General features: G+C 40.2%; 4 protein-coding genes across 5 annotated transcripts; 3 read left to right on the top strand and 1 right to left on the bottom strand.

Moving 5' to 3' along the window:
- Positions 1-2,171: 2,171 nt before the first annotated feature.
- GNAL (G protein subunit alpha L) lies at positions 2,172-180,325 on the top strand (the record flags this gene model as incomplete). 2 transcript variants are annotated; one of them, XM_079533018.1, is made up of 12 exons in its annotated part: positions 2,172-2,628; positions 66,392-66,464; positions 67,312-67,366; positions 67,550-67,669; positions 124,932-125,029; positions 168,582-168,636; positions 170,532-170,605; positions 172,200-172,258; positions 172,508-172,628; positions 173,447-173,577; positions 175,156-175,223; positions 180,179-180,325. In XM_079533018.1, 12 exons carry the CDS (start codon positions 2,172-2,174, stop codon positions 180,323-180,325), a joined length of 1,458 nt encoding a protein of 485 aa, XP_079389144.1. The 2 variants fall into 2 exon arrangements, with proteins under 2 accessions (XP_079389144.1, XP_079389145.1); XM_079533019.1 differs by lacking the exon at positions 2,172-2,628 and adding an exon at positions 66,060-66,198.
- A 3,358-nt stretch (positions 180,326-183,683) lies between these two features.
- MPPE1 (metallophosphoesterase 1) lies at positions 183,684-191,877 on the bottom strand (the record flags this gene model as incomplete). The annotated part of the gene is made up of 9 exons (XM_079534009.1): positions 183,684-183,866; positions 185,258-185,398; positions 186,278-186,400; positions 186,509-186,580; positions 187,462-187,570; positions 189,072-189,152; positions 190,422-190,525; positions 190,883-190,991; positions 191,603-191,877. 9 exons carry the CDS (start codon positions 191,875-191,877, stop codon positions 183,684-183,686), a joined length of 1,197 nt encoding a protein of 398 aa, XP_079390135.1.
- An 18,496-nt stretch (positions 191,878-210,373) lies between these two features.
- On the top strand, positions 210,374-228,433 carry IMPA2 (inositol monophosphatase 2; the record flags this gene model as incomplete). The annotated part of the gene is made up of 8 exons (XM_079533755.1): positions 210,374-210,481; positions 215,387-215,520; positions 219,778-219,882; positions 221,230-221,275; positions 223,664-223,772; positions 227,138-227,246; positions 227,391-227,542; positions 228,318-228,433. 8 exons carry the CDS (start codon positions 210,374-210,376, stop codon positions 228,431-228,433), a joined length of 879 nt encoding a protein of 292 aa, XP_079389881.1.
- Positions 228,434-244,929: 16,496 nt separating this feature from the next.
- On the top strand, positions 244,930-253,066 carry CIDEA (cell death inducing DFFA like effector a; the record flags this gene model as incomplete). The annotated part of the gene is made up of 5 exons (XM_079533132.1): positions 244,930-244,967; positions 247,581-247,737; positions 247,945-248,091; positions 249,892-250,073; positions 252,934-253,066. The coding sequence occupies 5 exons, from the start codon at positions 244,930-244,932 to the stop codon at positions 253,064-253,066; spliced, it is 657 nt and encodes a 218-aa protein (XP_079389258.1).
- Positions 253,067-268,757: the final 15,691 nt, after the last annotated feature.

A 268,757-nucleotide genomic window follows, 5' to 3' on the forward strand; every position in this document is an offset into this window, starting at 1 on the left:
TCTTTACTGTAAGGTGTCAGAGTGCTGGAACAGGATGCCCAGAAAGACTATAAAGTCTCCTTCTCTGGAGATATTCAGAACCCACCTGGACAATTTCTGGTGAGACCTACTGTAGGGAATGTGAGCCTGCGTTAGCAGGTGGTTGGTCTGGATGATCTTCATCCAGGTCCCTTTCAGCCCCTTATGGTGCTGAGATTCTGTGACCTCGTTACGCTTAAAAGCGTACAGCCACTACTCCCTGGATCCCTGCTATTTGGTCCAAAATGAACACCAAGATTATCCCTGTCCAAAACCCAGTTCAGACAAAAAACAAAATCTTTCATTCACAGCCTAAGAGGTAGCTTACTGCTGTGGCCCACAATAATGCCAGAGGAATTTCAGCCCCAACACAACAGCATTGCAGCAGTGGTGAAATACCTCTGCTGTTAGGCAACCACTTATATATTTTGCAACTAACATGTAACTAGGATATCAAATAATTGAGTGTTAAAACTTACAGTGGAAGCAACAGCTACAGGAGTCTTGTGGCAGAGCTAAACTGAAAGAGGAGAGATTTAGATTAGATGTCAGGCGGAAATTTTTCACTCAGAGGGTGGTGAGGCACTGGCACAGCTGCTCAGAGAAGCTGTGGTGCCCCATCCCTGGAGGTGCTCAAGGCCAGGTTGGATGGGGCCCTGGGCAGCTGAGCTGCTGGGGGGCAGCCCTGCCCATGGCATGGGGTGGGACTGGGTAGACTTTGAGGTCCCTTCCAATGCAGGCCATTCCGTGATTCTACAGTTCTAGGATTCTAAGGCACCTATCTCTGCAAATAGCTGGTCAGTATTTTGAATGGTAGACAAGAACAACTACAACGTGCTGGATCCTGCTAATATTTTCACTGGAAAATTTTCCTCTGTGTGGTGCACTAACAGCAAGTTGATGTTTTCAGTTAAAATGTATTTATTTTATGTTAATGCAGGGTGGTTTGTTTTTTTTTTTTTTGGGGGGGGGGGGGGGGCGGGATGTTAATGTGTAACTCACTGTTTGCAAAATACATGTTCTAGAGGCCATTCACTAGGTTTCTTGACAGGAGCAACTCTGCCAGGAATGAAGTTCTGTTTCCCAGATCCAGGTACTAAAAACTATCACCAATTTGCTCTCATTCATTCATTGTGAAGGAGTGTGGAGGTTGCACCTCTCTCCACTTCTTCCTATAGGAGTTTGTAATTGTGGCTATCACTAGGCAAAATGACGAGACCAAACCAAGGCCTAGGGTTGCACAAGTACCTTGCAGTGGACAGGGCAATCAGGACCTGTCCAAATTTGCCCAAGACTTGTTGTCATGAGGGCTGCCACTGTCTTTACACAGACTGGCTTCACGGCACAGCCTTCCACGCCCATGAAGTACTACTGCTGCAAAAGGCGAGCGCTTCCCAGTTATCACCTATTATTTCCCTGAGACACCACATCCAAACTCTTCCTCCCACGACTCCGTTAGTCAGCGTTCGGGTGGCGGAGCCAGGCATTGTGTGTGTAGAGAACTGCATACACGGGCTGAAAATTGTGTTTTAACAGCGGGCACGGCGGCACGTCCGTGCGGGGCCTGCGGCCGGGCGGGAGCCGGCTGGCCGTGAGGGGCTCGGGCCTCGCCTGCCCTCAGGGCACAGCGCCGGGCGCCCCTGGGAAGCTCCCGAGCTTCTCCCGGAGGGGCTCGGGGCGTCGCCGGCGGGAAGCGGGTAAGGCGGCCCGGGATGGGGGCAGCGGCCTGCGGGAAGCCACAGCCACCTCCCTGCCTACCTCCCCGCCCGCCTGCGCAGGGGGCGAGCGTTTCCCAGCCCGCGCTGCGTGTGCCGGCGTGAGTGTGTAAGCGTGTCGGCGTGAGTGTGCGCGGGCGGGGTGCCCCCGCCCCTCCCCGCCGGCGCCCGGCGCTGCGCGGTGGGCTGGCGCTGGGGTATTTACGGTAAGGTGGACCCAGCGGTGGCAGCTCGGCGTCAGGTGATCGGCGCGGAGGAGCCGCCCGGGGAGGAAAATGCAAGATGGCCCAGCAGGGCCCTGAGGGGCTCCGCGGCGCCCCCTCCCCGCCCGCCCGCGCCCCCCGCCGCCGCCGCCGCCCCGGCGCGTAGGGCCGGCGGGAAGCGCCCAGGCTATAGCCCCGCCGCGCCGCAGCCCGTCCCCGGCAGGGGCACCGAGCCATGGGGCTCTGCTACAGCCTGCGCCCGCGGCTGTTCGGCGACGCCGGCGGCGGCTCCATCTCGTCCGGCGCCGGCGCCGCCTCGGAGCCCGAGCCGCCGGCCGAGCCGCACGCCGCCCCGCAGCCGCAGCCTCTGGGCGAGGGCGCGCTCCGGCCCGGCGGCAAGCCCGGCGGTGGCGAAGCGGACGGGCCGCCGCTGCTGCTGCAGAACGGCGGCGGCAACGGGGCGGCCCCCGAGCGGCCGTCGCTGCCCAAGGCCGGCGGCCCCGGCGGGGGAAAGGCGGCGCGGCAGCAGCAGACGCAGCACCCGCCGCCGGCCCTGCAGAGACCCTGGGAGAAGCTGCGCCTGGAGGAGCGGGAGGCGGAGAAGGAGGCGAGGAAAGTCAGCAAGAGCATCGACCGGGCGCTCAAGGAGCAGAAGCGGGAGTACAAGCAGACGCACCGCCTGCTGCTGCTGGGTACGTGCGGGGCGGGCGGGCAGGTGTCCGGCGGGGCTGCCGCCGCCCCCCTTTGTCTCCCCGCGCCCCTCCGGCCTCCCCCGGCCCTGCCCCGGGCGGTCTCCACCCCCTGTCGCCCTTCCTCCTCCTCCCCCTCCTCCTCCTCCTCCTCCTCCCCTGCCGGGCTGCGGTCCTGTCGGGGCGGGCGGCTCCTCCCTGGCGGCCGGGCGGGAGGGAGCGGGCGAGAAAGGGGGGAAAAATGGCCACGGTGGGACGTGCGCCTGAGGGTGGGCCTCCTCGGCTATGGGTGGGGAAGGGGGGTGGCGGGTGCGGCCTCCTCGTGCGGAGGAGCGGGGTGAAGGCTTCGGGCGACGTGGGCAGGTCTGTTCCCCGCACAGCCTTCGCCGCAGGATGCCGGCCCTCGATCTCTGTCGTCGGCTTTGGTCCTCGCTTTTCGTCTCCGAGGTGCTACGTGCGGTCTGCTGCTGCGCTGCTCTTTCTAAGCATTAGTTAATGGCCCTCTCTGGAGGCTTTGTACCAGCTGATACATTTACAGTACGAAAACCACAGGGGTATCTCGTACAAGCATCTCATTTCCTGTAGGAAACAGAATAGTCATGCTGCAGGGCTCTTTATGGGCTGAGCGTAGGGCTCATTTGGCCTATTAACCGTGGCTGTAAATTGCTAACTTCTGGTAGCATGGAAATACTGATGTCCTCCTGCATTGGCCTGTCTTCACAAAGTTCGGCGGCGTGGAGTTTCGGGGGTTATTGGTATTTATTCCAGATATTGGGTACCGGACATCTTTATAAAGCTGTTTCCGTGCTGTTGGATTCCTTTGGTCCTGTTGGTGGGTGAGGGGAGGAGAAGATAAAAAATATGGCAGCGCACAAAAGGTGTGAGCGGTGTCTGCTGCCAGGACTGTAGTGCTCCAGTTCTAAAAACAAATCCTTGGCTCTATTATTATCCCTAAAATGCCAGCCTGGAGGATACCAGTGCAGCTTGTGAAAGGGAAGAGGAAGAAGGCGTAATTCCTGCTCCGTGGAATTAATAATTTTCTTGGTAAAGCCCTCTTCCTGATGCTTGAACTGGTGTGGTATTTATTTTCAAACATCATATTCCATTTTAAAAAGTGTATATTTAGATATTTCCCTTCCTGTGATCTTGAAAGGTGTGTTGTTGCCAGCATGGCTACAAGAAGGCAGGTGCTGGTGGCCATCCTCCTGAGAGCAGTGAAACATAAGGATCCTACCACATGGAGAGATACTGCTGTAGTCCACAGCATGGGTGGTTGTCATAGTGAACCTGTGTGGCCAACACCTGTTTAGAAACAATGCACCATCTCTAGCCTGGCAACCTGAAAGAAACTCGATGCTAATCATACTCTTGCATTGAATTCTATGTTAAAATGTGTCATAACTGTAGGATGCTCTCCATCTCCATGTCACAGAGAGGAAATGCTGAAATATTGTTTCAACCCTGGCAGATCAGGACCTGACATAAATGTCTGCCTTGGGTGTCAGAAGAGCTGCAGGTGCTTTGTGCAGCTATTTGCACGGAAGTGGAAACTGCTCTAGATAATAGGAAAATGTTTAGGATGGCAAAAGGTTTATTTCTTGGAGAAATAGAGAAGTAAAATTGCATTGCAGAAGGTAGTTGTTTTCAATCTTGTGCAGGGAGAAATCTTAGGATTTACACAAAAGGTTCTTTAGAGAAAATATTATCAGCTTGCTGTTTATACCAGTTTTGGTAGTAGATGACTTGATCCCTGTCCTCAAGATTTTCCTGGTGGCATGAACTTAGAGACGTACCTCTGCTGCAGGAAGGAGGAATATCTTTGTGATTCAACATGAAGGAAATGTGTAGTAGAGGGGAATGGTGAGTGTGGTGACAGCAGAACACCAGTGCTGGATAAATAAAGTTGAGCAGCAGGGTTGGTGCGAGTTTTGTTTGTTTCTACTTTTAGGTATAATCTTGTAAATAAGAGTTTCATTTTGGTTTGTCTTGTTTGTCTTAAACGTGAACTGGGGTGAACTTAGAGGATTCTGGAGAAATTCTAGAGAAAAAAATGTGTATATTTTAAGGAGCAACTACTAAATCTCAAAAAGATATGCAAGGGAAATGCACTGATAATCTCAAGAGTCTTTAAATTGCTAGTATATCAGAAGGAAAGCCTCTTCTACGAGTGTTTGAGAATGACCTTTCACTAAAAGCATGCGTATTCTCCATTTATTATGTCAAGTGAAAACAGTCTGCTTTGCTGTATTCCTTATCAAAAAAGGTTATAAGTCTATAAAGGCTTTTTCTAGCTACGTTTGTAAATGGTTCTCCAAGAACATCCTGCTCAACACAGCATCTCCTGCCCCCAATTGGTGCTGCTTCATGTGATGTTCTGAGCTCCCCCCTGCCACATTCGTATGTGTTCTGTCATAAACAGGGATTGCAAGAAAGAGCACGCAGCCAGGCTGGCACCCTTGAGAGAGAGCTGCCTGCATGCAGAAATGGCTATGTCTGTGTCAGGTGGCTGTGCTGCTGCACTGGAATAACAGCAGGTGAGGTTTGGGGGGAGGTATTTTTTTCATTTGTTTGTTTTTCCTTTCTGCAGCAAGATGAACTGACATAAAATGGAAACTCACTTCCCTCTACAATTGCCTGTTTCTTGTTTAGTGTTAGTTTAAAAAGAGAAAACTGGAAACCTTGAGTTATTATGCATTGTATTATTTGATTTTTATTTTTATAAGTGACAGTGCTTATCTGTGCAGAATTGAAGTTTTTCACACAGAGGGTGGTGACGCAATGGAACAGGTTACCCAAGGAGGTTGTGGATGCCCCATCCCTGGAGGCATTCAAGGCCAGGCTGGATGTGGCTCTGGGCAGCCTGGTCTGGTGTTGGTGACCCTGCACATAGCAGGGGGGTTGAAACTAGATGATTGTTGTAGTCCTTTTCATCCCAGACCATTCTACGATACGATAATTCCAGGGAAGCCTTCACTAATCAGGAGATAAGGATTTTTCTTAAGCATGCATGCATATTGTGTAGCCTTCCAGAGCATGGTCAGAGCATCTCGGCTTTTTTTTTTTTTTTTTTTTTTTTTTTTTTTCTTTTTTTTGCCTTGGTTTCCATTTGGTCTTCTTTTTCCAGAGAACTACAAATATTCTGTTCTTCAAGATTGTTTTTGCTAGTGATTTCCTGTATAAACATTACAAATCACTTTATGGAACCAATTTAAGTTCTTGTTTCCGATCTCATATTTTAAACTATTTTGGGAGAAAATGATATTTGAAGGGGGATTGGCTTTAAACATAGTGCTAGCCCTGGTGGTGTACTTAAGGCTTATGCAATGTTCAAGTAGGCCATAGATGGGAATCACTTTTTCCTGGATGGTTGTCTTCCAGCAATTTCTGACTCTTGCTGTTTCCCTTTCCCCAGAGTCTCAGTTGCTGTCCTGACTGGGGTGATTTTCTCAGACAGAACCCAACCCATTTTTTTGCACTTCCTAAATGAAACGGAAAGTGCTAGGAGTAAAAGCTTTTCTGTTCAGTAGAAACCAAAAGTAATGATAGAGGTTGAAGAAAGTGAGCATCTCCATTTTTCATTCATTTCCGAATGTAACTGCAGCCTTCCAAACAATATTTAAAGTATTAAGACTTGATAGTGATATTTAGGTACTTCATTACATTTACGTGCAAAAGTGTATAAAACATACAAGGAAGCATACCCCCCCTTTAACTCATGGAAATCAAATGCAGAGGTGCCATGTCAAGCTGCAGGGGCTCCCAAGCAGTAGATTCCTCGAAGCTCAGATGTGTACAATATAACACAACAGCACAGCATTACTCTTCTTCATGATCAGATACCTTCTATTCACTGAAAACTGTAAATTGTGTTGTGGGAAGGATGTCTGCTCTGACAGTGGCTTTCAGACTGAAATTGCTGTTTAAGTCTAATGCGTGAGCAATCAGTCGAGCACAGTCTCCAAAACAATTCTCAAAATTGAAGCCAGTAAATCTTTTTTTTTTTTTTCATTTAAAAAATAGCTTTAATTCAAATTTTTAACCCCAACTCGTGTTCACTGATAAATACCAGAACTGAGTTGAGATTGATGTGTCAAGATGCTTCCCCTGTGCTTGGTGTGTTTCTCTGTTTTCACCAGACATTATGCCTGTTCCAGTCTGTAACTGCGCCATGCACCTCTGCTTTGCATTCCATATATGTCTGTCTTGTCCTTGCAAAAAAACCTCATTGATTGTGTGGTTAGACTTAGGATCCCTACAGCCTGAGATAATGGATATGTAATTGGCAGGAACAGATATTTTCAGGACTTTGAGACAATGCGCTGCAAGTAGTAACCATTGTAATAACGCAAATGGATTTTATAATCCCTAATCCTTTGCATCATTTGCATGCAAAACCGCTTTCTTGTTTGGTTCCATGTTTTGCAGCTGCTGCATGAGGATGGCTCTGTGGCTGATACTGCCCAAGACCAACGTACAGTGATAGTCAAGTGCTGTGCTCTGGTGTTCCACAAGCATTTATTGTGATACTGTGTCTTTCCTAAGCAAATTGGGCTAATCTCTTTTGTCCTTTAAAGCTCCCGCTGCAGTTAGTAACTTCTAGGACTAGAGGGAATGTCCTCAAGTTGTGTCAGTGGAGATTCAGGCTGAATGCTAAGAGATACTACTTCTCCAAGAAAGTGGCCAGACACTGGAATGGGCTGCCCAGGGAGGTGGGGGAGTTGCAGACTGTAGAGGGGTCCAAGGAATGTCTGGGCATTATGTTGAGGGACATAGTTGAGTGAGAGCTATTGGTGATAGATGGACGGTTGGACTGGATGATCTGGTAGGTCTTTTCCAACCTTGGTGATTCTGTGAATCTATGATTCTCTGCTATGGGTTGACAGGAGAGGAGCACCTCTCCTATCAAGAAAGGTTGAGGGAACTAGACTTGTTTCTCTTAGAGAAGGCTCTGGGGAAACTTCATTGCGGCTTTCCAGTACTTGTGGAGAGCTTATAAAGAGGAAGGAGTCTGACTTTTTACATGGTCTAATAGTGGTAGGACAAGAGGAAATGGCTTTAAACTAAAAGAGGGGAAATTTAAGTTCTTTACTCAGAGTAATGAGGCACTGGCTCTGGCTTCACAGAGAAACTGTGGATTCCCCATCCTTGGCCAGGTCATATGGGGCTCTGGGCATCTCTCATCTAGTATGTGGTGATGTTGCCCACATCAGGGGGGCTTGGAAGTGGATGATCTTTTAGGTCCCTTCCAACCTAAGCCTTTGTATGAAATTTTGACCAGTGCCTGAACTTGTTTTATTCTTCTACATTGCCTTTTTTTTTTTTTTTCTCCCCTTCACAGTTTAGAGGAAATACAAAGTGAAACTTTGTTTCCATGTTCATTCCTTTCAGTTGTCCAATCTCTCACTCCCACTCTTTATTTGCAGGTTAATCATATAAATAATAATTACATTGTTGGATTATTATTTGTGTTTTAGCATTTGTTTTCTTAGAGTCACGGCTTCTTTTCAGCTTTCTTTTTGCACCAGTCCTTACTTAAACTTACTTAAACTTTCAGGGTTGAACTCATTTCATTTGTGTATTTATTTATTTATTTTCAATCCAACAATCTTGCAGAGCTGTGCAGGGAAACTAGCCGTCCCTCTGCATACCAAATCTAATGTATTTGGAAGATGAGATGCGTTTTGTTTTCACTAAATGATCTGGGAATGGTTCTTCTCCATATACTGTCACCTACTGGCAGAGGAATGTAATGATGCAAGGAATGTTTTGAGATCTCAGAGCTGTCATTTCTTCCAAAAGGGAAAGAAACTTCCAAATGACCATTTTGCTTTGGGAAGCTCTAAACTTTTGCCTCTCAATGTTTCCCTGAATTCTGTGTATTTTGAATATGTTTGTTGTTTTTTTTTTTTAATGTCTACTTTAAGAAAAGTGTGTTTCTTGACCAACGATGGGCTGAACAAAATGGAGCCCTGAGCAGATGTTATTCGGCCAATTGAGTGAGACTGTGTTCTAAAAGAAGTCTAAAGCTGCCTATCCTCTGAAGATGTAGGTCTATTTTTGAAGATGGAAAATGCATATTCATAGTTATTATTTACAGTGGTTTATTAAAAATCATTTTGCTGTTGTTAAGATTTACGACCATGGGTGGCTCTTCAACTCTGTGAAATATTGTCTCTGCTGCAATTATCAACATGTCTTCAATTTTATGGGCAGCAGCTTTGTCTTACTGTTCTGTTCCTTACAACTGTCTGACACAACTGGTTTTAAATACTTTGTATGTTTTCTTTTGTTGATTTATGGTATTACTAGTCATAAATCTGGGAGTTTGGCTTTCAATGTCCAGGCATGCAAGGTCTGGAAAAAATGCAGCCTTGTACCTGACCTGCACACATCATGTTTGGGTCTATTTCAAAAGCAGCTGAGCATGTTCAGGATATTGCCCAGCAGTGTTCACTGTTATCCCTTTTGCACTGCATGGCTGTACATCAACCTTCTGTCTCACGGAGTTTATCTGCACACAAATATGGAATAACAGTTTAAGGACTGAAGTCCTCACTGGCTTAGCTGTATTGAGAAGGAAGGGTGTGCTCTTTGAGGCTAGAATAAATAAAAACTGTCAGGAAAAGATTTATTTTTTGTGTTCACATGCAAGGTAAATCCAAGTAAAACCCTGTCACTTAATGTTTATAACATAAGGCGTAACATCAGTCAGCTGTAGTGGAAGATCTTAACTGATTGATATCTTTGAAGCCAAACTTTAATTACTTCCTCATGATCTGGTATTCTCCATTTGTTTGTTTTTTAAAGTTTAAATTTAAGAATTATAGATTCCACTTACGCTTAAATTAATGTTAAATTTCAAGAATAATAAATTATTCTTTCTGAAATACCATTACTATGGTAAGTCAAATCCAGGTCATATTTTAAATTCTGTACTGTTATCTTCAACGTTTTTTTAGCCAAGAATTTACATCATGTTGGAACAACGTGCCTTTTCAAATGTATAAAACTGTTTAGAAGTAGAGAGCAGGTGCTGGGTTGTTCATTTTTGTTGTTGTTAGGTTGTCTGTTTGTTTAGTTGGTGGTTTGGTTTTTTTCAACATTTAAAATAACTAGAAATGAAAAGCCTTTCACTTTCTCTCAGTAGGCAACAGCGTTTTGTCAGTTTCTTCAAGGAGGCTGCCTTCCTATAAAGGGCAACAAGGAAGCTCTTCTCAGCCATCGATTCCAGCTAATTGTCTAGTTGGTCTTCAGAAACTGCAGCAAAGGGAAACCTTCCCTCTGTGATTTGGCTTTGTACATACAATGGCATTACAAAGCAAGATGGAAAATATCTGTAATAATAGTCTGACAATAAATTGAGTCCCCATTCTCTGCTGATATCGCTTTTCCAGCCCCTCTTTTTTACTTATTTGAGAAATGCATACTTTTTGATACATGTAATATAACCTGTATTTAATTTCTGTCATGTGAATTAAAATGGGTAGAAACAGTTTTATTTTTCCATTATGAAAAACAAAGAATAGGTTCTACTGCCAAAAGAGTGGGTGATCATGGATCTGTATTCCTCTGTGCAAGTATAATTTGTATTAAGTAACTTAATCTCCTATTGAAAACTGTGATGAATGCTGCCAGAGGCATTACCAACTCTGTTATGCTACAGTTTTCTTAATTATAGAGAATTAGTCATTCTGGATCTTAAAGCAAATGCAGAATGCACTGCATGCTGTTATACAGTGCCTTCCTAATAGAGATCACCTTTATTTTCTTGAATGCCTCATGTGGAGGACTAAGCTCAAGCAGAAACAAGTTGCTTTTTTTCCTTGAATGACAGCTCCCATTCTTATTTCACTCGCCTGAATTTATTTCACATTGATTTAGGAATAATTCCCTATTCCAGCAATAGCTCTTCATGTATGAGTACAAACATACTGTGCCTGCGTGTGTGCACATGCACAATTACTTTTACTTGTAAAACATGGTAAATCACCATCTGGAGTCTAAGTGAGTAAAGCAGACTTCAAGAATGTATTGTAGGATTTTATCCTGAAATATGTCATAGATACCAAGAACAAAGCAAGTCTAGCGGACCTTGTAACAAGATTGGCTGTGGTTTTTTGTTGTTTTGGTTTCTTTTTTGGCTCTTGGGACATTCAAGTTACAAAGTAGACTTACAGTGCTGCCTTCTTCCTCTTCTGAGCGTGTTGTACTTGTCTAACTCACTTTAGAAGAGACGCAAACAAGATATTGAGGACTTCCAGTACTTGCAGTCTTTGCGAAGACAAACTTTTTTATATTATACAAACACTAAATTTCTAGGTTTAGTGCGACATTTTATAACCTTTGGGGGAAAAAAAAAGCCTGTTGAAATAATTGCTTCATAATCTGCAAAGATGTGATTAAGATGTTTTTATAAACATCTTCTGTATATTGGATCGACTGGCTTGTGAATTGCCAATTGCAGAAGATGAGCTGTTCAAACTGTTCTGCTTTTATTCCTTTAAAATATTTCAGTGAAGGAAGGCAGATGAGATTTTCAGGACAATGACTTTTGCATAGGCAGAATAGTTGATCTTCCTTAGATTTAACGTTCCTAATGAAAACCAGGAATCACACATTATTTAGAAAATTTACTTTACAATTTTATTTTTCTAGAGTACAGCCTTCTTCCATGTAAACTCTGATCACTTCAGTATGTTTAGCAGAATAAAACTTGAAGTGCATATAGACAATGGTGGCCTGTGCATGAAGATGTGTTGGGAGGGGAACACGGGAGCTTTTGGCATTTGGAGAAAAACTGGTGAAAAATCTTCATTTAATTAATTGTCAGGCACTATTCCTTTTAGTAAATACATTTCTTATGTGTAAGAATATTCTGAACAGCCTTACATCTGCTGTGATTCTTCAGTACTGTAAAAGTGCCGGTGTCTCTTAATTGAAGACTTATCAGTAGCAGTAGAGGTGGGCGTGACTTTGTTTTCTGATTTTGCTTTCTGATTTCTTGATGACTGGGAGCCGTAGCAATCCTTTTGAAGCATCTTTAAGCTTCAAAGTGCACCCAGCATGAGACTGTCGGTGCAGACTCCATTGTTGTTTTCTCGTTGTTTTTTTTCTTTTTTTTTTTTTCCTTAATCTACTTCACGTGAGGTCTGGATTCGTGAGTGGCCAGTAGTGCCTTTCCAACTTGATTATCATTGAAATAGTACAAGCAGTATGTTCCTATAAGGGAAAACTGTGGCAATATTTATGGAGGTAACAGTACTCACTTCCGCCTTTGGACTTGAGGTGAAGATGTTGACTTAGCAGAGGGGGGGGAAAAAGGATGGAAAACACTTAGAATGGTAGAATGTGTTCCTGTCAACAGATGGCTGGCTCCGGATGTAATGTCAACCACTGAAGGAAGGAAAACTGGTTCATAAAAAGATGAAAGAAGAAGAGTTTATTGATATTTGAAGTAGCTTATAATTTAAGGTAGAAGAGTATCGTTTGAAGAGTAATCCACTCCAAAAAAAAAAAAAAAAAAAAAAGTTTATTGGTAGTCCCTATCTTTTTGAAAAGGATTTAAAAGGTCCATCTGCCACAGACTGAAAATACTTTTCAGCATCTCCATTGAAAGTTAAAGCAATGTGATAAAAGATCAGACAGCCACTCAGGTGATTGCAGTACTGAGGGTCTTGGGTGGGGGACTCGGGGAGGGACTATCTTTCATGCTGCTTCATGTTATGTGTGGTACCACTCCTAGTGCTCTTGATCCATCAATTTCATGAAATGGAAATAAGGACTGTGATGCTGTGAGTGATAATGAAAAGATATTTCTTGCTCAGTCTGCTTATGCTTAGGATAAGAATTACAGAATCATAGAAAGGTTTGGGTTGGAAGGGACATTAAAGATCATTTAGTTCCAACTCCTCTGCTATGGTAAGGGTTATCAAGAATGTGTGTCAACATTTGGTTCTACTCAAGGCAAAGCATTTGTCTTAACAGCAGAACTCATCTTATTGTGCCTTGTTCATCTGAGCAGTTGGCACTGCCTGCAAGGGATCTCCTGCACTGCAAAGGTCCTACTATGTGCAGCTTGGGTGCAGGGCAAAACAAATATGTAGTCTTCTTAGCTCCAAACAGCCTGACATAAAACTACATTCTACTATGCTGACTGTCATTGTCATTTAACCTAACCTTTTCCTAATGATGACATTTCTCTGTCCAAGTTGAAGATGGCTGAAGGAATATGAGCGTCAGTTTTCCTGTGTGTTTGTTTTCCCTTCTTTGACTTCTTATTTAAGGTAAATCTGAAGCTTGTTTGTAATACCTTGCTTTGTATTTCTTCACATGACAAATGATTTTATTTAAAAGTAAGAATTTATATCATTATTTTTTCTGTGTACTCTGATACGTCTAGTGAAGGGATAACTAGGCAGTTACTTGAACTGACTGTTTACAGGATGAATTAATCTGTCATAATCTCACATGAGAAAAATTGATTTTCAGTATAATTTGGTATAATCAATGTAATATAATTTCATATATTCAGTAATATCAGAAGATATTACTGAATTTGAAGTTTATGTATGGCATTGTCTGAGTCCAGTTGTTTCTTCTAGCTTAGTGCTAAAACTAGATTGACAAAGACTTTAGAATTGGTAGCTGCATTGTCAACATGAGTTAAACAACCAGATAATTGGAGTAGATATAAGGAATTTATGAAAAAATAAACATGGAAGTCCAGAAGTGACCAGTAAGGTTTTCCCATTGGACTACCTTTGTAATCAAATAGTCCTTCCTAATAAAAACTTCCTAATGGTGTCCATGTCTCTAAATGAATAAATCTGAATTGTAGCAAAAAAATTATTGGTTTGCTAATTTTCTTATTAAGTGTTAAAGCAATTGTATTGTTTGGGACATTTTTCCCATTCTGTCCTAGAAACTAGCTTCTATCTGTCTGGATTTTTTAGTACACTTCTTTTCTCTTGTTTGTTTGTAACTGAACTTGCTTAATTTTTCTGTTCCTTGAAAGAAAGCAGATGGAAAAATATTCCTTAAAAGCTAATTGTGCTCTTAACCTATTGCTCTTATCTCTGAGAACTCTCTCTGTTTTTTCAATATCAATGAAGTGGTCTCTGTTTTTTAATGGTGTATTGCATTTATTTTCTAAAGGGAGCGTTGTTTTTTATGTTCTGACAATATACCGTCATTAAATATCCAAGCCTTTTGGAAACTGGCCTGCAAGAATCTGCCTTTGCTACTTCTCCAGATACAGTTTTGTAATGGCTCATTTAAGGCTATTATTTGACAGTACCAAGCCTATTAGAGAGCTACTGTTGCCAACAGCATGTCTCCTCTACACATTAATCTTTTTATGAGCTGATGTTATTCATAGTGGTATATTTAATCATTGGCTATAATTTTACTAATGCCATGGGGACTTTTCTACCAGTACTGCAACTAGTTTGATTCACAGTTAGTTCTTGAAATTCAGCTAAGAGATGATTCCTGATCCACTTGAAATGTGCTGTACTGGAGTTTTGCAGAATAAAGTCAGACATGTGCATTGCTTATTTGTAACAGCAGATGCACTGAGGTAAGCCTTTAATTTGATTGTGTTTGTTATCAATATCCCTCAAATACTTATTTTTAATGAAGCAAATAACCTGTTTTTTTACTGATTCATTGACTGTAAATGGTAGCTATCAGTCCTATTCTTGTTGGAATGTGATTTTTCTCATACTATATTCTAATTCTAATAATTCTGTCATACCTGGAAAACTTTCTTTTCTGATGCCCTGAGGTTATTTCATAGGGTACCAGTAGGCATGGTTGACATTCTTTATATTATCATTTGTGGAGGCTTGCAAGGTATGCTTGGACCCTTTCTAGAGGGAATTCTTGTGTAAACAACAACAGAAATTGAAAAACAGACAAAACCCACCTGTTTAAATCACCTTGGAAGCAGAAAGACTAGAATCTGTTTAAGGAATTGGTTGTGTTGACACACACAGCACTATTTGCTGTCACTGCTGTAAAGTGAAGAACATAACCTGATATTTCTAGGTTAATGTTTTCGTTAAACAATGAAGCTGGTTATCCAAGACTTGCTCTAGCAGTGATGGTAGCTGGAAGAGCACGGTGCTATTACGGTTTCCAGAACAACAAACTAATTTTATTAACTTGAGATATTTTGAAAACAGCTGTGTTTTGTTTGGTCTGTTCCATCTATGTGTATGGTCTTGTTTTTGAGCATCCCAATCTACTTCCCTCTCCTTTTCTTAAAAGAAGAAACAAGTATCTTTCTTAGTAAACTGATAGTTTATGCAAGCTGGAAATACTTTCTTAAGATGAAATGCTAAGCCTGTTGATTAGATACTACTATTACAGGTTAGAAGAGGAGGATAAAAATACTTCTTAATGCTTTTTGTTTCCTTCTTGTGTTTGTCACTTGCTATGGAACAAAAGTGGCTTCTGTATCACGTCAGATCTTGCAGGCAGTTCCTTGGACCTTTCTTGAACTCTTGTCTTTCAAATTAAGTGAATCTTGCTAATGGCTGGGGAATTACTGTTCGTTCAGGTTTTGAAATCATCTTCACCACAAAAAAGTCCCACCCAAAATGTAAAGTTCTTAAACCAAGCACTTAGTAGATTAACAGCTTTATTTTAGGGTGACTTTTTTGGTGTCTGATTATTTTTGGTAGCAGGAAAAGTAGGAAAGAGAATTAGTATCTGTTAAATGTAGAATTTGTCATGAGTGTTATGTCTTAGAAGTCAATGCTTATGATAGTCTCTACTAACCTATAGGTATAAAAGATCTTAATTCTGTAGAAGAATTAAGTATGTCTGAGCACACTGAGATATTCTTTGACTCATCCCAAATGCCCTGTAACAACTATCTCAATCCATAAGGTATTTGACTACATGCATCATGCTGTTATTCCAGACAGTCCTTGTGCCCCTCCTCACCAGGTGTGTATATGTTTTTCAGTGCACTCGGTGGCTTGAAAAGCTTTTTTGACCCTATCTGTGGTTGGTAATTTATTTAACATTTCAAAGGATAGCTCCTCTTCTGTAGGTGTTCTGGTAAATAAAGGGCTGGGCCTTCTAGCTTTTTAATTAACTCTCCACACAGGAAGCCCTCCTGTGGAGGAAACTTGTATTTTCTCTCAAAAGGGACATCCAAGATAGATTTTAAACAGAAACACTGGAGGAGGAAAAATTAGCTTGAAATACCTGAGCAGTTTTGTTACTGATTCTGATGACATAATTTATGTAAACATCTGAAGTTTTAAGTCAATGTGATTTCCATGTATATAAAAGCATACTTACATTGAAAGCAGTGTAAGTCTTGCTGTGTTCCAAGAATTCCAGATGTGAACTTAACTCTGCAGTCTCATCAAGTTTGGAATTTACTGCTCAAGTTAGAATAAGGAGCTGAGACCCAGAAGCATGGCAGAAAATAATTTTTGTAAATGCCTTTGTCTTTGAACATCCGATTTTTTTTTTTTTTTTTTTTTTTTCAGTTCTATGGCATATGTCATCAAAAGTGTTTCAAAAGTACTGAGCAGTTTTATCTTCCACCAACTTCAGCTGGAGTCAAATGGTCAACATCAAAGAAGACTTGTGCACATAAGTTAAGTTTCATACTCAAAATATATCAATTCTTCCAAGATTTTTTTTTTTTTTTTTTTTTTTGGTCGCTTCAGTGTTATTTTTGTCACTTTCTACTGGATTCAGTCATGGGAAACCCATTTAAGTCATGGTGATAATTCATTAACTTAAAATAGGAATTTATTTTTTTTTTTTCTCTGAGCATTCACTCTGAGACAAAACAAACAAACAAAAAACCTGTGGTTTCTTTTGTTAAGCTTAATGCAGTATGCAAGCCCTGAATCAATGGCTGCAGGCTGACAAATTTCCTTGCATTTAAGAATGGCAGAAATCTTAAAATATTGACAGAAATACTTTATTCCTTTTTTTTCCTCTTGTGACTATAAACAGCTGTTGGTATTTGTCATGAAAAATTCTTGATGAAAGGTGAAAAAAAGTTCAGTGTGGTTTGAGTCTGACTCTAGTTAATTTGTTAAACATACGTGCAAAGATTAGATATTTCCAGCATGAAGGGTATCTGTTCAAACTCATTGCAAACCTTTGGTATATATGCTTTATATTAGTACGTGTTATGTTGCCTTTTATTACCTGTCTGTTCTTCCATTCTGCATTCCTCGTAGGACCACGCCTACCTTACAGTATACACATAGTGGAACAAATAATAGCAACTGAATAAGATTGTTGACTGCATGTCAGCTTCATTTTTTTTATGTGGAACAATTCTTGCATTACGTATAGAAGCTGTTAGTGTCTTGTGGGTTTTTCTAAGTAGTTAAATGTAGGTATGTTCTCCTGCTTTACAGATTTTTAAAAATCTGAGTAGGAGTGGAAAAAGATCAAACTCAAGTACAATCTTAATTTCAGTTAGTCGTTTAGGCATCTATAGCCTGTTTTATTTGCAGAATTATTTCAGAGACCTGGTACAAAACTCCAGTGCCTTTTAGTGTCTGAATTACTCTGTTTAATTAAAGTTTTCTAGAATTTCAGAGAACTACTTCTCAAATGGAACCTCTGAAAGAGAGGAACTCTAATGGCAGTGCTGCAGCTCTGCGTGGAACTCTTCTGGTGGCCAGGCATTAGATATAGGAGAACTCAATTAGAAAGAAAATGAACTTTCTGGTACCATTTTTATGTCCCAGTGCTAGCCTAATGAGCTTGGCTCCAGACAAAGGGTTCTGAGCCTAGGCATGCAGACACTTCTATCTCTGGGAGGGAAAACTTTGTCCCTGCCCCTCGCTGCTAAAGCATGGTGAGATTGTCTGGGAAAAAAAATTGAGACAGCTTGTTCTTGAAGTCTCTAAGCTGATTTACCTCAAGCTGAAGCAGACTAGTAGTTACTGAATTGGATGTTACTGGGACTTTCTTTGTATGGTCACACTCCTTCAGAATACGTACTGCTTTGGTATGCCACGGCTGGTGGTGAAGTTATTTGGATGGTGGTACAGTTTTTGGCATGAAGCTTCTAGAAAATTATTAGGACTGCCATTTTTCCTCTAGCAAATATGCGCAACTACACACACACACACACACACACACACACACACGCATGCACTCTTCATTAATGATTCTGGGAACAATAGAAGTTATCAAATGTCATCAGGGACACGACTTGATAACAATGGAGAGTGAAAATCATGCATTCCTTAATTGGAACAATCCAGGATTCAAATCCTATTCAAAACATTATACAGTTTTGTCTTAGTATTCAAGATCCATGTCTGTTTTGTTGCTTAGGGCTTGCCTTGTATATGTACAGTGCCTTACCTGATCAATCCTGTGGGATCTTATCTAAGCTGAGGTCATTGTTGGATAAACTATGCCAGTAGCTCAGTAATGGCTGAACTTAGAACTGATTTCTGACTGTTATAACTTCTGGCTATTGCTGGATGCTTTAAAAATGCTAACAGCAGCCTGAAGAAACAACTGAACGACTACCAGCACTTCAAGTTTAATAATTTGCCCACAAATACCGAAGAAATTTGGCAGAATCTTATGTCTGTCTAGACCTGTAGCCAAAAGAAGCTGTGACTGACTGCAAACATCAGTGGTGTTAAACTACTTCTGTAGTAGTATGAAAATGTATGTAAATGTAAATAGTATGAAATCCTCTGCCCCCAGTTTCCTCGTAGCCCAGGTGTAAATTGCTATGCCAGTGGATTTTGAGGTACTTGGATGTGGCTTGCTCTTCAGTGATCATATGAACAGAGAAGCAAACCTCTGTGGCACTGAAGGCAGAGGTTCCTCTTCCTTAAAGAAAATGCTAACAGCCTGTTTGTAGTGCCAAGAGTCTTTCATTACACCGGTTTCAACCAGTTTCAGCACTTTATAGGCACCATTGTTATTTGCTATATCACCTTGATTTGCTCTTTACTTGCAGTTTGTTTGCTTTGCTCCGAACAAAGCAGGATTCTATAGCTAAACTGACGTGGCTTGTCCCGCAGCATAATTAAAGCCGGTCATGCTATTTTTGCAACTTTGAAAATAAACTTCAAAAGAAGACTTTATTTCCGTGTAGATTATATTTTAAAACCAGCTTGGATTTTTTTTTCCTCCTTAGGCATAGCATTTAACTTCAAGATCAGATCATGAAAGGTCGTCTTGTGCTGAGACCTCTGGTTCAGAACGAGCACTGATCTGGCATTTTTGTAATGGTAACCATTTTTTTAATTTCCTACTTAAGTAAATCCTCAGCTTCCTGATGCTTTCTTAATTAAGAATTGCAGCTTTCATATGGCTTAATGAATACTCTTCATCAGTTTCCACATCTTTCAAGTACTGCATATGAATGAGAATATCCCAAAGTGAGCTTTTGTTTCCGTTTTTCCTGCTTACTTTTCAGGATGATGTATTTTTCAGTCACCTTCTGCTAGCCATGAGTTAAAACTCTTCTGCGAGACTATCTTACAACTAACACTAGGGAATAGATCCTTTTGGAAGACCAAGTGGCCTCATAGAGCACTTTGGAGTGGGACACAGTAAATTGGCACAAGTGCATCACACCCCGTTACAATCAATGCAGCATCTAAGAACACTGTAGTTTTCCATCAGGAAGATAAGATATTCGTAGGTTCGGAGTCGTGAAGTCCAGAGATGTGAACATACATTTGATGCTTGGATAGCAGATAGTAAAACAACTCAATTATTTTCTCGCTTCCTCATTTTCTTGAACTTGTCTGTTTCTAGCAACTCCTCTCGTGGACAGCACTGTCTGGGTGAAGATAGGCATTGACTTGTTATCAAGAGCTGTTTAACTAATTCATGCGCCCTTCAGGTTTTCCATGGCTGCTGCTCTTGAAACTATGGAAAAGAGGAAAGGAAAATTGACTGTCCTTTTTTGAGTTAATTCTTTCTACCTTCTGGTGGAAGTAGTTCAGGTTGGAATGATGAAAGTATTCAAATATTTTCGTGTTTGTAACTGTTGCATCCTGTATAGTAGTAAATCTGATCGACTTGGACAAAATCAGTGTAAATCCAGTATGTGTCAATTTCCTCCTTGAGCTCTTCACCTTCATCCCTTGAGCCTTTCCTCCCATTCTGAGTATACCTTGGTCCATCTTTACTCCTTTAGAAAATGAGTTGATAAAGAGAACAGACTATTTAAGTGGGTAGAGCCCAAACCTCCCTCTTGATATCTTGAAATCTACCTTATTCTGCCACAAGCCCTGAAATTGGCTGAAAGAATTATTAACTCTTAAAGAGACTGAGGATTTCCAATACGTTACACTTTTTGTGATACATCTCATAGCCAAATCACTAAAATCACTTTTATCCTTTTCAAGGCACAGAGCTTTGTATTCATGCTGCGTGCCTTTTGTTGCCCTGGCAGGAAAGGAGGAAGGACTGTGTTGAGATGGTTTCTGGTGTGACTGCTATGTGCTTTCAGTGGATTTTCATTAATTGTTCTTCAACTCAAGCAGTGAAACAACCCTGTTCAGTAGTCACACCTCTTTTAGTTGCAGATTTCACCAAAGCAGTTTTGTTATGCAGAGCTTATAATGTTGGGAAGAACTGAAGATCACACCAGTAGCTTTAGCCATTCAAGAGGCACGCAAAGCATTCTGGCCTAACACAGGAGACCTATACGTCAAAGCTGAAGTGGACTTCTAAGTTATGAAGTGTTACAGCCATAAGTGAGGAGGTACAAGTCCACCCCTCCTTTGGTACAAAGTGGTCATTCTGTGTGATTGATTCACAGGCAGCTCAGCAGTTTGTATTCCAGGGCTTTGAAACTTCTGTGGGAGAACTAAGCAGAGCTTTGCATCTCTGATTTGCTGATCTTCTGAATTCTAATCTTCTAGGGAAAAAAAAGAAGTTGAAAGTTCTTCTTCTGTTACATGTCAAAAGAACTCATTACTTACGGCCCTTTTTTTTTTTCACTTGTTTGTAAATTTATGAATAACAAGGTTTTAAAAATCAAAACAGTATGCACCTTATGACTAAAGTGGACCACTAAGATGATATGTCAAGGGGGCCTTCTTTTTTGATAAAACGTGAGTACATAAATAATGGCTCTGTATACGGCAGAAATAGGGCAGGAGGAGTGAGAGCTGTATAGAATTACAGGTGCAGACACTCAGCTTAGAACATCTCGGTTGTTTTGGGGAGTTTCTCCAGACTACTTGTCACTGCCTTCTTCCTACTTTTATCTTTTCACAGCTCTCAGATGGGACTATGAGCTATAGTCTCCAAAAGGATAACAAACCCAGAGATGGAACTCAGCCCTTTGCAACTGAGTACTGCTTTTCGTCATGCTTTTTCCTTGGAGAATATATGCAGTGCATTGTATAGTTGATCCTCATGGTGGCAGCAAATATTAAGAGGAAAGAAACTAACAGTGCGGATGAACTGTATGCTAATTATAGTTAAAAAGAACACACTTATATTTATATTTTTAGCTTTTGTTTGCAGTGGAACAGCTTGAAAACAGAAGGTCAGCTTGATTTGCGAAGTATCCTCATCCAAGACTTCAGTTCAGGAACTGCCAAGAGCCATTTAATTGAAATAAAGCTTTTTACTTTCCTTCCCCAGCCCTACATCAGCAGGTTTCTCTGCTGTTGAGAAAACTATGCATCAGGGTTAGAGTCTCAGGTTATTCTTTTTAACAGCATTCAAAAGCTTTTTTTTGTCCAGAACTGTTATTGTTAACAAGAGCACAAATATCAGAACTCTGTTGTTGTAGGCACTGAACTAACATAGCTATTGCCAAACCCAATTATTTGCATGCGAACTCAGGGCTTCTTTGGTGGATGCCTGCAAGAAGCAGTGAGACAACATCAACAAGTGTGATCAATGTCTGTGTTATCAGTAACCAGTGTGATCATAACTGTTGTCAAGTTTTAATGTTGTGCTTGCAATCTAATAAAGTGTATCCATGCAAGGCAAGAAAGTGTTGAATGTTAGTATCCAGTAACTGTAAAAGATAAATTACTAATACATTGAAAACTTGGCTGCAGATTTAATATTATGCTAATTAAAGAGGGGAGATAGAACTGTTTTAAGTTTCTGAAAGAGCTTTTTCCAAAGTAATATCTCTTGTCTTGATCATACGTAAGGGAATTCCTCACCGAAGTCTGGTTTGCTCTTATGTAAATGAATCAGTTATCTTAAGGTAGCAGTGTTGTTTTCTAAACCAGCATGAGAATGGGCTCACTTCTGGTCATCTCATGGGGTAGCACATCAGTTTCTTGCCACCTTTATTCTTTTTCCCCTACCCTTAGGACACTTTTTTTTGTTCAGATTGTCTTCTATGTTTTGTTGACATACTGTGAAGATCTCATAAGGTATTAAACTATTAAAACTTAAGCCTGTATTGTTGAATTTCATAAAATATCAAGCAGAAGAAAATGAATAGCAAAGTAAATAGCAGTTTATGTGGGGAAAAAAGGTAAATATTGCCTGCGCGTGGTAGTAGCAGGACCTCTTCAGGTATCTGGACTTAAATTACTTGAAACAAGTTCAGGTGTCCCTTATTCGCATAGGGATAAAAACAGAGTTTTCCTCTGGTCTGTATTCCAGTTAGAAAACTCAAGAGATGGAAAATGAGCAAGAGATATTTATATGACACTGTTGCCTTTATCTCAGAATTGGGCTAAAAGGCCAATTTAATGCCTTTACCTTCCTGAGCTGCTTAGGATAAAATGCATTTTAGAAAGTAAAAATTGAAAGGATAAACAGCTGTGCCTGTAGACATCTGCTCATTTTCCTTTGAATCTTTTTTTCAGTTGCTTGAAGTGTTGTGATTTTTTTTCCAGATTAATTTGAGAACTCAAGATAGAAAACTGAGAACTTGGGAGAGGACCAGATAAATTGTTCGTGTATGAGAACTGTGAGGAAGATTTTTCACTTATACTATAAAGAGCATTAATATACTACTAGGAAAAAAACTAAAAATGTTCTGCATATTCATACTGGCACGCATCAAGCCCAACTGAACTAAAACAAGCAATAGTCTTTCTAATAATATGAACTAAGTCATACATGAGCTTAAATTGATGCGTCCTGAGGGGGACAGGCTGGTTTGTGCAGCTTTTCATTGCCATCATACAAGTTTAAGATCTAAACTAGTAGTTCTCCAAAAAAACGCAGTGGTAGGTCTTAAAACTGCAGTGTTATTCAACCATTGGCAGATCTCATTTCCTTTTTTGTAACGCATACTTTGCCTTCTTGCCACCACCTCATCCAGAGAAATTTGGAAGCTTAATAAGCCTTGTTTTATGTTGTTGAGTGTGGTAGACTTTTGAACTTTCATTCCCCAAATCACTGCTTGTATTTTAAGTGTTAATGATGGGATTGCCCTTTCATGTAAGTATTAAAAAAGATACAGTTTGGTGACCTTCGCTGCTGAAAAAGCACTATTTGATGCAGTGTGGTTATGGAACTGAGTACACTTAAAAGTCTAATCTTTCTTTGTGACTGAGATGGATTTTTTTTTTCCTTTGTTCATTTTGTTAATTACACAGAGTAAAGCAATCTTGTGGTAAAAGAATTTGCATTACACCAACCACTATAGTTGGGAGAAACTGGACAAGCTATTGTACATATGAGGTTTTGTGTCTTTTATGGTCAGAACATCACTTTCATCCTACAATCCAGTGCATTGCAAGAGCCGAGCTGCCTTCTAATAAATCCAAGAATGTGGCTAATTTATCCTATAGCATCAGAAAGGGGAGATTTTTTTTTTTTTTACCATTAGGGATTTTTTTTTTTCCTTTGTTCACAGTTTTTGTTTTGTTCTTCTTCAATGAGAGTTTGAAAAGTTAGGGTTGCTATACCTGCAGGGCAGTCTAAATTCTGTCTCTGGCAAGAGTTGATTTGGTTGCAGGAAGGGTCCTGTCTCAGGACTGTCTGACATGCAGTGTCCCAAACTGAAAATGGACAAGTTAAGGAACTGAGAAACACACTTAGTTCTTGACATTTGGAAAAACTGGCTGCTCAGCACCTTGGCACATGCACTATGATGTGTTACTTGTGAAGAAACAGTTACTGCTTTATAGCTAGAGGGAAGAAAATGGTGTCACTTGGATTCATTGTTAAAAAGGCCATCATTCCACTCATCTATCAAGCAATGCTTTCTACATTATGATTGGAGTTACAAGCAAATTTGAATAGGTGCAGAAATGCAATTTGCTGCAGTTGCTTTAAATATGTTGTCTGTACAGCCTCTGGAAAGTAGATTGTTTCTGCAGAGAATTAATGGGTGGTAGCACTTCAGTCTTTCTATGAAGTGACATTCTGCTGTTTACTATCCTACAGCAAAATATAACCTTATTGTGCTTCAATACTTTTTATTTTTTTAAGCTGTTAAACATATGTAGCTGCTAATCATTGGACAACACTAAGTCACAGTATTTCTAACTTGGAACATATAAGAAATAATTCCTAAATTCAGTAGGTGTACAATACTCAAAGAGTAATTGCTTAAGAAACAAGCTTATTGCTCATCTGTTACATATTTTTGTGTTTGAAACATGGTGGTTTTCAAACCACAGTGTTTCAGTGGTATTGGCAACAGTCAAAGGCTTAATATTGCTTATGGGTGGAGTCAAGATTTCTGTACAAAATGTTGGCAACTGAAACTGGCAAGATTTACTTTGCAGACTTAGTGAGCAAATCCACGTCAAGTGACAGGATATTATGTCTTCTATCTCATTCACACTGTATGTTACCAAATAAAGTGCAAATCCAATGATTTCCTGCTTTGTTATTACACAATAAGACTAATATGGGCACCTTTTCATCTTCAATTGAATTGATAAATTCTGTTTGTATATGCATCAAAAGTGTCTATGTATGAGTGTGTTGGGCATAGTAAATGAACTTTTGTTTAAAAAATTTAACCAAATCCTTAAAAAACCATCTATCTGCATCATTTATAAAAGAACAAAGAAATCTGTTTTAGGTTATCTGTGTCACAGTCACTGAGCTCATGTCCTTTCCCCTTCCTTTTTGTTAATCATTCCCTCATGAGTTCCAGTAATCCATTTGGTTCCAAGAGGGATTGGTTATTTCTCCCATTCTGACAGGGCTCTGGGTTTAAATATTGGATATATAAACTGTGATGCTTTTAGCATGTATGTTTTGCATCCAGATTTTGAGACTTTGTTCCTTATAGAAGAAGGAGAATTACTAACCTGGACCTGAGGAGTCTTTCAAAGGCACAGAAAAGGGGAAAAGAACATTAAAGAGTGTCTTTTTAAAACCATGGGCTTACCTAGACGACTGTTTGTCTCTTTTCTGGATTTGAGAGGTCATGACAGCTTCCCTCTACAAGCCTCTTCTTTGCATGTCTGTCTGCTGACTCTTTTACAATTGACACACATCACCGTACTTTCTTTCTTCATTTTTTTTTTCACTTTGTTTTTCCTGCAGAGCAGCTTCTCAATCCCAAATTTTTTTTCTGACTTATTTATTTATTTTTTTTTAGAGCCATGCCTTTCACAAATCAGTTTTATGCTTTGCTGGAGATAGAGCTCAAGTTTACTGAACTTTGCAGCTTCCTTAGCACTCTTACACCTTGATTTTTTTATTTTTTATTTTTTTTCAATACTAAGCCATTTTGGTACTTTCATAAAGTACCACTTTATGGTACTTTCATAAAGTACCAGACACTACAGAATTAGAGCCTGAGAGGGTACCAGCTGCATCAGTATAATCAGCTACATAGGATTATTTCAATAATTCATCTAAATATACAGAATCTTTGCTCTTTAAGGGTATGCACTGTTCATAAAGATGTTATATTTCGGTGTTTTTTAAGTTATGACAGTACTACTGCAGTCTATCTGTATTTCTCATTAATGTTGAGTGATATATTTTAATAATAGCTGTTTGTTTAGCATTTCCCAGGATTTTGCACTTTCTAAAGAAAGTGTGAGGTAGGTAAATTAATTTTTAATTTGAATATGTGGCTGTAGACCTCAGATAAATGCGTTAGATAAACTGTACATGTTGCAAGAGTGCTGTATTTTTATTATGCAATCTTGAAGTTGCTATTAATGCTTGTTATAAAAAGGAATTTTTAAGGAGTTCATGACTCTAGAATGTACGTTCAGATAAATACATGAAAAGCACTGGATGCGGGGTTTGGCAAAATGTGAAATTCAATGAAGCAGTGGTACCATTTTAATTTTTCTAGGTAAATTTTTTCACAAAATGCCTCTCTTTTTTCCTTTTTTTTTTTTTTTTTTTTTTTTTTTTTTTTTTTTGACACCTCCACTCTTTCCCTCTCCCCAATATTATAACACATGCATTTCAACTTTTTTTGGATCCTTATAATTTGTGAACGCTTGCACAATTCACACTTCCCACACTTGTCAATCTTCAGTAAAAACGCCTTCATAAGGTAGATATTATACAATTTAAAACAGAAAATCTCCTTTACAATTATTTGTTATAACTGTCTTCAGCTTCATCAGGGCATCAGCAATGGAATGGTTCCCACTTACTGACTTCTTGTCGGAGGGCCTTGGTAAGAAAATCCCCGAGATCAGATTTAGCCTAGACCACAGGAAATAAGGAAGAGTAAGAAGTCCAAGGAGTACCTGGTGCTGCAGAAGACAGATGTGCTTTTTCTCGGTTGGTTGATTGCTTGCTTCTCTCTTTGGTCTCGAAGGCAGTGAACTGAGAACAACATAGTTAATATTAATAAAAGAGAAAAGCTAGTCTTTCCTTTTCCCCAGGGTTATGCTAAGTACATACTTTGTTCCTGTTTCTTAGCATAATGAGAAGGAGGTGGACCATATCATGAAAAATCTCTTCTGCCTAAAGATGAGTTTTTGAAAATTCTGGCTGGTAACCTTTGAATTCACCAGAGGTGATAAAAAACATTTCAACCAGGGTTGGTAAAGCGAGGCCTTTTTCTACTACAATCTGGGCCTTTTCTTGTGCTTGCAAGAAATGTGACACTCATTCTAATGATGTGCCTAAGTGAAATAATCTCTTCAGTGAACTAGTCAGACGAAATCTTGCCTACGTGGGACCTTTGGGAGAATATGGTATGTTGCAGCCTGTTTATGACCATGCTATGCAAAAAGATGCAATTTGCAAAGCTGTTCTTCAGTAAAACTCACTGCAGTGAGTGCAGGTGTTACTCAACTTTTCCCTCATCTGTTGTTCAGCTGAGTGCAGCACGTTTTTAGCAACGGGTAGAGCTTCAACCGGCACCATGGGAATTCAGACAGTAGATCAGCTTCCCTTCCAGACTTAATGACAGATAAATGCACTTTCCTGAAATCTTGGCAGTGTCTTATCATAGCTGCAGGGTGTTGTGCTTTTATTTTAATACACCCCCTTATTTTAAATATACTCCCATGCCATCTCAACTCCCTTTTTCCACTAACACAGCCTACCTCAAGAATATAAAAAGGGATTTCCAGAATTCACTTTCATTTGAATCTCTAGGATCTTCTGGCATTCATTGCTGCAAGAAAACTGGCATTACAGCTGGTGAGTCTGAAAACAGTCTTGCAGCTGAAGGAGAGGTAGATCTATTATAAAAATAACTTAAGCACGGCAGGAAGGTCCTGAAATCATTTTATGTTCCAGAGTGCCCTGCACAAATGATGCAAAACTCAAGGCTTATAGATTGCGGCAACCTTGGCGGTAATAGCATGCGTGGGTAGGTATTAAGTGGATTTACAAAAGGTCATGGGAGATCTGAAGCAGACTGGCAAAGAGCAGTGAATGAGGGCTGCTGAATGCCCCCTAGGAAGCCGGTGCCTTAGTCGGCTGTCATGGCTGCTCCACCTTCTACCCCAAGTTTCCTGAGAGAGTTCAAGATGGGGCGCTGGCAGCAAAGTTATTCCCATGCTTTGGTAATTAATAACTTTCAACTGTATGTAAGTGCCTGGGGAAAAAAATAAAAATAAAATAAAAAACAAAATCATAGCACTAAGTCATCTGTATCAGGATTTCCTAAAAGTTTTTTGTGAGGCACCTCGCTGTCAGAAGGGTTGAGCATAGAAACTGCCTCTAAGAAAGCCACCGGTAGGAGGCTGGCAGTTGCCTGTGCTTGAGCCACTGTCTCCCACTTGGAAAGTAGCTTATGGTGTGCTACACAACATACAGAAGGACTTGGGAATGCTGGTCTAATAATTAAGCATTAGTGCGTTGCTGAAAGAAAGATCTACTGGCCGCTCGAGAGTATTTCAGTTATGCCACAGATGAGTATAGCAGCTTTTAATGAATGGCTGCATGTTTTCAGAATATGTGAAATTACTGATTTACATGAGAAGGATATACTGGCTCTGATACTGAATTTAAGTTTTGAAAATAAGTCTCAGAGCAATGTCGAGTTAGCAGCATGTTGTCAGTTTTTCTCTTTACAAAGCACACTTCTCGAGGGCTTATCTTCTACCATATTTTGAAAAAGTGGCTGAAACTCTTGAAAACCCCTTATAGAAACAGAGTGAAAGTAATTATTCTGAGAGCTTTTTTGGACATTATGATGTCACAGGGCCCTATGTGAATGTGCAATACATCAAGTGCTACATTTTTATCAGTTTTTACATGTATCGTGTTGGTCATGGCTAATAAACCTCTTCAAAAGGAAAGAAAATTATCTTTGGTATACGTTCCTACTGTGACAGGTACGTCTTCATAGTCTTAAAAGATTGTCACTTTAAAAATAATTATTTATCTAGGGAAGGAATGATTTAAACTTTCAGGTCATATTTTGCAAGGGAGAAATTGCCAATAGTCCTCCAAGTTAATAGCTGGGGTTAATGTGTATTTTTTTAATGAGACAGATTTATTTTCATCAGAGCCAGAGTTCAGTCTTGCTTAGACTGTGAATTCCATGAGGGAATAGTAAGGAGTTAAGAAGGAAACATGATGAAATGTTGGTCTTTGCATCCAAAAGAGGATTTAAGTCGTGAACTCCTGAACTTGTGATCCTCAATTACTTATCCTGGGTGCGGGAAATCAGTTCTACTTTAATGTTTTTATTAATGTGACTTGGAATGAACTCAAGCATTCTTTTCTCTTATAACGCATTTAAAGAAAATAACTTGGAATTAAAAAATACTAGATCTTTATATTTTTATTCAGCTATTTTTTAAGTAGTCAGTATCCAACAGCAACAAAAAAGCTCTTAAAGAGCACTAGTTGTTGTTTTACAGGGTACAATGAACCTTGACAACAGTACCTTGGGAGCTGATGTTGAACTATATTTCAACATTACCTAATAAATAATGTACTTAAGCCACTTGTTATACGTTGATTCTCCTTAGAGTACCTTGAAGGCTCAGTGCAAGGGTGAACCACTGATTGCACTGACCCATCTTCGATAGAGCAATCATCAAAAGAAACTACTGATTTTTAACAGATTCCCTAGAAAAAATGTGTTTTTCCTCCTCTTTCACTGGAAAAATCAAGGAAAAATCTGATTCGTATATTATATTCCCAGATGTCTTTCTGGTAACCAATTTTGAACACCAGCAGTGTTTTCATACACTGTGCCACGTTTGTATTGTTGAAAACACAGGAAAGTTATGTGAAAAGTATGGGTGCATTGTAGGAAAAATGGCAGAAATGTTCATGGAGCTGCAAGTTAGTGCCCCCATGAACAATCTTGTTTTAAGGTTTGAGTGCTTCTTTAGTAAAAAAATGGACTCAAATGATGCTGGAAAAAGACAAATTAAAATGAATGCTACAGCTGTGTACTTCATTACCATTGAAAGTTAACTCCTGACCTAGCACTGCATCCATTTTTAGGTATTGTTTTTCAAATGATAAATCAGGCTGCTTTAAAATCCAAAGATACTTTTGATGTGCTAAAGGTCTGCTTTAAGTTAAGGTTACTTAACTTGTCATTCTAAATGCTTGTGTAATGTTTCATTAAATGTTTTAGAATTCACAAATCCCATGCACTTGCTTTCCAAAGCTTTGGAAATCTTTGTATGAAAATGCTATAGAGAGAAGGAGGAATGAAATTCTCAGATCTTAGGGTCTGTTCTAGTGTCACCACATGGTGTTCAGTGCTACCAAATGGATTATATTTGGAGTTTATAGGGCAGACTACTGGATTTATTTTGTGAACTGGGAATCTCTTGATTTTGTGTCTAAGGTATCAAAGAACTCTTGGGTTTTGCTTCTTTGTTTCATAATATTAATGCAGTAGATTTGCATGTATTTCAGCAAATATCACTGGTCTGAAAGCTATTTTTGTCAAATGTTGGAAATGTGTTTTAACAATTTCCAAAGATTGCTTTAGAAGGAGTTTATATATGCTGTCATAACTCACATGTCAGTTAACAGCTTAATGTCCTTGAAGTCTTTCTTTAATCATTTTTGCATGAAGAGCTAAACTTTAGTGAACAGAAATAAGTGAAAATGTTCTCATCTCAGAAGTCAGCTTTTTAGAATATTAAACATGAGAAATACCTCTTTGAAAGGCTGTAGTTCTCTGTCGGAAGAATGCCACTGTACTGCTGTGAATATTCTGGGCATGCATGAGCTCCTCCTAACTCATTTTCCTGTTTGTAAATTAAAGTTGATGACACCTCACTTTTTCCAAAGCAGAAATGAAGTGTTAGATCGTTTGTAACTCTTAATGTTGTGAGCACAGAATGGGTGCTCACTTAGGATATGTGTGTAAAAACTAATTTTCATTTTTCTCTTATTTATCTTTGTAAGGGCTCTCATTTTATTTATTGGGAAAACCAGCCTGTGGCCCGCAGGCCTACTGATGAACCCACTCCTGGCTGCTCTGTTAAGAGGCAAGCTGCCTAAATGGCTCAGATTCTAGCCATCTTTTCTTCAGACATCGTCCTTTATGGGCGATCATTGACACGAGCGAGCTCTTCTCTGGCTTCATACAGCCTTGTTTGCACAGACTTCATAGATCAAAGGCAATGAAAATAGATAGTAATCCGACTGTATGATGAGGAAAGGTGTCATATGTCCTTTCTGGCTTGGATACAGAGCATTTAAACAAGATTTTTAAGACTGAATTGTAGTTCTGAAGGTACCTACATGTCTCACCACCACTAGATATATGGATTTCACAAGCACTGATGAGTTTATTTGCAGACCTTGTCAAGATGAGATTTTAGTGGCATAGCTGCCTGTGAGCTGAGACATAGGGCCCTCAGAAAATCCATTCATCGGTCATCACTCTTTTTTATCTGTTTGTTTTTTTTTTTTTCTTTCTTTTTGGTAGAGGTAAGAGGGGTATTTTTCTCTTTTAGGGCAGCTCAAACTCATTTCTTTGTAGTCTAACAAACACTTAAATTTTAACATTAGGCTTTAGGAATTAAGAGCATAACGCAGGATATTAATGACTTGAGTGCCAAGTCCAGCACTTAAAACATGAGAAACTCCATGAAATGTATCTTTGGTTTAAACTACTTGCCTGAATTCACAGTGAAGCCCTGTTAAATCAGAAGTGAGAAGTTCTTTCTATGGTTTTTGTTTCTAAGAAATGTTCAATTGCTCTAACTACTTTTGCGATTCATGACCTCATTCAATACAGCTTTTCAAGAGAACAGTGAAGAGACCTAGAAACAAGTATCCCTTGCAATGTAGCACTTGTTCATTTGCAGTGGCAGTCAACTGTGTTCTTAGAATAAGGAAGGAAACCTACTGGGAAAAGCAGTATGTTGCCATTTAATTGGAGATTGCGTCATCAATCAGCCAAATGAGGGATGATGGTAAAGAGGTAATTAATGTTTCACAGGTGTCCTTAGCATAGAAGTTTAGCTTCTGCATCTTACTAGTTCTAGTATTTGGCTTCCTGGATGTTTTCTTGTTCATTGCGTTTCTATTTAAGATAAGTTTCAGAGATATACTAGATTATCTTTCCTATGCTTGAGACACAAGGTGTAAGGTAGAAGAACCTGTGGCATTACAGCTACTGCACCTTTGACCCTGAATGTGAAACTAGTGTTTATCTGTTCTTCAAAACTCAAGGCTGTAAATAAATCAATCAATTTTTTTTGTTTCTTTGTTAAAAAAAAAAGTTTTACTAAAGATTCTGTTTCAATTCACGTGCTAGTAGAGAAAGTTGCATTGTAGGTGAAGAATATCCCCTCCCTCCTTTGGAGTGTTCACCGCCAATCTGAAGGTGTAGAATTTAAAATTTCATTTTACTGTTGACTATAAAAGAAGGAATCTCATGTAAATGTTGCCAGCAAGTTTCTTGTTGCTGAAGTCTTCCGTTTTGTAAATATACATTGTTCTTCTATGAACTAACTTTTTTGCAGTCAATTAAAAGGTAGTTGTTTAAACCCCACTGTTCACTGTCTTGTCTCTTTGATTTGGGGCATGTATACCTCTCTTCATTCGTTTATCACACCAATACACATTGTATTTAAGAGTAATGAGATGGGCACAGTTTTGATTTATTTATGTTTTACAGAGATACAAATGCAATTTTTTAAAGATCTGTAGTTTTTCACAGACATATTAATGAAGCAGTCCAAAAAGTTTTGCTGCTGCTGTCATCTACCTGCCTTATAACCTGCTGAAGTGTAAGTGCTTTTCTTTAAAACTTAGGTAGATGGTCATTGATGATATTCACTGAATTAAACAGTTATGTTGCTTTTACAGCAGTATGGTATGTTTAACGATGTTTAAAACCTTGTCCATTAAAAGAAAAAAAAAAAAAAGCATTTATGTAGTTTTGTTGATAGATTAGGGATTATAAGAAGTTCTATGAGTTGTTTTTGAATGTCTACAATTAGGCAGTCCACCTAAATTTTCAAATTGTTTTTATTGTTTGGTGATGGATGTGTTCCATGCAGTATTCTTAGGAAGTCTGGATTCAAAAAAAGAGACTGTATTTGGATTGAGATGTCAACTGTAACTTCTCAATAATGCTGATAGCCTGCGTATCCTCTTTAAAATAGGAACTGCAGCCTTAGCTGTTTTAAGCCGTGAAAGTCAGTGCATAACTACACACACAACTTCCTGCCTGCAGGGAAGTTTGGACTTGGAAAATTTCAGGTGTTTGTCATTATTTAAAATAATCATAATAATGATAGACTTGAAGCTGAGCTTATATCCATCAAAGCAAAAGAAAGACTAGGGTTGTTGTTGGAGCAACACAGATCAGGCTTCTAATAATGCACTGCCCCCATTAACTGTTATAAAGTTCCGTTCTGTTAACATATTCTATATACTTTTTAGAATTCAAAGTATGCTATGCAGACATTTGATTTGCAGCAGTTGGATGTAGAGTAAAATAAGGTTTTAAAATCATCAAAACACAGGACTAGAGCAGACTTTTCAGATAGATGTTTCCCCAATGAAGAGGTATGTGTAAGCTCTACTGGACAGGCATGTGTCCAACTTGTGCTTAAAGTTGTCCAGTGCTAAAGATTTTGTGTCCTCTCAAATTAACTAGTTGCATTGCTTGTTTTCTTACTAAGCTGAATATTTCCTGTTCTTTCTGACTGAGTTCATCAGTATCCTCATTGCAATAATCTCCTGGAACTTAAAAAAAAAAAAAAAAGAAAGTATTTAATTTTTCTCTCTGTTTGATCTCATCTGTGTTAAACACAGTTATTTAAGCCTTTCTTCACCGATAGGGTTTTACATACCTCTTGGTGTATGGTTTTGGACACTGTTCTAAGAGACGTATCCAGTATTGATTTGTGAAAGCCTCATCTGGTCAGTAACTCTTGTAAAATGTTTAAAAGGAATCCGGCCTCTGCCTAATAGTTGTATTTTCTCTTTTCCATTGAAAATCCTTATTCAACATTCAGAATATAAAATGGATTTATACAGTCTATTAGCAGGTGGTGTGGCGGTCGTTGATTAGCACAACCACTTCAGTGTTACTTAGAACATCCATATGCTGTATGAATGGTGGTTTGACTTCTTGCCATCATGGCTTTTAATTTTTTACTTACAGTGTGATTGTAAGTGGGCTGGTGACAAGTAACATCAGGATAGAAATGAAAAGTTTCCAGAACAGTGTTGAGTGGCATGGGTCACCAATTTGCAGTGAGGGATTAGAGAAGTTCTAGGTGGAAAATGAGAGGAATCCTTATCTTTGTTGAGATACTCAGTGAGTTTTGAAAGGTGGGAAGGCTGTTGGTTTGTTTATGTTCATTGTATTTAAGTAATATTAATTCTGAGTATTCCTAATTTGGAAGGGCTCGTGGAGAATTTCTCTCTCCTTTTTAAATTACACTTAGTGTCTAATTGGAGTTCAGGCATGTAATTTTGTCTTTCAAGGAAATATTCAGGAGAAAGTCTTCCAAGCAGAAGACTTGCTTGGGATATAAAACGCATAACACTCTGCTGTCGGTGCTTTATTGCTGGCTCCAGGTGCCCAGCTGGAGTGTGCTGCTCACCCATTTCCCACCGCATTTCCTGCTGCTGCAGGAACCCCGGCTGCCGCTGCTGCCCTCAGCCTTGCCTTTCTTCCTGGAACAAACTGGAGCTATGACTTTTGCTCTTTTCTGACACGTTTCACATAGATCAGCATGTTATGTTTATGGCCTGTGGAGCCAAGTGAGCTCTGCCAGCACACTCTGGACTCCACTAAACTAGTTTTGTGCTGAAGGGCTGTTTGTGATTGCATGAGTTGGTGGATGCAGTCTTGTCTTGCAGTCTTCTGCTTCCATATCCCTGTATGTGGTTCTGTGTCTTGTTTTCATTTTGTTTTCTCTTGGAAGGTGACCTTTATTTCTTTTCCTAGCAGCAAGCACTTCTTTCTCCACCTCCTGTGTGTCCCATGTCTTGAAAATTTCCTTGTTCAGGACATTTTTGGTACGCCACTGGCTCATGCCAACACAAAGGCTGGGAAAAGCTTCTGTCCTTGCTCACTGTAACTCATTTGCAAGATCATGAGGCCTTAGAAGTTTTTTTGTTGCTGTTGTTTTCTTTTAATTTGAGGAAATACTCAAAACATGTTTCTGCCTATTTTTAAAAAAGCTATAATTATGTCAAAAATACCACAACAAGGAAATACTGAGTATGTAGACTAAGTTTTTAATGTATTCGACATATGGTAAAAAAGGAGCTCGAAAAGATTTATACAAGCACAGACTGAACTAATACAGAAACATGCTAAACTCCTTAAAATGGATAACACTAAAAGTTCTTTCTAGTTATTTTTCCTGACCACATTGAATAACTTAGTGTAAAATATGTTTTGCTTGAAACAAAGTCTGAAGTGCAATAACTATGTTCATACTCTAGAGAATGAGTTTCTCAGCAGGCCTAGTAAGTATAGGCTTATTACTGATCATGTAATTTATCTGCTCGTAGAACCCTTTATAATTAAAATCCATAGAATTATAGGAAACGAGAAGTATCGAGGCATTTATGACAAAATAAGTAACTACAAGTATATTGTTCGGTTTGTTGGCAGACAGATATTTATCTGATTTTCTGCCCAAAATAGTAACTTTTTACCACAACAGATCTCTCTTCTAAGAGGAAGTTAAATGGAGAATTTATTTTAGGCATTTCATGGTTTTCATTTTTGAATATAATATTATCGCAGTAGCAAATAATTCAAATCTAATAGATAAATCATTAAAATTAGGAATAAAGAAATCAAAATATGTTACAGTAAGAAATAAATCTGTGTTCTACTTTGTAACTTAGGTTTAAGATAGCTATCCGGTAATGTTTAAGACATTTGGCATTTGTAAATTCATGTAAGTTTAAATTCTTTCAAGGCACACTATTTAGGATGTGGAGGAGGGTTCTCCCTCACTGTATTCTCTACAGTAACAAAACCCAGCATACTTGAGGAGTTCTTTTAATACTCTCCTCAAGCTGTGCAAGAGTAAAAGGCCTGATAGTAAACTGTCTAGGAAAGAATTTCAACATTAAATACAGGTAAATTTGTATCACAGACCATCCATGGCAGATGTTTGAAATAGTACTTCAGCAAAACAAGAAAAAGTGTAACACTCCATAGATGTTCGTCTCAAGAAATCTTGTATTAAATGTATTCAAGTGAAAGATCTAGTTTTACATAACCATCAAAATGTAAAGGTGTTAAGAATGCTCAACTTCAGGCTCTTTAAATGTGATGTAACTCTCTGCATTTTAGGACAACTTCTAAGGGGCAGCCAGTTGGTACCTCAAAGCGGTTTGTGTTACAGTTACGGAAGTCTAATTTTCCTGTATCAGGAAATTTCTAATATTCTAATTTCTAATTTTCCCAGATCAGTACCCTCCCACCTGCTCTGTACTGTTCAAGGTGGAAACTTCCCTCTTTCTCTGGCTAGGAAAGGCACTTAGGGAGAATTGTCACATCAGCTGGATGCCAAGGCAGTCCTGCCAAGTTCTCTGAAGTTACAGCCTTTCTTTAGCCGATCTACCTATATAATTTCATTTCCTCTTACTGTGATCAATACCTGTGTACTTATTTTTCCTAGAGTATCTTCCTTGACCTGTTTTAAGAAGTGTACTACATCACAGGCAATATCATCCAAATACTATTGGCTCCAAAAATAAAATGTTCTTGAAGAAATTCTCCTTTCAGTAATGCTCTTGCAAGAACCATTTTCATGGTGTTTTGTTTTGTTTTATTTTGTTTTCTCGTCTGTGTTTTCACAGTTTAGATCTTTTGAGCAGATGGCTTTGGTTTTATGAACAGCGTGGCACTACCTTCAATTAAGTTCTGTGAACTAATAGCTATATTTGTGGCTTGTTAAGCACTTCTTTTGCCTGTACTAGGCACTGTCTTCCTGTTTTTTTTTGTGGAAGTTTTCCTTAAGCAATTGAAGATGACTTTTCAGATTACTATCATTCACGTGTACTTTTTGTTTTCTCTATTTCCTTTGTTGCTTCTTTATAAATATCAGTTATGCTGGTGCTTGCAAGTTTCAAATAAGTACTGAAACAGTGTTTTAACTTGCATTATAGGGACATACCTATGATGTCTCTCTAATTAAAAAAAACCCCTATGGCATGTGAGGGCTGTGGTGGAATCTTTTACTGTCCATATGTCCACCTCTCATCCCCCAGCCTCCTTTATTTTAATGTGTGGAGGGAGAGGTTGTTTACGCATTTTAGAGAGAGGACTGAGTTCTATATGGGCCAGCTCGCCAGAAAACTGTGTTAAGATTTTGTGCTCCAACTGTACCTTTATATTTTTCAAATTTATTTTCATACAAAACGTTTTGGTATATGATGGAATGGATTTGCATCTCTTCCTTAGAGGTTTACTAAATATGGCTTACAATAATGCACTTTATGTAATTCTCCGCAAAAATAAAAATGATGTTTATGAACTAGAAAAGTATCCCATCTTCAAATATGCTGTAACTTTTTCAAATAGCTAAGAATAGATTTTTGGCAGCTGCTGATCCTCTGAGGGGATCTAAATCACTTCAGGGATAATGTGGAGCCCTGTTCCCTGCAGCAGACATTTTATTCGTCCTGTGCGTGTGTTCTGGGGCTGGATGGTCAGGCAGTAATTGCTTTCTATATGGCTGAATGCTTTGCTCTGTAATTATGTTAACATGCCTAGTATTGTCATCTTTCCCCTACTCTTCCCCACGTAGAAATTACGCCTTTGGGCTAAGAGATGGATGAGGAATTTCCAGACTTTGTTTGCTTAGCTGCTGCTGTCAGCAGCGCTGGTGGAAGAACCTCCAGCTTCCCACTGCTCTCAACAACTGCACGTTCATCCCTGTCTTTAACATTCTCAGGCGTAAAGCAGGCTCTGAGTTTTTCTTAAGGATTTCCAAACTTTGAGAAGCTTGTTCAAGCTATCGTGTGGTGCATCTAATCAGGCTGCCATAAACGAAGAAATCCCAGGCATTTCTGTGCATATGTGTAAATCAGCTGTGCAGTACAGCTGCAGCAAGGAAATCCCAGACAACCATGGTAGTCCCAGAACACACACACGTGTCATTTCCAGAGCAGACAACAATTCTACTGAGGATCCTGTTCACCTCCAGGATCCTCAACACCCATTTCAGCATCACAAGCCCCATGTTTTCTTGCCTCTGACTGCTCTTAACATGGACACTAGCCCATGCCACACACCAACCCAGCTGGGTGCTTTCTCCCTGTCTACTGCAGGTCCTGCTCCTTCCAGAGCAAAACACAGTTCTGTGCTCCTTCTTTGCTTTCCCACTCCTTTTTCACACACATCTGCTCTGCCGAATTTCACCCTCCGGCTACTGATGTGCAAACCAGGTCACCTGCCCAGTGCCCATGCCAGCCCAAGATGGAGGCCCCATTGCTCTTCCACTCCTGACAGCACTCTCCCACCTACAAAGCCATCTGGGGCTGAGCAAGCTGGTTAGGCTTGGCCTCATTGCTGCTGGCCCCTGTGAGCATCCATCGTCTTCGCTGAACAGGAAGTTTGTGTTGGCCATGTAGTGATCCTTATCTCACCGCTCCTGCAGAACGCCAGGCCCAGGGAGGCAGAGTGCTCAGGAGTTAAACTTGAGTATTTGATGCTAGGGAGAAAAGGGCTACACTGAGGTGCTTTTCAATGAAATTATGGGTGGAAGTGTGTGCGTGTGTTATGTGGAATAGTAGTTTCTGCTTTTGAGGTGCGGAGGTATGTTTTGTATGAGTATGTTTTGATGGAAAATAAATTTGAAAGGTAATGTTCAGTGTATCTGTTACTGTAGCCAAACATTGTTTCACCTACTGAATCATTAAAATTGTGGAAAACTGTCTATTTTTCTTTGTGGAAAGGAGAGAAAGAACAGTGCATTAAACCATGAGGGACACAGGTTAGTGGGTATGATGTTGGTGGGTTGATGATTGGACTAAATGGTCTTAGCGATCCTTTGCAACATAAATGATCCTGTGATTCTATTCTGTGATATGCTTTGTGCATACCTTACCTTTTTTATTCTTTCACTATTCATAGGCATATCTTCTACAAGAAATATTTGACAAATATGTATCACGGGACATTCCTGTGTAACTGTGTCCTGGTTATTGTGTAGCTGGCCAGGAAGCAACCCATGCACCTTCAAGGAAACCAGCATTTTAAAAACTTTGAAAATTTGCAGCATACTGTGAAAGCAGGTTGAATATGTTAGTCTGAAAGCAGACTGTTTTTGGTGAGTGGGGAAGCCCTCAACAGGGTGTTTGTTGGAGCCTGATATTTGTGTTTTGCCTTATCTGTGCTAAATGAGACACAAAGCAAACTTGATCTTTGTGCTTATAGAAAACCAAAAAGGTGAGCAGTTTCAAATGTTTTTTTGCCATTAAATCAAGCAAATAATAGAACATTATTTTTACACATTACAGTTGTTTGTGGTGTGTTCTGCCTTCTGTCACCATCTCTGGGAGCTGTGAGTGATATCCTTCCATCCAGTGCCCAGTATTTTCTTTCTTCAATTCCCAAAGAACATCCCCTCTTTGCATTTTCCAGTTCATTAGCTTGAAATGAGGAGAAGACAGTGAATGATTTTTCCAAAGACAATCTTAGGATGGAGTAACACACCTTGACTGAAGTCTTTTGAAAAATACTGTTCTCACAGTGAAAAATCGATGACAAAAGTTTTCAGTCAAGGCTGTAATATTAAAAACGTTTTTCCTATCATTTCTTAAATGAAAAAATATCTTTTTTCTCTGAAGAAAATTATTTTCAAAAATGTTCTAAAGCTCTAAGGGCCTCAGATCAAGCATTCACTCATTTGAGAATGAAAACTTACCCTTAAAATAAAGTTCAAAATCCATATTTAAATTTAAAAATGCCAAATTGGGCAACTTCTTTTTATAGAACAGAAGAACCTCTACACTACCTACAGCTAAGTTAAACCTTGCTCTTTTTATTGCAGCAAGAGCTGCCCTTACCTAACCATCATCTAACCATGTTAATATATTAAGCCAAATCTAAAAATATTGAAAAGGTAGCTTGGCATGGCTTATGCTTGTTATATTTATTAACTATATATATAGCTTCTAAATTAGTAGAAAAATGTGGAAAGCAAAGCCTAAGCAGACCTAAATTCTCAGGAGACGAGATTCCGTGGAGAAAAGATACTCTTCAAATCTCTGTCCATAAAAATAAATATTCATTAAACACACGAAAGTCGGATGCAGTTTATTCATATGTCTACTCTCGAGTTCTGTGAGCCTCTTTGAGCGTGGATTTTCCATGTTGGCACATACACTAGCAGAACTGATGTTCTTGTGTGTTTAGGCTTAGTTTCACCTTGACTGGGAAACGGAGTCGTTATTATTAGTTATTATTACTGAAGTGAACTGTGATTTCAGGCTAGATCAAGTTTGTGACTGCTTTCCTGTTGCACTGCACAAGGGACTGAGAGATAGGCAGGACTCAGAACCTGCTGCAGCTGAGGTTGCCAGACGTTTGTCCTTTGCCAGATTTTAAACAATTACAAAATTTCCACCATATCTTCAGAGTGCAGCTTCCTTCCCTACCCCCTCGGCCAGCTCTCCCGCCCTCCTCCCCACCTTCCCTTGGCTTTGGTTGTAGCTGTGAGCGCTCTCTGTTCCTCAGAGCAGGCAGTGCTTTTTGCTGACTCTGTACATCTATTTATGTTAAGGCATTTTGCAATATTAGGTCCACAAATGGAAGCCAGTAAGAGGTGGTGTTATTTTTTTTTCAAGAACTTTTTTTTCTTTTCTTTTTTTTTTTTTTTAGGAACTAAAGCTTTTGAGAGAAGGAGAAATAATTGGGATCTCGAATATGAGCAATTGATGTGTAACAATTTATTTAAAATTCATAGTTCATGATAATGAGTTGACAACAAATCCTGGCAGTAGAAGTGTTTTAGTGTTACACGTTGCTATGACACGGGTGTCAAGCTCAGGTGCACTGTGTTTCAGAAATTTGTAAAACAATTCTACATCACTGTGGTTCTGATTATATAGGATGCAAAAGAAGTAGAAATCAAATGAAATAAGTCACACCATCTGTAAGATTCACAACCAAAGATTTGATGTTTTATATGTGTTTAATTTTTTATGATTTAAAACTGAAATGTTTTAGGATTTAATTGATGTATTAAAGGGAAGAAGTTTCTAGTATGTAATTTTACAGAACTAGGAGTTGGTTGTGTAGTACAAAAACCAATTGCTAAGTTTATTAGCAAATTCAGTGTGTTAATAATAAGGCAAATGTTCAGGTGATGTTTCTAAATTCAAAAACAACCAAATAGATATTCAAACAATCTCTTTTATCTCAGCATCACTGTTTCTCAAATCAGATGTCCATCAAGTGGCATAATTACAGAGGGATCTAGAGAAGAGGATAGACTTCAGATCTCCAAAATAAAGTTCAAGTATTGAAATAAGGCAAGCTGTTTTTTCACCCTGCTATGCTTTCCTTGTCCACCTGTTTGTTTGTATTATTTGAGTAGGGACGCATTGTAGCCTTTCCTTGCTGCCGTCCTTTCATTTTATGGATGCACTTCCACATGCATTCTATGAAGGTGAAGTGGGATTCAGACAACTTTTAAAAGCAGATTTTAACTTTGCCCTGAGTGGTTCTGAAAGCAGCTGTCTTACTGAAAGAAATTAGAGCTTCTGTGGAAATGTTGATACATCAATCTTCAGTTGTCTTAAATCTTTCTGTCTACACAAAGGACCAAAAAAAAGTTCTGGCATCTTTTTGTGTTTTATAATCCTTTTATTTTTTAGTGCTCTCTTTTATCAGTGTCATTAATAGTATTTGAGTATAGTTTTTGTAATTTAATAATCAGATCTGACAACCAAAGACTTAGTTTATTTGAGACAAGAGATTTAACATTTCCTAAGAGCAATGGAAGAATATGCACAAATTACAAATTGCAATGCAATAATGAGTTTTATGGTGCAGAGTTCTTTGTGAATTCTGTTTTTCTGTTTTTGTCAATTGTGAACTGTAGGTATTTCAGAAAGGTAGCTGTTGTTAGGGACCTGAAAGCCTTTGTGGGAAGTTATCTTGCTGTACTTCGTACTGGCTGATTTGGACTACTTTCTCCCTATTCCAGCACCTTCAATTTTGAAATAAATTCCATTATTTCAATACACTCACTTCTCATTAAGCCTCTGTATTTCTCTTAAAGTATTTTATACTCTCAAATAAGATAGATATGTACTTAATGTGCTTAATTTGCTTAGAGATTATATATGTCTTCTTTTGAAGATAATTTTGCGTCATCCAGCATAGATTTTGAAATAACCTTTGAAGGAATATGCAAAATAACCCAGTGTGTTTCAGCCACTTGGTTTCATTATAAAGATCTCCCAGAAGTTATCTTTGAAAGAAGAATACATATTACCAACAGCATCTAAAGAATAGGTACCTGAAGACTTGAACCATTACCAAAATCCTGAGATTTCAGTGTAGGAAACCTGTTGCCTTATGAGAGTTAGGCTTGTTTGTATTTGTTACCGTGTCAGTGTCTTCCCTGTGACCGAGTACTTTACAGGACTGCTCCTGAGGAACTCTTTCGCAGAGCCAGGCTCCACTTGGCTGTGTGCTTGAGCAACAGAAAATTCTCAGAGACATCTCTGAATTGCTCTCGGTACACCAAGGTCACAAGTGGAGCTAACCCTCACTATGTAGAATCTTCTCTGATTTCCTAGCAAAGTCTCTTACCAGAATCATCAAATGCCACGCAGTTCATCTGTCACTTCAGGAACATCAGCGTGTTTACTGAGAGCTGTGCTTGCTTAACAGACAAACTCTAAAAATAAGCAGAAGGAAAAAAGAAAAAAACTATTTTTGGTTTTCCTCTCAAATGTTGACTGTTGGTAGTTATGGTACAAAAGCTGAAAAATGGAACATGTAAAGGTAACATATTTTGGGATCTGAATTAGGTGTATTTCTTTCTCAAGCTATATTAAAATACTATATTAGTTAAACAGACAATTTGTTCTGCTGATTTTTTGTTTTGTTTTTTGTTTTTATTTTTAAAGATGAGTTGATGGTATTTTTTATGCTTGGACTTTCTCTTGGAAGCTGATCAAAGAGCTTGAGGATTCGGGGATTTATTAAAAGCTCTGCTCTGTTCATGTCTTAGTAGTTACGTTTGCTATAGTGCAATTATTTGAAAAGAAAGGAAAATTCACACCTTAATAAAATAATCACCTGTAAGCAGTTGAGCAAACATTCAAAGGAATGCTAGATTTAATAAAACAGTAGTATTTAAGTATTTTCCTACGTCTATTAAGTGAGATTTTCTCACACTTTTAGTGTTTTAGAATTAGGAAGTGTGTAGTTTGTAAGTGACCACCTAAACAGTACTTTTTGTGTCTTGCTTTTAAGGTAAATATTTCATGCTTTAGCATTCATAATGCTAAATTTGGAACCTTACCATTGCATATTTAGACTTTTGTGTCAGATCCTTGCATTTAAGTGAGCCATGCTAGCCAAAGTGTAGAGGAGCAAGCGGTACTCTTTTGGCTCATAGACCACTGAGCTATTAGGTGTCTGCAGGTTTAGAAGCGCTTCTGCTGCATAGTGATACCAATAGCTGTGAGAAATCTTTAACAGTTCCTTCTACTTCACTGTATATAAAGGTTAAAATAACATGCACATTAGGGTTATTATTAATCCAGAGACCGTAAACACAGTCTGTTGGTAGGCTGCCTGTAGTGAAGCAGAAGCTCTGACTATGGCCACTTCAAAAATATGCTAGTTGCCTGAGTTGAACTTCTGTTGACATTTAAATAGGGTGTCATGTTCCACAACAGATGAGAAACAATGCTTGGCAAGAAGACCTTTTCAAGAAGTGTACAGGAAAATGGGTCTACTTTCTCTTTTCCCAGTGGTGGAAGAGCTATTTTGGTGCTGGAAACTGTTCCTGTGTGAAGTGTATGGGAAAGAAATAACAAACCTATGCTGAACCTGGAGGAGATAGAAAATGATTTCATAGAGGGTAGCACAGAACACCATTATGGCCACACCTGGGGAAACTGGCACCTGACAGCATGATAAGAAATGCAGTTTGGAGAGGACCGGTAGTGAAAGTTTGCAAAACACTGGTCTTAGGGAAAGAGTTTGGGAGATTAAAGCAATAGCTGGACTAACTGTTGCTTTTGAGCCAGTGGTGGTGATACTCCAAAAACGAGGCACTGGCAGGAGTAAAAAGAACAGGGGTTAATGGTTTACTATTTGGCCATTCGCCTGATTATAACATACTCCTACCAGAGCATTGAAGTCTAATATGAATGATAAAACAAAGTAGATGTTTTTATTATCTTTCCTGCTAGCCCAGCTGTATTTATATTACCTGCATGTGCAACATAACATTTTAAAACTGTATAATTAGACTATCACCTAAGTAATAGCATGAAACGCAAACTGCTTCCTTAGTCAGATACCCATTTCCTTAGATTACCTTGAATACTTATTTGGGAGACAGACAGCTTACAAGTTAATTTTCAAAACATACTATTTTCTCCTTGCTTTCTAAACAGGTGAGCAATAATAGTAAAACCTTGGTACCACTGCAGTCAGTAGAAGCTTTTCTTTGACTTTACGTACAGCTCATATGTCTCTGAGCATAAGATAAATCTGAGCAAGCAACAGGAAAAATTGACTGATGAGTCCATTTTTTTTCGACGTCTTTTCTTGACAGTACTTACTCCCTTTGTTCTTCCAAGCTCTTCCTGCAGTATAAGGGAGTGGGATGGTCAAAGTTAGACAAAACTTCCTGAGAGTTATGTGACACAAGAACAATAATTCTCTTCAGTGATTTAGGAATTATTTTCATTGGCAAATTGTATCTTGCAGTATCTCGTTCCTTTGTATTTCCAGCTTACCATACAAATTCATGCCAAGGATGGCATGCCTAGCTGTTTAATCCATGCAGTGGTAGGATATCTGTCGTAAAAACAACAGTATGTGCTGGAGAAGGATTATTTCTGGAAGAAAGAATCAGTTTGAACTTTTCAAAGAAATGGTATTCAGGCTGTCAGAGTTCTGCTTAATAATCACACTGGGTTATTTTTAACAAGATTTAATAATCTTTGCTGGGAGTTAGTGGGGGAGAAAACAGTGGGGCATCCAAGAGCAGGGCTGTAGGTAAGGCGATATCAGCAACTCAGAATTGCCAGCCTGTGAGAATGTTCCTTCTTGTTGGCCAGGAAAAGGTAAGAGGGACCTTTTTCATAGTGATGCTTTTAAACACTACCTGATTTCAGGTTATTTTCGCTATCAGTGTCTTCACAACTCTAACATCAGGCACATTTGCTCATCTTCTATATGCACTGAGTGTTACTTAGGAGTGTTAATGAGCATATTCGTTTAATTTTCAATTCTTACCCTTCATTTTCTTAAGCAGCTTCATAACCTCTAAACATAAACTCCTTCTGAGAATACTCCTATCTTCTGAGAATATTCCTATTTTCTGAGCCCTGAATAAGAGGTAACGTTGAGATAGAAATTGGGAAATTGTGCAAAACAAGCTCAGCAACTTCAAATCCCCGTGTTGTGAGAGTTTGCTTGGTTTGTTTTAAAAGCCAGTGCAATCAAATTAAAAGCAGACAAAACTAAATTCGGTTCAAAGTTGGCTCACCTCAGGTTTCAGCAGGAGCTGTGAAAGCCAAGTTTAAATTGGGACAGGAAGGGAGGGAATGTGGTCAATAGCCTTAAAGTTGAGCATTTTAAATAGGAAATCTGTTTATGCCTCCAATAGCACTTGCTGTTCTGATTTGTTTAGAAAAGCTAAAACAATTCAGAACAGTGGAATTGCTTGAGGCTCTTCTGGCTTGGACTAAGCTAAACTCTGTCCAGAATTTACGCTCATCTCCAAGTTTCAATTCAGCCAGTAAAATGGAGTGATTTTGACCTTGACTTAAAACGCCGTCTTCCCATTATTTTCTTCACATTTTCCTCATTTAACAATATTGTATAAAGCATTGATATTTTCTAGTCTAAAGAATACATAGTATAACTTACTCCATATGCTTTCCTAAGAGAAATTTTGATTTTATCAGAAGTATTCAAAGACTGAGTGACTTGTACTAGAGAGAGTGGCAGTATGTTTTTTGGAGGGAAATACATTGTTATTGTTTAGTGGTTAAATATACAGGGGTAGTTTGGCTAATTTTTAACAGCAGATAGGCGCTCACTCAGAGAGATGAAAACTAAGAAGGATATAATTGCTAGGTAAGGATTCCAGATGAAGTTTTTTGTTTTGGATGAACACCAGCCTCATTTCCCACCTCCAGAAAAGCATGGAATTCTCCGTAGGCTTTTTTTGCATTATTTTTAATAGTTCTTTTCACTGTTTGGCTTGACCCACTTCTTCACCCTTTCTTACTTCTATTCTTCCTCCCTTCCAAAATGCCAAGGTTTTCACTAGTGCAGTACTCACAGGAGTCTGCTGAGGCATTGAATCACTAGTAACTTCAAGCATAATCTTGGCTGATTCACTAATGCTCCCAGCTGGATTGTTCAATGATTTATGTAATATATTGTATTTATGTAGTGCAACTTATGTAATTTGTGTAATACACTTATAGAACCACAGAATGGCTTGGACTGGATGGGACCTCACATCCCACCCAATACTAATCCCCCACCACAGGCAGGGACATCTAACCTAAATCTCCTCTCTTTTACTTTAAAACACTGTATTTATGTAATTCGTGTAGATAGTGGAGAAAGGAATTACATTCAAGTTATTGTATTAGAAATGTAGAGGTTGTTGATGTGGAGGAAAATAACCACATCCTTTTCTCAAATATTAAAACTTTAAATATGTGGCACAAAAAAAAAAAAAAAAAAAAAAGAAAAAAAAAAAAAAGAGAAGAGAGAGAGAAATAAAGCAGAAAAAATACAAGTACATGCAACTGGAACTGATGCAGTCCTGAGTACATCTCTGCAATGAGATGTGCTACATATTAGGTGTCATAGCCCAGAATTTGCAGGGCAGATGTGACATATTCTGAGGCTCTGCAATGGTAGTTCATGGTCTTGCAGAGTGGTGAGTGTGTAAAATTCAGGGAGTAACACGTGAGCTACACACGCATGCCATCTGTCCCTGCCGAGTGGCAGCAGCACCCGGACATCTTCGTGGGAGCACTGCAGCTGCCCTGCAGCTCTGCTGAGTGGTGCCGGGAACAGCTGGAGAGAGTTGGCAGAACCGCGGCTGTAATGTGATGCGGAAAATCGTGCATGTGTTCTTTAGAAGATCTGATCTCATAAATGTCTGTCAGAAGTAAAGGAGAGGTGATTGTGGTTTGGAGGCTTAATGAGACGTTAGTGAAAAGTGTGTTGTTAGTGGCGTAAGAGTGAAGAAGCTGCAATTTGGCAGGTATTTCGTTCCACGGGGAAGAACGCGGGACATATTTGACAGCATTTAAATCTAGTCCCTGAATGCCAGGACTCTAGCACTTGTATTTTCTTTCATTTTCCCCTAGATCATGAAATATATGTTGGTCAGGGAAGAGGTTAAAACTATTTAAAGGATCATGGCTTTTCTAAAATGTAGGCAAATCCCCTTGCACTCCCTTCCCAACGCCACCAACCCTGTTCCCTTCCCTGGTTTTATCAGTCACAGTGTGACATTCACATTCAGAGAGCAGGGAAATGGTCTTGAACTGAAAGGAAAGAGTTACTCAGATTCTACATGGAGGAGAAGGGAACGTGGAGATGGCAGGCATTTCTCCCACTCATTTCCCTCTTCTGTCAAATACCTGTATTATTCTCTTTGTCATCTGGATTCTCTGGATCTGGATCAGGATCTTCTCTCTTCTCCCCTCCTCCCCAAGCTGAGCTGCATTTTACCGCTGCTGCTCATAACCCTTTTATTTCTGTCATCTTTCACCACAGCTTGAATCGCCTTTTCTTACCAACTTTTTTCTTCATTGTTTAATCTTCTCAGCCCTGCAAATAGATGTGCAGTTAGTTTTCCTTTCATAACTAGTTTGATTCTTCTGAATTTTGTTATAGTCTAACACATTACTTAAATACTAAAAAATAATATTGACACGTGCCAATTGAACCATTTTCCTCACTAGTTTTCAAATTACTGTGAGTCATTCAAACTGAGCTTGGTTCAAATTCAGTGCTTAGCCTGTCTCTTCCATCCACTCTGCTCAAGTGAATGAAAACCGATGAGGAATTCATTTGGGTATATAGTTTTTGCAGATGTGCTGTCTCATGAGTATAAAGCTTGTGCCTGGGCTAACATTTGGGCTCCAGATCTTGTTTTCTGTTTACTTTTTTGACTGCACAGTGAGTGCCGTACTCTGAACATGGGGGAAAGCATTGAGACCGGTTTTCACAGTCGGAGCCCATGGTTAGATTTGGCACTTTCATCCTGTAGAACAAAGAAGAGCAAAGTTTTGAAGAGTTCAATTTGAGAGGAAAAGAGAAAGTTAATCATGTCTCAGCATTAGAGATGCTCGAGTTAGGAGCATCAACACAAACAGATCCTTCCCCCTGCCTCTGCTCCAATCCCCAGGGAATGTGCTAGACTTTAGGGTAGTCTAGAAAAGCCATATGTTTTGTTTTCTGAACTATTTAAAAGTGCATTTTTAAATGGAAAGCACTTACCTGCTTACATATGATGTTAGAAATTTGACTTTGTAGGGTTACTGAAGAGGTGGTTCTTCATTTGGGGGGGAGTGGCAGCTGCTAGTTATATAAAAACATTCTTTTCATAGTTCTCATCCAAGACAATCCTTGACATTTCTCATTGTGTGATAGAGCTTGTACTTTCTGGTCAAGCAATCCATCTTAAAATCTTACAGATTAAAAATGCTGTCATAAACAAAAATTAGAGCCCGGAATGGATTGCTTGGATGAACTATTCTGCTACTTAGGAAGACGTAAGTACTCCTCTTGGCAGCATGATTTCTGCAAAGGGGAGTATCATCTCTCTGCTCTTTTTATAGTTCTTTGAATGTGCTTAGGGAGTAGTGGATCAAAGATAATCATCAGACAATTCTTCTACTCTAAAAGGCCTTCTGTAAGTTTCATTGGGAAGGTTAACTGAGGAACTGAAATGGCCAGGGGAAGAGTAGCAGATTATTGTCATGATAGTTATGTTTTGTCTGATTCTCTCTTTTAACATTGGATTTACAAGAATGTCTTTATATATCTGTCAGTAGATAAAGAGATTTATTTGACTACTCAAATCAAGAAAAGGCTGAGGAGCTGAGAAAGGGGCCAAAGTAGGGGAATCAGCTTGAAGATCTCTACATTCATGTCATCAGAGATGTTATAATTTTAGCATAGCAAGAGAAAAAAAAAGCTTTATTTTTTGCTTTTGAGGCATATAGTGGTATACTTGCATTTAAAAAAGAAAGTATACAAAATAGTTTAATTTTGAAAAGCTGTTCAAATGCCTGTTGTCAAATTCTAAACTCTTTTCACCATCTGTTGTTTACAGTTGTTCCTGGGTTTGCTCTGGACAGATCTCAGTATTGTTTGTGTATGCTGAGCTTAAATTGAAGTGTTCTAACTTTGATGTGGATAGCAGATAGCATTTCAGCTGCTTTCTCACGGTGGTCCTCTCACTGCTGCATCTCCCTGTTCAGCATCTCAGTAGTTGTATTTCATCTCCAATCAGTGCAGTGCTGAGACCTGGCCAGATACATATTCCTTTACTCACGCTTCCCGTTGATGTTTTGCATCAAACCTCCCTCCATCTCAGTGTAATCTCTGTTATCCTTCTCTTTTATCTACCAAAATTTTTTTAGATTTAAAATTTACCTTGAAATACTTGAACAGTTTTATTAAATGTTGCCTTCATACCTGTGTTCTGGAGCAACATACAAGCTAGAGCTGAAAGAAGAATCAGTAAGTATATTAGAGATGCCTCTTAAAATGTCAGTATTTTAAAATTCAATACGTATGTACCTATAGATTAAGAGAGAAAATTTGGATCCTTGCTTTGATGTCAGTACTAGAGATTCTAGAGTTGATGTTTGTAGAAACTGCTTTCAGAGAGGGGATCAAAGAAATGTTGAAATTAAATGTTAATGAAATCATGAGGTATCTAGGAAAAATTCTGCCCCCTCAACCTCAGTGGTTGTCAGGTATTCTTCAGAGATTAAGAAAATAAGATGAGTAGAAGTGTTCTAATGACATGTTCTAGGCAGGAAATGGATCTGTGGGAGGTGGATGGGTTGATGCTGGGATTGGAGGATTTATAGGGAAAGCAGGAAGAACTGGAACTGTAAAAACAGCAGCAGGGTGGTGGTGGGGAGTACCTCCCTTGGGATGTATGCATGAATGTGGTGGCAGTGGTAACTCAGTAAGGTTAATAGGACCACCTACCAATTCTGTTGTGTTATATAATAAATGTATGATTAGGTAGAGAACTGCTGTTTTCCGTAATCCCAAACAATGGGCAAGATCTGCGTTCATGGAAGCCATTGTCCTGAGGTCAAATATCTCTGCTTACTAACAGCAGAACGTCAGCCACCATCACTGCTTTATCTAGATGATGATATTACAACCAGGACTAACTGTGCAGCACCAAGTGCTCCAGGAGTCTTTAAAAAAGAGGTTGTTCCTCACAGTTTGATCTCCTGCCTGTACTGTGAAAGCTTTCTTGAAAACTCTTTGAATGTGTAAATATTGCTCCAAGATGATCATTTACAAGGGCTTTTCAGTTTTCACGCTGTACAGTATTGCACACTTCAACCCTACTGCATGTTTTGCAGTCACCTTGCATAAGCCTGGAGGCTAAATCCCAAAAACTAACGGATTGTTTATTCTTTTTCCCTTTCATTTAGGCAGAGAGCTTAGGGAGCAGCTGTTGTGGAAACCAGTCTTTTTGCATTTAAGAACCCACAATGGACAGCCCTAATTGCTTATTGGTACCTTAGAGCAATAATTTGCTGCTCACGAGTTCTTTACATGGCATTCAGCTTTACTGCTGTAAGGGCCAAAGTGTGTCTTAAACTGGGAAAAATTAAACGGGAAACAAAAATGTTCCACGCAACTTTAGATCCCTTTTTTTTTTATATTCAAGAGGGATGTACAACTTAACCCCCCCCCCCCCCCCATTGTGCCTTATGCCAAAACCACTCTGCTGTTTGTGGTGATGCCCATTTCCAGCTGGAGCAGGCTACCACCTACACGTCCTCAAGAGCCTATGGGAGAGTCTCCTGTGTTACAGTCACTTCCCATCAAACAACCAGGCACATGTCTTCTGTGACCAAAATGCAGACTCCCACATCTCATACTGGCTATGCTTTTGGAAGAAGTCATACATAACTGCTTGTTGTGATGAAAGCATGCCGAACATACGGCAACATGGGTTTTGGACCAGTGATGCATGTGGCAGTGAAGACATCATGGACAAAGAAGGAGTGGGGCAGTAAAGAGGACTGTAATGAAGAGAGTACAAAATGGCTACAGGGAGCAGGCCTTCTTCAGCCTAGCTTTTGGAGCAGACACCTCTTGGCTGTGCTTTGTATATGGTTCCGCAGGCATACTCATAGTATGATGCTGTGGCTTCACTGAAGTCTTAGAGGTGCTTGATATTATCATATTCTGAAGGCCTTTGTTAATTTTTATCAGAGGCAGTACTTTGGATGATTGATTGATGCATTCTGTTGTGTGGACCTATAGCATAATTGCTGGTGCTATTTTGGCAGCAGCCTATTGTTCTTATTTTGTGTTCTTATTTTGGGGTTTCTGTCTTGTTGCTGCTGTTCTGGTGTTTGAAACTGTACAGAATTACACAGCCAGTGATCTGCAATAAAAATCCGGTCTTTCTTTCCTTCTCTAGAGAAATGAATTATGAATGTCTTGTTGCCAAGCTCTTGATAACTATATAAGTGGGAGAACCTCTGAGTGATATACCTTAATAGCAGAATTAATGATGTTTGAGCTTAAGTCTGTTTGTTGAGACTTCATTACCTTTTCAGCTGAGAAAGCAAGTGGGGGAAAATGTATTTCAAATGCATGAATTGTGCGCTGGGCCACGCTGGGAGACAGGCAGCTCTGTCCTGTGCAGCACTTTATTCCCACTAGTATACTGCTTTTGTTTCTTTCCTGTGTTGCATATATTATGGCTTTATTTCACCTATAGCTTACTTCTGGGCTGGACATTTTTATTGTTTTAAAGTCTAGATGCTTACATGCCCAGGAGAGTGTGTGTGCACGTACCTTTTTTCTCAGGTTTCTGTGCTATGTTGTCAAAATTGAAAATCAAACACATGAGCAGTTTTTACACAGTGATCAGTTCTTAGACAATCCTCTTTAGGATTTGTTTTTCTTTTGTTTTTTCTTTTGAACTGTCTTCTTCCTAAATACTGAAATGTGTCTGAATTGGAAGCTTGGTAAACATTTCACATCTTTGATGAATGGCAGATCCCTGTGCTCTACTTCTTAATCTCTTGCAATGAGCTCTGTCAGTTTTTTAGAACAAGAGGATCTTACTGTAGTCATAAGAGTGGAATCCAGTACTCCAAATTACAGTACTGGATTTTATTTGCAGAAAAGCCCCCTTTTAATGAGTGTGAATTCCTGGTACTAAGAGCCAAAACTCATGTTTTAGTGTTTATTTTTTACTATTTGGCATGTCCTCAGACAATTTGTTTGTTGTGCTGGATCGTCACGGGGTCTGTTAGATCATCTAATTGAAAAAAATAAAGGGAGTTTGTTGTCCTGGAACTGCTCCAGGAGTTGTTTGTTCCATAGCCAAGTCCCTCCTATGCTCTAACTATGAGGTCATCTCCATAAGTCACGTTTATTATGTTTAATTTATTTCCCCGTTACAGACTTGGAATCTAAAACTTTTTAATTAAATATACGGCGTAACATGCATTTGAAAAGCAGCAATGTAAATTGCTTCTCTCAGGTTAGCCACCTGGCCTTCAGCCTTAGGTTGAAGGTTATTCATTCTGTACTCCAACAGAAATGCACTGATTATTATTGCTGATGATAACTACATCTACTGCTAAGTTATGAAGAGGGCTCTGAAAGATAGGAAAAGCATTTTTAAGAGTATGTATTTCTGTTTGAGCAAAAACCAGTAATCCAGCAGCCGGAATATCTGCAATGTTTTTCTTGTTTTCAACCTGATTTTTCAGCAACAGTGGTTGTTTGGGAGATATCCAACAACACGCTCTAATAACAACAAGCTAGCAAGTGTATGTTCATTTCTGTTCTGAGTACTCCAGGTTCTTTCTAAACAAGAACTTTCTAATCAAGTTAGTCTCGAAAGATGTATTTGAGGGTAGGGAGTGTCTGCTTTTCTTTTATTAGAGATCATTCCAATCCTCATTTGCCACTTAAAAGGTACACCGAAAAATGGAGTTGCTCCTTAGCATTTTATGTACTGATCTCTGAACTTAACTTTTTCAGGAAATGGAAGACTTACTTATTGCCTCCTTTGACGGAGAGATTTCTATGCCCCATAAATCAGGAAGGAGAGTTTCAAGGGCTAGCTCCTGTCGCTAGGTAATTACATACTCAGCGCAATCTCCTGAAATGTGTATCATTTGTGTCAGAAAGGAAAACAGACTTCTACTGACAGCTTCATCTCATAAGCATGAAAATTGGGGAGGGAGGGTTTAGGGAAGTTTATTGTGTTCTTTTATAGTGGTTACGAGCTCTTACACAACTCTGTGAAATCATCTGTGTGATTTTCTGACGCTGCCAGCACTGATTGTCGCTGTGGATGGCAGGTATGGAAGGGTCCCAAGTAAGGAAGTAAAAAGAGTGAAAGTAAGAGTAGAGGTCATTTAAAGAAAAGAGAAAAGCAATTTTTTTGAGAAAGGAGTGTATAAGAATTAGAGAATGTATCTTTCAAAAAATGATAGATGAGTTCTGACAATTAGTTGTGGAAAGTGAGTAAAAGAGACTGGGGTGGAGAAAGAAAAGGGAGGTAGTATTGCTTAATGCACTTGCCTCCTATTCTAAAGATAGCCATCTAAATAAAAATTTCAGTGGTGTTCCAGAGCAATTGTAGACCAGGATGTATTCAGTTTGCACCAGCTGTTTGACCTTGCCTTGCTACTGACTGCAATGAGGCAGTCGCTGTTGTGACCAGCGCTGTCTGAGCTGCCGTGGAGAGATGTGTGAATACCCATCAGCAGCTCAGCAAAATCTGGGGACTGTACTGAGTCCTTTGCTGCAGATTGTTTAAGTTCAAAGCGAACCTCTGTCATTTTTCCAGTTCTGTCACCCCTGCAATAATTCATATTTGGCCTGTCTGGCCAATTAAAACACGAGTGAGGATGCATCTTCTCTTGCAGTTAACCTCATCACTGTGCTGTCATTTTGCAGCATAGCCAGTCATGCTAAATTTCTGCTGATTTTTAGTAGCTTGAATGGAGGTTCTGAGGGATTTTTACATAAGAACTACAGATCCTTTTTTTTTTTTCTTTTATGCCACTTTCTATCCCCCGGAAGGGGAATATGGAAGAGCGAGGTCCATCTTGAACAGCGAAGCAGCATGGCAAAATTCCTGGAAGTTGCAGGTGGACTCCAATTGCTCAAACCTATAAACAGATACTTTGAACTTAACCTGTTAGTTTCAAGTTTGAAAGCTGTTCTTTGTGTGTAACCACAGATCTAGGTACTCTTCAAAGGGGTATCTGTCTTTTTAGTTGCAGGGTTCTTGGGAACATGTATGTCCGCGCTGTAAGCAGTTCAGTATGCAGACAACTCTTTTAGTACAAGAAGTCGGGATCCACAGTGAAGACCTCATAGAGTAGCTGGGAGAGTAAAAGGAACACAAAAATGCAAATGAGGGTAGAGCTGCAAAATGGGAGTTTGGCACTTGGCGTAAGAAAATTAATTTGGTCATGGAGAAAGCAAAATAGGCATTCCCAAAAATTGAAAGTGGCAAGTGTACCATGCATAGTCAGTTAAGAAACCCATGATAGGAAAAAAAAAAAAAAAAGATAATATTGAGTGTTTATGAGAGACAATTCAATTTATGTTTTGATCAAGATGAATGTGATTTATCTAGAAGTGGTGTAGGAGAAAAACGTAATTCACGTCTCTGGCTTGAAGTGGTGCTGGAGATTGGAGGAGATGTTGTGGACTATGAATGTACAAATATTTCTAATGTAATATCAGAATGAGATTGTGGTGTTCTACTGGATTCTCATAAACTTAAGAAATTTGGCTTAGCTGGTGGTGGAAGATTATGAAAAATGATGGCTTTTCAGTGTTTGTCAATTCAGTTTTTTGAAAAATTTCAGTGTGTGACTTCTGGATTTCAAGCATAATGTTACCTACAAAAAGTTGCTCTAAACCTACTGGAATTTTGGGTTTGTTTTTCAAAAAGTTGAGACACTCTTGGACATATTTTTAGACACAATACTCTGAAAAGCTTTATCTGAATATGTCCTTCTGTAGATATGAAGGACAACAAACATGTGTATGTCCCATCAGTTAACTGCTGTTTCCTGTTCTGAGTTCTGAGAAACTAATTATCATAATTTTGCAATATGTAAAGACCCCATCCTTATTTTAGAATGAAAGCTGACCGCAATTTTCATCCACCACTGAGGAAATACAGTGATCACCAACAAATATTTTATTTTCATAAAGTCCGTTGTAACCTAATTGCAGCATTCTACAATGATCTTTTTTAAGTTTCAAGCTGATGTTTGTCTAAAATAGCTTAACTTGGCCATGTACTTTGTCTCCTATTTTGAAAAGACTCAGTCATTAAAAGAAGGTTTGGATTTCAACTTTTAATTTCTTAGTTTAAAACTCACAAGGTGATTATTTCTGAACTCTCATACAAGATATGCCACCAACAGAGTGCAAAAACATTCACTCACACGTGGGTCTGGCACACAGACAGAGCAAAGGTTTATTTTTATTAGTGAAGTTTTCTTCTGGGAGAAGGAACAGATAAAGGGATTTGAAGGAAACAGAGCCATGTGAGGTGAATTCGTACCAAAAGACCAACATTCTTGTGTGTGTGTGTGTGTGTGTGTGTTGTCAGTAATACACTGACAACATACCTATTAGCTTAGACTTTTACTTACGTCATTCCACATGGAGAAGGAGGAAGTTGTTATCTGCTGCTTGCTTTTCAGTTTTATCTTTAGGGAAATTCAAGACTGCCACAGTGCATTGATAGGTAAATGCTAATTTTCATACGTATTGGCATCAGTGCTCATGGGGCATTTTATTCAAATTGTACAAACCCATAGTTGTGGTAGGATCTGGAAGGAGGGAATTGTATCGGGCTCTAAAAGGTCAGAATGACAGCTTCTCAAAGAAATGACACATGGCCACGATGTCTTTACTGCAGGGTAATTTATAATGGTGGTTGTTTTTTTTCTGCCTTCACTTTTGTGAAGGATCACTGAGGTTGGGGTAGTTTCATGAGATCTGGAGATGTGAGTTGTTTGCCCCTGTGGCATTTCTCATAGGCTCAGGTCAATGACAACTTATCGACTGACGGAGCCGGTGGATTCACGGGGACTGATAAGCATGCTGGAAAGCACCATGACGAAAGAACTGCTCTAGGTGAAGAGAAGCATCAAAATATATTATTAATATATTTGTTTTCTTATGAAAGAAGTGGATTCATAAATGCCACTGAAAATGATTGGTCGTGAGCAGAAGTGCTAAAATGAGTGTAAAAGCTTTTCTCATGGTGAAACTCGCTGGTCACCCGCTCTCCAGCTTTACTTCCCAAGTTATTAACACATCACTAGGAATACACTCGTTTTGGCTTGCTGCCACGCAATGCAGTTGCTCAACTGTATTTCCTGCTAGTAACCTTTATTTCCATTTCACAATGACTTCTGATCACTGATGATTATATCTCTAGATTAACTCACCTTGAATCCATTTATATTCTATGTAGAGAAATAAGCTTTTCAGGGGAGAAATCTATTAGATAATAATAGAGTAATGTCCATAATTTTTTGGATTTTAAACATCTGCATTACTGAGATACATCGCACCCCACATTTGATTTATTATATAAGCTTGATACCTGGTAAGAAGCTTGGCTGTAGCAATCAGCATTTAGCCAGCAGAACTGCACTGTATGAGTTGATACTTTTCACTGCAGCTGGTTAAGTTTGGTATTGATAACATCTTGCATATGATTTTAACTCTTAGTGGACATAGTGTTGGTCCCTATTAGGCATGATTCTAGCCTATTTTTATGCGGCCCATAGCAGAGGTTGCTTTTCTTCCCTGCAATGTAATATTAGCCCCCAAAATGTTTGAGTGAGCAGATTCCAAGCGTAGGCTTAATATTCATAGTGATGTCAGAGTTTTCAGATGTCCAATAAAAATTTAATAAATAAATGAAAGCACTGTAGTACTCATTTGGAACAGAACAAGCTGTTAAAAAAATTCATTATGTTGCTATAATTTAATACACATAGTGCAGCATGGAGTTGACTAACTTATAAGTAAGCCAGATAGTGCCAAAGTATTAATTAGTGATAAAGATTGAGTTTTTAAATTATCTTAATTGTTTTGATAACAAACAATTTGAACAATCATTTTCTAAGGTAATTCTAATTCTTTGAGTAGTTCTGAGATTTAGTTCTTGAAATCTGATAGTGTAATTTGAAAAAGCGAAGAAGTCCCTTACTTAATAGGTATGTATCTGCATTTGTGTATCTGACAATATTTTGAATTTTTGAAGTGCAATCTGTCCATTCAGTATATTCCAAAAAACATACAGAGAATCACAGAATCCCAGGGGTTGGAATGGACCTCAGGAGATCATTGAGCACCCGCTGCTAAAGCAGGTGCCCTACAGTATGTTGCACAGATAGGCATCCAGACAGGGATTGAATACCTCCTGCACATTCAGTAAGTTCATGGCAACAAAATGCCATAAATATAAGGTCTAACATCATGTAATACAACTTATGTACTAGCACTAGTGCTAGTTCAGATTTCCACAGGCAATTGAAAGTATTTACGGTTTACAGGAAGAGAAACACAGAACTTGGCACTATTGAAGGTATGTTGACTCAGCATCACTTTTGGTGGGATGGGGTTAATCTTTGGCTGTGAGCTCTGTGCTGTTCATTGAAGACAACCACTAGCTCACATTATAAATCATGTAAATTCTTAGAGACAATGTATGGAAAGTAACAGTATTAAATCTCGAAGTTTACACACTTGACACTTCAGTGATAGCTTTTCTTCTTTTTACTCACTGTCTGCAGAACACAGAGAAGTAATCTGATGGTTTAGAAATCTGTAAAAAAATAGAGGAGGTAAATCAAGTTAGGGAAGCAGTATGGTAAAGGCATGAAGCAACCCTGAGCAGAATCACAGATTAGGGCCGAGGCTATTGTTTGTTGACACAATAGAAGGAACAAGTTCGGAAGGTGTGTGGATGCCTGCCACATGTGGCCTCTTCCACTCAGCAGGACAGGGCTTCCACGCCAGCCTGGTGACAGGCAGCTGAGGAGAGGGGCCTCCATCTCCGGCTCTCATCCTTCCCTAGGACAGCAGAGCCACTCTGTACTGAGGGTTGGTCTGGAGATGTGGTTTCCTGCAGTCACCTCTTCCAAGTCCATGCTCTTTTGAGGACTCACAATGCTAGTTTTTTTGGTCTCATTGCATCTCAAGATAGAATTATTAAATTAGATGAAGCAGTTTGCATTGTACTGTATTCAGTGGTTTTCTCTAGTTGTGGGAATGCTCTCTTGTACTTCCCTTGAAAGCAGTGTTATACCTTTGATTTTTGTCATGAGAAAGCAGAAGGCCCCAGCCCTTGTGGCCCAGGCTACTACATGCCCTACGTGCTCATTGCTGGCAGCCACAAGGATCACTGGCCTGATCCATCTCACCCCCCCGGTCTCTTCTCTGATACTAGCTGTCCTTACCTCCTCATAGCTCTTCTCTCAACCTGTGCCAGCTTGTCATTGTTTCTCTTGAATGGAGGAGACCACAGTTAATATCAGAATATGAGGAATACCCTATTTGACATTTACTGGGCTGTTTTGTTTTGCTTTGTTTTGTTTCATACAATCACAGAATATCGTAAGTTGGAAGGGGTCTGCAAAGATCAAACCCAACTTCCAGCCCCATACGGACTACCCAAAATTCAAACAGTATGTCCGAGAACATTGTCTAAATGCTTCTTGAACTCGGGCTGCTTGGGGCCATGCTTGCTGCCCTGAGCAGACTGTTCCATGCCCACTGCCTTCTGGTGCAGAACTTTTTCCATATATCCAGTCTTTGTTCTCATGGTGTGGCACTCTGATAGCTCATGGTCATTTTGAGGTCAAATTTATCCTGAAATCAATCTTTATAATGATGACTGTATGACAATACGTTCATGCAGAGGAGCTGCATCTGAGATGTAGTGACAACTCGTGTTTGGATATTTGCTATCTTATCATTGGCTTTTGCAGCCTGAATAATTTTAAAATGAATGACATGAAAAACGTTTATGTGACGTACTGTGTTTCCTTGGTGTAATCCTTGAATCTTTCTGAACATACAGATGTCCATTGCCAAGCACTGTAAGTCATGGTATAGAGCACAAACATTTCAGTAGCACAGGGAAGTTTTCACCCAGCTCAGTGTTATTTACATGTTCAGATAGAGCATCATCCTGAAGTGCATTCTTCCAAGCTGTCTTGTAGGCAGAGTGTTACACTGGTTTGTATTTCTGGTAAATGTTTTGCAGGAGTAACCTATTAATAGCTGATTTCCCTACATGAGCAGGCAGCACCCTATGCTGTTTAAAGGTTAGGAACAGATTTGTAAATTGAAATTTATAGTAGTTATTTTTGTTGAAATCAAGTGTACTCAATTAGCGTCCATGTAAAAGAGCTACGTTAAAGAACACAATAGTCATCATGTATCTAATGATCCTTTATTAGCAGATTATGATCGTATCTTTATTAGTGTTATTAATTGTGCTGACAGTGTGGCTGACAGGTGAAGCCATTTCTTATTACAGTAGCTTTTGTGCCACAGCATCAAGATCAGAAATGCAGTTCCTAAAGATTTGCCTGTTATGAAGAATAGGCTGCAAAGAAATGGAAGCACATCTTGCTATTGTGTTTAGTGACTCAGGTGACAGATTGCTGTAGCTGATTCTGAGCAGGAAGAGCTTGCACATAGGTAGACTTAAAGTCTGTCAGGCTTGGTTCACATTTACATATTGTGTATGAAAATTAGGACTAGGACAGGGTTGTTCTGAGTTGTTACACACTTCAGTGTGGTGTAAGAACAGCTGTATCAGCTGAGATTGCTGGATTACACCACTTCACTTTTGCGTTTGTACTGTTGCAAGTCTCAGATTCCACAATAACTTATTTATTATTTATAAAGGGCCTGTTCCAAAATTGTTGCAAGTTCTCCAGACTTTCCAACATTTTCCCCTTCTCCATCATGCATACACCAATATTTCTTGTCACCTTTCGTCTCAAATAAAATGATCCGGATCTACTCCTGTGAGATTTCATCCATGCTCCTGATCTTTAGAATAAACTAAACAAATATATGCTCCAAAGAATGTAATCCATGCTACACAAACAGCCCAGTGCATGTTGAAAGAAAGCTTTAGCTTTTTAGTAAAAATAGATCAGTAAAATTATATGGGTTTGTATTTCATTAAGCATTCTGTAAGGGTTCCATCAGAATACCTTTGTAATTTCAGGACAAGCAGGGAATATGACAAGTGAATAAAAGAATAGCAGAATAAGAAAATAGATAAAGTAGGACTCTCACAGGAAATGGTCACACTCTCCTATTCAGGAGAGGTTTTCCACCTCTCCATAGGTATGCAGACAGAATACTTATAAAATCATGTAAGTAGTCTTCATATCTGCTATTTCAGCTGTCCAAGAAATTCACGTCTGGAAAGCACAGAAATTGAATTCCAGCATAAACCTGGTTTTAGAAAAGACTGCTTAGGTCAACGAGTCATGTCCCTTCAATTACAAGTAAACATGTGATAGCTATTTAATCCAAGAGATCATATGCTTTACACACAAATATCTATAACAATCCTAAGATCTATACCACAGAAGGCCAAGCTGAGCATAACACAACAAGTATGTGTTACAAGCAATGTATGGGGTAAGATAAGATAGATGAATGAGGAAAAAAACACTGCGTATTTAGTCAGTGATTGTGATGTTTCATCTGGGTTTACTAGTCCAGACTCATGCAGTGAAGCACAATTTGTATTCCTGCAATAAAGACTGCTGAAGCAGATCAGGGTATGAGGCTACACACAGCCTGGCAACGTTATTTCCTGAAGCCATTTTTACCAATTACTCATGTGCAGTAACATGTAGGGATCCTTAAGCATGGTTTGAACATGGGCTTACTTTGAACTTAGCAGTGGTTCTGGGTCTTGCAGATGCATTAATGTGTACTTACTAAAAAATTAGTTGCCCAATTCCTTGATTCGTGTGAACAGACCTGTATAAGAGGACTGCCTTAATTTGTTGGGGGATGCTGTTGACCATTACAGTATCCAGAAGATTTACAGCATGACTTTGAATTTGGGCATCAATAACATGACTAGGTAGAGACTTTTTTATAAAAATGTCAGCCTTAATTATCTTAATTTCTCAGGCAGAAGAGCTAAAACGCAAAAAGCTGAAGTGTATCTCTGTATTTACATCAAGATGAGAGGTGATACGAGCACACATAACTTACAGATCGGATGTGATTGTGGTAAATGTGGTGACAAGCTATCTTAGCAGAATGTGGCCTAATAAATGGAGGTAATGTCAGAATATGCTGTGACTGTCACAGTTCTGCCAGTACATGTGAGTTAGAGGTGATGCTAAGGTATATCTTCAATATGTTCAGTGTCATAACAGATATTTTTTCCCTAGTTTCTCACTTCTGGTCAAATGGGGTGATCATGATAGTCAACCGGAGCATTTACTATGACATTCAGAATTCTTTATCATATACAAAATTCATTATAAACTGAAGATAAATTATTCAGTTTCACTGTTACAGCTGTGCAAGGTGTTGGTCAGCACCTTGCAGAGAATCCAGGACATGTCCCCATATAGATATCTTTCCTCTAGTTTTTCAAGTAGCAACCACAGCGATAATTCTAGCACTGTACTGTGTAGTTCTACTAGTACTAGTACTTCTAGCTATACTAGTAGTTCTAGCACTACTTCTATATTTGTTTATGTGCTAGAGACCCAAATCAAGGAAAACCTCTCATAACTGGGGATACTGCCATGAAAGTGTCTGTTTTTCTAACCAGCAACATATCCCATAATAGAGGGTCTCAAATTCACAAAATGAGAGCTTGTCCTTTTGCTTATTGCAAAAGCTTCTGTGTCATGTAGCTTAACAGTATTACTTGACTGTAATATGTAATCTTGAACCACACAAGGTTACTCAGCCTGTTCAATGTGACTAGGCCCTTGCTGGATTTCAGTCTTAGTCAGCAACTTCTGCTTGGAGTACTGACAGATGGAAGTGTGTGCAGTGCTGCCGTGCGAGTCTGTCTTTGCAGAAAGGGATTTCTAGTCTGAAAAACCAAGTCATAAGCACATGAATTGTCTTACCAGTCTGAACATCAACTGAGCTGACTGGGATTTCCCCACCAGGCATTCCCCATTCTCTGTTTCCTCCAGGATGTGGACAAGGAGTAACTAGCCTACAGAAGGAATAACCAGCTTGAGTGAAAGAGGATTGTCCTCTTTCTCTAATGTGATCATACCACAAAGCTGCTTTTCACCTGATGCTGTTCCTTGCAGGCCTCTGTGGTGCATCTGGCCTGCTAGCACGCTTCTGTTGTGTTGAGGGACATGGTTTAGTGGAAGCTATTGGTAATAGGTGAACAGTTGGACTGGATGATCTCTTAGGTCTTTTCCAACCTTGGTGATTCTATGATTCTATGATTCTATGATTCTTGGAGTGAATGCCTCCCTTCACAACTGCTCTCTTGGAGCAAAAGGCTGTCATCCTCATTTCTGCTGGCGGCTACCTGCAGTTTTTCTCTGGAAAACTCTGCTTTATTTTCAAACCTTATTACTTTTACTCCACGGACTTCCACCAGACTATTTCACCTTCCTTTTGCTGTGCGCACCTGTGCTCTTCAGTGCCTCACAAAGGAGCAGCAGAGGGGTGAGCTGCTTTGCCAGGCCAGCGATTTGGCGGTAATTGGAGGAGTGTGGCATAGGAATGGGGACGCTACAGCTGGGTCAGGGAGCCACAGAACTGCCCCCTCCTGAGGCTGACTCTTTCCTGCATCGCTGAGCTTGTCCTTAATCCATGGAATGAGGTCTATTTGGGGTGAGTGTGGACTCAGACCTTTTCCTTCTTCATCAGGGAGAAGAGCTCCCCTCCAAGTTTTTATAAGGACTTCTCTGAGGTGACAGGTTTAAACACACAAGGCAAAAGGTTAGATTTTTTACTGTGGCATTTACTTCTCTGCATAGCGTGTGCTGTGTATTTACCAGATCCATAGTCAGTATTTTTCATACAGCCAGAGTAATAATTTTTCAGGTTCCTGGTTCGTGTATCTTACAAAAATCCAAATGTAGCATTCCAGGGAGTGTGTACTTTTGTGTTAATATTTGACAGCTGCAGGGAGACAAACCTACCAAGAATTTATTACCACGGAGAAATAATTATTTTTTCTTGAATACCTATGCAAATAACCATTTATTTTTCTCTTTTCAGACTGTGGTTTGACAATGAGGTGGAGTAAAAGCATGAAAAAGAGAGGTCAGTGAGGAGAGGCAGCTCAGGTCATGCAGCATTAGCCAGCTAGTGCAGTGCCCAGACTTGAGGACAGTGACAGTACTGAGGTCAGAGACCCCTGTGAAAGCCGAGGCAGGAAGACTGACAAGCAGGAAGAGTCTGTTTTCCCACTGCTTAGCTCCCCCGAAAGCTTTTATTAACATCCATTTCTTCATTGCTTTGTCTTTGAGAAACAGACCAAAAGCCACAGAAGGGACTTTATAAGGGAAGACGGCCTGCAAAGGGTCTGCAGGGTTTCTGTTGAAAAACTTCCTCTGCCTCTACGTAATGTTTTCAAGAAAATATTCTGCATCATTCCTTAGAATGATTAGAGGAGTAAGGAGCAACAGCATCAGTGGAGCTGTATCTGTAGGAGCACCAGAGCACCATCCTTACTGGTTCCCACTGAGTTTTGTCCCTCTTTGTGGACAATTTAGTCCAAACAGAATGGGCAAAAGAAGCTGCTCTGTGATTCTGTAGCAGGGGCAATAGCTGAGTTACCAGTTTTCTTCCACTCAAATGTATGAGCACAACCTCTGTGCTTATAGCTTGGGCTCACCAGCACTCGGCCTGAGTAGGAACCTGCAAAGGAGAGTGGGACATGAGTTTTTATATATACATACTTATATAGATATATATAATGATCTGACAGGGCAGGAACAGTGCAAAATATCTTGCTTTCAAGAGGACCATGAACTTGACGAGGAGGATGCCATGTTGGCTGACTGGGCAGAGCAGGGAGAATCTCCTTTTCCTTGGATTCCCAAGATTTGGCTTTTATCCATGTGTGATTTGTTCTAGAAGCTTGTTTCCTAAAACAGCATTGCTGAAACCATTTCTAGAGGCAGGTTGATAGCATCCTGTTTAGGCTCACAGTTGGGTTTTTCTGTGTGCAGAAGACACACATACATGTGATAACTTTGATTTCTCTCTGGGGAAAAAGAATGTGCAGTGTGCAAAGAGGGTGAGAGCTGCTTCTGTGATTGCTGTTATTTCTAGGATTTTGTAGTTCTGAATGTGCCTGAATAAGGACTTCTGCGTTTGGGAAGGAAAAAAAAAAATAGGAAGAGTGTGAATATAATTACAGCCAAAAGTTGTTTCTGAGCATAGGTCACTTGCACGTGTCATTCTTCAACTGTGTGATCTTTTCTCAGGAGGAAGAGACGCAAAGGGGTCATGGGGTTTGCAAGGGGGAGAGAGGAAATGAGAAACACTTTCCCTCTTTCGGAGAAAGGTAAAAGCAGGATATACCATGATCCTGTCAAGTCCTGTTGGCCCCAAGCCTTGTCTCAGCTAGGAATAAACCTGCACCAAATATCCCCACCTTAATATATACAGGAACAAAACTGCTAAGGAGGAGCTGGGAGAAGAAACAAGGCCAAAACCAGGCAGATTTGGAACATAGCAAAACTTAAGCATTGAAATAGGAAATAAATATGGCTCCACTCATCTTGTGCATCCTATCTTATCCCTTCTGCCAGCGAAGAGCAGCAAGTTGTGTGTCTCCTCCCTTGAGCCGTTCACCCTGCAGCCCCAAAAACTGCAGGTGGCATGAATTGTGCTTCCGGTCCCATCTGTGTCAGAGGACAGGAAAATAGAAATGGGGAAAAAATGTTCGGTTCTAAAAAATGGGCAGTCTGATGCTAACAAGCGCATATTTTGGCCCAGCAGAACCTATGGATTTTTACCTGTAGTATTCTCCCCACACACACACTGCCTGTGCAGGGAGGAAAAGGAAACAGCAATGAGGAGCGGCACGGAGGAGAACAAAAGAGTGTCCATGTTCTAGACCAAGCAGGGCCATCAGCACAGGTACCTGGCACCTGGGTGCCATAGTGCCTCCTGAAAACAGAGGCAAGCACAGGTGGAGGACTGCCTGTTCTCCTTCATCGTCTGCGTCTCCACAGCGGGAGCGCAGCTTCGGCAGTCTGGAGGAATAGCAGTACTCGGAAATACAGGGTGCCGGTATTTCGAGCCGCGGGAGGCTCCGCGCCCACCCTTCCTTCGCCGCTCCCGCGCCTTCGCGGCTCTCCGAGCGGCGCGCGTCGTCGGGGCCGCGGTGCTACGGGCGCCGCTCCCGCGGCGGGGCGGGCTCAGCGGGGGGCGGCCGGCCGCCTCCTCGGGAGGAGGAGGCCGGGAGCCGCGGGCCGACGCGCCGGCTGCCTCCAGCGGGCGGCGGATGCCAGCTCCAGGTTTTCGCGGCGGCAGGGCCGGCGGGCGGGCGAGGGCCGCGGGGCGCGGCGGGGCCGGGGGCGGCGGGGGTCGGCGGGCGCGGGGGCGCGGGCCCCGCGGAGGCGGCAGGCCTCGGGCCGGCGGGGCTTCAGGTGCCGGGGTCCGGCTCCCACCTTTCTCCCCCGCCTTCCCCGCGCGCAGGGGCTGCAGGCTGCCCGTTTCCTGGTCTGGCAGGGAGAGGCAGTGCTGAGTTCGAGAGACAAAAATAGCCCTTCACGGAGAAATATAGGGATCGCGCGTGCGGCGGGGAGGGAGCGGGGAGAGCGGCACCGGGCTGCTGCCAGGAGGAGCCCGCCTCGCCGCGCCGCGCCGCTCCCCTCGGTGCTCGTTAGGCGTTGCTGCGCGGGTCTCTCCCCCTGCCCTTCCCGGCTCGGCACGGCCACCTCGGCCCCTCGCATCCCTCTCGGGGAGGAAAACAAACAAACTCTGTTTTGATCAGAGAGCGGCCAGAGACCATTTTATTTGAGCAAAGCGGGGGGAAGAAGCGAAGAGAGAGCGCCGCGGAGATATCGGGATTTAAAGCCTGCTCCTCGCCGCCCCCTTCCCCTCTCCCCCCGTAAGACCCCGGTGCGCGCAGGCAGCAGCCTGACATCCCTCCCGAGCGGCGGCGATGGGGTGTCTGGGCAACAGCAAAACGGAGGATCAGCGTATCGATGAGAAAGCGCAGCGAGAAGCCAACAAAAAAATAGAGAAGCAGTTGCAGAAGGAGCGGCTGGCTTACAAAGCGACGCACCGCTTGCTTCTGCTGGGTAAGGCGGCGGGGCAGGGCAGGGCAGGGCAGGGACGGGGGGGGGGGGAGGCGGAGGGGCAGAGAGCTGCCCGAGCTCCGCGTAGGGCCGGGCCGGGCGCGCCGCGACCCGCGGATGCCGGCGGAGGTGGGAGATGCTGCGCGCCCGCAGCCCGGCCCGCGTGTCACCGCGCGCCCTCTCCCTTCTCTTGCAGGGGCCGGCGAGTCGGGGAAAAGCACCATCGTGAAACAGATGAGGATCCTGCACGTCAATGGGTTCAACTCAGAGTAAGGATCGCCGGCGCTCCGGGGCTTGTTTTTCGTTAAATGCTGGGAGCTGGTTGAGGTCGGGAAATTTCTGCCCGCATCCTCTGCTCCGGTGGCTCGGCGCTGCGTTTTGGGGAGGGAGGGGGACAGGGGAGTGAGAATAAGGAAATCGCTGCTGCTGCTGCCTGTTTGTGTTTCTGCGCCTGGCCCCCTCGCTGTACCTTACACTGTTGCTACTGCAGCGCTTGACAGGCCCTGTGTAGCAACAACATGGCGACTACTTTTACATAGAAGCAAATAACTCAATATTGCATCTGTCTGCAATACAAAAATATATGTCAAGCCGCATTCAGGATGACAGCGGCTGCTGTTTTTCCGGTATTTGGCTTAGCGTAAAACTGAAACTAATTTGGCACGTTTGTTAGAAATCACCCTGATTTCTGAGGGTGCATCATTTTCTCTCTCAAGCGCCCTTTCCTGGAAATCACAATTAATCCATAGCGTTAATTTCAGATATCTGCTGACTTTCAGCTGTGCATTATTCGTTTAGTGAATGTCCGCAGCATGCCGTGGAGATGAATAAAACGGGAGAATGATTTCCAGTTCCGTCAGGGGAGGCTCTGCAGATGTGGCTGCGATCCTCTGGTTTAAGAAAACGTGAGGGATGAATGGGCATTGCTCTTTGTACTGTGCGAGAAAAGGAATAAGCAGAAAGATATATTTGCCTTGCTGTTGTTTTCAGTTAGTTGGTGTAGCGATTGCAAAGCAGATAAGCAAACAATCAATGGGGAAGAAAAAAAATAGGTGCGAGTGACTGAAGTGCTTTGGGAATCAAATTCAAAGTGTTAATCTTTCTGTTTTAATGCAGAGAAAAGAAACAGAAAATACTGGATATTCGGAAAAATGTTAAAGATGCGATTGTGGTAAGAACATACTTTATACTGTTCTTAAATGCTTGGGCATAGCGGAAATGGTCAGAATTGTGCTCTCTAAGATTGTGCAGAGAGAAATCCTATTTTGCTGATCAGATTGGATTATCTTCTATTGATCCCGCATCTTAGATTTATCCAGATTAATGTGTTTGTTTCTGTTTTATCCAATTCTAGACTATAGTTTCAGCTATGAGCACTTTAATACCCCCAGTTCCATTGGCCAACCCAGAAAACCAATTTCGAATGGACTACATCAAGAGCATAGCTCCTCTTTCTGACTTTGACTATACACAGGTAAGAAGAGAAGCACAGCTTTATTCTGCATTAAGGGGGAATGCGTCTCTTAGCTTTGACTTGCTGATGCATTGTTTGCTTTGTTGGTGGCTTGTTTTCTTTTACTTCTTGGGAGATGCTTCTGAGGAGAGCTCGTGCCAGCATTACCTCTGGCTTACCTTTCCTTCAAGGCTTTGGTGGTTGCACCTGTTCTAGCGTTTGTTTTCAGCGTTAGTTTGTTGTTGCTGATTTATTTGCAGATATTTGTAAATGCTGTTCTTGTGTCCAGGTCTTCTCTTTAATATTTCTGATGCTGTTGTACCTATTGATGCTTCAGATAAGACTGTCAAAAGCTGTTTTCCTGTGTGGAAATAAATGCTGGGTGTCAGTCTGCGGAGTTACAGTTCACCTGCAGAAAAGGATATAAAAGGAAATAAAAGAATGGAGTGCCCCCAGTAGTATTTTCCATATTATTGCACTTCAGAGTGGAAATTCATGTAAACAGTGGTCGAGCAAGGTGGTTTGCTTCCTTATCTGTTTATTGTAGTTGGCCTGAGCAGTGGTTTCATTGCACGTGAGCGTTGCCATCTTTTGATATGGAATTGTAAGCAAAGGAGGGATTTCTGTATAGAGGTTACTCTTCTGAGACAACTTAGAGGTACCATTTGGATTAACTCGAATTGATGTCTTTCATTTGCTTTTTACATTATTGTTTATGGAAAAAATGTGTAATCGATTCTGTATTTTGTGCATGGTATGAAAGCAAGTGCACAGACATGAATATTATTGAAAATTATATTTCTAGTAGCACGATTTAAAGTTGACCTTAGAGTTACATATATATGTATGCATGTATCAGTATGTATCAAGAGCAATTTGTTACGGATATAGTAAGGACTACAAAAAAATCTTCATTTATTGGCTACATGATTATGAGTTGTTCGTGCTATTAGTATTACCAAAGAAGCCATTTACAATACAGTGTCTTTAGGTTATTATAGCTCCAGGGTGGAAGAAGGAGAAGGGGAAGAGTCGTTTCTTTATTATATGACTCATATTCTCTGGTGTGTGGTTTCGCCTCTGGTAAAGCTGCCACTTTGAAGGTTCAAGATAAAGAAAAAATATCAGACATCTTGTTCAGTTAGAATTTAACACAGAATGCAGATGTTAAGAAAACGACTGTAAGGTACTCCCACATGGGGCATAGTTGCTCAATTGGTCGATGCAAGTTAGTAGAAATGAGAAACTCTTTTTAGAAATGGAAGTTGAGTTTGACATGAAATATGCCTTCTGCACATATTTCGGTTCTGAGGCATTTTTGCTCATTTCATCCTTTTTTTTTTTTTTTGCTTTGATATGTTATTTGTTTGAGTAAAATAACTAGTGGCATATATCTTTTGCAATTCTCTGTAATACTTTTTTTTTTTTTCTGAGTTTCTGGGGGAGAAATAAAAGGTGGACTTCCTGTGACATTGGAGAAGCATTTTTTTTAATTATGATTTTGAAAAATTTCTCCATTTTCAAAGAAGCCAACTGTATGTGGGCCGACTGAACTAACTGTTGGATACCTCATAGAAGTGAAAAGCTTATTCTTCATGAAGGGGGGGGGGGAAAGGAATGGGGCCTCAGGGACTTTGAAGCAAGTAGTAATTCATTTGAAATCTTGATTCAAAATCAATTTTGGTTTAAAGTAAAAACAAAAATAAATGATTAATACTGTTTTTTAATTAAGTAGGATTTCTGGTGAAACTGATGTTATTTGAAATACGTCTTAGCAAAACAAAAAAACAAAAAATAATAAAAAAAAAAGCAGTGCAAGCTTAAAAAAGGAAGACAAATCTGATCGCGTTTTAGAAGTAAATGGCTTTTATATGTCAGTTTCATCTATTCATCTCTGTTGTCTTTTCTGTGCCATTCATAGGTAATGTGTGTGTAAAATGTATAGAAGAGCTAGATTTTCTTTTTTAATTCCTGTTGCTTTAGCATGCTGTTTCTCTCCAGGAAGATGTGTGAGCAAGACAGATTTTTTAAAAAATGTGCTATTGTGCTTCAGGGCTTGATTCTACTCCAGTTTAAGTTAATGATAACTTAAAATAAAATTATGTTTCCAGCTGAAATAGCTTTCAACCCAAGTAGTGTTTTGGTACAAGGGCAAATGAAAAAAGAAATACTCGGATAGTAATCATCAGTCAAACAGTAAGCGTTCTGCGCTAAGCGTTGCTGATTTGGAATGAGGCCTTCTGAACCAGAGAAACCCGTGTGGTATTTAACCGTCTTCATTCAGTACTTGCTATTCTATTATCTGTATTTAAAAGCAAGTCTAAAGGAGGAAAAGAAAGAAAAAAAAAAGCTGACTTAAGCAGAGCTCAGGTATTGCTTCAAGGATAAATGTTGGAGCGTTCTAAAACGTGATAAATGGGACCCTTCTTTCTTTGAATGAGGAAAGAGGTAATTTTAGGATTTTTAACAATATGGATGGTGTTGAGCTGTGAAAGGTAGCTGCCTCTGTTGCTGCAATGTAAATTACAGGTGTGTTATTTTTACGTTATTAGTCATGTAAATCTTTGTCTTAAAAATCATTGCATTTTAGTTTGAGATGTATTTTAAACATTCTGCATCAAACTTATTTGAAAATGAATGCACTGTATCACAAGTCTTTAAAGAGAGGCAGCTGATGATATGCAGTTTCATGGAAGGCGCAGTATGGCCAATACCTGTGCACTAATTCAAGTGTATTTGTGGCACATCGGGTATGCTTGGATATGCAAACTTAAATTGCATACCAATTAACTAATACTTGTTTAATTGTGGGAGTTGGCCTTTAAAATAAGTGGATTTGAAACTACTGATTTCCTGTGGGTACAGCCATATTCTAATTTAAATTCACAATGGAAGTTCCAAGAACTTGACTGAGAATGAGATTCACATTTTTACTTTTAATCTGTATTTTGGGGTTTTGTTTGTTGGGTCTTTTAGTTGCATCGGTCTCTACAAAATGTAAGGCAAACAGCTGACTTTTGTAGTGATAAAGAAATGTTTTCCTCTTTACAACATTTTAATATTGCTTTAAGAATGTGCAAATTGCCCCCCACGGTTTTACTTTTTTTTTTTTTTTTTTAATTATTCCTCAATTTGTTTTAAATTTGCTACCTTATGATTTACCTAATTCATATAAAACAAAATGAAAGGTCTCTTGATTTCCATTATGATTTGTGTGGTGCTTTTGTTACTTTTGTTAAAGGACTGGGGAATTTTTACTGAAATACGCCAAGCGATGGGTGTGGTCTAGTTATATAAATAACGACGTTTAAGGTTTGATATATATGTATATTTTAAGAAGTTAATAAACATGAGTAGGTCATGTGTCCATTGTAGTTTCTTCCTTGAACTCGTAAAAGGAGTCAAGATAATTTTTCTTCTGGTTACTACTTAGCACCGTGTTCCAGAGTGGAATCAGCAGAAAGGCTTTAAAACTGAAATGGAAGCACGCACAGCACATCGGGAAAGATTTTTTTGTTGTTATTTTTGGCAAAGTGTTGATTGATAGTTACTAAAGTTAACAGGAATTGACCTGTGCCATTTTTAATCCTTTATTGATGGGGATTTATTTTGTCCTTTGTGGAACAGAGTGAACATATTAAGGGCATATTATGCTGGTAGCTGTGGAAAAACATGGTGTGTTATGTAAGCGCGTGTGTATTCAAGTTCAGTTGTCTTCACTGAAGTATTTGAATTTTGTGAGTGCAAGGCATGCTTAAGTCCTTTAACTCTGTATTCTTTCAAATCAGGTTCATGTGGTCAGTTTGATGTATGTATCTAGCAGGCAGTCAATTAGCTACAACCAAAGAGTATAGTCTAACGTTTGCCTATATGAACTAGTCACCAGTGAATGTGAATCACTTGCTTAGTAGAAAACATGCGGATACTTCATCTGGTTATTTGGGGCGTGGGGAGACTTGTCAAAGGACTCATTTTCCTTTGCTAAGAATGTTTCTAGGAAGAATATTTTAACAAAATATATTGTTAACCTTCATAAAACACTGAATTGTGCAAATGTAGTCCCTTGTGTTCATTTTAGATCACTGGTTTTAAAAGTAATATGTAAAGCTATCTCATCAATCAGGCAAACTCAGCTTTCAAAAGTGAGATGTTAATATGCAGGCATTGACAGGGAAAGTGCTTCAGATTCAGCTGGCCCGTGGTTTGCTCTGCGTTTTTAGATACAATCATTTGAGTTCCTTTTCATGACTTGAATTTTCCTCCACGTTTTCTTAATAAAAACGAGGATGTCGTTTCTGTAATGTAAAAACAGGAGAAAGAAATAAAATGATGGTCATTATTGGAAGTTGCATAGACTTTCCTTAGGCATTCCTTCTTGGATGTAGCATTCAAATTCATACAGACGCTAGTGCATGGTGATTGCTGGTTTACACAGAACATGTCACTGTGTTTGAAGAAACTGGAGATTTTACTGAAGTGTGTTTCTAGGTACCAGAAAATCTTGACACTAAATACTTAAATAAAAGATGAAAAATGTGATAAATGAGGTTCATATATGGTTAAACTTCCTTCAGTTGCACAGTTAATGCTGTGACTTCAATATGCTATTTGGTCACAACGTGTTTAAGTTTCCCTGTAATATGTACTTCACGGAGCCCAAAGGAGTTAGAACACACATCATCTTACCTCATTTTTGGTTTTCAAATAACTTGCAGTATTTCCATGTTTCTTGGGAGTATGAAAATATACCATGCTTTACATGAAAATGTATAAAAAACAGAATGCAGTGAATATTGCCACCAGTGGCTTCATTTGATTTTTCTTTTCAGTTAGGTTTTTACTTCAGGGCTTTGTTTATCATTTAGGGTAGGATGAACAGCCACAAGTTTTTATAGCAACCTGTGATGGTTAACATTACTGTAGTTTGAATTCCAAATTAACTTCTGAGAATCAAGTAGATTTTTAGTGTCATTTGCCTTTTTCTTGGTCTCAGTTGCGTGCTGGTGGTTCTTCAGCTGTTATTATATTCACAAACTTGGAAAAGATTTAGAAGGCCAGGTAATGATTAAGTTGTGTGGGTACAACAGTGTTATTACTAACCTGAATGAACATCTTCAAATACTAAGGAAGAAGTCTGTCGAAGAAGAGCACCTGCAAATATTGTGTATGCTAACCGAGTCGTTGGCAACTCCTTGTTCTTCACGCAAAGACTAATATTGTCAAGAAGACTGATATGGATAAGTAGTGGATACCAGGGAGAAGTAGCAGTTATGCAACAGATAACATTTCTTTTCTGCAGTAGCTCTCATTTTGATATTGTATGCATGCAATTAATTAACAGCAGATATGAAAGTTGTGCTCTTTTCATGCTAAGAGCAGATTCTGCTGATGCCCTGTGACACCTTTCCCTCAGTATGAAATACCTGCTTGCATACAGATTTCATGGAAGTGTGTCTGGTTTTCATTAAGCTGAATCCCTGATGTCCTGATTAGTCAGTGTTCAAGTACTAAATTGTAAACATTTCATACCCGAAATCAAATGAATACCTTGATGTTACAAGTTGTCTTGTTCCTATTCTCTTGAAGGATTAAGTTAGCTGCTAATGGGTTGGTCAGTCAGAAGTGCTTTCAGAAATAACAGAGTATTACTTTAGCCATACAGTTGCAGAACCAGAAAATGGGAATGGGGTTTAAATTGCAAACGAGTCTAATGCAGTGTTGAAAAACAAACAAACAACTTCTTGAAGTGATAAGGTATTGTGGAACTGTAAAATTATAAATATCTGCCACAATTGTCTTTAATTTCTTTATATTAATTATTTGAAAAATACCCAGATTTTACTGAAAACACAATTAGGGCTTAAAATTGGAGTGGTTTGAACAGACTCTAGCTCTTGTGCCAACAGCATGAAGACGGAGACTGGGAGCCATAGGAAGTCCTATGTATTATCACAAATGAGTGGCAGTATTCAGAAAAAATAAAGAGTAGGTGTTCGTTTCTGAGTTTGTTTCTAGCTCTTCCTATCTCAGTATCATATGTTTGCTTTTCTTGTATATATTTGTCTTTTTTAGAATATGTTTTTACATCGCTTTCAATGAAAAATAATGAATTTCAGTCTGAAAAAACAATTACTCAAGAGAGGGTGATGAATAGTGCTGCTTATGAATCAACAGCAGTGTTATGTTCAATCCTGTGTTATCACAGTAACACCAAATTAAATGTTTCCTACCTTACGTTGTGAATCTGATTTCACAGGTAGTGAAGTGGCATTCACTCTTACCAAACTTGCCTTATTTATTATCATCACATGAGACACAGACTTTCACTGTGAAAAGGAACAGTTAATACCTAATTTTATTAGTCCCTATGTAACTTCTGCAGTACTAAAACTTATGTAGTCTTCAGAATTGTTGGTATTTACTGGTATTACTTCAGTGAATGCTTCAGTAATTGGGGGCTTTTTGAGAGTCAAGCCAGCAGCAAGTCACATACTTATTTTATATTCTCTGTTTTTTCGATACAATTTTAGCTGAAAACTTTATATACTTCCATAGCACTTTATAAGGATGAAAATATTTTTACTTCTACATTTAGATATACTGATTTGGTGGCAACTGGAAGACTAATAACTCCAATTATCATTTTAAGTAGGAGTGACTGATTTTCATCACAGAACCAAAAATATATTACATGATCATTTATGAGCCTCAGAATATTTTTGTTCATCAGGTGTTTTTCAGTGTATACCCTAATTTTAAATAAAATTAAAAAAAAAGGTGACAGTGAGAGGTTAAAGCCTGTATGACCATTGCTTTTGCACTGGCCACAGATCTGTGAACATGGCTGTATTTTCATGGTATTTTCATGAACATGGATGTATTTTCAGTTGTGGTTGCCGTTTTGCCTTCCTTCCCAAACTCTTGACAGCTGCTTAGGTGCCTTCTGTAAGCTGTGCATGTGGCAGCAGTCCTCCACCTCACACTGCAAGGTGCTGAAGAACAGGCATTGCTGTCTGGTGTCTGAAGGACCGCCTTAACAGCCTCTCTATCACAGATTGATCTTGATTCCGCATCTTCCTTTGCAAGAACTTATTTGTTCCCTCATATGTAGTTAAAACCGCATTGTAATGAAGCTAAATATAAATACGTGCAAAGAGTAACCACACTGCTTAATGAAGACATATTGTCCAATTAAGCTGAGGATGATGATGACATTTCAGACTTCTACAAGTGGCAGTTTTCAGAGGAAGGGCAGTGAAATATTTGATGAATTGTCATTATTTATAAGCTGCATTAAAACAGATTTTCCATCACAGTCAGTGAAACTGTAAACATAGTGGAATATGTTAAACAGTTCTTCTCATTATCAATTAATTCTTTTAATCTCTTAATCCAAAGATGGCTTGTTGATGATGGCTCTTGCCATTTTTGAGTGCTTTGTAAAATCAATGTGTTTACTAGTCAGGGAGAATCTTTTTATTTTCGTGGCTATGGTTTAAATTAAAATACACGTTAGGGATAAATAATCACATGCATGCACATTGTCACTGGAGCCAGAGAGACCTATGGACCAGAAGATATCACCTACTCATGCAATAATAGTGTCATTGTTTAGAGGTTCAAAGAAGTGAGTGTTCATTGGCACAGCAGCCATAAATCTGAGCTGCATGCCCTTTCTTCAGCATGTGATGAAATTCGAACTGGAGTTTCTGGAACAGTGTTAAGCACTGCCAGCATAGACCTTAGCAGATTTTTTTTTTTTTTTTCCCATCATTTCTATGGCTTCATCATTGATTGATTGTATTTATGGTCAACAGTGGATTATCCCCTTAATGTCTATGTAGTCTACATCAGCATACTGGATATTTGGTTTGTGGAAGGCACCAATTTCAGCAGAGGAATAGAGAATGAGCTCAGCAGTATGAAGACTCTGTGCCTCCCTTGCCTAAAATGAAGTAAATAAGTTTAAAACACAGAAGTATTACATAGTGTTATATTTTCCCCTCACATATTGAAGCAGCTTTTTGTGATAAATGTAAATAGGGCAGTAAAGCAGATGAGTGGCAAGAACAATGTGTGTTTGCAGTTTGCTGGATGTTACAGCCGTGATCTTTGTTCTGCCACCTATTTAATTTAATTTGCTTTTTCTGTTAAAAGATTCAAGTGTTTTATTCCAGTTCTAGGAGCTTTTCTTAAGGATGTAATTTGTACAATACGGTTTTAAGTTTATATTGTCTTTTACTTTGGAAAGTCTTGCAGTGATTTCTCGGAACAGAGCTACATCTGGTTGTAAACATGCCAGCTATCATATGAAGCATGGAGATTAGGCTTTCTTACTTTAAATCAGTAGATTAATTTTAGTTGGTTTAAAGTGGACTCTTGTAATTAATCTACTTGAATTTGTTTTAAAGACCTGTGTTGGATGTTTTGAAAGAATATTTATCCTTAGGCAAGAAGAATATTGGAATCTTTATCCGTTATGTCGACATTAGAGATGAACTTTGCCTTTTAAATCTTTAAAAAGTAAACGTTCTCTGACACTCCTGCCAGTTCATTCCCTTTGAGTTTTCTTATTGCTGTCAGTAAGACTTAAGCATATTTTAATGCAATATAATTATCCCACTGCTTGAAACTGTGAAATTGTTTAGCAAGATAAAATAGGCTAAAGATACGCAAGTCCTCTTATCTCTGTTAAGTTGGTGAACGCTTTTTGATCACGTCCACCCTCACTTCCATAGGATGTTAAGTGACAGAGCTGTGCAGATCATTCTTTTCTTAACTTACACCCACGTTCTTTCTTTCATATCAGCTAAATAATATCAAATTTAAGAACTGTCAGGTAGGAAAAACATGAAAAGGCAAAGAATGGTGAAGTAAAACAGGGAGAAGTGCAACCTCAGTTTCCTCTGCAGACAGCCGTCAACTCTGCCTGGAGAGCTGGAGCTGGCCAGGACTAGCAGTGGTACCTGGAGGTCAGTTCCAGAGCACCTTGGGTCTGGGCTAGCTGCTTGGAGGAATTCACAGCCAAAGTCAGAATGAAAAGACAGAAGGGAAGCAAAAATAGAAAGCACTTATGCTACAAATATGTGGTCATTTATTTTATTTTTCTGTTAGAGAGAGGAAGAGATAATGTATTTCCACCTGTTCCTGCAAGCATATCATTAATCATCAGATTTTTAGGAGGTCTTAGAGAAGAGTGAGGCTTCCTGGTGGAGTTTGGTAGACCTTGAACATTGGGGTAAGAATATTTTTTCTGGCAGAAAGGCATCCTTTAACTTGAACTTCATCTTGCGCTTCATTTTTGTTTTGGTTTGTTTTTTTTTTAATGCCAGCGTTGCCTTTTCCTTGGGGAAGAGCAGGCAGAAGTATCAGAAGTATTTGGGACAACACACTTTTAGGTGAACAGCAGGGCTTTTATTTTTCCTTTCTTAGAAAGAAAATTATCATTTTAGTCTTTGTTATTATTTGCTGACTTTCTCTCTAGATTGTAACAACAGTAAACCAAAAAAATCTAACCAACAAACAACAGTGTGGGTATATTACAGACAAAAATAATAATTAGTCAGGGAATCATGATTACTCAGAAATCACAATTGGAAAATAATTTGATTGATTAAATATATCACTAGAGGAAGGTAGCAATGCATATTTTGGAAAATCTAATCTGCAAGAATTTTCTCTGCTTCTGCAGAAATAAAGGATCAAATTTGGTGCTTTTCCTTAAGTTCTGCAGAGTAGGTTTTGATTCTTCTCACTGATGAATGAAAGCCTAGCAAGAAGTAGAATGGTCCACAAAAATAGAGCTCATCCTAAAATCTTGTGTTGCCTACAGTCCAGTTTTGCAAATGCTTAAATGTGTGCGTGTAGATGGACTTAAATGCCTTGCTGGTGTACTGTTAGCTCTGTGTGCTTGCAGCTGAATATCCGGTTATGCAGTGATATTAATACCAAAGTCACAAACACTTTCAACTGAAAAACAAAATCAGCAAATCATTTTTTCATGTTAAATATATATTTGGGAGGTCGTTGAGCTCTTTTATGGATTTTCATGGGGGTGGGAAAACTTGTGTAGGTTAGAGATTGGCACAAAACTTGAAATAAGCAAAATCTTCTTCAGATAAGTGACAGTTCTCTGGATGCTATTAAGCTATGAACAGTAGGTCTTTTCAATAATCACTGTGATTCATTTTCATATTGTGTTTTTTCTAATAATAATATCTTTAAAAGGCTTACAGAACTGTAGGCTGCACCAGCATAATTTTGTGTGCCGAAGGGAGGAGCTCATGCATGGGATCTTAGATAACTTACCTTAAATTGATTTGCCAAGCTCGATAATACCATAAGAAAACTGTGAGCTCAGGTCACGGGTTCATGTAGCACGGAGTTTCATCTGTGATGATGGCCAGTAGCAGCACTGGAAAAAGATTGTAAGAGTGGGTCAAGCGTACAATAGGCATGGTAAAATTTCCTGCATTTATTCTCCTAGTCCCCGTGGATTTATAGGTATTTTTTGGCATTTTAAATACTTACCTAGTTTTAAGTTTGTGTTATATGTGTGAGGAAATACATATATATACATATAATACAAAATTTTTTTTTTTTTTTTTTTTTTGTTCTTTTAAGCCAGTCTGTCTTCTCTGGTTTGTCATTTTGTTATTTCATCTCTTCCACACTGTCCTCCTTATTACACGCCATATCCCTCCAAATATTTATCTTTCAGCTTAAGAAGTCTGTTTAACTGGTTCTCTCACAGGACTCCTTCCCTATCTTTGCTCATTCTTCTCACCCTTCCATGTTTCTCTGACTTTTACCAGGCCCTGTTTGCAATTTAAGGTTGTAGCTGCTCACAGTGTTCAAGGTGTAGGTACACTGTGGGTTTATACAGTAGTGTATAAATACTGTCTTGATATTTCTTATAGAATTGTTTTTGTATTTTTATAGAATTAGAGTAAATGACTTATAATTCTAAGAGAATGTGAACACAGTTGCAGGTAAGAGGCATACGTGTGAAGGTCTCTGCAGCAACACCATCACAGCCCAAAGGCTACCATTAATGACAGTTACCCTTATTCTTCTCAGGTGTGACCTGAGTGTGACCTTGTAACATATTTTGACTATTTTTATTCAAAAAATCCATTGCATTCAATTGTTTTATTCTGTCATATAGAACCATAGAATCCTTAAGAGTTAGAAGGGACATCTGAAGATCGTCTAGTCCAAATCCCCTACAGTTAACAGGGACGTCATAGCTAGCTTGCCCAGGGCCTGATCCAGCCTCACCTTGAAGTCTTCAGGGGCAGGACACCAACCACGTCGCTAGGCAACCTGATCTAGTGCCTCCCTACCCTCACTGTAAAAGGCTTTTTCCTTATAGCTAACCTAAATCTACCCTCTTAGAACTTGAAACCATTTTCCCTTGTTCTGTCACCGCAGACCCTGCTAAAGAGTCTGTACGCTTTCTTCCTGTAGCTCCCCTTTGGATACTGAGAGGCTTCTATCAGGTCACCTCACAGCCTTCTCTTCTCCAGGCTGAACAGCCCCAGCTCTCTCAGCCTGTCCCTGTAGGAGAGGTGTTCCGTTCCATGGATTGTTTTTGTGGCTCTCCTCTGTGTCTCTCCCCACGCTCCAACAGGTCTTCGTCTCTCCTATACTGAGGACTCCACATCTGGACACAGTACTCCAGGTGAGGCCTCACCAGCGCAGAGTAGAGTGGCAGGATCACCTCCCTTCACCTGCCGGCCACGTTTCTTTTGATACAGCCCTAGTATGGTTGACTTTCTGAGTTGTGAGGGAACATTGCTGGCTCATGTCCAGCTTGCTATGCTCTGGTACCGCCAGGTCTTATTCAGCAGGTCTGTGCTCAATCCTTTCATCCCCCAGCTTGTATTGGTAAGGTGGGGGGGGTTGCTCTAACCCTGGTGCAAGATCTTGCATTTGGATTTGTTGAACCTCATGAGGTTCACCTGAGCCCACTGCTTGAGCCTGACTAGGTCCCTCTGGATGGCAGTGACATGTCTTCGCATTTGCTGTGCTGCCATGTGTCCCTTATGAAAAAGCATTTTTTAAATTATTAACCATGACTAATATTTTCTTCTGTGCAGAAGGAGAACACACTTTATTTTTCTTAAAATGGAAAAAAAAAAAAATAAAAAAAATTGGTCTTCAGCCTGATTTTGGAGACAGTGTTTACAGTACCACAAAGGACATTTGTGCTTTCAAATCTGCTCATCATTCCTTAATTGTTCCTTATGATTTGTCTAATTTAGCAGAAAGGAAGATCATTGTTTGAAACCCTTCTCATAAGAATATTTTAGAAGATCAGGATGCCCTTTTTTTTTGTTGTTTTTGCTTTGTTGCAGTCCCTGTGTGTCACTGAGAGAAAATGTTTTGAACTTTTTGATCTCCCTTGGGGAAACGCTGCAAGTAGCAGAATTTTGTTATTTTTAGGTCAATTTAGGTCTTACATGATTCAGCATTTGAGGTTTGTGGGAAAAAAAAGAGTTGTAGATTATGATTAAAGGAGCAGAAATAGTAAGGAGTGGTTACTAGAAAAGAAATAGTCTTACTGTTAAAATACTTTTTCATTTGGCTTTCCTTCTTTTTAAAATGTCCATCCTCATTTCTCATATTTTTTCTGTTAGTCCTTGTGACTCGTACTCTTCAGAGAGAATTTAGAACAGCAGATTGCCTTTGGATCTTGATAATACCATTTAAGTCTGTCAAGCATGGTTGTTTCCAGCAGGTCGAGTGCTGATCCCCTTTTGACAGCCTCTCAGGAACAAACAGAAAGCTGCTAGGAAAGGGGTGGAGAAGACCTGGGATGCAGAATAGTTGCTGGTAGTACGGGAAAAATTCTTTGTTGTAGTAGGGGACCACAAACAATGAGTTAACTCATTCTGAGTTACATTAACAAAGCATGAATTACAAAAGAGACATGAATTAATTATGTTGTTCTCTTTGGCGTTAGTGAGTCCTCAGCTGGAATATTGTATCCTAGTTGGAACTGAACTTCAAAAAACAAATTAAACAATCCAATTTTTTTTTATGTTCTTCAGAGCATCAAGAACAAGGAGAGACTAAGGAAACAGAGGAAACTCTTGAGAAAAGAACACTCTGTTTTGAATGACAAAGGGAGATTAATACAGTTTTCAGTATTTTAAAAGCTGTAATTATGTCTTCTTGTGCCTGTCTACAAGGGCTGCTCCAAAAGTAAAGCCTGCTATTTTATTATTTTGGCCCACAACATCACAGATGGATGTTGGTGATACAGCAGTAGAGGTTGAACCCCACCACCAATATTCCATTACACGTGCTGCCGTGTGACAGATGGCCCCCGAGGGGCAGTCTGACAGAATGGCGTCTGACATGGAAGTGCGTGTGAAGCAAAGGAGTGTCATTGAATTTCTCCATGTGGACAAAGTGGCACCTGCTGACATTCATTGATGCTTGCTGAATGTTTGTGAAGACCAATGGTGGATGTGAGCACAGTGAGACAGTGCGTGGTGCATTTCGGCAGCGACAACAGCAGCAGTGGGTTACCTCAGCTGGTGTAGATTTGTGTGAGAGATTAGAGTGAGGCATGCAGGCTCTTGTTGATTGTGGATGAAAATGCAGAGCTAATGGTGGTGACTTTGTTGAATAACAATGTTTTGTAGTTGAGAGTCTTCTCTATCAAGCATTTATTATTCTATTTGTATCTGTTGTAGTTTCCATGGAAATAAATAGGAGGCATTACCTTTGGAGCAGTCTACCTATTTAGAGGAAGGAAATGAACTTGAGGAAAGCAGAAAATTCCTCTTTTCAGTTTTGTACAGAGGTTGCATTTTCAAAATGTTCTGTAACAGTGACTTCAGGAATCACAATCTACCAGATACACTGAGATATGAACGCCCAGTTTCAGGCATTTAATGCTGAGTTCTCCTGATCCCAGGTGTCAGGTGAGTAGTTTTGAAGCAGTGGTGACAGCTCCCTGTTCTAGCAGCAGGAAGGTCCGTGTGTGGATCTTGTGGTAAGTGCTGTCACTTTGAGAGTATATGTTGTATACTGAGATACTTAGGGGAGGTTTGAAAGAAGAGCTCTAGCAAAATTGTTGACATTGCTAGCAAGTAGTTTAAGGAATTAAGGACAGAGATCATTGGAAATCCCTTCCAACCCAAGCCATATATATATATATATAGCTATAAATCTGTGAAAAAAGTTTTCATTATTTATCATAATCAGTTTACCAAATTCTGTAGAAAGGAGAAGCGTTTTGTATTTCTGTTAGGGCTAGTTTCTTATTTTCCTAATGGAGAACGTTTAAGGAGAGAAAGATGTTGAAATACATCCAGCAGTACCATTATTTAAAGTATGAACACATTGAAAGGTGTATCAACTTTTTTTATTTTTATTTTTGTTCCTTAATGATTAGGAGCATTGCCCCATACTGATTCCTTTCCTGATCCATGCTTACACAACAGGTGTGAACTTGCTGTATACCCAAATTAAGGGTAGAAGCTTAAGAGTTTGCAGTAAATTAAAGTTTTCTTTTCATTTACTTTTTCCTTCTTTTAAAAAACAAACAAAAATTGTTGCATATAATATAATTAGGCAAGGATCTTCTTTTTTTGTTTGTTTTTTGTTTTGTTTTTAAGAATACATTGCTTTGCATGCTTTCAGACACCAAAAGGGAAATGTGAAGCAGAATGTTTCTTAATCAGTTTATGAAGGGCTGCTTTCTGGAATTTGGGGATATAATGAGGAGAAAATCCTGCCTCTGGCAGTTAGCTTGAGTGCAAGGGGAATTCCAGGCATTTGCTCCCAGCAAGAGAGTTCCTTTATTCTGAGTACTCTTTGTTTGATGTACTCACTGACTGGCTGACTTCTATCAGTGTATACTATTTCTGGGCAGGTTTTCCCAGTGTTGTTAGAGTGAGTTCCTGTTGGGACCTGATGATGTGGATTTCTAACCTGGAAGGTATTTTACTGTCTGACAGGCAGCCTAGTTCATTTACCTTTTTTGAGTTGCTTATGTGTATATAATACCTGTTTTCCTCTTACATCCATTGTTTTTCTCCCCAAGTTTCATACTTTTAGGCTAATCTGAATCACACTGCTGTTAAGCATACATGCTGAGAAACACGGTGCAGTTTCATGAGCATTTGTTCAAGCTGTGCAGCCAGGCTGAGCTATCCTCCTCTTTCTCCCCTGCCTCCATCCACTGACAGCCTCCCCTGTTTCCGTCCACTCTGGTTTCCTATTTTTGTACCTGCAGCACACCCTTGGCTGTGTCCTGGCAAAGCTGAGTGGATGGGAGAGCTTATTCTGAATGTGGACCATTCCCCCAGTTTAACATGTGGAGTGACACAAGGTGGGGAAAATGAAAGTGGAGGTAGGAATGAATGGTAGCATGTAATGGGAGGGTGAATGCTGTCTAAATCTTCCAACCCTGCATCTACAGTCAGAGATTAAGGTCAGACCAGAAGCCAGTGAAGATCTGCATGTTCAGAGAAACCCCATGCTGTGTTAATTTTGCTGTTTGTGATTTGCTGCCTGCTACTTCTTGCAGAGGTTGGGTAGTATAAGAACAGGTCTGTCTTGTTCACCCTTGCCCTCTGGATAAATAAACACTACCACCTTTGCTCATGCCTAAACTTAACTTGGGGGGCAGAAGCTCTAAGGCTTAGTCTGATGTGTTTCAAAAGCAACTAACTAATCTGAACTGTAGTGTACAAAAGACTTCCTAGCTGTTGTAGTCCCATGTAACAAGAACTCTTCCCTTCTTCTTTCATTGAATAACTGTAGGACACTTCTTGTGTGTTACTGTATAATCTTTCTAGGAACATGACGGATAGGTATGCAGAAACCCCATGCATGACAGCTAGGCCATAAAAGACATGCTAGTAATGTGAAAGACAGTAGGGCATTGTTGCAGTCCATGCCATGTCAGTGGCAGCATGTAAAAGTGAAGCTGTGTTGTAAAGTTGTCACGGCCTTTGGGGGAGACAGCACAAGTTCACAGAAGGCATTTGAGGGCTACTGAGTGTGTAGAAACATGGTTTGGTTCATGGAAATTGGCACACTCTCTGGGGGTCTTGGGCTTGTCTTTCTCCTATTGGGCTCCCATTGCTGGAGGAAGCACAGTGGACCAGAAGGACGTCTGGTGCCTTACTCACACCTTCTTAAGTTATGTTTTATTAAGTCATTTCAGTGAATAACCTTCCAACATTCCTAAATCATTGCTATGGTAATTCATTTTTAAATAGATTAACTGAAAAACAAAAACAAACCACAGCAGTTTTTCAGGTGAAAGTTTTGCCTGATGTGCCAGTAAGATTCCCTTATTAGCCTTTATTTATTTTTTCCAGTTACAACACGATGAGTGTGAGAGAGCACGCTGCCTTTCTGAGCAGAATGTGTGATGGTTTTCCTTCTGTAAGCTAGGAGAATCTCTGACCGAAAGGGAATCATAACACTGTGTCCCTCAGCCTGTCTTTGTTTGTAGGCTGTAACCACATAGTGTGAGGCTGGCTCAAGAGGAAATTGCTCACGATAGGAGTTTCAGAGAGTAAGACCATTCTGAAGATGCTCAATAATAAAACTTCTGAAGTTTCACAAGCTTTAGAAAGATGCTGTAGGAGGTGCACACTTGCATGTGATGTATACACGATCTGATGTATATGTTTAAAAAGCCTGAGGGTTAGTTCAGAGCTTGGCTAAGTTGTTGTTTAGGGATTGAAATGAGAGCAAATGCGGTGTACTCCAGTGTTTTGTCTTCATAAAACCGGGTATGTTAAATAACCTCTTGTATCTGCACCTGTATTATCATGAGCGTTAAATAATCGTATCTTTTCTCACTGATGGAAACATGGAGGAAGAAACAAAATGTCCTTCTTGGATCTCATCTGGGATTTATGTAACCTGAAATAAACAGAAAGGAAGTATATCCTTCTTCACAAAAATACAAAGACCATCTTAGCCCAATAGTTGAATAATGAGAACTGTGGGTAGCCTGGAGGCTTTGCTGCATCTGGTAGTATTTGTAATTTGTTTTAAATTGTATTACTGCTGTTCTTTATCTTAGTTTCCACATTCACTTCTCTAAAATCTGAATGCTGTATTATGTCAAGGAAAATGTCCCAGTGATGTTTCCTGGGCATGTAGAGACACTGGGAAAGGAAATTAATTTTTTTATAATTATGTGCAGTAGAAGATTGGCATGAGCATGTTTATCATCAGGTTTGTTTTAAGAAAATAATAATCGGGCATCTTTAAGCTTGAATAAAAATACACTCCAGCTGTGTCCAAACACAAATTATCTAAAATATAAGTATACAAATATATGTTCAAAATTAGTACAATAATGCATTGATAAGAGCCAATATTGTTACTTTATTTTAGAGAAGTACCCAAGAAAGCAGAATGTGCTTTTAGCTCAAAATTAAAGGTTTAATTTAAGCAGGCTTTGCTCTCAGTTTTATTTTTTTAAGATCAGTATGTGTGTTTCCAAGAAGGTTTACAAAATAGTGGGTGAGAAAGGTCATTTAAAACAATCTGACTTAGTTGGCTGCAGAACTGAACTCTGCCACTCAAAATTGTAGATGAGGAAGAAAAAGAAATGGTAGTTTGTTTTCCCATTTGTATGGTTGGAAGACTTTTTTTTCCCAGAACAGAGAAAAACTTTAAAAATTCTTCCTAAAGATTTACTTCTATTATTTCTAAAGTATGAATGTTTTTAAAGATGCAGCTTTGCTGTGTTGAAGAGTTTAGTTGCTTTAAACTTGTGACTTTTCACTTTGCAAGCCGAAATTGTTCAAGGGATGTAGTGCTGTCGTTCTGTATCAATTGAAGTATTTATTTGGAATATTATTGTTTTTTTTTATTATTAATCTTTACTAGAACCATTGGCCCTTATGTGCATGTGTGAGGTGTTTGCTAACAACACAGCATTTTGACCAGTGCATTAAAAAATATAGTACCGGACAAATTTGGTACTAGTGTTTTGATATTTTTATTGTAGTGTTCATAGTATTTGTAGTGTCCTTTATTGCCCAAAAGAAATGGCAAAAAACTGAGTATTGTCATCTGTTTAACCAAAATAATTGTGCATGTTTTTTGTCCCATTGATACACATCATGAAGCTACATTCTTGTTCATCAGATTATTTCATAGAATCACAGAATGGCTTAGTTTGGAAGGGACCTCAAAGCCCACCCAGTCTCACCCCGAGCTGTGGGCAGGGCTGCCCCCCAGCAGCTCAGCTGCCCAGGGTCCCATCCAACCTGGCCTTGAGTGCCGCCAGGGATGGGGCACCACAGCTTACATGGGCAGCTGTGCCAGCGCTTCACCACCTTTTGAGAAAAGAATTTCCTCTTAATGTCTAACTGAAATCTCCCCTCTTTTAGTTTAAAGTCATTTCCCCTTTCCCTGTCACTGTAAAAAGTCATCCTCTGCTTTTCTTATAAGCTCCTTTCAAGTACTGAAAGGCTGCAGTGAGATATCTCCAGAGACTTCTCCAGCTGAACAAGCCCAGTTCCCTCAACCTTTCTTCATAGAAGAGGTGATCCAGCTTTCTGAGCATCATTGTGGCCCTCCTTCATTAGTGTGTAACCATCTTCCTCTCTGTGGGCTTCCTAGATCCTCTCATCTCCTGCTTAGAGACATCTGCTGTGGAATGAAGTTAAAGAGGTATGCTGAGGAAGGCTACCCAGTATCTCCCTTGGTTTCTTCATTCTGCCCTGTCTCAGGTTTTCAATTCCTTCCCTTCTGGGACCTGAGCAGGAGGCTCCCAGAAAAAGGCCTCCAGATGGTGCTTGGCTGTTTCAGCTTCATGCCAACTAAGGAGAGAATTGTCACAGGAGGCCAAGTTATGTTTTTACCTAACACAAGCTTGCTCACATGAAACATGAACTTTTGCCTTGCGTGTATGCAGTGCTGTCCTGTTGAATTGTTTTCTGTCTAAAGTATGCATTACTCAGTGGGGAACATTTTTAACTAATGAAAAAACAATGAATACACTTGGATAAAAGGAGGCATGTTGATAATACAAACTATATGTCTGGTGATACACTCAACATCTGTATTCTAAAACTGGCCCTACAAAGTAAGAACAAATAACAACTGTTATTTACAAAACCACTTTTACACATATTATGTGAAAATACATGTCTTAGAGAGGACATTAAAAAAAAAAAAAAAAAAAGTAAATTTTAATTAATTCTTTAAACCATTAAAAATGGCTTTAAAGTCATGCAGTCTTGACTGCTTGGCTTTTACTGTCTTCCTTTAGGGTTGAGGCTTAATTAAAGGTCAGTGTCACACACATTTCCACAACACATAGTAAAACCCTGGAATGAAATGAAATGAACCTCACTCGAACATTTGATTAGACAAGATAATGTATTTCCCCCTGGAGTAGTTTGTTATTCAAAACAAGCTCTTTAGGGAAGGAAGTTCACATCAGTTGGTAACTGTTCCTGTGGATACCAAAGAACTTTGTACAGTACACACTATAGTAAATTGCACTGCAGGTCATTTAAGAGCTAGGAGTGCAGCCTGTGTCTATGTGTGAGTGTCACAATATATTAAAAAAAAAATAATGAGCTTGAAAACAGAGAAACAGCAAGCACTGATACCAGAAAAAAATAATGACCAGATTTACTGTGCTGGTTGTTTTTGGCTAGTCTGGAAAATTTGCCATTCTTCTAAATAAATTTTAGAAGTGCTTTTTTTTTTTTTTTTTTTTTTTTTTAACCTCATGTTACAGCATAGCAAACACTAAGCAAAAAGTTTTTTTTATGAACTGATAGCCTTAAATGCAGAACTTAAATGCAGAACTGTATAACTTCAGTTTATGGATATATCTTTTCTGTTGATGCAGTTGTAAGCTTCAAAATTATTAGCTGTTTTTCTCTGTGGATTTTTTTTTTCTGTCATATTATGCCCCCTTTGGTCTTTGCACACTGGTCACAGTTTTACACAGCCATCCTTGGTACAAAGTATTAGGACTTGAACTATAGCTTGAGTCAGTAGAAAATCCTCAAATGGAAAAAGAAGGCCTGTTTTGGCAGTCAGCACTGATCTCATGTGATTCCAGAAAGTGACTTAATCTTGTTTTCTCCGTTCCTTCTCCTACCTTTCATCTTACCTTCGGCAGAAGGGGGTGTGTGTTATAGTGTAATGTGCTCTTTTGTACCTTCACTGGGAGCTCAAAGCGTTCTCAGTCCTTTATGCTGTAATGAGTGATGGAGCTAACAAGTTCAGGTTCCCTCTGAATGTATTGTAGGTGTCCAGCATATTGTCCATCTACCAATGACAGTCAGTCATCTGTGTCTCCTTCAGGTCTCCTGTTGCTTGATTTTCCTCAGAGTTGTCCCAGTCCCCCTCTGGATTTTGGTAGATAAGTCTGACTGGCTGCTTAGACTATGTGTGTTAGTCAGCTGTAAAGCAGGTAACTACTGAAATCAAGCTAAACCTTACGTGTTAATATCAGTGTCGAACCAGCTCCTTTCTCCAGGCAATGATGGTTTTGAGAGGCTTGCTACCAAGAGGCGCTTTTGCATCCTTCTCTTTGGTCCATTGATTTGGAATTGGCCAACATGTTCTACAGTCAGTTAGAGGGCATGGTTGGTGGTCTGACAGTATGGCACCGTAAGATTCCTTTCTTAAAGAAACCAAGCCAAATTGACAGCTTGTTTCAGTGGGGTTTAAACAGTTTAATAAGTTATATTATGACTGAAATACAAATGTAACATTTATGCTTCTTTCTGCAGCTAATCATTCTCCTTTGGATATAATATGACTTTTAAGAAACATGGAATGTTGTATTTTTTGTTCTTCTCGGGGAGAAAGGAGTATCTTCCGCTCTGTAAGAGAGTTTAAAAGTTGTCCCACTTCATTGCTACTTGAGCCTGCCTGGGCTAGATGTTTAGTATTTTCCGACCAGTATTTTGTACAGAAGTGAGTCTCGTGTCTTCATTGGCAGTGCATCTCTTTCACCTTTCCAACAGCCTGTAAGCTGTTGGTATTGGCTAGCTGTCCCTTTTGTTGTATTTTTTTTGTATGGGCTTTTCTGCTATTCTGCTTCAGTGAACCTTAACGCACCCCGATTTCTGTCCATCTAATTATGCACACTGTACAGGATTTTCAGAAGTAAATGCAAATGCAACATTTTACATGGCTGATCATAGAGAATAAAAGTTCAGAACTTTTTTGTTATTATTATTTAAATAGCACAGGGAGATAACTTTCCTGCAGCATACTGCAGAGGAAGATATTTTGTAGCCAAAGATAGTAGGCTAGATCCTGCCTTGTATCTACGGTGTATTCATCATGAAGTGTACAATAAGATGGAGAACAGAGTACAGTCTGGGGTTCGCGTGTAGCATTACCAGTGAGATTTAGAGTAACTGCCTCAAGAAATTCTAAGCAACCTTTAATGTGTGACAGCTGCATTTGTGTACTATTCTATTTTTTCTTTTTCGATTTTTCTTCTGGTACTTACCTGGAAGATTTTATTTAAAGAGAATAATGTCACTAAGGAAAAGACTTTTATAATATAAAAATCAGAGTGTTCTTAACTACTCGTACAAATTAGTGAATTACTGCATTTTAATTGTGTATCCCTTTTAAGTATACATTAAAAAACAAAATGAGGTAAAAAAAAGAAAAAGCTCGCTAAGTAATGCTTTTAGCAACTCATGTTGTATTCCCAGGTTTATGATTTTAACTGCATAGCATTAAGTCCTTACAATAAGATAGTTACAGACATTTACATCTGTATAAAATATATTGTTGAAGTATATGCTGCTAGTTAGAAATGCCCAGCGTCCCTTTTCCTCGTGATTCATAAAATGAATGTAACAAGGAAAGAAGGTAGTTGCTGTGGAAAGTTGTTACTGTGAAATATGGAAAACATGAGAGCTAATGATAAGTCAAAAATAACCTTCAATAGCTGTTCTAAATTAGGCACAGCTTAAGAGCTAAGCAGGCATGCTTCAAGTTATTATTTGAAAAATATTCATCTGAGGTGCAGTTCATCCATTCACATCTTTTCGTTTGAAGTTGGCCTTCATGAAGTGATTAACAATACTGCTGTTCACTTAACTGGGATCCCCTGAATGTTTCTGGAGTGTTGTTGAGTTTTTTTGAGATGGACACTGAAATTTCAAGTGAACTAAGAGGTGGGAGAAGGGAGTGTATGCTTTTCATGTCTGAGCTTCTATGCTGTATCAACAGTGAGTAGTAACGATTTGTAGAGTTATTTTTTGTGATAAGGATTTATTTCACAGAATGTAAGGATGGGCTTACACATCCATACAGTTCACAGCAATTCAGCATATTTGTCTTAGTTTAGCAGAATTGAAAATACGTTGGAAGAACGTGTCATCTTTCTTCATATAAACATATTGTAAGCATATTTGTAAAATGCATTAGGAAAGCAGATTTAGAAATGTGACTTTTAAAAATCCTTCAGAAGGTTTTTTATTTAATTTTTCTTATTTCATCATGCAGTGTGTGCTTCTGATAATTAAGAGCCTCTGCAATTAAATGCAAAGAGCTGGATGTTACGTTCTTTACTATGGCTTGTTTGTGCCATTAAGAATATAAGGAATTAGCAGGTGGCTTAAAATATGCTGTCTCTACTAATCTCTGAAAGACGTTCCTCCTGGCTCATAAAGTCATTTCTTCAGTCCACTGGGTGAATAACAAAGAATTTTCCCCCTTCCTGTTCCCTTGTCTGCAGGGTTGCTTGAACTGTAAAGCAGCCTAAGTAGTTTGTAAGAATATCCTGCCATAATTTATTAATCCGTGCTGAAGATTGCAGGGATACAGAAGACTAAAATACACAGTATCATGCAAGCTAAGGCAGTAGTGTAATTGCAGTACATGTAAATAAGACTCCATTTTTTAAATGCACATTATTCTCCCGTTGAAATACTTTTCGAAGCAATACTCCTTGTTTTTATTTTGGAAGCCTAATGCTGACTTTCTGGAACTCAGTTTAGTTGCTACGGCTTCTGATTGTTTTTATTCCACTTCCTAAGAAAAGTGGATGTCGGCAGAACCCTTTTTCCAATCCACACATTGTCTGGAAAATCTGACACACTACATAAAAGTTAATCTACTTACCTGAAGACTCAACTTCTTCCTGAAATATCTTGGATCTCTTCCAGTTTCAGCAAAGAAAGGTCATAGTTTGGAACTATCATATGCAGAAGCATTGTTGAAAAATAACTTAGCATTTATATTTAAACCTCATTGTTATGTGTTTAGTTATTGACCTGTGTATCTGTAAAGAGAAGTACATTTCTTCCTTCCTCTCTCTCTTCCTCTCCCTCCCCACTGAGGGAGGTTTGGTCCTTCTGCTACCTTTCTTCCTCTTTCCTGCTCCATTAAAAATAGAACTCTTCCATTTTATTTTCATTTTCCTGAGCAACCAAGCTCCAGTGTACTCTGTCACAAGATTCACTTTCCACTATTGCCAGCATCCCTACAGATTTCTTTGTCCTAGATAGCACTTCCCCAGTGAGACACCAGATGACTTAAGGAGATGAGATGAGGGTGACCAGTTCAGCGGGGAGAAAGTGGGACATGCCTGGATTCTGCATGTGTTGGAATCATCCTAGTAGGCAGAAACTTCCCTTCCATTATGTTATCACCTTTGGGAGAATCCAGCGAAACGCTTGAAATAAGGATAACCATCTTCTGCTTGCAGCAGTAATTGTTTTTTTTATTTCAGGTAGGATCCAGATTACTGGTAGTTTTTAGTAATTTAGACATTTTTGCATTTTCAGAAAGGTGCTTTTTCTTGATGTTGGGTCTTTTTTCTTGGCTGTGTATGGTTTTACATTGTCTCTTTGACCTAAATTGTTAATAGAGTTTGAAGAAAAGAAAACTAATATAGCAATGCTTCTAATAATACATCTAAGACTGTGTAAAAAGGTTTCTAGTATACAAAGTCTGTGATCTTCTGAACAGAATAGATTGGTTGTGAGGAAGGGAATCAACAAGTCCTGTGGTATTGATCTAGTTAATCTACTGCCCTTATCCTTTACAGATTGTTAGTTTGTAGGTTCAGCAAGATGGCAACAGTATCCTTTTGTCAAGTCAGTATGGTAGTGAGCATTGACCTGGGCATTAGGAATGTCTCAACTGCATAAAACTTGACTTTTGCTGGTTGGCATACATTCTTTTTTAAAGAAACATCTTTATATATATATATATATATATATATATATATATATAAAAAAAAAAAAAAAAAACCAACTCTTTGTTTTTGAAATGTAGAAGTCAAGAAAACTGCACAGCTTGTTCTGAAATTCTTTGGCATACTTTTCTGTCTCAACCTCAAATTATGTACAACCGTTGTTGAGATTGGTTTAATTTTCTTGTTAACATAGGTGGAAGATTTAGAGTCAAAATAATATTCCAATAATTACCTCTGAAATTGCCACTAATACCCTAAAATAGCAATACATGATATACAAGATATTTTTTATTGGAATACCTAAAAAATTCTTAGAGATAGCAGTAAGGTTTTTTTCTAATTTATAGATTGGGGGAAACTGAGCCATGAGAGGTCTCGGAGAATAGTTGACAGAGCCAGAAATAGAGCTCAGGCTTTTCCACTTTCAGCTCAGTGTTCTTGTCATTGGATACCACCAGATGGTCTCCAGATTATTCAGTAAATAAGCCTCTGCATCCTCCATAAATACTCCACCAAAGCCAACTGGCTGCGTCTCACGCTTGCTAGTTCCCAGTCTGTGAGAGTAGCTTGCTTGACAGGTAATGCTATAGCTGGCTGCATTGAGCCATCTTTTCTTCTCTAGGCTAACTGGTTTTACCAAGCAGAACAATCTCTTCTCTGCCTCCATTTTTAGCAGTTCTTCTTTGCATCATAGTGTTCTTTTTAATGTAAAACTCTTCTGTGTATGCTTGAGGCAAACAATCTGATTTAAAGGAAAAAATCCTTCTTCTGATAACTGCTTGCAGATGTCTGAATAGTGTCTAAAGAAATATTTTATCTGCTTTTGAAATCTGTATTGCTAAATTGTTACTGTCTGTATGCCTTGAAATTCAGAGGAGATATATATATACTTGTATATGCATATGTATGTGCACGTGTGTGTGTAGCATGCCAGATGGGAGAGGAGGTTCATGACTAGAACTAGGACTCTTTTTCTGGTCCCTCTTAATTTACTTTGCTTCCTAGTGCAAATCCCTTTTGCTTCCATCTATTTTGGGAAAGATTTTCAGTTCTTTGGGATTTGGTTCTACCATAATATGTATATGTAATATAGGTGCGTCCAAGCTAATCGTAATGTTTTGTTGGGGGAGTTTAGTAGCATAAATCTAAACTCTCACCAGCTGCAGCTTTCCTCAATTCACATTGCTACAGTAGCTATGTTCCCAACTAGGTTGTTATCTGCAGGGCTGAAATTCTGCAGGAACTGCAGGGTAGATAAACCAGCTAGCTGGAATGGACATTGACTGGTATTCTCCAAAACTGGGGGAAGCAGTAAGTAGGTTGTAGGCAGAAATGCCATTCAGAAGGGCGGGCTACAGAAACCTCAAATGGTTCAGCAGAGGTAAATGCTACATCCAGTACAAGGGACAGAACAGCCCTGAGCATCAGTATGGACAGGCAACCTGCTGGGCAGGTAACAGCTCTGCTAAAAACAGCCTTGGAGGTCTGGCAGAGAAGTTAAACGTGAGTCAGCAGCACGTACTGACCTCATATACTCAGCACATACTGTGTGGCATTAGGAAGTGTCTGCTGGTCAGTGGAAGGGATTATCCCTCTATACATAGCAGTCATGAGGTCACATCTAGAGCATACGTTCGCTTTTCACTCATCGAGGATGAGAAATGTCAAAAGTCTGCAGTCTGTCCAGTAGAGAAACCACAAAGCTAGGGGGGTGAAACACACAGCATGTGAGAAGAGGCTGCAAGGAATAATCTTGTTTAGCCTGGGAAGGAGAATTCAGGATTTAATAACAGTAACTTTTGCCCGAAGGAGGAGGGAAGTTAAGGGAACAGAGCCAGACCTCTCTCAGAGGTGTACAGAGTTAGGTGAGACACCACTCAGCAGACACAACCTCTGACAACAGAACCAGAAATTCTGAAGCAATTGACGGCTCATGTATTTTTTTTCTCATCTAAGCTTATGATTTTCTACAGCTTGAACAACTCATAAATGGGTGGAGTTTTTATTCTTGGATTGTTTTCTTGAACTTGGCTAGAAGGAGTATCTTATGAAACATTCGATCTACGCAGATTGAATCAACAAAAAGCATCTAGATAGCAGCTGATGAATGATTGTAGCTCAGCTGCAGGGGTCCTAGTTGTCTGAGAGCCAAGTAAACCTCTGAAGACATGGCTATGGTGGTGATGATGTGAGATGATAATTGATTGCCAGGGTGTATGTTTGTGTCAGTGTTGCTCATCTGTTTTAAGTAGCATAGGTTACACTGTCCTCTGTTTTAAGTCCATGTGTATTTGTTGGCCATCATCCTTCACATCCCCAAAACAATTCACTGGGAAGGAAGATGCACATTTTACAAACACCAGGGCAACAGAGTAATTACAGGAGCTTCTTCAAGAGACTGTGTGTTTAAGGAGGCAGAATGTAAGAGTAAGAGTTAGGCAATGTAGCATTAGACTGTCAGCTTTCACAGTTTGGCAGCATCTTCCCCATGACCCATTGCTTCTGCTATAGCTTTCTGAGGAATTCTCCATCTTCTCTGTTGGCCAGTGTTGTCCAGTGCCACTGTTTTTGTCTCTCTACAACAGAGAAAAGGAGCCAGGCGACTGCTGTGGACTGTCCCATCTCTACAGACTTTAACTGAGAGCTGGAAGACTGAGCAAACAATTATCTGTCTTTGTCAGCTTCAAAGATCGTTTGGTTTAAAAATAAGTCATAAGATGGAGGTCAGCTGCCTATTCATGCAAATCAATGTCATGGTTTTAATAACCATGGTAATAACGTTGGTACTGTGAAAATTGTTGCTTATTTATTGGACTATGTTCTCAAGTTTCTCTGCCTGATCTCTAAATGCTGCAAAAAAGTATATGAAAACTTAAGGGTAGAGGAGAAGATTCTTCCATTATTTTTTGTAGGTACCAAAGCACGTGACATTGTGCTTTGTGATTATTTTACGTACTAAAGTAGCAGAATCAAGAAGCAGGGATTTCATATCACTGCTATTTTCAAAACTGATTTAGAATCTACCAGACGTGTTGACATTGGAAAACTTAGGCTTGAGGGAGTAGGAATAATGTGTTTGTGGAATGCTGTCAGAGTTGCCCGCCTTAAAACTAGACCTTTTGGTACATGGTGCACACGTCCATCTGACAAATTGCATTATCCCCCTGCTCTTGCTTTCGCTTTCCAGTGGCAGAATTGAGGTGCGATTTCAGAGTTATATGGACGTTTTGGGGAGGAGGATTGCTGTACATGAATGGAGGGAAAAAACAGCCCTCATCCACTTAGAAGAATGTGACAGAAGAGAGTATTTACACAGGCTTATGTCACGCTCAGCTGTACACTAAAACAGCTGCTTGCTGTAATTTAAGACTAAGAACGTTGACAGTGTCCACTGAAAACACTGGACCTATTGTGAGTACAGATAACAGTGCAGATAACCAGTATTTGGCATCTAGGCTAGTGCTCTCTTTGGTTTTTTATTCTTCTTCCAGGGTCTCTCCGTGATGTTAGATGTAAAGCCTTTTGAAAGCAGGTCCCCTTTTCCCACTTCAACATATACACGAATATGCTTGCCATATTAGCCTTACTTAACACTTACTTTGAACCAGAGGCTGTCAAAGAAGATGACAGCATAACTTCATTGGTTTCTTTCTGTTATATCTAATGGATGTAAAATAGATGTAAGGTCTGCAAACTGTAACCATCAGATGTTTTGTATTAGTTATTCAGGAGTTGAATTTATTGTGAAGTTTTAATTCTAGAGAGAAGTTATAAGCATAATTCCATGTACTTTCTTCAGCTAGTAAAATTCTGTGCCTGATTTTAAAGGGTCAAGAGCTATGACCCTTTTCATGCCTTATTCTTTCAGCAGCTGAGGCCTCTAAAAACTAAGCAGGCTGACTTGCAGTGGAACCCTTTGAAAATGCTGAGTTTGCAGAACTTCTGAGCAAAGGGCACGAAGCTCAAAGTGTTGTTTATGAAAGAGGTTTTGTCAGCAAGGTCTGCTGAATCGAATTCTTCATGCAGATTTGTCATTTTTGTTAATTAGCGTTCACTTTTTTTTTTTTTTCCCTAGAAGGTAATAGAGCTAATATGAAGTACAGCACATAGATCTGCTTTATTGTTGATCTCCAAAAGACTCCTTGCATACTGCATGTGGGGAAAAAAAATCAAAACAGAGAGATGCAGTCTTGCACCTAGGGAATAACAACAGACTGCACAGAATGTGCTGGGGGGGGGGGGGGGGGACACCCAGCTCAAAAACAGCTCTGCAGAAAAGGAGCTGGTCATCTCAGTGCGCACCAAGTTGAACATGAGCAAGCAGTGTGCCTTTACTGCGAGGAAGTCTAATGGGGTTCTCATCAATGGGTTTAAAATACTTGAAAAGAGAACACAAATAAAATGTCCAGTGACAGGATGGGACAGTGGGGACAAACTGAAAAACAGGAAGTTCCCACACTTCTTTGCTGTGTGGGTGACAGTTGCTCAGAGAGGTTGTAGAGGCAACTGGGCATGGTCCTGGGCAGCCTGCTCTAGGTGTTCCTACTGGAGTAAGGGGTTGATCCAAATAACCTCCAGAGGTACCTTCCAGTCTTAACCATTCTGTGAAAACAAAAACTGAGGGATTCCACTGACCAGCCTTCAACGGATGAGAATGTTTCATACAAAATTTAATTCATATTCAGAAGCTGGATTCTCATCAGACAAAAAAAAAAAATTAATTTTCACATCTTCCTAAGTATCTGATTTAAAAGCAAACGAATAAGCTCTCAGAAGTACTTTCCCTTCTCTCTAAACAAGCATCTGTGGTGTACCGAAGTCATTCAAACTGAAAGGACCAGGCAGAGTGAAAAAGGAGAAGTCCCATTTCCTGCATTCCTTTGAAGAACTTCCCCTACCTTATGGGTTAGTGGGAAGAATAGCTACCGGAGTCAGGGCAAAACCTCAGGGTTCATCAGCCACAGCAATCCACTAAAACCACAGTTCTGTTTCTTGAGAAACTGAAGTAACATGTGAAACCAGTCTTTTTCACTCGAGCACATATAAAAAAGCAGTAAGGAAAGCATCTAAATTACACCAACTATACTAGTATACTAGTTTTCAGTTCTCCCAAACTGTGCAGCTGTACAGAGATCTTAGATCTTTGAACGGGAAGTTACATCTATTACCAGTATTACTAATAAGTATATCAAAACTTAAGCCATTATTGGACATTCTGTTTTGTATATAAGAAGAAAGAACATTGATATATGCAAAACTGCTGTAGAACAGAGCAAAATAGTCATACTTGATGCTCTTAGTTTTGCATAGCAGGCTAGCTGTATAGGTTACCCTTGAAATTTTAGAAGGGGTTCTGGTTGATGTCAAGTTTTTGTAGTATGAGCAGAAGTTTTTTTGCTTTTTCTGTTGGGCATCTCTTTTCACCTAAGTTATATTACTTTACTGAAACTACAGTAGGTTTGCAAAAGCCTACTGAAATTACAAAAAATATTTAAAGAAAAACAGTTGTATGTGAGGACACTTCAGCGCTGCTTAACCGAGAAGGACAGCTGCAGCAGCAATCAGGAGGGTCTCTGAGCAGAACTGTTCTGGTTGGAGTGAACACTGATGCAGAAGCTTAATGTGATACCTGCCTGAAGATAAATGACTGGAGAAGAAAATATGTGAGTTTATCGCTGTGTTAGGTATGCCTATGCAACTACAGAGAGTAATCTGAACTGGGCGAAGAGGGAATACAACAATATTTTTTTTGTTCTAGAAGAAATTCCTGTTCTGAAATCAAAAGGCATTGGACAGTGGGACTGTTTAGAGATGCTATCCACTGAAAGGATAGATGTGGAAAATCAGTTCCCGGATGTTTTTGAAGGCATAGGAAACCTGTCAGCAGAACGTAAGATAAAGTTCTCTAAAATTTTTGTCTCATTGCTGTCAGGTCATTACATGCATCTTATGAGACTCTATTGCTTAGACAAAAGTTAGAAGATCTAATGATTACCTAAAACTGAGCATATTGGAGAATTTTTTTAAAATATAAGACAGCTATTATTGTAGCAGCTGTGAAACAGGATTTTTTTCCTATACCCTGATCATTAGATAATACATGAGGATGGGAGATGACAGTTATGGAAAACTTAGAATGTTTCTGGTTGTCTTCTTTTGCAAAGTTACACGTCATTTTCTGTTTACAGTACTTTAGTGTTTTAACTCCAGAAACAGCAGTCAAACTATTGGTAAGCTGTGCTGCGAGAAGAAATTTCACCACTAATAATTGCATTTCAAAAAGTCTTGTTTTTCTGTATTTGTTGAGAAGGATAAATGTTGATGTAGTTTTGAACCCTCGTATGCTATAAAAAGTGAAGGTATCTAGTAATATAAAGATACATGGCTTGAAAACATTTCATGGCTACATGTCTATATGCTTGTACATCATAGCACAAAAAGACAGGATTATTTTAGCGTTTTGCTGTTATTTCTAAGGGGTTGTTGCTAGGTATAGAAAAAAAAGGAGACTTTTCCAGTTGTAAATCTCAAAGCTCCAGAATGGATTAGGCCAGGCAGGAGCCAGTAGGTTGGTGTGGGTCACACAGCATCCACAGGGAATGCAGAGCAGGTTACTGCAGAGCCCCAAACCTGTGAAACACTCTGGATCTTCCAATCAAAGGAGACCAACTGGTTCTTCAGGGGAAAGGCCCTTCTGGTTTGAACCATTTGCTGTTACTCACTGGGTTGGCAGCCTGACAGAGTATCCCTCCCTCATACATTCCTTTCTCACTAGATATATAATTATTTCTTTACGTGTTGTCATAGTTTTACACTCCTGACTCAGATTTCTTAAATGCCATCTAAGACAACTACATATTCGCTTCTCAGAAATTGGAGTTGCAGGTGGATTGTGAAAAAAAAAACCAGCAGTTGCTCTCCTCTCCATCCCTTTTTTCCCATGGGTCAGTGTTCCACACTGAAGGAGACAGACCATGTTCAAGAGGGAATGTTTCTAAAGATCTCTTATTTCTGTTGTGTTAAGAAAAGGTTATGACTTGTGGACTTTGGTGTCACTTTACATCAGCCTCGCTGCAGCTATGGAGGCAAATGGCCACTTCTGTTAATCCAGAACAGCACAGTTGGTTACCAGTAAGAATCACTTTCATGCATGCTTTTACTGCCTCAACACTTAGCGGCTTTGCAAGACCTGGGGAGCAGCCTGTTAACCAAGTCAGATCTTTACCTCATCTCTGTCATTGCATAATCCAGTCTGTTCCAGACAACCCTTGTCTTGAGATAGATGGTGAAAGTGGTTAGGGAGGAGTGTCTCCTATTCCGCTGGGCAAGTAGACAGTGCTGTGGTGGAAATGCTGCACTCAGCAAGTGATGTAATCAGCAATCTCTGTCTTGTGAACCAGCTGTGCTGGAATGCAGGGATATCCTCATTTGTGATCTTAAGATATGCATACTGATAATAATGCAGTACTGGTGTTACCCTGTAGTCTGATAGAGACCTCTCTGCAAACAAGCAGGATGCGTATTCTCCTACTTTTTACTCAAACTAGGGAAATAAACAGCCTGGTACCTAAGAATTCTTGACAGAATAAGGACAAATGCTTTATATACCTGTTAGCTATCTTTATTCATTGGAGAGCGAGCAAAATGAAATAGTGCAAAGAAGCACTAATTATACAAACATAGTCAAAACAGAAAAGTTCCTGACATACTCCAGTTATCCTAGGGGATTAGCCAAATTTATTTGCTGTATGATCTTATTTTAGGTTGTTTTTTGTTGGTTTTTTTTTTTTTTTTTTTTTTTTTTTTAGAAAATAAACTGTTCTACCCTCATACTATTTTCTTCTGTGATGTTTAATTCTTGTGTCAGACATTTGTCTCAATCTTGAGCAGATGATTTTGAAATTGTGCACCTGCAACACATCCCAAGATCCTAGCGTGTCTGAGGCAGGCAGGGCCCTCCCGGTCCCCCAGTCCCAGCCCCGCTGCAGCAGGGCCACCAGAGCAGGGTGCCCAGGCCCACGGCCAGGCGGCTTCTGGAGACCTCCAAGGAGGAGACCCCACAGCCTCTGTGCAGCCTGTGCCAGTGCTCCGTCACCTGCACAGCACAGAAGTGCTGCCTGCTGCTCGGAGGGAACCTCCTGTGCTCCAGTTTGTGCCCATGGCCTCGTGTGCTGGCACTGGGCATCACTGAAGAGAGCCTGGACCTGTCCTCTTGCGCTCTCCCTGCAGGTATTTAAACACATTTATCCCCTCCGAGCCTTCTCGCCTCCAGGCTGAGTCTCACCTCACAGTGTTTCCTCACAAGAGTAGTGCTCCAGTCTCTTCACCATCTTTGTGGCCTTTTACTGGATGTACGTTCGTATCTTTCTTGTACTGGGTGGCCCAGCACTGGACCCAGCATTCCAGGTATGACCTCACGGGTGCTGAGGAGAGTGGATCACCTGTCTCGACCTGCTGGCGGTGCTAAGCCAGATGCAGCCCTGCACACTATTAACCTTCTTTGCAGCAAGGACATATTGCTGGCTCATGAGATTGCTGGCATTCATTTTCAAATGTGATGCTTTTTTGCATAAGCTCATTTCAGAGTTAAATACTTAATTGCAAATCTCTTAAGTCACCTTTGACAATTAAAAGATACCATTTTTTGTGTATTTTAAGATTATTAGTCTATCTTTGGGGCACTGTCTCAAATTTATTCACAGTGTGAATACAGTGAATGCAGTGTGAACTCCAAATCCACAGGATCTGGAAGTTAACTTTACACACCATTGCTTAGAAGTCAGTAAGTGGCTGTTCCTTATATTGAAAAAGGAACTATTTACTTCTCCCTTTCAAGTGATATTTTTTATATTAATATTCTGTTCTGACGATAACACTGCAAGAAAGAGAAACCGGGTTTGCTGGATTTTCTTAAGATTTTCTTGGATTAGTGTATTGTAATGATATCCAAGAAATCTGACAAAAATTCTCATGATTTTAAAAGACTGTTTCTATTTTGTCTGTATTTGTGCTGAGATTTTGAAAACAGATGCCTGCTTCCTAATGGTAATTTTTTAATTTATTCTTGGTGATATATACATTTCTTTAATTCAAGGATTATGTGTAAAATGGCTTAAATAGTAGCTAAGTAGATTAATTATGACAGAAACTGTTATGACATTAGAAAATGTAGGTTTATGTTAAAAAGGCATGATGGTGTTGAACTTCAATTATAAAATCATCAGATATTTTTAGTTTCTGTTTTTCCCCCATGTCTTCAATACATCATTCTTACTAAAAATGCACTGTGTGCACATGTGCACAGCACACGTGTAACAAAGAGAAAACAGTTGTGGCAAAAGATATTGACACAGAATCACAGAATGGCCCAGGTTAGAAGGGAGTTCAAGGATCATGAAACTGCAATCCCCTACCACAGGCAGGGCCACCAACTTCCACATTTAGATTGGATTCGAATCATGTATACTATGAAGAGAGTGTGCAGTTGCCTTATGTGTTGCATTGACCAGAAGTTTTAGTTACATTTCTCATTAGAAAGTCTGTGGTCACTTGCAGGAGCCCATCTCAGGGACAATGGTTTGATTCCATTCTTACTTGCTACCAGATTCTGGGGTTCACCACAGGCAGTTGTAGCAAGAAGCAAATGGCATCACTGTGTCCTCACAGAATTTGTCCAGAAGTTGATTGGGCACATTTATATTCTGTAACTTCAAAAGCACAACATTCTGCTTGGTTGGGGAGAGTTGTTTACTTATTTAGTACTCCAGGCAGTGGTAGACTTTCACAATTTTTACAAATGAAGTCAAGTTTTTGCTGTGCTCTGCTGTTGTTTATTTTTCTTTTTGGTTTCCATTTATGCTGAATGGAACCATTTCTCTTAGGCTTCAAAAATGAACTGCTGAGAATTTAAATATATTATTTCAGTTGTTTTCTGGTGTCAAAGAAAAGTAAGTCTCTGGTTGTCGAAAATTTGGTTTCAGTAATTTTGACTGATCCTTTAATGTTCCAGCAACAGTTTCAATCTTACAAGAGTTATTTATTTTAAGTGATGCTGTTTCAGTTAATTGACGTGGAGGAAAAATGTACATTCTTTTAATACTATAAAAAAAAAATTTTATTCTCTTTGTTTTCATTCTGTTTGTTGCAACATCAGTGTCAGATCCAAAGCACAGGTATGTGTCATCAGCCATAAAATTTTCAGAAGCCGTGCCTTAGAAGAACGGCTTGCAAAAGAAAAGATTGAGACCTGAGCATAAACTTTTGCAATGTGATTTCCCTGAGAGGTGAAAAACTTAAGAAATACATGTTGCTTGTTTAGAGCATTGTTTTTCCCCAGAAATACGTGGTGCACTGTAGCTGAAGAGTTCTTCCTTCCATTAGAACTCGAAGTTTGCAATGTTGAAGTCCAAAAATAAGTACTGGGCTTTTCCACAGTTATTTCTCTAAATGATTTTTCATTGTTTTCCTAATGCAAATATGAGCTGGTGTTCTGTGTTTACTAATTATTCTTTTTGGACATAGGTGTCACTTAGATGTCACTGTTCTGCTTTGCATACAATGCATACCCCAAGCATGCTTCACTGAAAGCAGTATGTATTGCTCCAGTTGGAGATGGGTGCTTGAAATCTGAATGCTATTTTACTGGTATTTTAGTAGCAATGAAACCTTCATAAGAAAATGCTGCTCTGCCTGCCTACATTTACTTGCAGCAATTTAGCTGCTAAAGAAACATAGTACTGTCTTGAGAGGGCAGTCATAGAAAAATACAGGACAGTGTTTTTCATGTGTCACAATCTACTACTTGATTTTTTTTGTCCTTCTCTATTAAATGAAATACGATTATTTGCATTTAGAGTTGTTGGGTTTTTTTTCTCAGAAAAGTATGGTGGACTGATTTTATGTTTGAAACATTCTGTTTTGCGTTTCTGAATAGTATGATTTAATAGATAATTACACAATGATTTTTTAAAATGATGGGATGGCATTGATTTTGGAGACATAAGATATATTTAATTTACCTGCAGTACCCTGAATTAACTGAGTTAAAAATGGCTCCTGTTGCTCTAGTAACCCATAGTTTCCTGTAGTAACATCAGAATGCATCTGTAATACTTAGTTGTGAGCTACCACAGATCTTGCTTATCCATGTCCGCTCTAGCAATAGCATGTGAATGGAAATGTAGGGCAGCAGCAAGTTGCTGTGCTGTTGACTTCAAGCATTGAGTTCAGGAAATTGTTTCATTATTGTGTATTCTGCATATTTGGGACTATAGTAGTATGCTGTATCTGTGTGCCAGTCATCGCTGATTTCAAAGCAGTACTTGGATTAGCAGTGACGCATGTAAATGGGTATTCTTTCATGTTTGATGGCTTCTATTCCTGCCTGCTAGGTACAGTTAGTACGTTGCAATCTTTTGCATGGATCCCCCATGCAACGAAAGGACAAATGCTTTAATGCAATCTCATGGTCTTCTGCTAGGTCACGAATGGTCTTCTGTAGTCCACGACAAATTACAGTGTTTTTAATCTCAAATACTTGAATAGGCCTTTGAGAATTATCAGAAAGCAGTGCTGACTGTACCCTGAAGAAACATTTTGTATGTGTTTAAAATGACGAAATCATAAATGATTCTTTTGTAGAATTTGCTGTACAGCAGCAAAAAACAATGTGTATCTTAATGAAGCATTTAAAACACTTAAGTCCTATATAGTTTATTCTTATCTATGACAGCGTGAAAGGGAACAGATTGGTCATTTAAAGTATATTTGGTTATTTCATGCAGCGGAGTGTCCTCTTCTGTGAGCTGATACTTTGCAGCCATGTCTATAAGAGGAAATGACTGGTTTCATATTCACGTTGTAATAATCCTCATTTTTATAATGTCACAAATACATCAACATCATAGGAATACATGTTCTTGAGATTACAGTTCCTTTGAAGCAATAAAATTAGAAGTTCTCAGTAATCTTACTTAAACTTACTTAAATCCTAAATTAATTTGGAGTGGAGGGCATGTTTGAACAGCCAAGAAATACACAGCTAACTGTGCAGTTCAGGAGGGAACTGCAGAACTGATAAACAGAATCTTCTGTGATTATTATAAATGCAGATGCTCATTAAGTTTTTAGGGCAATAGGCTTTCATCTAGAAGTGCTGACTTACTGAAACAAGAAGTTTTTAGGAATCCAACAAAATGTGGAAAAGCATTTCCTAGTAAAACCGGCTGAACAAACAGCCTGGGATAACTTTCCAGGCTGAGAAATGCAGATTTCCTCTCAGCCCAGTTTTCACTCAGAGGGCAAAGCAAAGTCTCACTTTACCCAGGGAACCAGCAGGACTACCAGCTTGTGGGATAAGCCTGAACTCTTTCTCTGTTCTAGGCTATAAGTATAGGCTTAACTGTGGTGTATGTTGAGATGCATGTTATTTTTTAAGCACATACATCATAAAAGAGGCTTCTTAGTGGAAGAGCAAACAAACACAGCAACAGTTCATAGTGTTGTGTCATATTACTGACCAAACAGAAAGTGAAGGTCACTCTATAAGGAAAAATCATCTGAATCCATTAAGAAGAGTCTCCCCTTGCTTGAGCTGTTGTTGCTAAAATGCCTGACCCCTCAGCAGAGAACAGTAACCAGGAAATAACAGGGTCAGGTATGTATTATGCTCTTCATCTACCCTTTCACTTGCTAGAAAACGCTTTCACCCTCAACTAGTTTCTTCCCATAATCATAGCCAACGTGCCAGGGCCTTCAGACTAAAAACAGTGTAGTCTTGGCTCCCGTGCTGCATAGCTGGATGTTGATGTGATAGGTTGATTAGTAAAAATTTACATGCTGCATATTTCCATATATGATTCCATTTTCACAAGTGTTATTGTGCTAGCTATCGTAACAGTTTGTAAGGGCAGGGGGAAAAATGGCTGTTCTGGACTTAGTTCTCACAGAGAAAGTAGAGAATTAAGATGGCAAGAGAACATCTGTGCAGTGATGTAGAAGAATTACAGTGTATTTTTCTTAGGATGAGCATATGTGCATGAGATGTAGGACGCAGTAGGATAGGATAATACAATAAAATATTGGAGCATTCCTGGTTTCTGAATATTAAGAAAAACAGAGCCCCAAGTATAATCACTTCATAAATAAGATCTCAAGTAAGCCTTGCATAAGAAACTGAATAAAAATACAGAAGTTATGTTCCATACAAAGAATAACCACAACATTCCTTGACCGTAGAAAATATTAATTCTTATAAATTGAGTTTCTCTTAGGAATTTTGTTAAAGTAAATAGATTCCTAAAATGGGGATTCACATCTTCGGTTGACATTTGTCCCAAGTCCTCATCAATCCTTTTGGGCAACAGATTCAAGTTACAAAAATCAACCCCCTATTAGTCTCTGTGGTTTAATCATTTGCAAATTATGAATCTTACTGATAGTGTTCATAACAATCTACAAGCATGTGTACATTCCACAGAATGCATTTTTCCAGTTACGCGTGGCTCATTTAAGACCATTAGGAACTGCAGAAATAGTCTTGAGCAGAATATTCTGTGAAAGTTTTACAGAATGTTTTCCTTCTCTTTATGCAAACATGTATACAGAAATCAAGATACTGCTTACATTCTCCTCATGTAGTGGCATTGCTAAATTGAGAAAAATGTGGTTTTTAGCTGCAGCTTAATTTTGATTTATTTTGTATTAAATAGTGGTAACTTCTGAAGTGGCAGGTCAAATGAGGAAAAAGATTTCATGGTAAATAATTACGGAATACATTTGAATTAGTGTTTTAAATATAAAATTACAGTTGGCAGTAGGAACAAAACATAATAGATATATTTTGGCTTTTAACATCATCAAGACAGACTATTGTGTAAAGTCCTTCTCTGTTATGTCTAGCATTATGAAATCAAGGATCATTTTTTAATTTGGCTAGTGGTGATAGAAGTTGGAAAGCAAATACATACAACGCTATTCCAGAACCAGTGAAGAAAAGCTTTTAAGTGACTCTCTCCAACCAAAAAGCTATATATTGTGTATATCAGCTATTTTTTTTTCTTTTGCAATGCATTCTTACCTTCCCATATTTCTGAAGACACACTATATTGGATAAGAGGAAAACAAATGTTAACCTTCAGCTGAGATCTTGGTAATGGCCATTAAGTGTGTTGCTAGTTTTTATAAGAGATCTGAGCAAAAAGTTGTCAATAGATTTTTGTTTGCTTGATTAATTTAAATTGAGGAAATAAGGATCAGCCTAAATTGTGTCAGTGAAACTAGAACTACAGTGAGGAGTATGCACTTAGTCAAAATCTAAACATATCTTTAAGTCCAGTTGAGATAAAAAGAACGCTTTAATGTGTGAACTAAGTTCTGCTGTCCCATAGCTAGGGGATGGCAGGACTCAGGGTATCGAATGTTAAATGCAGTTACAGAATTACAGAATCACAGATGGCCTGGGTTAGAAGGGACCTCAAGGATCATGAATTCACAACATTTCTGGGCAGCCTGTTCCAGCACCTCACCACTCTCTGTAAAGAACTTCCTCCTACATCCAACCTAAATCTTCCCTCCCTCAACTTAAAACCATTTCCACTTGTCCTGCCGTTATCGACCCTTTCAAAGAGTTGATTCCCTCCTGTTTGTGGGCTCCCTTTAGGTACTGAAAGGCTGCAACGAGGTCACCCTGCAGCCTTCTTTTCTCCAGGCTGAACAAGCCCAGCTCCCTCAACCTGTCTTTGTAGGAGAGATGCTCCAGTCCCCTGATCATCTTCATGGCTCTCCTCTGGACCCTCTCCATCAGCTCTGTCTTTCTTGTACTGGGGGCTCCAGACCTGGACGCAGTACTCCAGATGGGGCCTCACAAGAGCAGAGTAGAGGGGGACAATCACCTCCCTGTCCCTGCTGGCCACCCCTCTTCAGATGGAGCCCAGGATACCATTTTCTTTTTGAGCTGCAAGAGCATACTGCAAGGCTCATGTTTTTTCATCCATCAGGACCCCCACGTCCTTCTCTGCAGGGCAGCTCTCAAGGACCGCTCCTTCCAGTCTGCACAAATGCCTGGAATTCCTCAAGCCCAAGGTGCAAAACCTTGTACTTTGCTGTGTTAAACCTCATTAGGTTCACCCAAGCCCACCTTTCAAGCCTGTTGAGGCCCCTCTGAATGGCATCCCTTCCCTCCATAAATGCAATTACATTTACTGTTTGCTTGTTGGCTTTTTTAGAGAGAGCACTGTTAACAATCAGTTTCTGCCGATCTTCAAATTGGCAGAAATGCATGCAGACATTTCAGTCTCTCTCAATTACAGCACTTTAAGTAATAACATATTCTTCCGTCTCTTGTCCGTAGAAGACCAACAAACACAGATAACTCTTTTGCTAGCTCTTGAAGACCCAGCAGCTTTTTTCATTTTATTTGCCATGCTAATTCCAAATGACCAATCTATGGCACCTATTAGTTCTTTTCACTTAGTTACTGTCATGGTGATGCTTAAGGTAGATGTGGATTCTCAAAACAAAGATTCAATTCCATGATTAATTTAGGAAATCATGTAATGCTTTCTTTTTCCCCTCTATTTTAACTGTTGCAGATCTGATCCTTTCCATACCAGCAAGAAAACAGAGTTGTGACATACTCTACCACATTAATCAGATATTCATGAAATTGCAGAGAAGAATGCAATTTTCAGTCACTGTATTCGCTCCAGCATGTAATACATTCTGAGAAGTTTTAATTTGTCTATTACTGTTGTTTAATTTTCTCCTTCTGTCATCATAACCAAACTTCCACCTTTTTTCCCTCAATTGAAAAACATAGAACATGTTCCATGAATTATTTTATTATCTGTTGTTTTGTGACAAGTACATTGAATTACATTGCCTTACTGATATTGGGCTGTCATCCAGCAAAGCATTTAAAACAGGTAAGCTTTAAAGCTGCTAAGTTCTGATATAGTGGTAAACTTCATTTTACTGTGTGAAGAGTCAAACATGTTTTGACCTCAGGAAAGGTGAATTGCTAGTAATGTTGCATTAGCACATTTTTAGTATTAACATTTCATTAGATTACATGTGGGGAAAAAGGGATATGAAGGTTGCAAGTGGCAAGTTTGGAAGTCTAGTTAAAAGCAGGTCAAGCTATGGGATTATGAACCTTAACAAATTCATTATTTTAGTCTAAGGTTCCATTTTGCTAGATGCAATGTGGAGTTTTTCTGCTGTTAAACAATTTTATGAGACGACAGCTTTGCTTAATAGTAAGCCCCAAATTTAAAAAGATGTAGGTAGATTTTTTTTGAAATGCTTACATCTGTAATATTTTCTCCTAAAGACAATATTTAGAACTAAAGAAAAGCCACTAAGAGAAAGCAAACCAAATGTCAATTATATGTAGAATTTAAGAAGTAATTCTTCATTTCTGGTCCTTTTAGATCATCCATTGGTGTCAGTGGGACGCAGCATCAGTTCATCCATCCCAGACTTAGTTCATTTCGAATAATTTTAAGTGTCTTCTTCTCCTGGACTGCTGCATGATGTCAAAGCCCACCTGTTTCTCCACATTAGTGTAGCACCATTGATCAGCCTGTTATGGAATTACTTGTGCTCGCTTCATAGAGAGCACATAAGTCACCTCTCCTTTCTCTCCCCATCTGCCTGTGGACATTGGGCGAGTGGAGTGGTACCTGCACCCCTGGTCCTGACAGGAGGCTATGAAGCTACGCTTAGATTAGTACTGCTTAATATTAAGAACCTGCTTGCTAGATGGTGTAAACGATGTTCTAAGTAATTACTTGCAGGCGAGATCTCATTAGCAAGGAAATGTTCTCAGGGTTCAAATATGCAACTGATTTAAAATTTTTGTGCTGTTTAATTGTGGGACCCAAACCTAAATGCATTCCTGAACAGCGTTTCAAAAATTTTTCCTTTTCTGCGGGGGGAGTTCTGCTGCACCTGGTTTGAAGTGTAGTCACTTTACCTAGGCAGCTCCTCGAAGAGGACATTCATGTAGGTTTAAGATATTTTTTCCCCAAAATCTGTACTTTAGCTTAAAAAAAAAAAAATAAGGAAAGACTAAAAAAAATAAAAAAATAAAAATCTCTCTTCTGCAGTGCCAGGGAGAGGCACCACTTTACAGTTTCTACCCCTTCAGTCAGGCAAAATTCCCAGGTAGACAATCTCCTATTCCGTAGGAGGTTTCAGTCAGAAAAACTTGTGTTGTCCGTGACAGTAGCTATTTATTCTTGTCCTTGTAGTCCACAATCCAAGTGTTACAACTCTCTTTAATTAGTCTTTTGTCAGAGTGGTGTTCCCCAGATGCCAGTATTGGGGCTGGTCCTGTTCATTATGTTTGTTGATGCTCTGCACGAGGTGTTTGAGTATATCCTCATTGAGTTTGCAAATGACACCAAATCGGGAGGAAATGTTGCTCTGCCTGAGGATAAGAACACCCTGCAGAGGAATCTGAACAAAGAGGCTGTAGCCAGTTGCATGAGGTTCAACAAGAACAAGTGCAAGAACAAGAACCTGCACTTTGTGTGCAACAACACCATGCAACGCTACCAGCTTGGGAGAGAGTGGCTGGAAGTCTGTATGGAGGAAAAGGATCTGGGGGAATTAGTGAACGGCCAGCTGAACATGAGCCAGCCAGCAGTGTACCTAGGTGGCCAAGAAGGCCAATGGCATCCTGGTTTGTATCAGAAATAGTGCAGCCAGCAGGAACAGGGAAGTGATCATCCCTCTGTACTCAGCACTGGTGAGGCCGTACCTCAAGTGCTGTGCTCTGTGTTGGGCCCTTCACTACAAAAAAGGCACTGAGAGCCCTCGAGCATTTCCAGAGAAGGGCGAAGGAAGCTGGTAAGGGGTCTGAAGCATAAGTCTTATGGGGAGCAGCTGAGGGAGTGGAGCTGTTCAGTCTGAATTATGGGAGGCTCAAGGGAGACCTTATCACTCTCTACGATGACCAGAAAAGAAGTTTTAGCAAGGTGGGGCTTGGCCTTTTCCCCCGGGTGACTACTGGTAGGATGAGAGAAAATGGCCTCAAGTTGTACCAGGGGAGATTCAGGCTGGATATTAGGAAAAATTTTCATTTGTGTGCTTTATTTTTTTTCACGTGTTTTATTTTGGTTGTATTTTTATTAAGGTTTGATGCATAGCAGAATACAAAAGATGAGGGAAATGCTTTCAGATTTAGATGCATTGTTTTATCTGTTTATGTTTTAACAAGGGAGCTGGAAGATGAATGTGAATGCCTGTGTATTTTATGACATGTAATCTGATGATAGGGTGATACAACAGCTGTTTTCTGTGAGGTATGTTAGATAATCTGTAGGTTTTCTAACTTAGTTCCTGGAAATTTTATCTTTCATTCTGCTAAGAACATTATGAGCAGATATCTTTACAATTGTTACATGGGAATATAGTGTGATATAGCAATAAATTACATTTGGGAGTTGCTAATGCAGCTATAAATCTGCGAACAGAAAGTTTCCATGCCAAAGGTTTGACTCTGATTTAGAATGTACTGGATTTGTACTGTATTTAAAGAGCATAGTTATCCATATATAGATGGATACTGCAAACTTTGTTTTCAAAGTTATCGTTGGAACTTCTTGATTTAAATTAGTGATCAGATACATACAACTTAATGTTTAAGATTTGCTTATTTTGGATTATGTTTGCAAATCTAGAAATTTTGAGAACTAAAATTCAGCAAGAACCGTTTGGTATATATTTTAAAAATACAGAATTCCATAGGATTAGTGGAGGAGGTTTTTAGATGACACCATTTCACTGGTTTAACTGTTTTGTTCTACTCACAAGGGAGCTTAAATATGTGAAAATGTGATATCAGTTGAATTTCTTCGAGTCTTGTCTCCACTTGTCTCTGAAGTTAATTTATATGTACTTGCTAGTCTGTCTTTGTTGATGGATCCACGTAGCATAGACATGCATTCTGACCAAAGGAGTTTTTCCATCAAGGTAATCATGCTTTCTTTTTGAATTATGCAATTAAGCTGCCAGAGTTGCAACTTAGGTGTGCTTTTGTTTGTTTGTCCAACAGATAAAAACTCTGTTTTTGTGCTGATTAGGCCAGCATAGTATTTGAGTTCCATATCCAAGGTGCATATTTTATTAGAAAAATTGCATCTATTTAGTAGTACTTCATAATATTTTGTAGTCTTCTTCTCTGTAAAAAAGGATGATTTTTTTTTTCTTGTATACAGCCTGTTTTTAGAAACGTATTGCAGTTCTCCTTTTTAAAATGTTTGTCATTCATCTTATCTGAAGCCAGTTGATGTGAGCCCCTTAGCATTTTTTATTAGCTATATGAAGTTTGTTCAGTTGGCTGTCTAAACTTAGCCACCTGTTTTAGAAAGAGTCCGTTTGATATTACCGTCGTGAGTACAACAGTATATATTCTGGCTCTTTCTCTTTACTGAAAAACTGAATTGGACCTTAAACCCTGCTTTCTAGCGCTCCTCAATAGGAACAGATGTATTCTTATGTTTATCTTGTAACTTGATTCTAAAGGGAAAAACACTTTTCAGTATTCTCTAGATAATATTTATCTTTTGTTTTACCAGCTCATACCATTAGAAATATCTCAAGTAATGAACCAGACAGTAATTGTACGTTAAGGGACTATGAACAATGACTTGTAATTTGCAAGTGTATAATAAACAGGTGCAGTCATAGTCAGTTACTGACTATATACAACATGTTTATTAATGTTATTTTAGTGCTTCTTTATGCACATACATTTTTATCTTCATATGTGGGATTCTGTCATTATTGTGGATCGACTTGGTCAATATTGCCAACTGGAAATAAAAAATGAAGCATTGATAGATGTGTCAGTCTCCATCAGCAGAAGTCATAATCTTAGATTTCTGTTGCATTAAAATGCTTTTTTAAGAGCTCAGCGTTTTGACTAATTTCTAAATAATTGCACAGGAGCTACCAGCAGTCTGCTCAGGCTGTGCTGAGGGCACAATTTGGCCAACCTCTCGTTACTAGTAAGCAATCATACTTTGCCTGGGGCTCTTTTTAGAGTGTTGGTTTACAGGGCTCAACAGAGTGCAGAATTTTTTTGAAATCACAATAATTGTCTTCTCCAGAAGAAATTGAGAAGGAATTGGGTAGTTCCTTTTGGTAGCTGTGTTAGCCTTGACACAGCATTAGTGTTTAGGATACAGCCTATCCCAAAAGTAAGCCAGTACTTGAAAAGCCTTGCCTGATCTGATGGGACAAATTGCAGCTGGCTGATGGAACCTTAGTTAACAGTTGTAGTTTGTGTATTTAATCAAAGTATCTGAAGATTCAAATTAACACCAGGGTCCAATTGCAGCAGATCTTTGGGAGTACTAAAGCAAAACATCTTTTCCCCCTGCTGGTCTGAGGCCTATGTGGGCTGAGTGCAGAGCCATTTTGGGTGAAGCCATGTGTCTCTCGGAAAGGCAAAGCTAAATGTTTTGCACTGTATAAACATTAACAAACTGTAATTTTTATAAATATTGAAGATCCAGTTTATTAAGATACATGTCTATTCTCTGTCAGATTCCTAGATAGTTTCTGAAAAGTAGAATTAAAATTAACTTACAATTAAAAGCATAGAGCAATTAAAAACATAGCTGACAGAGGGAATATGGATGCCCTTTAGTTTTGATTAGAAAACTTAATTACATGGATCATTATTCTGATGTGAAGAGCACTTTCCACTTCATCCACATTTTATTACAGTTTCTCATAAAGAATCCTGTGTGAAAAAATAGCATCCTACCAAAGGTCAAGAGGCAAAAGGCCTTATTATTTACTTTTTACTTCATCTACAGCATAAATCCATTTTCAAAGTATGATCTTGAAAAGAACCTGAAAGGAATATTTTTAATTGAATTTCCTCATCTTATAAATGAAGCTTTCACTTCTGATGTTTACGTGCATTTTCTGATTTAACTGGGGAAGAAACCTATTATGGTAATAATGAAGGCTTTTTCCCAACTGGTGAAATGCATTTCACCTTGGAAAAGGCTATAGATCAAAAACCAATGAATCAGTGGTGTATAAGAAGAAAGCTAAACTTGGGAATTATTTGTTTCTTTACTTAAAAATAAAGAAACTACTGGTGATTTTGCTACTGGTGATGCATTCTCCTAAGTTCATGGCTTTGTAAAGGTTGTAGTCTACGATGCACCTATTTTTAGTATCCTTACGGGAGATATTTAGTGAGTCAGGAATTGCCTGTATGGGTTCAAAGTCTGATGAGATCTCTTTCAGTCACAAGGAAGTGAGAGATCTGAAAAAATGCGGATGGGATTCTTCCTAGAAACTTTGAGTGATTGATGCTGTAAAAAATGTTGCTTCTCTATTTAATTTTTTAATTGGTTGGGTTTTGTAACAGACAGCAAAAAAAATTCCTTGTCTGAATTGTCTTTGGGTTGTTTCAAGGCAGTTGCCTCACAGTTTCCACATAACTGTCTGTAGTTTTCTCTTCGGGCCTCAAAATCAGTTGAGTATTGTTCTATCAGATTTTTTCCTCTGCTAGGTATAACGTTTTTGTTCATAGACAACTGGAAGTGCTGCATGAAGTTTGCTGTTTGTGCTTTTGTGGCCCTGACAGGCTCTTTGGTGCAAGCACTATCTGCAGGAGATGAAAGCGCTTGGATGCTGTATGGGGTCTTGCAGGGTGGTCATACCTCAGATGCTGAAGGTCTGATGAGGAATCCAACAACACTGACTTTAAATTTAGTACTTCTGTATTTTACTTAGGTAGACAATGCTTCAGATAGTGGCAGTGACAGATTTTAATTAATCTGAAGAAATTTATTTCCTACCACTTCTGAAATAAGTGTGAATCTTCCTGTTTAAGGAACTGTAGCAATATTCATATTTTGAAGTGAGAAAGTCACCTGCTTTTATTATTTCATTCAATTCAATTATTTAATTCCATGTCCTTGCTTTGCTATCATGTGCTGAGATTCATTAACAGTTCTCTGGCAGTCGTAAGACACCAATCATCTGTTTACAATATTGATCAACAGCTTTCATCTTAAATTACTCTGGAAGTGAGAAATAAACCTGCAGGGAATAGTAAATAGAAGACTGGGAAGCAAGGAAAGATGCTAGCTTAGGCTATATAGAGGTTTGTTTTCAGGTATCCTGTATGAGTCTGCTTCCTAATAAGCTGAGCCCTTGTAACAACCTCTAGCTGTGAAATTTAAACAGAATTTCCCATCCACAAGTTACTCACTCACTCTGATTTACTACATGCCTACAGATCAGATTTCTGTCCCTGCTGATATGGGTTTCTGTTCACTTCTAGGCTGTTCTTCTGAGCTCCTAGGAGATGGAGTAAGACATTGTTTTTGAATTAGAAGAATATTTATGGACTAATAAAACTTTCTTTTGTTCTGATGCCTCATTTGTTACAATATATCCATTCTTTCTATATTACATATAATGAGATGTGATTATCTCAGTTCTTCAAAATGATATAATTTGCAGAATGAAAATTAAGAACAAAACACTAGGAATTAAAATCTCACTTTTCTGAATTTATTCTGAATTAATCTGAATAAGGCTCATCAGCACTAGAACTCATGGGTGCTGATAATAGGATTTAAAAAAAACAATTCATATAGAATGTAGCTAAGAGTTTCAGGAATTTGTCATATTTTTCAGTGCTTTACTAAGTAATTTTTGTCTTATTAACTAGTAAGATGTATTACAGTAGCTTTGCTTCTGTGGAAGTTATGAGTACTTGTTTTAAATGATGGGATTCCTTTAAAATTCGTTGCTTTCAGATAGTCAAAACTGCTAGTTCCTACAGTTGTATTCATAGTTGTTTCCCTGAATAGCTCTTAAAAGCAGCAAGGTCATACAGAAATGCAAATAACATTTTCCTTTGAATCTCTTGTTTGTAAATTCATATATATGTTTGTGGTTGTTAACTAAAATTTAAAAAAATCCATTTGCTGCAAATCAGTCAGAGATATCTAATAAAGCTTTTTAATTCCTTTTCTAGCTGTATCGCATACTTCAGAATGAGTAATTTGCTTTGTTGAAGCTGGTCAATCTTTTGCACATGATTGAAAACAGCTAGAAGTACCAAAAAAGAGAGATGAAGTTGAAGAATATAGATAAAATGTGTGGAAGACTAGGCTAAACAGATGTAGCAGCAATGGACTGACTTTTACATTACTTTCTGATTTAATCATGAGGGTTGCTTAAGTTGCGGATCCTGCTCATTAGTCACGTGATGTTGCCAGCATTTATTTCCAAATCAAATCTATAAAAGGAAATGAGAGTTCTCAGTCCTTGTAAAGCACTTGTCTGGTAGGAAATCTCTTACAAATAATGAAGTCTGTACTAGAACATGAAATAGTTCCCTAATATATGACCTTCAAAACTGGCTGAAGGAAAACAGCAGAAGCTGTGAGTAGTAGAAACCTTTCACACTGTCAGAAAAATAAGCTGCAAGCTCGTGTTTTTTCAGTTCGCTTGATGGTTGTCCTCACTATGGAGCTGTATTTACAGGACCAGCAGGGGTTCCCTATGGGCAGGGCAGGCCAGCTGCCTGCGGATGCAGCAGTGATGAGTCCGTCAGCTTCGTAACCCACTGTTCTGACTTCGAATCATAGAATCCTTAGAGTTAGAAGTGACCTTTAAAGGTCATCTAGTCCAACTCCCCTGCAGTGAACAGGAACAACCACAGTTCCATCAGGTTCCTCAGAGCCCCGTCCAGCCTGGTCTCCACGGATGGGGCATCCACCACATCAAGTAATTGAAGGTTTTCCCACCATCTGAGTAATGAAAACAGATTTGCAAGAAATGCTGAGAGCACCCCATGAATAACTCACGTCATGATTCTCATCCCCAAAAGGTGACAAAGCACGTGTTTGGCTTTGTATCTCTAAAGCAGCAGCCAGGAGTTCACTACGTGGTTTTCTCTGATGACTGAAATAATAATCCTCCAGAAGATCTCAATTTTTTTGTTCCAATTCAAGTGCACTGTGGCATGAAAAACACAGCTGTTGTTACCATGCAGCTAGTAAAAACAGTGATCAGATACAATGTTACTCAAAATTAAAAACCATAGAGGATAGAGATCTAACACTGACATGTTACCAAATGTAAGTTATTATTATTGCCTTCTATTTTAAAATAAAAAAGTCTTGATAATACTTAGCAGTGTGGAAAACCTGAAGTTTGCCACTTTATAATAGATGTTTAATAGTAGTACCTACTTAATCCCTTCATCAGGTATTGCGGAATGGCCTGTACATCATCATAGAATCATAGAATGGTTTGGGTTGGAAGGGATCTTTGAGATCACCTAGTTCCAACCTCCTGCAATAGGCAGGGATACCTCCCACTAGACCAGGTTGCTCACAGCTCCATCCAGCCTGGCCTTCAATGCTTCCTGGAAGGGGGCATTTACAGCCTCCCTGGGCAACCTGTTCCAGTGTCTCACCACCCTCTAACGAATTGCTAACTAAATGTTGCCTTGACTTAAAGATACTGAAGTATCATGTTCTTTGCAATTTTTTACACAGAGGCCCAGAATTTAAACTGTTACAGAAAGAGAATCAATATAGAACTGCTCTGGGTTGATTGCTAGCCCCTACTCTGAATGGTCTCCACTGTTCTTATGAGGCGAAGAATCAAATTTTGACAAACAAAACACTGCTACGGTTTTTAGTAAAGAGTAAGCAAACCTCTTCTAGTACGCATAACACCTGTATTATATTTTTCAGTAATTTTTGAGTTTGGAAGGTCGATGCTTTAGAAAGAAATCTGTATAGTCAGCATCTTGATCATAGTAATAAACTACCTGCTGCCAAATTTTGTAAAGTATTAGCATATTTCTAACTTTTCTGTCCATATGGAGGGGTTTTGTGTGTTGCTCACCATTTGCAGCTTTTCCTCGTGCTGTCCTCAGAAAAAAATCGTCTTCAGGGAATTATAACAATAGTTACCTTTTTCTTTTTACAAGTGCTGCAGAAAAACGAAGGGCAGCGATGATTCAGAGTTGTGTAGCACATCTGTAGTTAATTTAACAAATATTTTAAGACAGAAGATTGTTGAGAACATTTATGCATTCAGGGAGAGGTTCTAACGTAGAAATATCTTCAAAGAGAAGGTCATGTGTGAGTTTTGCATCCTTGGCACATTATCTTTTTTAGGTTTCACATACATTAAATAATTTGCTTAAATTATTTGTCCTACTTTCCTTAGCAGAGAGCTTGATGGCTCCCCCCAGGATAGCAGGTAGGCATTCATGATGGCAGACTGTCAAAATACACTTTAAAATGGATTAAAATGGAAACCAGAAGATTGAATCAGTGGTTGTTTTAAATATGATAAAAGCTTCATTTAAAAAAAAAAAAAGAAGAAGAAGAAGAAGAAGAAGAAAGAAAAAAGCCGTTATTTAATAAATAGTGAAGGAAAAACAAAAAACTGCTCTTTGACTTCTGATTTTTGACCTCAAAGCCTGTCTTACCACAGTGCTGGTCTCCAAATACTGGTGTAGCAAAAGCACAAAATTGTGATTTTATTTTTGCTTTTGTTAGCATGATCTTAAGTATTCTCAGACTTCTTTTTGCGTTCTAAAGCATCTCTTGACATTTTTAAGTTTGGAAAGTGTTTAAATATGTTTCTCAAATTTAGCGGATGAGTGTTGTGATCTGTGGAACTGAACTTGTTGATTTCTATAAAATATCATGGCACAGATACAATGTGTTTCTAGAAGGCAGAAAGAAAACTGTTCAGGCAATCAGGCTGATACCGTAACTGTACACATTTCTTGGAAATGTAAGGTTGAGGGAAAGCTTAAAAGTCAAGTCACAAAAATAGTTCAAGATACTTAAAATGTTCTATGGCTGCTCATTTCTGGCTTTTCAACACTGTCAGCTAGCTCCACAATCATCAGTTTTGTCTAGATGTAGCAGTATTGGTAGCTCCATGAAATTGGTGCTTTTATATGTTTATAAATGCTATTTGTTTCCCCCAGGTTCTTTCCTTGCACTTAGAAGTTATATAGGATTGTCCTAGGAGCTAATAAATGATTTTGTTTTCTTGGAACTTAAGGTGCACCGACATAAGTGTGTTCTGCGAAAGTGTTTTTTTACCATCCTGCTATGTTCAGTTTTGAATAACAGAAGTTTATGCAGAATGGTTGTGCTTTAAGGCTAAGAAAAGCAAAACAACTCCAGTGAACTGGGAGTGAAGGTAGGTGGGGACAGATTACTTTTAGTTCTCTTTGATATATCCAGAGTTAGGTTTTGGAGGAGAGTAAGAGGCCAAACTGCTGATTTGCCTATCAGAATGAGTCACTAGCTCACAAAGGAATTGCATTGATCATTGCACACCCACAAATTACTACAGAAGATACACTGCAGGGGCGGAGGTTATGCTTTCCCTTAAGGTTTCTGTATAATTGATCTGCCGTAAGTTCTGATACTTTAAAAAGATCTGAACCCCACTGTTAAGCATGATCCTTGCATGCCAGTTTGCCACTCTCAAATGGTTTTGGTGTTTCTTGCATTAATGCTTGAGTGTTGATGAAAGGTTTTGATAGCATTTCTATGGGAAAAGTTCAAGTCATGCATTCTGTTTCCGTTATTAGATTATAACTCTGTTTGCTTGTCTTTGTTATGGTCATTAGGAGTTTGAGCAGCTGCATTTTCTATACCTGCAGCAAAACTCTTCCTTCGTTAAGTTGAATGTTTCATAAAGGATTAAGTAGAACTGCCTGAGCCATAGGGGACGCATGTCTCATAAACAAGAGGCTGATTATCAAGAGACTGTACTTGTTAGTGGAGAAGGTAACTAAGCAGACTCCCTTCTCTAATGGATCTCTTACTTGATACCCTGTAATTTCAGCATTAAGACCATTTAAAGTTTTCTGTCCCTACATTTAAAATTACTCTTTGTAGATTTTGGAGGGTGATGAGTATCCTTAATGGAAGATGAGTTGCTGTACTGGATAAGCAAACCAGTAATAATAGGAGGCACTGGGACAAATTGTCTTTCACTGTCCTTTGCAGGTTTCTTGTAACATCAGTTAACAACTGTCTCAGTTAAACACTCAGTTAAAAGTGTAAATTTAGACTCCAAAAGTTAAGATTGTCTATGCAACTCTCCTATATGGAAGATTGTGCAGGTAGCTTATCAAATTCTTGGTGTTTTTTTCTATATGGGCATGTTTTGCCCATAGCAAAGAAAAGCCCAGGCAAATACTATATAAAAAATTATAGTTAAAGATTGTTTGCAATCAGCTCATCTCTCTTCTGCTTACTCCGTTTCTTGTACAGGGTAGATGGCGTTGACTGACACCTTTGTTTATTTTCATAATTCATCTGAAGCCCTACGTATTATTCCCTTGAGTTTATTCACTCAGCATGCTTCCATTATTACCTTTATTCTGTATGTTCTTAAATTTAAAAAAAAAACCAAAAAAACACACAACACATTATTGATTGTTCTTTACATAGTAGGAAGTCTTAGCTGTTGGATTATATTAAGATATCCTGTGTATCTTAGAGAAAATTTAATTGTATGTGATTTAAACACTGTCAAAGATGAAGAAACTATTAAGTATAGTAGTACTGTCTTATTTGGAGATTAAGAGATTCATATTAGGGAAGCATATTGATAGACTGTAGAAATTCCCAGTGTGTTGGGATGTATCAGTAGCCTCCAAAGGAAAAAAGGCTTTTGATGCTTGGAGCAGATTTTTAACTCTCTAATGATTTTACTGGTCAGGATGTGTGTTTAGAATCACGGAGAATTGCTTTGTTGTTTTTTCCTTTTATTCTTAACACGCTATGTTGTAGAGAAAGTTAAATTTCAAGCACGATAGCAGTGCTTTGAGTGTTTGTCTCTGCTCCCAAATGCACAAGCCTGAAGTTAATGGGAAAATTAATATCAAGAAAAACTAGCTAGTGGATACAGAAATTTAAATTTAAATTATCCTCATCTTAATCTGATTATCTAAAAATAGATTTCACCTGCTTGGTTTGCAAAAAGAGAGTATTGAGTCTTATAAGAGTCCTGGAGCTGCAAAAGTCACTTTTTCTTTCTCCAGGTTTCTCTTGGCTGAAATACAAACTTTTTTTAACTGCCGTTCTTCTGAGGCTACACATGGCTCATTCTAAAAACACAAACGTAATACCAGTGCACTAATCTGATTTGAGGCATCAATTGCAGCCGGAGCGGCGGCAGAACAAAGTCTTCTGGTGATGACAGGGGAGCTTGGCTGAGCTTCCCTTCCCTGGGGACTAGGTCTCTGTAGTCTTGCCTCCAGCACTGCAGGAAAAGAGGCTTCCTCACAGCCTTTGGGCCTTGTTGCCCATCCTCTCTGCTGCACTGCAGGGACTGGATCAGTTTTGACTTTATACAATAAGAAAAATCTGGGCAGTGGAGCCAAGCACCTCTCATTTAGAAAACCCACACTCCGCAGGGTGTCATGCGTATGGTTTTGCAGCATTATCCATTTGTTGTCACCTTCTTTTTCCACCAAAACCTTCCTGTAGCCAAGTGGGTTGACGAGTAGCATTGGGGCAGCAATAGTCACCTGCTGTGGGGAGCTGGGAGAGGTTGGCTGCCACCTGGTTGTGGGTCACAGGGTTTAGCTTTCCTGTGGCTTAGCAGCCAAAAAAAGAAGTAAGAACTGAAATTCAGAATGGAAGTGACAGGTTCATTTCACACCCACTTTGGCTGAATGATGAAAATGTGTAACGGCTGCTACTCAGGTTGTACTTCTTTAAGTGGTTGTCACACTGATCAGACAGGTCTAATCTGTATCTTAGATGAGAAATTATCTTGCAGCTTCGGCTTGAAGGCTAGGAAAATGAATTTTAATTTGAGGGAAATGGATCTTACTTCCTGTTGATCTCACCAGATGTTTCCAGGTTTACAATATATTAACAGAAAGAATATGTGGAATACAAAATAAAGTGGAGTCTTCCATACTGCAGCTTCTATGAGACTGGAAGGTGACATTAGGATAACTGTTAAATTTATGTTCCATCTGGAAGTAAGACAGGAAGGGATCTTAAAAGAATAAAAATTGTATTACTGACCTAGCATGAACTTTTGTGGTCTGTAAAGCAATCAGGGGAAAAAAATCTGATTCCAAAATGCATAAAGAATTGTTATAAAGATATATCACTGTTTAATTTTCACTAATATGTATTCCTGATTTAAACAGCTGACAGTGAAGCAGTTCCATTTTATATATACTCCAAATTTTTGTAGGAGTTACAAGAGGGGAGGAGGTTTCTACGTTAAGCTACCAATAAATTTGTTTCCAAAATAAGGCAAATAAGTCTCAAGACCATGACGTATCTTCACGTAGGATAAGGTTGAGAATTAGCTGTAGTTCATCTGTATTTGTATCTTTATTGATTTCTTAGCAAGTTTTGTGTAGGAATATATTCCCTCTATTTTTTTTTTCTACCTTGGAATGGGCAAGTAGAAATAGTTATACAACACCTTCTCGAAATGTGGTAAAAATATAATACCATTTATGTCAGTGGCATCAGTTCAGGGTGTTTCTCAAATTTACCATTTTGAAAAAAAAAAAAGATCATTACCTGTTTATGTCACTTTTTGCTATTTAGAGGATTTGTAAATGTTTATGTCTAGCAAAACTTATATGCGAATGAAAAAGAAGCTGGAAAGTGTGGAGGTGAGGTTTTTTGAACTCTGGGGAAAGGTGAAAAATTTTGAGATGGTTTTGTATTGGTGAACATTTGAAGCATTGTGTGTCACATCATTTTTTTTATCACATCAAACTTTATATTTGTATGGCCTGATGATTGCTAAAAAATTCATAGAAAACTTGTGTAAATTGAAGTACCTGTAACTGATAGTAGAATCAACATAGAAACAGAAAATAGCTTGAGTTGGAAAGGACCTTAACAACCATGCAGTTCCATCTCCCTGCCATGGACAGGGCTGGCACCCACTAGATCACTCTGCCCAGGGCCATGTCCCATGCTTCATGATACCCTAGACATTATCATTTATTTCTCTAATGCTTTAATTACAATGCTGTTTCAAATGTATACATATTATACATATTCAAATATATATATTTATGGGCTTATTTTGTATGTGTGTTTATAGGTGCAAATATTTGCATGCTGCTGTCTCTGAGAAGTTTGGGTGGGACAGTTCTGTTGTGCTTTGTGTTGTTAGGTATGTTATGATGTAGGTGTTTTTTGCTCTCATGCATAGCACATTATTCCGGTTCTTTTCAGTATGCTAAGTATTTGTAGTAGATCTCAGTGACTTTATCTGAGGGAGGTCAGCCATGCTTGTTTGCAAACTGAGAGCATCAAAAGTCCCTAGGGATTTTTCATGTTGCCGCCTTCTCATACTCCAGCTGAGGTTTCTTAGAGGATCCAACCTTTTGACTTCTAAGATCTTCTGGATAGCCACCTCCTAGAAATCAGCACCCTTAAGAAAATCTTACTTTGAGATTCTCGTTATGAAAGTTTCTGAGGTCACAATTTACTCACACAATCTGATCTATGTTGTACTAATCCAAAGTAATGTTTTGCTTCTAATTCCCTGCCTGACCAAAATGTTAATGACCAAGCTTCGGCCCATTTTCTTTTATCAAGTAGAGCAAATCTGTCTTCACCATCCCTTGAAAGACTCTGGTGCTTTCCCAGGACAGGCAGTGCCAAACATGACTGCAGCTCTGGGAGGATGTTGTCTGTGATAGAGGGTGGGTTGTGTCCAGATGGAGCAGGTACATCTTTGGTATGTGCGAGCATCAACACCATCCCATGTGCAGTGGGAGCCTTCAGCAGCTGAGGGGGAGAAAAAAGTGCTGGAGAACTTAGAGAAAAGAAAGGGGTTAAAAACAAGTGTGAAAAGTTAGATCGTAGCACTTCGTGTCTTGAAATGAAGGAAGATTTTTCTGGAAGGCTTTAGTCACCTGGGAAGGAAGGATCGGGTAGCTGTGTGGGAGGCAATTTGCAGGCAAGTGTACTCCTCTGCAGTCGATCGGTACATTTTAATGAGGTAAGTATATTTGCTCTGTTTTATAGGATTTGCTTTGGACTGGAACTCTGGAAGTCATTTTAGATAGACTGCTTTGAGATATAATGGTCAGGGGGAAATATTTGAAGCATATCATATGGAAGCTGTGTATTTGCAACATGTCTGTAGGGTTTTAGAAGCGGAGTTATTTTCAGCAGAAAATTGTCTCTTCTTCAGAAGAGATTTTTATTGTAAATTAAGGTCATGCAAAGGATGTAAAAAAAACAGATGTGAAGTTAGAAACTGCCATAGCTGTTTAATTTTGTTCTTCTACTTATTGTATTTATTCACATCTACAGCCATCTCTCAGTCCATGCCATACCATAGGAAAGAAAGTTTTCACGCTGGCATCCTTGATCTCTTCTCATCTCTATCCTGTAGGCTGCCAGAGGCTGAATGGAACCATTTTTCAGATGCAGAAGTATTCCCCTCAGGAATGGGAACTCCCACATGCTGGTGGATGGGAAGACAGGGAAGGGCCAGGCTGTGCTCAGGTCCTTTCAGGGGAACAGGCTGTAGTTGCCTCACACGGTCCATTCCACACAGTAGGACAGACAAGTCCTTTTGCCTTGGGACCAGTGTTACTTGTGCAGGGCAATTTCTTTCACACAAAAAGGAATTGCCTGTGTTTAGACAGAGATGCCAGCAAGCGAATGCATTCGGTTGATGGGCTAGATAACAAACAAAGAAGAGTGGAAGAGTTCCCCATTTTCTGGAATTTCTCATTTTGACTTTGCTCCTTTCGCTTTTCCAGACCTTTTTTTTTTTGTTGTTTCTTCCAGCAGTGTTATCTATTACATTTGTCCATTTTGTCCTACTTATTTGGTTTGCTAACTTGTCCTTTCTCGGGCTTGTTTTTGCATTCTTTCTACTGTAGGAACAGAGAGTTTATAATAGCCATAGCCTGTCTTCAAAAGGTGAATCTGCAGTGTTCTAAGTAATCATTACATAAGTCACTAAAGAAAGATAAACATGGCCTCATCATGAGGAAGAAATCATTCCAAGGGCAATATAAGTATCTATCTACCAGTTTTCAATCATGCTTCTTATTTTCTTCCAAGACTTTCTGTGCAGATTTTTCACAACTGCTTTAGCATCTACTTTTCTCTAAATTTCAAAAGCTCCTGAAAAAAAAGCTTTCAGAGAAAGACTCAGTCTCATAATAAAGAAAAAGACAAATTCTTTGGTTTATCCAACTTTGTTTGATTTTAGAAAGATTTAATATAGAACTAGACCCCAGCTTTAAAAAGAGCTGGAGTGCAGGATGCTCTGCATCCAGGGCACAGGGAATGAAGAGGCTGTCAGTCAGAGTTTTTCTGTGCCCGTGTGTTTTATACAGCTGAGCTGCAGCTTCACTATCACTGAGGATGGCTGTGGCTTCTTGTTCACATAATTCTGAAATAAGCTGGTCGGCACATATTTCTGGGTTGGGTTGCTTGGGATAGCTGGGAAAAATACGTTGTGCCAGGCTCAGAGGAAGCGGTGTTGAGCAAAGGCTCTGAATTCTTGCAGTTAAATTATGTTGCATGAGAAAATACTGAACAGCGGAGAGTTGTGTTTTTCAGGAAAAATTACACAATCTTTTTAAAGTTACAGGCTCCTTCTTCCTCTGAGGAGCTAGTGGTTATAAGCTGAACAACCTTTTGCATTGCTTTCCATGGCAGAAATTTAAATTCAGTTTAAGACTAAGTGAGCATGCTTTTGTGTCATAGAATCATAGAATGGCCTGGGTTGAAAAGGACCATGAAGATCACCTAGTTTCAACCCCCCTGCAACAGGTAGAGTCTCCAACCACTAGAACCACTTACACTTCATTTTTTCATAGAGGTTCGTATGAATTTTGAAGACTGTCTTCATTACATACCATGTACTGGAAACTGTCAGCAACCTGCTAATAAATGCTTCTTTCCTTTTCTTCTTAAAGGTGTAATTTATCATTCCACATTATTAAAATGCAGGAAGGTTGGGAGAAACAGCAACACATAAAGGTTGAGGATTCAGAAGATTAAAAATGTTCTCATTGGTTGTGTTTCCAATTTTCAGGAATTCTTTGAACATGCGAAAAAGCTCTGGGATGATGAAGGCGTGAAAGCATGCTTCGAGAGGTCAAACGAGTATCAACTGATTGACTGTGCACAGTAGTAAGTGTTACTTTTTATTGATTTAATAGCCAAAGATGTAATTGTCTATGAAGTTTAAAAATATATTTGCATTTGCAAGATCTAGGAGTTTTGGAATGCAGCAGTTAAAGTTCTAATTCTAATTGCTGGTTTTATGATAGTCTGTCTTTTTTGTACAACTAAATCTTGTGCTTCTGATATTTAACAGTTTACAAAAGCTACTGTGAAAGAAAATATCAAAGAGTTTTAAATATCTGTATTATTTGAAATAGATACGCACAGAATCATTTTGATTTAAATGATTCAGCTTTAAAAATTCAAAACCAATATAAGGAAAATGCTGTGTTTTAAATTCTGTGACTCAGACAGTGCTTGAAAATAGCTGTTTTTCTTTACATTTCATTAAAACTTCTCTGCTTTTTACCAAACAAGATGCATACCTGCATTACGATTGCATCTCTAATGTATACTCTGGGAAAAAAATGATAAGCAGTATTTCAGTAAAATTAGTATTATGTTTGTTTTTCTCACCTTCATATACATAAAGTCAAGCAGTACATTTGTGTGTAACACAGTAGTGACCCCTAGTCGGGTTTGTGTGACTACTAACGTTCTGAGAAGAGATGTGTAGAAGATTGTGAAGGTGCAAATCATAAATACATAGTAATTGATGAAAGTAGATTAGTCACGAAGTAGTATATTAGCATGTCAGGACTACAGCACTCTGCTGTCCTGGCAATAACTCAGCTCTGAGTTAGACTTCAACCAAAAATACACATTTCATGTGAATAGCTATTGTGAAAATGTATACTCTTAGAGTTGCTATGTGATTTAGGGTTTTCAGAGAACACACTGCAGTGTGTTATGATTTGTCTAATTGGCAGTATGGTCAGTAGCAATACCACAAGTCTGTTGTAGCACTCAGCGTTTTGTTTTTCTGTCCTCTGCTCCCGATGCCTAAACTCAGGCAGAGAAAATGGCCTGTGTAGCTAAAGGAATTGTTGAGCTCCTGCCACAATGGGGAATTTTGGGGCTGTGGAGAGTATTTTCTTTTCCCTCGTTCCAGACTATTTTGGGAAAAGAGAAGGATCCAGTGATGATTCATCAGCACATGGAAGCAAGGGAAAAATGCATATGTGTAGGAAAGAACTCATTTGACTTCAATGGATTAAGTTTACCAAAGCTTGGGTGTTAGCCTGGCAATGGTCAAGATTGACAGTGGTTCCATATAATGATAATAATAATAATAATAATAATAATAATAAAGCACACAGAAAGTTGTCCTGAGTTGTAATCAGTGGGTCTTTCCTTTGCCATTGCCCACCGCCTCCATGGTACAGAACTGTGCTATGCTTGCTGAAAAGTCCGGGTTGACTTTTTGTGCTGTCTATTAATACACTCAAGTAATATCTCAGAACAATAAAATCAAATAGTGACATATATTTAAGGTAAATGGATATAAAGCTTACTGTACTGATCAGTAAAGACCCATATGGCTCCCAGTCTTTGGAAAAAGAGCCTTAAAGAACCAGCCAAAGACACTGTGGGGTTTTTTTGGTACTGTGTTTTCCCTTTGAAATGTTGCTTAACTACAAATACTGACAAGAAGGTTAAGTCTCGTGGCCTGTTCAAAAACAAAACACAAATTCTGAAAAAAGTGGATTTAGAGTGAAGTCCACTGTTCTGAAACATAAAATTAAATTCTTTTTTTTTTCCTAAAAGCTTGAGGTAAGATAGTTGTTGGTTTTTTTTCTATGTATCTTCTCCACCTCTTTCAAATGACTTTCTTTTGGTGGAGTCATTCGTTGTAGTAGTAAACAGAAGACTTGCATAATTTTCTACCTTCAAGATGATTTATGAAGTAGTGTTTAATATTTAAATATTCCTTAAGAATATTTGTGCTTTGCATTTGTGATATACCTGAAAATGTGGCAGTTAAGCAACTTAACCACATTTTCAAACCTTCACTCTTGGCACAGAGATTTGAAACTCAGGAGTACTTGTGTCACTGACCTGACCAAACAGCCCTTTCTCCTGGTGCTGATAGCTGCCCCTCCATCATTCCTTAAAAATTAAAATGGTACTAAGATAGTCAGTGAAAGAGATTGTAAAGCCATCATGTATTTGCTGCATGCTTGTGATTGTATGTTGTACAACAGCAGTTGCTTTACCCAAAAGAATATCTTTGGGCTCTGGATCTCATTCAGAGTGGTGGAGTGATGTTAGCCTTTTTGCTGAAGCACATGAGAGAAGTCTAGGTTAGAAATACAGTTCTCATGTGCAATACTGTTTTGGCATGTGCACACACAGAATGGTGACAGTGAGGATGCTGTCCTTCTCATTCAGTGGGACGGGATGATATAACTTTTATAACCTGTCCATAGTATTTAATGAGTGGGGAAGGAAAAGAAAAAGAAAGAAGTGGGCAAGGAAGGTAATGCTGATACACATGCTTACTTGTGGGATTTTTAAGCATCTCCATTGTTTTCATCACACAGACTATGGGAGAAAGCATCTCAGACTCTTAGCTAAATCCCAGTCTTTTACCTCTTGTCACAGGAAGAAATTTTTATCAGTAAGTTACCACTAATTTCTTGGCTTTAAAAACAGCAAAACCAAAAAAGTCACAGCTTGCATTAAAAAATACATTTGGATTACAAATTGGATTGCTGACTTAAAATACTGAAAAGTTCACTAGCATATATCATAGTCAGTGACACAACTTGGTGACTGTTGAGTGTGTTACAAATTCATTGTATTTTAAAATGGTTTAATTTGGCTATGATACGGAGCTTCTGTGTTTTTAAAGCTTAACCTAGTTTTCTTTGTTGCTCTGGGAGAAATACTTTGCTGGACAGAGAGGTACTAAAAAGACACAAAGACAGATTCTTTATTTACATTGGGCCTGAAAGTTGCTTTTCCTTGATCATTAATGCCTCTTTAAATTACCAAGATCCTGGTCCTCCATGGAAATGAAACTCAGTGCCTGCTTCTCAGGCCATTTTAGTATTCTGACATGACTGCTCCATACATCTACACTATTTATTGTCATACTACTGCCTGATATGGTATATGCAGCAAATGTGAAACTGTGACCCAGGAGACCTTGTGCTCTAACAAGAGTAGATAGATCGTAAGCAAAGATCTGAGTTGTTCTTTCCTGACTACAAGTGTATTTAAGTAACTCTTGGAGGGGAGCACTGCTGTCAAACTTATTTTTCCTTAATGACCTTCACATATTTATTTCTTCTTGATTGATACTGTAACAGTGGCAGGTTATTGTTTGCCTTGTCTTCCGCTTCAGTATTCCTTTCAAGTTAAATTTCAAGATTAATTTAATTTTAAAAGTCGATTTTGTTTTGTTGGACTAAGATCCAGCTTACCTAGATTTCAGTGGGTTGGTTTTGTCTGTGATAACTCTTTTGTCTTACCTCAATTAACTTCAACTTATTTAAAACTACTGTGATTTGGTAAATATTCACAAACTTTATATTCAGCAAATTCTAGCTTTGTAAGGGATTTTCAGATTGCGCATGATTTAGTGCTGTGTTGGCACTGAACTGTTTGGTATGTATACTGTAGACCAGAGTATCTTCACAAAATATTTCATGTCATTCTGGAATAGTTTCCTAAAAACTGAATAGTTTTCTGTAAGATTAATGCAAATCCATCTTTAAATATTTTATCTTCTGCATACTTGTTATTGAAAAACCAAATTTTATTTTATCTGTGCAAGAGAACTGCAAAGCAAACTGCCTTGAATGTAGGAGTGATCAACAGAAGTAAAGGTATAGTTGTGATGACCTTCATTTACAAAAAGTTGATGAGTTTATTATTAAATTTGTTTGCATCTTCTGAGAATGTTAATTGCTGAGCTTATGAAGAGATATAAAATTTTCTTTTTCAATAGCATGCCTTGCAGTAGAGTTGTAGGTTTTTGTTACCTATTTGTTATACATTATACATGCAAGAGTATGACTTCGTTCTAATGCTAGTAGTTCTACTTTTGAAGTCCTCTTTCTTCACTGTGAGCTGTACTGTGCATTAATTGGTGGCTTCTTTAGTAATCCAGGAAAAGCTGTTGAAGTTACTTTTGACTTAGAAACTTATATATGGGCCCAATGATAGCAGTGAAGTTGAAGACTTCTGTGGAATTCTGTCTGCATTGGAAAATAGTGGGGTCTTCTTGTCTGGTGACATACATCTGTTGTCTTGCTAAAATAAGAGTTAAGTGATCTTGGTTACTCATGTCAGCTGCTCAGATGACTGGGTAAATTTGGTTGCAGAGACATGAGATGTGGGGATACTTAGAGCACTTAGGCGATATCAGGGAAAGGTAGTGATTTGTAAAACAAAAGAGTAGGCAAGAAGTAGGGACAAAAAAACCACAAAAGCAGAAAATCTGGTTATCTTCCTAGGTCGCATACAGTTTGCTCATGGCATCTTTGTTAGGAAAAAATAACTGCTCTTAGATTTATTAGAGGGTTCGAGAATTTAGTTTTATCTCATTGCATTCACACAAAATAACAGCGTGTGTGTGTATGTAGGCACGCGGGTGGCTGTAGCTGGAAAGGTTGTATGTACTTGTGTTTGCTGTGTTCCTCTGTTTAAGAACTAAACCAAGAGATTAAGAGAATACTGCTCTGAGCCAGTAGTTTTCCCCAGTTTGCTCACTGATCTTCTTTACCTTACAAAAGATATACTCGAGTGTGAAGGCCTAGATTGGTCTCTGTGCAAACGTTTGTGCTAATGAAACTTGATTATGCAAGTTCTCAGACAAGCAAACACAAGGGATGTGAGCTTGGCCAAAGAAAATTGATTTTATATTTGAGCTAATATACATGCAAACGATACATCTCACGTTCTTTTTTGTTTGTTTGTTTTTTGTAATTATTCTGTCTTTGAGAATGGTTTCAGCCAACTTTTGGGGCATCTATCCAGGCATTAGATGAAGTAATTAAAGAAAAAAATTGTTTGAGTTGTTGTTCATAGATTCAACTCCTGATGTGTGAAAACTTTTTCTTTGTCTCAGCAGCACATCTGGAAACTAAGCATATCTCTAATATGCTCCCCCTAATATGCGTATATCTTCTAGATATAAGACTTAACCATTAGTATTGGATAAAGTCATCTCTCAATTCGCTCTTGCAATCTGAGGTCAGAAAGCCTACCTCATCATTGTTTGTCTCTCTGTATCTTTTGTCTAGCATACCACCTGAGCCTCATTTTGTTGATATGTACACAGGCTACATGCATGATGGTAAATACTAGCATTCGGGTAATTCATGTTAGTTTCACTTTGTGTGACTTCAGGATTTGCCATTTAATGCTACTTCTGCTAGAGATTTTGCTAGAATTGGCTGCATCATACTCCAAATTGGATTTTGCTAAAGCAGAGTTCACAAACAGGCTGTGCTGACTCAATGGTGGCTAAGTCCTTCCTGTAGTGCCCTCCCAACACCAATTTCCAATGAATCCAATCCACCTGAACAATTCTTGATAATTAACCGTTTCAAGACCAGGATGGTTATTAGTTACTAGTTCTATCTCCTTTGAAAGTTCCATACACAGTAACAGCTATCAGCGTCAGGATGGCAGCAAGCAGCTTTTCTCATAACAAGTGAGGCTTCAGCTTTCCCAGCTTTGGTAGTCAAATAGCAGAAAAGATGTTTTCTGTCATCTCAGTGTTTTATTTGTTTTAAAATCCCTGCTGCATATAGGATTAAATTGAGGGACTGTGCTCTCCTTTGTGTATTTGTTCCCATGCGTCTCCATCATCATACACCGTTCAGTTCTGCCTAACTTAAGATCATTGAAATGTGAGGAAAAATAGTACTTTGTGCACTCTTGAGATCTGAATTGAAAATTTGTACAAAAATGTTACAAACTGCTTAATATTTTGCATTAAACTGTCACTGTTGATTGAATGTATCAGTTAGTGGCTGATTGTTGCAGTCCATCAAAGATTTTTGACATATCCCATGTCACGTGCGTTTGTCAAAGTAGGTACCTGGAAATTGAGTTGGATTTGTGTATTTTCTAGCAGGTCTCAGGTTTCTTCATAGTACTGGGTTACAGGAGTGATTTCACCCACATTCTATATTGCTGAAGGGACTTAGAGCCATGCCACCATCATTTAGTTTCTCAGGAAGATGGCCGGAATGAGGCCAGAGGAGGCTGAACTGGTGTGCTTGCATAATGCATGGCAAAACTGCAGCAGAAAATACAACTGCAGTTACAGCTGAATAACAAACTGTTGTCTTCCAGATAACATAGATATATTGTCTGTGAAGTCATTGGTCTAGCAAGCTGTTTTTAAACTGGCAAGTGGCAAGGATGAATTATCCAACTATCTGCACCATTTAAGGAAAAGATGTTTAGGAATGTATTTAGTTTTTGTCCCTGGAACTACAGTATGGTATTCGTGTATGATGTCATCATTTGAGGGAAAAAATCCATAATTATTTCCTCTTCACTGCTGTGTGTTTAGAATGATTTTGGATGCATCTGAGAGGGCGTGCAACCTACTGTGGGGAACCTGCTGGAGCAGGGGGTTGGATGATCTCCAGAGGTCCCTTCCCACCCCTACGATCCTGTGGTTCTGTGCTCACCTGCAGCCTGCAGCTTGAAATGAGCAACCTGAGCTGGCAAAGTTCTTCTTGTGCTCCTTGATGACTGCCCATTTTCAAGATGCTGTGGTGCTTCTTTGTGCGCCTCTTGAAAAGGCTTATTGAAGGGGGAGTGGACTGATGAAATATGGCTGCTAAAATCATGCATTTGTTGTGGAAGGGGAGAGAGCTGAGGGAGAATGGGAGGTGGTAGAGAAGGATTATACAGGTTTAAGAGGTTCTCTTGCATACCCATCAAAGAAACATGGTTGGAACATTTTGTAGTGCTTTAAATGCAGTTGTAACATTTATGTATGTATGTACGTAGCAGAGTACAACTGTGACTTCAAACTGCTAGTTGAAAGATGCTTTTGATCGGCAGGTTAGAACAGTTCTGAACCCCCTTCCATCTTTGCTTTTTATTTTTAATAAAATTTCCTTCATTGTAATGCAGTGTGTATGATAGATTAAGCTGAACCATTGGTAGTAAGCTGAATAGTACTATTCTTAAAACTAGCCATTCTTTTTAGATTGTGTAATGACTTTTTAAATATAAGGCTTAATACCTTTTACTTAGAGAAAAGATGAGAAGAAATAATTGATGATAAATGTTTAATTCCTTCTGTTACTGAATTTTTGGTGGTGATATATGAAAACTATAACATAATTTTCTTCCATCTAAAGTTCCCTTTTGTTTCATATGTACACAGTTCACAGTGATTATGAATTTTTTTCATTTTCTTTCACTTTCAATCATAAAATTTCAGTGTTTAAGTTAGAAGCGTATTTTCTTTGGTTAATTGATGAACAGGTTTTCTCCATTTACATTATTTAAAATATAAACCTTAACCAAACAGTGAATTGTTGCTTAATGATAGCAAGGGAAAAAAAGAAAAGAGAGTGAGAGAGAAAGAGGGAGAGGTTATAATTATAGAATAGTTGCTTTAGCCTTACTAATGAGTCTTCTAAACAAAGGTGTTTGCCAGATAGGACAAAAGTCGTTCAGCAGAGCGTAATGCTCACATCTTTCACTGTTTACTAACTAACAAACCACACTCTTGAGAGGCAGAGTTGTGGTTTCTTAAAATATACACTGGGAATTTTCTGAAATAACCATCTCATCTCTTGTGAATTTTTGTTGTTGTTCCCCTTTTTACTGCCACTCATGGAAAAAACGGCGTCAAACTTAACCAATACCATCTACATTTTGTTAATCTAATTGTGACTGACGTGACCATGATCTTATAACAGTATTACTTAGAAGTACGAAACTGTGGAGAAGCAGATGTAAAATCCCCCAGGATGCCTTTGTATTCCCCATTTGTATGAAGTATGAAAATACCAGTCTCCAGTGGGGTAGCATGTGGGACACCTCTGCCTAAATTAGCCACCTCAAGTAAGTGATTTCTATTCCTAAAGAAAAAAAAAACTTACATATTTCTCTGTTGAAAAATATGAGCAAAAATAGGTTGTAAACACATCACTCTCTCTGTCTTCTGAGTACGATGCATTATTTTTACTGTTGACTAACTACAATTGGAGAAACATTTAAGCAGCTCAGAATGGGATGCTCAAACATAAACTAAACTATACATTTTCCCAGATGCTTCTGCATGCGTGGCAGTGTTTTCTGCAAGTGTTAGAATAGGCAGAAAGTTTGAAAATGTACAGCAGAAAACCAAAATATGCCTTAACCTCAGTTTGAGGTAGGTAGTTAATAGAGTTGTACTTTTTATGTTTTTCTCCTTTCACAGATGAATAAAACATCCAAATAAGAATTTGAATTTATTTTATGTCTCTGGTCATAAAGAAGTGATTGGTTTCACAAGAATAAGTGAAAAAAAGCCCTCTTAGTCACAGGGTTTTTTTGCCATACAGAATATCAGAGAGTTTTCTCTTACCCACTGTCAGAGAAAGCATTTCTGTCAGAGAAAGCATTAAGTATTGATATGCACTGGTTTTTGGAGTTAATACAAAAGCATGAAAGTATTTTTTTTCTTTTTTTCTTTTTTTTTTAAGATATTTTATTAAATATTACTGGATTCTTATTAAAAAAACAGCAAAGCTGACTTCTGTTCAGGAAAGTGTTCTTACCTGCCCAGTCAAAAATATTTCAGGTTTTTCTGGAATCCATATTAATGCTTTTCTTTTTTTATTTTTCCAGACTGTTTGCACACACATTGTCAGAGTAGATGCAGAGCATGTTAGTCCACCACAGCAGTTCGGTCCCATTTGGATATATGATCCCTTTAGCGAATTAGAGGATGGCAGAGAGATCTATCAGCTGAGCTCATCTGCATTCACTTTTCTGTGTTAGCATCCCATATTTAATTTGGATATATTTTTTCCATACCCCTCTGCAGAGGTGAACTGTAGACTTGCAAAGGTTTGTATGCATTAACAGTACAAATTTCAGGCATTTTTAGAGCTTGAGCAAAACCTGCTGAAGAGTCAACACTCTTAGCATCAACCTCAGTGTACAGATTCTCAAAGTGCTAATTTCCCTTAACACACAGAAGGAGCATTCTGTTGCATGTATTATTAAAGAAGCTGTGTTTCCTTTTACCACAGCTTACAGGACTGAGGTGAGGAGGTGCTGATACAGCACTTAGTCACTGAGCAGATGCAGTGGGCAAGTGCAACTAGTAGCCATGACCAGCTTCAGGGATGCAGAGGGAGGATAAGGGAGGACTTCCATGTAGGACTGGATTTCATTGAGATCTGTCTTGTTTGCATTATGTATATTACCTATAACATGAAGTGTGCTTCAGATGTATCAACGTGAAATAATTGAATTGTTAAAAAGCAGGCCTTGAAGGTTGCCTTGAAAGTTGGTGTCTACATAGAGTACAGATAACTACCAGTACAGAGAATCTCTAAAACTCACTATTCGCTGCTAGCAAGAAAGAGCAAAATTTATAGTGATTGTGCTGATGCAGCTTAACTCTTGAAGTCTTTATTGTGAGTCATTGCTTGGTGTCAGTACCTCAAAATTTCTTCAAATGAAGTCAGACTGCAATTGTTGGTTATCTGGAATCTGCATGCAGGATTTGTAAGTGCATCTCAGAAGGAAGTTGTATGTCATTCTGTCAGCTCCAGTGTTGTTTATGTGCTTTGCTTGGTTTAGGACTGCTGAAGTGTGCTCATGAGAGAAAGAGTAAAGTATGACCAAAGCCAGCTTTATTATACTTTAGAGAGCATTGAGTCACTTATATTTATTCCACTTCTCCAATTGCTGTTGATTGATATGGAATTTAATTTGATCTGTTCATTTACGACTCGTTGAATGCATGTGTCTTCTTGATGGAAAAAATTAGTTGCTTAAAGAACATATTAGCTTCCTAATAAGCTTATTATTGTTTAACACAAATGTATTTTAGATTTTTCTGTGAGATTTCCTCTTTTTTCAGTATTCTCTAGAGAAAGGTGTGTTGCATATTCTCTTGCCTTAAACCTAACCTATGGTGAAACATTTGTTTACATAATAAATATTTAATAATACGGTTACTTTATAATAACTTTAATACCTGTAAGTTGAATGTTTAAAAAAGGAGTGCTAGCAATTTAATGCTGGGTTACATGGATGCTGTCAAATTGTGTTTACAGTTGGGGTCTGACTTTCCTTAAACTTTACAAGCATTTTTTCACTTAGAGATGGTCAGCTTTTCTTTGTCCAGGTAGAAAGTTTCACACCACAGGATCACAAAAAGCCAAAAGGCATTTTTCTTCCATGGCAAACTTCTCTCAGATCGATCCCTGCAGACATGGACTCCTCTGAACTAACGTACTTGCTCAGCCTTGTTTATGTTAGGATCTACGAGAAGCCGGGATTTGGGTGGTGGTGTTTTTCTAAGTTAGTGTTACACCAACAGATTTGAAAATAGAAAAACGATGGAATGCAGGAGTTAGGAAATAAGAAAATACAATAAAGTTTATACTGTGTTGGAAAATGTAGAGGTTAAGCCCCTGTGCATGAAAAAGAAATTTTACACCTCAGACTAAACCAAGATGGAGACTTAGTATTTGTCAGTTTGGTTGTAATCCCAATTTTAAGGTAAGTCAGACTGAGAGACTAAGAGTCTAATGGTGTCCCATTACTTCTAATAATTAAGTTAAATCTAATTTTGTTCATTTTAATACAAAACAACGGTGATACTGCCAGAATTTTGAGAAAGTTTATTTGACTTCAGAGAAACCATTTCAGTTTGTGTCTGTTGTAAAAGTATTCTTTCTGAATTGATTAGAAATGTTTGTTGCAATGGTGGCTTTTTACACAAAGTTAATTTGATAAATAAAATTTGATAAATTTGATAAATAAAGCAGTGGAAAAGAAAATATGTGCAGTAATGTGTCAGTAGGCTTCCTGTATAATTGGCACACCAAATAATTGTCTTTGAGAACAAAATCGGCAAATGATAATTTATGCTAGGATTGGTTCAGAAATGAGTGTTTTCTTCGTCTTACACTCTTGAAAATTCCTCATTTTGTAATAAAAATGAAAATACAAGTGGTCTTAAGCAGTTGCCTCTAATACGTAAAAAGACGAATCTTGAAATCAGCTGTCTAGGCTTTCTGAGGGCAGATTTCAGACATAGTCTCCTTTCCCATCAGGGGAAGTTGTGGGACATATTTTTGTTTTTCAAGTACTTTATCGTAGAAATGAATTAGAATGAATATCCAAATAACACTTTAGTACATTTTTCTGGCTGAAGATTGATGACACGTAGTGCTCTTCTTGACTCCCTTCTTTCATCTCCTTCGTTTTTTTGTATGTATAGAAGAAGCAATTTGTACCTTTCCTATCTTTTAGAAGGATGTACTTGAAGTTGAGAAAATCTGCATTCTGGACATTAGCATTCAGAAAGTCTGATTATACAGATCTTGGATACTTATTCATTAATTAAATCTCTTTCCAAAAACTTTGTGAAGAAATGGGTGTAATTCCTTCACTTATTTACTGTCACAACTATGCCAAACTTGTATTTACCAATGCTACTGTGTCAAATTATTTAAAAATAGGTTAAAAAAAAATATGCTCATTAACTGAGCAGCAGAGTGTTAGAGTGAGGAAAGAGTACTGTAGCTGCTAGGGTTTGTTCTATTCAGGGAAAATAGAACTAAGCTGTGCTTAGGGATTCAGTGTAACTTCTGTTTTCATTGAGTTAGTTGGCAAAATGCCTTATGCTGTTAAGATTTTGGAAACTGTATTTGATAAATGTGTCATATACTAGTTTTTCTCCACTAACATATTAGATTCTGCTTTGAAAAGTTTTTCTCTAAAGAAGCAGGTACCAGTTTACAGATATTTACTGCAGTCAGCAAAATTGGCAAACTTGGTTATGCAGCAGTCACAGTAGCTTGATGTCAGCGTATCAGCGTCATTACTGCTGTTAAATAAAGGGAGAGAAGACAAATGTAGTCACTGGTTTTCCTCCAGTTTCATTTTCTGTTAAGACATGTGTAGATGACTTCTTAACTTGCATTATACACTGGTTATTCAGCTCACCTTGTCCTCTGCAGTTGGTAAGCACCTGATGTCTGTAGGGCTGTCACTGTGAGGTGAGAGAGAAGAGATTGTAGTGCAGAGGGAGTGCAGAGTGCACGTCAGTTCCAATCAGTTCCAAGCAACAGAGTCAACAGTTTAGGTTTTTGACCTGAAAATAAGGTAAAAGGTAATCATCATTGAAATGCATTATGTAAAACTGGCAAGGGTGAGACCTCTCTTAAAGCATATTCAGGAAAATTGCTTAGCTTATTTATAAATACACAACTCTCTACATCTGGCAGGGAGCTCATTCTAATATACGGTTTGTTGAAAGAATGATTATATGATGATTAAAATTGATATTAGGAATGCTCTTTCATTAGTTGTAAAGAAGCCATAACTATTTAGAGGGTGGTAAAGGAGAAATAAAAGATCATAGGTGGGCAAAAATAATGAGTACAGGATTCCCAAGTAAGGCAAAATTAATAAAACATCTCTTATTTTTAGGCAGGAGTGAAGTCTTAAGGCATTGGAACTTGCAAGTAGTCTCTTAGGTCTTTTCAGTGACAGTGAAGACAGAATGCTGAATGTAAGGGATTGCACAATGACGGGCTTTCTAAGCTACATCCTGATAGGAGTGGAATGGCCATGGAAAACAAACAAAAAGACAAACAAACAAAAAATCCTGAAAACAACCCAAGAAAAACTTTGCTAGGGAGATCTTCCATTTCCATGCAGTATGAGGAGTCACAGTGCAGATGACTGTTCAGAAATGTGAGTAAATATGCTTCTGCTTTCCTAGCAAGGAGTAAGCATGGCTAAAAAGCAGTTAGAGTAAGTGAGATTAGCACTGTTATTGTGAAGTTATCATGGATTTAAGGAAGACTAGGAAAAGTGAAATATGTAAGGAAATAAATACCATTGACAAGATGTTTTTAAAGAATTCCAACAAAAAGTAATATTCTGAAGACATTATGTGGAAAGGGAGTAACTGAAAAAGTTCCAAAATATTTAATCTTTTGAACACTTCAGTGCATGTGATGAGCTTGAAACAAGTGTCTTTCTCCCCAAGCAAGATTGGATTTTTCATCTCACCCAGCTTTGTTACTCCAGAAGATAATTGTCTTCTGTACTAGTTGTTGGAGGCATAACTGCGCTTCTTTATGGAGGGAAAACTGAGAGACTTTCCCAGTGAATAGTCCCACTTACATTCTGCCTTTAATAGGATTGATTGCAGTCTCTTATTTTGTGGACCTCAGAGCACTGGGGAGAGGTTCCCTTCTAACCGGTGTGTTACTGTCCACTTTGCTTTGAAACAGTGCATGGGACAACTTCAAAAAATGGACAAGATCAGTGCTATGTAGAAATATCACTCTGTATCTCATGTACCTTGTCTGGTGTCCCTGAAAACCTATCAAAGAGACTGTAATTTCATCAGAAGACTTGCTTGCTTTCCCCAGCTCCTTGCAAGTTACAAGTTACTGATGTTTTTCAGTTTTACCTCTTGAAATAGAGACGGAGGTACCTCTTGCTGTCATGGTGCTTTGAAGAGATTTCAACATAAAATCTGTTCTTACTCTGCCCTGTATGAAGGACTGCAATATTACCTTGCATATGTGCAACAGTTACTGCAACACTGGCTTAAAGTCTTAAGAGGAGGATTTTATTTGCACTGTCCTTTTTATCTGTTCTGATGCGCAGATCTCTGACTTACCTGTGGTCTTGATTCAGATTACAACTGCTTCTTTTTTTGTTTGCTGACATTTGTATTTCTCTTCCTTCTCTCCACCTACTAATAGAATCTGCAGACCCATTTCTTTGCTTTTCTTGCTTTTGTTTGTTCATTGTTTTATTCTTGACAGATTGACCATTTGCTATGATATGGCTCTTGAGATGGATAGGTAATGTGTCGGTTTGGTCAACAATGAGGTTTGCCTGTCTACTTGGATATGTAAAGGTGGCTCATTTTACCTACTATTCCCAAGCTTCTTTTGACTTTTTAAAAAATGATTGTATACTTTCTATTGTATGTAATTTCCGTATGCAGAATACAGGGCTGTGGGTTCAGAAATCATCGCGTATCTAAAAACTACATAGCAATGTATGTTTTCAATGAGCTAAAAGCTTTACATTTATACACTAAAGGAAGTTCTTAATTGTATTTTCTTACTGCATCTTATTAGGGAACAAACCATTATCTGACCCATCTGACCCAAAGGGTAAATTACCTTTCTATTATTCAGTACAGTTACATTTTTCATAATACTGCTCATAATACATTAGGTGCCTTTTTTCATTCTTCTGTAAAAAATATATTGATAAGAATCTGCTTTCTACATAATTCTCATTATGGTAGCTCCACTTTATCCAGACATGTGGCTGCTTCTTCATACCTTGTGATGAAGGAACAGAGTATCATATGTAGCCAGTTGCTTGAGGAGTACTAGATCTAGGCGTGCATGACAGAGGGAGCACTGTTTCCAGAGGAACCACAAAATTGAGTATAAGAAGTGGGGAGGCGAGGAAAAGAAGGGAAAAGACTTCATTTTAGAACAAATTCAGCAGTACAGTCTGTATTTCTTTCATTTTGAAATGAGTCGGCTTCCTACTAGCTGTCAGCCATAAATCAGGGAAATAATGGCAGCTGAAAAGAATTGTGAGTGTAAACCCTTACCATATACCTAGAATCATAGAATCATGGAATCACAAGGTCGGAAACGACCTGTAAGATCATCTAGTCCAACTGTCTTCTCATTACCACTGCTACCACAAGCACTACACCATATCTCGCAGCTCCTCATCCAGGCGCCTCTTGAACGCTGCCAGGGACGGAGACTCCACCACCTCCCTGGGCAGCCATTCCAGTGCCTGACCACTCTCTGAGAGAAAAAGTTTCTCCTAATATCCAACCTAAACCTCCTCTGGTATAACTTGCGGTATTTCCTCAGGCCCTGTTCATTGCCTGGGAGAAGAGGCCAAACCCCTCTTCACCACAACCTCCCTTCAGGAAGTTGTAGAGTGCAATGAGGTCTCCCCTGAGCTTCCTCTTCTCCGGACTGAACAATCCCATCTCCCTCAGCCGCTCCTCATAAGACTTGTGCTCCAGACCCCTCACCAGTTTTGTTGCCCTTCTCTGGACACGTTCCAGGGCCTCAATGTCTTTCTTGTAGTGAGAGGCCCAAAACGATACTCGAGGTGCGGCCTCACCAGTGCTGAGTAGAGAGGGCTGATCACCTCCCTGCTCCTGCTGGCCACACTATTTCTAATGCAGGTCAGGATGCCGTTGGCCCTCTTGGCCACCTGGGCACACTGTCGGCTCATGTTCAGCCCAAACACCCCCAGGTCCCTCTCCTCCTCACAATCATCCAGCCACTCGTCCCCAAGCCTACAGCGCTGCATGAGGTATTTGTTGTCAGAGTGCAGGACCCAACACTTGGCCTTCTTGAACCTCATCCCATTCATTCCCAGCAATCCAGCTTATTTAGGTCCCTAGGGCCTCCCTACCCTACCTGAGAGGATTCAGTAGAGTGCTTCTTGGCACTCTGAGCATACATCACAGATTGCTTCCACAAGGCAGCTCATAACCTAGTGGCAGAAAAGACACCGGCATCTTGAGATCTTCACTTACATCACCACCTCACTTGTAAAGTAAGTGATGTGTGCTCATTCTGCTAATGTAGTCAGACAAAACACACCAACAGGAGGAAAAAAGGGAGAAATCACCTTTTTGTTCAGAACAGAATTTTTGCTTGGTACTAAGTTGTTTCTTACAGCATGACTCTCAAGTGAAAAAATCAGAAGGCCACATAGAGGTATGCTGGAAGTTCCCAAACATTTCACAGTGTGCAATAGTGTTCTGTCTATTCACAATTCAAATATTAAGTTTTTATAGTATCTCTCAAATGATGGCAGCCTCGCAGAAATAAAGTAACAAATAGAACCTGGTTTCAGGAAAGAAACCTGAATTCCTGGAACCGTAATCCCTTTAAATATTCATCTAAGTGAGAAATACTCTTTTTTGGTACGTAACTATGTTTTCAGTCAAAAAAATCATTTCTTTTCCAATGATATGTCCTCAGCTGAAATTCTTAAATCCTAAAGTGGCCAGTTGGTTGAAGCTTATTATTATTAGCTGATGTCTTCCTCTCTTGCTAAAAGGTGAAATAATTAAATTCTAATTGTTTCTCAGAATGAAAGCAGAAGAAAGCATTGAAATTAATCAACTGTTTGTGTGTGTTTGAAGCCAACGAGGAGTGTGAAGGAAAGAAAATTAACACTCTAGCTACAAACAGTAACAGCGACAAAAATACTTCCCATCGATGGTGGAAGGTATTGAGCTAGTCAAAACATGATGATGGATAGTGTGTGGCACAATGGGGTAGCTGGTGTGCAGAAGTGCTTCCTTTCATTCCCAGCTCTCTCGCTGTCTTTTTTATTCTGTGGTGAGACCCCCAGTTAGCCTGTGAACACCTGCCCTGTAGCTGCTCACATGCTTACACTCAAGAACTTTGTCAGATCATCTCTCTCCTAGTTAAATGTAATACGGTCACAGCTACCCATGCAAGTCTGTGAGTCCCTTACTCATCTCCATCTTCATCAGTGCTCTGAGAAAGTAGTGACTTAACGGTTGCAGTTTTCTGCACTGAAAATGGCATTCTTTTCCACATATGCAGTTCTGTGAGCAAATGCGTGTGTGTTATAAAACAGGAGATACAGAAGATCCCAGAGTTATGTCTACCAGAATCTGCTACTAACTTGAGAAGTTAAGGGAGCTGTGAAAATAAGCTGCTCTCCTGCCTCCTACCTACTTGTTGCTGCACACTGATTGGTAATCTGCCCCAATCCCTCATTTTGCCTTTCAGTCCTCTTCCTCTGTACCAGTGTCACCCTAAGGCACTGTTTGGTCTCTACCTCATAGGTATCGAGCAGACTGCAATATTTCTGTATTATATAATATAAAATACTTGTGTTTATGTTTTGTATAATGTAATTTATATCCAATATGATGGGGTGATGGTTTTCAGAGGAGTATGCCAAGGTGTGGTATAAAACCAAGTCTGCAGTTTCATACTACAGTCAGATAATGTCAGACGTTCTACAGACTTAGAAGTAAAGTGCAACAGTCTACTAGCCTGTGTATTTCTAGAATATCTTCCTTCATTTCAAAAACAAAACAAAACAAAAAAATCCTTCCAGGTCACTGCATGACTTTCTGTCCTTGTGCAAAATTAAATTAGAGGTAAATTGTCTTTGCTTTCTTGGAATGACTGTGCTTGTATTGCATTGTATTGTATTCTGTTTGCAGAGCTCAAGGCTGATATTTTCTCTGACAGTGTAAGTTGTCTGATTATGATAAGATAAAACAGTGTGGAAGCTGCTTATTCACTCTTCTTATTTCGCTGTCAGTTTTACAGCAGGCCTTTTGGTAAACCCATTTAGGGAAATTATGCAGGTTTGGGGATCTTTTGGCAATTGCTTGTAATATCCTCCTCTATTTGAAAAATGGGACTACACTGAAAGCATTTCTCCTTTTTTTTTTTTTTTTCTTTTTTTCTTTTTTTCCTCTTGCTTTCTCTTTTGGGAATCATGGTGTGTTGCTTAGTATGTATAATGTTGGTAGTTTGCAGTACAGTTAGTTATGTTCCTAAGGATCGGTCTGTACAATGCACAGTGCTGTGAATGGCTCGTTGTCAGCACCAGTTAAAGCTGCTGTGACAAATGGACAGTGGAGGGGGAGGAGGAATCATTTTACAGCTAAGAGAACTACAATGGCAGTTGTATTGGGAAATCAATGTTCTCTTGGTGGCGTGTTTGTTTTTTTTTTTTATTGCCCAAATGTCAGTGTTTCTCAATAGCTTGCTCGTATGAATAGGAGTCGAGGGAATTCTCAATGTCCAAGTCATAGAGCATGTGCTATTGTTTGCATTCTCCTCAATTTCTGAGCTGCTCACAGCAGGCTGTAATCATGTATCATGCTGATTTTTCGTCTCTGTTATGCGTTATTTCAGTTTCTTCTGGCTTTTGTCTTCCTTATTCACACAGAGGAAGCAAAAGGGCAATCTAGATCAGGAAAAAGTACTTAGAGCTGTAGCTTGATTCTGGATAATGTGCTATTTGTTTTGCCTCAAGGTAGTTCATCATGTCTTTTGGCTTACCTGACTGAGAAAGGTGTAGTGCCTTCCTTAAGACCTTGTATAAACTTGTCCTATGTTTGATATTAAAGGTTATTCTGAAGGAGTCATAGGCTTTTTCATTACAGTGCAGTCATAGGTATTGGTTTGTCTTTCTGATTGCTGTGAAATAATTGTCAGTGCTGCTCTTTGCCAAAGACATCATTATTCTGTCTAGAAAGTATCAGTATAGCTTTACTTACTTCCTGGAAGGTGTTTGGTGCAATACAGATACAGGTCTGGTCCTTCTCGATTCCCTTTGTACAGCACATCAAATGTAGCTAGTTAGGACTGCATTTCCCTTATGCATCAGGGAAGGCTGAAAAACAGTAAAGCCCCCATGTCTCCCAGAAGAGTTCATGTCGTGGTTGTTTGCTATAGATTTCCAGGTATTCAGTAGCCTGGATAGAAAGCAACCATTTAGAGCTCTGAACTGTTGGATACAATTATCTGCCTCCCAGAATGGACAACACTAAATAATCTGTAGTTGCTGCATTTAGAATAGATACAGGAAGGTGTCTTATGTTTTAGTGCATACAGCAGTACAGGTAATATGTATTTGAATTGAGTGTTCGTCTATAGGGGTGACTGCTAAGATTATGTATGCTATTTGATTTCCTGACGATTAGATAATATTGCGATCTCATTGCTGTCTGTCTGTTTCAGGCTTGCTAAGCAATAGACCCAAACGGGCTGTGCTTAGCAAAAAGGCTTGCCATTTTCTGAGAGGTTTTACAGGAAGAGGAGTGTGGAGCTGAACTCTTTGTACAGTTACATTGATATGAGATCTCTTCTGAAAAACATTTTCCAGAAAGGATTTTTCTAGAGCAGAAGAGGCCTCGGAGGGACGTCAGTGATCTGTCCCACCCACAAGCTATGCTGGGAGCAGCTTCTTATGTTCTTACCAGCAGTGCAGCCTCCTTGTGTTCTCACTTCATGCAGCCAGTGCTGCTGTGCTCTCATGTCCAGCAGTTTGCACCATCTACTGCAGATGGGACAACAAAGTGGAGTTAGAGAAGAAGAAAGAGAGGACTGTCAAAAAGAAAAGAATCTTTTCATAAGTTTTTTGAAGGCCTCACATTTAAGCACAAATAATTTCCGAAGCTTTTTAGTACAGAAATATCATTTCCTTAAGCTGGTTCAGTATTCTTTCAGTTTTTTACAGTGTCCCTTGTTTGAGCTGACCTTTTAAAAATTTCTTTTGGGTAGCTTTGATTTTTATAGAGGAATTCATTATGATGTAAGAGCACAAGTAGCATAGGACTTCACTGCCATACAGTATTTCATCCTCTTAAAATAGTTATTGTCTTTCAGTTGCTTTTGTTGGTAGTTGAAACCTGCTTGTAAAAGATCTACATCTATTTGTGATGCAGTTGAACGGGCAAGGAAAGCAACAAATAGTAGTAAGTCTTAGCAAACTCATTTTCCTCTAGTGAGGCTTATACTCCTTTCTTTGTCACATAGTAAATAGTCCCAGTGTAAATCATGTCTGTATTTAAGGTTTGCATGTAAACAGCTTCCACAGTTATCCCCAAATTTTCAGCTGCCCTTGCTATTTTTGCTGTGGGTTTTCCAACTGATATTGGAGACGCTGGCTGTGTGCTGGCTGATCTGTGTCCATGTAGCAGCTTGTCCTCCAAAATTGATGTGTTTCTGTAAATTCACCTCTACTGGAATAAATTCTGAGGGCCAGGAAGTGTAGCAAGAACAGCAGTATGTTTGAATTATACAATAGCTCTTTATGGAAAATATTAATTGGACATTGCACAGAGTTGCACCAACCGACATCAGTATAATTCACATGTATGCAATGTTTGTGTTCAATAAATGCACACCAATCCCCAACTTACAATAAAAAAATAACTTTTTCTGTGTTGAGGAAGGCTAACACCAGTCAAACTTCAAATTCCAGAACTCTTTCCCCACCCAACTAGGTGCAGGTGATGAGACGACCCATGGCAAGCCTGTAAAATTGCGTATGTGGATGGATTTGGTCTCTCTTTCTCCTAACACTTGAGCTCAGGACAAAACAAGGTATGGAGCTGCGAACCATAAAGCCTGTTGTGAGCTCCAGAAGGTGGAACGTGGTTGAATATGTCTCTGTATCCCATTGCTTCATCAACCCCTAACTCTGTAGCAACTGTGCTGGTGGCCACAGGTCCTGTTTTTTGGCTACAAGCTAGATCTGGCAGCGTGCAACTTCCTTGCATCAGTTAAGGACTCCTGCATAGCAGATTATTTTGCCTAAGAAAAAAAAAATCACTGAAAACTTGTATTCTTGAGAATTTCACATTGCAGGTGGGAGGATGCTTCCTTTCTTTATGCATAGGGCAGCCAAAAAGTCATGGTTCTGAAAAAGTTGTATCTTCCACAAAGAGAAAGTACGAGCCCAGTCATACCGAAGTTAAGAGGTCAGGGTTGCTTTTTCTTCTTCGTGCCTTGCATATGAACCAGGATTGTAATGGGTGAGAAGTAACAGCCGCCTCTCTGAGGAGTTATGAAAAATATTGGCATGTGTTGTTAAGCCACTCAGAAATACAATAGCACAAGACAATGAATAGGATTAGAGAAATGTGGAAGTTTGAAGAACTGGGGGCAGTGGTTGCCTGAATCCACCAGCGGATCTTGTTCAGAGGGGAAGTTGGAGGAAGGCTAGCAATGAGTACTACTTTGTTTGCTCTAAAGGAAGAGGGCCCAACAGAAGGGAGCTTCAGATAGCAGCAATGGGCATTCTGGTCTGTATTTTCGGTACAACTTAGACAAGGTTTCTAGAAGTTTAAACCTTCATTTGGGGTTCTCAATTTGTTTTGTTCTGTTTTTATCAGTGCTTTCCATGCAGTCTTCTTTCCTTGACTTTTTCTAGCTGTTGCTCCAGAGCAGTATACTTGCATTTTAAGGGGTTTTTTAACTTTTAGAAAAGTAATTTTTTCTTGATTAAGAATATACCATTTTCAGTAATTATTTATCGGTGTGAAGCTATTTCAGTTCACTCTCACACTTTTACTTCTGTCACCTGGCTTACTAATGAGGCAGCAGATACAGTTAATGTTTTAAATGTTTTTTTCCTGACTAGAAAATCAGTGAGTTTTATTCTGGGATCTCTTATGACATTGCACGTGCGTTTTGAACAATACGGTAAGGGCAACACTTAGATAACACTTAGTATCTGGCAGCGTCTGTCCTCATAATTGTCTGTGATTAATGTTGTAAAGCTGAGAAGGGCTGAAAGCCTTGTGCAGTTTGTAGAGTGTTTCTGAAGGTGTGGGTTAAAGATGTGACCTGCCCTGTTTGGCTATAGGTAGGCAGGAAAATGATTTTTAAATGCTTCTTGTATTACAAATCATTTCAGAAGCAGGGGAGGAATAAGCAAATTCAAAATGTAATTTGGCCGTACTTAAAATTTTGACACAATTATCCAGTATACAGTATTAAAAACTGAGGAACCCTAAAAGAAGCAAGAATGCCTTTAGTGATTGGTATTTACAGCCATTTTCTTTGCCTTTATCACAGTCACAGCTTATTAGCTGGGAATCTAAATACAAAGTCAGCCGAATATACACACTGCTAGGTTATCTCCTTTCTAGCTGCCTGCTCTGTTTATCAAGTCCTTATGTAACATTCTGAATTACATTAAGGCAGGGCCGAGCTTTGTATTCCCGTGCTGTTATCCTCTCACTGATAGCAGAGGTGAGCAGAGCCACGTGCAGTGTGGTTGCAGGGATGGCTGCCTCTGCTCTCTTGCCTCTCCTACGCTCAGGCTGCACCGCGTCTCCATTTCGCTTTCTCGCTGTAGGAGCGTGGGGCTGCAGGATGCGGTGCTGCAAGGCAGTGTTGGTAGGATGGAGGCACAGAGCTGAGGCTGGGGAAGCAACAAGTGCCAGACTGTAAACATTGATTTGAACGCTATCAAACTGATTTGGGTTTGGAGATAGACCAGGGATTTTCAATTTGTGTTTATAATTAAGAATGTAAACAGAATTTAATGTTTAAGTGTACTTTAGATACAAAGAGAGGCTTTCAAAGCTCTGATTTGAACTCTTTAAAAATAAAAGAATTGTGATAAAATAAAAGCAAAAAGGACACTCCTGCTAGCATTAAATCATCCCATTACCTCACTCACTTCTTCACATACAGTTGCGTACAGAAACACTGCTCCAGAGCTTCTGTCTTTCATTCTTCGCTTAGGCTCTATCCTTTTTCTGAACATGTCTCCATGTGATGTGTTTTGGTTTGTGTTTTTCCCCCTTTGGAGGGATATGACAAAAGGGTTTGTCTAAAAGACATGTTGAGGCTAATGATTGTCTGTTTGATTAAAGACCTTTTAACATTAATTCACCAGAGTACATTCTGCGTAAATAAATTGATACAGACTCACTGTGACCATTACTTAATCCTTAACTCGTAAGAAGCCAACTGTAACCAGCCTGAACTGGTTTGGGGATTTTGTTTGAGTTTTTTGGTCAATAAATCATAACCTCTCATGAGACTTATGAAAATTCCTTGTAAGCCATGGTAGTTGCTATGTCCCTACTTGGATAACAGTTGAGATAGCAATCCTTAAATTGATAGCTTGCAAACAGACTGCTAAATTTGTGCCGGGAGCCTCTCTGGACTAAGCCAGTCAGTTTATTTGCTGTTTTTTACAAGATTAAAGCCTTGAAATCTCTCTCTACTTAAGCTGCTGATTGCCATCTGAATTTCCTTAACTTGCAAGTTTGTATCTAAAACAAAATCTGAATCCCATTTTCTTATCATTTTCGCTACTCGCTCTAAAAACTTTTAAACAAAAACAGGCCTTTCTTTTCAGTTCTGGAATTTGTATTCATTACTTCAGCATTCCTGTCTTCAGAAATTGAAGCTGTTAAAAACTAGTGCCTTAATACAGCCACTAGGCTTGGACCATCCCTATTCCGAATCCCATTTTCACTTGAAACTAGCTCCAGAGCAGTGCTGTTGTAAATGGCTACCTGAAAAAATCCAGATCAAGAAAACAAACCTCCTGCTTTTGTAAGAAGAAAAATAGCCTCTGACTTGAATTTACTTTGGTGTTGAATTCTGAGATAAACCTGGATCATGTCAGAGAAAAATATAAGCCCAGTTTGCGTTGCAGTCAACGTGTGAAGTATGGTTTTGTGCAGAAGCAACTTTTGTGGCAAAGCTTGTAAAATCAGTATTTCTTGAAAGACATACTTTGGTCTTTTGTGACGCAGTGAAGGAGTTTATACCAAGCACATGAGAGTTGTAATAACAGACAGAAGCTTTGTAATTTGATTGCAATTTGTAAAATAATTGAGAAAATAATGGCAGCATTTTCCCTAAGCAGGAATGGTCACTGGTAGCCCTTTATAAACGTTCACTCTGAATTTTAAAGATTTTTCATAGCATAGTCTTGCCGTCCTACATTTTTAGTTAAGTTAGTAATAAAATGCCTTAGAAATAGATGGGACGGATTAAGCGTTCCCTTTTTTCTTCCTAACCGACATCAACGGCAGCCTCAGATTGAGCACTTTCAGCCCTGCCTTTCTTGACTGAGCGAGATTAGCGGCAGAAGCTGCAGAATCGTCCGTCGCTCACCCACTGCGAGGGGCCTTCTTTTCTGTGAGTTTCCATAAATTAGATGTGGAGCCAAAGCAAGCGGAAGCTATTTTTAGTGCAGCAGCACTGCAGAACAGAAGCTGGCGGAGTGTCACGTGTGTCAGGCTGAATCAAAGGGAGTATCCCAGCAATGCGCTGTAAACAAAACAAGGGCGCCGTCAGAAAACAAGCTGCAGCTACCTAAAGAACCCGAATCAAAGCCTCACGCTAGGAGCAAATGCACTGACTTACAGACTGTGTTTCTTAGGAGATTTTTCTATTTTGAAAACATGCAGGCAAAATAATGATAATGCATTTCCTGGTATCCCATTGTCTCCCTTGATGCAGTTCTTTTCGTGAGGCATTTTATTTAGAAATCTGTTTTTTGGCTGTATCTTCTATGAAGTGTAGTTGCTGTCACAAGACACGTAAGCATAGCAGAAGCAGCTGCAGCTGTCTGCAGAGCCACTGCGCAGGGGATGTCCTTGCTGCAGAAACACTGCCTTACTGATACTGGGGTGCTGCTTTTCAGCACAGGAAAGAGCAGTATGGGCTCAAAGGGAAATGGTTTTAAACAAGACAGGGAAAGTTTAGGTTAGATATTAGTAGGAAATTTTTCACACAGACAGTGATGAGGGTGATGACACACTGGAACAGGCTGCCCAAGGAGGTTGTGGATGCCCCATCGCTGGAGGCATTCAAGGCCAGGCTGGCTGTGGCTCTGGGCAGCCTGGTCTAGTGATGGGCGACCCTGCACATAGCAGGAGGGTTGAAACTAGATGATCATTGTGGTCCTTTTCAACCCAGGCCATTCTGTAATTCTGTGTGTGTGCGATTCTCACGCTTTGTTCTTACACTTCAATCAGATTGACATGTTTAGCTGCCATGTTTTCCATTCATAATTGAAGTTTTTATTATTTTATGGATTTTTCACAAGAAATACAAGCATTCTCAGAAATTATACATTAACCTAAGTAAATATTCGCTGAACCTTTCAAAGATTAACTTCTATTTTTATGTTTGCTTTGGTTTCCATGTGTTTGCATCCTTTAGAAGACACTGATAGATTTTAACTCAGCAGTTGAAAAGCTGTCTTAAAATCACTTGCATGCAGCAGTCAGTAGCATCAGTTTATTGTTACTCAAGAAGTGGGATGTAGCCTTTATAAAATCTTAATTGAAAGGGAAAAAAAAATATTTTATCCCTGAAAACCATCTATTCACATCCTCTGTCAGTCCCACAAGTGCACATACTGTAGTGAAGTGCGGGGTTTGAAGTTGCTAGGGTTTTTCTTTCAGGAGCCTGGGGAGTGGGGAGACTGTTTGCTGCTCTTCCAGTAAAAGTAAATAGCAGTGAGAAAGGTGACTAGGAAAAAGGATGTCAGCCTGAGAAACCTGAGCAGTGAGATAGCATTAGATACCAAAAATACTTGTTCTAATTTAAAGGAATTCCTGATTCATACTGAAAGAAACAGGCAACAGCACTTCTATTGGTAATAAATAGTTGTTTTCAAATGCCTATAACCAAGCTGGACTTGGAATCTACAGTCCTTACTTGAAAGAGTTATCTACTTCGGCAGAGATACTGCCTCCTAGTTCCACTGCTCACTGTATTTCCCATCTCAAATGTTGCAGGGAGTGAAAGCCCTGCAACACATCCTTGTGTGTGATTTTGCTAGAATGGCTCCTACGAGCATCAGTTGTAACTTAAAAAAAAAATCAATGTTAAATAACTATAAATCACATAAAAGAAGTATGTCTTTAGCTACAAATTTCATGGTGTTTTTACATGTTGGAAAAACAGAATTTGGAGAACAGGACTTCAGTGTGATTTTGCTAATGCTAGCAAAAAAAAAAATTTATTGTAACAAATAACTTGCTGTTTATTTCAGCTAATGCACTACACTTACACAGAGGGTACTGATCACTGATATGCTCTTGTCCAGGCAAAGACAAGGCAGTCTTTGCAATGCTGAGGCTGCTTACAAAGCGATTCTGAGTTGCGTGTATGACAACAACCAGGTTTCCTGTCTCAGCTCTGAGAGGAAGCCAAAGCACGCAAGGGTGGGGAATGCCACATAGGCCTTTCAAACACACACCTTATTCTTATCAGTAATATGCAAAATAAATAAAATGATGTACATGGGAGGCATAACAAAACGAACTTGTACATCACATCCAGGTCCTGCATTATAGCTTCTACCTCTCAGTTCATGACTAAGGAATCTATGAAGTATAAAGCCATTTTTATGGAGTGAAGTCAACAGCAGAAAGGCATGCTTAGGAAATAATTGCATTGAGTTATCTTCTGAGTGATGCAAAGAAATTGCAAGTTAAAGAAAAATAATGGTTGCTGTGAATCTGTTGTCAGCTGGAGAATTGGAACAGATGCTTCTTTACTGGGAAATTATGAAATCTAACCTTTAAGCAGGTCAGTTATGACATGAATGTAAATAAAAGTAGCTATACAAAGCTTTTGTATTAGCATGGCAACATAATTGGAGTTCTTCAAAATTATGCTGAGTTAACATATCACCACTTAAATTTGGCTTGTAGAACTGTTTTAATTATGTAGTAAGTTAAATGTAAGCACATAAAAACTTGCATTAGGTGCAAGACCTTTTCAAGGATATAACACTTGTAATCATCTCATAATAGCTGTGATTTTCTTGTTCCTTAATCTTTTGTAAAGAAGCTGCTATACATGACTATTAATTTTTATTGATGGGATATATTTTTGAAGTTTTTTTCTGTATTTCTTTTTTTTTGCCAACTCATTCAGGTTCTTAGATCTCTTGACAGAGATTACAGGTATGATTGTAGCCTGGCTGGACACACACAGCTCTCCATTAACCTAACCAGTTTGGGCACTTGTACGGAAAGGAAAGCTTCAGTTGAGCCAGGATAAGCCTGTCTAAAATACTGGGCTCAGTAGCTGAAGTCTTGTCATAACAGATACACTGCTATCCATAATTGCAGGAGTTGACTTAGATTTCAGTAGATATCTGCTTTAATTCTCTATGTGTCTATGGATCACCATGAAGATAATATCTTTTATAATTTTCTCTCTTTTGTCCATGGTTATGTATTTATCCTGTGTGTGTTATTGTTTGTTTGTTTTTTTTAAGTTCTAGTTCAGCATTTCTTCATCTGAACCATCCTTTCTTTGATATTTGTCTCTTTCTTTTTTTTTAGCTGCCTGGTAGATTTTGCAGCTGTATTCTCAGCTCTTATCATTTGAAACGATGACACTAGTTATTAATAATATCCAGTGTTTTGCAGCATGTTGGGAAAGCCCCTCATAGTTATTCTACAAATGTGATTTATTTAGCAGCTTCTCCACACCCTGCTGAACTTTAAAGGTAGATGCAAAGTGTGCCTCACTTCATTCAGTTCAAGAAGGTGAGGCTGATGTTGGTAGAATCAGGTCATAACTGCGTAATTCTTTTGAGTATCTAAAACGTTGGTAGACACCCATTCTGTAAGTGGGATGCAGAGCAAAAAGAAGTCTTCCCCTGTGGATTAAAAACAAAATAAACTTTCTTGTAAATAACCAACAGGAAGCAGAAAGACCTTTATATTGCTTATTTTGTGTATATTGAATGTGTATTAAGTAGAGCATACAGGTGTTTTCCTGCTGGTATGGATTGTGTTTCATTTGTTTCTCCTTTGCATTTTCTCAGAGATATGTAGTCTGTTACTTCAGTAGCTTTAAATAATGTCAGCTGGTTTACTTCTAATAGATATTGTTATATGCATCATTATATGTAACAAATAGGAGGAAGTATGTTTGGTGAATATGTTGTCACAACCAACATGCAGAAGTAAAGCTGTTTAGGTGATGTTATCTGGATTGCCATCAGCAGCAGTGCACACCACAGCTCATTTATACTCTCAAATTCTAAGCAAAGTCTTTGATGTCAGCAGCATGTCATGTGGAGGATCCCCTCCCACAGCACTGTCATGTTTGTGTCTTACTGCAGAACTGCAGTTGCTGACACAAGGGTTTCCTACTTGGGGTTAAGTTGGCCTCCCATTTTTAACCCTTCAATGACAGAACAGTTAAAAACAGAATTTCTGTCAGGCAGTTGTATATCTTACCTGGACAGAATAGCTCAGTGAAGAATAAATTTGTGTAACTAGAAAAAATGTTCAGAATATCTTTTCCATCCAGATAACACCTTGACACTGGTAAAGTGGCATTGCATATTAGTACTTGGTGTTGCCAAAGGAACGAGGTGTTCTTCTTAGGAAAGCTTTTTGTGCTCACACTCCACTTGTTGCTGAAATGAAGTGGATCCCTTCTTACACAAATAAAGTAAATAATAATTCATGTCATAAAGCAAGATAGGGGAAGAAAAAAACAGTTTGCTCCACACCATGCATCTTGCAGGTAGCAGCTTGAGTAGTTGCCCTCAACTGTTGCTCTACCAGGATTTTGAGGGGGGATTCTTGAATCCAAATCAGTATTCTCCTCAGTGGTCTCAGTTCAGGTTTTTGAGCAGGGTCTTGTCCTTCTAATAAATGGCATTCAGAAACGCATGCCTTTCACAGTTGGTGTTTCCACAATGACAAAAGTTGTTAAGCTACCAAATTAAAGCTCTAAGCAGAGTTGGTTAATAAGTGCTATTATATCATTGAAATCTAGAGAGAATAATATGGTTAAGTAACTTTTTTTTAGCTGCTGGAATCATCTGTTTTTCTTCTGATAACCAAGGGGAAAATAACATATTTAGCTTCCAAGAAGTTATATAGCAACAAGAGGAAAACAGTACATGAGACAGTGGTGAAGGCCAGCTGCCTTCTTTGAAGGGATTTTGAGGGAACACATGAACAATAGCATTTTAGAATAAGACTGTGTAATGTAACTTTGAACTATTTATAACATGTGGAGAGATAATACAGGTACTTGTGTTTAGTGTAATTATGCTTATGCAATCAGCTTTTTTAGAGAGATGTCCGTTTGACTAATTTATTTTTGGAAATGTACTCCAGAGTGCTAAAATGTGTATCTATATATCTGTCTTTATATAATTTTCAGTTTTGGTTCTAAGTCTGTTTTGTTGGTTTTTTTTAAATCTATCAAGAGATACCCTTCTACTTATAAATGCTTTGAGGCTGATTAACAATTGACAGCAGACAAATCTGCAAGCACCAAGCTTTTGGCATCACAAATGAAAATGTCTTTCTTTATAAGAGAGGAAGGGAAGGGATTAATTCCCTGATTAATTTCTAAAGAAAAAACCCCACGGCCTGACCAGACGAAATTTCTTGGCACTATAAATAACCAAACCTTTCTGTCTTTCATGACAGTAATTTTGATATATTTCTATCTAAATTGCTCTTTCCACGTTCTTCCTTCTACTACTGGGTTCAGGAATGTTCCTTCAGATGTTCTGTAGGTGATAGAAAAATACGAACAAAATTATTCCACACAGATGCAAATGTGTGTGTGATTCCTAATTATGCTGTGCAGCTAGATGGGGCCTTGTACATGATCCTATCCTTGACATTTAGTGTCTGTATGTTATTTATACTAAATTTTCATTCTGGCCATCTTATTACCTGACTGCTGTTAATCACAGAATCATGGAGTGGCTTGTTTTGGAAGGGACCTTAAGGATCATCAAGTTCCAAGCCCCTTGCCACAGACAGATTTGCCAACTGCCAGATCAAGTACTAGATCACACTGCCCAGCGCCCCATCCAACCTGGAACGGAACATCTGCAACCCCCCAGGGAACCTGTTCCAGCACCTCATAGTATTCAGTTGGGCTGTATTCTGTAGCAGAACATGCAGAAAATGACCTCATTGGTTCAGCCTGCATTCTACTTTCAGGCTCCTCTCCTTGTTGAAAGAAATCTGCTTTCTCATTTTGAGATAGATATTAGAAGGAAATTTTTCACCCAGTGAGTGGTGACACACTGGAACAGGTTGCCCAAGGAGGTTGTGGATGCCCCATCCCTGGAGGCATTCAAGGCCAGGCTGGATGTGGCTCTGGGCAGCCTGGTCTGGTGGTTGATGACCCTGCACATAACAGGGGAGTTGAAACTAGATGATCATTGTGGTCCTTTTCAACCCAAGCCATTCTATGATTCTGTATGATTCTATGATACAGAGCTTCCTTATGCAGTTTGTCAATACGAAACGTGTATCAGGTGTATGTAAAGCTGTTTCCTCAAGAACTCTGCCAGGCCTCAGCCTGGGCTGCATTGGGCTGGGCACCATTCAGTGCTGCCCTAGGCCAGACCCTATTGCAGCCACACAGGCTGCAGCCACACTGCCTAGGAAGAAGGCTGGGCTTTGGCTTTGTTCCAGAGCCCTCATAGAGTTATTTAAATGCATTTAGGATGTGTTGAGGAGAAGTTTGAGGAACATACTGTACCGCACCAGGAGGTGATGGTAGAGCCTGTCTCGTTCCTGATGGCTAGAGCCAGGTTGCAAAGGAGCCTGTTGGCACTAATGTCACTGTGCACTGAAGACTCCTATAGCTCAGGTGCTAGCAAAATGGCTATTTTTTCTGCATTTACATTTATTTAATTATGTATTTACTAGGTCCTCCCTTAAGCACACTGCTTGGAAGGTATGAGGTCGTGCTAACAATCTGTATCTAAAGCAGCCGGATTTTTGAAAAATCTATTGTGCAGGTTACCCTCAACAGCAAGATAATTGTACTTGTGAAGAGTCACGCGGATGCAATCATTTCTCAGAACAGAAAGCAACCTCTGTAACTACAATATGCAATGCAGTGTCACATGTTGCTGGACTGGGTGCCATTGTTGTCACATCACTCAGACTTGGATGTTTGGAGGTTAACCTGCACCGACCAAATAACCAATTTTGTGACGGAAAGACCGTCCTTCAGGCTCCAGACGTCCGAAATTTTGCGCACATTACTGATCTTTTAAGCGTATGAGACATGCCATTGAATTCCAAAGTCCTGTTGCATTCAATAGGATTACTTATATCCTTAAAACTATGCTTGTGGGTGAGTCTTTGTAGAATCAAAGCTTTGATTGCACTGAATTTGTTAGTGAACCTGAAATATTTAACAATTTTGACAAAAGAAAAAAATAGCACTCCGTGGTCTTGTTGTTTGTTCGTATTCACTTATTTTATCTGTTTTTGTTCTGCAGTTATTAAATTTCTCTCTTATTTGTAGCTTCTATGAGAAAATGTGTCACCTTGAAAACGATGTCAGTTTTGAAGACAAGGTTAACAGTTTTTCAGTGTACTTTTAGTATGGTTCTGATTAATACCAGTCATGATCCCCTTCCGAATGGCAGTCAGTGTATGCAACTCTGGAACCTTGTCTGGAGGGGTAGAGGGTAGCTCAGGATGCTTGCAGGGTTTCATAATGAAACCCATCATAAAGCCTTTCAGTTCTGAGACAGGAAGAAACAAAAGCAAAAAATCCAATTGGAAGCTTCCCTGTTTCCTCACTTCTGTGATTGAGCGTTTGTCCAGTATTACGTAATGTTATGATATAGAATCTGTTTAAAGGTGCATTACAGTGCTTGAACTGAATTTATATCAGGACAGGCTGATATCTCACATACAGCCAGTAAATGAAGATGTATGTCTAAGCAGTGTGTGGTGGTGAATTACTTAACACAAATTTTCAAGGATTTGTACTAAAGGTGTTAGAAATACATAACAAAATAATGAAGTTGAAAACCAGGATCGGAAGCAGTTCCTATAAATGTGTTGCTTTGTGGTTCTGGACTGTGGCCTTCTAAAACATGTATCTTGCAAAATGGAAGCAGTATCAGCTCCAGCCCAGCTAAAGAACATTTTTTTGTTTTCAAAATGTCGTCACAGTTACATTGCAAATGTGCACCTTTTCATTTACCTAACATTTTCGTCAGTAAGTGGGTCTATAGGGGAAAATAACTGTCTGAAGGAAGTGTGAACTTTGTCTGCTTTGTAGTCTAATGCAGGATAACCTGTTGCAAGACAGACGTTTGTTAAGAGGAGATCAGTACTTGCCATGCTGTTGTTAGGACTGGATTATCCATAATCTAATTACGAAGGTTACTAACAAATTGAAGAGATTATAAGCTTAACAATTATCTATGTGATTATTTGATTAAAATAAATGCCAGCAGCTTTGGCTGCCATACCTGGTATTTGGGATCAGAACTCCTATTTATTTGGTAGCAGAAAAGCAAACAACAACAAAAAAAACTTTGTGTTTTGATTCTGGTTTTGTGATGACGTTAATAACATGACTGGGCCCTAATCATTCTATTTGCTCTGAACTACAATACGCCTTATTATTTAATGAGAGCCTTTTTGAAGTAGGGCTTTTGATGTTGTTTTTTTTTTTGTTTTTGTTTTTCTAGAGGGGAGAAGAGTGTTTTTAACAATGAATTTAAAAATTAAGTTTTGAGGTATTGGACAGGGGTGGTAATTCCATAGGATGAAAGGAGTCCAGCGTGGCTGATGCTGCAGCAGGGTCACGGCCAGGTGGCTTCTGGAGACCTCCAAGGAGGAGACCCCACAGCCTGTCGGCAGCCTAAAAGTGCTGCCTGAAAAAAGATAGCCCTTTGTACAGGGCTGAGTTTTTTTTTCTCTGATATCTGTAGTTTAGTTCTGGTATCACTTAGTGGAACTTCTCAGATTTATTGTTTGAAAAATGTCCAACATACTGTGATTAGGAGTTTCATCTCACTGTGGAGCCAAGTTCCCAGAGAATAAAGCAAAAGGTCAGCACTCTTCACACTCAACTTTAGAATCCTCCTGGCACTGCCTCAAGAAGGCATGCACTCTCCCAAGCAATATTGTAAAGAACTTCTATATTAGAATTCAGTTTAATGGGTTTTCCTGGGGGGGAAAAAAAAAAAAAAAAAAAAAGGTCTTTTGAGGCCATCACAAACTGGTTCTCTCCCTCAGGACAGGTACCGGGCACATTTCTTTTCAGTGCATTTCCTAGAATCCACTGCAATGTGCACAAAGTTTCATGGGAAAAATATTGTGATAAGGAATTTGCTGTTCCTAGGAGGCCTTGGGTTTGAAGGGACAAAAAAAAAAAGAAAAAAAAAGAAAATGTAAAACTTATTATACCTGTGCTCACAACTCAATGATAGCGTGACCTGCCAGTACAATGCCAACTATATTTTATTACATCAACACGTGAGCGGTGCTTCCATATTTAGAGTATTTAGAGGACAAATACCAGAGCACTCCTGGCTTTCATTTCTACAGATTACATGCAAGTTGTGAGTGGCATTTGTAATGTTCTCTTAAAAAAAGAAAAGGAGAGAAAATACAACATTTTGAAATCTGAACTGACAAGTGGCTTTGGGTTTCTGACATTTATACCTTATTTGTATATTGCTCTTCAGTGTTTTCCAGATGTTATTGCATGAATCTTCCCAGTTTTTTTCCACTAACTGTATGGGTGGAGAAGACAGATTAGGAAGTTTAACTTCCTTCTCTGTGCCTGTTTTTAGGAGCTTTATAAGTTGTCCAGGATTTAAAATTGGCCTCCATGGATTTTTGAAGTGAACTTTATCAGAATTTTCCTTTTCCTTGCAGTTGTGTATATTGTATAGTGCTGCAGCTTCTGAACTCAGCTGAAGTTGCCTTCTCAGTAGACCCATGATATCTTAAAGGAGTGGAAACGTGGGGCCATGATCCTGCACAAAGCTGCCCCTGCCAGGCTTTCAGGTGGCTCCCAACAGGCTCTCAGACCACTGTGGGCAGTGCTGCATCAACCAGCCAGGTGCTGTTCAGCCCCCTCCTTTTGATGTTTTCCCAGCCCAGATGGTAGGTGCTGTGCTGGTATGGGCAGCGAGCCTCTCAGCAGGGAGCCCTCATGGAAAGCTGCAGCAATGTGAGGGTGACCCATAATGCCGAATTCTCCATTAGCCACAAACATCTTTTTGCTCCAGCTTGTTATAAACTATGCCCTCGAAATAACAACCACAGCTTGGGTACTGGATAGAGCAATTAAAAAGGAAAGCATAAGGTAATATGTAAAGTAACTTGAAGCAAGGCATAATCAGGTTGTTGCATAATTATTTTCTTCGTTCCTCAAACCCAACTCTATGTATTGTTTTAATAGAACAAACGTACTGTAAACTGAAAAGAAAAAAAAATGGTGAAAGAGGAGTGGAAGAAAGGTACAGAGAGTGCAGTTAGGCAAGCTTTTTGCAAAATACCTGATTCATAGCAAATGATAGCGTTAACATGGCTTCCTGACAAATGCACAAGTAGCAGGGTTGCAGGGCTAGTTTTGAACAGTGAGTTTTATAACCAGTGTCTTGGTTAAATAGCTTTAGCTATTAAATAGAATTAAGCCAATAATTAGTAAGTTGGACATGATCACTGTGTCTTTCCTTACATTTTAACAGTTCCTCTCCGCATTCCAGCTTCACACGTTCCATCAGCTACCCAAGATAGTCATTTAGATACTGTACTGAGGGACATGGTTTAGTGAGGGATATTGGTGATAGGTGGGCAGTTGGACTGGGTGATCTTAGAGATCTTTTCTAGCCTCTGAATTGCTCAGTCAAACTATAGGTGTTAGAACCAGTGGCTTGAATACATTCTTTGGTTAAATATATCCTGGTTTAAAATGGACAGGATAATGGTGACTTAATGAAAACATTTCAGAAGCATCGTTTGTAAAGATAGAAGAGCTTTCTTATGAGCCTAATAGTTACGTCCAGCACTTGTATCACACTCCTTAGACCTTGCATGATAGTGTTATATTCACCTGATAATTTCTAAAACAGCTGATCATACACAGATAGTTATGTCACATTGTTTTTCATGTACAGCTCTGGAACGTGGTATGGATGGGAAGAATGATGAGCTGTCCGATCTAGATAACACATAGAGAAGCCCTAATTCATTCTGACACATGACATGAACAAGTTGGGGAAGAGCAGGTTTTGTGTACTTCTCATCAGTAATCTCTGTGAGAGGTTACCATGCCTCTCATACTTCACAAAAAGAAAACCAAAATGTCTATATCTGAGCAATGGTTCTGTTGGCTGTTTTGGGGTAAAATTGCTCTGGAACTGCTAAAAGGAAGGCTGTCAGTTCTCATCATGCTTCTAAGGCATTTGGTTGTTTTTTTTTTCCTATTAAGTTTTCTAGCCTTGAACATTGACAAAGCAGCATCTGAGAGTATGCAGGTGAACCATGCAGCGCACACTGAAGGGTTGCTCATAGAGTTTGCATCCAGTATGTCCTTCACACAAGGTAAAGGTATGAGAGTGCAGAGTTAGAGCTGGGACAAAAAATAGTGACTGCCGAAGACAAATGACCTGCCGCTGCAGCTCATGATCTGGAAAAAGTAAAAATAAATTTTACTGAGTGCTCTGCAGGGTCTGCTTTTACAGCTTCTCTGTTCTCACTGTCTGGAAGCTAGACATCTCCTTGACTTTTCTGTAAAGCAAATTTTTCAGGTTTTTTTAGCTTTTAGGTCAATGGACTTAATATTTTATATGTAGCCCTAAAAGGTTTCTTCTCTAGTAGGATGGGTGTTGGGAGCCCTCATATTCCTTAAATTTTAGGCTTCTGTAGAATTTCAGATCCTATCTATCTATCTATCTGTCTCTTGGAGTCTCTAATACATCCTCATGAGAACTGGTGCCGTGATCCAAATGTTAAGCCTTAGAACTAATGCCAGTCCTCCTCCTCAACCCCAGCACTCACCAGAATTCCTGCAAAGTCAGTTCTCTGGGTCAAGTCAACACTTACACTTACATTTTGCACAGGATTTTAACACATTATTCCTCTCACATGTCACAAACAGATCTGAAAAGAATAATAAGCATGCTCGTGTTTCTCCTGGTCGGGAGAATTCAGCATTTTGAAGAGCTCACGTTTCTTTATCTGGGTTTTCTGGAGGCTATTAATATTCTCTTTTTAGACATCTGGTGTGTCTTTTAGATGTGAGACTGCTTGGCAGCAAGTTCTCTTGCAGTGAGCTTGGACTGGTGCCACAGGTAAACTCAAACTTCTTGTGACTACCTTTTAAGCCTGTGTTTTGTCACTTTTGCTTCTCATGTTTGGGGCTTTTCTGCTTTCCCTTTTATTACCCTCCTATAGAAAACTCTGGTCAAACTGGTTTTTCCTTTCTGGCAGCCACCATAGCAGACTTATTTTTCCAAACCACTTCCATTGGAGTAATCAGTGTTTCATTTCCAGCAAGCAACCTGGATTCAGCATTCTTCAGGGCTCACTGCACTGGGTGGATTTCATATATCCACGGTGCAACAACTTTTAAAAACAAAACTATCAACCGGAGTGTGTAACTTGCACTGAAGTAATTTTTCCATATCACAGCAACAAAGCTTGTAAGTAACAGGGAAAGCTGCATTTGCAATACCCTATGAAAATAAACATTGTTAACTTTTGACATCCCATTGCAACCTTTTGGTGTAAAGTTAGCGCTTGTGAACCTGATGCACTTGACAGCTCCACGTACTATCAAGGCTTTTGCTTGTAGTTTGGCTTTCTTTAACATAAAAGCAGATCTGTTTTTCAAGAACTTAGCTTAAGTGGCAGACGTGAGATGTTCTATGCTCTTTAGTTAGCAGTTAGCAACAAGTGAAAACAAGGTCTTGATGTATCATTATCTGTTAAGGTAGATTTTCGAGGATCTTGTGGAACCGTTGCATTCTGCCCATGCAACTCTGATGTTTCACATGTTTTACTTCCTTTGCTGAGCTTGTCCAGATATTTGCTGGAAGATACTAAATAGTTGTTTCATTCAGATAGTTGATAAAGTGATTGCAATCTGTCAAATATCAGCTCACAAGGCAGTCAGGATCCAGATCTCCCCAGGTAATGCTATGTGATCTTTCTCTTGGTCCTTTATTCAAGATTGCCCTTAAAATTACAGAATGTGCTCTGTGTAACATTTAACTTAGTTACAGAACTAAGATCTGTCTGTATAGTTTTATCAATATACATATAAAGATTATGAGCCTGAGACTGTCCTCTCAGAAGGAAGGAGAAATGTAATGAATCCAAGCAGATGTGAATGCAGTTCAAGGAGGGTCTGCCTGTGTCGGTCTAAACCTTTGGTTTTATTAGTGCTTCACTCTTGGTTTATGTTTTGCAGCAGCTCATCTGCTTGCACCTCTGGGAATGAAATGTCTGATTGCACGCAGTAGAAAAATTTTGTCCTTCGTAAAATAAGTAAATAAGTAACCTTTCCTCTTCCTTCTCTTTGTGCTATTCTTCATCTCTCTCTGAGATCCTTCATAAGAGAAGCTGCAGATGATGAGTCTCATTTCTGCTGGAGCCTGTTAACCTTTCTGTGTGAGTGACAGTTTTCCAGATTGAAGTCTTAGCCAGTGTTTATGTTAAGAAGAGGGTTAATGATGATCCCCATGGGCCTCTTGCTCGAAAAGCAAAAACATCTGCTAAGCCAAATAGTGGTTAGTTTGCTAAATTTAGAAGGAAAGAAATGCATTTCCCAAAATTCACACTGCTTCTTAGCAAATTTAGGGAACAGTGGTGGCAAGCAGTTATGGAAGTCATACTGTTTATTCATTTTTGAGTTTAGTTCATATTTTTTCAATTAAAAGAAATTAGATTGCTGTTATTAAGCAGAAAGAAGGTACTCAGCATATATATCTGAAACATCTAATGTAGCTGAGCTTTCCATGTATTTGTTTAGGTTGATAGTTGGACAAATGCCAAAGCCTGCAAAGCCTTTTTGTAGAGATATTCTGCAGTATGTATTGAGAAGAGACTATTCAGCAGCTAAGAAACTGAGGCTGAAATCAACGTCTACTAGGAAGCTCTCTTAACTAAGCTCATATACCAGCAGCATTCTTTCACAGGATTTATCCATCTTTCCTCATCACACTTGATTCTGACTCTTGCCAGCCATCTGACTTGTGGGAGAGTCACCTGCTGAATTGTGATGAGCTTTTGGTTGCGATAGTCGTGACTGACAGTTGTGTCTTTGCCTTTGATATGTCAGCTTAAGTCATCATCTGTGAATTGTGTTTAAACTAGAGCTCTACTGCTTCACAAGGCTAATGTGATAGAGCATCTCACGTTGTCTTTGCTCTGGATGACTTCGCTGTGGCTTGGTGCTAGTTGTAGCCATGATAACAGAATGGGACAGGTACATGCTTCCCAACCAAACTGTTGGTACCCCCCCAGTGGGCTGCATGTAGATCTGATCACAGAATCATAGAATGCCTGGGGTGAGAAGGGAGCATGGAGGTTAACTAATCCAACGTTGCAGTTTCAGCAGGGCCACGTGAGGCAGGGTGCCCAGGACCACATCTCCAAGGAGGAGACTCAGAGCCTCTGAGCAACCTGTGCCAGTACTGTCACCCAGGGTCCGTTGTTTGCCCAGAGTCCATCTCAGTATGTTCACCACTCTCCCTTGGTAGCCCATTTGTTGCAACAGCTGTTCTCGCTCTGAGGACGCGACATCTTGAAAAACCAGGCATCCCAAGCAGCCACGTGCTGCTCACGTACTGATCACACATGGAGGTCAAGCAGCTCTCCTGTACATAGTCTCCAGTGGTCTCACGAGCCCCAGATGAAGGGCTGGCAGGAGGTTTTAAAGCACAAATTCTTCTAGATTAAATAATTTCTTTACTGTGAGGGTAACAATGCTTAGAACAGCTGTCCACAGAGGTCGTTGAGTTTTCTTCTCTGGAAGTTCTCAAGACCAGCTTAGACACCTTCCTGTGCGACCTGCTGTAGGGATCTGCTTTAGCGAGGCGCTGGGCTGGGTGATATCCAGAGGTCCCTTCCAGCCCCTGTGGCTCTGCGATTCTGTGAAATTCAGAACTGCAGTCCTCGATTGCCATGCCCACAGAGGCCTCGCTCAGCGTTTGGCTGCAGCCAGCCGGGCAGCAGGCAGGGAGCTGGGTGAGCACATGCTGCCCTCTGCAGTCTCTCTCCTCTCTGCTCCGCAGCCCCAGCATGCATGCGGTTTGACGGCTTTCTTTTCCAAGCCCATGTTTCAATCTCCCTTTCCACCCACAGGACAGGCTGAAGAGACGGTTATAGCGTGATAATGTCAGTATTGAAATAGGGAGAAGAGGGAAGTCCTGGGAAACCGGTGCTCTTAGAAGATGCCAAAAATACACGTCAATCAATACCAATACGTAAATCTCTAGACTATAAATAAACACAAAATTTCACTAGCGTCTTCAGTGTTTGCACTGGCTATTTTTCTGCATCAGCTCAAGCAGCAATTGGTATTGAAAATCAGAATAAAGAGTGGATTCAGAACAGCTCTCATCCCCCTGTGCTCCTGCCTTGCAAGTGCTCCCTTCTACACCTTTCCTCAGGGGAGACAGCCACAAAGCAGCACACGGGGCGAGGGCGATGCTCTGCTGCTGCAGGGGAGCTGTATTTAAAGCACAGTGCCTGTTTGCATTTGATAGGAAAATCCTCAACTATTAAATGCTAGCAACGTCTTTTGGGAGATTTCTATTGATATCTTCAGTAAATGACTTAGGAAAACAAATCCTTTAGGGGTTAGAATGATACTGGAGGCTCTTTTCATTATGTCTTTCTCAGGAACCATGAAGCATATGAGAATAATGTGAGGTTGCTCGAAACCCAACTGTGGAGCCAAAGGTATCCTCCAAACCAGAAATCCATAATTTCCAATTTTAAAATTGTGCACAAGGCACTAACAAGGTTGTAATCCCTTAGCTGATTAGTACCTGTATATAAACATTCAAATCTTGATTTTGTCTCTGATTACTTTAGTAGGTAAAAGAAAAAAGAAGAAAAGGGGGTCAGTTTCAGCTCCCTAGAGATCTGGGATAAGTTCTCACTGTGAAATACCTAACTTGCATGAGAGTTATCATAATCCAAAGATAGCAGAATTCTAAGTCTTGGTCTTGAATGACATCATGTAGTAGGTTATAGTGGGTGCTTCTACTGGTTTGGGAGCCTGGCTAAGGAATTTGCAGAGCCTTCTGTGTTCCTTCAGAAGCAGAAAGTTTGCAGACTCCAGCCCCTTAGAGGATAACTTTGAGATTCTTCATTCTGACAGCTTCAAGCTATAGTGTTACCAGGATTTTAGCATTAGCTTGATTTCTTGTTTTCTGCAGAGATTTTTTTTATACCAGGCCTTTGAAATGTTAGGGGGAAAACAGAAAAAAAAACAGTTGAGCTAGAAAAAGATTCATTAGAATGTGTAGTTCATTGTATTGATATGCTGTTTAGCACCTTATCTTTCCAATTCTTTGAATGTCAAAATACACTTATAAATAGAGCATGTCTTTTTGTGTCTGTAGTATTATTCTCAAGACATCATTTTCTTTTAATTGTGATTTCGTGGGGTCAGGATATCTGTACAGAACCTTGTAGTGATTTACCCAGTGAGAAAAAGATTTTCATGTACGATTACCTCCTCTTTATTTGTGCATTTATGAATCCTTTTTTCAGAAATTCTTATGTAGCTGCTAATGCTGCTCAAATTGCCATGGTTTTTAAAGAGAATAATGCTTATTGATGGTTCCCACATGCACTGGCAGGCACATCTAAAACCTGTACTTTTGTGTTCACAGCTTGCATAATGTAAAACGTAGAGATTGCTTGTCAAACTAAGTGTCAGCTGAGTTTCCTAGGAAACTCACTGAAGATATTTATAAAACTACAGATCAGCTTAATAATAGATATAATCATGTCAGTAGCTCGTGATTGTTGTTTTTTTAATTTTATCTGTCCGTTTTTCTCTTGCTTTAATTTGTTAGCGTACCAAATGGCTATATTTCCAAACAGACCTTCCTTTCAGTGTCTTCCTTCCAGTTTATTTTTTTTTTAAAAAAGTGATCTGGGCCATTCCACGTCAGGTAATACAGACCAACCTACAGCAAAATTAAGGAGAACGTTGATGTCCTACTCATTATCAGAACAACAAAATAAAACCAGAACTGAGAAGTAGAAATACAAATACCGTGTTATAGTTGTATTCACACTTGAGTTGGAAGCCTGAGTTTAAAGTTCATTGCATTTACATGCAAAACAGTTATTGCAGAATTATCATCAGTATTGAGTGCAGTTTTCTATAGAAGATGCATAAGTAGAAGACCTGTCAGTACTGAGATAAGATGTAGTTCTGTCAAAATAATTCTATCCTTCAGCTGAAAAAGACATGAGTTAAAAAGAGAGGATTGGTGATGCTGATGTCCATTTTTATTCCTTTCTCTGCTATTCTGTTTTCCTCACACTGATCCTTTGAGCCGAGATTTAGGAATTATCATATCTTAAGCACTGTAAATTTGCTCGGGTATGCAACATCTGAGGCTGCATATATGTAAGAGTGTATATTACACCAGACCATAATTATGAAAGGCATTTAATATTAGTAGAAATTAATGTTATTTAGAAAAAGTCATTGTTTTCACATTTTAATACAGCTGCGAGACTGAAGCTAATGTGTTTAGAAGTACTGACTCTTTATCTCATCTGGAATCCATTACTTGTACTTGCTACAGAAATTTGCCTGTCAGAGCTATTTTTTGATTCTGTGCTAATTAGCCAAGTAAGGAGCTTCTATGAAGGATGTTCAATAATTGATTTCCCTTCAAGGAAGTCCAGAGTCTACAAAACTCAGTGCACATTCATTTTACTTCCAAAAGAAATCCTAGGAAACCATCACACACCAGAAAAGTTAATGTTAGGTAAAGCTAAGAAATTTAGCCCAGTCCTAATAGTGGTCAAATGTTGCTTTATTGGATGCCAGTGGTATCACTGCAGCCTGGTAGAATGGTTAGCATTTAGAACCCTGTAAAACACTGCCTTCATTTCAGTATAGATGACATGTGGCCAGCGGCCTTAGAAGCGTAAAAACGTTACAGCTATCTAAACTGATCTTTATTAAGCACTTCGTTGAACAGAGCTGTCTCTTACTTGTGGCATTCCCATTAAGGATGTTTGAAACATATTCTTTTACTTGGAACATGACTTAGGCCAATATCAAGAACATAACTGCCAATGCTAACAGCCAATAACCATCCTAAAATGCATGTGTACAGGGGAGAGGTGTGCATCGGTGCTAACTACTGAGTTACTTAATCATTTTGGATCAGTGCTACCAACATGACGTTGGTGCGTGTTGAAGAGTCAAGATGTGATTTATGTATCACCTCCAGCAGTAATGCTTCTGCAACAAAAGTACTGATTTGTTTAGTCTAGTGGGATTTGGGATGGGGTCATGTTTGTGTACAAACACTTGCCTTTGCCCACAGTATTAACCATATCAAACTGTTTATAAACTAGACAGAAAATGTTGGGACATATTTGGAGAAACTAAAATGCTGCCCATACAGCTTTGCTAAGGACAGTGAGTACTTGTTGAGGAGGTTCAGCTTGGAAGCATTTTTAATGGGGGTAGGATTGCCATTTTTATCATCTTATTGTGTGCTGCAAGCTTGAGATTTGCTTGGTGTTCTCAAGGAAAAAACATTTGAGCAGGTTTTGCCTGAGTGCAGCTGCTTCATCATGGTGACCACAGCTTGCTATAAAGATGTACTTTTATATCTTCACATAAATTTATGGTTGCTTTTGATGGGTGAGGAGTAAAAAGTATGAAGTAAAAAAATTATTTTTCTGTCATGTTTATTCAGGATAATTTTGTCATTAGGCACCTCCTATGTTGTGCTAAACAAGAGTTTTTAAACCTGGTGTTTTAACATCGCACCTTGATAATGCAGGCTGTACATACTGGATTTTTTTTTTCCTGTTGTAACAGTGGAGGTTCAGAAAGGAAAAAGAGTATAAGTAAATGTATATGTGGCATATTTTCTTTTCCTTTCAGTTAATATCCGTGGGAAAGTACCATGAGAAATACAGTCAGGCTTTTAGAGAGGTGTTTTCAACTGGTCTCTGTGTGTGACCCCGGTGTTAGCAGTGAGTCACATTGCCAGGCAAGAGTTCACTGTTCTCTCCTTCTTTCCCACTGCAATTAAATAAATTCCACATGCACACCCTAGTAAAATCAGGGGAAAAAAAACTTGCCAGTTGATAAAGAAATTGTGATAATACTGTAGAAGGATGAGTCAGTCAGTGGGATATTCACTGCCAAATACCAAATAACAATGCAGAAATTCAAGAGAGGTTTTAAGTCATGCAGGCAGTAAGGGAAAATGAGCCATCTGGGCTCACACAGAATGTAAGAAATGGGTGAAAGTGAGGGAGGAGAACCTGCCTATTTTAGCTCTGCATATAAAATCCCATTTTTATACCCTCGTTATTGCTATTCTAACATGTTGTAGAAAAGAATTAAAGTTTGAAGATCTTTAAAATCATTGGAGATTGTGGTATCCCTTTTTTTTAGTTCCTCTCACTCACCGTATGCATTTTACTGAGTTTTGGCATTGTAAGGATTCAAGACTTGTTAACCTCCACATCATGCAGTTTTTTTTCAAGTTCTTAAGCTGTAGTTGCAGTGTTCAATCAGGTCAGATGCAGGAAACATCTGATCTGAACAGGCGTTTTTTAAGTGGACCTCCCAAATTGTGATATTGTACTGCATTTGGTCTGTCTGTGAGTACTACCTAACGATAAGTGTAACAGCACTATATTGAGTCAGTGCCTGGGTAAAAAGCTGTTTGGCTCAGAAATTAGAACTGCAAGCAACATAAGTAAAGCTCTGGGCTCATACATTCACCATTTCACTCGTGTACTACTTTGCAGCTGAAATCTAAACCAGAAAAGGTACTGAAAATGTGCAGTACTAGACAGGATTTTACGTATCTAAATGCATGTTTATTTTTCTTCCAGCTTTTTAGAAAGAATCGACAGCGTCAGCATGGATGACTATACACCCACAGATCAGGTTAGTGTAATTAATGTGATAGGGGCTGAACCAAGACACCCATTTGTACAGATTCTTTATGTAATTTGGTTTAGTCCCAACAGCAGCTGAAATGCAGCAAACCACATAATTACAAAATGCAGTCTAGCTGTTTAAATAATGGATGTTAAAGAAGAAGAAGCTTTTCAATGTTGTAAGCTTGTGTTTTATTGTTGCTATATGTAGGTCGTGATTCCTGTAATACTTCTGTTATTTCTTCTTGCTTCACGTTCTGCATGAGCCTTGCAGTGTGCCCTTGCAGCTCAAAAAGCAAATGGTATCCTGGCTCCATCAGAAGAGGGGTGGCCAGCAGGGACAGGGAGGTGATTGTCCCCCTCTACTCTGCTCTTGTGAGGCCCCATCTGGAGTACTGCGTCCAGGTCTGGAGCTCCCAGTACAAGAAAGACAGAGCTGATGGAGAGGGTCCAGAGGAGAGCCATGAAGATGATCAGGGGACTGGAGCACCTCCCCTGTTACTGCTCTGTGCCGGTGTCCCACTGCTATCCAGTAGTCTCAGTCAAGACTGTGACCCATGTGATAAACTGCAAATACACATAGTAAAGGAGAACCCTACCCTGGATAAATCAGTCTGTCTACTCAGGGTGTATAAGGAGAGGGAGCTCATTAAAAAAAATAGTAATGATCATCATTTCTCATTGTGTAGTCGGGCTGAAATTCAGAAAATAAAGTGACTTGCCAGAGATCAGACAGGGAGGCATGTGGGGCAGAACTTCTACAGTTCAGGTGTATAACCACAAGCCTGTCCAATTACAAAGACAAATGTCTTGAATTAGAAGGCAATAAAAAGCAAAACTCATGTAGTCAACCTGATCCAGAATATTTTATTAAAGCCCTCCATACATTTTAAAACAAAAGCAGTTGTGTTGAAATTTACTCCATATAGACCTTGTGCTCTGACTTTAGCATCAATATTACTCTGCTGACAGGAGATGTCAGCAAAGCAAAGCCTTGTTTTTCTTTTTGTTATTTATTGTAGTGTTGCCCTGTTTGTTCTTGCAGGGTCTTTCTCTACCTTGAGCAGTCATTCATCATAGGAGGATTTGGCAGTGGCTTCATTATTCAGCTGTCTCAAAATTTTTCCTGATGTTTCCTTTGGGAAGAAATGTCCTTTGTCTGCAAAGATCAGAAGAGGCTTTTGGTACTTGGCAGGCAGAAAACTTCTGCTCCAGTAGCAGTGCTGGGTAGTCAGGGTTAAAAAACTGCTGGTGATGGTGATGGCACAGAGTGAGCCAGTGGCTTGAGATGTGCACCATAAATTGCTTTTACCTACCTCCTTTGAGAACCTAGGAAATCATTTTTTTAATTATTAGAAAACGTTATTTATTTATAAAGTACTACTAGCATGAAAAATAAGAAATGCCAGATTTACCTGCAACCTAAATTCTGTTCCCCTGTGCACTGTAATAGAGTTTTAATTACTTAGTCACAAGCTATTATTTCCATAGGATTCCTGTCTCATTCTGTACAAAAGAGGGCAGAATTAATGTTGCCTGGGCAACTGTAAATCTGGAGTTTTCTTGCAGTTGAGTACTTGACTTTACAATACAGACAATGTGTTTTCTTAATTTTATGTAACTTCAGCATTCATTATCCACGTCACATATAAGATTGTGGGACAATCAGTAAGAGATTTCAGTGTGCACTAAAGAGAACAAGCATACGGTATTCACAAGCCAGATTCAAATACGATATTTGTGTATCTGTTGTGTCAAAATGGACAGGTATACCAGCAAGTCTGATTGAACTCTAATTAAACAGAACATATCTTTTCAGGGAAAATACTATAGCATGCATTTTAAAGCAAAATCAGGATAGAAAAGAATGTCACTAATCAGCTTCCATGTTCTCATTTTCAGGACCTATTACGATGCAGAGTTTTGACATCAGGGATTTTTGAAACAAGGTTTCAAGTAGATAAAGTAAATTTCCAGTAAGTCTATTAGTAATGATTTATGAATGTTTTACTAATCTTAACAACTCAGATGTCTGTTTTCATGTCTTCCTGGCATAATTGGGCATAGGGTGAATGTCAGGGTTGTTTGGTTTAGGTGGGTTTTTGTAGCTGTTTCCCTAGATCCCAGTAAAATTCCCTTATACTTCATTGAAAAAATAAAAGATGATACTAGTCATGTATTAGTGCTGCTCTGTTGTGGGGACATTTTTACTAACTCATTCATTTAGATAGCACTGCAAACTCATACTTTTGGGATGAGATCTGGCAGAACTTAGTGTCATTCCACAAGCCACAATTTGAATACCGGTACAGTTAAATGTCTTGCTCCTTCTTTCTTCTCCTTCTGGAGAGCTGCAAGTTCTGTGTTGTGCAGCATCTCTGTTAAAGTACTGCCAGGCTACCTCCACCCTGGTTCTCATCCAAAAAGGTAGCAGTGCTGGTGGGGGACAAGTTGCCTTTGTGTTCTTCTCCTTGAACGCCTGTACTCTCTCTACCACACTTCAAAAGATGATGAAACCTCTGTTTATAATACAATAGCCCCAACCATCTATACCATGTGATTTCTGTACACCACAAAGGCAGCAATTTTCTTACTGTATGGATTCGGCAGTACTCTTGCACCCGGGTGGTGGCAATCCCTACTGTCAGTACAAGCTGGGGGACAAAAGGATAGACCACAGCCCTGCCAAAAAGGACTTGGGAGTAGAAGCGATAGTAGCTGGATATGAGCTAGCAGTGTGTCTTTGCAGCCCAGAAAGCCAACTGTATACTGGGCTGCATGGCCAGCAGGTCAGGGGAGGTGATCCTGTCCCTCTGTTCTGTGCTGGTGACGCTTCACCTAAAGTATTGTGTCCAGATGTGGAGTCCTCAGTACAGGAGAGACATGGACATGTTGGAGTGCATTGAGAGGAGGGCCTCTCAATGATCCCAGTTTTAGAGTAATGATCCCAGGTTTAGAGTACCTCTACTACAAGGATGGGCTGAGAGAGCTAGGGCTGTTCAGCCTGAAGAGGAGAAGGCTCTGGGCAGACTTTCAGTATCTAAAAGGGGGCTGTAAGAGAGAAGGGGACAGACTCTTTAGCAGAGTCTGTTGTGATAGGACAAGGGAAAGTGGTTTCAAGCTAAAAGAGATTTAGACTGGATATAAGGAAGAAGTTTTTTACAGTAAGGCTGGTAAGGCAGTGGAACAGGTTGCCCAGATAGCTGATGTATGCCATGTCCCTGGAGACATCCAAGGTCAAGCTCGATGGAGCTCTGAGCAACCTGATCTGCTGTAGGTGTCACTGTTCATTGCAGGGGAGTTGGACTAGGTGACCTTTAAAGGTCCCTTCCAACTCAAAGGATTCTATGATTCAGTGATTCTCCCTGGGGGAGCGGGGCAGGCGGAGTGGGGCAGTGCTCTGGCATGCAGCACAGCAGCTGCAAACCTCTGTTCCCTTCAGGCAGTTATTTTACTGCTGCTGTCCTCAAAGCTGCCAGATTCATAAACTGAACCCTTGTGCTGCATGCATGCTTCGTGTGACTTTCCTAATGCACATGAGTGACGTAACATCCTATGGCTTTTTAACAGCATGTTTGATGTAGGTGGCCAAAGAGATGAGAGAAGAAAATGGATCCAATGCTTTAACGGTAAGTAAAAGTGTTCCACATTTTAATTTCAAATTTGCTTTGTGCGGAGCAAGCAGCTTAGCATTTGTATTGTCTTACTTACGCTGAGAACACAGTGTGTCTCTAATAGGGAAGTCCAACATGATAAATATTTTCTTGAGGCCTTTGGGGCAATAGGGGAGCAATGGCAGTATTACCATGAGGAGTATGTGCTGTGATAACAGAAACTTCCTTTCTCTCTCCCTTCTTTCTTCTGTGTGCTTTGTCCAGATGTCACGGCTATAATCTTTGTTGTGGCTTGCAGCAGCTACAACATGGTAATAAGGGAAGACAATAACACAAACAGACTACGGGAATCCCTGGACCTTTTCAAAAGTATCTGGAATAATAGGTAAAATACACCTCTTTTTTTCTCCCACTGCAATTCAGCTACAATCCAACTCCCTACAGATTTAGATTCCTTTTAGCACATGGTCAGATTGACTGTTCAGAAAATGCCCAAGGCAGGGCCAGGCCATGAGGTGCAATGGCCAGAGTGATGCATGGATACTTAGCCAAATAGCAATATAAATCTATTCCTAGTGGTGAATGAGTAATGACAACACACAGGATTAGGTAATTAAAAGTTTCTAGCATACAGCTCTTAGGATGGTCTACACTGAGAGGTGACTGATGGTGAAGTGAGGAAAAACACTAAGCCAGGTCCCAAATGACTGTACATTGTCGTTGTCACAGCGATGGTTAGGCACTAACTGGCTAAGAAGAGAGATTATTTACTTTTGATCATCACATACAAGGCATCTTAACACACAGCGCCTTTGTGTGGATGAGCTATTAGTTAAGACAGTGCAGTTTTCCAGCCTTTGTCTCTTGGTTCAGCAAAACCCACTGAAGTAGACAGGAATGTCAAATTTCAGGAACTGCCATCATTTTCCAAACTTAATTTCAGAAATCGAGTTTAGAAAACAATGATTCAAGACTGTTCATGTCAGTGATATCTACTGGAGATTTTAGAAATGTATGCACAGATCTTATAAATACATCTATCAGCCCAGGTAATAATATAATAATTACAGTTCCATTATTTTTCTGTTAAACAAGTTCTAAATATTGCATATAGGGACAACCAGTAAATTTTCCATTGGTGTGATGTGTTTCCTTTGATAAATGTGTCAGAAATAATTCAAACATATGGTTTGTTTCTGGCAGGTGGTTACGGACCATTTCTATCATTTTATTCTTGAATAAGCAGGACATGCTGGCTGAAAAAGTCTTGGCAGGGAAATCAAAAATTGAAGATTACTTTCCTGAATACGCGCATTACACCGTACCTGAGGATGGTAAGATTTTTCACCACTTGAGGGGTTTGGCTAGCTGGGATAGCCCGTTCCATTGCTCTGTCTCATACACACACACATGCACATTCACAAACACACACATGTTGTTGTTCAGTGTGTGTGAGGTCAGGCAGCTGCTCCATCCTGTACTGCCCATGCTGCTGTGTGTGGATCGGTGGATGCCGAGGACATGGCACATGGCCCAGTGCTGCCTCAGGCTCAGGAGGCTCTGGGTGCTGGGGGGTCTGGCAGAGACATGGCTTACGTCCTCCTTTGCCCATCAACAGCAGCTTAGGTTATAGAAGTAAAGGTAATAATGAGGTGTGTGCACCTTCCATTCAGGCTGAAACATTGAGAGTCTAATAATGAGTTTCAAATGCAAAGGATAAATAAACTTTCCCAAAATCTGAGTTAGGTGGGCACTAGTTTTATAACCATAGGGGTTTCATAAATCTTCAGTCACTGTTACACGAATCTCTCTGTACCAAGAGTAGACCCCACTAAAACTGAGAGTTTGGGTAAATTATTAAAATGAACATTTCCCATAGTAAAGCAAGTTGCCAGAATAAGGTAGCTTTTCATTTTTCTCAGCAGGATTTCACAGTAGATATCCTGAGTGATTCAGAATATCCACGCACAAACCAGCTCTCTGTCTTTAACCCATGGTTGCTCATTTATTCCCTAACTTTATACAATGTTATTTAAGGACAAAAGCACTGAACTGTAAGCCACTGGTTATGCAGCTGCTCTCTGTTTACCCCTGCTGCTCCAGATAAGAGTAGAAAATATTTCCATATTCAGACAAATTCTGTCCTTTATCACATTACGCTTAAAAGCATTTAATGTGGTATCTTAGTCAAGGAGAAACCACACCAAAGGGAAGTGGATAGATTATCTCTTCCCTGCACTGTTTAATTTTCACACTTAGGGTAAATACAGAGGTAGATAGAGATGACTTAACCTCCTGACAGACAGCACCAAGTAATGAGTCTCGTGTACAACAAGATTTTAATCTCGGACCCTTTGTATGTTTAAGTGGCAGTACATCTTAAGTAATCTTCCCACGTGGGGCCTGGAAGAAAAATACATTTTTATAAAGCATTTGTAATGCTATGGCATTTCTTCAAGTGTAACCTTGCACTGAATCTTGCACTGTTTTTTTAAACCCGAATTCCTGCTTTTAGAATCTCTGCTGCAGAGGTGCTCTCGTGTTGCACAAGCCAGAGAGCTGTTCTTGTAATCATATTTTCTGATAAAGATAAATCCTAACTGCCACTTCTTTTATTACCCATGTGAACAAATTTATGGATGTGAGTAAACCTCTTCACGTGTGAGAAATGACACTTGCAAAAACATCAGTAATGTTCAGGTCCCTGAGAGATACCAAATGCTTAGAAGTTTGTTTCAGATTTTACAGTACCTTTCCATTTTAGAGTTGTGTATCCAGAGTCTCCTGTGGATATTCAGTATTTTAATTTCTGCATCAAGGGACTACTTCCTCCTCACTAAATCTTCTGTTGTGAAAAAGAGAAAATTGATTGCCTTTCCTGTTTCTCATATAACTTATTTTTAATTGAACAGCAACACCAGATGCAGGAGAAGACCCCAAAGTCACAAGAGCCAAGTTCTTCATCCGGGATGAGTTCTTAGTGAGTAATTTTGATCTTATGTATGATCCTATCGTAGGAAATACAGGCAGATGGCATCGTTTATTTAGGGAAAACTGACGAGGTTTTGCAGAAAGCTCGAAGGAGAGGGGAGTGTCTGGCAATTCCCTAATTCTTTTCAGCTGCCTGTCTTACAGAACTTTCTCCAGTGCTTGCACATTTTTCTGCCCGTTTATTGTAAAGTCACCTGCCTCCTATCTATCTCTTGGATACAAGCAATTATCAGTCACGCAATCACAGCTTCCTCCCAGAACCAGGGGGCTTCATCCAAAATAACTCATGTCTTCAGTCATACCAAGTCAATCTAGCCAAGCAGGATTGGAGACCAGAACTTTGAATATTGCCCTACTTATAGAAACTGTATGGGGGTGTTCGAGAGAACAAGTTTAAACATTAGAATGAAGATGTTTAAAGTCATTATGCGTTTACAAATATTGTTAGGATTTATAGCTGTTGAATCAACAGCAAAGAAAGAAGCAATTAATTATGTTCACACTTTGGGGATTTCCATTCACTGCCTTAACCTTCCTGATTATGAGGAAAATAATCAGATTGCACTGTGTTGAATAAGAGTTACCAAAAAAAGAACACTGTGAGCCAAATCTCTCTGCAGTAGTGCCAAAGTGCTGTGAAGCAGATGACACTGAGGGTGTCCAGTTTGGAAGGGGGGTCCAAGAGAACCAGATTACAGGAAAACTGGGGCAAGACTCCTCACCTTTTTGTGTAAATAAATACACCAAGGGCGAGATTCTCACCTTCGATGACTCACGTGCGTTGTACTAAGGAGGCCACCTGCAAACCAAGCAGAGAGGCAATGGGCTTTCCAACCACATGAAAAGCCAGCTATGCATCTGCAGAGGCTCTTAGTAGACACAGGTGCTATGGGTGCAGGATAAGAGTTTGGGCTGGGCCCAGCACCTGCCAGCAGCAGACAGCTTGCCCTGTAGGTCTGGCAGAGAGTATCTCCTACATGAGGAATTGTCAGGTGCCTCTCTCTTGGCTTTGTGCTTTGTATTTTTCAAGATGATGTAGCCATTTAACAGTTGCTTTAAACCTTGCACCGGTTTGAGAGGAAGTCTTGTAAGTGAGGCATTTCTGGTCAGATGTGTGGTCTGAAGAGCCTGTGTGCATCCTTCTTAATGTTGGCAGCCAGGGTCAGAGGTCAGTGGCCCTGTGACCAGAGGGGATAGAGAGAAACAATCCAGTGGGGAGGGGAGCTGGAAGGAAGAGGTGTTCATTTTCAGCCTGCAGCCTTGTTGACTCTGCTTGTGTACGTTTCTGTCTAAGTCTTTTCACTTATGACCTTGTCCTGCCCGGCCATGTTTTCAGCCATGACTCAAACGAGTCTGATTTTACTCTTTTATTATCATTCTTACTGTGGGAGCAGGTGTATGTAAGTCAGGGATTTATATGAAAATCATAACTGCTTCAAGACCCTATAGCTTCCCTTCAGCTCACCAGGCTGTAGATACACATGCTTTTGTGTTCCAGGTAAATTTAAAACAAATAATTTGAAGGAGGATAAATATAAAATCCTCTCCGACAAATTCAGCTGCAAGGTAATGTGTGAGCATGAGGAAGGCAAAATACATTGGCCACTGATGTTGGAATCAGGGTGGCTGCCCGTGGCATCCACTGCATTCAGCTGTGCAGTGCTGATGGAACTGGAGCCATTAATTTTTAACCATGGAAAATGCTGGGTGCGGCGTGGCAGGGAGCTCACCGCTGCTGCTGGGCTTCCCATCAGCTCTGCTGTCAGCAGCAACGTTTTCTCTTTGGTATCCCCCATTGCAGGAAACGTGCTTTATAGGAAATTCCCCTTCCTTCTGACATGGGCAGAGGGCACAGGAGCATCCTTTCTCCTCCCATGCTCTTTATTTCTCATTGTTCAGCATCCTCCCTATCCCACTTTTGGTGTTCTGTACAGAGCATTCTCCGTCTGCTGATATTTTAATACACTGCCAGTATGAAGGCAATCCCTGTTAAATCAGACACATGGCTGCTCCGATTCATTCTGGTTTTTAAAAATCTGTTTCAGGAGCTGCTGTTCAAAGGCGGCGTCTGAATGCTTGTGTCCTCGCTGGGAACTGTCATCCCCTCCCCTAGATATCAAAAAACCTTAAATGAGAGACATGCCAGAGACTACAGTCTTAGAAATTGATGCTTTGACCAGGTATCACCAGAGCAGTGATGCATAGGAGTGGCTATGCAAGATAAGCACAGGCAGGCATTTAATGAAAGAACAATTATTTTAGTGAAGCACAAGGAAAAGACTGAACGTTATTAAATTGGTAGGGCTTGGCTCTGAAGACAGTCTTGCTTCCTTCCAGCAAACAGCTGCTGTAAGCACACTGTGCTGTTGTGCTCATTGCAGTGTGCTGAGATCATGCTGCTTGAAGGGAACTGCCTGAAGGAGGAGGAAAGCACTGCAGCAGTTAGAGGCTGCAGAAGTAGGTGGAGCTCAGTGCAAAGGGGTTGAGCATCCCTGCAAGCACTCAGAGCAGACCTCTAGGGTGCCTGAGTTGGGAATGGTGGTGAATGGAGTTAAATCCAGCTGACCACGAATCACTAGTGGTGTTCCATAATGGTCAGCTAGTATTGGGGCCTGTCCTGTTTAATATCTTCAATGATGATCTGGATGAGGGGATTGAGTGTACTCTCAGTCCTGCACTTTGGTCACAACAATGAAAGGCTACAGGCCTGGGGATGGAAAGCTGCACGGAGGAAAAGGATCTGGGGGTGTTAGTTGACAGCCAGCTGAATGCGAGCCAGCAGTGTGCACAGGTGGCCAAGAAGGCCAATGGCATCCTGAGTTGTATCAGAAATAGTGCAGCCAGCAGGAGCAGGGAAGTGATTCTCTCTCTCTGCTCTGCAGTGGTGAGGCTGCACCTCAAGTGCCTTGTTCAGTTTTGGGCCCCTCACTACAAGAAAGACAGAGGCCCTGGAGCATGTCCAGAGAAGGGCAATGGAGTTGTGAGGGGTCTGGAACAGATGAGGGAACTGGGATTGTTCAGTGGAGGAGTGGAGGCTCAGGGGAGACCTTATCGCTCTTTACAACCTGAAGGGAGGTTGTGGCAAGATGGAGGTGCGCCTCTTCTCCCATCTAACAGTGATAGGAGAGGTAATGGCCTGAAGTTGCACCAGGAGAGGGTCAGGGTGAATGTTAGGGAAAATCTTGTCCAAAAGAGTGGCGCAGCATTGGAAGCAGCTGCCCAAGGAGGAGGTGGAGTCACCATCCCTGGAGGTGATTCATGATGAGGCGCTGAGGGACATTGTTAGAGTGCGTGGTGGTGGTAGGCTGATGGTTGGACGGGAAGATCTTAGAAATCTTCTCCAAACTCAGTGTTTCTATGATTCTAAAAACAGCAGTAATTAGAAGCAGTGATCTAAAAAAAACAGGCTGGACCATCATCTTAGGGCCAACTTTTCTTCTTTTTCCTCCAAGGAAAAAGATGTAGTAACTGGACTCTCTTTACTGCATTTGAGTGACATGTTACCATCATGTAGATCTGCAAGGGGAAAAAAAAAAAAATAAAGAGAGAAGCAGATGATGCATTAAAAACAGAAGCACTACTGCACTTCTTAGTGTTTCTATAGTAGCACCACAGTTGATTTCCAGGCATGACATTGTCTGTTCAGCACTAAGGCTCTGGTTACCCCCAGAGTTACAAGATGGTGATCTCCCCAAACATTTCTAGCAGGTTTGGAAGCCTGTATCCTGCACGTGGAAAAACAGAATTAGCATTTTAATTGAGTTTCAGAATTTTGCCACTATTTAAGTAATTTGCAAAACTTTTCCATTTCTTTATTGTTTAGTGTAATTCATGCTTCAGGTATGGTCTGAACAACTGACCCGTCAACTGAACAGGGTGTTAAATCTGTATTTCTCATTAAGGTAATTCCTGAGCTAGGTATTAAATGTAGCATAGTAAAATGGAATTCTTGTTTAGTATATATTTAGAAGCCCTGTGTTTAATCAGCGTAGAGTGTCTCCGTTTTCCTGCAAATCTCTGCAACTTCTTATTGATCTAATTATGTAAATCATTGCTTTTAAATGTCAGTCATTTGCATATCTAGCTGTGCATATTGAAAAGGCCTTTCCCATGGGTAAAACAAATCTCTGTGTTACAGTCCAGAGAGAAAAAGATAGAAAAAAAGCCCAGATAGAAAAAAAGCATTGCCTTTTGTTGCTTAACTGCTGGAACTTGTAACAACATTCAGGGAGGATTTACCAAAGGATTATGCCAAGAATTGACCTTCTTCTTTCATGCATAGTCTTCAAGATATATGATCCAGGATGGGCTTACATCAGTCAGTCCCACAGTGGCAGGGAACAAAGTTACAATTTTTAACATACTGTAAGATGCTGAGGCTTTTTAACAAGATAACCAGAGGTCTGGTTGATGCTAGAGCTTCAGTTAGCAGCCTGAAGGGTTGTGCAGCAGTGAACGTGTAACTCCAAGTGGTGTGATGTGTGCTGGCTCTGTGTGCCTGCTGCTGTTCCACAGGGACTCAGCCTCTGTCCTGGGAATTCCAGCGTGCTTCAGGCTCAGAAGTGACGCCAAGTCTTCAGGAGTTCAAAAACGTATCACATAATGGCACTACAAAAAAAAGGAGAGAATAATTGCTAGGGTAGACCTTGGCAGGATGCAGCACTGCCCACAGCACAAGTTTGCTGTATGGTGATGAAGAGAGAGCCAGTACACCCATCCCATAATATCATCCATCACTCTTTTTTCCCTCCATTTCAAAACTGTGATTCGTTTTGGAACACCCCGAAGTCCTTCCTTTTTATTTTTATTTCAGCTGTTAGGTATATGATGCGCCATTTCCCAGGTTTTGGGTCTCTAGTAAGGCCACAGGTCACTGGGAGGGGAAACTGGTAGGGAGCAGCCCCCAGCAGGACCCCTAACCCTTCTCCCTGCCTGTTTCCACAGAGGATAAGCACGGCGAGCGGAGACGGCCGGCACTACTGCTACCCGCACTTCACGTGCGCCGTGGACACAGAGAACATCCGCAGAGTGTTCAACGACTGCAGGGACATCATCCAGAGGATGCACCTCCGCCAGTACGAACTCTTGTGAGGGGATCGCCGTGGAACCTGTGGTTTTAAATTCTTTGCTCCTTACTCTTTCTCTTGATACTACCCCACACAGGGTGGAAGAATATACTATAGAAATGTCAGTCTCTTCACTTGGTTTACTTTAATTATTTAACCGTAAAGCTGATTTGAAGCGAGTTTGGGTTGGTTTTCCTTCATGCTTTTTGGGACTATTTTTGTGCTTTATTTTGACATGCCACTTCTTCGTCATTCCACTAAGCCCTTTGGCTACCTCTGTTCCCTCGGGTTTTGTTGTTGAAAGCGAGCACGACCCGCGGCGCGTTGCGGTGGGTCGGTGCCAGTTCGGAGCGGGATGTTGGCTGGACGACGCTAAGTCACGGCGCTCCCTCCGTGTGGGTTTCCTTTTTAACGTGACATTGAAGAGTACTTGATGGGTGAAAAAGATTAATGCACTTTGTATCAGGTTATTAAATACTGTCGAGGAAGTAGACACACAATGTAGCAGCACCACAATATTTATTACTCCGTCACAGTTTTTAGCATTTCTGAGTTGCAGGTCAACTGATACGGTGACCTCCTCTTTTAAGCCGTTACTGGCGCAGGAAGTAGAGTAGATACTGAGAGGAATAGTGAAGACAAAGCAATTTCTCTGGGGTTCCGGAGCTCAGCGTCTCTGCGCACCTCAGGTGTTTGAATCACAGCTCCTTTTCAGCCTGTCGCATCTAGGCAGAAAATTGACCGCCCTCACTTACGTTGTTTGTGCTGTCCACAAATGATCCTTTTTGTTCCGATCATTCTTGGACGACGGTCCTCTCCCTATATATATTTTTTTGTTTTACTGCTGGTTTATTATATTGTACAGACTGTAAAATGTAATATTATTTTGTACAACTTTATTGAAGAAAAATACTTGTAGAAGATCTTTGTGCCTTGATTATGGCTGTACCTGTAAAATGAGCTAAGATGTAAGTATGTTTTTGATTGCGCTGTACAGCTTGATGTCAACCTTACCTGCAGCAGTGACTGGAGGTAAGAACTTTATCTGTAGAGTTTAGGGGTTTTTTTCTGGTTTATATAAAAATGCTCTTTAGTATAAAAATTATAAATTATGCAAATTAACCACTTACCTTTCCCAGTGAGGTATTACCGTCACCGGATGTTGCAGCAAACATGCCTTTCTCTTTCGAAGTCTCAGCTTTAAAACATTGGAATTCATTCGAGTGTCCAAATTGCAACCTGGTGTTGTTTTAATGGGAACCGAGGATTTATTATTATTATTATTATTATTATTATTATTATTATTATTATTATTATTCTTTTTTTCCTTTCTGTTTAGAAAATATGTTTGGTAATTCTTCGGTCATTCATAGAACTTCACAATGGCACAGACCGATTGTGAACGTGCAAAGCAGCATTCTGTAGAGCTCTTCGATCTCTGTACCAACAGCGGCTTTCATTGTGCAAGTAAATAGCGAGAAAGAAGACAAAAGTTGTATCGACCCTCGTGTCTGGCCTAAGAGAATTACAAGATGACATTTTTATTTCTCTTTTAATAAAGAGACACGTTAGAAAATTGTTTTATTTTAAATATTGTAGAATCAAAATGTGTGAATATTTCTCAAACTTGAATAATTTATGCAAATGACATTCTCAAAAACAAGTTGTGGTACAGTACAATATATAAAAGCAAGAATTGCTGTAGCAATAAGGCATGTCCTTTTTAGTAACTATAACACTGCTTTATATTTTATACATAGGTGTTTTCTGTCTGTGACTATATACTTTTCCTGTGTCCAAGATAACCTGTACAAATGTCTAAAATTACAGTTGCAATAACAGAAACCTAGCGAAGTGTTAGACTACATTACTTCACAGAGTGTTTTACCACACTTGGACCGTTCCCACTCCTCGTTTTAAAGTTAGGGAGAGATTAAGAGCTGACACGTTCCCGACGTTGGCCTCCAACTCGGCGCTTCGATCAGTGTTTTGCTGTAAGCACCGCTGGTGGTTACAAACCCCTGCCACCACCTCTCAAATTCAAGTCAGACTGCGGCCCACCGCAGTCCTTGTTTCTATTTGATGACAAACAACCCCATTGTAGACACGACAATATGACCATTTCTTCTTCTCAGAAACGTGTAGATTTTAATACGTGCAAGTTGAGTCATCAGATATTGCCCAGAAAGCGAAGGGCTGAGTGGACTGAGCTAGTCAACAAACCCCCTGAATGCAGAGATTCTCTCGCTTCCCGTGCCAATGAAAGTACCGGGACAAGTAACAGCAGACGGTCTCGGCCTCAGAAGCAGCCCCTGCCCCAAGAGCTACCAGCAGGAGCTTTGCTGGGGTGGGTGGCGAGACACGGTGAGGTTTGTGGCACCCTCCCTTAGGCACAGCGCGCAGAGGTGCTGAGCTCTGCTCCAGCACTGCCACCCGGCCGGGGGCTCCTTGCAGCTGCCGCCTCCCCAGCACAGAGCCGCTGCACTTCGCAGTGGGACACTACAGAAACGCTAAGAGCCGGCAGCCCTGCGGGAGCCTGCAACAGGAGGCGCCTGCCCCTAGAGCCTGCCTGCAGCTGGGGGCTGAGGCACAGGACAACGTTACTGCAGCTGTAGTTGACCTTCCTTCTTGCAGAGCGGCAGCCGGAGGGCCCCTCACCGCACAGATCTCTGGGATGCAATAGGGCCCTCTTTTTTATGCCCATCATAGCACATCTTTTTAAAAATAGCAGCTTGAGGTGTCAACCTACTTTTGTTTTAAGCAGGTTTCAGGTGTTGTACCAGCAAACTGGATCTGCGAGGCTTCTTCGTGTTGCTGTCTGGTAGATGCTAAACGGTAGCCATCCAATAGTTCGGTGTGACAGGAACTGCAAGGTTTCTTGTCCCTCACGTAGGACATTCTAAAAAGGTTATGGAAATCTGCATCTCTCAGTGCCGATGTCTCTTGCTTCTGCCTGACCCTACCAAATAGACGTGTGACAGTAGAAGGGCCACGCAGCAATAAAAGAGAGAAACGTTTCCAGTTTGCAGCACTGAGCCTCCACCAGGGTGTGACACTAGTGCAGACAAGTGATGAGGCAACAGGATTTACATAATGTACAGTTACACTTTTAATATACATATTTGATACAAAAATTATAGCAGGAAAAGGACTCATTTGATTGTAGAATACAGTATTTTTGTACAGCATGGAACGTTCATTTCAGTTAATTATTTATCCTGTAGTAGTCATATCAGCTGTATAGGACTTCTATGGTATGTGTAAATGCAACCTGCCTTCAGACTAGCAATCAAATTTAGGTCATTTGCTGGCATGAATATAGTCTGATGTTTGACTGTTCTCAGCTTTGGTATTTCAGTGACTGAATGCAGATGTCTGGCTCTTCATGCTGCTTTATGCTTACTGATTAAACGCTGAGCAAAATGAAATGGTGGAGTGAGAAGCTGAAAATGAGCTAGCACCAGGACGACGAGCAGGGCTCCTGCTGCCCAGTATATAGCAAAGACTCTGCTCTCACGTGGAAGGAAGCATTTGTGGAGGGAGAAGTCAGTTGGTGTTATGCTGCCCTGGAAAAGAAAGACAGTGTCACTGCACTCTTACAGTGGGTCCCACAGCAGGAGTTGCACCAGAGCGGGCAGACCTGCAGCTCCCAAGTTCTGTGTTGGGTGCAGAGGGTTAGGGCCAGCTCCCAGTACCAGTGCCTTCTCCAGGGGGCTGAAGAGTCTGTAGTGGCAGTGCTGGGCGCTAACTGGAGCAGCCAGCAGCCATCTTCAGCCCAGGCACCAAGCTGCCTGCTTCTCAGCTAGAGAAACCAGGGAGCTGGGCTCCTCCTCAGCTCAGCCTTCAGAAGCCAAACTCCAGCTGCAGGGAAGCAACCTGGAGGCAGCCTTCCTGGGCTCGAGTTAGACTTTGTGAATGTGCCCCTTCCTCACCCCAGGCCCTCCTTCTACCCGCTACACACTGCAAAACACACGTTGGCTAATCCAAATTGCCTACACAACTTAAACAACTGAGAACTTTGTTGGGTTTTGGCTTGAAATCTAATTCAAGTTTACAGCAGCCTAAGGCTGAGCTAAAACCATAGCAAGGAGGATGCTGCTTGAACTGGCCAACCTCTTGTTTTGTCTGGCATGTACAGAGAGCATACACAGTTTGAAGGCAGCTGCTCTCAGGAATACGGAATAAACACAACTAATTTTCAACAAGAAAGATTAACAACAGCATAAAATGAATTGCAAGGTTGGGGTTATCTGTGTATTAAGGAGCCTAAACTCATCAGTGAAAAATACCTTAAAGATCTGCCCCCTTAGTCACAGAACACTCCATAAACAGAGTGCAGGTTTTGGTGCTTACTCCACATTTCTCAGAGTTCTGTTTTCTTTCTCTCCTGGGGAATGTGTTGATTTACCTCTGATGATATACTGAGCACTGGAACTGCCTGCGCAAGCAGAACCAACACTGCATGAATGCAGACTGGACGCGAAGAGGCGGCCCACGGGCACGCAGGCAACGCCTTCCCTGTGTGAGGTGATCCATGCCCGAGGCTGAAGGCCACCACCACCACGTGAAAGTTCAGGGTGGCAATGGTCTTTGTTTAGAGTGGGTAAATCAGCTGAGTAACGTGAGCCTTTCTACTGTTTGGTGCACAATACTGATTCTTTTTTTACAAGTCAACAGTTTACAACGCGCCCTCTTCATAAGCAAATGTCAGATGCTTGTACCCAGATACTGATTAGGTCTTTAACAGCATTGCTTTGTACCACAGAGAACGTGGCTCCCACAGATGTGCTTTATAAAGTGGACGCAGTGTACAGAGTGGGTCGGGTGGGTAGGCAACTTTTTTTATTTTTTGTTTTTACAGGTAGAATCAGTTTTAAAATATAGCTGACTGCCATGTTGATTTATTTATGAGAGTTCTCTGACAAAAATAAAAAAAAGATAATAATTAAAAACTTACCATGATGAAACTAGGGTTGTTTCTATTCCTCCAACTGAACGACGGGACGCTGATCTCCGGGATCCCCCCCGCGTGCAGCACTTGGCAGGCGCTGTGCGTGTGCCCGCTGAGAATCAGGCGGGGATGGAACCACCACAGCAGCTGCAGTGCGCAATGGAAAAGCACAGCAGTAAGCCGTAACTAAAAGGGAACCGCATGCACGGCCCATTTCTTCTTCTGACAGAATGAAAATGTGCGAATTCTGACAATCTGAAGGAGTGTTTTGGATCAACTTCTGTTTTCCATTAGGTTTATGTTGGCAGTGCGATATCATAGTCATAGAATCACAGGGGTTGGAATGGGCCCCTTTTTATGGAGTCCAAGCCCCTGCTAAAGCAGGTTCCCTACAGTAGGCTGCGCAGGAAAGCATCCTTGCAGGTCTTGAATATCTCCAGAGAAGACCCAAATACTGCTTTTTCTATCCACACAGATCAGAAAAACGAAGCTAACAGCATGCTCCCAGCATTGCAGATAGAAATACCATTTTAACAAAACAACTGGGTGTTCTCATCTATGGGAGAACCCTGTACCGGCCATCTTGAGTGAAGATGTTTATGCAGCAGGAGATAAACACCAACACAGCTTTGGGGCATACAGCAAGTTTACATGTTCTTGCAGTTACTCCTGCAGCTGAAGCAGTACTGTCAAACAGGGGCTTTCTGCTAGGTTTGCCATTAATAGCTATATTATATAAACTACAGAATGCTACCCTAGGAAAACAGTGGCACAGCACGCTTAAGAGCACCTGCACTTATCACATGCAGAATCAAGGCCCAGATCACGCTGACCCTCAAGAGATGATCCACAGCTCTGCTCAGCAGCCTCTCAGAGGCCACAGTAAGCAGGAGCCGCAAAGGGCAGTTCATTTCAGCAAATGTTTGCCCTTTCCAGAATGTCCAAGCCAGTAGGTTGCCAGGGACCCAGGCCACTCTCCAACCCACCCACCCACCAACCGATACTCAAGCTGCCGATAGAGAAAACCTTTTGTGATGCTTCCTGAGACAGCACATCGTACTTCTCTTTAAATGGGATGGTCTTCTCCTCTGGAGAGGCAGCATCTTCTCCACTGCATTCTGCATCACTTTTCCGATAGAGAGGGTAATGCTGAGTGAAATGCAAAGCGAGGACGAGTTGTCAATGACACGGCCTTTCTAGAAAGGTCATAAATACCCGAAGCACACTGACACACTGCCTCACCCATCCCCAGTTCACCTGCAGAAGGATCGGTTGTGAAGCTGGAGGCTTTTCTGCATCACTGCACCTCTTCTCGGGATGGTTCAGTTCCTATGAATAAAATCAATCCATACATACTGTCCTCACCTCTGTGTACCAAAGGGGTGGGGAAGGGATTTACACAACAGCTACAGGTTGAGGTATTGGATTTTTCAGTTGTTTTGTTTCCTTCTTTGAGAAAAGCAGTACCTGCTCAGAGTACGGTGTTTTAATACTGCACCAACTTCTAGGAGACTGCTGCAGGTATACAGGGAAAGCTCTGCTTTCCCGTTCAAACATAGTGTGAATTGAGCTACACTCTTCCTGAAGATATTCAAGATATTCAAATGCTTTCCTGTGGAAAGCAACCACAGGCTCCCACTGACAAGGAGGGCACAAGAGATTGAAGGCAGCCTGAGATGCAGCATTTAGGGTTAGGCAGTTTTTCCACTGGGAGACGGTTTCAGACTATCAATGCAGCATATGATGCCGCCCACCTGGCATTGTCTCCTAAAAGGGTGAAAAGGGATGAAGCAAGCAACTGGATTTGATGAAATAATACCACTGAAACATTACCAGACTAACCAGGCAGGATCAGAGCAGAATCAGAAAAGTACAATAGGATATACAGAGCAGAACAGTGAGCAAAAATCAAAATGCATGGCTTATTTGATCAGAAGAAAGCAGTTTCTGTTAGCTGACAGCAATAACGAGGAAGTGAGCACCATTAACAGGCTATGATGATAAATGAGGAGAGCTCTACTAACGTTACAGCAGGAATGGGAGTAGGTTTATTTCAGACAACAGCCTTCACTACACCTTTACTGCTGCTACAGCATCGACATTTCCAGCAGGAAATTCATTTTCATTTCGATTCGATTCGATTCATGTCGATTTCAATTCGACATTTCCGGCAGGCTGCTGGCTATCACTATGTCTTCAGCAGATCTTACCTGCTGGGAGCAGTTCAGTCTGTGAGAAAGCGCCACCAGCTTCGCCTCTGCAGTGCGGCACAGGGTGCAGCCATCGCCCTCCATGGCCACGCTGTTCACGAGGACAAAGCTGGAAAACACCACGCCGTGGGCTGAGAGGGAGTGGTGGTAAGGACAGGAAGGTGTTTGCTGCTCATGCACATGAGAATAAGCCTTATTTGATCAAATGCAAGGGTTCCAAAATGGGACACAGCTGAGCAAAACTGCAGAACATTGCAGCTTCTGATGTCACATGTTGCAAATCCTTTTCAAATATCCATCCTGTAGCTACTGGCCTGTCTTGTAGGCTGCTTCCTAATCGGTCGTTAATTAGGTTGCATCATACACTGGCTGCTGTATTCTACGTTTACTCCATCTTAATTACTGTAACAGATACCGAAGCAGTATTTGAGTGAAATGTTACAAGTCAACCAAACTGAGTTTTGAGAGAAAGGAGAACTTTGCTTCTCTCTCTGCACTCATTTCAGGCAACAGAAACATGCTTTTGATGTTCCATTCCTTCGGAACGACTGAAAAGCCCCACAGCACTGCATCTGGCTGCCTGCCTCCAGCACACAGGTTCGTACCACGCAGCCTCGCAGAATGCAGCACTCGGTTAGTAGGAGAGCAGACATACAGCCTGCCTGCCACTGGAAGCCGGAATCCTGCTGTGCTGTTATATGAAAGGAGATGCAGAGACGTTCCTGAACTGATTTGGAGTACGTATCTGTAGGACCCTACATCTATATAATAAACAGCATTATACTGAGCATTCGTGAAGCTCGTAGATCTTCCTGGGGAAAAAAAAGACCACTGCTAGACCTTTTCGGTATATTCTAAACATCTGCTTAATTAATTAAGCGGGGCAACCTCCTTCTTTCTGGGTCTTATACTCCCATAAGTGATGATAACCTCCTAACATGCTACCAAATGCAGAGCAGCAGTGGCTCTTCCCTTCCTGTAGCACTTTAGGTTTAAAGAGAAATGCTTTGTCACACTCCCACTACTGCTCCCTCTCACCAGACTCTTGCATGGTACATAACAGCAACCAAAGAGCACGCACCCAATAACAGCTCTGGCACCAAGCTCTGTGCTCAGGGCCTCAGCCTAAACAGAGTCTGCATGATCCCACCATGTGGGGAACCTGTGGCCAAACACTTGCTGTGTTCCCAAATTCCTCAGACAAGGACCAAAGAAGTTATTAAAATTAATGAAACTTTCAGCTTGCAAGCACAGGAGTTGGTTGTTTCTTTCCCAACTCCTATTCTGCTCTGTTTACAGCCATGGGTCATTACCAGCTGCGAGGAAGTACAAATACAAACCTAAGAATGTCATTCCAACTCCTCAGTACTTTTCCATTTGAAAGAAAATTGACCAAGCTTAGAGCAAAAGCTTCCCTCCAGATCTAAGTATGTGTGTCACCCCAAACATAACACAAGCTAGGTATGAAGTAAAAGTAACAATAATCAGATTTAAGCGAAGCATTCCCCTACCCAGCAATTCAATTCCAGTTGTCATTCTCTTATTCCACTAACAGCTGGGCAGAACATTTATATATGTACATATATATATATATATATACACACACTCACTTTGTTCCTTTTCGAGTTATTAGCTTTCCTGAAGTAAAGTTGAAAACTTTTTCAAATCGATGTACCTTGTAAGTGCTTGTTCTGCAACACAGAATAAAAATACAACTGAGGTAAGAGACTGGCATTGTAGATAAATAATGGTATATAATAATAAATAATAATATAATCAATGCTTAAATAATCTGACAGAGCTGCTTTGCAATTTTTTAAGCCATTCCCACAGCTTGCTGCTGCGTTACTTAGAGCACGTATTCATCCAGCAAGCACAGGGACACCCGGACACTGACAGCGCTGTGTCCTGTCCCAGTCACAGACATCCCAGGGGAGCACAGGGCAAAAGATGATGGGAAAGGGAATATGCTTAGGCCGAGCACTTTGCAGACCATGAAGCCCAACACAAGGAAAAGAAACTTCAAGACTTCTCTGTCAGTGCAGAAAAGTGAGCCCTGAACAACGTCGCATATGCTCTAAGAAGCACAAAAGTAGCCTGAAAGGAGCTGGGGGTCCTGGTGGCCAGCAGGTTGGCCATGGGCCAGCAGTGTGTCCTTGTGGCCAAGGAGGCCAACGGGATCCCGGCGCATATTAAAGAGTGTGGCCAGCAGGTCGAAGGAGCTGATAAAGCCCCTCTGCTCTGCCCCAGCGAAGCCACGTCTGGAGACCTGTGTCCAGGTCTGGGCTCCCCAGTTCCCCAAGAAAGACACAACTTCTAGACAGAGTCCAGCAGAGGGCTACAAAGATGACTGGGAGCCTGCAGTATCTCCCCTATGAGAAAACAGATTCAGGGCTGTTCAGCCTGGAAAAATGAAGACTGAGAGGGGATCTTATCAACGCTTGCAAACATCCATAGGGCAGGAGACAAGTGGATGGGGCCAGGCTCATTTCAGTGGAGCCCAGGGACAGAACAACAGGCACAAAACTGAATGCAAAAATCTTCCATCTAAGCTTATTTACTTAATTACTTATTTACTGTGAGGGTGATGGAGTGCTGGAACAGCTGCTCAGAGAGGTCATGGAATCTTCTTCTCTGGAAGTACTCAAAACCCTTTTGGACACCTTCCTATGTGCCCTGCTGCAGGGACCTTGCATTAGCAGGGGGTTGGGCTGGATGATATCCAGAGATCCCTTCCAACTGCTCTGATTCTATGAAACCTGTACTAAAACGAATTCTTATGGTACACTGTGTGATGCAGGTACTTGTTAAGATCTTGCTCTAACTTACAATGCCATCTCATTTGATCAAAAGTATTTTACATGAACACAGAAAGTCATCCAGACACAAAACCAGTTACTGCATGCATGCTGACATTTCATTCTTGGCACTGGTGTACCTCTTGCACCAAAAGGACTTACTCATAATGAAACCCGATGTCGTGATTCCCAACAATAACCACCAGCTCAGTACTAACTGGATACTTAAACATTTTCTGAAATCTCCTGACATCATCTGCCCATGCCTGCAGAAAGAAAATGAAGAAATTAATGCTGTTCCACAACATGGGAGGGATAGGAGGAACTACAAGTGTATAATACAGAAGCATGCACTCAGTAAAATGCTCACGTTTCCTATGTTCTTTATCAGGTGGAAAGTGCCAAGATATTACTAAAAATGAAGGAGAATCACAACACATCAATTCGTATCTAAAACACTACAAACTTCTACGAGTAGGAAAACTACTCAGAAAACTGTACTACTACAGAAAAACTGTAATAACATAAAACAAAGCCTTGCATACCTAGTCTGTTTTCTTCTGCCATCCATTTCCTTCAAGAAATCCTCATTTTTTGAAACAAGAGAGCTGTTCATGTCATACCTGAGGTGAGTCCCATTTTCCTTCATCAAAGACATCTCCCAGAATAAAAACAATATCTGGCTGCAGTAACCACAAAGCAGTTTGGAAAGATCTCTCCATTTGCCATTCCCTAGAGGGAAAACATGCACCTGGTCATCAGTGCATAACTTCTACATCCCCCACTGCAGATACATGAACATAGCCTTTCAGGAACGGGAAGTTGGCTCCTCCACGCTGAGAATGTTGCCAAGAAATTGCATTTAAATACTCAGAAATCGAGTTTAAGTGCTGTAGGTACCTCCTACCTGGTGTGGGTAATTCCACGGCAATTAGATCAGAAGGAAATCATGCAAAAAGGAATGTCAAGTTGGTTTATTGCTACTGCAATTCCATTAAACAACTATTTATTAGAATAGTAAATTAATGAATTAATTTTACTACACTATTATTTCTTCAGCAAAAGTTTATAAGGTTCATATCATGATAGAATCAGTACTTCTTCAGCATTTTTTTTAACCAAAACAACAACAAAAATACAGCTTTATGCAGTAGTCATGATTGGGTTACCTTTGATTTTAGATATGATTTTGCCACCCATTTTTCTACTATAAATATCTCTCAGCTTCCTTTTCTCTGCAGTTAAATGGATTAAATGTTGAAGCATCAAAGTTATGAGGCTCCATTAATTACCATTAAAAACTAAAGACAGGATAGAGATCATGCCAAAAATTAAATTACTACCTTCGTAGTTTATCCAGCCAATGTCCTTTGATTTCACCAAGCAGGTGAGTATCAGCTAAAAACATGGCCTTCAGGACTGAAGTTGAGGTCTCTTCATTACCTGTGTGAGCCCCACCTTTCACATCCGGCCATCGACATTGAAAAATTACCACGTAATAAATGAAAAATTCACAAAATACCAGCACAGAGCTGACAAAGCACACGAGTTTCAGCAGGAAATAGATCCTCTTCTTCAAAGGACAGCTCTTCACACTGGTCAAGATGGGACTCGGCATTGCAGTATCAGCACAGGAGTCTTTCCCAGTGGCTAAGTTCTACTCTCTGAGGTGAGGACAGCAGGGTTTGGTCAGAGGGCCGAGAGGCTTCATATCAGCATAAAATCCCTGCGGAGAAAATAGAAAATAAAATACTCAAAATCCCTCTGAAAAGGTGCTGTGGAAGGCCAACAGTGCTCATTTCTCATTTGTGTGAAATCCTTGGGATAGTAAGTATAAATATACATGCACACAATCATACAATTGTTTAGGATAGAAAACACCAGCAAAATTCATCAAGTCCAACCATCAGCCAACACATACACATGGACAAAAACAATTTACTATCCCCAAACAAGTGAAATGTGGGAAAATGAGCCTAAGTTAGTGAACACATTGTGTTTCCTAACTTCTTCCACCCTGGATAGCTTGTAACTCAAACAAGGAATTCACTCCCTTTAAAACTATAATTTTATTTTATACCTTTTGAAGGCTCATCCAAATGACCACCTTCACTCCCATAATCCACAACTGTAGCAGGACTCAAGGATCATTTCACTTGCTTACAGGCACTTAAGAGAAACTCAGTGCTTCTGGCTTAAGGAGGAAACACACACACTTTCATAGTTCTACTTCTCAAGACTACAGAAATCTCTCACATGTGTCAATATGTACCAGAAAAGAGCATCGCAAGAGAGAGGGCAGCGAGAGCAGCCCTACCAAGGGCAATCAGCCAGGGCCCAACACAACTTCCCAGGTCTTCAGTCTGCATCAGACAGATCACTTTGTAAAAGCCAACAACCTACAGAGTAGCAGGGACTCCAGGTAGCTATCAAGGTGCTATTCACACCCTCAACAACAAACTTGTACAGAAACCCACAGAAAGTCTTGTCGTATTCCCCTATTCCACTTATTACAACAGCAAAATTGCACCCTAGTGGTAAGATGGATGGGACTTTGAGCAACCTGGTACATGGGAGGTGTTCCTGCCTACAGCAGGGGGTTGGAACTACGTGATCTTAAAGGTCCCTTCCAACCCAGCAATTCCATGATTCTATGAAATCAAAAACAGATAATCTTTTTTTTTTCCCCACAACCAAAACCTCCATCTGATAACAGACACATTTTTAAATATAAGCTTGCAAATAAACACTACACAGTACTTGTTCAAGACAAAGAACCATTATTCTCCATCATGTAACACTTCCAGCATACATTATTTAACATTAGCATGGCTAATTTATAACGGTATATAATCCAGTTCTATCTAAATTTAATTCTATGTGACAAAGCTACTGGCCAGACATCTCAGTTCCACAAAACAGAGGAGCCACACATAAAGGCTGGTTAACTTAATACAAATCTTGTCTGCATTTCAACTAGCAACACAAAAATCAGTGAGATCTTGTTTGTGCATCTCACAGCGAGGCAGGGTTACAGCAAAAATGTCCATCCATCATACACAGCAACAAGTACAAAAGTAGGTAAACTCACCCTGCACAAACTGTACCTACCCTGTAACTTGGAAAGTAGTCTGTAGTAGTCCTAAACAGTCTCCACTCCCAAGAAAAACAGTACCAAATTGAACAGAAAATGCTAGCAAGCTTATACACTTGCATTAGGCATGTAAAAAATAAGATAAAAATGAAAAATCACATGACTCTCCTTATCCACAGCCCACACAAAGCTTAGCACTAATATAACCTGTCACTTTGCTACCGATACCAACATGTTCTCTAGTAGATTTTTGTTATGCCATTTTTCACACATCCAAGCTCTTCAGAAGCTGCCCACACACCAGTTCCCAGTGTGTGCACACTCACTCTCCTGCCTTCCTGCTGCTGGCTGTTAGCGTTCTGGGAGCCGTTTACCGGGTGGGGAAGATGCCCAAAGGTCTCCCATCTGCATCCTACACTTCCAGTGAAAGATCAGAAGAGAAACCAAAATATGTGAGACAGAACCAGCTGAAAAACAGCTCCTGCAACAGAACACCCATCTGCATTGCCCGTGTCGCTCTCCTACCTCCCCTGCAGCCTGCAAGCCGACAGCTGCTCACATCCCGCCTGCGCCGTGTGCTCACAGCCACGCATCTCTGCACACCAAATGGCAGCGCGTGCACCAGTTGTCCCAGCCTCACATACGGGCACCGGCGAGCAGAGGCCACACGGAAGAAAGCTGTTCTCTCTGTCACACGTGACGGAAGGGCCAAAAATAGCGCTGTGGGACCACAGATGCACTGCAAGATGGAGCTGTGGTGCAACACGGAGCTGTGCAGCGCTGCTGCTCCTCCTTCTCACACACGCTGTCACCAGGGCTCACAGAGCTGTGCCAGCAGAAGAGACTGAGGGATTTCTCACTTCTGCTTCTCTAAAATAGATGGAAATAGATGGCAGTGGCCAATGCAAGAATGATTTTTAAAGTTTTCTGAGGTCATCACGAAGGCGAGATCAAGATTTTTCAGCTGGTTATCCAGCTTTTATTTACAAGCGAGGTAAGGATGAAGCAAGATATAATGCTGCGCAGACAGACCAGGAAGCAAGGAACTCAGAGCTTTATCCTGTCTCTAACTTAGTGAGCACGTAACCCTAAATACCTCATGTTCTTTTCAGCCAAATTATTAATTTACGCTATCAAACTATCACAGTGTGATAGTCTCTGTGTTGTTATTACACTGAAGAAGCTGCATGAGGGTATAAATAAGCATAGTATTTCTATCCTCATGATAAACCCAAATTTTCACTCACTTTTTCCATTGCATGCCACAAAGTTACAGCATTCAACCTTCAGAGAATATAACTCAAGGTCTATATGTGCTTCAAAGCATAACAGTTACAAACAAGTTCAGGTTCCAACGTCCAAGTTTTCCCTCTTGAAATGCACAACTGAGTTCTCTCTTTGCATTCCAAGCTTTTTCTCAGCCTCTCTCTCCAAAGCAACACGACACTTCTACCTTGTGTGCTCTGACTCTCAGCACTCAATCCCTATCAGTGCTTCAGATACTGGAGTAGTAGCAATACTCACTCTTCAATCAAATAAGAGCTTCTAATGAGTTAAATACATACAATCATAGAAAGGCCTGGGTTGAAAAGGACCTCAAAGATCATCTAGTTTCACAGAATCACAGAATTGTAGGGGTTGGAAGGGACCTCTAGAGATCATCGAGACCAACCCCCCTGCCAAAGCAGGTTGCTTACCTCCTGCAAAGCAGGTTTCAACCCTCCTGCTGTGGGCAGGGTCACCAACCACTAGACCAGGCTGCCCAGAAATGTAAATACACATACAGAGTCCATCAGTAGAATGCCAGTCTTTACGTAGTTTTTATATACATACAAGGTCTTTTGTTGTTGTTGATGTTTTTTTGTTTGTTTGTTTTTTTTTGTTTTTTTTTATATGTATGTTTTATTTACAGGAAATGCCATATTGGGAAGTTCTTCAAACTGAAACACAAAGATTTGATTTTCCCACAAACACCCACAACCACAGCTGCGATTGGTGCATTTTATGAGTGTGAAAGAGAGCTCTGAGAACTCGGCTGAAGTTATGCAGACCACAGTTTATTTAAAAACCAGACGTACAAAATCAAATGCATAAAATACAAAAACACTTCAGAACAGCTTCCTACACTGAGCTGATATTACTGATTTCCTAACAGTATCAGAATGTGGCACTACATTTCAAATTTGAGTATAAAAAAAAAAAAAAGTAGAAAACCTACTTGCCATTGGATTATTAGCAGTTACAAATGTGCTGTAAAAGGAAGTCCAAAGATTACACTTATTTGTTTCAAGCACTTCTCATACTGATTATTCAGTTTCACAGATTCCTGCACGGCGCGCTTTAGATCTTCTATCTCCTGGAAAAACTCCTAGAAAAACCCAAAAATAATCACCTCAGTTTCTTTGAAGATATTCTCCATAACAGCTGGTCAGGGTTTCTCTTGTTCCCACGTTCAGACACTTTCTGTTTTAATTAGGATAGGGCCAAGTTCTGCAAACACAGCACACATCCACTATAGTCATGTGTAATAGTTTAAAAGCTTTGCCCTGAGAGGGAACGCAAGCACAATTTAAGTTACTTCAGAGCCTGAAATAGAGACTGATAATGGGAAAGATGCAAGAGACACGAATAGAAAGAAGAAAAAAAAAGTTGGCTTGTCAGAAAGATAGGAAATGGCAATCCAAAATTGACAAAGAAATAATGTCACTGTCACAGACTCTCCCGTACAGAAATACAGCAACACAGGAACAGAACATAGAAACAATCTAAGTTCAAAGGATATCTGAAATAAAAATACAGAGAAGAGTGAAAAAGAAAGGTTTCCATGAGATCTGAAACAGTCAGCCAGCAGTAGAAAGCATGCCACTGACTTGGAAGAAACTAAAGGAGTAAGACTGTAAAAGGGGAAAATAGGCAAGAAGAGATGTAAGGAGAGCCAACTATCAACAAGACAGAACGAAGAGTTTAAGGTGGAAAAACAGATGCAACATTTAGAGATGGAAGGATATACATTTCTTCGATCTGTGAACTTTGGTATAAATTGCTAGGGTCAGTTTAGAACCTTCAGTACAGCTACATCATGTTAATGAATGGCTGTTTCAGATCTATTATTGATGACTGCACTAGGAGTGGACAGATCTATGATGCACTAAGATAGATCACTAAATGGATAACATCATCCAACAGATTCAGCTTGATCAGACAAAAGCAATTTGCAAGAAAGCTGGGAATGAAGAAGAGCAGTATGTGAGGCTGCAAAAAACACAGAAACAGCTCAGTAAGCAAGCCATAAGAACTAGTCCTGGTGAACAGCAGCCAATAGGATTCACTTCCTCACAGCAGTCCTTTTGTTATTACAGTACATAACTTAACAAGTACTTCTATTTGTACTTAACTAGATCAGTTCAGCTTCATAAAAATAAACTTCAGCTATTACAATACTAATAGCTTTCAGCTAAGATGAAACTATTTCTTGTTCAACTTCTACAGCTCAAGTCTATTGAGCAGTTCAGACGCTCTGTAAGCAAAGTCAAAAGGTGTTGGGAAACCCAAGGACTGTAAACAGAATATAAGCAATCAAAACTTCATTTCAGCAAATCTGTAAAGTCCTACCTACCAAACTAACACTGTTATCTACTTACATTTGACATCTTCTTCTGCTTCTTGACTTTTTTTTTTAAAAAACAAAAAAAAAAAAGGGGGAATAGCTACATACATCCTAAGTAAGCACAGTGACCTAAAACTACCAAAAAAATGGGCCCATAACTTCAGAGCAGTATTTTCTTCTTCTGAAAGAAGAAACTTTCAGTTATGAGCTGTCCCTGACTTCCAAGCAAGGGGAATCTAGAACTTATCCAGGCTCAATGCTCTACTCATTTCACATCTAATGAATTAGCACCAGGTTTTACCACTACCTCTGTAATGAAAGTGAACAAATATTTGTTTTTAGAACAATTAAAGCGTGTCTTATGCTGAAAATAAAATCTTAGACCAGTAATATTAAACTGAATCCTCTACAGCTAAGTAGGGTCTCTCCACTTTCCCATATCAATTCAAGAATTATCAACCTCTCACTCTTCCTCCTTTGATAACTGCAGAGACAACCTGCCACAAACCCTTCATGACCCTCCGAAGGTCACAGTTCTGCCACAGACACAGTTTCAGTTACCAGCACTTGTAACTTTTACCTTGTAACAACAGAAGACAAAGAATCACTCTTGGAGGAAATCAAACTGTTGAGCCATTAAAAAAAGCATCTACAAGAATATTCACAATTTTAAAGTAAAAAGAAAAAAAATCATAATTATTCTTCTTGGTCAGCCAAGCAGTATTGCAGGATATGAGTATTTCAAGGAGTCATTCATTTCTTTTTCAGAATGGCATACGCTGGTTTTTTTAATGCATTTTGCTTGCTAAAAGCCAAGATAGAAAAGTTTATTTTTCAAAAATAACCTGCTCTTATAAGAACAGGTCCTATAAGAAATTACCTTGTCTAATCCAGCTAATTCCTTCCTTAGTGCTCTCCTTTCCTCAGACAACTTTTCATTTTCTTTCTTCAGCTTTTTAATCTCCTTTAGCAACAGCTCTATATTCAAATAACAAAATACAGACTTCAGCCATCACAGTCAGCCTCCCCCTCACATGAATCACACCGCAGCTAAAGAGCTGCCTGCATTTTTTGCTATTAGAAAATTATGCTTCAGCTTTTCCAAGTTATCTTTTTCTTACAGTGACTTATTCTTAAGAATTAGCCCAGTTCACCCCCAGCTGCTAGAAAAGGCATCAGAATCTGCAAATTGGGCATTTTTGAACTGATTCCTAGAACGTGGGGATTTTTCTTTTCAAAAGAAGTTGCAAAACAGCTGCATCACAGCTTGATTACCATTTTCTGACTTCAGAAAGGGTCACATCAGCAGCTGTTGATCACTTCCTGAAAAATTATACGTACATGACCTCTTCAACTTTTTTTTTTTTAATAATGCTTTGAAGAGGAGCAGAATTGTACCTCATAGCTTTAGATTCATGAGGAAGATGTGCACAAACCAACACTGGATGGATTTATTGCATGTATTATGGCTAAAAACAGTTTCCTCTTGTGAATTGCTGTCTAAAAGCCAAAGGATGTAGCTACTAAGTTTTGTACAAATGAAGTTTACTGGAATAAATAATGAATACTAGTGAATGCACCACACATTCATGCCCATGATTATAGTGCAGAATTGGATTGACAGATACAATATTAAAATGGCAGCATTTTAGATGCTGCAGTGTAAGAAATAACTGGAGAGTGCCTACAGATCAGAAATTAAACTCATCCCCTCTGGTGATCACAGTAAAAGGAGCATCATCGAAATGAAATATACCATTACCTATGTATTTACTGCAGCAGGACTCCTCCTTTTTAGATGTGTCTCTGTGAGACACTATTTCTCCCCCTAGGGTTCGACTTCTTTTCCCAGAAACAGCGTGAGTTTTCCACAAAACCTTATTACGTTCCAATTGCTCAATCCTTTGCTTCTGCTCTTGAAGACTGTGCTCTAGCTCACAAATTTTCATCTGTCAAGAGACCAAAATTTATTTTAAAATGCATAGCAGAAACATAGTTCAACTGAGTATGAATGGAAATTCATCCTGAATGCAAACCTAGAGCCTTCAACCACCCAATTAAAGGTATGTTCATCTAGAAGTGTCTGAAAGGAGAGGAAAAATGCAGCAACTGAAGATCTGCACACCTCAGAAATGTTTTTAAGAGATATGTAACTGAGCACACAGCCAACAAAGCGAAACTGTTCATGCACAAAGATGCACAAAGATACCAAACCTTTCCCCACAATACACTCATGGCAGCAGTTCCCAGCTTTTACGAAAGGCAGACATAATCCAGTCACAACAAACATTCAAAATGCAAAGGAAGCACGCATTCACAAACTCCTAGGTAAAAATTCATTATACTGGCCAGCCACAATGTTACTAAATGGCTGAAGAGGCAAAACCCACTTGAAGCAGCTTCTTGGGCCACTCCTGACCACACAACCAAACCTTTGCTTCAGTTAATGCTATTCTCATGTACAGCAAGCCAGAAGATCTTGCTGTCTGAAAAATACTCGCTCTTTTTGGTTAGCTTGCTGCTGGGCTCCTGAAATAAATCAGCTCACAACACATACAGAAAAATATCACAGCAGAGAGGAAAGAGGGAAGAATGCATATACAGTTGGTAGGAGGGGCAGACAGATGAGAAAAGAAACAAGCAACAAAAGAGGAGAACAAGTTACAGACATACCAGGGACATGGTTCACCTCCAAACTGAACACAGACTACTTCCCATTATCCCAATGGCACGGGAAACGGAAGAAACAATGAGTACAAAAAAAAAACCAAAAACTTTGCAAAACCCACGCTGCAAACCTAAGAATGATTTTTCAGTCTACCAAAGAGCTTATGTTTGTCTATTTGATACCATCTCCTACAAGCTCTACTTACAGCGAGGTTTCTAATTGTTTCACTTTGTTCCTGGTTTGTTTTCATTTCCTTAACGTAACATTTCTGTAGATTACTATACAGCTGTAGTAGTCTAAAACAGAAGAAATGTATAAATTGCAATAAAATATGAACGCCAACAAAACAAGCTTTATCATAAAGGTACCATACATGTCCCAAATGAATCCTTTGGGTAGTAGTTTTACTGTAGACTTGTAATGGAAATATTAAGATTGTTACAAATGAAGTTTGATCAGCAACACAGAAAGCACTGCAGAAATTGCAAAGCGAGAGATAAAAGAACTGTCTGCATCAATACGAAGAACCACTATCACACAGGCCAAGGACTCAGTGCTTCTTACCAGCCCAGATGGTCACACTCAGTACAAACAACCCGCTGAGGGAAAGACCCAGAACAGGAGGGCGGCAGCAAGTTTGCAATATATCACATCTGTCATTTGTTACCCTGTCTCAGTTTCACCCAGGACGGAATTGTTTTCTTCAGAATGTCTGGTATGATGCTGTTTTAATTCTAGGAGGAAAAAATGCCGATAACACACTGATGTTTACAGTTGCTGCCAATTAGTGTTGTACAGAGCCAAGGCCTTTGGCAACAAAGGGCCTAAGGAGCTGGGAAGGAACAGAATTAGGACAGCTGACTTAAACTGGCCAAAGGGATATTCCATGCCATACGACATGAAGTGGAATGAGTTATGAAGTGGCTGGGTGCTCTTTTGGCTCTCTTCCACTGCCAGGGGGCTAGCTGAGCATTGGTCAGGGAGGTGGTGAGCAATCGCTTGTGCATCTTGTTATATACATTTACACACTGTTATATACATTTACACACACACACACACACACACAGTCATAACTATTTTCCTTTTCTCTATCTTATCTATCTTAGTAAATAGTTTTTATCTCAACTCACAAGTCCTGGGTTTTTTTGTTTGGTTGTTTTTTTTTTTGTTTTGTTTTGTTTTTCCTCTCTCCTCTCTGATTCTCTCCTCTGTCCCACTGGGAAAGAGGGGGAACAAGTGAACAATTGTGTGGTGCTGAGCCACCTGTTGGCTTAAATCAAAAATAGCATAATAGGAATAACAATGAGACAACTACTAAAGGATATGAAGGAATTTGGCTCTTGACACCCATCAAGAACCCAAGAGACACAAAAAGAACTCAAAATGCAGCATCCCCACCTCTCCATGTTGCTCCCAAGCAATCCTGGCCACACCACTTAAACACACCTCACTGCTTGTAAGTATGACTGAGTGAAATCTATGGCACAATTAGTGCAAGTGAGCAAAAACCTATCTAAAATCCATGTTAAATTAACAGACTTGAACAGTTAACATTACATTTCTCTTTGATATTGCCTTGCATCGAGATCTGCTGCACTAATTTCCCATGGTATTCCATAGCATTCAGTGTACGAATACCAGATTCATGAAACAACCGATGAATATCAACAGATATTTTTCCCTATTTTATTAAGAATTAGGATAAGAGCTGACATTCATACTATGTTATGACAGCAACACAAACAGGATGAGTGATACTAGCACAGAAAAGCTCTGTAAATAACAAACAAACTGATGATACAAGTGAAGTTAGTTGCAGATGCACAACCTAACACAATACAGGGCCAGCATTTGTCTCTAAGAATAATTCAAGTATCTTCAACCAAAGACACACAGTCCAAGCCCAGAGCTAGACACCCAGCCACCCTACATAGTTGACAAGAGTCTGGTATGCTGTAAGGTAATTATATTTAAGACAATTAAAAAAAAAAAAAAATACAGGCCACCTAAACACTAGAAACAGTGTGTGTGAATCCCCAGCAGCGGGGCTGCTACTATCTACATAAGATGCACAGACCGGAATCTATTCCTGTAAACGGACAAAAGCTTTTGAAAGAATGGAGCAGCCTACTTCAAAACCAAGTTAGATAGGGCTTGACCAACATTTTATATAACAATGCCTAATTGCTGAAATTTTTCACTATGCATTTTCTTAAAACGCAATTCTACCTTTTGCATCCAAAAAAAACCAGAAAAAAAAGCAGTTACAAAAATTTATTTTTAACATTAACTGGCAAACTCCAGTTAATAGCAGCTCACTTCTCAAGTGAATTAAGATTGGAATATAGAACCACTCATCATGTGACTCATACTGAAAAAACTATTACCCTATACGTTTTATATACATAAAAAAATGAGCCATTTACAATTTCCTCTTAAAAAAGGAAATTGTATAATTGTAGGTTATTAAAAATCTATCAAAGAAGTCACTTGTGCAGTATATGTGTGTATAAATAAAACATGCACATGCACATGACTGAGTGTTTTAATTTGATTTTTCTCAATGAAAGATTTGTCATGGAAACATTTGACTCAACCACGCAGAACACATTCTACTGTAGAGAGAAGCATATGTTTAATTCGCTGAAGAATCAGTTTCCAAGAACTCACCTGGCACTTTCACCCTCTAGATTAAGATTCTTGCTGTATCCACCCTTACGCCATACGTGTGTGTCTGTTTGAATCTGAACGCTTCATCAAAAGAAACACAACAGCTTAATAATATTAGATTTTACAATTTTAATTGGCTCATACAAAACAACAGAAAAATAAAAGTTTAAACTCCTTTTCAGTTTGAATTTACAATGGAAGTTTTCAGGCAGGATCATGAAAACACCAAACTTGAACTTGAAAATTGTGTAAAAATGCTAAAGTAAATGCTGGCAGGATGCTTCTTGAAGCATTACAACTACAGTTTCTCAGGTCCTCAGGGAGGTGGTGAGCAATCGCTTGTGCATTTTTTAAATGATGCAACTGAAGTCTCTCACCTCTGTCTGGAGGCAAAACCCTTTTGAGCTCTTACGGTTTGGCACAGCTGGCACGGGGCTGTTACCCAGTGATATCAGAAGTGTTTACTTTAGTATAACAGTGACAACTTCATCCAAATCACCCCAGCCATTCTTTATCTGCCCCCAGCATCCTCCCATCCCCACCATAGGAAGGATAGATAAGACTCGGTGTGCCTGGGGGCTAACGATGGACAAGTCCTGAAATGCTACGCTCCTTCAGACACACACACACAGAAAAAGAGAGATCAGTTTGACAATGAATTCTTACTCCCTGCTGGTGACATGACCACGCGCTAACTGCCGCTGCCGCCCTTCTCCCTGAATCTGAACCAAGTCCTCTTCCAGCTCCTTATTCTTTGTTTGTAGCTTTTTCAGCTTCCTGAGTAATTGCTCATTTTCGGCACCGAGCTGAAAGGCGAAAGAACCAAAAAGGAGGGACGGCGCTACACTTTCAGATAACGTATTAACGGACAGGATGACGTTTCAGGCTATAATTCCCCCCTGCAGGTTTTGCCGCGTCCATCGTGAACCCCTCGCGGGCACAGCCACGCCAATCACCTCACCCACCGCCCGAACGCAACAGCGGCGGCCAGGCGCACAGGCTATGGATTCCAACCGACGCTATCACCTCACGCTCTGTCAGCGCAAGGCCTCGAAGCGAAGAGCCCGGGCCCGACTCACTTGCAAGCAGCGGTGCACGGAGGGCAGCGCCATGGCGGCCCCGGGCCTGAGCCCAGCCCGCCGCCGGCCGCCCCCGCCCTACACACGCTAGGCGCAGGCGCGACGGCTCCCGCCCCGCCGCCGAGGAAGCCCGCCCTTGCCGAAGCAGCTCCCTGCAGGGGGCGCACAGGAACGAGCCCAGCTGGGTTTGAGATGTCTCCGGAGGAGACTCCACAGCCTCTCTGGGCAGCCTGTTCTCAGCGCTCTGTCACCCTCACTGCAAAGTTCTTCCCTGGGAACCTCCTGTGTTGCAGTTGCTGCTAGTCATCGAAGAGTCCCCTCCCATTGACTTAATTCCCATACTCTAGATATTTTAACAGTGACGAGATTCCTCCTCAGCCTTCTCTTCTCCAGGCTGAGCACCCCAGGTCCCTAAGTGGGCCCTCCTACAGGAGATGCTCCAGGCCTCCGCCATCTTTGTCACCACCCACTGGACTCCTTCCAGGAGATCCCTGTCCTTTTTCAACCAGGGAGCCCAGAATTGGACACAGGGCTCCAGATGTGTCCTCACCAGGCCAGAACAGAGGAGGATCGCTTCCCTCAACCTGCTGGCCAGGCCCTTGTTAATGCACCCCAGGATCCCCATGGCCTTGACCACAAGGGCACACTGCTGGCTCATGGCCAACCTGCTGCCCACCAGGACCCCCAGTTCCTTTTCACTGAGCTCCTCTTTGTAGAGAGGCATTCAGCAGCTCCCATCCCCTCCACTGCCCTGGATCAGCCCATCCCTGGCTTGGCCAACTCCTCACACTTAGCCTTGGGGTCAGACACAAAGTAAAAGCCATGGCACACGAGATCCACACACAAGCTACAAGGCAGGGAGCAATCCCCAGAATGCATGGGATGGAATGGTGTACTCATTCTCAGCTGCCAGGCCACTCTGTGAGGATTTCTTCACAGGTTCCACAACTCCAGGAGCAGCTGAACTACTCCACTAATTCTTCAGGCCCTTGGCAAATCACCTTGTCCCAAAGGCGTACAGCAACAAAACCAATACTCTAATCAGCACTGAGATTTAGTACTATGTAAACTATAAAGTAAGTGGCTACAATAGCTGCTGGCAAGAAGAGAAAGTGTATAATAGATCACAAGCCGGAAAGATAACAGTGATATATTCAGATGGAATAGTAACACAGTTACAATAACACATAATGTTACAATAGTAACATTGAATCAAACAACAAGAAAAAAATACTTGTATTTTCAAACTCTTGGAAAAGCCATTTGAAGGTTTTATCGTGCACATGACAATCATTTTCAAAAGTGGTACTTGATCTTGGGTGGCTCCACTTCAAAATAAGCATCCATGCTTCCAAATTAAGGATGTTCAATAAATTTGCTAAAATAACCCACAGCTGTGTAGCACAAGATATCAGATATTGGAGCATCAAAAAAATCAAAACATGTAAGCATGCATGGATATACAAACAAGAAATATATTTTCTGTGCTTAATTAAGAAACACATTCATTTTCCAGAGAGATTAACAACGTGATTTTTAACAAACTTGTCTGTGTCAGCAACAATATAAAGTGCCATTAAAAAACACTTACTTGTCACTGCAGGAGCATTTCCCTATGTAACTATTCAAGCAGTTTGTTGAACACATTTTTTTTTTTTTCTTGCATTTTTGTTTCTAACAGCTTTGTATGCAGAGACACATTTCATGCTGGCACACACAAATGAAAATGTCATTGATTCCACTGGTGTTGAGCCTGCTACTTATTGCCAAGCAGCAGGAATGTGACCCATAGCACTTTTTCAGCTACATGTGCACCAAAATCATTGATTGAATTTGTCAGAAAATCTCTGAGCGCGGGATTACTTGATGCAACCCCATAATAACTCCAGGCACAGCTTTTTTTTTCCAGACAGATTAGAGGGCAGCATATGTCATTCTGACTCTCAGCAAGACCTACTATCCTCAGGAGATTTTCCAGGAATTAAACTCTCCTGTGAAAATCTAGATGCCTTTGTGAAAGCACATAAAAATTTCATCTGCCTCAAATGAATCCCTCTTTCATCTACCAGCTGTAACAAAGATGGCTCCTGAGTCCCTTTCCGTGTGGGAGACTGAAACATTCACACATTCTTTCTAGACATCACATTCTTTGGCACAAACAGCCCTGTCAATCTCACGGACAAATGCCTGCTGAAAAATCCTGGAACAATCTTGAACCAAATGGCCAACACAGGGGAGTTTCAGTTTGAGCTTTGATCTGAAAGCAGAAATCCAGTTTGCATTCAGGATCCCTCCTTTAAATAGGAAGCAACCCGGCTATGCTGAGCCCTAGCATAACTGTGGAAGAGAGTTATAAACTATAAAGTTTAGAATTCAGATCCAAAGTCAAATCATATTATTTTCTGTATATCAAACACAAGGACCTGATTGGATTTGATTTGAATTGGAGCCAGTTTGAAAATTCTAGAAAACACTGAAGGACACCATTTTGCTATAATCTGTCAGATTTTGAAGCCAAAAATCTTAAGTTTCATGTTATCAAACTCCCAGAACAGATCTGAAGGTCAAATTCTGCTTGAGACTAACTTTTTGATAATTTGTGGCAGGAAGGAGAATGTGGAGGGCACTCTGTGAGTAGCGACCTCGGGGCCTCCTAGACACAGAGGAGAAATGCGGTCAGGGTATGACTGAGCAACAGAAAGGAAACACAGGCAACAATTAACACACCACTGAGAGCAGTGCAGACCGGAGTCACTAATGAGCATTCTGTGAAATACCGCCATTGTTGGAAACTTCTTTTTGTTTCTGATGGAGCAGAACAAGCACAAGCAGTGGTTTCTTCATGGGAATCCAGCAAGAAAGTCTTTTTACAATGTACCTTCTCTTCTTGAACACCGCAAAAAAAAAAAAAAAAAAAAAAAAGTTGGACCAAGCATCCTCTTTACCAGCCATAAAATCTACTCAGCAACATGACAAACTAAAACTACAGCCACACTGCAGTACTCTGAACAATAAAAAGTTTGTCATCAGGGTTACCTCTTACAGAGGACTGTCAGCCTCAAACTTCATTCTTGGTGGAGTACTGGGAAAAGTTCCACAGAAAGGAGCTAGAAACAGTAAACATCAATTTTATGTGACTAATCCAATATAATCCTACGTTGTGTAAAAAGACCACCTGTATGGAATCATGCTGAAGTGCTTCAATAACAGTGCAGCAAGCCACTGGCTGTCATGCCAAGGAAATGCTCTCTCACACCATCAGGCTAATAATTCCAACAGATTACTTCCTCACCCCCTCTCCATTTTTATTAAAGCTGTTAGTCACTTGCTCTCTCATTTAATTTCCTACTAAGAGATCATCCATCAAACCTGCGAAGTATCTGAAGACATCTGCAGCCTCCATGGTGCTGGCTGGCCAGCTGCAAGAGGTCACTCATTCTCTTTAAAAACTACAACCAATTGTACTGCATCAGTGCAGCATGCAATTACTGTCAAAGAAGAGAATGGTTGAGGAGTAAGTAAACCAATTTCTGTCGCAGCAGCTTCCCTTCTCAATGACCCTACTTTCAGTACTGCAGACAGAGCTGGCTGCAAACAGGATCCGGGTGGCACAGACAGCAGAGAAATGCTGCGCAACAGTTTAGAAAAGGAAATGAAGGAGGACATCACCTCCACCTAGCTAACACTTAACTCACAAGGGCTTCACAGCTTGTGAGAAAAGGAAATCAAAGACTGCACGCACTCCATGCTCTGTTCTGCAATGTATTTTCCCCTCCTCTGAACACTCTTGGTCTCAGGAAAGGAAGCCTGAACTGCGAAAGACCGAGGTCAGGCTCAGAAGAACTCAGACCCAAGAAACACCGGTATTTCAAGTTTACCTGGGATGAGTCTACTGCAAGTCAATGGGATGAAAAGCATGGCATGTGCGTAGATTACAAAACGTGTGTGCGAGGAACTGGCTAGCGCTAAGGGTTATGAAAGATCAGAGGTTACGAAAGACCTTGGCAGCCATGAAAGGTGAGCCCAGAGCCTGAGCCAGCAGGCAGAGAACAACTGCAGCGTGCCCCAAACCACGCGGTTGTGTGAGAGCAACTGGCAGCTCACAGCAGCAAGCTCCTACTGCTTGCAGGCCTGGGCTAAGGGAAGCCTGAAAAAACTTCAGAACAGAAGTAATTAAACAGCCATCAGTGAATAGGAGCCTTCTTTATAGAGCTTACAGGCAACTGTAGTGTTTTGCAATGTATTTTGAAAGGTCTTAAAATACTAGCTCTAGTCAATGATTTCCTAAGTACTCTTCTTGGCTCTTCATTTCTGTTTTCCAATGTTTCACCACTATTGAGATGAATTTGCAAATTCTGAGGGTTTGTTCAGTTGTTATTTCAGCCTTCAGAACTCAGCCTTCTGAACTCAGCCTTCTGTGATTCTTTCACTAACATCCTTCCACTAGTGGGAAAGGAAGTCGTGGAAATCCTACTGAGCTAGACGGAGTCACTCATTTTCCAAACACCACTCAAATCTCACTTAAGAGAGGACACTCCAGCTTGCAAAATACTGGGGGGAGCACCTTCCCATTGTTGCAACAGCATTTCACTGCACCAGGAATTTCCTACCATCACCTCCAGTGAGGTTTTTTTCTGCATCCCACCTACTATACTATCACACTGCACTGTTTGTAAAATGCAAGCTCCAGAGATGTTTCAGACATGAGCCTAACCACAGCAAGCCTCCGAATGCTGTAGCAGCTCTGAGACACGAGGAGAAGCTACTAAAGTTCAGGCTGGTGTTATGACATCTCACTGGTATGTTCACTTACTGCCCCAGGACAGCTCTCCCAGCAAGGTCCTGACATTACCTCAAGCCATGCCAATTAAATTTTGCCTGGTCCTTACAAAATTGTTAATATTATATCAGGGATAGTAAGTTTTGTTGTTACGTACTTCTCTTAATGCAAATACAGGTACCACTAAAGCATTTTTATTTTAGCCAGACTAATATAGATTCCAAAAGGTCACTGAAAATGAAACCTTCGATCACAGAGCAGCTATTGAATGACAAAAACAAATTTCATACACTCAATGTATTTAATGCCTGTTTCAAAAAGTTAAAGGCGACAGTTCCTTTTCTGCTCCATCCCCAGGTCTCTTTTGTTCAATTCCACATTAAATGTGCATCACAATAAGTAACTTAGGACAGGTCACCCTACTGCATTAGGTACACATCCATCACAGGTCATCTTTCTCTATAAGGAAGATTTAGAATTGCTCAGCTGCCTGTACTGGCCCCCAACTCCTCTGGCTGACACACACTGTACGCTGGCCTACACTTCCTGCAGGAAGTTCTTCATTCTCCTTACCCTTGAGGAATCCAAACTGATGTACAACACAGCTAACTGCAAAACCAGACAGCAATGTATTTGTTACCACACTTATTCTCAAATGCTAACAAAAAAAAAACCTGATGTTAAAAACCTGTTGCATTGTCTCCTTGTTCTTCCTGGTGCCATTTCATGCCATTTCTCTCACACACAGCCTAAGCATGACAGACAACACCATCACACATGGCCTCAGTGTGAGCCTTCTTTTTTAACACATGCAGCTCTGCAGCCAGCCCCCCATTTTCCAGGACCTACCCTGTCTCTGCAAGTTTTATCATATACTCATAAAATCATAGAATTGTTAAGGTTGGAAAATACCTCTAAGATCATGTAGTTCAACTGTCAGCCTGCCACTACCATGCCCACTAACCATGCCACATCCATGTTTCTTGAACACCTTCAGGGACAGTGACTCCAACATCTCCTTGGGCAGCCCATTTCAGTGCCACACCACTCTTATAAAGAGTAGAAATTTTTTCCTAATATGCACCCTGAACCTCCCTGGCACAACCTGAGGCCTTCCATAACCTCTTGCTCTCTTGCTAGCCCGGGAGAAGAGGCTGAAACCCACTTCACTACAGCCTCTTTTCAGGTCGTTTTAGAGGACAATAAGGTCTCCCCTGAGCTTCCTTTTCTCCAGACTGAACAATCCCAGCTCCCTCAGCCCCTCCTCATAAGACTTGTGCTCCAGACCCCTCACAGCTTCATTGCCCTTCTCTGGGCATGCTCCAGGGTCTCATTGTCTTTCCTGTAGCAAGGGATCCAAAACAGAGCACAGCACTCAAGAAGCTCACTGCTCAGTACAGAGGTATAATCACTTCCCTGTTCCTGCTGGCTGCACTATTTCTGATACAAGCCAGGATGCCATTGGCCTTCTTGGCCACCTGGCACACTGCTTGTGTTCAGCTGGCTGTCAACTATCACCCCCAGATCCTTTTCCTCTGTGCAGCATTCCATCCCCAGGACTGTAGTGATATGCAGAGTTGCTGTGACCAAAGGGCAGGCCTGGCACTCGGCCTTGTTGCAGGCCATACCATTGGCCTCAGCCCATCGCTCAGCACGTTCAGATGTAGCTCCTCACTAAGGCTTACACACTCCCACACAACAGCCAACCCATACAGGTGGGCCAGAGTGCCGCCCAGAGCAGCACAACGCCGTGCAGCAAACGCACACCCTCCCATTTGCCTGTGGCCGAGGAGCCGCCGGCAGCCCGCTAGGCGCTTTCCACACAGCACAGCAGCCCACGCCGAGCACTGCCAGCTCCGCGGCGGCCATGTCGGGTCGGGTCGGGCCAGCGGCCTCCCCAAAGCCTTTCGCCCTTCTCGCCGCTCCTCTCCGTGCCACCCCCGACCCCTCTCCACCCCCGGGGCTCACCTAAAATTAGCGCCCTGCCGCCGCGGCCCGCCCTTCCCATCGAGCGCGGCGGCCTCCGTCCCTCCGCCCAGTCCTCCCCGCGGGGCGGCGCCGGGGCTCCGAGTGACAGCGGCAGCTTCGGCCCGGCCTCCTGCCCGCCCGCCCTCCTTCTCCGCGCCGCTCCTCGGCGGGCAGCCGGCCCCCGGCCCCTGGCCCCTGGCCCCTGGCCCCGGTCCTCCCCGGGCAGCGGAGCCGCCGCCGCCGCCGCAATGAAGCCCCGCGGAGAGGAGGAGGAAGAGGATGGTGCGGCGGGCGGCGGGGACCCCTGGAAGGAGTGCGCGGAGGTGGCAGTGCAGCTGGCGCTCCGCGCCGGGCAGGTGAGGGCCGCCGCCCCCCGCGGCGAAGGGAGCGCTGCCCACCCGCGGGGCTTCGTCGCGGCGGGACGGGACCGGGAAGAGCCGGGAACGGGCGGGGAGGGGCTGCTCCGCGGCAGGAGCATCTTTCTCGGGCGGCTGCGGAGGTGCGCTTTTGGGTTAAGCATTAAAAAAGGAAGAGCCGGAGGTGGGGGTGCGGGAGGGCCGTGTGGGCGCTCGGCGGGTGCTGTCGGCGCTCTCTCGGCCCCGCAGCGGTGCGGGGAGGACCTGGGGCCGTGCACGGTCACCTCGGGCTGCGGAGCAGGCAGCGTGCGTGGCCCCAGCACTTGTACGTATTTTAAAAAAAAAAAAAAAAAAAAAAAAAAAAGATTTGCCGCTTTAGTAACTTTTCCAGTCGTACGCCAAGCACTTGTTCTGCTACTGTGGCGTTTCTGAGCACGGTGTGATGCTAAGACTGAATGTACGCACAGCTGAGATTGCGTGGTGTGCTTACGCGGACTGCCGTGCATTGCTATACCACCATTTGGGTTTGAGCAGATTGTGTGCAGAAAAGAATAGCTGTGCCAGAGAGACTGCATCTTCCTGTTGTACCAGTGTCCGGTGTCCTCAGAAGGGCTGAAACTCACTGACCAGGGCAGTCCAGCAGAGGCTTTGCTGTTTTTCATTACAGCAGGCAGTCGCTCACCTTGGGAGAGGCCTTGTGTGCCGCTTTCCCCTGGCTCTAACAGAGCTGTGTACCACAGCAGAATTTCCCTGTCTCTAACAGAGCCCAGAAGTGGGGTCAGCGAACTGCTCAGAGGAGAAACTGCATAGAACACGAAGCTCAGCAGCATGCATTTCTCTTCTGCTTCCATTCTGCTGTATTTTGTACCTGCATGCTGTTATTTAAGGAACTCCATTTTCATCTCGAGGCCAGGACCTGTAATGCTTCCTTAGCAAGTGTCATTAAACACGTTTTCCCGCTCACAGAACACACGTGCGCGCACACAAAGATGAACAGGATGCCAGGGGAGAGATGACTTTAGTCAAGGAGTAAATGGATGATCCAAATCGGGATGACAGGCTGTGCACTCACAGGATCTGAGGGGAGTTCCCCAGCATGCTGGTTCTGCCAGCCATTTCACAAGAGAGCTTCTCATGGCTTGCTCAAGCCTCCACACCTTATTTCTCAAAATTTCAAATTCTGGGAATAGCCAGAACTGCCTTCATGACCTGGAAGATCACAGTGGTTGATGTTTGCATCATTTTCATTTGCACTTCAGTGCTGCTACATTGCAACTGGCAGGACAGTATATTATTAAAGTGTCATTCCACTTCCTGCTACTCCCAAAAGAAATTAGAGATAAGGATACAAAGTGGGGTGTAACTTAGATTTTATGGGGCTAGATTTACTATTTTTTGAAAATGAATACAGTTGAGTCTTATTTTGATCACCAGTCAATTCCAGTGGGCATATTCTTTTCCTTTTGTTTCTCTTCCTGTCCTTCACACCTCTGCCTTCACTAGAGATCTGATTGTACTGTTTCTCCAGAACTCAATTCTGTCTCCATCCATCTCTGCATGCAATTTTCCCATCTCAGCCTTTTTTTTGAGGCCCTCATTTTCTCCAATCTAATGCAGGTTAGGAAGGATTCTAGTTAGAAACTGTCATTGAGAGTCTTGACGTAGAGGCCAACCCAAAGAAAGGCATGAAGTCAGGATTTTGGGTTTTGAGAAAAAGTCAACCAGCAAGATGGTTTTCTGATCTCCTCTTTTTTGCTTACATGACTGTTGGGTTTGTGTTGTTCATGAGTATAAGTAAAATATATCTTCTTTCAAGGCTCTGGAAAACTTCTTTCTAAGCTGTGGAGGCCAATAAATAAATGATTGCCTGAATATGCTTCAGGAGTGATGTTGGAGCAACTTCCATTCCCAGGCTGAAGTTATTGCTTCTGTTTCCCATCCTCTTAGAAAGTTCCATTAGTCTTATGAAATGTAACAGGCATTCCTTTAATGTAAATGGGTATTTCATAAATAGAGTAGCCAAGGTTTTGTAATGTCTGTCATTGGCCTGCATTAAAATTATGTCTAATCCACTCTTATGCCACACACAACTGAATTTTTTTCAGCCTTCTCTTCTGCTTTTTTTTTTTTTGTGAGTAAACTCTTTTTGCTATGGTTGTGAGAAGTACACCTGTCAGTTTCCTGTGACTTGCTGCTGAAGAGAAGCAAATATAACCAGTTTCTGTACCTCTGATGCTATTCTGAGCTCTGGGTAATATTTGCACAGTTCTCTGCAATTACAACTGGAGAAATTTCACCAAAGTCAGTACATTTGCACAAAGATTAAAAGAAGGGTGAGAAAATGAGATGAGAGGCTAACATGCTGAAGTCCACAGGTACTTTTTGGAGGTTTTTTGGATTAGAAAATAATTTTGTATGTCATGAGAGACCCAGAAGAATCTCACTTTAAAAAAAAAGAAAGGGGTTGGGGGGGGAAGGCAAGAAATTTCCAAGATTTCCTCCCTATGTTTGCTTTTAGGATATTTGGATCTATGGAGCATAGATTTTGCTAGCAAAACAGACGGTTATTTCCCAAATTATTTCCCAAATTATACGCAGGTAGTTATACTTTCAATCTAGACATATGGTTTTACTTGTGAGCAAATATTTCAGGACAGTATTGCAAGCAAGTCAGTCTGTCTTGGAACTTCCAGAAGTGTGTGATGTGTACAAGCAGAACAGTGAGATGAGATTTGTAACATGTAATGAGCACCTCTCTGTAGGTGGTTGTCCAGGCAGGTGTTCTTGAGAAGGCATTTGGGCCCTCTGTCCTTTCTATTCTCTGTTGCATGATTTAATCATAGAATCATTAAGGCTGGAAAAAACCTCTCAGATGACTTAGTCTAACCATCAGCCTGTACACCGTGCCCTCAGTGCCCCCCACATCCACACCGTTCTTGAATATGTCTAGAGGCAGTGACCCACAACCCCCCACCTCCCTGGGCAGCCTGTACCACTGCTTTATCACTCTTTTGGAGTAGAATTTTTTCCTAATATCCAACCTGAACCTCCCCTAGCACAGCTTAAGGCCATTCTCTCTCATCCTATCACTGTAACCTTGGAAAAGTGTTCACAACCTCCTTTCAGGTCGCTGTAGAGAGCAATAACGTCTCCCCTGAGCCTCCTTTTCTCCAGACTGATCAATCCCTATTATCTCAGCTGCCACCAAAAGGCTTGTGCTCCAGACTCTTAATATTTCAAAGGTGCTAAGAAAGGCAAGAAAGGCAGAGTCCAGCAACACGTTTACTCACAGGAAATAGAAAAGAGGAGAGATGAAAATAAAAAATGGGAGCATAGCATGTTTTTTACAGAGGTTACACAACACAGCTGAGGCAGTTGCAGCACTTTGGATTTTGCTTTGGTCTGAGGAGCAGCCTGAGGGCTTTCTTAAAGTGGTGCTTCTCCAGTGGTGTGGGTAAAGCACTGAGAAAACCGTGCATGGCATTGAGGGAATTAAAATGATTAAGTCGAGTTAATATTTTGGTGTGCAATAATGAACATCAGAAGAGTTTGAAGCAAAATGTTCCGATCTGTCTTCACCAGTTTGGATAAATAGTTAAAATTGAGGCTTTACAGCTCATGAAGCAGAAACATTAGTCCATTTGCCAAGTCCATGCTAAGGCAGCAGTCAGCAAAGTCGGTTACGTGTCAGAACCATTTGAAGCTCCTTCACATGTGGTATTTTAAACAACAAAACCCAATAGCTGAGGGTGAAATTAGGGAATTTCCAGCTTCCTTTCCTGTACACAATACAAGCAGAACGGTTTTGTTTGGTCCTAAAACAATTCTATTTAGGTAGCTTTAAAATACTTTGATCCATGGAAATGTAACTAAATTAATCAGTGTTGTAGAAGGGACGTGGGATATTGGTCTTCTTGGTGCTGTTTTTTGTTTAATATAATTGTGTAGAAATAAACAGTACTTAATCTTTGCTTTTCTTTGGCTTTCCTAATTTCAAAGAGTTTATAGTTGTCACTGGTTAAAAAATAAGGCAGTTCTTTTTGCTAGTTGAGCATTATCGTCCCACTCCATCCCCCACCCCACTCCCTATAGATAGATAGATAGATAGATAGATAGATAGATAGATAGATAGATAGATAGATAGATGGTGGGTTTTTCTAATGAAGAGATGAAGGGGAAAAAAAAGAGAGAAAGAAAATGGGAAAATTGAGGGAGCATTTTTAGTGACTGTGTTCCCATACATGCATTTGCAACTGATGTGGTTTAATTCTGAGCTTATAGCAGTAAAACCCTTTAAAAGGAGATTAAGATTTTTCCAGAGTTAGATCACTGTTTCCATATCTGAGAAGAAGCCTAAATCTTTGGTTTTGTTATGTACACAGCAACTCTTTGGGACTAATGGGTGGTCAGCACTTGGACATTCAAACAGTCTTACACACAAGAAAAATTAAATATTGTGTGTCTTTGTTGGCAAAAAAGAAAATGGCGGAGTTTGCTTTACTGTATGTTTTTTAAAGTAAGAGAGCAGTGAGTTATTGATCTTGTAAAAATATATATATTTAAGGAAAAATGTCTTTGTGTGGAAATTTATGGGCCTCAAGGTTCTTTCTAATCTTACATGTGTTTTCTGTAATTTCCTAAATCACAATGACTGTCATCATCCTTTTATGAATGCCATTCTCAATCCCTTTCTGAACTGCCAAGAGAGGTTCCTGCAAATGCCGTATTCCCAAAGACTGCTCATTATCTCCAAAGGGTTTTACTTGGAGGAGCTAAAATAGGTTCTGGTAGAATTAGACCTGTGATTGTTTTTCAGGATTAGCTATAATTTTGTTAGTAATTGTATTATGTTAGTGTCTACTGCATGAATGGCATTGAAGACTGATTTATGAACTTCCCTTTCAGATTATTAGGAAAGCTCTAACGGAGGAAAAACAAGTGTCCACAAAGACATCTGCAGCAGATCTTGTGACTGAGACTGATCATTTTGTGGAAAATTTGATTATTTCTGTTCTGAAAGAGAAATTTCCCTCCCACAGGTAAGTGTCTGTAGAAGAAAACAACAAATGACCATTTTTCCTATAGAAGCTGCATATCTGACAAGCCTTTAAAGGGAATTTTAAAATTCTGTCCTTGGAAGTCAGATAAACATTAGTCAGTAAAGGAAGTCAGTAAACATTAATTTTTCTTAACTTGTAGCAGCTTCTTTCAGTTTTACCTACCCCTTATGGTGGGCACATTCGTGGGATTCTTTTTTAAATTGCTACCACTGCCCAATACCGAGCACTTTATATTTCCTAACATTTCTGTCATGACCTGTCTTAAAATTCTTGTTTCTTAACTTCTTGGGCTATATTTAATATTGGTATTTCTCTGGTGAGGACATTGTGTATGAAGTTTGCCTATGAATCTCCATGATCTTTGGAATTCTAATCTGTTCTCTTATCTTCTAAAGATTATGCTAAATAAAATGTATTACTATATAGCTGAAATTAATGATAGCAAAGATCGCCTCCTGCAGAAGTTTCCTTCACATTCTTTTACCATCATACATAAGCATTTGCTAGAGCAAGACAATTAATGTATTTAATCACACTGATCTTGTGCTTGTTTTGTAGAATCCTAAAACCAGTGAGAAGCAGGGCAGTTTACCACCATCACTTAGTGCCTTTAAATAAACAAGGCATAAATTATTTTACAGTTTGAAAATACCTCCTCCTAGCACATGCACAGATGAGAAAGCAGTTTTGTATTACTTGGTCAGTTTTGGCTTGATGCAGAGACGCTGCAATTGATTTTCACAGTTGACTTTGGTACACAGGGATAAAATGCATCTGCCTGCAGAGCCTATGTATTGCTGAATTACTACATGACTTCCTTCTAACTGCTTATATCTCTAATGGAAGAGTCTTGCAATCTAGCACTGTGCAGAAATCAACAAACATGAGAATCTGGGGGTTCAGCTACTAATCTGCTTGTCAGCTCTGCTGTTGTAAGAAAATAACAAGAAGAGAAAAAAAGAATAAGTAGAAAGAACATTATATACTAAATATGGCTTTCTGAATACATGGTGTATGTGATCACATATTGAGACAGTACTGTACAGCACAATGTGTGGTTCTTGGCTGCGATTCTCCAGAGAGTGCCAGGCTTTACAAGCCTATTATTTCTGTAATATTCCATCTACTGTTGCTGGCAGTGCTCTTTTCTCCTCTGCACTGTTTGTTGTTTCTTTTTTCCTTGAACAGCCTGGCAGAGAACATAAAACATACACATTTTGCATGAAACTGGAATCAACAGAAGCACTCAAGTGACTCAAAATGGAAACAAAAGTTATAAGGTCAACATAGACCAAGAAACGGAAAAATTTCTAACTTTTACTAACTCTGTGCAGCATTCTTCTGACTTCAAAAGCAAATAAAGGGATTGCTGTAGGCAAATAAAAGGATTGCTATTTCTTCAAGGCAGTTCATTTATGCTGATAGCGTGGTTGTTTTTGTTTGGAGTTTGTTCAGACAGCAAATGCATTTAGATTAAACGGTAGATTAAAACTAGATTTAGAAGACTAAATTTAGATGCTTGCAATGAGGAATCCACATAAGGAATTGAGGTTTAAACTGAAGTACAGTGAAAACATCAAAAGATCATTTCCAAAAAGTGGAAAATGAAACTGTGTTCATTCTCTCCCTAATCCGGCTGTTGAAAGCATCAATGAAAGTTGCTGTTGTTACTCCTTCCCTTAAGTTATCTTGATTCTTATGTTTTCTGACTCTAGAAATGTATCCTGGGATTTAAAAAACCTAGAAGAGATCTCATTGGGATCTATACCATTTGTGCTGTGGCAGTGATCCATCCTGAGGTGTTGGAAATGTACTCAGGAGTACAGAATTGTTAAGAAAACCTGTTAAAAATGTGATTCCATCCTATATTTCTTTCTTCTTTTCTCTGCTTAGCCAAGGGACATGCATCATTCTCATTTATGTTTCAACCAGGTTTTCTTCTTCACTCTCACTCTGTTTGGCACTTTGAAATGCTTCAAGGAAATATTCCCAAAAGGTTGTGGTTTTTTTCTGGTTGATTTCTGGTTGATCTTCGTAGCACAGATAGGCACAGCCAGAATATCATGGACTGCTGGCTGAAAAATTTTACTGTGTCATTTGCCTGTGTTATTGTTACACAAGCTGTCATCTTTGGTGTCAGTTGTGGCCTTAATCCTGGAGCCATTCCAGTCAGAACTCGGACATGAGGGGGGCTGACATCCAACCCTGGCTGCCAGCATTTTGCCCTCAGACCCCTTAAGGGGATAGGAGAGGGGCAGCCCTGTTTTGAACCTTCAGGGTTCTTTCTGTCCTTTGGGCTGTGCTACAGCCTCCCTGCTGTTCCAGCACTCTGAGTTTCAGAGTGGCTTTGAGGCGTGAACAGATGTCCAGTAAGGCTAGGATAAAATTACCGGACTCATTTTCCGTGGGAGAAAACTTTAATCCAGATTTGGAGAGAGGTCAAAAGAGCTGAAGGGCTGGCATGTTAAATTAACTACTGTTATTTACAGTATTAACATGGCTACCTCTCCCACTTCTTAAACTATGCCCAACATTTGGAATTTAGTACCTGGTATTGTGTAGCAGCAACTGGCTTATTTTACCTGCTAGCAAAAATTTCATAAAGTGTGCTGTCCTGTAGCCATTTTGGAAAATTGATCTTGGACATGAATACCTAGCAGTGGCACTGCTGTACCCTAGCTTTGTGTTAGAGCTTTTTACTTGAGGGCTACATCATAGCCCACTGTAGGGGAAAGGGAGGGGATAGATTTGTCCCCCAGATACGAGGGTAAAGCACCTTACAGAAATTCTCTTGTTCTTCAAGAGAGTCCCATTCCAGCTTCCTTTTGACTGCTGAGACAATGGCTACAATGAAGGATGTGGCAGAGATGGAAACAGAGGCATGATTTGTGGATGATACAGGACCAGCTGCCACATCGTCCATTTGCAGGAAGATGGGTTTCTCTTGCAGCCAGGAGTGCTGCCTGAGCTTATGGTGGGAGTTAATTACAAGATTTTTGAAAGGAAAAGACACGAGACAAAATAATTGCATATATAGAGCAAGGAATCTGTAATGTGCTGTGCTTGACTGAGAACACTTGTTCAAGTCTTTCTGGCTTTCTAGTTGCACACTAACACTTAAAATGTTCCTCAGCTGTTCGCTCTAATGGAGAATGAAATAGCAACAAACTCTTACTGCTTCCCTTCTTATATCAGATGGAGATCCATAATACCACTGAAATAGTCCCTTTCAGCTGAGGAAAAAGCAAAATAGCACTGGGAAAATTCAAGAACTCTCCATCTGTGCCATCCGCAGGATGTTTTAAACTCATTCTTGCAACATTATGTGGCACGTATGAAACCAAAAGTGAGATTTAGTGCTAGCAGTCCAATTCTACACACTCTGTATATATAGAACCATATTCAGATCTGTGAGAGTAGCAACCTGCACAGCTCTTACAAAAACAGACGCTGAGCAGTTTATGGGAGAGCAAGGATAATTAAGGTCAGCAGGAAATACCCCAGAACTGGATGTACGTTTCCCAGGGAAGAAAGATTAAAATAAAAGCATTGATATGAAAGAAATGGGAAAAGAAGATGAGCTCAAATTTCAATGTGTGCCTTGTGTGTACAAAAAAAATTAAAAAAATTGTTTTTTCTCTGGGTCATGGGAAGAAGAAAGTTCAACTGTGTAAATCTTTTAATTTCCTGATTCTTACTACTTGAAAAAAATTCTAATAGGAGTGAGGTTGTGGATTCTTGTAAGAGTTCATTTCTTCCTGTTGACTGAATTTAACTGCAATGAGAAGCAACTACATTTTGCAGTTTATATTACTGCGAGAGACAGACCTCAACCATAAAATTACATTCTACAGAGAAATCTCCTTTAGAGTTCCAGGAGTGCCAATTCAGATCAATTTTCTTTTTTAATAGTGTATCAATTACTTTTTTAATAGTGTATTAAGAAGGTGAACATGAATGGAGATCTTTTTTACCATGCCAAATAGTATGCTATGAAGTCAAGAACTCTTGTTTAAAGTTTAAGTGAAAGTTTTCCATTCTCCAATGAAAAAAAGAAATGTCTATATATGTGTATACATCAATTTTATATATATATATGAGCGCATGTATATAACGTTTGTATGTATTTATAAACTAACTACTGCTTCAAAAGACAGGAAGATGGAGTTAAAATTACTGAGTCACATATTTCAGCAAGTTTTCTGAGACTTTTATTTTATTTCCCATTAAATGCAGGTTCATTGCAGAAGAATCCACTGCTGCTGGTTCAAAATGTGTCCTCACTGACAGTCCTACCTGGATTATTGACCCTGTCGATGGAACCTGCAATTTTGTACATAGGTAAGTAGACAGTGGAGTGAAAAATATATTGAATGACATAATTCAGCTTCTCACAAAACCTCCCTTCTTCTTGAAGGCATTTTACTGTGGTAAATTTGTACCCATGACATATAAGTAGGAGTCATCCCTCTGTCACTTTATGCCTTATCTGTGGGAGTGTGTGTTTGTGCTGGAGAGAGCACTGTACTGTTGTCTAAAGGTAAGATAATATGTCTTCTGATTGCTTAATGACCTAGAAGCTCTTGACTCACAGCTCCTTTATAAATATCACACATTAACATGTAGAGACTTGAGCTGAACCAAAGAAACAAGGCTGTACTATGATGACATTTGGCCTTACTCCGTACGTGGTTGTTATGAATTCCTTTTTGTACTGGTGTGTTCTCCCTTTCAAATACAAGTGCTTCATTTTTCCTGGGAAATACAGTCATGGCATATGAAAACTAGGCTGCACTTAGATGAAAACTAAGCTGAATGCAGATGGTGGTTTTAATCTCCTGTAATACTGCTCTGTAAAAATAAGAAACCTAGGGATCATTTTTGCAAAAATATGAAAGATTTTCTTCATCATTTGAGTGGTAGGAGTTGTAAGCCTATGATTGTTCATAATACTTCAACTTAAGAAACTGAATTATGTTCTGCTTTATAGCTAGTAGTTTAATGTAACTGTAGTTATAATTTGAGGGGGGGAAAATAGCATTTCCCTGACTTTTGGTGTCATTGTATAGAACTGAAGTGAGGAAGGAGGGGGAGGTCACATGCTGCTGTTTGATGCAATTAAGTGAAGGTTTTTTCTTTCTGGCAATATTTTCTGGATCTTCAAAATCCTTTTTGAAATATGTTTGAAAAAATAAATTTATTTCATTGTTTAAAAAACAATAATACTTATTTAAAAGGAGTAAATTAAGTACGTGACCATCACTTTGGCAAAAGAGAGGGTAGAGGAACTGGTTTCTCCTTATGCTGATGTCAGCAGAAGGTATCTCCTTGCAACTTAATTGCTATCTCACCTTCTCAGTTCATTGGAACAAAATGTGCTCTCAAAAACCAACGACTTGTTATAAAGCACTGGAGGATTCAATTAAACTAAAGCAAAAATATTATTAAAATGTACAACACATTTAGTATAAAGATCCTAATATTTTTAAGTATTTACTTCTTGCATTTTCAAATATTAAATCAACTTTTAAACTCACCTGATAAAGAGTCTGATGAAGGAGAAATAGCATAATATTAAAGCTTTTTTGATACAGAGCTCCAGGTGGGATTGTGTTGCTTAAGTGAGCTATGTAAGTGTGAAGTTGAGAGAACTTTTGCCACTAATACTTCATTTCTTGTTTGTCACAGATTTCCAACAGTGGCAGTGAGCATTGGATTTGCTGTTAACAAAGAGGTATGAAGTATGTTCTTTAGGATGACTACCTGAGATTTGGTTAAAAGCCTCAAAACTAAGTGGGAACTTAAAAAATAAATCCACCATTGTTCAGGCTTTCCCATGCTTTTCAAATGCATTTTGTCATACTCTGCTAGCTTACAATCCCAGTCTTGTAAAATTTCACTTATGCAAACTGACATTTACAGAAAAATTCTTATAAATCATTATAAATGTTACAGGATTTATGTGACTAAAAAAGAAGTGCTGGTGTAAGGAAGGTTTCATAGGACAAAACCCTGATAAGTTAAATATATTCATAATTTAACCGTATCTCCCAGTGTTCTGTTGATTATGATTGCTTCTTTCCTGCTAGCAGTATCTCTGAACACTAACTGCTACTATAAGGCAATTTGGAGCTGCTTTCTATGAAGAGCACAAAATGATGGGTCTAGATTACTTCATCTGCCTTTGAGGTTTTCGTAATACAGTGAAGTGACTGTATTCCGCTCATTAGAGCTTGATTACAGGCGAAAAAAAAAGTACCCAGCCTTCAGATTTGTTGTCCTTTTTAAGTTCCGTAGATCACGGAATCAATCATGGAAAAGGTTGGAAAGACCACTAAGATCATCTCATCCAACCATGCACTCATTCATGCTAGTGGCTTTTCTCCAAATGTTGCCATTTTACAGTTTGATACAAACTGAAGAAACAGCTGTTCAAATTGCCAAGAAATGTACCTCTTCCAGCCTAAATCCACAATCTCAAATATATATATATATATATAGCTGTAACTGAAGTCAGCAAGAATTCTGTGCAGCAATAACATAGTTTTCAGATGTGCTAGCAGTGTTTATGGATTCAAACAGAATAATGCGTACTTCTATGGTTAGACTTTTCAAACATGGCAACTGTGAAGAAACACTTCCATGCTTTTCTCAAGTTTATTCATTCCCGGAAGTCCTTTTGAATACTATGTATTGTTACCAGACAGTTTTCTCTAATATTTATGTTTTCTAGAACACCATCGTGATTTTGATGCTGCATATTTTGGGTTATGTAAACTAAACAAAGCTGAAACAAAAATAAAGAATGATGTTAAAACTCCCTCACTAAACAAATGGGAAAAACAAAAAAACCGAGTAAGCTGAAAAGGAGCCAAAGTACACACAGGGGAACTGGCCTGAATGTAAACCTTGAACAGTACTGAAGAAATTCTTGCAGATGTCTCCAGGGAGAGAGTCTATTAATAGTGTTCCTCAAAAAAAATAAAATATCTTTGGTTTACATGGGACCTCAGTGTAAGAAGCAAGGACAGACTACAGACTATTCCCTTTGAATTGTCCATGAGGAGGGACCAGAGATTACTTGCTCTGAATGGAGGAGGGCAGCAGGGAAAGATTTGTGGTCTAGAACATCTGAGATGTTTCCTTGATCTTGTTACCAACTTCTGTGACCTTGGGCAAGTCACTTAGTGCTTGTGTATGTGTCCCCCTCTAAATAGAATGTAGCTAGTAGTACTTACCTAACGGTGATTTTAGTAGCTGATCATTTAACTCTGTAAAGTCCTTCAAGATCTTTTGATGAAATCTATTAAGATAATTTAATACATTGGGTTTAAAGCAAGGTTCAAATTGGGATCCTCTCATTCATGAAGTGATATTCCCACAAAGAATCCAGTGTTACTTATCTCAAGCCTTCACTGAGAGATTTGACAAAGAGTATTTGATATTTTTCTTCAAACCCCTATCAGAGTCTCGTGATTTCATGAGATTCTCACTTGTATGTTTAAAGAAAACAATTTTGTAGAGAGACATTTGAAAAGTGACTGGAGGATACTACTTTGGTTGAAAAGACAGGCAAATTAAATGCCCATGAAAGGTGAAATGCAAATAAAAGTATCTATTGTTAGTAAACTGTGTACCCTGACTTCTGAGTTTGTATGCCTGACTGATCATGTCTGTGTATTTGGGGTTGCAAATTTTTAGGGTCCAGCCAAAGTTAATGGACTTCTTCTAGGCAGAACTGCTCACCAGTGAAAAAAAAAAAAAAGCTTTCAGAATCTGGCTGTAGAGAACTTTTGATTATTTTCAGTAGAAACATTTTATTGAATTTGAAATCAGCTTAGCATTTAATCTATTCTAATGTGAACGCAAATAAGCTGCAAGTAAGAGTTTAGAAGATCATGAACAGACTGAATTAACTTCTCTTTGTAAACTGAATTTTATATGACCTATATCTCAAATATAACAGTAATAGTAAGATTATTCCACTTTATTAGCATCAGTATAATCTTTGATTACCTGTACCAATTAAAATATTGCTGATCTTTCTGCCATTAGTAGTTGTTTATATTTATGATGAGTAATTTGAGTTGCATTCATTTCTTTCCTTTTCAAAATCTTAAAGCTTGAATTTGGTGTAATTTACCACTGCACTGAAGAACGATTATACACTGGTAGAAGAGGTCAAGGGGCATTTTGTAATGACAAAAGGCTTCAGGTATCAAAAGAGACAGGTTGGTCTAGATTTTGTTAGAACTCTAAAAGGAATATGTTAATTTTGTTTCAGAGTTGTTGCAAATCATCATTAGGATAATGAACATCATTATCCTGATGGAAGGTATTTCTTCTGCATGATAATTTTGTTATGTGTTTGATTTTTTCTCAAAAACCACAATTTTTCTCACTTTCTTTTTAAGATGTACAGCTGAATGTGAACTACTTAAATAATCGTATGTTATTCTGATTCATAACTGTTGTTTAAAATGAGGAAGAATTAATAGATTCACCAGTTTCATTCCAGCTGTAGACAGGCATCACTGTTTATGAGCAAGATGTAATGGGAATGGTGAATCAAATTCACTGTACTGTGCTGACTGTCATTCACTTTTTATTCCAATAAACTTGTATGTCATAAAGTGTATTATGTCTGTAGATATACATGTTACCAGTGAACTGCAGGATGCATGCTTCATAGGAGTTCTTTAACAGCTTGCTTTTCTGTGTGAGGTGTATTTTAACAAACAAATGGCTAGCAACACTTAACACTTTAATGGAATTGTATTACTGGTAAATCAACAGCAAACAAATTTACAGAGAAGTTTCCTTATGATATTCAATTATTAGACGGAAGCCAACATGTGCCAAAAATGTACGACATCATACGTGGGAGGTGGTTAAAATTTCACTCCCAAAAGAGATTTTAATGAGCCACACCGTAAGTTCAAGAATTTTAAAGTACAGGTGCATTGTAGTGCCCCAAGGAAAACTCTGCATCAAAACTTCTGTGAAACTGTGAGCCAGGATCTGCCTATTGGGAAAAATGGAGCACATTGTAAAGTCAGCGGCAACTAAATTTTAAATCCTTTATTATGCACACATTTTTGTCAGTGCTTGAATATCCATAATCCACAAGAGCCTACGCTAAGGCAGGCTAAGGAAAAGTTAGGGGTATTCTTGGATGGGCTGGCTGAGCCGCTCCCAGAAAGGCCCTACTCCCTTTTGCAGACAAAAATTTGTGGTTTCCAGTTAAGTAAGGAATAATTTTGGCACGTGCCACTTTTGTCCTTTCTCTGGGCTTCCGGTCTGTGTAGGAGTGTAGAACGCAGCCAGGGAAGCAAGCCTTCTGCTCTTTCAAATGCTTTGGAATTTTCCTTTGTTCTGAGAGACATCATTTGGTGGTGGGCACTTTCATCAGTGAAGATGGATCTTCTTTAGTCTCAGTTCTGTTGATGTTTTAAGTGTATACAGTCACAGTTGTTTTCCAATAGGGACTGTGGCTTCAGTGAAATAAAACAAGGCTGGAAAAGAGCATATATGTACCTACAGCTGGAATTCAAGTAGCCTTCACCAATGAATGATATGTTGGAGATGTAGGCTGTCATGTTGCTTCATGCCCTTTGTTTTCAGGAAATGTGATTACTTGTATAGCATTGTGTAATATTGATCTACGCTATGCATTCATTGTTCAGGTTTAATCATTTGAAATTACAGTATGTGCAATAATCTTTGTCAATGACAAATTTTGTAGAGGTCTGGTTTGGGAGTCCAGGCAATCAGGATACATGTAAATGAAGGATCCATCTTCCTTCTGACCTTGAGTTTTACTTTCTTCTCATGCTTAGATACAGATCTGGCCTTACTTGTACTAGTATTGTAAGTGTATTTTCTTTTCATAACCTTCTATCTTCAAGATAATTGTTTTTTTCTCAAATGTGTCCCTATCACTGTTAAATCTGTTGTAGCAGAGTGAGGAGCAGTCAGTATGTTTTCTCTTGTATCTTGAATACTTTAAACCCCATTGGGTTTTGTGATCAGCCAGCTCCTTTTTCCTAAGAAGCAACCTCCCTCTCTTCATCCAATTTCTACCTGGCTGTAGCATTGAAGAATATTGGAGAAATCCATTTATTCATCAGAAATATACTCAATAACTCAAAAGAAAATCTGTCCTCGTTACAGCCTATCTACCTATCTATGACTGGTGTAGTTTGAATGCTTGGTGCATTTTAGTAATGAGGCATGCATTAAATATTCTGTAATTATAAGTTGTGTGTGTTGTACAAAAATGTATACAGCAGATTGCTTTCACTATCCCAAGTTTTCAATTGTGGCTAAACAGAGAAAACCTGCAGTGTGTCTGGATCACCGTTCCTCTATTTTAATGCAGTAGTTTAAAAAGTGATTGCTAGATCTATATTCCTACACTTCAGCTTTGTGATATGCTTTAACTTTTAATCTAATTACATACCTGCTACTCACCAACCACTTACCACATTGCTTGCATCCATCATGTTCCTTTGCAATACTAAATTCATTGGTAGCTGGTTTAATTAAGTGATGTCTTGCTCCATCCTAATTTGCTTTTGAAAATCTCCTTGCTACTTCTGCTAAGAACTTTAATTTACGCAATTGGCTGTAATAACCAGGTGGAGATGCCCTATGTGAATGAATGTCTGGCCTTTAATGTGGGATAAAGGTGACACCTGACATTTGGGCACAGCCTGGTTAGTAAGTAATCTGCAGCTAAACCTCTGAGTTCAGCTGGCACTGCAGAAGTAGGAACACTTGACACTTGATCAACCATCTCCACCTAAATTGGCATCTGCTTGCTATATGCCAGCAACATGCAGATCTCACAGGAGGTCTACTTCAACACTTTGCAAGTCACCACGAGTCTTGGCCGTACACAGAGCTGACATCCTCACCTGGTGGAGACTGGCATGGTTTTTGCTGAACACAGTACAGATGCAGCTCTCATTTATTAGTATTATTTAGTAAAATACTGGTTTTGTTTATGGTAATAGGAAGATTTTTCAGTCATAAGATGTTTTCAGTCTTTGAAATGTCCTAACAAAAGGGAGCTGTTACTGGATGACTGGTGGTTTTAAGTAGAAATGTTTCATTCATCTTAGTGTATCCCCAAGTGCTTATAATTTATTAACAAATTACATTGAAGTTTCCTATTCAGGAACCATTCTGTTTTTAAATGTGATTAATTTAGTGCCATTAATAATTACTAGATAACTGCATTGTTTTTTGTTGACTGACGAAGTCTTTGAATTTTCCAAAAGCTGACAGGTATATGAAATAAAACAATGTATGGAAACAGACGACATGTAAGAATGCTTTCTTGTTTTTAATATTCCTGTTCTTTAAAAGAAAAAAGTGTTGAGATCAAACCATTTGATAGCAGAAATATAGCCTTGCTTGAATTTTCATGTGAAGTTGCCACATAACCTAACCTTAGAGCTTGGGATGAAAAAAAAAGGGGGGGACGTGAAAATTGTTTTTCTGTAAAGAGTCCATTAGTGTTTAATTCAAACAAATTTCCAGAAGCTCCAGGAAACTGTTGAATTAATGAAAGCAACTACCTCCATTGCAGATATCTCGAAGGCCTTAATTTTAACAGAAATTGGTCCAAAACGTGACCCTGCAACTTTGAAATTGTTCCTTGGTAACATTGAGAGGTTGCTCAAGGCCCAAGCGCATGGGTAAGATACCTTACAGTATGTGTCTCATGACCCAAAGTCATGAAAAAATAATCAACTATGTTGCATGTTTTTCAATCTTAACACGCAGATTGAAATCAAAGGTGTTTTCTGCTTGGTGTTTCTTTGTCTCCTTGCTGTGCTCAGGGTCCGTGTGATTGGAAGCTCCACCCTGGCTCTGTGCCATTTGGCATCTGGTGCTGCCGACGCATATTACCAGTTTGGGTTACACTGCTGGGACTTGGCAGCAGCTACTGTCATCATCAGAGAGGCAGGTGGCACTGTGATAGACACTTCAGGTGAGTGCAGTACTCCTGTTTCATGGACTTTTGGGGGATCATGTGGCTGTTTCAGGCACCTGGAGTCACCTCAGTACAGTCCTCCTGTGGCTCAGTCTCACTTCTGGCAGTGTTTGGCAGGAACATCTGCACTCTCCACTAGACTCTGTTGAGTTAATCATACCACAGTGATGTAATTCCAGCCTGGGGTTTCATCACATCAGAGGTCTTCTGAGTCAAACTATATTTCAGTGACTTGGTGTAATTCCTTTAAAGCATCAGATTTACTGTAAAGAGCTAGCCCTCAAGTTTGGTAAACATGCTCAGACTCCAGACAGTTTCAGCAGACAGCCTTCCAAGACAGAAGCAGTCTCAGGTACACGTCTGAACAAATATGGCTAGAGGGCATAAAGGACAGTGCAGCCTCTGGATTATTTTATTCATGTATATGGTACACATACAAAGACAGAGTAATGGATTCCTGGTGACCAGTATGTCAATATCATGGAAAGATTCTGTGTATTAAGGGTATGCTGACGGAACTAATTTTTGCCCTATCCCTTCCTGTTACTAAATGAAGGAAACACTGCATTTATTGTTGGGTACTGAAGAAATCTAAACATCTAGTACTTCTGTTGCATTCTAGAATTTCCAGAAATTTATGAAATCACTTTTGTGCAAGAGATTTCAAGACCTGAATTAGGTTGTCCTTGTAATTACAGCGTGGTTTATATTTCAGAACTCGTTGCCTTTTTATGTCACCTAAGACAGTTCTCATTAACCCTCTTGTCCTCAGGGGGACCTCTGGATCTCATGTCCTGCCGAGTGGTTGCTGCGGGCACCAGAGAGATGGCGATGTTCATAGCTCAGGAAATACAAACTATTGACTACAGGCGGGATGATGAAAACTGATGGAAATTAAGTACATGTAATCTGGAGTCTGCTCTCCTGAACTATGTAACTTTTGCAAGATGAGTGGCTTAAAGAGTACGTGATCTCAGCAGAATGCTTTCTGGGAGATTTTCTGTGTCAAATATTTTTTATAAATTTATTACAATATGGGAAGGCATAGAGAGATTTTTAAACGTGTAAGAATCATGTTTCCTTTTTAATATGTATCTCTTTGGGCAGTATCTTTTTTACAGGATAGCATATTTTACTGGTAGCTCTAGTTTCAAAGTAACTTGTAATTTCATATCTGTGGGGCTGATATTTAGTCTTTTGTAACATGCAGCTAAAAATTGAACTTTATTTTTACAGAAGCAGATCTCAGGTAAATGAGCTTTTAGGACTGTAGTAAGGATAAGTAATTAAGATGTGTGCCTATAATACCCTCGTTCTATGATACTTAAGGATGCAATAAAAATGACACTGCTGTTTCCTAACTATGTCATAGCTATATTATCCATAGATATGTGTAGGTATATATATTTGTGTATGTCTGTTTGTGCATAGAGGTACACCTAGACATGCGTACGCACATAGCTCCATGCTGACATGCACGTGTACGTCTATGTGCATATGTACATGGATATCTTGGATGTTCATGGCAATTTAGAGAATGCACAAAAGAAAGTTCATATTGGAAGTTGTATTCAGATGAAGAACGTACGTTACTTACATGTCTTCAGCGGGGGAGGCTAACCAATAGCTGAGAACAGAGCTGATCATGGAAAGTGCTTATATGATTTTATAAACTGTCCAACATAACTCTTCTCCCCTTTCATCCTATTTCATAGGCACAAATCATACTGTCCTGCAGGCCACCTGCAAACTCTTAGTATCATAGAATAATGATGTTTAAAACCAGGGATGTTGAACTCCACTGAGTTATTTACAGTATTAACCATGACACACAGTAGCAGAATAGAGTACAGCATCACAGAGGGGTTGGTTTTAGTGAAACTTGAAGAACAGCAGGATTCAGCCCTTTATGGGGAAGTTCTTAATATGCACATAAGATATGCTGCAAAAAAGTTAGTTGTGAACCACATGCCCTTCTCACACAAAGTTGCAATCACAGATTTTGATCAGAGAAACCTGAAAATCAGTTATATATTTTTCCTCAATACCCACTTGTTCCCTGTCCTTCTATCTAGCATTGTTTTTAATTATGCCACGGTGACTGTTTCTATTTAAGTTATTTTTAAAATCTTGGGCACAGAGGGGATACAACAGTGTCCATAACAGTTGTGGTTGAAATGAAATCACTTCTAATTTTTTATTAAAAAGTTGAATAAAAAGATACCTCTTTTCTGCAAGAGTGCAAATTAAATACATGAATGAGTCAAAAAGAAACAGTTAAAAATTCTAAAACTTTTTTACACTGCATGTGTAGACTTTGTAAACGTGTTGTAGATGCCTTCTTAAAACACACAAAGTGAACGATAATTTGTAAAAATAACCTTATATATGTTTCTTGTAATGACAAATGTTTTCACTGAATATAATGCAAATTCTGTGGGATTTTCTTGATGCTTTTTTTTTCCCCCATGAGAAATATAAAGCATTGACCAGGTGAAGAAAGCCACAGTATAACTAAGCTTTTAGGAACTTGGATATTTCCTGTCATCAAAACAATGCTGTCACAGTGGTCATTGTGCTGTCACTGTTCCTTTTCACCTCTCCATCTCCTCGCATCTCTGTGGAAACTTAGGCTGTAAGCCTCTCGGGGCAGGGACTGTAGTACTTTCGTTTGGGGTTTGCACAGTGCTCATAGGATGCAGTTCTGTCTGTGACTAGGCACTGAGGTGCTATAATACAAATAATAAATACTAATAGTCTTGCTTGTCTCTTATTTGCCCTTCTCCCAATTTCTGAGCACCAACCGGTACAGAGCTTGCCAGCCCCACTCTGATCCTGAGGCACTCAGACCCAGGGGCTTTGCTGGAGCTTCTGTTCATGCCATAAGCTGTGTAAGGAAGCTTAGACTGGTAGGGTTCGTGTACGGCAGAGGCTTGACCCCACCAGGCCCCTCCTTGCCAGGACAGGAACTCCACTTGCCTCCCAGCAGCTCAGCCTGCACAACCCCATGCTCTGGCCCACCCGGTCCCAGAGCTAGGCTGAGCTGGGCCATCTGGGTGGTGACTGAAATGGCACACAAGATTGACTTGCTAAACTGAGCCCTGAAAGTTGTGGGAAGGGAGAGGGGCAGAAAACTGGCTGCAAGTTCTTGTGTTGGTTACCCATGTGGGGCTGGGCCACAATTCAAGCAGCACTGTGTGGGAAGCAGCCATCCCGCCTTTCCCTGCCTGCTGTGCACCAGTGCAGGCGGTTTGAATCCTTCCAATGGGCCAGAGTGAAGTGATCTGCCTGCAAAGTACCCGGGGAAACAAAAACAGGATTATTTTACAGATGTATCACTTTCCTCAGCCAACTCACCCCCCGGCAACCGCCAGGGGCTTAATTGAGGCAGCAGAGGGTAGCAAGGCTGCCAACAGCATGGCTCCTCTGCAGAAGCAGAGCCAAATTACACCAGCTTGAAGTTTTTATCAAAGTACAGCTTTAAAGCCACCTGATTACAGATTGTGACAGAAATAAACCGTACAGGAGTCCTTCCGTCACTTTGTCTTGCTGGTGAAGCACAGCTTTGCTCAGCAGGCATAACTGCCAGCTCTCCTTCCAGAGTGTGCATTCATTGTATAGGACAGATGCCAGAACCCTAAACCCCCCTAAATGCCCAGCTAAACTTGTGGGCTTTTTTCCTACTGGCTGTTATAAAATGCTGCAACTGTTTTCCACTAAAAACATTATGCAGAATGTATGCGCATCTGTAATTAGGCAGCCGAGATGGATGCTTACAGAGGATTTTCTCTGCTAACGCTGGCACAAAAACGTCTGTGCTCAGAAAAGTCTACATTTCCTCTGGAAGCAAGCAGTGCTCAGTTTCCCTGTATCATCCTGGTTCGTTTTGGCATCCTGCAACAGCTCAGTGGTTCGGAATGTCTCACGCATGCCATGACTAAGGATGTTTAGGTATCAGCAGCAGGAATAGCTGTGTGCTCCAGGAAAACGGTCAGTGGCTGAGCCCTTTGCACTGTCTTGTTGAGCTTGGCAGCTTTTACAGGACAAGTACCAGCACGTAGCACGCGTTTTCTGTTTTTCAACTAGCATTTTGTTCCTGTTGGCTTCAGTTAAAACAACAAAATCACTTTCTACCACCCACCAGCACCTAGGAGTTATTATATTAGCTCCTCAGCAAGGCTGGACTTGGTCAGTGTGCACACAGAAGTGCAAGAGGACCTGCAAAAAATGAAGAGATTTAAGCCACTATACACTATAGCAAACTAATGTAACCCTCACCCTTTTCTCCTATTAGATTCATAGTGCAAGCAAGACTGTTTCAGTATTGTATGGCCAAGATTGAAAACGTACAGCAGATAGAACTATGTCTCCTACAGCTGTTTCCATTTTACAACACGTTACAGTTAAAGTCTTTCATAAAGCATCTCCACAGCACTAAGGAATGTGACAAATCACCCACCAGTACTCAAAAGAGGAATTCTGTTTTCCTGTAGTCCACACACTGGGTATGACAGTGGCACTATAGCACACTGCATTTTATATGCATGCTCTGATCCAGTTGCAAAAGACCTGCCTGCTCGTATTCAAGAGAGGAAAAACTGTTAAGGATGCTAACTCTGGAGTTCCTTGGGTTTTGCTCCTGAAGTTTTGTTTTTAAGTTGTGTTACAGCTGTGCTTTGGTGCTTCTGTACTTTGCTGCCCATTGTATTTCTACAGTGAATTTTAGAGTAAAATGCACCGAAGGACAAAGCGTGTCTGTTCTCATCACAGAATAGGAACACAAATTGAAAGATGAGTATTTCACAACACAGAAAATCAGAATTCAGTATCTCAGCATGCCAAACGTTACTGCTTTGGTTACACAAAATTGTGTAGTATTTCCCTTGTGAACTGCTATGAGATCGGTTAATACATACAAACACATTTTTCAAACAGAGAGATTACACCAGGTATTAAAGAGGTCAGTAGAGAAAGGATGAACTTCATCACATTAAGCTGGAAACCTCAGCTGTGAAAGGTCTCTGCCATTTAGCAGTGCCTTTCTCTTAGTCACAGCTACGCCTTGGCAGTACTTGAATTTCAAGCTATTTAGGAGACTAGAACTACATGTGCAAGCACACTGTTGCTGTATCAGTGACACAGCATTCCTCCTAAATACTGTGATATTAATGGCTGTTTGTAAAACTATGAATTGGATATATTCATAACAGGAATACTGGTTTATTCTGTTTTGAAATGAATTCAAGCATTATTATTCAGGCTGTCAGGCAAGATGGAACTAAAATCAGAATCTCATCACTTTTGTTTGTCCTTTGTAATAACCAACACATTGTCCTGTGTAGAAACACAGATGTTCTGTCTTGCCAAGTGCTGTCTAATGCTGTTGTAATCGGGCAGAGCCACCAGATAATGCCAGCAAACTCAATTGAAGGAAACATGGGCCAAAGGCACTGTTGGCACAAGGGGACAAAGCTTTGGTGATGTCAGTGAAGCTCAGGCTGCAGCATGACTAACCACTACAACTCAGCAAAACCATCAGTTGTCTTTGTGCTGAGATTGCAGCAAAGTCTCCTGGCATGTAAGTCCGGTCACCATGGGGTGACGCGTAGCTGGACCATCTGGAAACACCAGGTGACCCCAAATTGTTACTCCAGACACTCAGCATGCCTCAGAGTCATGCTTACTATTTCAGGCAACAAATATTTTAATGAATTATTCTTCCATAAAATACAATCGCTACATATACATATAGTAAAATAGAAAATTAATGCTGGTCAACTCCCGCCTTGCATCTGGTGAATTCATTTATTGTTTTTAAAAAGGATGAGACATGCTCCATTAACAGAATATTAGTATTTTGCATTAGGTTTGCAAATAGAGAAATAAAGTACAAAGGCTCACACATTTTTAATAATGTGCCTCCAAAATTTGGGATAAAATCATATTTCAGTGATATTATTTCAGATGATTACTATAATGAACAGTGTCCCTGCAGTACTTCATCTAGATATAAAACAACAGTGGGAGGAGGAATTGGTCTTACAGATGTGACCTGACTTCAGCAGATACTAAGGCCAGTTATTTACACCAGCACACCCTCCACTGGCTTGCTAGCCTGTAGCATGCATCTGGAAACATACAAGATAAAAAAGTCGCAATAATTCATATAAACTCCTTTTCTTACTCACAGTTTTGTCTATGGCATCTCTCTTCTGTAATTATGTAATGGAAGCTAAGAATAATTATGTTTAGATTTTTTTTTATAAAGTGAGGGCAAGCATGGACTCTATCTGATAACCTAGTTTGGATCAAGAAATTGAATTCCTCTTGTACAGGCTGGACAGGGCTCTGAGCAACCTGATCAAGCTATGGTTGTCCTTGTTCATTGCAGAGGAGTTGGAATAGGTGGCCTTTGAAGGCCCCTCCCACTCTAAGGATTCTGTGATTCTATGTGCAGTGTCTATGAATGCTCTCCACCCACTGATATCTGCTGAATTTAAGCTCATGTCTGTCATACAGCGATTTCATTATGAAAGCATATTTATTAAAAAAAATAAGTGCCCATGCTACATTCTTCTGTTTCTCTTTTGCAATGTTATTCTTCGTACTGCAGCAGTGGTTTTGTTCTGTACCATACACAAGCATAGTTTTAAAGAGTTTCTTGTTGATTTCTAGCATTTCTTACAAAATAGTGTTCACAGAAATTAACACACCAGCGTGCAAATTAGGAAAACTCAAGCATCGTGAAATCGTCATTGATGCACAAATACATTTTATCCATAAAATAATAATAAAAAAGAAAGGAAGAATGTTTTGTTCTATCTGTAAACAACTTTCACAACATATGCACCGCCCAGTTTAAGTGTGAGCTCTTGAGACTATGATCTTGAGGATCTTCTCACCCATTCATGGAAGATCATGCCTGCCCACCATTAAAATAAGAAAGACTTATAGAATCCAATCCACCAAGATTGGAAAAGACCTCTGAGATCATCTAGTCCAACCATTCACCTACCACCCCACTAAACCACTAGCCCTGGAAAAACACAGGGAAAGAACATTCTTCCAGTTTATCCAGTATATGCCGTTTAAGTAATTCAATCATAACACCCTTTGGATAAAAGACACATGCAGAGAAGTATGCTATTTCAGTTTCAAAAAAGAGAGGCTGAAAAACACCCAACTGAGGAGCAAGGGTCCCACGCTGTGCTCATGGTCTAGGGCTGGCCTTTACACTCAGGAGCTGCACAGCATCCTGGGCTGGGGTGTGATCGCGACTTTGATCGCTACACAAACAGCTTCACACAGGGTATACTGTTATATATTCACGAAGCTGCTGCAGCTGGATTAGCTCCAGACACCACCCGGTCTGCATCTCTCCGAGAGAGCCCCGCAGCCTGATGCGGTGAGTCCTGGGGGAGCCAGCCCTGCTCCCATTGACAGAAATTGAATATTCCCTATTCACTGCAATTAGATAAATAAAATCCTAAGTTTCATTGCAACCACTGGCACTCCTGTCACTCGATGACACCACACCCCCAAATACGCTCCTTGTGTACACAGCAAGAGTTTTAAAAGAAAACAACCAAGGGACTCCAAAATAAAATCTTGCTGTGTTACCTGAAACCCTGGTTGTGTATGGAGCAGAGTTTGGCACAGCTGTTGTTAAAATGACTGCTTGTTTTCTGTAACAGCACCCCACAGTTTCCTTCAAACAAGAGATTTTCATTTTCTTATCTCTATTCTAACAAACGCCTTTTGTACTGATAAATCACACACCTTCATTATCACTCAGTCCTTGGCTAAAAAAATATAAAGTAGATTGCTTGAAGTAGCTCGGGTTCTGTGGGCACACCAAGAACAAAGCTCAAACTTAGCACGGAGCCACCTGCTGACAACCAAGTATATTTGTCTCAAATCCTTAAAGTCAAAACGAGGTGGTGTTCATAACACATACTGATAACAAGAAAATAAAGAATAAAAAATAGAAAAGTCAATCTTAGCAAACACAAGTCTTTTATTCCTACATATGCTGATTTTAGACTTGCTTCTTTTTCCTAGAAAACAACAGTTCATAGTAAGTTTTTCTACGACTCTTTATCAAGAAGAGGGAGAAAAGCTAAAAAGCAGATCATTAATATCAAGTGCAACTGCACCACAATCCCGTTGTACCCTAAAACACATGTAAAACACCATAGATAGTGCATGCAATATTAGAAAAATTTTTGGCATTTACCAACACTTTCAAATTTTCATTTCAGTGTCAGCCAAATCTGCACTCACCCTCATTCTGTCTGACAGTGAAATGAGCTGACAAATCCAGATTAAAAAGCGCAGGATGCAACACAACCAACCTCCAACCAGCATCTGCATCCAAACCACCTGGTGAGCTGAGGTAGCTTACTCTGAAAGACGAGTTCTGTCTGGGGCTTTAAATAAGCCACTTTGCAGGCTGGTTATTTGGCCTGCTCTGCCTCACGTACCTGCAAACATCTCAGATGCTTTCACCCATGATACCAAATAACCTGTGCATGCTCTGGTGTCAGGTGGCAAATACACGTGAAGACTAAAGGCCACGAAAAAGCAGGATCTTTTCAGCAGCAAATCCTCATGACTGGTGTTTGTTTATTTCAATTTAGAGCTGCATGAAGAAATAAGCAGGGTGTACACATGAAGCCCTCAGATACCTGTTTATTTCCTTCTCAGAGCTGTACAGAAGCAGCCTAACAAAACCTGATGCAGCTATTTGCTCCCTTTCTGGCCTTGTTTTCCACAAATCCTCCAAGGTTGCCTGTGTGACTGGCAGGCTGCTACTGCCCGGGGCTGCACCTGAGCCATCCTGCTCCTCCTTGGAGCTCAGGGCACGTGCAGTCCAGCTTGCTCCTTGCCCTAACTTTAGCTCTGACCTGGCCACGCCCCAAAACCCTTATTTAGAGGTTAACTCAGCCAGACTGTCTTGCCAACAGAGGGCAGTCCTACGTTTAGATGGATTTCTGTCGTGGCTGGCTACGCCGCTTTTCAGTGTACCGGCACTCAGACCCGCACTTTGTAGATGCCCCACCCTGCACAAACAATTTCGGTTGTGCCAAAAATCACCCAGCAGCTCAGCTGCCCAGGGCCGCATCCAACCTGGCCTTGAGCACCTGCGGGGATGGGGCGTCCACAGCTTCTCTGGGCAGCTGTGCCAGTGCCCCACCGCCCTCCGAGTGGAGAATTTCCTCCTAGTCTAATCTAAACCTACCCTCTTTTAGATTAGAGCCATTATCCTCTGTCCTGTCACTACGCTCCCCAATAAAGTCTCTCCATCCATTCATACAGCCCTCTTTAAGTACAGGAAGGCTGCTACAAAGTATGCTTGCAGCCTTTTCTTCTCCATGCTGAACAAGCTGTCTGGATGAGAACCTGCAAGATATGGTTTAGTGCTTGTGGTAGCAGCAGTAATGAGAAGACAGTTGGACTAGATGATCTTACAGGTCGTTTCCAACCTTGTGATTCTATGATTCTACGATTCTAAGCCCATCTCCTTTGGCCTGTCTTCACAGGAAAGCTCCAGCTCTTTGATTATCTTTGAGGCCCTCCCCCATACTTGCTCTAACATGTCTTTCTTGTGCTGGGGGCTCTGGAACTGAATACAGTACTCTAGTACTCATGCCCAAATCCAGCTTCATCATCTACCTCTTGAAGGGAGGTGGGATACATATCACAGACAGATCCCACACCCCTACGCTTTCCCTAACTATTCTGTTTCATTGGCATAAAACTCATAGAGTTAAAAAAGGATGACCTTTTACCTTGGATACACTTAGGCAGTATATTGGGCGTATAAAAGTACAGCTTGTTCTCACCCCGGTGCTCCCCAAATGTGACTATATCAGCATTTCTTTCTTCTTTCTTAAAACAAAAACAAAAATCCTAAAACTTAAAATGGTGAGTAGGCCCAACTTTAGCTGAGAAAGTTGTTGAGGCAGAGGCCTTGGCTGAGTGCCCATCAAAATCAATAGGAGTCTTTCCATTTACTTAATGGGCTTTAGACTGAGCCTTGAGTGAAGGCGGGGGTGGGAAGGAGGGATTTTTGCTGATTACACGCTAACAAAGAAGTATTTGAAATAATCCACTGCCATCTGTTTTTGATTTGCTAACCCCCTCAGTTGGGCCTCAGCAGAAAATCTATAAGGTGGATAGAGAATTAGTTGTCACCAGAATGGTCCATCTCCATTTCTCACCTTCCCTGAGAACTACAGTCATTGTCCACGTGAAATATTTCCTTAAGTAGATACAATGCACCACCAAAAAACAAGAGATTATGATGGGTGTTAAGTATGTATGCATATGTGTACTGCAATTTACATACAGAAGTATATTTCTTCAGTTGCTAAGAGCTGCTTTAAGATCTCTATATATTCATAGGAATAGTAACATTACCCGGGTTTGGGAGTGGAAAGGAGTAATATTTATGTCTCTTCTAGTAACACATTAGTTAGTAATGTTTTCATGTGACTTTGACTCTCTTCGTTATCTTAAAGTCTAGCCCCAACTATATGGACATCAAGCTGATTATTCTATGATTCTATGACAGGAATCCAGTATCACCACATGCACTTTATACATGGCTATGACTGTGTGGGGGACAAAACAGAGGGACACCACAGAGACAAGAAAATTATGAGGACCAGACTATTGGATCCATTCTAATAAGAGGACAAATCCTCTCTTTAGAGCAATCATCTACAAGTAAGAGCATGGAATTTTATTAACAATCTGAAAAATCAGAGTTGTAGAGGGAAGAAGGGCACATAGCTGACTGCTGTTTTTTAGGGGACATGAAGTCTCCTTCAATGGGAAGGAGATACAACCTGCGAATCCAGTAGCTCAAAGCCAGAGGGATACAAAGTACTTGAGCCATTTACTCTCACTGAAAGCATACAATTGTTTACCAGGCTCCTTATCTAACAAAATGACTGGAAACATAACTTCTCTGGCAACACTCCACCAGGCAATGACATCAAACAGAAAAAGGAAAGCTCTTCTTTCAATTTCCTCCAGAGACAGCTGCTTTAACTGCAGATTTACAGTATACCCTCTACCAATTGCCCAAGAGAGGGAGATTTTTGTTTATTTTTTTATTTTCATCAAAGAGCTATCCTTTGTCTAGGGTGAAATATCTCATTCTAAATGAACGTCACAAGTCATTCCCTGGCCCAAGGTGATCCAACTGATTCCAAGGAATTGCATTGAGTTTGGTTACACAAAAAACAGGCACACTCACAACTGAGGCCCAAAGGTATCCTCCAAAAGCATCCAGAAGATTTTACTGATTCCCATTCCAAAGAAATCACTTTATAATTTCAGATTTGCAGAAGGCACAGACAATATTTCCTCAGCATGATCAATTTTATGGACAAAATGAATATTTATTATAACTTAACATGAGTTCAGTGGCATTTCAGAACATATTGATTTGTATGCTCAGTATGGAAGTCCAAAGGCAACAAATGATGACAAAGTATGTAACTGATGACTCATGTGGAAGGAGCTGATGATCTCTGTTGCATGAAAATGGCTACAATGCCTTTTATTGAACCTCACGAAAGCCATGAGAATGACTGACAACCAGATTTGCATCTGCTCTTTGGCTCCTAAGTTACTCTGTAATAAGGTACAAGAACAGACTCATTCTTAGTCATTCATCGCAGGATCAAATGTGGATAAGACAGTGAATACTCCAGCTCTGGGTATGTCTCAGAGCTCTCTTATCATGTCTGCAGTGGGAGTAATAGGTCCTTAGTATCTGCCAATAAGAGAATGGCTCAAGCGTGACTATGAGATAAGGCTGACCCATATTCTCCTCAACACATTCCATGCACTTCATTTCAGAAATTAAGCAAAACTTGGCCGCTAAGCCATCAGAAAAACAAGGCCAGAGACTGGCTAGCAATGCTCACCTTCTCTAGCCTCACTCTAAGTGAAGGGTGTAGTGACTTCATGGTCTGAAGTATCAGTTCCTAGCACAGAAGGAGCATCACCAGTATAGTAACATACAAATGGTGCAAAATCCAAGGTAATTATGTTTGTCAGGTTGTTACTCAATGGTCAGAATCAAAATCAGCAAAGCCAAAGCTGAGGAGGTGGATGGGTTGGGAGAGAGCTGCTCAGACAGTGTTCGGTGTGTGAGGTAGTAACACAAATCTGAGGTTGTGATATGGGGGAAGACAAGGGCATTGGAGCAGAAGTGACCAAGAGCAGTAGGTTACTGTGTAAGGAACCTACAACCTGAGCGTACATCCCTTAAAAATCACTGATCAGACTTGGAAGTTAACAAACCACAGGCTGAAAAACATTGGTTTGAAAGCAGTGGGACCCTTAGGAAGATCACCCATTAAGCTGTCTGGCTACTACTGCCTTGATCTTAACATTTTTTTTTACAAAAAGAGAAGACAAAAATATACATATTTTTAATTAAACTTTTAAAACATGTACTATAAGATGTAAAATACAGACATTCCTTTCCCAATAAGATATTTTAAAATATCCTCTTTTAAAATTAATTAGTGCAGCTACCAGGAAACCTTGAGCTCACAGTTGAGTTTGGAGGATTAATAGCTCTGAAATGTTCCCTGGAGTCTTGAACTTCTTCAAGGTCTGCCATAAAAATCATAACACAGCTGTACACCATGGGACATTTCCATGCTTGATCGCCTCTCGTTTTGTAAAGTAAAATTTAAAGCTTATGAAATGAAAAGTCACGTTTCTGTCTGAATGAGGTTCACTTTTCTTCCTAGAGGGAGTATCACTAAACTGTAGAGATGTTAGAAACAGAAGCATTTCTATTAGCTATTCAGTCTTATTTAGAGCTTATATCTTCAGGAAGTTGCAACTTTTGAAATGTAAAATAAAGCATTTCAGAATATCCTTGCAATCCAACAATAAATAAATATTAATAGTCAGTACATTATCTCCAGTAATAAATCTCACAGGCAAAATTTTTGCTTTTTGTTAGCACCGTCATCATACAGCTCCCCATGAGTCAGCTTTCAGCCAAATGCTGCCCACAGATATCTGCAATTTGTTCACATCCACAGCACTGCCAAGGGGGGCAGTCAGGGTAAAGCCCCACCTTCCAATCTTAACACCCTATCTAACTATCAAACACCCACATATAAGCACGTGTTTGACAAACGTCACACCTCTGAAATATTCTTGGTAGGGTCTTTTTCCCCATGTACAGTGCATGTGCCCATCCATCAACACCATCTTGATGCTATTGTTAAAATTATGGACAACTTCAAAGAAAAAACAAAGCAAAATACCCACCCAAGAAATCTCACAACAAAGGGCTTTTTTTTTCTGGGCCACATGGTTCAGTGAAGCAAAGGGTTAAGCTGTTGTTCAAAAGAGGCTTTCAGAATCGGAATCTTTGCAGACCACAGAACCGTTTCCAGGCAATTACACAGGATTTTATTTGGTGCAAAAAAATAATAATAATAATAATAATCCTCCATCTTTTTCTGCATAGTGTTGCAGAGCAGCAAGATGACCATCAGGAGGAGCCTCGTTCCCTCCTGTACAGCTAATAAAAACCCTGTGACTCCCGTGGATGTGTTGGGCATTACGCGTTAAGGCTGTATCAACAGAGATTTGAAAACTACAGAAAATGGTAAAAAGTAACATCATGAGAGCATCTACTGCACAGTCTTATCTCAAAGCATACTGAGAATGAGCAATGTCTTTATCATATAACCCTGTCTATATCATGCATGTGGCCTGGCAGAAATAAACCAAAGCCAGAGGCAACACAGGCAGGAATCCACTGAATAGTAAGAGCAGTTTAGAAATTAATACAGATATTTTGTGTGCAAAGTGGAGAATAGAATGCTGGGTCTGCATGAAAGCAATAAGAAAGAATTGAGTTTACTTAAGGAGAGTCTCAGGAGTGCTTCTTGCAGAAATCGGACCAAAGGATTGCTTAGCAAAAACAGGAAAGGGCAGAAAGGCTGCACAAAAGGTCAGCTTTTGCAAATGTAAGCTGACCCTTGTAATCTGCTATCTTTGTTCCTAACACTGCTGTAAACACACTGTTTACTTCCTGCACTCCCCTCTCAGACTAAGGTTGGTCGGATACAGAAACTTCTTATTCTGCCTTGATCTCACTCACATAATTTATCAGAGCCTTGAGGAAATAGAAGAAATGTCCAAATTGATCCTTGGGTTCCTGATTTGTCCCTTGTGTCACCTGAACGCTGCCCAAAGCAATGCTTGTGTGTGACCGACTGCACACTTTCAGCAGGAAACTGATCCTCACACCTATCAGTCCCCCAGTCAAAATGTTTCCTAATGTATAGTTTTATTCTCCATTCCTACGGGTTAATCAGCAATACACATGATGCTTTGCAGCACTCTCTGACATGACCAAAGCCTGTGATTCACCTCTCCACCCACTCCTCCTATTTCCCGAGCTACATAGCCCACACACCACGTTTTCTGGATCTGCAATCTGCTTTACTCTGTGTCTGTTGTGATTTGTCAGCAATTTTACTGAAAACCTGCTCTGATATTACATGTTCTCTGATATTACATGCCCAGAGAGGTGGTGGATGCTCCAAACCTGGAGACACGCAAGGTTAGGCTGGAGGGGCTCTGAGCAACCTGACAGAGCTGTAGGCGTCCCTGTTCACTGTAGGGCAGTTGGACTAGATGGCCTTTTAGGTTCCCGTCCAACTCTAAGCATTCTATGATTCCATGAACTTGCTGTTGGTAAAACATGGGACATTCAGACTTTTTTTCATAACGATACGATTACTGTGAGAAGTGGGTCAAGCAAACTTGTTCAACTTGAACCAGGGTGCACAAATGAGATGTATGGCGTCAGCTGCTGCACCCAGCCAAGGGGCAGCCGGGCAGAAATGCAGTCAGTGGGATCGATCAGCACAATTACTTACTGAACTCCACCTCCAGTGTTCACTCCCTTCATACCATCTGTGTACTTTGTCCCCTGCATGATTAATGTTTACAGTGAAGGCTAGAGCACAACCTTACTGAGTATTTTGGTCTCCTTACCTCAGCTTATGATTAGTTGGTTTTCTCTCCCACTGAAACAGCGGGACGATTCTGTCTTGGCTTTCCTTACAGTTAATGTTCCTATACTGAATGTTATCTCACCAAGTCTGTTTTTAACAATATTTCATTTTTTTTATGTACCTGAGCCAAAGCTCCTGCTACCGTTTGTTACTCTTCCTTAGCAAGACTGGTTTCTTCTTTCTACTTGATTCCTCATTAAGTTTCAGTTCACTATTTGACCAGCTTAACCTCTTATATTTCTTCTCCATCGTCTTTTCCTCCATCATAATATATTGATCCCACCAATAATGTTTCCCTAAGAAAATGACAATTTCTTCAACCTCAGGCTTATCCCACATGGTCTTGTTCCACAGTCCTGAGAGACTTCTTATGTCTGTTTTGTTGAAGGGCATTTCCTCTGTACTGCTGTTCCCCTATCATTTCACGATCTCAGTTGTACTGCCACATTCTCAGTTTACTTCTTTTCACTAGCCAGAAATAAATCCAAAAGATTTCTTTTAGATAAGGTAATTATTTCCTCCATTTTCTGTACCGCAGTCATGTCCAACATACTGCAGTTAAAAAACACAACTGTGTTTCTTTGTAAAACTCCTGTGCTTAATTTAAAATAGTAAATACATCCAGCCCTCTGGAAGCACTGGTAACAATGCAGTAGAAGCCCTCTTTATAGCCCACCAGAAACCATAGCATCGCATACTGAGATTTTTCTCCAATGAGGCAAATCAAATCATGGAATCAGAACCTGCCCCACTGGAGGTACTCCATATGGAGTAAATCCTTCCACTGCCTATCTAGGAGAGACAGTCAGGACAATCTACAGTACCTGCTGCAGTTGTTTATAGACAACATTCATCAGAAACATTTTCGCTATATAATTAGCACTGCACATGCTTTGGATCTTATCTGTATGATGATGTCCTTGCTGGTGCTCCAAGATACCTCAGTGCTGAGGAGCCCAGCTCCCATGACAATGATTTTTCCCATTTGATGGTTTTATTGCTGCTTGTTTAGGGGTACTGGAATAAAAACAAACAAACAAACAAACAAACACCTCATAAATGCCCCACTCTGCACAAAAAATTTTGGTTGTGCCAAGGATCACCAGCTCAGCTGTCCAGGGCCTCATCCCACCTGGCCTTGAGCACCTCCAGGGATGGGGCACCACAGCTTTTCTGGGCAGCTGTGCCAATGCTTCACTGCCCTCTGAGTAGAGAATTTCCTCCTAGTATCTAATCTAAGCAACATGTATTAGAGCACAGGAAAAGAAGGGGTTAACATGGAGAAGGATACCCTCACACCTGTAAGCCCTAAGTGGCCTGAATAGGAAGAAATAAAAGCCTGAGCTCAGTTCATAGTGGGAAGGCTGTTGGTCTGAGCTTTGTTACTGGGGCAGGGGGAAGTTTACTCCTTCTGAGTTGGAAAGACAAGCTTCAAAAAAACAACTAAAACAAGCAAAGCGGATTATTTGCCCTAGGTTAACAGGTTTGTTTTAGAGCTGATAAGGGTTCCAATGCTGAGGTTTGAAGACATCCAGCCAGGTCTGGCTGAGTGCTGAAAGAAGACCAGAAAGCGAGGAAATATGATGAGTGGTTCTTCTGTGTTGCACAGGCTGGGCCAGAGAGCGATCCTGGCCACTGGGTGAGCCAGCTGTAACCTAGGACCTGGAGACCTCTGGGTTGTCACCTCTGATGGGCAGTAACAGGGAGCTGCTAGCCCTGCATCAGTGCATCGCACAGTGCCAGCCCTGGGGCTCCCATGCTGTTTTATCTGTGTGGTTTTGAGCTGAGAAATACTTTATGTTGGCCCAGAGGCCAATGTTAAAAGGAAATACTGCACTTGAACCTGCTGTGTAACCACAAGTTGCTGCTCCTTGGCCCCAGGAAGGCTAAACGCCTCCTCTGAAGCCACTACACACATTAATCCAAGCTGTAAGCTTATTCCCAGGCTCTAAAATCAGAAGCTGAAGCAGTTTAATCTGTTGATTTGCTCTAATGCTTAAAGGCTTCAAATGAGATTGGCTCCTGCTGCTGCTCTATTAGCTGCCAATCAGTTGTACACGAAACAAGAAATCGCTCCCAATCTTTTTTTAAGTAAGCCTTAACAAAAAACACCTTCCATCTCCGGCACTTAGCCTCGCACCTACCAGTACGCCGTACCAACGCCACGGCTGCCAAACCAGCGGGACTCAGCGCGGCCCGTGCCCCCGTTCCTGCCGGGGCCGCCCCTGGGCCGGGCGGAGGGGCGGAGCACCTCCGCTCCCGCTTAAGTGTGGCGGCGGGCGCTGCCTCGCGGCACGGCCGGGTTGGGCCATGGAGGTGGCGCGGGACTGCGTGGGCTCGGTGCTGAGGTGAGTGAGCGTGTGCGACAGGGGCCGCGTCCCTGCCGGCCCGGGGTGGGAGTAGGTGCCGGGCTCCGTGCGGATGCAGGGCGCTTTCTCTGCACGTGTGTTTATAGCTCGTACCGGCTGACAGCACGGCGGCGGTGCCGTGTCTGTGTTCGCATTTCAGGTGTGCTGCGTGGGGGGAGGTCCGGCGGTGTGCCTCACGAGCGCCCCTGGGAATAGACCCTCTTCTGGGATCTTAGGTTTTAGCAGAGGAACCGACTGTGATCTGACAGAAGTCGAAGTCTCCTCTCTGATTTCTGGCTTTTTTTTTTTTTTTTCTTGGCTTTGTTTTGTTGTTGTCACCGTCATTTGTCTGTGAACTCTAACCTACAAATCATACTGTGCCGTATTCTGAAGCCCTGCATATTGTGCAACGTTCCCGAAGACCATTGCACCATGTTCTTAGACAAACATATGAGATATATTGCAAGTAGAGATAACAAGTGAAATTAGTGTCCAGGGCTCAGGGCAGGCTTTAATCCCTGGCTTTGCCTACAAGAAAAAAAAAAAAAAAAAAAAAAAAAAAAAAAAAGCAAATTAATCTGTCTCATCAGCCCTGGTGCTGCACTGAGTGCTTGGGGCAGCATCTGCAGGTCCCTCTTGAGCTAGGGCCAGCTGGATAATGCTGGAGCACATGGGTGAAACAGCATCAGCCTCAAAGAGCTACCCGAGTCCTGGATTGCTGTGAGGTGGCAATCTGGAGCTAAAAATAAGTCCTGGTTTACAAGCCTTTTTTTTTTTTTTTTTTTTTTTTTTTCCCCCTCTGGTAGAATTAGACAGCAGTGTGAGGTCATGTGTGGTTCTTTAGCCCAGAGGAAGGCTCTTCAGAGCTACAAGCATGGCATGTATTTGGCTCTGCTGGTGCCTGAGATGAACCCTTGCTCCCGAAAGATCTCAAGTCCTCAAGTTGTGTCCCCAGTGCTATTGCTTCTGCATCAGGATATGTGATTTGACTTCTTTCCTTATGCTTTGTCTTCTACGAATAATAACAAGGCTTAAGTAATGAAAGAGAACAGGACTGATATTCACAAAAAAAACCACAACTTGGTACTATTGCTATATATATTACTCAAGTGACTATTTACGCAAGAGTTTTCATATGTGTGGAGAGGGGATGGGCTGTGCTAGTTCTAAAAGTGCTGTGTCTTGAATCTTGAGTATTGCACTTCCAGCATGTAGGTGCCCAGCGATGCGGAGGTAGATGGATGCACTTCATACTCAAGGAGTAGATTGGAGTGATTCAGGTTGGGAACTGCTTGCGGCCTGACAGGGTGATTGGGGAACTGCTCATGGAGTCAAGTGTAGAGATTAACACACACCCTGTACTAGCACATTTTTCTTCTATGGAGAGGTAGTTAATGCCGTCATCAATGCTATGTTGTCATCTTGTCCTCCTTCAGGAGGGAAACACTTAGCTTTTTAATCTGGTTTCTACAACCTTTACTGAGTGTTCACGCGTACCTGCTCTGTTATGCCATGTGTGTATTTGGTGAAAGCCAGAGGAGACAGAGCTCAGACAGTACTACCTAGAAGCTATTAGGTTCAGCTCAAAATAACACTTGAACATCGCCCTCCTTTAAAAATAAATGAGAGCTCCAGTAATGCTTATTAGTTTTTTAGGAAAAGAAACACCCTAGTGTGCACGTCACTGAAATGTGGGAATGAAACTCACCAGCCCAAAAGATAGGTAACAGCAAAATCCAGAAAAGTAATATCCCAAAGACTTGTGAAACAATGGTTCAGAATGAGAGCAGGAAAAAGTTAATGAGTGAAGCTCTCACTAGCTAGTCAACAAAGTGACTTTCTGTGTATCCTGAAAGTCTGTCTAAAGACCACGTAAGAGATGTGGAAAAGGCATGACTGCTGGAAATCAGTCTTCCAGGTGGTGGTTTTTGGCATTCCGTTTCAGTTCTTTAAGCCTCTCAGCACTGGAGCAGGCTCCCAGTTTCTTTGATCTTCATTGCCTTTGACTTCCTTTGATATGTTAGGGCGTGAATAAGCCTTATTATGATATTTTCAAAGCTAAATGAAGTTCTGTGGGTATTTATAAACACTTTTGCAATTTGCAAATCAAGCGTAGCTATCAGAAAGTTCCACTTGAATTCCAGCTCTGTGTTTTGAATATGACTAATATGTTCAGTCTTCATAAAGGAAACTCATCTTAATGCACAGTCAAAATTAGTCTTGTGTACCCTCCGAGTGTTTGTCTTGAAGGTAAATAGAGTGATGTCTATGGCTGAATTCAGTAAGAGCCACTGCCTTTCTAATTCACTATAGTGTTAAAACCTCTTGACCTCGCTGCAACCTTGACATCAGCTGAACTGAGCAGCAACTTGGCCCAAATCTGCTTGAGATGGTTTTCATTGGAGAAGGGTTTTCCAGTGTCACTGGCAAGAGAAAATTCAGAGACAGCTTCCTATAGGGCTATGTAGTATTTGCTTTTGAGAGCAAGCTCTGCAAGTGTGCCGTGACCTCTGAATTACTTGTTTAATGTGCTTATGTACTGAACTCAACAGTCATCCTTCTCACAGTACTTGACGTATTCTTATAACTACCCTGAATTTTTATTTATCTTAGATCTTTGGTATCCGTGGGAGCGTCTGTGGGAGCAGCAACAAAACAGACCCTGTTCCCTCCCCTCATGCCTGCAGGGAGACCTTTCCGTGTATCAAATGCCTCCAGAAGCAGCCGGAAAGGAATTGTTGCAAGCAGCCTGCAAGAACTCATCAGCAAGGTACAGCAAACATTCCCACTCTGGCTGAAATTTATACTGAAGTACAGTATCCCAGGAAGGCAAACCACAAAATTGTGTTCTTCTGAATGTCGCTAGAGGGGAAGTTCAGGAGAATGCAGCAGATAAGCAGTCTAAGTATTAAAGGGTGGGAAAAAGTCCTATTGATGGAACTGCCATTTGAATTCTAGCATCTGCTGTTTTTTGCAGACTTTGGAAGCCTTCCTTATAGCTGCTAGCACGATTACTCTGGTTTTGGAAGAAGATGGCACAGTTGTGGACACAGAAGAGTTCTTTCAGTCCCTGGGTGATAACACACACTTCATGGTTCTAGAGAAAGGACAGAAATGGACACAAGTAAGTGCTCCCTGTCTCCCTCCTACTTGAACAGAAGTGTATGGGAAGAGGTCAATTGCTCTAAAGTTCTTGGGAATAGGAGAGAAGAGGAAGAAAACTTTCCCTAAAGAAGGGAAGGTACCAATTCCCTGTTAGTCACTCCATTCATTGTCTCTTGCTTGGACATAAATTGTTGACAAGGATCTGCCATGAACTGACATGTTACAACTGGGGAAAAAAAAAAAGGTGAAAGCTCTTATTTTTACGGAGCTCCAGGAATAACAGTTCTTGAGATGTCCTGTAACACAAGAAATAAGGACTTCCATTGCCTTAAGCTAAAAATACTGTCTTTTAAGTTAATTTTAGACAGGAAAATGCCCAAATTAAGCAGTATAAGACAAGTTTTGCCTTGTTTGCAATAGTAACTTAGTGAAGATTAGAAAAATGCCTGAATTTAATCTTGCAAATAGCTAAATGTTGTCATCAGAACCTAACATTGGCCTTTATACTTTGACATATTTTAAGAACTATTAAAATTGCCTAGCTTTGGTTTTCTAATAGTGTGCACTCTATCCAGTTCAGTGAAGGAGTGTAGTTTACCTGTACATTAATAAGATGATCAAACTCCTTAGTGTCTTCAGTGAAATAGTTGTTACTAGAAAGCTAGTATCAAAATTTCTTCTACCAGGTGCAGAGCTAAGTCAGTTATAGGCAGGCCCGCTGTTTGTTTGTACGTGCATAGCTCAATCGTGTGGCCCCACTGTTTGGGCTTTTGCAGTGTGGGCAGGTTGTGTGGGCAGCTTCCCTAAGGTGTCTCACTGAATTATCAACCTGCACATTTGGTCTTGAGCACCAAGGGTCCAAAAAAGGGATTGTAACCAGGATGTGACTCCACCTTGCTCTTTTGCCTTATGTCCTGCTTGGCGTGGCAGCAGGACAAGTGTAAGTGCTGCCTCTCTTCAGGTGTCATTTGGAGGGTAGCACCAACTCTGTCATGCTTTATCCAGATGTTGTTTGCTAATGGGAGACGAACATAATGCTATCAACTGTGTGTACAAAACTTTTGTTGATGGGGTTCCAGTTGCTGGAGTTGGGAGCTCAGAGGCTATCAAAAGTAAATCAGGCATAAAATTGCTGGCTAACGATATACCATAGTGTTTAACTTGGACTAACTTATCGTGGTGCTATTTGAGCACTGGGGTGACAAGTATAAAAAGCTCCAGTCTTGCACAACCTTATTGCTTCATATGGCAATCATAAGGCAGATTGGCAGCTGCTAGGATATGAACCTTGAATCAAATGTGCTGAGCAGAGTAACCCATGTATCCACTAGATGTCTCTATAAATATGGGTCTTGCTGACTGTTTTTCTTACTGAAGCAAATGGCCCAATCTTGAAAAAGGACTGCAAGAAGGTCAATTTCAAGTTGAAAATGACTTTTCATACTCCTTTTTCCTCATAAATTCAGTATTAAAACCTAGGCCTAATCTATAGTGATCCCCTCTTACTGTCATTCTTTAGCAAGAAGGAAAAGTGTTTTGAGCCAGGATTTGAAATGAGAACTTCAGTTTTTGCAAGAAGCAAAGTTTTTAGTTTACCTGAGAAACATGTACTCTTTGTAGCATCTCCAAGTTTGCTGATCAGTATTGTGTTTTGTCCTAAATGAAAGGACCTAACATCCTGTTAATTTAGTGTCCTGATTGTTTAGACTAACTCCAAAGACTGCAGTGAGTGAGCTGCCTCCAAAGAACTGCACCATTAACAACTGTCTTTCTATAGTTCCTTGGTGTATGGTATGATCTGTCTCCTTCTTCATATTAGACAAGAAATGGAATTGTCCCTGCAAGACAAAAGAAGAAAATGGGAGTAGCTAACATCACGTTTGATCTCTACAAGCTGAACCCTAAGGATTTTATTGGCTGCTTAAATGTGAAGGCAACCTTCTATGAGATCTACTCAGTGTCATATGACATCAAGTGTATGGGAGCGAAAAGTATATTGCGGTAAGTATGCTTCCATCACTGATCAGGCATAGGCATTAATGTAACATCTGTTTGCTTATCAGTTCTATGAAGCCAGTATATTTATAGACTTTGTATTTTTTTATTAATTCTTACATCCAACCAGTCTTCCTTCAATAGCTGTCCTGTATAGCTATGCTCTTTTCCTTAGAGGATTTCCCCAGATTCCTTTGGCTTGTTTAAGGAATACAGTGTGCTGAAGAAAGCTCACTGGTGGGGAACATCAATGAGATTAAATAAGGGAGGAATTGGAGATCTGCTGGCAGAGGTCTTAAATCTGGCTGCCAAATTCACCTCTAAGAAGCCTAGCAAGGACCACTGACTTCTACAGGACCGAGCTGTAGTGAATTGTAGGTTTGGTAAAACAGGCTGTTTGGAAACACCATCTCATGCAAGTGCAGAATGACAACACCTTGTCCTGCCTACTGCTTTCAACTGTGAAAGTCAGTGCCATGTCAAACCAGCTGCCCCAAATGAAGAAAACTTCTTGAGTTTAGACTCCTTCACAGAGATACTGTACTTTGATTTTTGACAGCTGTTAAAGCAGCAGCCCTTAATTTCCCTACCTGACTCATTCCAATCTGATTGAGATGCAAGACTGTAATTACTGCATTCTCTTACTTGAGGACCAGATCTACTCTGTACAGAGTAGATTACATACCTGTAAGCAAAGTTTTTACTTGACCTAAACAACGTATCTTTACTATGAAGTCTTCAAATAGTCTCTAGACTCATTGATGCAGATATTAAGCACTGTAATGCTGATCTCGTTCCATGCCTCAGACCTCTGTCACTCTGCTTAGGCAATCCTTGCTTTGTTCAGGCTATAGTCCTGTGTAACTGTAGATGAGACTACAGCAGTGACTGTGCAGCTGTACACTACACTCGTGTACAGTGCTGTCTTACTAGTCTCTTCAAAGCAAACACCTACCTTCAAACAGCTGCACTCCTGCAGTTCCTGTGTTTGTCAGCCTCTTGAGCCAGAACAAACTCCTGATTTCTGGCTGTTATGGAGATGAGTGTCAGCACTAGAACTTGCACTGTCAAAGAGAATTTTAAGTGACAGTTCTGCCTTGCTTCCAACACAGTGCAGCTGGTGAGAAAGAAACAGTGCTGGCAAACAGCTGAAATAGCTCTGAAATTCTTCTAGAACACTGTTGTGTTACAAAGAGTGGAAGGGGAAGTGCCAGTGTGACAGTGGGAAAACAGTCCGCTAGCAAAGAGCAGGGGGAGGAAAGAACCTGGGGTGCTCTCAAATACTACAGTGAGGCAGTCTCTCTCAACTTGCCATTTAAATGGGGGACACGTGGTATTCAATTCTCGGTGTATTCTCTGCTAATGAGTTCTAAATTGCTAACTCTACGCTCCCTCTGAGCCACCTGTGGAGTGTGAGGAGAAACAACTTTAAAATACTGCAGTTATTCATTGGTGGGAGAGGCTCAAAACCTGCCAGATCCGTTTAGTCCATTTCCCTTAAGAGTTTCTCCTGTCTTGTCCAACTAAAGGATCAAATGTCCGGTTCAACAAATAACTTCCTCCATGGCTTAAGTGACAACTGGTCTCAAGTACAAGTGACACGCTGCAGCTGCTCAAAGCTTGGCACCAGGTGCAGCTTTCTTTGTGACTGTGTGGCCCTTTGGCGTGCACTGTCTTGTGAAGGGAAGGACATATCAATGTGGCGTATCTGTGGGAAGCATAGGAAAGGGTATGCTGTGCTTTAAAGGATTCCTAGACTCTGTGTACCCAGAGTAATCAACAGTTTTGAAGCATTAGATTTGGACTGTAAACCTTTTAGCACACTGAGGGGGGGAAAAAAAAAAAAAAAAAAACCCTGAATTTATAAGATAACTTTTATGTTCTCTGCTAGAGCCCAAAGGAGAAGTAAACTGCAATTGTGAACCCCCTTGCTTGTTTACATAGGAATTCAGAAAATCTTCCACCCTAGATCCCCTAGAAGGGGAATCTAGGAGACACTAGTCTCATTTTAGCACCTTCAGAAACTGATCCCCTTCCAATTTTGATGTAGTTCTGATTTTTGTATACCATTTCCCCAGTGCTTCAGCCTCACATGTTTGAGGGCCTACTTTCAAGGCTTAAATATCTTTCTCAGCACTGTCCCCATTGTTTCGTGGAGACTGGAAGGTGAAAACAGATACAATGAAATTGAATAAATGAACACTCAGATATGATTATCTCCATTCCTTAGATATCCTGTGAGGATCCATAGTCTGTATTGTAAACTTCTGATACTTGCCTGGTCTCAATTTATGGATCTGTACAGATTCCACCTTGTGATACATCTGAGTGCTGATTCTTCATGTGTTAAAACTGACACAGCTGTGAACAGAATTCTTAATATTTGCAGTTTGGACAGCGTAAACTTGGCTGGCCTCACTTGTTTTGCTGTTGGGCACTCAGTGTAATGCAATTGCTCAGCTTCAGTGCTAATAAAGTCTGATCTGTAGCTTTGGGCTGCACGCAGTGTTCTTACTTCCTGGCCTGAAGGTAAGCATTCATACATACTGCAGGAATGCTGCTGGGCTTTCAGGCGTAGTTAAATCTTCTGTGGTGCTCTGATAGTTTGAGTGATGGTTTTCCAGACGGCCTAACAGGATGACAGGCTGATTTGTTAAATGTGTTTTCTGGTTCTGCCCAAGTCTACAACACATCAATAATTTTTTGTCAGTCAGTGCCCATGGAACGTATGGACTTCTCAGAATTGAAGAGGAATAAGAGAATTCTTAAATGTGTCTAATTCTTAAGGTGCGGGGGATGGGAGAGGTTTGGACTGTGTTTCCCTGCTGACTTTTTTTTTTTAATTAACAAATGGCTTTTCTTGTAGGAAGGTGCTTCAGATGATATCCCACGTGGCACAAATAACTGGACAGTTTCTCCTCTATACTGGAACATACATGTTGCATTTGATGGGTGAATATGATGAAGATGCCACTTGTACAAGAGCACAGCACAAGTAGAGATCACAGCAGCACTTCTGATATTGGATCCTTTTGTTTAAGGATGGTCTCTTGCCCAAATTTGAATGTAATGATGTTTTAGTAGGGAGATATCCACTAAGGTGAACTAACTTTTTTTTCCCCATTTGGGAATGCTTATAGGCCTTAGTTTTAAAATAAGTGTTTGGTGTTCGTGGGCTCTTAACACAGCAAAAGGATGGGTGCCTAATGACTGGGCAAAAAAAGAAGAGAGGGGCAGATTTTTACCCCAGCAACTTGGTGGAAAATAAGATTATTTGGAAACATGTGCTTTGTGGATCGTTTCCTTGTGCTGATCAAAACATGGTTTGTTTTCTTTGTGGCTGTCTACTTGCCTTTTGAACAGACAGGGCTGTCCTTTTATTTTTTTTTTTTTGTTTTATCCTTAACACTGCTGGTGTTAGTGTCCAGCTGGCACTGGGTACATAAAGCTGAAGTGTACTTATTTTCTTTTTCAAGTAATGGGAATATACAATACAACTGGTTCAGTGACAATACTGTCATGAAGTCTCATTCAACAAAGCACAATTACTATGCAGAAGCTTAAAATTTAGCCTTATTTCCCTTAAAACAAGTAAACGTTCTGTGTAACTACTTGTGTTGTTCTTCAAGTCTATAGGAAGTTCTGGCTAATATAGTTTATACCAGTTGAAAAGCATTTTTTTTTTACTATGTGTGATGTTCCACTCTGCCCTAATGCATTGAGTAACTTGTCATAGATCCATTCATATGGCTTACAGAAAACCTTCTGAAGATTCCTTCAGGGGTTAAACCTCCAATTCTGTAATTTTTGCTCTTCAGCTATGCATATAGATAACACTACATTCCAAGCTGCACTTGAAATGTTGGATTTTGATGCCCCTGCGTTCGAGGGGAACAGCAGGACCTTACCTACTGTGTAACATATACTCAAAACTGGGTATTTGCAGTCTTAGTCTCCTAATACAAACTATATTAAAGGAAAAAGTTTTTAACCTTCAGATGTAATTGTCCAAAAAGCTTTATACAGTTTAGTGAACAGACTGGTTTTTGGAAAGGATCTCCTTGACTGGGAAGGCAAATGGGAAAACCAGTAGTGGTAGGCAGTTGTGACAAAATACAGACACTGTTGTTGAAGGGGGAATGTTCAACTCCTGTTGTTCATAGTTGTGGCTTCTGAGGTTTTTATTTGCTTTCTTATGATGAATTTTAATAAGTTACATTATTAAGACTGAAAGCCATTAAGGAGATAACATGCAGGTAAATATCCTGATTGCAAGTGCCACTAAGGAAGAGAAACTGTGGTGACAGGGAAGAGAAAAAGTAGGAGTGGAAGGACCAACACAGGCTCCAGGGTGCTTGCCTTGCTTCTGCAGAGACAAAAGTCCTTTAACCACATACATCAACTGCACTGATTAGTTGGAGGAAAACCTGATGTGCTAAAAGAAGAACAGATGGATTGAGATGACCAAGCATCATGTTTGGTGGGATCCATTTTATCTGTAAGCTGGATCTCTTTACTTCAAATGTTACTAGTACGTGGGAGTATTGCTCACATTTATCTGCCAGGTTCACTTTCATATGCTTTTTTTTGCTTGCCTTTTATGGATCTGATTTTTAGCCAGCTGGAGCTGCATCCTTCAAATCAGTGTTGTGTGAAAAGCAGCCTAAAATCGATCTTAAGGACTAATAGACATAAGTCTGCTAAGTCTCTACCTGTCTCTTCAGTAATGGTTTACAAATGAGTAGACAGCTAAGGAAGAAACTTTGTGGCTTTTTTTTCCCCTGATTTGTTGTTTCCCATATGCTTCTGAATATTTGCTGGAGGAAAGAGGGGTGGTGAGGCATGCAGCTCCAGGCAAGAGGTGGACTGGTTTATTTTACTCATTTTTTCCCATGGAAGAGTGTCTGCACCTTGCAACACTGTTAGGTTTCCTTCAGGAGAAAACAGACTACTCAGCAGGTGATGAGAGAGAGATTATGTTAAAATGAAAATGAAGACTTTGTCTATATTGTTCTTTCCCCCACTCCTACCATGATTGTTACTGTGGTAAATGTTGGCATTTTTCTACCCCCTATCAAGAAACTGCGCTTAGCTGATGTAGTGCGGGGACTCTTTCAGCTTTTAAGGACCATTTATTGCATTTAAACGAGCCCACCTCAAACATTACATTACATGTAGAAAACTTTCTAGGAATATATACATTGCTAATGGTGGAAGCATCAATGTAGGAAAAAAGCAAACAATATACTTGCATAGTTCAATATTGCATTCATCTGCTTCTTAAACTTTCTACAATTTGAAGGCTTTTGCAAGTCTGAACCATGTCGATCTCAAATTCTGTCCTCCTAAAGCCAGAGGCAATTATCATTAAGCTAACACTCCGTAGTTTCCAATGGTGTTACTGTAGGACTAAAAGGCTAACTCAACATGAATTTGCAATGTTTTTAAGCAGCTGTTTCTCTGGCAGGCTAACACTTAATGCTTGAGTTGCTGAAGGTCATGTGAGCTGCAGTCTCCACTGTGGTTCAAATGCAAACAGCTGAAGAAAGTAGCTTGACTGATATTTTCTCAGGGTGAGAGAAGTGTCTTGGAAAGTTTGGAGTTTGTGGAATTACTCCATTGTTTCTGAATCTGGATTTTGCCACAGATTTAGAATTTAGAAGATATTTGCTGCTGTACCAACTATTCTCCAGAGATAAAGTTTTGGCTTCTGATCAAACCTAGACGAGTTTATTTTCCTGAGTTGGAGCCAGTTTGAGGGTTGTTGGTTTTGGTTGTTTTTTTTTTTTTTTTTTTTTTTTTTTTTTTCTTTTTAAACAGCTTGCTTAAGATGTGTAGCTTTTTCTTGAGCTGTATGTGGTACACAGCAAGGAACAACACTTATCCAGCTTTCAGAAAGCTACAAAAAATAAAAGCACAGACTCTTCTTTGCCAGTGTGAAGAAGTGAAACTAGCTTTTCTACTTGGTGTTTCTATTTGTTATTTTTTTTCTTTCCCAGAGTTAATCTGCACTTGTTACTGTTGCAGGCAAAGCTGGTAACACTAAAATTTCAAAAGCATGAAACATGTTTTTTCCCTCCTTGCTCGCCCTGACCCTCTTTCCCTGTTGCTTTGCATCACTTACTAACAATGCACCAAGTCGTACTCTGTAGTTACCAAAAAAGGAATTTTCACTGAAGTACTGGATCTTGTTGACTCAGGCACTGCTCATGCTCTGCAGGCAAAACAAAGCTCCTCTTTTCATGACTAGGATGAAGGATCTAATAGCTTTTCTGTGTGTGTATAACTTACTACTTAATTTCCTTCCTTTCACAAACTCACAGAGTAGATGCTTTCTTGCACTTTCCTATTCTTTCAAGAGAAATAGGAGTACAGATTCTTCTGCCTGGGGAAGGGGATAAGGCAGGGTCTAAGTTCCTTAGAGCATTCGGAATATGCTGTAGGAAATACCCCAAACCCTTATCTGTAGGAAAGGGAGGGGTTAAAGAAAGGAAAACAGGACTTTGGGCTGGAAGCTTTTTCAGCACAGTAGGGAGGTAGGCATTAACTATTTAGGAAATGTTGGTAATTCTAAATGTGAACATATGATTGTTTGTAATGGACTAGAATTATAACTGAATCATTTCAGCATACTTCTTAGAGAGGTAGAACTTGAACTAAAGGCACAAACTTCTTTAATTAAAGTTTAAAGCCAAAGCACAAAGGAGTTTGAACTTAATGCTTCATTACTGGAGGTATTAACATAATTAACAGTGTACTTCAGTTATAGTAATAATCCTTGTGGGGTTTAACATTTATCACTATTATCGCTACTTTCTATACTTTGCCATAAAATATTTATGAACATGAGAATTGATGTTTTGCTAAAGGAAAAGATAATATTTTACCATTTCAAAACTAGAACACGGTAGTTTAACTTGCTGTGGAAACTGAGATGGGTGAGAATGATGCGAGTGATGGCAATATTTTCTGATATATGGTGCCAATTTTGAGGAAATGCATAAATGTCCATGAATAAAGTTAAATTGTGGCTTTGGATGTTGTCTCTATTGATTTCCAGAATAATTTGTTCCAGAAATGATCATGATTGTTAATGGATCCATGGTCTGCTGCAGAATATTCCCAAATGCTGGACGCAGTAGTGAAGTAACTGGATGCTGTTATGTGACTCTGAACTTCTCTACTGCTGACTCACTTTCTGGCCTCAGAGAAACCATGGAGAATGTTTCCTTTCACACAAAAGGAATGCCCTCCTCCGTCTTTTACCAAAGTTGCAGAAGATTGCACACTATACAGTACGGGAGAGGGAGGGGATTAGGAAACAGCTGGTAGGAGTTGCCACTAAATAAAACACTCACGGAAATGACCTAAGGAAAGACTCTCTGCAGTTATTTACCTGCAGCTACAATGGTACCCATTTTGACTGCATAAAGATATTCATTTAATTTTGTGAAATATTAGATTTGTCTAATCCAAAATTAACTTGTGCATAAGGAGCAATAGCATGTTAGTGTGGTGTGAATCTAGGATGCTTCTGCCCGGTGAGTACATCCTGTGCTCAGCTTAAGTGACAGTTTCACAGAGCTTGACCACTCAACAGTTTTTCCTTCTTGGGAGAGAACTGGAATCTGAGTTATTAGTTTAGGAGAGTATAAAATAAACCCAATACAGCAAGGCTTTGGTAGCAGAGTGGTCTCAAAGTGGAGAGATTAGGGGCTCAACAAAGCTGGTCTCAGATACTTTAAAATAGTCCTGCTGGTGTTCCAAATTGAGCCAATCAGCAGTGCTAGTGGTACTTCTGGAAATGTACCTAAGGAAAGACCAAAAGGCACACTGCACCAGCTGTGAGAGGGAGGAATGATGAAAAACCATGTGATGAACAGCTGGACAGACACTAAGGTCACTGAAAAAGGAGAGGAAGGAGGTGTTCCAGGCACTGGAGCAGGAGTTCTCTGCAACCTCTTTGCTCTGTGGAAGATCATAGTAAAGCAGGCTCTCTCCCTGCAGCCAATGGATACCGTGCTGAAGATCCCAGTGCCTGTGGAGGAGCCCATGGTGGAGCAGGTGGATGTGGCCTGAAGGAAGCTGTAAGAATGACCGAGCCCTGACACTGGTTGCCTGGAAAGGCTGCAGGGTCTCCTCACTGGACATCTTCAAAACCAACCTGGATGTGGGCCTGGTCACTTTGCTCTGGGGGGCTCTGAGAAGGAGTTGGACTAGGGGCCCTTCCAACTCCAACTGTAGTGTGATTTCTGTGAGCCTGTGGAGAGCCCAGGCAGGATCAGAGTGTAGGAACTGCAGCCCATGGGGAAGCCATGCTGGAACAGTCTCCCTCTGAGGGACTGTACCTTATGGACAGGACCAGCACTGGAGCAGTTCTTGAAGGACTGTATCCCATGTAAAGGACCACATGCTGACGTGGAAAAGTGAGAGAAGAAGGGAGCAGCAGAGGCAAAGTGTTAGGTACTAACCACAACTCCTGTTCCTCATGGTCCTGCACTGCTACTCAGGCAGGAGGAGGAGGTAGAGGAATCGTGAAATTGAGCATGGAATGAAGGTGTGCTGGGAAGGAGAGCAATTTTGTTTTCAGTTGGTAAGAAACTAAATTAATCTTCCCCAAGTCAAGTCTGTGTTGGTAAACAGTCTCCCTATCTTTATCTCAGGCCTTACGCTTTTTCAACTTCTTTTCTCCCACCAGTCTTGCTGAGAAGGAGAAGTAAGAGATCAGCTGGCTGAGCACCTGGCAGCCACTCAATGTTAATTCACCACAAGACAAAACAACAGCAGTAACAGTAAGCCAAAACTAAGTTGTCTCTGCAATAGATGGTCAGTAACTTTGGAAGCAAATCTTTCAGCATGTTTTCCATTTTTTTCTTTACAGCTGTGTTTGCAGAGACTAACTGCATTTATATAAACGACAGGGTTAATACTTCCAATAATGAGATACAAAATATATACTGGCCTCAATCTAAGGTCACCCATCAATGTGAATTGTTGGTTGGATGGGGCCATGGGCAGCTGAGCTGGTGGGGGGCAGCCCTGCCCATGGCACAGGGTGGGACTGAGTGGGCTTTGCGGTCCCTTCCAGCCCCAGCCATTCTGTAGTTCTTTGATACTAGGTTCCACTGGTTAGGAATAATTTTTTATAAGCATTAATTACCATTATAAAGAGGAACATTGAAACAATACTGTTATTTTATAAAACGTAATGAAATAGAAAAATAGTATGTTTTGATACATTAACTATGGGATCAGGATAATGTGTTCCATGCACTTCCAATATAAGAAGTTGACTGATTATCAGTTTTCCAAGAAGTCTGTTATATAATTAGTCATTGTACGTTACAGTTAGAGGTAAAAAAGAGGTATGCCTCTTTTTTAAAGTAATAGAATTGCTGCCAGCACTACAGGTTGGTTGTGAGTCTGTTGTGTGTTTAAAAGAAACCAAAAAAAGTCCTAGCTCCTTAGACAACAACAATATTTAAGAAAGCATTAGCTTAATGGCATGCATAGTTTATCTATTATAGAAACAGAGAAGCCTCAGACATCTGAAAAGTCCTTTAAAGTCCACTTAGGTATAATTATTTCTGACACATTTTGTAATTAGACAGTGAGATCTATAGTAATTTCATGTTTAAAGCATTTCTAATTACAAAGCATCTTCCCTTGCATAGGCACTTGACTGGTCTGCTGCTACTCTTCATAAAATAACGCTTTCTAACGTTCTTTCCACTTCTCAAAAGTCGGGAAAGAATAGGAAAGAAAGCAATTTTATTTAAGTGTAAGAAGAACTACTGATTTATTATTGAACTAGACAAACTGAGATCTGCAAAAGTGTTCCTACTTTTCTCCTGAAAACATAAAATGCAGAATGCATTGTTTTAATGACTCCTGTATCAAAGGACCTTAACTTATGTTCTGCCAGTTGCAGCTTTCAAACCTTGCCTACATAAGGAGTTTGCCTGGAAAACTTGGAGCAGTTGTAGAATATTGTTCTAATCTGCACTTGACTGCCTGTGTGAACATGCTTTCCCAATAAAAGTCAGCATATTCCAGAACAACTCTTGCATTTTCTGAGATGATTACTTGATAAGCCCATTTTGTCTGAAATCAGAAATTAATAAATAATTACTGCAAATAGCTAAATATTCCAGTTTCCCTATAGAGAAAACCATTTCATGTTTGGATAGGATAATCAAGCTGTCTTTACCTGCCGTGATAAGCACAGTGTGCAAACCACATTAAAGTAGAATTTCATTTAGATAAAATCATATATTCTCTGATAGAGTTTCACCTGTGTGGCCATGGAATTCAGTAAGCAGCTTTCTCAATACCTCCTATTCTTATCTGCTGCTGACATGGTACCATGTTTAGTTTTCACAAGAGTTGTGGTCAGTGAAAACAAAGCAGTTCTTGTCTCTAGCTGCATCAGCAGTGACTAAAGGCAGTAGCAGCCTAGTGGATAAAAGTCACTTCTGTTTCCATGTTGTCTCCAAATTCCAAATTCTGATAGAGAACCTCTGCTTTTCACTTGGAAGCTCCCAACGCTTTTCAAACTGCTCTAGTTTTCCTTTGCCAAAATCTTCCTCTACGCCTGATGCCATTATCTAGACATCACCAGTTTCAAGCACTCAATACTTTTTGCTGTTTCACTGTGCCTTTCTCCTATTAACACGTGAAACTTGTTCTGCTGCTCTGTTAACGCTATTCTTCTTGTGGCCTTTTATCAACTTTCCTAGATTCCCTTAGGCCACGTTCCAAGAAAAAGTACCCAGTGACTGAGGAAAAAGGGAGGAGAATGACATGCTTGTTTTTAAGCGTAAACATACCTGTTGCGCTCTATCTGTAGATCATACTAGGTCTGTAGACAGAGATTGCCAGCCTTCTTGTTTCTGTAGCAATTTCTGTGTCTTCCATACTAATCGAGCTGCTGTCCTGAAATAAAAAGTTTTTGACTACTTAGAGCTGTTCACTATTCCTGACAGATCCTATGGGTTACCTTGAAATATAACGTTCCTATTCAGTATGGAGATGTGGTGCTACCATGAAATGATTTTACATCATAGAGATGAATATCTGTGCAAATTTTTTGGGCACAGGCAACAGCCATGTCTCTGTATCCTTCCAGCAAAGCAATGGCATTCTATTGTGCTGCCAACATACACTGTACTCCCATATCCTCTGTATTCTGGTACGCTGTTCAACAAGCACTGTGAAATGGATTATTCATCGTGGGTGGGCAGTGGGTTGAGTCCAGGCCACGAGCCAAACTGACCTCTTGCGTTCTTAGCATGCATGAGCTTTTAAATCATGATTTTGGTAATGCTGCTGTTAGGTTGCAGTCTGAGGCATGCACTCTCAGCCTTAATGCTGCAGAACGATTTTCTAAAAGAAAAACGATCCTTTCTCTGTGAGTAAATGCTGTCTTCCCTTTCTGGTTCCTGACCTCACAGTATTCTGCTCAGAAGGGAGCTCTTCAGCTGCTGTTGCACTGTCAGTGTCAGATCGCATTCCTTCAGTGGCAGTACCCATCTGCCCTTGAGTGTTACAGATTGTCTTGTTAAAAATAAGCCAGGCATTGTCGAGCCGTAGTTCTGCCGTGCTCTTTGTTACCGGCTGATGGAGCTGGGAGGAACGGTGATCTTCTCCTTGCATTTGTAATCTGAGAGAATCATTTGTCAAGCAGTCCAGAAGTGGTATGCTGGTTTGGTTTGGACATGTGTGGCAGATGAATAGGATCAATGATAGCAGTGGAGGGTGGCAGCCAGGAGCCACTCACAACCAAGGAAAAGGGCAAGGAAGAAAACTGACTCACCTGTGAAACCCAGGATCTGGCTATAGCAGTTCATAATTGATTTTAGCTGCAAAATCACTGTTATAAAACAAGTGTTTCTCACACTGAGATGATTCACTTTTACGTAAAAGGTTATCCATTTCATCTCAAATATTTAGCAACTCCTAAATAACTGACAGTCTAGGCAGGACTCCAACCCCTTTTCTTAGTGGTCTATTGTTATTATTATTTTCTCAGAGGATAAAACTGTAAGTTATTTGGTGTAACAGAACCTACACCTATCCTTCCACCCCACACACACTGCAGTACAGATCTCTGCTGTCAAGCGTTGCGAGGTGTTTTACTCAAGTGTCTTAAGGAGGCTGATGAAGTGGGATATGATTCCATGCAAGTGCTCTTCTGCTTTAATGATAGGGAAGAGACAAAGCCTAGGATAGATGCATTGGTTGTGCTTGGATCTGGCTGGCAGAATGCTAAAGGCAAAATGTATAATGCTAATGCTAAAGCTTAAAAAAAGTAATGAACTGGTAAAGCTTTTTAACTGCATAAAAATCTTCAGGGAAGTCAAAACTGCAGTCAGTTGGAATGAATTTCAGAATTATTTCATAATAGTCATTTGAATGAAACAACACCTGTTGAAATTTGTAATCCATAACTGTGTAACACAAGGTAAATCCACTCTGCGTGTGTCTCAAAATACATCTGGGGGGTACTGTGGGCAGTTCAATGAGAAAAATCAGCTCAAAGATCAGCAGCATTGAAGAAGGCAAATAGAATGCAGTGATTTATTAGAAAGTGAAAACCAGAGCAGAAAGCATCAAACACCACTGCACAAATTAAAGGCCATGTTTTGAATTCTGTCACTCCTCATTTCACAGAAGCTACCATAGAGATAGTACACGGAGAGAGGTGATAACCAAGGAGTTTCACAGGGGTGATGTGCCCTTCATAGGGAAATTAATTAGACTAATACTGATCATAGGGAAAGAAAGAACACAAAAAAAGTTATACTAAAACTTTCACCTTACACAAAGCTGTGATAGTCATTAGGAAATTAATTCCTGCTTCTCAGAACAGAAGAATTGCGGGGCATCAAATTAAAACACCAGCTTTCTAACAGAGAGAACTTCTTCACAGGTCAGCATGCAGTTGTAGGTAAAGCCCACAAGGAGACTTTGGAGGCTGAAAGTGTAGCTGGCCTAAAAATGGAAACGCATAATGTAAGGCATGCTTCAAAAGGATTACTGAATGTAAGGGACTGGATCCAGCCTTTGGTTCAATAAACCCTTAACCACTGACTGCCAAAGTAGAAAAGCTTTTTGGAAGAAGTATTATCATATTCTTTCTGTAGTACCTGTCACTGACTACTGTCATGGCTGCCTTCTTGTTATCTAGATAAGCTGCTGTCACTGTACTCATGGTGAGAACGTGTTTTTACACTTGATAATCCTTAGCTTAATGACTAAACTCCATAAGCAAGCCTGCAATATCTCAGATTCATCATCCTCTTATAGCTATACACTCAATAACAAATTACAGAGAACATATTGCAGCTAAAATTTGTCTTCATTCTGTTCTTCAAACAGTTCCCCAAAATCTCTGATGTATTGGGTTGAATGTAGAAACATTTCTGACTTGATTTTTTATTGCCATACTCTTTTGGCTGTAGCTGTAGGAAAGCATTAATCTAGATATTTTCCTGACTTGTTGAACGCAGAGTGTAGCCTGTTCTCTGGATCTATTTGTTTATGTAGCTAAGAGACCTATTACAGTGGAAATTAAAAACACAGCCACACCAAACACACATTCTGCCTGACATAACAGGCAGGTACATGCCTTTCTCTCCTACAGCTGCTACAGCTGTTGCATAAAAATCACTACAACTGACCCTGAGAAAAGTCATGGGTGAGTTGCTGTTAGCACTGAGGCTACACACAGGCAGAAACAAAAGGCTGAAAGAAAATATTCATTTACAAAGGACAAAAAATGTGTTACAGATGAAAAGACAATAAGGCTCCCAGTGCAGGAAAACGCAAAGGCGACTAACTCAGCCACTTTAATATTCATGGCTGGACTTTCAGGTTTTTTTCATTTGGCTTGTCAAGCTGAGAAAAGCGTGTGAAAAGGCAGCTAGAAACACTTCTCTGTCAGATGGTGGAATTCCTCTTGTGCTGCTTCAAGCACTTAGAGACATTTCTTCCATAAACATATTCAACCTTGTCCTGATGCAGCAACCTTTGCTTTAACATTGCTAGATTCAGACCACATGCTGAGGGCACAAAAAAACTGGTACCTACACTGGCAACTACAGTTATTAAGCACACCGGAGAGCAGCATTAAAACAAAGCCCAAAGTGCTATGTTTGAGCATCGGTGGCAATCAGTGACGCTACAGCTTGCACAGCAATCAGCTTAATCTAGGAACAAAACAGCAAACTGTTTGAGGGTTATATGAAATACAGTGGCTTCTCCAGGCAAAATAGAAATAACAAAAACTCCAAAATACCTATTATAAGTGTGTATGCTGACTTTAGCCTTATTTGACTGCGTGCTTCCGTGTGTATTGTTGTTTCCCTTCCCGTTTTGAAAGATCACACTGTCTAGTTCCAGGGCTGTTTCTGCATTCTTCTGCAGCTGCTCTATCTCTGGGACTCATGTGCCTCTGTCAGATTTTGTCACAATATGCTGGCAGATTGAAAAGGTGGTCATGGAGATACATGGACACACACTTGCAACAGAGCATGACTTCCCATTTTTTGTTGCCTCAGGAAGCTAGGCAAAAAAAAAAAAAAAAAAAAAAAAAAAAGAAAAGAAAAAAAGGAGGCAAACCATTTTAAGATACACATACATTTAACTTACATGAAAACTGAAGAGAAGCTACACTCACCCTGGGACTTTCCTGTTCTAGGTGACCATGAGATAAGTAGCATTTACCAGCCTACCAAAAGCTGTCAGAATGGATCTGCTCTTTGCATTTTGTTTATTGTTGTGGTCATTAATGTACGTATTAACAAGATTTATAATGCTTTATAATCCTTGTTGATATCCTTACATATCAAAATACACACGATCATTCTGAAAAAAGGAAACAGTAACTAACATGTTAACTGTTCTGCTACAACATGAATTTTACTCTAGCTTCTCAAAACTCCTCCAGTAAATAAAATTAGCCCTAGCAACAACCCCCATACAAACATGAACGTGTTTCCTGAAAAGCAGGAAGCAGCCTAACAATCATATCATATGACCAGCTAAATACAGAAGAACTTTGCTGGGTTTTTTTCTTTTTTTTCTCAGGACATTAAAGTGCATTTCCATGTGACTTGGTAGGAGATGACTACTGCCTGGTTTGCTCTTGCTGGAAAATCCTTCTTCTCTGTAACACAGGTGATTTACATATTTTATCCTACTTGTGATATTGGGATCATATAATTTATTGACTCAGTTAGGCTCCCTTAAGGTCAGCTAGTCCAGCCATTAACATAACACTATCAAGTCCACCATTAAACCATGCCCCTTGGTGCCACATCCACATTAATTGTCTTGCAGGTCTCCATCTCTATTACAGTGCGTTCCTATGTTCCTCTGTTTATAGAATGAATCTCATTGACTCAATCAGATGAAGCACATAGAGAGACATCTTTAAAGATGTTTAGGTGCCTTAAACTTCTGAGAAGCGTTTACTCAGATTTTAAAATGCATCTATAAGTACAGCAGTTAAGTTCACAGTAAGATTTTGAAACACCTAAGTACCTATGGAGATGTCATAGGACAAAGACTATGGAGACTTACAGAGAATGTGTAGGCTTTTGTAGGTTCTCATTGCAATGGCATATCCAACTTCTAAGTCAGCTGAACTGCTAAGCAAACACAAGCGTGGATGAAAAGGATTCAAAGGCACATTTACATTCAATGACCAACAAACGGGTGTTGCTTCTCAGATTACTAGCAAGAAAACACAGAGTAGCTGCAGGTTGATTCAGGTCTGGCTGTCTATTTAAATAGTTTTAAAATGTGTAAAAGTGAGATGCAAATTCTTTGGGTAAACTGTTGCTCAACTTCATCACGCAGACAGTTCTGCAGCCTGGCACTTATTTCAGTTGATTGCTTTGTATGTGTGGGAAAGTGGCTGAAGTTTCGGCCTCTGGACAATGTTTGACCAACTGCTGCTCTCAGACAGCAGAGAAACATTCTGAAAAAGACAGGCACTGGATGGTACTTACAGCTTTTCAGGAGGTACATGGACTGAAGGCTCTACTACAGTATTCTCATTTCTTCTTATATCCCTTTACTGGCCTACTATTTTTAATTCTAAAAATATCATTTGATTCTAAAGGCTGCACTTGGGTTATGTGATTAAAGACTTATCTCTCTGAACACCGAGGAGAACAGAGCTACAACGGGAAGTGGGGAAACTCCAATAACGTACCCAGGGAAAAGGAGACTCTGCCCAATGCCTCCCAGAAAGTGACCTGTCCGTGGATGGTGTGACATTCATCATCAGTCAGTGGGAGAGGCTCACTGAACTGTGTGACTTACTGCCTAGAGGGGTATGGGACTCACAGGATGAGAGCACCTTTGGGATTGCACATGGCTTACTGGAGTATGTGTGGAGAAGGAAATCAAAGACAGGGAATGAGGGAGATAAAGGTGGTTTTGTGAGTCAGAAGTATGGAAAAATAAAAGGATAAGGGGTTAAAATGGTCTGGCTGGTTGTGAACAGGTTGCTGGTCAGCACTCTTGCCAGGCTTTGCCTTGCGCTTGCTTGATCCCCTCAGTCTTATTAAGTCCTACATTGATTATTTTTTCTGGATAAGGAGACCCTCGATTCTGTGTGTGTGTCTGTATCGTGGTCCAAGCAATTAGACATAGGGCCACAAGGCACAGAGACCTTTGTTTCTGTGGTGCCAGCAGCAGCTGAAGAGACCAAAGTGTACACAGGTATGAATCTGTATGCCAGAGTTCATCAGTAAACATCAAGCCAGGATAGCTGGAGAGCAAGGTAAGGGAATTAAATACTGGAGAAAGTATAAGACTGAAGATACTGAAGAGACCATAGATTCTGTATGCTTGCTACTGAAGGGAGCAGGGGAGCCAAGCCAACTGCTAGCAAGACTATGATAAGGTGCTGGTAGGGCAACAAGCAGCTTCCAGAGAGACTTGCTGGCATAGCATGCCACTGAGAAAGCCAGGCTGGCTTTCTCACATGGGTCCGGAGATGAAAGTGCTTATTAACACAAGTCTTCCACAGGTGTATTTTCATAACTGATTTCTGGGCCTGATTAACAGAAGAAGTATCACTCTATCCTTGATTGAGATTAGTAACAAGCAAAGCTCAGCTGACAAACTTAGTGGAATAGGTAGAAAGAGAAAATCTAGAGATGGAATTTTTAAAAATGGCATCCCAGAAGAAATAATTTGAACAAAGCGCAATGCTCTGATAGCAAGTGTGAATCACATAATAGTATATGACAACATCTGCAAAGAGTGTGGAAAAACAGACCTCCAAGATACATTCAAGGACATATAGATTCAAGCAAAGCCCGAGATGACCTCAATAGTCAGGCTGCTGAGCAAATGACTTGCTTGTGGATGTCTTCCAAAATTGCAGATCACAGACAGAAGGACATTTATTTGAGTCCTTCTGCAGAGAAAAAGGCACATAGTATCCAGTCCTGTGGTGCTGACTGCTTGCAAAACAAATGCACTGATCCTCCATCTGCTTCACTGATGGTAGAAAGCACGGTGTGCAGGAGCTGCTCAGAGGTCATTTGCAAAAAGCTTCTGAAAAAAAGTTACAAAAAGGCAAGGTTACTTCCCAGAGTCCTTGGTCTAGCTATCAACCATATCACAGCAGTGTACAGGCAGGTAGGAAGGAAGAGACCTCCCAGCTTTGGTACAGATTTTGGGCTATTTGGGGGTCGCATATTGATTTGTGGGGTTTATCTTAACTGTGTTCAGACTGGAAAGATCGTCCAAGTTCCACGTGGGCTACCTTTAATCTCACGTCCTTCTATAATCTAAGAAACTCAGCTGGACAGTGAAGTTCTGCAGCTCTGCCCTCAAGGGTTGTACACCCAAGGCTTTCACAGCAGAAGGGGTGCATTCAGACTGTAAAGATGTGCTCAGACAGATGAATGCCTTCTACAAGGGCTATGCAGGGAGCTGCACTGCACTGAGGAGTCGCAGTGGCATTGAAGTAAGGAGTAAAGCTGGACAGCTTTTCTCTACTCAGGAAACTATGAAGCAGCTATCTAAGGGGCTGTTAAAGGAGATACTGCAGCTCTGGGGACTTGTTTGCTGTCTGGAGGGGACTGAAAGTCTTCCTTTCCATTAGAAATCAAGCTATTCAAACTATGCATATTCCAGGGCATGGTCTTTAATGTGACAACACAAACTTTCTGGACTGTTGTTCCATAATGATCCCTTGTCTTCCAAGTGACAAACTTTCAGGCAGCAGCTTGCTAGCAAACCCACCTTGGAGAACAGAGGTGCAAAGATGGCTGTTGGCATGGTGAGAAGGCCCACACATTGCTTGGCATGCCCTCGCTGCAGTGAAGGCTGCAGCCACCTGGGATTGGACAGCAGACCGAAGTCACTGAAGAACATCAGAAGACTGATTGCCATCTGTGTACAGAAAGAGCAGGAGCTACACGATAGGCAAAGATGTCATGCCTGCTTTCAGCAAACGCGCTGTAAGAAGCAAAGTGTGGATCAGAGCCACCTCGGGGGCAGCAGAACCAGCGGTCAGTCAGATGCTCAGGCTCTGAGCAACATGGTGCAGCTGTAGGCGTCCCTGTACATCGCAGAGCAGTTGGACTAGGTGAAATATAGGGGTCCCCTCCGATCCAAGCAGTTCTATGACTCCGTGCGGTGTGAATGAAGCAAGCAGGGTGA

The sequence above is a fragment of the Tetrao urogallus genome (genome assembly GCF_951394365.1).
Source record: "Tetrao urogallus genome assembly, chromosome: 3".
Taxonomy (NCBI): Eukaryota; Metazoa; Chordata; class Aves; order Galliformes; family Phasianidae; genus Tetrao; species Tetrao urogallus.